The following is a 244,816-nucleotide window of genomic DNA, read 5'->3' as shown; positions in this document are numbered from 1 at the left end:
CGCCCCCTCCCCCCCACAGCTAGCGCCCCCTCCCCCCCCCACAGCTGGCGCCCCCTCCCCCCCCCACAGCTGGCGCCCCCTCCCCCCCCACAGCTGGCGCCCCCTCCCCCCCCCACAGCTGGCGCCCCCTCCCCCCCCCACAGCTGGCGCCCCCTCCCCCCCCCACAGCTGGCGCCCCCTCCCCCCCCCACAGCTGGCGCCCCCTCCCCCCCCACAGCTGGCGCCCCCTCCCCCCCCCACAGCTGGCGCCCCCTCCCCCCCCCACAGCTGGCGCCCCCTCCCCCCCCACAGCTGGCGCCCCCTCCCCCCCCCCACAGCTAGCGCCCCCTCCCCCCCACAGCTAGCGCCCCCTCCCCCCACAGCTAGCAACCCCTCCCCCCACAGCTAAACACCTCCTCCCCCCACAGCTAAACACCTCCTCCTTCCTATAGCTAAATGCCCCCTCCCCCTCCCACAGCTAATGGCCCCTCCCCCTCACAGCTAATGCCCTCTCCCCCCCCCCCCCACACGTAATGCCCCCTACCCAAAAAGGCAGCTGAGTAGTTATAGAGCAAGATGGACGAAACACCCAGATGTTGTTGCCGGTCAGAACAGCAGACTGATTTACTTGCTGCCACTCCAGCATTTACTGATTATCATCCAAAGTCCCGCAGCACTGAGAACTCAGCTGGTTGTGTGCAATAACTCTGCAAAATAATCACCTGCCTCATAACAGCTCCTCCAGCAGCCAACACCAACCATCACATCTTTCACCCAGACATACAGGTGAGTATTTGCAGCTGAATGTTGACTTCATATCGTAACACTACTGAAAGGACCAAACTGGCAGACAGAGGAAGAGATATTTTATATATATATTGTACACAGGGTGAGAGAGGGGGGGGCAAGGAGCGAGAGAGGGTGGGGTGCAGGGAGCGAGAGAGAGAGAGAGAGAGGGAGAGAGAAAAAGAGGGGGGCAGGGAACGAGAGAGAGAGAGAGAGAGGGGGGGCAAGGAGCGAGTGAGAGAGAAAAAGAGGGGGGCAGGGAGCGAGAGAGAGAGAGAGAAAAAGAGGGGGGCAGGGAGCGAGAGAGAGAGAGAGAGAGGGGGGACAAGGAGCGAGTCAGAGAGGGAGGTGGGGTACAGGGAGTGAGAGAGAGAGTGAGAGAGAAAAAGAGGGGGGCAAGGAGAGAGAGAGAGGGTGGGGTGCAGGGAGCAAGAGAGAGAGAGAAAAAAAAAGAGGGGGCAGGGAGAGAGAGAGAGAGCGTAAGGGCAGGAATGAACAAGTCAGTTTTGCATGAAGCGGCTGCGGGGAGTGGGCTACCGCAGGGATCAGTATTCCAGCCCCAGCAGCTCACAAAATATCTCAATGATTTGGACGTGGGAACCTCATTTGTTGATGACACAAAGCCAGGTGGGGAATGTGTGTTCCGAGGAAGATGCAAAGTGTCTTCAAGTGGTTTTGGACACATTGCGAATGGGCAAGAACATGGCAGTTGGAATATAATGTGGAGAAGAGGAGAAGCCAATTTGCAGAGTATTGTTAAACATTGACTGATTAGGCAGTGCAGATGTACAGAGGGACCTGGCTGTCCTTATCCATAAGTCACTGAAAGTTAACATGAAGGTGCAGCAAGCTATTAGGAAGGCTAATGGTAGGTTGGCCTTTATTGCAAGAAGATTTGAGCAGCAAAGGCTTGCTTCAATTGTGCAGAAGCTTGGTTAGACTGTACCTGGAGCACTGTGTGCAGTTCTGATCTCCTGACCTCAGGGGGGGATATTATTGCCGTAGAGGCAGTGAACCAAGGATCACTTGTTCCGGGATAGTGGGATTGATCTCTGAAGAGGAATTGGATCTGTGTACTCCAGAGTTTTGAAAGCCGAGAGGTGATCTCATTAAAACCTACAAAATACTTTAAGGAATGGACAGGGTAGCGGCTAATAGGATGTTCCCCTGATTGGCGAGTCCAGAACCAGGGGCCACAACAAAAGCATTGAAGTGGATGATCAGTCATGATTGTATTGAATGGCAAAGCAGGATCGATGGGCTGAATGGCCTACTCTGTTCGTATATGAGAGGAAAGAGAGAGCGAGCGAGGGGGTGAGAAAGAGAGAGAGAGTGAGGGGTGAGGAAGAGAGAGAGGGGGTGAGGAAAGAGAGAGAGAGGGAGAGAGAGAGAGAGAGAGAGGGGGGGGGTGAGGATAGAGTGAAAGAAGGAGCAAGGAGAGAGAGAAAGAACGCACGAGTGAGAGAGAGTGCACGTGGGAGCGAGAAAGTAATAGAGGGAGAGAGGGAGGAGGAAAGAGAGAGAGAGGGGGCCCGAGTGAGAGAGAGAGAGAGAGAGCAAGTGAGAGAGAGAGAGAGAGGGCATCTGGCGAAGGACCAGGAGAAAGGGGCAAGGTGATCGAAGCAGGAAGAGGTCAAAGGTAAAGGTGAAGGGGATTGGGGAAGAGAGCAATAGGGAAAAGAAGCGTGAGCAAGAAGGAGGGACAGGGAGAGGGAAATACAACTGAGAGTGAGAGTGGATGGCAGAGAAAGAGGGCAGCGGGAGGGGGGAATGCGGAGGAGGGTGCAATGGAGAAATAGTGACTGCAATTTTTATACTGGATGTATCGACATTTCATTCTTGTCGACATCATTATTAATGCAGGGAGAGAGATCCTGTTATTCAGAATGAATTGTGAAGCGGTTGAATGAGCAAATATAAAGATGGGTGGGCTGCGCACGATGATTACGTTCTGCAAAAACCGCCCACAGAGAGAGGCCGATAGCTGGCTTTACAGTGACTACATCGCAGCTACGATTCCAGCTTCAAACTGGGGCCTACCCAACGACAGAACATGGAGGCCGGAGACAACAGCAATATCTGCTCTCAAAACAATAAAACATTTCCCATTATCTGGAATTCTTGTCTGTGGGGCGGCGAGGGGAGGGGGGGGGGGGGAGCGGCGGTCATTGTGACGGCGAGTTTTCATTTCTATCCTTCACCTCCCTCCTGAATTCTACAAAATATATCCAGCTCGCTGTCGTCGTTCCCTTCCTCCCCAGACGGCAGGACTTTGGAGAGGGCGGGGAAACGGGATGAATCGAGGACACTATCCAATCTTCCTTGGAGTGCCACTAGTTCTTTCCGAGTTGAGTTAATCTCCAAAATGTAAACCCTGCACCCAAAGTCTGCTTTGTAAATTTGTCAACCCTCCCATTTCATTCCGTGTCTTGCGTGAGGTGGAGACATTCAGGCTCCTAAAGCTTCCAATGTATTGTTAAATCAGTCACAAACACTCAGCCATGGTCCTGGCGGACACTTTACCCCGTCACATTGGGACTTGTTAAGGAGTGTGCCTCCTAGCCCACTAGAGGACAATTTTGGTAGTATCTCACTGGCCCCAGCCTTTTGGACAATACAAGCCCCATTACTCGGCCTGTTTAAGAAGCCTGGATTGGAGCGTTTTACAAAGAATATTCCCCATCCCTCTTATCCGCACTCCATTTCAAAGTCTGGAAAAGCTTTTGCACACAATTCAATGACCTTTGATGCATTTCATCAGCCCCATCCACAAGAGCCCCCCCCCCACCCCCCAACTTCTCAGGCGATAAGGAACAAATTTAATGCCCTCCCCTTGGTGAATTTGGTGCCAAAGGGGGCATTTAATCAGATAGAAGGGTGGCAGGTAGGGACCCTGCTGCTTTCCTGCCTCCACCCTGGTTTAAGTGGGAAGATGAATGGGCGGATGGTTTTGCCACCACACCAATCAAGGCTATTAAGTCACCAATTTTTGGGCCTCGTTGTGTGCATTAACCCAGCAATGGACATGGCAGCTCACCACGTGGGGAGTACAGCAAGCAAACCCGAGTGTGGGGGTGGGGCGAATTACCCCTCCTTTGTTCAAAGGCATTCAGGGCTTGACTGAGGGAATTGGTAAGTGGGGTGGCCTGCTGAGAGACCCCTGCCCTTGCTGCTGACAGCCAACCACCCCCCAACCATCTCACTTCCACCCCCATAACAAGCCCCCCTGCCATCACTCAACTGTGGCCTGGGATCCAGCAATGATACTTGGCCCTGCAGTGTTGTAACTGCAGCAGCCTCCCTCTCCCTGGTGGCACTCCTGTTCAAACGAGCTGCAGGCCTCTGATTGGCTGATAGCTCTTGGCAGGTGGGACTTCTGTCCCTAGGGTCCTTGATGCCAGGGAAGGCCTGTTACATGCCTGAGTAATTAGTAACTGTCAGACAATTTGGCGACCTTTTCCAAAGAGTTGACATGGGGCTCTCATTGACTCTCCAGCCAATGGGAGAGACCCCTGTCATCTCATAGAATCCCTAAAGTGCAGAAGGAGGTCATTCGGCCCATCAAGCCTGCACCAACCACAATCCCACCCAGGCCCTATCCCTGTAACCCCACGTATTTACCCTGCTAGTCCCCCGACACTAAGGGACAATTTAGCATGGCCAATCCACCTGACCCGCACACATTTGAACTGTGGGAGGAAACCGGAGCGCCCAGAGAAAACCCACGCAGACACGGGGAGAACATGCAGACTTTGCACAGTGACCCGAGGCTGGAATCGAACCCGGTCCTTGGCGCTGTGAGGCAGCAGTGCTAACCACTGTGCCACCCATTAAATACCATAAATACCCAAGAACCATACCTGTGGCCACCTTAAGGCTTTCAGAACAGATAAGGCCACTGTATCTGGCCACTGCCAGTATTTTCAGACATCGCCTCCATCCCCCCGCCCCCACCCTGCCCCCGCCTCCCCACCCCCAACACCACCCATCCCAGTCAGCCCTGGTGCATGTTTCTCAGGCACTGGGGCCTTTACACAAATTCAGCCAGAAAACAAAGCATCGGTAATGACGATTTTATAAGCAACTGCACCCCCACTCAAAATTGGTCTTTCCCAGTCCTCTTCCAATTCCCTACCTCATGGTATTGACTTGAGGTTACTGGAATTTGTATCCATGGGTTCCAGTTGCTCCCTCTGGCTCTGCACCCTCATAGAACCAGAGAGGTTGGATGTGTGGATGGGCTATTTCCCCAAGGGGGAGAAGGAGAGTGGGTGGGCCACCGGGAAGAATCCAGGCAGTCGCTGGCCCAGGCCCTGTTTTCCTCTCTTTCCGGCCCCGAGGGATGGGTTGCCAGCTGTGGAGCTTGCTTAGTTCCAATTCCACAGTATCGGCCGTCGGAGCCTGGGGCCAGTTCCCCAAAGCACCAGAGCAGTAGGCCTTTGAAAATGCAATTAGGACACCGGTGGGGGGGGGGGGGGCAGGGGGTGGGGGGAGGGTGGAGTTGGTGGATCTCCCATGACGTGGGACACTCATTCCACCTCAACATCAGTCAACCTCTGCTAATTTTAACACAACAACAACAAAAAAAATGTAAAGTATTCTGCAGCTGAGGAGAATTTTGTTGCCAAAATGCACATTCATCATTGTCCTCAAGTACATCTTGCATCTCCTCCCATCTTCACCGCCTCTCGCTCACAGGACTATACAAACTGTCAGTAACTAAATCTTATTTGGAAATTTCCCCCTATTCCCAAACCCCCACCCCCTGAAAAAAAAAAATAGTCCATCACCCCGACGCCTGTAAAAGCGATACTTTTTTCCTCGATTTTTTCTGCAAAGTTAAAGTGCTCATTATTATAAAATATTAAATCACAGGAACTACAGAGGGCCAGAGAATTCCCAGTTCACAGTATTCATTGAACAAAGTCTGAATTTGTGGCTCAATTCGATCCGTGATAAATCACCGATTCTTTTCTTGACCGAACGCCACGTTGCCCCCCCCCCCCCCACCCCCCTCCCTCACCTTGGACCCTCCGTCACTGAAAGCTTCCTCCAGAAACACGCCCGTGCCCCCCCCCCCCCCGTAGTTCCCAAGATAGCATTTTTGGAGGGAGGGTTAGAAAACACTACATTTACTGCGAAAAACAACAGTTCTCCTTAAATAAAAGGATGGTCAAAATCTGGAAAATGAATCACAAAGAGTTCAAAGAAAGCTGGCACGTTCCGGAGAGAGTTTGCTTCCTGGCATCGCTAGAATAATTCCTGAAGCTACAGGACTCTCTTGAGTGCATCACAGCAACAACTGTGCCACATCTCCGGACCAATGTAGCCTCTTTACTCAACCACTCGCTGAAAGACAGAAAAGAAATAAAATAGCGATCTGCTATTCTTACCAAATCGACGACATTGACTTGTGCCATTTAATGCCATCACTGTAAGCACCCCATAATTGTCCTGGGATCTTTCCTCCCTAACACAGATTGGCACATAGCGAATACCCCAGGCATGCTAACATTGAGGAGTGTGGGGGGGGGCCACAGTAGTGGGGATGGGCAGGGGATGTGGGGTGGGGAGGGGGGGTTGTGGATAAGTGGGTGAAGTCAAATTCAGAAACACATCCCCCACCTCCCCCTGCCAAACACCACAGAGAAAATACAGGCAGCAAGGGAATGGGTACTGCGGAAATAGTGCCTCTTTGTTTTTCTTTCCCCCCTTCTTCTTCCTGCTGTTTAATAACATCCCGTCGTTAAGCAGAGGTTTCGGGCTGAGGACGGCGCTCGCGATGGTCAGCTCAGTCCACCCGCTGACTCTCCAGCCGACGCCTTCTCGAGGACATTGTTCACAAATTCCGACGTCTGACCTGCCACTGAGCGCCCTGCAACACAAGACACAAGAGTCAAGCACGGCAACGGAGCACAGGAGCAGATGGGCGGCACGGTGGCACAGTGGTTAGCACTGCTGCCTCACAGCGCCAGGGACCCGGGTCACTGTCTGTGCGGAGTTTGCACGTTCTCCTCATGTCTGCGTGGGTTTCCTCCGCGGTTACCCATATCGTCATAGAGGTTTACAGCATGGAAACTGGCCCTTCGGCCCAACTTGTCCATGCCGCTCAGTTTTTACCATTAAGCTAGTCTCAATTTCCCGCGTTTGGCCCATATCCCTCTATACCCATCTTACCCATGTAACTGTCTAAATGCTTTTTAAAAGACAAAATTGTACCCGCCTCTGTAAATATCTCTGGCAACTCATTCCAGACACTCACCACCCTCTGTGTGAAAAAATTGCCCCTCTGGACCCTTTTGTATCTCTCCCCTCTCAGCTTAAACCTATGCCCTCTAGTTTTAGACTCCCCTACTGTTGGGAAAAGATGTTGACTACCTTATCTGTGCCCCTCATTTTGTAGACCTCTATAAGATCATCCCTAAACCTTGTATGCTCCAGGGGAAAAAAAGGTCCCAGTCTACCCAGCCTCTTATAACTCAAACTATCAAGTCCTGGTAGCATCCTAGTAAATAGTCTGAAAGACATGCTGGTTAGGTGCATTGGCCATGCTAAATTCTCCCTCAGTGTACCCGAACAGACGCCGGATTGTGGCGACTAGGGGATTTTCACAGTAACTTCATTGCAGTGTTAATGTAAGCCTGACTTGTGACTAATAAATAAACTTTTAACTTTATGTTTCATTCAGATATAGAAAACATTTCATTCATTCAAAACAAAACTAATGAAAAAAATCCCAGAATATTCTGGAGGTGCCAGGCAGGTCGAGGAGTATGTGTGGAGACGGATCTGGGAAGGGGGTGTGATTGTAACCGCTCTGTCAGGACACTTACATATAGGCCGTGGTGGAGATGCTGGTGAGTGGTATTGTCAGTGGAATAGTAATGCAGAGATCCAGGGTAATGCTCTGGGTCTGAATCCCACCACGGCAGATAAGTATCAAAGAATAGAATCATAGAATACCTACAGTACAGAAGGAGGCCATTCGGCCTATCAAGTCTGCACCAACATCAATCCCACCCAGGCCCTATCCCCATAACCCCACTAATTTACCCTGACTCTAAGGGGCAATTTAGCATAGCCAATCCACCCAACCTGCACATTTTTGGAGCGGGAGGAAACCAGAGCACCCGGAGGAAACCCACGCAGACACGGGGAAACTCCACACAGACACTCCCCCAAGGCCAGAATTGAACCTGGGAACCTGGCATTGTCAGGCAGCGGTGCTCACCACTGTGTCATCCCACTGTGCTTGGACATGGCAGTGGCAACCTAGAGCTATCACCAAATCAGCCTGGACATATTCAGTACAGGAGAGGAGCAAGTTAATACATGGCAGCGAAACAATGATCTGGGAAGGGGGTGTGACCCTTACCCAGACTCAAAACGTTGGCCCTATTCTCTCTCTACAGATGCTGTCAGACTGGCTGAGATTTTCCAGAATTTTCTGGGGTTTTTTTTCAGACTCCAGCCATCCGCAGTGTTTTGCTTTTAAACAATGATTCGTATCTGGCCCGGATCGTTCCAACAGTTGATTTTCAACTGAAAAATTACCCTTGCACCTCAGAAAAGAAAAAGGATTCTCCCCACCACCCCCTCCTCCTTTATACAAGAGCATTAAGCACTTTTAATCTCAACTCTAAGAATAATTACAAGGCCGCTTTGAAACGCTATATTTTCCATCACAATTATTAACATCCCCCTCATCGCTAGGGGAATGAGAAAGATCATTCCTCAAACTAGAGGAAATCAGACAGTTGAAGCTCTGTTGCAGAGATTATCGCTAATCATCTGGCCTGTCTTGTCCTCTCGTCAACTCATCAGCACTGGAAACAGCTGAGAGATTTGTCTGCGTGTCCAATCTGCCGATCAAATACCAGAATCTTCCATTGCAATGTCGACTGTCGCTTCCCACAGGGCAAGAGCAGTCCCAGCACAGAGCACGTGAGCCTCGACATTTCTCCCCTTTCCATTCTGTGAAAATCACCCCCCCCGGAGCCTTTAATTTCTCAGGTTTCTTCAGATCGAAGCCAGTGCACGCTTTCCTTATCTGCCTACAAACCACAGGACCGTGAAGTTCCCCAGTCATAGAAATCATAGAAACCCTACAGTGCAGAAGGAGGCCATTCGGCCCATCGAGTCTGCACCGACCACAATCCCACCCAGGCCCTACCCCCACATATTTACCCGCTAATCCCTCTAATCTACACATCCCAGGACTCTAAGGGGCAATTTTTAACCTGGCCAATCAACCTAACCCGCACATCTTTGGACTGCGGGAGGAAACCGGAGCACCCGGAGGAAACCCACGCAGACACGAGGAGAATGTGCAAACTCCACACAGACAGTGACCCGAGCCGGGAATCGAACCCGGGACCCTGGAGCTGTGAAGCAGCAGTGCTAACCACTGTGCTACCGTGCCGCCCATTGACAGATCAAAATCAAGTCTCAAAATTCAATCTTGCACAGAGCGAAATATCCACGAGGAAAAGGAACGTTAACGAAACATTCAATATCAAATCTCCCCCCCACACCTCCCCCTTACAATATTCAATATCAAGACGTACCACAGGGAGGTGGTGGCGCAGTGGTATTGTCACTGGACTAGTAATCTAGTGACCTCGGGTAATTGTCTGGGGACCCAGATTCATAACCCACCACAGCAGAGAGAGTCACAGAGATTTACAGCATGGAAACAGGCCCAACTTGTCCATGTCGGCCTTTTTAAAAAAAAAAAAATCGACTAAGCTAGACCCAATTGCCCTTGTTTGGCCCATATCCCTCCATACCCATTTTATCCATGTAACTGTCTAAATGCTTCACAGAGTCATAGAAATGGTGAAATTTGAATTCAATAAAACTCTGGAATTAAGAATTTACTGATGGCCATTGTCATAAAAACCCATCTGGTTCACTAATGTCCTTTAGGGAAGGAAATCTGCCGTCCTTTCCCGGTCTGGCCTCCATGTGACTCCAGAGCCACAGCAATGTAGTTGACTCTTCAATGCCCTCAGGGATGGGCAATAAATGCTGGCCCAACTCTTCCCCCCCCCCTTTAGCCCACTGCGATCCGTGAGGTATTCTCCCTGGCGCTACGATACAATTGAGTGGCCTGCGAATTAGCCACTTCATAACACAGTTCACAGTTGGTGTGGGACTGGAGCTACATTTCAGCTAAAAATGTTTTCTTAATTTGTGAACCATTTGGGTTTTTAAATTGACAACCCGGCAGGTTCATGGTCAATAAAAAATAGGGTTTCTGTTTCTATAGTAACAACTTCAGGATGTCCCAGAGCGCTTTACAACCAATGCGGTGCATTTGAAATGTCGTCACTGTTGTACTGTAGGAAACTAATTTATACACAGCAACCTCCCACAGTCAGTGATGAGATACTGGCCTGATAACCTGTACAAGGAGTGCTGATTGAGGGATAAACAACAACCAGGAAGAATGTCCCTTTGGAATAGTGACCACAGGATCTTTTACATTTATTGGAGAGAGCAGGCAAAGCCATGGTTTAATGCCTCATCAGAATGGATGGCATCTCCAACAGTGTTGCATTCCCTCAATACCGCTCTGGAGTGCCAGCCAAGATTTGGTGTCTGGAGCAGGGACTGGACCCACAGCCTTCCGACTCAGAGGCAAGAGCATTATGCACTCAGCCATGGCCGCCAATGTTACCAGTCTTTGGTCATCACGGTTTTCAAATTGCCATGGTGGGATCTGAATTAATATTCTCTGCACCGTGGTTAGCACTGCTGCCTCACAGCGCCAGGGACCCGGGTTCGATTCCCGGCTTGGGTCACTGTCTGTGTGAAGTCTGCACACTCTCCCCGTGTCTGCGTGGGTTTCCTCCGGGTGCTCCGGTTTCCTCCCACAGTCCGAAAGACGTGCTGGTTAGGTGCATTGACCATGCTAAATTCTCCCTCAGTGTACCCGAACAGGCGCCAGAGTGTGGCGACTAGGGGGATTTTCACAGTAACTTCATTGCAATGTTAATGTAAGCCTACTTGAGACACACACAAATAAATAAATAAGGCAGGACAGGAGGTTAAAGAATCCCACTTGGCCTTTCTCTAATCCAATATTAAATAACAAATCATTTAAAAAGAATCATAGAATCCTTACACTGCAGAAGGAGGCCATTCAGCCCATCAAGTCTGCACCAACCACAATCCCACCCAGGTCCTATCCCCATAACCCCACATATTTTCCCTGTTAATCCCCTGACACTAGGGTCAATTTAGCATGGCCAATCAACCTAACCCGCACATCTTTGGACTGTGGGAGGAAACCGGAGCACCCAGAAACCCACTCAGACACGGGGAGAATGTGCAGACTCCACATAGACAGTGACTCGAGGCCGGAATTGAACCCAGGTCCCTGGCGCTGTGAGGCAGCAGTGCTAACCACTGTGCCACCCCAGAGACTGATTTTAACTCTGCAGCTGAGCACATGAAGGTTGTTGATGATTTTAAACTCTGATAGTTTAGAGAGAATAATCCAAAGGTATGAAGTATTTTGTGTATTGAAACAAGCGTAACCTCTAAACATGGCAGTTAATCATGTGGAAATGGAAGCAGTTATACTGCTGGTGTAATAACTTGATCAGTTACTCAGTGTAGTGCTGACTGCAAGTTTCACCACGTGATCTATAGGGTGGAACCATGTCATCAGAGTCCAAAGTGCATCTGGTGTTGCAATTTAAATGGTCCAAATTAGCAGATTATTTATTACTCAGTTTGAGTAGTTACTCGCAAAGAAATTGTGATCACTCATTGGGTCCGCAAGTGCAATGTTCTCCCAAAGAAGTGAGAGTTTTACGCCTGCAATTCCGTCACCGTTCACTACCCTTGAAAAAGGTCAGGCAGTCACAGCAACAGTGCTCGTGATTGGTGACGGGGGAGTAGAGAGGCGGGTAGAGAGCAACCAATCATTGCAAAGCCCCGGAGAGCCTGGCCCGGCAACAGAAAATGCCTTTTAATTGAGTGCCGAATGTTCCCAGAGTAATTAGCCTTCAACTGACCTCAGCGTTATTGTAATTAGAGGTTGGCCAGGGAGCACATGAATAGCATATGTGCGTTTCAAATGCGAATGCATGGGAGAGGATGCAGAAAGTATCTACCGGGACATAGGACTTCAGTTACATGGACAGAGTGGCAAAGGCGGCTCCCCTGAAGAGAAAAGGTGGCCGAGAGAAAATTGGATTGCAGCTTTTTGATTTGATTTGTCACATGTATTAACATACAGTGAAAAGTATTGTTTCTTGCGCGCTATACAGACAAAGCACACCGTTCATAGAGAAGGAAAGGAGAGAGTGCAGAATGTAGTGTTACAGTCATAGCGAGGGTGTAGAGAAAGATCAACTTAGTGCGAGCTAGGTCCATTCAAAAGTTGACAGCAGCAGGGAAGAAGTTGGTTGGTACATCACCTCAGACTTTTTCCCAACAGAAGGTGGAGGAAGAGAGGTCCAATGAGGTGTGAGGTCCTTAATTATGCTGGCTGCTTTGCCAAGGCAGCGGGAAGTGTAGACAGAGTCAATGGATGGGAGGCTGGTTTGCGTGATGGATTGGGCTACATTCGCAACCTTTTGTAGTTTCTGGCGGTCTTGGACAGACCAGGAGCCATACCAAGCTGTGATACAACCAGGAAGGATGCTTTCTATGGTGCATCTGTAAAAGCTGGAGTGTGTCACAGCGGACATGCCAAATTTCCTTTGTCTTCTGAGAAAGTAGAGGTGTTGGTGGGCTTTCTTAACTATAGTGTCGGCATGGGGGGACCAGGACAGGTTGCTGGTGATCTGGACACCTAAAAACCTGAAACTTTTGACCATTTCTACTTCAAAATCATGAGATGTCTGGAGACAGTTGAAATCATTGAAACCCTACAGTGCAGAAGGAGGCCGTTTGGTCCATCGAGCCTGCACCGACAACAATCGTACCCAGGCCCTAACCCCGTCATCCCAAATATTTACCCGGCTATCCCCTCTAACCGATGCATCCCAGGACACCAAGTAAATAGGGGAAAAAAATACTGTTTCTATTGGTGGAAGGGTCTAGGTCTAGAGGGCACTGATTTAAGGTGATTGGCAAGAGAACCAGAGATGGCACGAGGAAAACGTCTTTCCTTAAAGCGCAGCCAGGGGTTCAGGCCTGGAATGCACTGCCTGAGAGTGCGGTGGAGGCAAATTCATCTGTGACTTTCAAAAGGAAGTTGGAGAAAAAAAAGATGGCAGCACCACGGGGAAAAGACAAGGGAGTGAGACGAGTGGAGTTGTAGGGAGCCACACAGATGCAATGGGCCAAATGGCCTCCTTTTATGCAGTTACTACTCTACGATTCTTGTAGGATAGCATCAAGAACAATCCGGGGCAGGCCACCCGGACCAGTGGTACCTGAATTTTATTGCACCTTCCATCTTGGAACAATTCAGAAGCAAACCACACAATCAATTACTTTTATCTTAGTATACCAAATAACCAATCATACAGTCGCTGAGAATGATTGATATGCAGCCTGCATTAACTCCATATCAAAGATTGGTCATATCCTAGAATCCCTACAGTACAGGAGGCGGCCGTTTGGCCCACTGAGCCTGCACCGACAACAATCCCGCCCAGGCCCTATCCCTGTAACCCCACATATTTATCCTGCTAATCCCCCTGACACTAAGGGGCAATTTAGCATGGCCAATCCACCTAACCCGCACATGTTTGGAGTGTGGGAAGAAACCAGAGCACCCGGAGGAAACCCACGCAGACACGGGGAGAATGTGCAGACTCCACACAGACAGTGACTCAAGCTGGGAATTGAACCCTTGTCCCTGGCGCTGTGAGGCAGCAGCACTAACCACTGTGCCACCCTGATAGATATATAGTTATGATGTGGAGTTGCCAGCGTTGGACTGGGGTAAACACAGTAAGAAGTCTCACAACACCAGGTTAAAGTCCAACAGGTTTATTTGGTAGCAAAAGCCACTAGCTTTCGCAGCGCTTGCTGCTCCTTCGCTTCGGGTAAGCGTCCTCCAAGGCGGCCTTCACGACACACGACAGCGCAGAGTCGCTGAGCAGAGATGGATAGCCAAGTTCTGCACACATGAGGACGGCCTCAACCGGGATCTTGGGTTCATGTCACACTATCTGTAACCCCCACGACTTGACTGGGCTTGCAAAATCTCACTAACTGCCCTGTCTGGAGACAATACACATCTCTTTAACCTGTGCTTAACGCTCTCTCCACTCACATTGTCTGTACCTTTAAGACTTGATTACCCGTAAAGACTCGCATTCCAACCATTATTTTGTAAATTGAGTTTGTGTCTTTATATGCCCTGTTTGTGAACAGAACTCCCACTCACCTGACGAAGGAGCAGCGCTCCGAAAGCTAGTGGCTTTTGCTACCAAATAAACCTGTTGGACTTTAACCTGGTGTTCTGAGATATATAGTCACACAGGTAAGGGCAGCAGATTTGCTGAAGGATTTTAGTGAACTCATAGAATCCCTACAGTACAGAAGGAGGCCATTCAGCTCAAGTCTGTACCAACCACAATCCCACTTAGGTCCTGTTCCCACAACCCCATACATTTACCTTAGTAATCCCCCTGACACTAAGAGGCAATGTAACATGGCCAATCCACCTAACCCGCACATCTTTGCAGTGTGGGAGGAAACCCACGCAGACACAGGGGAGAATGTGCAGACTCCACACAGTCACCCAAGCCGGGAATTGAACCCGGGTCCCTGGCACTGTGAGGCAGCAGTGCTAACCACTGTGAATAAATGAGTGAGCTCGCAGAGCTCCAGCAGCAGAGGAGATACTCAACAAATTCAAATCCCATTCTGAAACCTGGGAAACTTAATTTCAATTAATCTAGAATAACAAGCTAGCATTAGCAATGATGTTGAAGACCCAACAGGTGCACTAAACTCCTCAAGGGAAAGAGACTTGTTATTCTTACCCAGCCTATATACGACTTCAGCACCACAGCTAACTAACCACCACAAGCCACTACAAAGAACTATAATCCATAAAGACCGCAGCGTTTCAAGGCAGCGACTCACCAGCACTTTCTCAAGGATAATTAGAGATGGATTTTAAATGCTAGCCTTGCCAGCGAAGACAAATCCCATGAATACATTTTTTTAAATCTCCCTCTTCAGGTGCAGCCATAGAATGCCTATAGTGCAGAAGGTGGCCAGCCTGCATCGACAACAATCCCAGCTATACGCGTAACCCCATGTATTTACCCTGCTAGTCTCCTTGACACTAAGGGGCAATTTAGCACGGACAATCAACCTAACCTGCACATTTTTGGGTGGCACAGTGGTTAGCACTGCTGCCTCTCAGCGCCGGGGATCCGGGTTCAATTCCGGCCTCTGGTGGCCGTCTGTGTACAGTTTGCAAGTTCTCCCCTTGATTGCGTGGGTTTCCTCCGGGTGCTCCGATTTCCTCCCACACTCCAAACATGTGCGGGTTAGGTGGATTGGCCATGCTAAATTGCCCCATAGTATCAGGGGGACTAGCAGGGTAAATACATGGGGTTAGGGGGATAGGGCCTGGGTGGGATTGTGGTCGGTGCAGACTCAATGGGCCGAATGGCCTCCTTCTGCACTGTAAGGGATTCTGTGATCTTTGGACTCTGGTAGGAAACCCACAAAGACACGGGGAGAATGTGCAAACTCCAAACAGACAGTGACCCGAGCTGGGAATCGAACCCGGCTCCCTGGTGCTGTGCTAACCACTGTGCCACCGTGCTACCTGGTCTCAACCTCTTAAGATGATACTCGCAGCGTTATGACAATTCCACATCTCAATGCAACAACAGAAAGCTACCAATAAATTGCCAAGTATGTGGCATTGCAAATTCCAACCCGACTGAAACTAGATCAGACTTTTCAAAGCTTTATGGAGAAGACAAAAAAAGTTTCATCTTAAAATTTTAGCCAAGTTTCATGGGCATCTCTGCTAAAGGCTCCCTCAAAACCAAAAGCTCAGCCGGGTTCTTACCGATTGTGTCTTTCATGAGTATCTCCAGTTTTTCGGTCATGCTCTCTTCTTCAGTTCCATCACTGCTCTCCACCCGCTGAACAATCTGCCGCTTGATTGCGACAATAACTTTAAGTAAATTATCTTGTGACAAAAAGAAACAAGAATTAACGAGAAATAAAACACTTGCATTTTCCACATGGTCTTATCTGATCCAACAGAAATGTCACAAAATTGATTAAATATGCAACAAATTAATCTGTTGAGCTAAGCAAACACGGCAGCCATTTTGGGCAAAAGTAAGTTTCTCCAAAGGGGCCATGAGGGGAGGCAGATCCAAACTTTGGCCATTATTGGCCAGGACACCAAGAACATACTCAGTTCATCTTCAACATATTGCCCCAGGATCTGAAATGTTTGCCAAACCAGACAGGTGTAAACCTAACTCAAAGGGCAAGATTTTCCACCTTCTGCTACACCCTTCCCTCCCATGATTAGTTTTCTGGTCATGATGTGGAGATGCCGGCGTTGGACTGGGGTAAGCACAGTAAGAAGTCTCACAACACCAGGTTAACGTCCAACAGGTTTATTTGGTAGCAAATACCATCAGCTTTCGGAGCACTGCTCCTTCGTCAGATGGAGTGGTTATCTGTTCTCAAACAGTTTGATTTCTGTCTCTGTTTGCACTGTTTGAGAACAGATAACCACTCCATCTGACGAAGGAGCAGTGCTCCGAAAGCTTATGGTATTTGCTACCAAATAAACCTGTTGGACTTTAACCTGGTGTTGTGAGACTTCTTACTAGTTTTCTGGTGGCAGAGATGGTTTGCCATTGGTCGTTGATGGGACCTTCCAGTCCCACTGATGTCTAGCTCACCCATCCTGCCTCTGGGGTCACCTTCGATGGGACCGGAAGATCCGGCCGGCGGGAAGGGCCAGAAAGTTCCACCCCAAAGACTTCAACAACGCAGCACTCCCTCAGTGCTGCACCGCGGTGTCAACCTGTATTACGTGCTCAAGTCTTGGGACTGAAGCTTAAACACACAACTCATGACTCAGAAGCAACCAAAAGACCCAAGCTGACATTTACTTGAAGAAAGACAAGCTACCAGATTTACACCCATTATTTCTTTTTATATAATAGCAGAATTTCTTCCAGAAAAACGGCAGGACTTAGGATATAAATAACAGGACATTTGTCGAAACCAACTGTTGACGACTAAAATGTCTACAAGAGGACCTGGGGAGGCTGACAGAATGGGCAGATAGATGAAAGATACAATTTAATAAAGATAAACCTTTAGTGAAACTTTGTGAAAGCAAGAATTGGGAAAGAATGTCAAGATGTTAAGGATATGGGTCAAAGGGATTTTGGCATGCAGATACACAGATTATTAAAGGTGGCATTGCGAAAAGATACAACTACAAAAGGAAGGCTCTGAAGAACCATAGAATCCCTACAGTACAGACGGATGCCATTCAGCCCATTGAGTCTGCACCGAATCTCCAACAGAGTATCTTGTTGAAGTTGTACAAGACATTAGTAAGGCCACACTTGGAATACTGTGTACAGTTCTGGTCACCCATAGAGAGGATATTATTAAGCTAGAAAGAGTGCAAAAAAAATTTACTAGGATGCTACCAGGACTTGATAGTTCGAGTTATGAGGAGAGGCTGGATAGACTGGGACTTTTTTTCCTGGAGCGTAGACGGCTTAGAGGTGACCTTATAGAGGTCTACAAAATAATGAGGGGTATAGATCAGCTAGATAGTCAGCATTTTTTCCCAAAGGTAGGGGAGTCTAAAACTAGAGGGCATAGGTTTAAGGTGAGAGGAGAGAGATACAAAAGGGTCCAGAGGGGCAACTTTTTCCACACAGAGGGTGGTGAGTGTCTGGAACAAGCTGCCAGACGCAGTAGTAAAGGCAGGTACAATATTGCCTTTTAAAAAGCATTTAGATAGTTACATGGGTAAAAAGAGGGTTATGGGCCAAGCGCAGACAATTCGGCTAGCTTAGATGGTTAAAAAAAGGGTGGCATGGACAAGTTGGGCCAAAGGGCCTGTTTCCATGCTCTAAACATCTATAACTCTATCTTACCCAGGCCCTCTTCCCCCTGCCCTATCCCCACATATTTATCATGGTTAATCCACCTAAGCTACACATATTGGGACCCTTAGGGGGCAATTTAGCAGGGCCAATCCACCTAACCTGCACATGTTTGGGGTGTGGGAGGAAACCCACGCAGTTACTGGGAGAATGTGAAAAATTTAGTCTTCTTTTTCTTATTAGAACCAAACGGAGCTTCAAAACTATGAAGAGACACAATGAGAACTGCTTTTACTAGTTAATTAGATGGTAACAAGGCAGCACACATTTAAAGTAATAGAAATGAATGGGGAGGTTGATAAAGAGAATGATTAGAACATGGAATTATCAGCTGCCAAGAAGCGTCACTTCTCAAAGATCGAGAGAACTATCCAACGGCCAATTTATGTTCTAGGGCTTTTTATGATTCTGTTCCAAAAGCTGCATTTTTTTCATAGAATCTTACAGTACAGAAGGAGGCCATTCAGCCCTTCGAGTCTGCACTGACCATAATCCCACCAAGGTCCTATCCCCACAACCCCATGCAATTACCCTAGCCAGTCCCCCTGACACCAAGGGGCAATTTAGCATGGCCAATGCACCCAACCTGCACATCTTTGGACTGTGGGAGGAAACCGGAGCACTCGGAGAAAACCCACGCAGACACGGGAGAGGAATGTGCAAACTCCACACAGACAGTGACCCAAGCTGGGAATTGAACCGGGTCCCTGGTGCTGTAAGGCAGCAGTGCTAACCACTGTGCCACCCATCTAACCTTCTTTTATTTATTTATTTCATTGGCTGTGCAAAAAGAAAGAGGCAAAGTTATTGATGGTTGGATTGGAAGATTAAGAATGGAAAGGAAATTTCTATATTATTACGTTCCCAGTATGTCTTACACTCCTTACTTGAGAAAGGATATACTGGCAGTGGAGGGGGTGCAGACGAGATTCACTAGGTTGATTCTGGAGTTGAGAGGGCTGGCTTATGAGGAGAGACTGAGTAGACCTGGACTCTACTCATTGGAATTCAGAAGAATTGGGGGGGAATCTTATGGAAACATATAAAATTATGAAGGGAATAGATAAGATAGAAGCAGGGAGGTTGTTTCCACTGGCAGGTGAAACTAAAACTAGGGGGCATGGCCTCAAAATAAGGGAGAGCAGATTTAGGACTGAGTTGAGGAGGAACTTCTTCACCCAAAGGATTGTGAATCTGTGGAATCCCTGCCCAGTGAAGCAGTTGAGGCTACCTCATTGGATATTTTTAAGGCAAGGATAGATACATTTTTGAACAGTAGAGGAATTAAGGGTTATGATGAGCGGGCGGGTAAGTGGAGCTGAGTCCACGAAAAGATCAGCCATGATCTTACTGAATGGCGGAGCAGGCTCGAGGGGCCAGATGGCCTACTCCTGCTCCTAGTTCTTATGTTCCCCCACAAACCTTTGGTTGGCAGCACAGAGGTGGATAAACTCACCATGCTCAGTGTTCAGACCCCACAGCTTGATTTTGTTAGCCTCATGTTGTGCTTTCTTCTTTAGTCTGCAGGCCCTATACACACACACACACACACACACAAAGAGAAAGCAATGGGTAACAGGGGAAAGCACATGATGTAACGCCACGTTTCGGAGCCCGACCTCTGAGAATGACTACGTGAAGAGGTCATTCAATTATTACAGTACGCATACCCAACTTACAAAAGAGCTCTAACAGAACAATTCATCCTGCAAGTGAGGCTGTACATTGTTTAAATATATGCAATTATTATAGATTCATATAGCGCACAAAGCGATACAAGAGTATATAAAATGTATATCAGTGATTCAAGAGCATGATATATAACATGAGTATACAACAGTATATAATAAATACTAGATTGTTTGATATCATATACAGACACTAGACCTCTACACTCATAGCAGGGGAAAGATGCTGGAGGGAATGTGTTGGACATCATAAGTTAACAAGCGAGAGGCGGCAAACCCCTCACAAAACAGACCACAGATGGTCACAGCAGCTGAGTTTGGGATTGTTTTTCACTGCTCATTTCAACAATATTGGATCTGGAGGGTCCCATTGCCAAAATGTTGTGGATTTGCATAGGATTGGCGCCTACCTTTCTCACTTCCTGTACCCGAGCCACATGGGGAGGATTTACATTGAAACAAAAAGGGGGGAGGGTCGGCACAGTGGTTAGCACTGCTGCCTCACAGCACCAGAGACCCGGGTTCGATCCTGGCCTCGGGTGACTGTGTGTGTGGAGCTTGCACGTTTTCCCCGGGTCCGCGTGGGTTTCCTCTGGGTGCTCCGGTTTCCTCCCACAGTCCAAAGATGTGCAGATTAGGTGGATTGGCCATGCTAAATTTCCCCTTAGTGTCAGGGAGACTAGCTAGGGTAAATGCATGGGGTTACGGGGGATAGGGCCTGGGTGGGATTGTGGTCGGTGCAGACTTGATGGGCCGAATGGCCTTCTTCTGCACTGTAGGGATTCTATGATTGACATGCGAACCAAGAGCGGGAGCCCGGCTTGCGAGTGTTTTTCCCGGCTCAGCTCCAGTGGAGCCAGCTGCTTTATTTGAGAGTTTCCACCAATGCTGCCTGGGTGGCAGGTCCATTAATCACCAGCTAAGTAGGCCTGGTTAGGAGAAAGGCCAGGATCTGCCACAGGCATAGAGGGATGGGTCTGGGCTCCAAGCGCTTGCTGAAAGTTTTGGATCCCGCAAGGCAGCCTGGAAAATCTTTCACCATGACTAGAAAATGGCACAACCACAATCAAACATCTCCAGTACTCTACTGCCAAACAACCATCCCATGTGGGCAGCAGAACGGGGTGGGGGCGCAACTCTTCATAGAATCCCTACAGTATAGAAGGCGGCCATTCGGCCCATTGAGATTTCACCGACAACAATCCCACCTTATCCTGGTAACCCCACATATTTAGTCTGCTAATCCCTCCAAAACTAGGCTCAATTTAGCATGGCCAATCAATCTAACCCGCAAATCTTTGGATTATTTTCAATTTTCCCCTTTGTACCTAGGAATAATGGATTCCTGTTCATCAAGTTTATTTTGTTTATTCATTAGTATCACAAGTCGGCTTACATTAACACTGCAATTAAGTTACTGTGAAAATCCCCTAGACGCCACACTCCGGCGCCTGTTCGGGTACACCGAGGGAGAATTTAGCATGGCCAATGCACCTAGCCAGCACATCTTTGGACTGTGGGAGGAAACCGGAGCACTCGGAGGAAACCCACGCAGACACGGGGAGAACGTGCAGACTCCGCACAGTGACCCAAGCCGGGAATCGAAGCCGGGTCCCTAGCGCTGTGAGGCAGCAGCACTAATCACTGTGCCACCGTGCCATTCACTAAGACTTGATCAAGATCTCTTCTCCCGCCTCCCCCCGCAAAAATATATCTGTGCCGTTTACACCTGCGTCAAGGAATCATGGACTACATCACTCTGGAAATGTAACTTAGTCCCTTTCTGGGTCTTAGTTTTAGGGCTGCAGTTGGGTCCAACAGGGAGCACTTGATCAAAGAGTTGTCTCCGAATCACTATCACCGTCACCGGGTGATGAAGAATGGGTGCTCAGTGTGACTTTGGCAACTGCATTCATGTCCAAATAATTTTAAAATAAAATACAGAACTTGAGAGGTAGACAAGGAGCTGGGCATTGGGCAGATGGTGTCAATAGCCTTGCTGTATCTCTCTCAGGGTACATGGGTAGGGTATTGATTTGGGTTTCCGCTGGATGGCGAGATAACGACCTGTGGTAATAAGAAGCGAACTGCTTTCTGGTAGTTGCCACTCTTTTAAAAAAAAAACTACAATTATTCTCGCCCTTTCCAATGTATCTGCTGACATTAAAAATGCTTGCATTTATGTAGCACTTTCCATGACCCTCTGACATCTCAAAACAGTCAAGGAGGTCCTTTCTGAACTGTAGTCAGTGTTGTCACCGTAAATTAGGAAATGTGGCAACTGGTTTTCATCCAGCAAGTTGCCCTGAACAGCAATATAATAAAGACCAGAAAATCGGTTTTTGTGACGTTGATGGAGGGATAAATATTGGTCAGGACACCAGGGCCCCTACTCTGTCTAGAGAGAAGGAAATAAAGATTTTGGGGCAGAACGATGGCACAGTAGTTAGTACTGCTGCCTCACAGCGCCAGTGACCCGGGTTCGATTCCGGCCTTGGGTCACTGACTGTGTGGAGTTTGCACATTCTTCCCGTGTCTGCGTGGGTTTCCTCCGGGTGCTCCGGTTTCCTCCCACAGTCCAAAGATGTGCGGGTTAGGGTGATTGGCCATACTAAATTGACCCGAGTGTCAGAGGGGTTAGCGGGGTAAATATGTGGGGTTACAGGGATAGGGCCTGGGTGGGATTGTTGTCAGTGCAGACTCAATGGGCCGAATGGCCTCCTCCCGCACTGTAGGGATTCTATGATTTGTACTTCCAGAGTGCTTTGCTCCACCTCAGGACGTCCCAAAGGGATTTAACACCAATAGATGTAATCACCGATGGAAGCACAACTCAAAACCAGTATTTTCTGGCCTTCCTGTCCATGCTCGGTGGATGTGTCATAGAATCCCATCAGTGCAGCAGGAGGCCATTCAGCCCATCGAGTCTGCACCGACCACAATCCCACCCAGGCCCTATCCCCATAACCTCACATATTTACTCTGCTAATCCCCCTGACACTAAGGGTCAATTTAGCATGGCCAATCCGCCTAACCTGCACATCTTTGGAGTGTGGGAGGAAACCGGAGCACCCAGAGGAAACCCACGCAGACACGGAGAGAACGTGCAAACTCCACACAGACAGTGAGCCAAGACGGAATTGAACCCGGGTCCCTGGCACTGTGAGGCAGCAGTGCTAACCACTGTGCCGTCCCAAGCGGGCCCATTTGGAAAGTCAAGAACGACGGCAGTATTTTGAAAACATTTACACACCACATTGAGGGAGTGAGTGTGCGCCTGAAAAACGATTCAATCTACTTGATGCCACTCAGCCAATTGCTCGCTGATTTTATTTACCTAGAAGCCAGTTTATTTTTCTCCTTTCTGGACCGTGGTCTGGCGTTCACTGGCAGCTCGTTCACTGGTGTCAGGTCATCAATTACCTTGTTGAGTTTCTTCAGTTCGTCCCCGATGTGCAGCAGCTTTCGCGGGTTCGGCGTCAGGTCGTCAACATCCGTGCGACGGGATTTCTTCGCCATTCTCCGCCCTGGATCACAGGGGATAAAATACTCCATAGCAAAGTGGAACTCTTAATAATCCTGCCAAGAAAACGGTCTTGCCTCGGGAACAACGCATGCTGCTGGGCTACAGAATGGAAGGCAGTTTGTTATCCTGATAACAAGTTTAAAGTTTATTTATTAGTCACAAGTAGGCTTACATTAACATTGCAATGAAGTTACTGTGAAAATCCCCCAGTCACCACAGTCCGGCACCTGTTCGGGATCACTGAGGGAGAATTTAGCACGGCCAATCCACCTAACCAGCACATCTTCCGATCTGTGGGAAGAAACCAGAGCACCCGGAGGAAACCCACGCAGATATGAGGAGAACTTCCAAACTCCGCACAGTCACCCAAGTCGGGAATCGAACCCGGGTCCCTGGCGCTGTGAGACAGCAGTGCTAACCACTGTGCCACCCTGCCGCTCATCACAAAACCAAATAGCAATGATAATGCATATTGGGTCATATGTTTCATACTGGAGTTTAGAAGAACGAGAGAGGGGAATCTCATAGAAACCTATAGAATTCTAACAGAACTAGACAGGGTAGATGCGGGAAGGATATCCCCGATGGTGGGGGTGTCCAGAACTGGGGGTCATAGTCTAAGGACCCAAGCTGGGACACTTCCACCCTGGGAAAAAGCTTCCGACTATCCACCCTGTCTATGCCTCTCATAATTTTGTAGGTCAGGTCTCCCCTCAGCCTGCGTCTTTCCAGTGAAAACAGCCCTAGTTTATTCAACCTCTCCTCATAGCTAATCCGCTTGAGGCCAGATAACATCCTAGTGAACCTTCTTTGCACTCTCTCCAAAGCTTCCACATCCTTCTGGTCGTGTGGTGACCAGAACTGCACACAATACTCCAAATGCGGCCTAACCAAGGTTTTATATAGCTGCAACGTGATTTCCCAACTCTTGTACTTTTACAATTTCTTCCTCATACATCGGATCTTTTCTACCAAATACACACCCAATTTCCTCTTAAGTTTCCAAAGCCAATGCCTCTCAGAACAGTCTGTTTGAAATATTCACTGTTCTATGTTTTAATAGATTGTCCACCTCTTCTGACCTTGAATCCACTTTGATTCTTGTGGACTTTGTAATTATGCTAATTTTCCTAAACATCTTGAATTCTCAATATGATCTCCCTGTGGCTGCCTTTGAACTCATTGAACTAAGTTGCCAATTACAAAGAACAAAGAACATTATAGCACAGGGACAGGCTCTTCGACCCTCCAAGCCTGCAGTGACCATGCTGCCTAACTGAACTAAAACCCCCTACCCTTCCGGGGACCATATCCCTCTATTCCCATCCTATTCATGTATTTGTCCAGACGCCCCTTAAAACTCACTATTGTATCTGCTTCCACTACCTCTCCGGGCAGCGAGTTCCAGGCACCCACTACTCTCTGTGTAAAACAACTTGCCCCGTACATCTCCTTTAAACCTTGCCCCTCGCACCTTAAACTTATGCCCCCTAGTAATTGACTCTTCCATCCTGGGAAAATGCTTCTCACCATCCAGTCTGTCCACGCCCCTCATAATCTTGTAGACTTCTATCAGGTCGCCCCTCAACCTCCGTCATTTCACTCATCATTGCTTAGCGAGAGCTCATTCTGATGGAGATCCCAACTGTTACGCAAGTACAGGATAATGACCATACAGCCCCTCGAGCCTTCGCTCTCCCATTCAATGAGACCATGGGCGAGTCTTCAGCCAACAACTCCACTTTCACACCCATTCCCCATTTCCCTCAATTCCCTTCCAAACAGCAACATGCATTTATGTTGTACCCATGATGCAAGGAAATATCCGAAGATGCTTCCCAAAAGTATATCGGACGAAAAGCAAAGTTGTCTTGCGGCATTAGAATGTTCATGGTTGTCCACCACCATGCCATTGGTTTCATTCTCACCTTGTCCGACGCCATTCTCCTTCTGATAAACATTACTGGGTAAGGTGGAGCAGTCCCATTCAGAAGGCTGCAGGGTCCGTTCTTGCTTGCTGGGCGTGACATGACTGTCGCTGTACTCCCAGAAATACCGGCGTTTCAGTCTCCTGCCGCCCATCTCCGAGGCAACGTCGGCAGATGCCTCATGCTCGTTCCCTGTGAAAGATTGGACACTCGTTTGAAATACCACCCAAATTCTTCTCAATTTTCACCCCCAAGAGCATGAGCCAGGACGAACGGGGTAAAACGATCAGCGCGGATGCAAGGTACAAAAATCATCACCACATTGAGAGACAAGGCAGATGCTCAGCTTGGCAAGATGAACAGAGAGAAGAGGCTCAGTTCTGACAAAGAGAAATTGGTCAAAAGCTATCACAATCCTCCATGGCTGCGCTCACCCTCATCTTTGTGACCTGCCCTACAAACCTCTGAAAACTCGGGCAGAATTTTCCCATCCCGTCTGCCACGGGAATCGTAATGGGCCGGGCAGGACCATAAGAACTAGGAGCAGGAGTAGGCCATCTGGCCCCTCGAGCCTGCTCCGCCATTCAATAAGATCATGGCTGATCTTTCCGTGGACTCAGCTCCACTAACCCGCCCGCTCACCATAACCCTCAATTCCTTTACCTTTCAAAAATTTATCTATCCTTGCCTTAAAAACAGTCAATGAGGTAGCCTCAACTGCTTCACTGGGCAGGGAATTCCACAGATTCACAACCCTATGGATGAAGAAGTTCCTCCTCAACTCAGTCCTAAATCTGCTCCCCCTTATTTTGAGGCTCTGCCCCTCGTTCTAGTTTCACCTGCCAGTGGAACAATCTCCCTGCTTCTATCTTATCTATTCCCTTCATAACCTTAAATGTTTCTATAAGATCTCCCCTCATTTTTCTGAATTCCAATGAGTATAGCCCCAGTCTCTCCTCATAAGCCAACACTCTCAATTCTGGAATCAGCCTAGTGAATCTCCTCTGCACACCCTCCAGTGCCAATATATCCTTTCTCAACTAAGGAGACCAAAACTGTACACAGTATTCCAGGTGTGGCCTCACCAGCACCTTATACAGCTGCAACATAACGTCCTTGTTTTTAAAACTCCATCCCACGAGCAACGAAGGACAAAATTCCATTTACTTCTTAATTACCTGCTGCATCTGCAAACCAACGTTTTGTGATTCATGCACAAAGACCCAGGTCCCTCTGCACAGCAGCATGCTGCAATTTTTTACCATTTAGATAATAGTCCATTTTGCTGTTATTCCTACCAAAATGGATGACCTCATATTTACCAACATTGTACTCCATCTGCCAGACCCTCGCCCACTCACTTAGACTATCCATATCCTTTTGCTGACTTTCAGCGTCCTCTGCACACTTTGCTCTACCACTTATTTTAGTGTCACATGCGAACTTTGACACACTACACTTGGTCCCCAACTCCAAATCATCTATGCAAATCGTAAACAAGGTCCGTTGACCTTGGGGAGGATTTTCTGGTCTTGGGGCGAGCGTGGCAGAAAATCCCGCCCAAGTTTCTTTAATTCTGATCTCTTGAGCATTGTAAGAAGTCTAACAACACTAGGTTAAAGTCCAACAGGTTTATTTGGTAGCAAAGGCCACTCGCTTTCGGAACAGGCTGTTCCTTCCTCTCCACCTCTTGAGCATTGCCAGTTTGGTTACCTATCCGAATATCTCCTTACATGACTTGGTGCCAAACTGTCTGATTACACATCTATGACGCACCTTGGGAGACTGAGTTTAAGGCGCTATATAAACACAGGATGCTATTGTTAAAATGATAAGGAAAGGCAAATGTGCTACAAAGACAGCCCGACCAGAGTCGATTGGCCTAGTGTGAATTTGAGTGAAGCTGGGCAGTTAACTGCTCCATGATGCATTCTCCATGGCAACGCATCCACCAGAGTCCTCTTGCCAACCAATCAGCACTCCCTTCTCATTTTGTTGCTGCCCCTTTAAATTCTTGCAAACTATCCTGATGAGTGCAAGACTAAAGCTTGGATGGCATGTCTCTTTTTTTCTGCAATACTGAAAGTCATTGGGAAAGGTCAAAGCAACAGACAATGGGTTTGAATAGACAAAGGAATTGTTGCTATATTGATACTGGGAGAGTGACAGCCAGTCAGTGACATCTGTTCCAGCATTCTCCTCCTGTTTCCTCACAAACATTACCAGCTTATTGTACACAAGAAAGCTCATCGATCCTGCTCTATTCAAAATTAATCTTTTAAAAATTCATTCATGGGACATGGGCATTGCTGGCTGGCCAGCGTTTATCGCCAAGTTGCCCCAATCTCCAATTATTTCATCAACTCTTTCCTCCCAACCCCCACTAACCATGCCAACGTTATACCCTACCTTCATAGACACTCAATATCCCTCCCAGGAAGAAAATAGACACAAAATCGAGCAATATTGTTCATGCATTTAGAACCTTCAATCCTCTTCAATGGATCTCAGATGAGTGTTTTTTTTCCTGGGAATTTCTTCACATGTTCTGTGACGGTGGAGGGGGGATTGGGATTCTACAGGGACTAACACTGCTATGCAACTGTGCTTCCCGAATTCCTCAAACCTCATGGAAATTGAGGACATGGGCATCGGAGATGTAGAATTTGTTCCCTTTATATCAATACATCTTGGCAGCCTCCGTGGACACTGAATGCATATTTTATTCATAGAAAAATAATTTGATGTTTTGAGAATGAAAGGGATTATGTTTCTTAAGAGATAGGAGCAGAATTAGGCCATTCGGCCCATCGAGTCCGCTCTGCCATTCGATCATGGCTGATATGCGCCTCATCCCCATTTTCCTGCCTTCTCCCCATAACCCTTCAACCTGTTACCAATTAAAAATCTGTCTAACTCCTCCTTAAATTTACTCACTGTCCCAGCATCCACCGCACTTTGGGGCAGCGAATTCCACAGATTCACAACCCTTTGGGAGAAGTAGTTTCTCCTCCACTCTGTTTTAAATTTGCTGCCCCTTATCCTAAGACTGTGACCTCTCGTCCTAGAATGCCCCACAAGAGGAAGCATCCGCTCCACGTCTACTTTATCCATACCTTTTATCATCTTGTACACCTCAATTTGATCTCCCCTCATTCTTCTAAATTCCAGAGAGTATCGGCCTAAACTGTCCAGTCTCCCGATGACAAACCCCCCCCCCCCCCCATCTCTGGAATCAATGTGTGTGGGATTGATCCATAAAAGCCACAGGTATTACTGAGCTGAATGGCCTTGACGTTCTGCTGCCCTATAAAGCACTGTAAATGCAGGAACCCCCAGTCTATTGTACCAGAATAGGCCTGGGCCCTGCATCCCAGTATCTTCACAAATTCACTGGGATAACTAATCTTCACATTCCCAAGGTGGGACCCGAAGGATTAGATCAATCTCAATCCCAAGGGAATGGGCATGGGACACTGAAGCCCAGTGAGAGCATCAGAACATTGGGACCAGTCTATATGCCTCTGGCAAAAGCATCAAGAATAAAGGGCAGGAAACAGAAGTATAATAATAGTGGGAGATAGGAGTAATCCCTCTTTGGAGATTGAGGTGTCTGACCCATATGCCATCATAGAATCACTACAGAGCTGAGGGAGACCATTTCGGGTCTGCACCAACTCTCCAACACAGCATCTTACACCAGCCCCATATCCGTAACCCCATGTATTTACCCCGCTAATCCCCCTAACCTACACTTCTTGGGACATTAAGGGACAATTTAGCACGGCTGATCCACCTAACCTGCACATCTTTGGAGTGTGGGAGGAAACCGGAGCACCCAGAGGAAACCCATGCAGACACAGAGAGAACTCCATACAGACAGTCACCCAAAGCTGGCACTGAACCCGTGTCCTGTTTATGGGGCTGATTCCAATTTATCTCACAATTTGTTGATTGCGTTTATTTGGATACCAAAAAGAAGCATACACAATAGGGAGACGTGCTTAACACCTACCCCTACACTGTCCTGCCACTTTGCTGCTTTCAATCCGCACACTGTATTTACAGCATCTCATTACATTTTCACACTTCTCCAATGCAATTGGGAGACTTGGACAAGCTAATGGGCTTTGCTGCACTCAATTATCGCAGCCAGGGGTGGCACAATGGTTAGTGCTGCTGCCTCACATCGCCAGGGACCTGGGTTCGCTTCCGGCTTTGGGTGACTGTGGAGTTTGCACGTTCTCCCCATGTCTGCGTGGGTTTCCTCTGGGTGGGAACTGCCCAGGGTAGTTGAGAGTCAGCCATATTGCCGTGGCTCTGGATTCACATGTAGGCCAGACCGGGTAAGGACGGCAGATTTCCTTCCCTAAAGGACATTAGTGAATCAGGCTTTTCCAACAATCGGCAATGGTTTCATGGTCATCGGTCGATTCTCAATTCCAGTTTTTTTATGCTATGGAATTCAAATTCCATCATCTGCTGTGGGGGGATTCGAACCCAGGTTCCAAATTTCTGGATTAATAGTCTAGGCCATTCCCTCCCCCTAGAGTGCCAAGAAATGTAGGTTAAATGGATTATCTATGTGCGGGGTTATGGGAAGGGGGGGATAGGAAAGAGGGCCTGGGTAAGATGCTCTTTCAGAGACTCAGACCCTATGGGCCAACTGGCCTCCTTCTGCACAGGAGGGATTCTATAGTTCTATCACTGACCAAATTTGACAGAGTTGGCAAGTTCTAAAGTTCAGCATCCCCCGGCAGGCTGCAGGCTCCTGTCAATATATGGAATCACATCCACCACTCAGTTAGATCAGCATTCATTCTAGAAAGATTAGGATATGGAAGATTGGATCTCTTCACCTGTTGGTGTGGGCCGGGAATGACCATAAGACATAGGAGCAGAATTAGGCCACTCGGCCCATTGAGTCTGCTCTGTCATTCAATCATGGCTGATATTTTTCTCATCCCCATTCTCCTGCCTTTTCCCCATAACCCCTTGGTGAGATTATCTGATTGTCAATGATTTAAAAGAAAAAGTTGAATTACTTCACAATTGATGTTTTAAAGTTAATTTAAAGTTTATTTATTACTCACAAGTAGGCTTACATTAACACTGCAATGAAGTTACTGTGAAAATCTCCTAGTCGCCACACTCCGGCACCTGTTCAGGTACACTGAAGGAGAATTTAGCATGGCCAGTCCACCCATCCAGCATGTCTTTCGGACTGTGGGAGGAAACCGGAGCACCCGGAGGAAACCCACGCAGACACGGGGCGAACGTGCAAACTCCACACAGACAGTGACCCAAGCCGGGAATTGAACCCGGGTCCCTGGCGCTGTGAGGCAGAAATGCATCACCTCCTTTCAGGGCAAGGCCTCGGTAAGGAACAGTTTCAGGTTTACTGTTTTAAAATACTGCTTTTATTTGAGAAATTAAAGCAGTTTGGAGTTTCAGAAATCCCGTTTCCTCCGACTATTTTTCCTGAATGCTCAGACTCTTACTTTGGTACATCTCCAGAGGCTCCCAGTTCCTCACCTGGGGCAGTCTCATACCATATCAACACACAAATCAGGCCATTCAGCCCTTCGTGCCTGCTCTGCCATTCAATAAGACCATGGCTGATTGGATTATGGCCTCAATTCCACAGTCTGCCTTCCCGCGATAACCTTCGATTCCCTTGTTGGAAAATAATCTATTTACCTTCAACATATCCAATGATCCTGCCTCCTCCATTCTCTGGGGAAAAGAATCCCAAAGGTTCATAACCTTCCAAGTGAAAAGATTTCTTCTCATCTCAGTCTTAAATGGGAGACACCTTATTTTTAATCTGTGTCCACTTGTTCTAGTCTCTCCCAGAAGTGGAAACATCCTTTTAGCATCCACCCTGTCGAGTCCCCACAGAATCTCAAGATTGCCTCCCAATCTTCTCAACTCCAATGGATACAGGTCCAATCTGTCCAACCTTTCCTACTCGGGCAACCTCCTCATTACAGGAATCAGTCAAGTGAACCTTCTCCGAACTGCTTCTAACGCAATTACATTCCAAAAGACGACTAAAACTGTACACATTATTCTAGACATGGTCTCACCAACTCCCTGTATAATTGTAGCAAAATATCCCTAATTTTATATTCCATTCTTCTTGCAATAAACACCAACATTCCATCTGCTTTCTTAATCACTTGCTGTATCTGCATACTAACTTAGTGATTCATGCACCAGGACATTCAGGTCCCTCTGTATCTCAGAGTCCTGCAATCTCTCCCTATTTAAATAATGTGCTGTTTTTCTATCCCTCCTGCCAAACTGAACATTTTCCCACATCTACCAAATTTTTGCCCACTCACTTCACCCATGTCTCTTGGCAGACTCATGTCTTCTTTGAATTATAGAATCACAGAATCCATACAGTGCAGGGAAAGGCCATCCAGCCCATTGAGTCGGCACTGACTCACTGACAAAGCATCCCACCTAGGTCCTCCCCTCCGCCCTGTCCCCGTAACCAGGCACATTTACCAAGGTTAATCTACCTAATCTGCATATCCTTGGACACTAAGGGGAAATTTAACATGACTAATCTACCTAATCTGCACATCTTTTGGCACTAAGGGGTAATTTAGCATGGCCAATCCACCTAACCTGCACATCTTTGGGCACGTAGGGGCAATTTAGCATGGCCAATCCACCTAACCTGTGCATCTTTCGGACTGTGGGAGGAAACCAAGCAGGCACAGGGGAGAATGTGCAAACTCCAGCCAGACAGTCAAACCCGGGTCCCTGGCACTGAGGTAGCATGCCACCCCTTCATAACTTACTTTCCTACCCATCTTTCTGTCATCAGCAAATGTAGCAACCATACCATACTTCATCCAAGTCATTGATATAAATTGTACCGAGATGGGGGTCCCAGAACTGATCCCTGTGGAACACCAATCGTCACATTAGGTCAGCCAAAAATGACCTAGTTGTACCTACTGTGTATTTGGTTAGCGAGCCAATCCTCTGTTCATGCTAATCAGTTACCTCTAACACTTTGAGCCCTTAATTAGCAAAGTTGCCTTTGATATAGCACCTTGTCAACTGCCTTCTGGAAATTTCAATACATACCTGGGGTCTGTCCAGCATCACACTCAAGAATTCACAATAAATCAAAGCAGTCAGAACCTATCAGCAGTTCAGCCAAGTAGAGTGCGGACATCTCAAACCTGCCACATCCAGCACATAGCAACCCAGCGCTCAGGAGACAACAAAGCAGCCTCCCTGCTTAATCCAAGGTCAACTAACTTCTCAACAATTTTAGCACAATAAAACACCCCAAAGCATGAATCAAAATATTAACCGAATGGCAAAGATTGGTGAGGAAAGGGAGAGAGAGGAGGGGGAGAGAGAGAGAGAGGAAGGGGAGAGAGAGAGAGAGAGGAGGGGGAGAGAGAGGGAGATGCCCAAGGTAAAGGGAGTTAAGGAGTGCATTTCACTGAGTGTCTGGGGCAGGGTAAAGACGGACCAATGAAAATGGGGACGGGAATGAGAAAAGGCAACAGAATGGAGAGCTGGAAGACAGGAGGTTTCAGAGACAGCGAGAAGCAAAGCAATGAAAGAACGTCAGCAAGAGATGAATTTTGAAATGTGCTGAGGGCAGAGAGGAATTGAAAATTGGCAAGGACAGCAGTGACAGGGGATATGAAACCAAATGTGAACGAATTGAAATGTGCAAAGAATGGAACACAGAAAGATGTCAAGAGAGGCCTTGGGGTTAGTTTAGGCCCAGTAAGGGTGAAAGTGCACTAGAGCACGCGGACAAAACCTGGGAACTCAAGAGTGCATGTTTTGAGCCAGAAGAACACCTCTGGAATAATTGGAGGTCACACAATGTAACAGGCCAGGTAAGTGATGATAGAATCATAGAATCCGACAGTGCAGAAAGAGGCCATTCGGCCCATCGAGTCTGCACCAACCACAATCCCACCCAGGCCCTATCCACATATCCCTACATATTTACCCACTAACCCCTCTAACCTATGCATCCCGGGACACTAAGGGGCAATTTAGAATGGCCAATCAACCTAGCCCGCACATCTTTGGACTGTGGGAGGAAACCGGAGCACCCGGAGGAAACCCACGCCATGATGGTCCGAAGAGGTCATTTGTTCCAATTAGGCAGTTTTGATTAAAATCCGAAAATAGCTTCAAGGATGTATTTTATTTCGACTTACTCACTGACCATATAGCCATAGGGCTTGTCAACATCATTGGATCATACTTTCATACCCAATGTATTTTTTCACTTTTAAACTGTTTATTGCTTTTATTGTGCACAGTTATTAGACATAAAAAGCCCAAGGACCATCTATTTCACCGTCTATTATCCCGGTAGCCCCATCATACAACTGGCAGGAAGCAGAGGTAATTTTAAGGGAATTATGATTGTATTGTTGGATATTAGGTACAGATTTGAGCGAGTTTAATTTAGTGCTTCTGTGTAGGAAAGGTTACGACTCTAATTAGATTCAGGTTAGAAAAAAGGTGTTTGCATGAATGATGGTTTTTGGTTTCAGTTCAAACTGTATTTCTATTCTGCTGAGAGTTAATTTACAACAGGAAAAGCAAACACGAGTTTGGAGAATGAATGAGCTGTTGCTTAGCAACCAGGGGCCACCTTTTGAGTGCTTTTAACTGAATTCAAAAGGCAGTTGGAGCTAGGAAGCTAGAGAGAAGGTCAGATCTGCTAGTAGAGCCACGCAATGGAGTAATGGGAAAGAAAGCAAGCCCAGAAGCTGAAGGACAGTTAGAAACTAGAGAATGAAGAGGTGTTTCCAGAAAGATTGAAATAAAAAGGAAGAGTCTTTGGAACAGGATATTAGTCACTGAAGCTAATGTCTAACCTGGAAAAGACAGACTGGATGAAATTGACTAGTGAAATCCAAATATCTAAAGTAATCATAAATTTGGTGTTCTTATTTACAGCCTTTGGAAACAATAGTATTCTGTTGGGGACCGAGTACCAGAGAGTTTGTGTGGAAGTTTGGATGCATCTGGCTATTAAGGACAAAGAAATACTGAAAGGAGAATTGGAAAATCTGGAGGTGGATCCTTGCTAAGGCAGCCAAGGAAAGCCTCGTTCAAAAGAAGATTTTAAAGCATGTATTTTTGGAGAGTGGAGTTTGGAAACACTCCTGTGACAATCGTTTGGGGAGGAATTGTAGGAGAAATCCACAATCAGTTGAGTGTCATCTGTCACTGGGTTGCAGAGTGGCGTGTTGTCTGACCACAGTTAACCATGTTGGGGTTACAAAGACTGTTTATTGGAAACACTATAGCACAAGATATATTGTGTAACCAGCATTATCCTCGAAATTGGTGTACATGTGTGTCGGTAAGGTGGGGGTGTGAAGGAATAGTGCATTATAGTCAAACTTCTCATGTTGAATAAATGTTTTTTCCTGTTGTTAAAGGCTAGGTGGCAGTCCTGTGACTCTGCTCCTCCTAAACATAAAGGCTTTGGCCTTTTGTGCCAGGGTTCCACTCTGGGACCTTCCCATCCAATAGCAACACCAACTGGGATCAGAACACAAAGCTAACGGACTTGCTGACTAATCAGGGTGATCAAACGCCATCAACGAGGCTATACAGACCCAGACATGAGGCAAGGAGAACCCTCATTGACATCCTCTATCCCTCTTCTCTGATATCAATTTTCTCCCCTTATCTAATTAAAAATCACACCCAATGTTGAGTCACCGTTCCATATGCCTTTACTGCTCTCTCTCCGATCCCTCGCTTACAACTGAACTTTAAGAGGAATTACAGCCAAACTGGAATCCTTTTTCACCCAAACATTTGCACACCGATATGTTTATCCAACACTAAACCGTCACTTGACCTGCATCCCATCCACACCTTAATCCTTCACTCCCTCCAGTAACTCGCCAAAGCTCCTTCGACAGCAGCTTCCAAACTTGCAAAGGGCGGCACGGTGGCACAGTGGCAAGCACTGCTGCCTCACAGCGCCAGGGACCCGGGTTCAATTCCGGCCTCAGGTCACTGTCTGTGCAGAGTCTGCACGTTCTCCCCGTGTCTGCGTGGGTTTCTTCCGGGTGCTCCGGTTTCCTCCCACAGTCCCAGAGACGTGCTAGTTAGGTGCATTGACCAGGCTATATTTTCCCTCAGTGTACCCAAACCGGCGCCAGAGTGCAACGACGAGGGGATTTTCACAGTAACTTCATTGTAGTGTTAATGTGAGCTACCTGTGACATTAACAAATCAACTTTAAAACTTCTGTTACCAAGAAAGACAGGGGCAGTGAGCACATGCGAACACCATACCTACATGTTACCCTCCAAGCCACTCACCATCCTGACTTGGAAACATATCGCCGTTCCTTCACTGTCACTGGGTCATAATCCTGAAATCCCCTTCCTAACAGCAATGTGGGTGTACCTACACCACATGTACTAGAAACATAGAAACTAGAAGCAAGAGTAGGCCAGTGGGCCCTTCGAGCCTGCTCTGCCATTCATCTTGATCACTGAATTCAATATCCTGATTTCCCCCCCCCGCCACCTCCCTCCTACCCCAATATCCCTTTGGGTCCCAAGAGCTATATCTAATTTCTTCTTGAAAATCAGAGGTTTTGGCCTGCAGCGGTTCAAGAAATCAGCTCACCATCACTTCCGAAGGACAATGAGGGATGGCCAATCAATGCTGATCTAACCAGAAACACCAACATCCCATGAGTATAAAAGAATGTTTAAGTGATCATTGATAGTTATCAGGAGCAACAGCCATGGCCTTTTTGGAAACAGAATGACTGTGCTAGTGTACTGTTTGAGAAAGGTTTGTATTCACCTCGATAGGAATGTCTACACATCATCTGCTCTAATCAAGAAGCCAACTATGATATAGTTTTTTTTTAAATCACCCTGACAAACATTCAAATAAACCCAGGCTCTGGAATTTCCTCCTTAAACATAGAAACTAGAAGCAGAAGTAGGCCATTTGGCCCTTCAAACCTGCTCCGCCATTCATTATGACCATGGCTGATCATCAAATTCAATATCCTGATCCCCCCTTTCCCCCATATCCCTTTCGCCCCAAGAGCTATATCCAATTTCTTCTTGAAATCAGAAAACGTTTTGGCCTCGACCACTTTCTGTGGGAGTGAATTCCACAGATTCACCACCCTCTGGGTGAAGACATTTCTCCTCACCTCAGCTCTAAGAAACTCAACTCTAACAAACTCCTCAAACTATGACCCCTCGTCCTGGACTCCTCCTCACCATTGGGAACATTCTTTCTGAATCTGCCCTGTCTAACCCTATTAGAATTTTAAAAGTTTCTCTGAGATCCCCTCTCACTCTTCTAAACTCCAGTGAATATAATCCTAACCGACTTAGTCTTTCCTCATATGACAGACCTGCCATCTGCCAGACCAATCTCACCGTTTGTCTCTCTCAAGTCACCCCTTAGCATTTTGCTCTTTGGCCAAGTTTTGGTACCCCATTTCAATACCTCACTTGGTGTCAGTCCTTGTCTGATTACTCCCCTGAGAAGCACATTGGGCTGCTTTACTGTGTTAAAGGATGCTATATAAACAGGAGGAGAATGAAATGTACGCTCCAACATACCTGCTTCAGAAAGATAATCACTGAAGTCATCTTTATCTTCATCGTCATCTTCCTCCTCATCATCTTCGTTTTCGCTGTCGTCCTGCTCACTATCGGAGCCATTCTCGGGCTCCAGCCTCTCTTCGCTGGTCGGCAATCCCAGACCTTCGGCGCTGAACAGAGAATAGTTGTGCTCATGATTCTTCAGTTCAACTCCAGCCTCCGGACTTTGCCCCCCACTTGCCTGCCTGGCAGGCCAGATGGGGAAAGCAGTGAGGTTGGTGCAGACTTGACCATTTCCCTTATTAAAGTCACTGTTCTCTCCACTCCTCTCCTCCAGCTCTGTGGCCGCTGATGGTTTGTGATTCTGCCAAGAACTCAATCCTGTCCGGTTATCAACCGCTCCTTCTTCTGCATTCGACACAGAGTCTGCGTGGACTCTGGAATTGCTGGTTTGCTCGCTGGGGTTCTGGTTTCCAGATTTCGATGGAATCTCAGTATTTCTGGGGCCTACGGCAGTGACGGAGGACTTGCCGCTTCTCAGACGGCTTTGCTGCTCTTCCCTTTTCTGAAGAAAAACAGTACCGTCTGACTGGAAGTCAGAATCTATTAAAGGATCCATGCAGTTGCCTTTTTTAGGGTTCTCTGCTGTTCGGCAGACACCGTCAGGCTTACCAGAGAACGGGGAAGCCTCCTTCACGGGTCGAAGGAGGCACCAAGAGTCGACAACAAGCTGCGAGTCATCAGCATTCAGTTCAGCCAGTGTTGGTGTTTGGGATATTTCAGCTTCGTTTTGATAAGGACTGGTATGCTCGTCCAAACCCAACAGGTCCAGCTCCTTGTTGTTCCAAATGTCAGTCTTGGTGTACTTTGTGAAGTCTTCTAAAGCCGATATGTCCCACCGCTCACACCTGTTGCTGTCGGAGGGTTCGTCGTCCACCAGGTCACTCAGTAGCTCGATATTCTCCTTCACTGGGCTCCTGTACAAATTCAGACTCAGCAGGTCATTTCTGGAGCTGTTGGTGTAGGCCCGTTGACGTTCCTAGGGTCGGTAAAAGAAGAAAGTACCATTAATATTTTGTGCATGCTTTTTCCTCTCAAATGCATCCCTCGCTCCTCCTAGACGCGAGCCACCTCTATGTTTGACAGGGGAGGAGTCGCTCTTGCCTAGTCCAGCTTAATGTTTGAGAGATTCGTGGGATTTTGCAAATTTATCTGCTTGACTGCAGGTGGGCCGTGGCCTGACAGATGTACCATAGAAAGCATTCTTTCTGGTTGTATCACAGCTTGGTATGGCTCCTGCTCTGCCCAAGACCGCAAAGAACTACAAAAGGTCATGAATGTAGCCCAATCCATCACGAAAACCAGCCTCCCATCCATTGACTCTGTCTACGCTTCCAGCTGCCTTGGCAAAGCAGGCAGCATAATTAAGGACCCCATGCACCCCGGGCATTCTCTCTTCCACCTTCTTCCGTCAGGAAAAAGATACAAAAGTCTGAGGTCACGTACCAACCGACTCAAGAACAGCTTCTTCCCTGCTGCTGTCAGACTTTTGAATGGACCTACCTCGCATTAAGTTGATCTTTCTCTACAGCCTAGCTATGACTGTAACACTACATTCTGTACTCTCTCGTTTCCTTCTCTATGAACAGTATGCTTTGCCTGTATAGCGCGCAAGAAACAATACTTTTCACTGTATGTTAATACATGTGACAATAATAAATCAAAACAAAAAAAATCAAATCAATTCTATAAAAACTGAAAGGTGTTCAGAATCATAAAACACAGATAACTTTAAGTGGGATGAACCACCTTGTGAAGTCACAGACACTCCACTGCTCAAACTGAATAGAAAACTGCTCAACATGAAATACAGTAAGAGTTTTAACAACACCAGGTTAAAGTCCAACAGGTTTATTTGGTAGCAAATGCCATTAGCTTTCGGAGCGTTGCTCCTTCGTCAGATGGAGTGGATATCTGCTCTCAAACAGGGCACAGAGACACAAAATCAAGTTACAGAATACTGATTAGAATGCAAATCCCTACAACCAACCAGGTCTTAAAGGTACAGACAATGTGGGTGGAGGGAGCATTAAGCACAGGTTAAAGAGATGTGTATTGTCTCCAGACAGGACAGCCAGTGAGATTCTGCAAGTCCAGGAGGCAAGCTGTGGGGGTTCCTGATAGTGTGACATAAACCCAACATCCCGGTTTAGGCCGTCCTCATGTGAATGGCCTGCTCCGCCATTCAATAAGATCATGGCTGATCTTTTTGTGGACTCAGCTCCACTTACCCGCCCGCTCACCATAACCCTTAATTCCTTTACTGTTCAAAAATCTATCTATTCTTGCCTTAAAAACATTCAATGAGGTAGCCTCAACTGCTTCACTGGGCAGGGAAATTCCACAGATTCACAACCCTTTGTGTGAAGAAGCTCCTCCTCAACTCAGTCCTAAATCTGCTCCCCCTTATTTTGAGGCCAGTGGAAACAACCTCCCTCCTTCCACCTTATCTATTCCCTTCATAATCTTATATGTTTCTATAAAGACGTGCTGGTTAGGTGCATTGGCCATGCTAAATTCTCCCTCAGTGTACCCGAACAGGCGCCGGAGAGTGGCGACTAGGGGAATTTCACAGTAATTTCATTGCAGTGTTAATCTAAGCCTTACTTGTGACACTGATAAATAAGCTTTAAAAAAAAAACACCGATAGTCAGCTCCACTGATTTCATTATAGTTAAACATTAAGCTGGGAGTGACAGGGACCTCAATCCAGGAGCTGTGAAAAAGCAGGGGTACCGTTTCGCAGCTATTTTTCTTAAAGGTAACATTAGTGGATCGACAGCATCCAGACTGTCCTGAGCAGGGCGGAGGAGGTTTTGCATACGTGCGCCACTTTTGGGAAAGACTGTGGCTAAGGAATTCTGGTTGGTTGCACATTGCTGTCAGCTAAGATTCAGGTTAAATCCTGGAAAGAGGAGCTGAAATTCTTTGCGAGGAAGGCAGAATTGGGAAAGAGTTGTGACCGAGATTGATAGGCGGCACGGTGGCACAGTGATTAGAATCATAGAATCCCTACAGTGCAGAAGGAGGCCGTTCGGCCCATCGAGCCTGCACCGACCACAATCCCACCCAGGCCCTATCCCCATAACCCTATACATTTACTCTAGCGAGCCCCCCTGACACCAAGGGACAATTTAGCATGGCCAATCCACCTAACCCGCACATCTTTGGAGTGTGGGAGGAAACTGGAGCACCTGGAGGAAACCCACGCAGACACGGGGAGAATGTGCAGACTCCACACTAAACAGTGACCCAAGCCAGGAATTGAACCCGGGTCCCTGGTGCTGTGAGGCAGCAGTGCTAACCACTGTGCCACCGTGCTGCCACTGCTCCCTCACAGCTCCAGGGACCCAGTTTGATTCCCAGCCTGGGGTCACTGTCTGTGTGGAGTTTGCATGTTCTCCCCGTGTTTGCGTGGGTTTCCTCCAGGTGCTCCGGTTTCCTCCCACAATCCAAGGATGTGCGGGTTAGGTGGATTGGCCATGCTCAATTGCCCCTTAGTGTCCTGGGATACGTAGGTTAGAGGGATTAGTGTGGGGTTACGGTGATGGGCTTAGCTGGGATTGTTGTTGGTGCAGACTCGATGGGCCGAATGGCCTCTTGCACTGTAGAGATTCTATGATGACATATGGACTGCTCAGCTGATTTGCATTTCATATCCAAGTTGTGTCTGTTAGTTAAGCTGTAGTTTATAGTTTAAAAATCAACCACAAATTGTCTGTTAATCCACTTGTGTAGACTGTGGTTTGAGAGCATAGAGGGTTAGCCAAGATAATTGCTTTGACTATTGTATAGTAAAAATTATTTTCTTTAAAGGTTTGTGGTTTCCCTCTTTCAGTAAAGAGCTCGAATTTTGGATTTCTTTTTTTAAACAATTATGGTCTTGACTGAGGTCGTAACAACCACTTGAAGAAAGGTTAAGAAGAAGCAGATTCAATGGTGACTTGCGAGAAGGGAATTGTACATTTACATGAAAAGGAAGAAATGTGCAAAGCTATGAGGAAAGAATGGGGGGGGCGGGGGAAGTGGGACTAATAGGATGATGATTCTAGCAGGGGACTGACACAGGCACAACGGGCCAAATGGCCTCCGTGGTAACATTTTAGGAACAACTTTACTTGAACTGTATATTTACAGTAGCACAGGCATTTGGGGTAGCACGGTGGCACAGTGGTTAGCACTGCTGCCTCACAGCGCCAGGGAGCCGGGTTCAATTCCCGGCTTGGGTCACTGTGTGTGGAGTTTGCACCTTCTCCCCGTGTCTGCGTGGGTTTTCTCCGGGTGCTCCGGTTTTCTCCCACAGTCCAAAGATGTGCGGGTTAGGCCATTCTCCCTCGGTGTACCCAAACAGGCGCCGGAGTGTGGTGACTGGGGGATTTTCACTGTAACTTCATTGCAGTGTTAATGTAAGCCTACTTGTGACAATAATAAATAAACTTTAAACTTAATCAGATGGCTACGCTGACTAACTGGTGCGGCGGGGCGTAGACAGTAATCTGCGTCAATTTCAGCCGATGAAACATTTACAAATGTACTGTCCCGCACCTGCTCATACAGGAAGCCCGAGTCTGGACTGCTGTCTGGGCTGGCGACGGTCTGGTCCAAAGATGAATAGAGGCAACAGCTTCGAAAAGCATCTCCGAACGCAGGTTCCATCCCACTAACATTGGGCTGGGGATAAAGATAAATAAAATTAATACAGATCACAAGACTTTGTTAATATATTAAAAGCACATTACAGTATCAGCTCCAATATATTGCGATCGAGACAACCACTGATGAACGGAATCACCTACTTGCCAATTGCTGGCCACACGGAACACAGATTTGCTTGTCAAATCCAGGCAGGGGTAAAGCAATGTGACCACACCCTGGCTGTATTTCAAGGACAGCATCCATTAGATTAGCACTTTGCTGGTTCTTGCACAAGATCTTCCTTGGCAGTGAATCCTGTGACAATAGGATTCTTTGCAACGAATACAGAAAGCAAAACATGTTTGACTGATCCAAGCACCGGAAAGGGCTTGCTGTGCTCCTTGTCCTCAAGGGCACTACAGGGCTTTGCAGGTTACCGTGGTAGCATCGTGGTGACTCACTCTTCCAGGAGACAGTTACAGCTGGATTAAAGGCATCGTGTGTAATCGGATATAAAAACAATATGATGGCTGCCGGAACTTTTACTCATGGAAACCTTTCATTTGCTCCCAACTAAGGGGGTGGCATGGTGGCACAGTGGTTAGCATTGCTGCGCCAGGGACCCGGGTCCGATTCCCGGCTCGGGCCACTGCCTGTGTGGATTCTCCTCGTGTCTGTGTGGGTTTCCTCCGGTTTCCTCTCACAGTCCAAAGATATGCAGGTTAGGTGGATTGGCCATGCTAAATTGCCCCTTAGTGACAGGGGGACTAGTTAGTATAAATGCATGGGGTTATGGGGATAGGGCCTGGGTGGGACTGCGGTTGGTGCAGACTTGATGGGCCGAATGGCCTCCTCCTGCACTGTAGGATTCTATGATTCGGAAAGATTGAGAAGTGCTCAAGGGAAGTTAGGATTGTGAAGTTTGAGCAGCATGATGGCACAGTGGTTAGCACTGCTGCCTCACAGCGCCGAGTACTGCTGCCTCACAGCGCCAGGGATCTGGGTTCAATTTCCGGCTTGGGTCACTGCCTGCATGGAGTCTGCACGTTTAAAGTTTATTAGTCACAAGTAAGATTTACATTAACACTGCAATGAAGTTACTGTGAAATTCTCCGTGTCTGCATGGGTTTCCTCCGGGTGCTCCGGTTTCCTCCCACAGTCAAAGGTGTGCGGGTTAGGTGGATTGGCCATGCTAAATTGCCCCTTAGTGTTCGAAGATGTGTAGGTGAGAGGGATTAGCCATGGGAAATGTGTGGGGTTACGGGGACAGGGTGGGGAGAGAGAGTCGGTGCAGATTCGATGGGCTGAATGGCCTCCTTCTGCGCTGTAGGGATTCTATAATTACACACTCAGGCGCCAGTCGGGGCTCAGCTGGTACTTGCTTAAGTCGGTAAAACTTAGTTTTGGACACCATGCAAAGAATTTCCCAAATTTCCCATCTTTTCCCAAAAGTAGGGGAGTCTTAAACTAGAGGGCATAGGTTTAAGGTGAGAGGGGAGAGATACAAAAGGGTCCAGAGGCGCAGTTTTTTCACACAGAGGGTGGTGAGTGTCTGGAACAAGCTGCCAGAGGTAGAAGAGGCGGCGGGTACAATTTTGTCTTTTAAAAAGCATTTAGACAGTTCCATGGGTAAGATGGGTGTAGAGGGCTATGGGCCAAACGTGGGCAATTGGGACTAGCTTAGAGGTTTAAAAAAAAAAGGGGCAGCATGGATAAGTTGGGTCGAAGGGCCTGTGTCCATGCCGTAAACCTCTGACTCTAAAAAGTGGGCTGGCACTCTAGGGTTGTACTGAGGGAGTATTGCCAATGCCAATGCCTTTGAACGAGATGTTTAACTGAGGCCTTGTCCATCTTCACCAGTGAATGCCAAGATTTCTGGTCCAAGGATGAGTAGAGGCAACAGCACTCCTTAAAAGAAAACCAGAACATTTAATCCTGAACTAACATAAATAATTATCTCCTTGCTGTTGTTGGATCTTGCTGTGCACAAATTGACTGCCGTATTACCCTACACTATTATATTGGCGACCATGTTGCACATTGACTGTGAAGAGCTGGGGCATGTTCCGAGGCCACGAAAGATGCCATATTATTGCAAGTATTTTAATGTTGTCCCTAGGATAATTTGGCCTTTTGTGCACAATAGCATTCAGCCTCTGCTCCAACACTGCTGCCAAGCGTGCCCTGGTGACTTCAAGTGCCAGCTGTGGCACTGAGTCACACACAACTGGAAGGTGCCAGAATTAACCAATCCAAACAGTAGCAGCAGGAGGACACAACAAGTCACGTCAGCGGTCACAGACTCGGAAGAAACATAAATCCAGCCCATCCAGCCAGAACCTCTGCTTCTTGTCATCAGCCAGTGAGTCCTCAGGACAGAGTGGATCACAGCCGATGCAACGCGTCTGAATCACAATCATTGGCTTCTGGTTCTGCAATGTCTTGAAGTTCTCATCCTCCATTCAAATTCTTCCATGGCCTCACCTTGCCCTATCCCCGACAGCACTGCACGCAACTCACTGAGAACACTGTGGGTGGGATTTTACGGTCTCACTCGCCCCAAACCCGTAAAATCCCGTCCGAGGTGAACGGACATTTCCATCGTTCGCCCCTCGCCCACTCCGATTCCATAGTGGGCGGGATGGTAAAATTCCAGCCTGCATTTCTGTAACTCTGACCTCAAAAAGGGGAAATGTTAGGGGGAAGTTTTTCACACAGAGGGTGGTGGGCGAGTGGAATCGGCTGCCGTCAGTGGTGGTGGAGGCAAACTCGATAGGGACTTTTAAGAGACTCCTGGATGAGTACATGGGACTTAATAGGATGGAGGGTTATAGGTAGGTCTAGAAGGTAGGAATATGTTCGGCACAACTTGTGGGGCCAAAGGGCCTGTTTGTGCTGTAGTTTTTCTATGTTTCTAAGTTCTATGTTTCTAAAAGCTGCTCAGATTTCCTTTACCCTGTTATGGCTGGCTGTGCCTTACCTCCTCTCCCAAAACTCTCTTCCCCTCTCTTATGCGTCAATGAACTTAGTGCACAAAGAGGCCATTTGGCCCATCGAACCTGCACTAACCACAATCACCCCAGGCCTTATCCCTGTAACCCCAGGTATTTACCCTGCTAATCCCCCTGACACCAAAGGAGCAATTTCCTATGGTGAATCAACCTAACCCGCACGTTTTGGAGTGTGGGAGGAAACTGGAGCACCCAGAGGGAACCCACGCAGACACGGGGAGAATGTGCAAACTCCACACAGACAGTGATCTGAGGCTAGACTTGAACCCGAGTTCCTGGAGCTGTGAGGCAACAGTGCTAACCACTGTGCCACCCAACTACTTAAAACCTTTATTTGTTCAAGATTTTGGGGTCAGACGCCCCAATATCTTCGAGGGTCCTTTCTTTAAAAAGTTTATTTGTCACAAGTAGGCTTATATTCACACTGCAATGAAGTTACTGTGAAAATCCCCTAGTTGCCACACTCCGGCGCCGGTTCGGGTACACCGAGGGAGAATTTAGCACGGCCAATGCACCTAACCCCGCACATCTTCGAACTGTGGGAGGAAACTGGAGCACCCGGAGGAAACCCACGCAGAAACGAGGAGAACGTGCAAACTCCACACAGACTGTGACCCCAAGCCAGGAACCAAACCCGAGTCCCTGGTGCTGAGAGGCAACAGTGCTAACCACTGCTGTCCTTCTGTGAAGCACCTTAGGCTGTTTTATGATGCTAAAGATGCCACACAGAAATGCAAGTCGTTGTTTTGTACAGGTGAAACTGGGCTGGAAAAGGTGGCGGCAAACTGGCTAAGTGGTTACAGTAACGATCAAGGCTGGATGGCTGAAAGCCTGCTCACTGAAGGCAGAACTCTGTCCCTGCAGTTCAACGCTACTCCCCAGTTCACAACAGCAAATCAGAGATCTATAGGGTTCGGGTCCTGGACCAGGACCCTAAGTTGACAATAAAGTTTGGGTTTATTTATTAGTGTCACAAGTGGGTTTACATTAACACTGCAATGAAGTAACTGTGAAAATCCCTTAGGAAGCCAGGCTGGACCACAACATTTGCTTTCTTTTGGCATGAGAGTGAGGCTAGAATGTTTCACTCCAGGAGAAATTCCACTGACAAATTAGGGATCTTTTATAGTATAGGTTGTGAAAGGTGGAACGCAACAGATGGTAAAGACCAATTGTTTGCTGACATGAAGTCATAGAGTTAAATCCGGCATTGTAAGGTCCAAACAGGGTGTCAATTTATAATCATTAAGTGGTGTTTGGCGTAGCTTGAACGTTGTAAAGTTGAGGACTGCCTGCATGCCACTTCTAGCAAGCGTAAATGAGCCAAGTTACGAGCTCAACTAATTATCTTAAAATGGCTGTCAGTGTAGCTCTCAGCACACTCAGTATTATTCAGCAAGTGCTGCCCAGCTGTACGCAACGTTGCAACTTCAAATGTTAATTGGAAACTAGACAAATTTGTCTGGATCACTTCAGGATTTCCAGAAGACATTCTTTAGTCAGAGATCAGCAGCGTTCAACTCTTCTTTCCTGACATCTCTTACTAAGGTGCCACGAATGTAACTCCTCAGCTATCTTGGTGTTCCTCAATTCCTGATAGCCTAGACCCAGCCCAAAAAGCCCAATATCTCCTGGCATTAATTGACTGAACAGCAAACTTCCTACAACGGGGGAGGAACTACGACCTCAAGCGCACCCCTTCCAATATACAAGCAATCAAAAAAACTAACGATGTGGAGTTGCCGGTGTTGGACTGGGGTGGGCACAGTAAGAAGTCTCACAACACCAGGTTAAAGTCCAACCAGTTTATTTGGAATCACGAGCTTTCGGAGCGCTGTCCCTTCATCAGTCAGACATTCCAGTAATAGGTGAAGAAGAGCTCAAAACAATACAATTTATAGATGCCAAGGTTGCCTACACTAATGCCTACCTAAGCATGCCCAGCTTTCACATAAAGTAAGATGGATGAGAGGGATATCACATTTATAGATGTTCTGGAAGTAAGACCAATCAATAGCACCAGTGCAACCCTGCAGAAGTTACAGCAAGATTTCACAGCAGACAGGGAGAGTTGTTAGTTCAATTGTCCTGTTCTATAATGTCCCAGAGCTTAATGAGGCTGGCAAGGGAGTTAATAAGGGTTGAAGGGGTTAAGGTGTGAGGCAAGGTGGCATTTACTTGGGTATAGTGGATGAAGGAGTGATCCACTTGAGGTGTATGAGGTAGATAGAGACTTTGGTGGTGTCCGAAACAAAAGGTGCGGAAAGGTTCAGAGTGAGGTCAGGAAACACCTCTTCAGAGGGGAGAAGGAATCAGACAGCTTACTTCCAGGCTGCTTCAACTCCAGGACTTGAGCACAAAAATCAAGGTTAACACTCCTGTGCAGTGCCGAGGGCGAGCACCGCCCTGTCAGAGGGTCAGTACTGAGGGAGTGCCGCACTGTCAGAGGGTCAGTGCTGAGGACGAGCACCGCCCTGTCAGAGGGTCAGTACTGAGGGAGTGCCGCACTGTCAGAGGGTTAGTGCTGAGGGCGAGCACCGCCCTGTCAGAGGGTCAGTACTGAGGGAGTGCCGCACTGTCAGAGGGTCAGTGCTGAGGGAGTGCCGCACTGTCAGAGGGTCAGTACTGAAGGAGTGCCGCACTGTCAGAGGGTCAGTGCTGAGGGAGTGCCGCACTGTCAGAGGGTCAGTGCTGAGGGAGTGCTGCACTGTCAGGGTCAGTACTGAGGGAGTGCCGCACTGTCAGAGGGTCAGTGCTGAGGGAGTGCCGCCCTGTCAGAGGGTCAGTACTGAGGGAGTGCCGCACCGTCAGAGGGTCAGTGCTGAGGGAGTGCCGCACTGTCAGGGTCAGTACTGAGAGAGTGCTGCACTGTCAGCGGGTCAGTGCTGAGGGAGTGCTGCACTGTCAGGGTCAGTACTGAGGGAGTGCCGCACTGTCAGAGGGTCAGTGCTGAGGGAGTGCCGCCCTGTCGGAGGGTCAGTACTGAGGGAGTGCCGCACTGTCAGCGGGTCAGTACTGAGGGAGTGCCGCACTGTCAGAGGGTCAGTACTGAGGGAGTGCCGCCCTGTCGGAGGGTCAGTGCTGAGCGAGTGCTGCACTGTCATGGTCAGTACTGAGGGAGTGCCGCACTGTCAGAGGGTCAGTGCTGAGGGAGTGCCGCACTGTCAGAGGGTCAGTGCTGAGGGAGTGCCGCACTGTCAGAGGTACCACTATTCAGATGAAACATTAAACCCATATCCTATCTAACCTCGAAGATGGGCAGAAAAGATCCGGTGGCGCTGATAAGAGCACAGGAGGTCTCCCTGAGTCAATATTTATCTCTCATTTAATTAGATCAGATTTCATGGGTCATTATTTCATTGTGGTTTATGGGACCTCGCAATCAGTGGTGGTGAAGATAATAAGGAAGCCATCAGTCTATCGATGAGGTACAGAACCAGAGACCAGAATCCGTGCTGAGTTAACTGGTGGAAGTGAAAGGCTCCATTTTAACCTCTTTATATTTGGCTCAGAGTAGATGGAAGGGAGGGTATTGGAGACGGGAATGAGAGAGAGGGAGGGTATTGGAGGAGGGAATGAGAGGGAGGGAGGGTATTGGGGGTGGGAATGAGAGAGGGAGAGGGAGGGTATTGGAGACGGGAATGAGAGAGAGGGAGGGTATTGGAGGCGGGAATGAGAGAGAGGGAGGGTATTGGAGGCGGGAATGAGAGAGAGGGAGGGTATTGGAGGCGGGAATGAGAGAGAGGGAGGGTATTGGAGGCGGGAATGAGAGAGAGGGAGGGTATTGGAGGCGGGAATGAGAGAGAGGGAGGGTATTGGAGGCGGGAATGAGAGAGAGGGAGGGTATTGGAGGCGGGAATGAGAGAGAGGGAGGGTATTGGAGGCGGGAATGAGAGAGAGGGAGGGTATTGGAGGCGGGAATGAGAGAGAGGGAGGGTATTGGAGGCGGGAATGAGAGAGAGAGAGAAATTTCAGCTGCACATCAGCTGCTTACTCCCAACAATTCCACTTACAGGTCAAATCCATCGAAGACTTGGATCTGGAGAAGCCCCATCTTGCTTTTGGATGTGATATTAACTATCAGCTGGACACAAATCTTCCCGTGGCAATAGCTGAAGTGGGGATGTTCACCCTAGGCCTCGATCCACATTCATCCCTCAATCGACATCACCAGAACAGATTCTCCGGGTCATTTATCTCATCGTTGTTTGTTGGACCTTGCAACTTGGCTCCTGTGCCTGCCTAACAATGACTTCACTTCAAAGGTGAGCGCTTAGAGACCTCCCAAGGAGGTGCATCATGTCTCACAGTAAGGACGGGTAGTCCATTATTAGGCATTTCATCTCTCCCATTTAGCCTTGAACATATAGAATTATATACAATTCACCGTATAGAATTCCAGTGTCTATGATCTATGTGTTCCTTTTCTCACCCAATTTCCTCTATTCCTTCCTACCTCTTTTTTAAAAAATTCACTTTATGGGATGCGGGCGTCACTGGCTGGGCCCAGCATTAGTGAACCAGGTGGGTTTTTCCAACAATTGACAATGGTTTCATGGTCATCAGTACATTCTTAATTCCAGATTTTTATTGAATTGAAATTTCACCATCTGCCGAGGCTCATCGAGTTTCCTGTTGTGTCTGCTCTCTACAAGCTTTGCCGCTGCTTCCTCATTCGCTTCAATTCCTGTTTGACGCTGCCCTGTAGACCTTTGCCTAGACTTCCCAATATCACAGAAAGTCTGACGGACAATCTACTGGACCAGTTAAGGCCGTGTGCACATCCAAAGTAAAACTTCCAGAAAAATCCTATCCTGAAACCATTGTACACACGCAGACAGGCAAGAGCAAGGGGAGGGAAGGAAGTCAAGGCATCGACTCTGAACCTGTGCAGCCTTCCTGGAGACTCCTGTGGAGGTGTAGAGAAAGATTGCATTGTACGGACATGCATGCACACCAAGCAGACGGAGGCAGGAGTATATCTGACAATGTAAACCAAAATATAACAGATACAAACTGCAACTTCCTCCTGGCTTGATCTGAACTGATCTGCAGCAATGATCATTATCCAGGAAACACTGCAGCAATTGGGTTAGTGTTTTTTTGATTTCTGCAGGTGCTCTGGCAAGCAGCCAAAGGAAGAGGCTCAACTATATTTAGAGGAAAACCTGACACATGGGGCAGCAGTCACGGGGGGTCAACAATAAAGCCTTTGCTGTTGTTTTCCAGTGGGACAGTCTAATCGCCATCCTCTGGTCACTCCCCGGTGGCCATTCTCCATGCCAATAGAGAGGGCACATTTCTGGGCAAGCCAACTGTCAGAGCACACAACCAGTGCACACTGACGCCCCCCCCCACCCCACCCCACATTCCATCCAGAGCACACTCCCCGGCCCCCCCACCTGGAGCACACTACCCCCCCCCCCCACCTGGAGCACACTACCCCCCCCCCCCCCACCTGGAGCACACTACCCCCCCATCCCATCCAGAGTGCACTCCCTCCCTCCCATCCATCCCATCCAGAGCACACTGACGCCCCCCCCACCCCACATCCCATCCAGAGCACACTCTCTGCTTCCCCCACCACCCCATCCAGAGCACACTTCCCCCCTCCATGCAGAGTGCACTCCCTCCCCCCCCCCCCCCTGCATCCCATCCAGAGCACACTTCCACCCTCCCTCCATCCACAGCACACTCTCCGTGCACCGCTGCACCGCACCCCCCCCCCCCCCCCCCCCCACCCCCCATTCCCATTTCTCTTCTCTCTCTTGTCTTTCCTGCTCAATTACTCCTTCCGATTGTTGCCAGGACAAGGCGGTCAGGTCTTCCTTTTCAATGTCCGCACTCGCCGTTTTTCACTCTCTCACCGTACGTAGCAACCCTCTTGATGCCCGAGCTTCTAATCTGGATCTAAACCCTCTATCGATCTAACAAATTCTGAGCAAACTCCACCATAACCACATTTCAATATTAAAAAGGATTCATTTATATAGCATCTCTTTCAACCTCAGGATGTCCCACAGCACTTTACAGCCAATTAAATACGTTAGCAGTGTAGTCATCATTGTAACATAGGAATGGCAAGATCCCACAAGCAGTAATCCACTAATGACCAGATGTAATGCTTTAGTGATGTCCAATAAGGGATAGATATCGGCCCCGGGCAGAACTCTCCAGCTCGCTTCCAAGATCTTTTACATGCACTTAAGGGGGGGGGGGGAAGGCAGGGCCTTGGTTTAATATCTTACCCAAATGGCGGGTGGCACTGCCAACAGTGCAGCACTCCCTCAGTAACTTTTATTGCAGCATCAGCCCAAATTTTGTGCTCATGTTCCAGCGTGAGATTTGACCCGTGGGAATGGGGGACGGAATGTGTGAGGGAAATAGCTTTGTCCCTTCTGGAGGTTTTGTCATATATTCCCAAATAGACTACAGGGAGAAACGTTAAGGATTAAAAGGAATAATTCATGAAGTGTTGGCCAGAGAGCCGACAAAAGGTCGCTGTGGTTCAGAAACCACAATGTCCAAACAACCACGACTTGTTGGGAAAAGCTACAAGATGCAAAGGAGGGGGTGGGGTGGCGGGGGGGGGACTATTTCGCCACAAATCTCGGCAACTTTGATTTGTGTGGTAATTAAATCCAACACTTCAGCCTCTTCTCTGACAGCCTCCCCCACCAGCCAAGTGGAACCGAAAGAATATTGTCAAATGGCAAAGGAGCACTAAAAAAGGTAACACAGCTGCGTGCACCCGGTTCACTTCCAACATACCAACAGATAATGACCAAGTGATGACGTTAAAGTGTTTTTGCTTGTGTGTGTGTGTGTGTGTGTGTGTGTGTGTGTGTGTGTGTGTGTGTGTGTGTGTGTAGGGGTGAGGGTTAAGTTTATGTCGTAAAGATTGCAAAGGTGAGGGTCAGGGATGTCTGCTCCCACTGAATTTTACAGGCCCTTCTGTAGTTGGATGCATGCTTGCGAGGGCATAGAATTTTACAGACACACACACACACACACACACACACACACACACCTCACTCCGCAGGGAGAATGGGAAGGGGAGGCAGGGGTTAGAAGGATAAGCAGAGAAGCCCCTACCTGTGGCATGACCGAGCCTAGAGTTGGGCGTTTCAAATCAGGGTCAAAATGTGACAGGCACTCAAATCAGTTGGCACGAAAACGCCTTCTACGGCAACACGAGTCGGTCAAAACTCCCCAAGGACAGTAGGAGTTCAGCAATCATGGACGATTCAAATAAAAAATACAGCTCAAGTCTGTTCCATCCGGCGGGGTCCAATTTCTTCAATGTCAGCCCTACGACGGGAGAGAGAAAAGTAAACATTTTATCCAAAAAAAAAGGTTCAAACACGTGTATTCATTGATGAGAAACATTCAGGTTGTCCGCAGAAAACAATCAAAGCGTCCGAAGCCACAGCTTGCAACCTGGCACAGTTAAAGCAGGATAAAGTCAAATCACATGAACACAGAATCCCCTTCAAAGCTCTCTGTCACAAAGAGGGCAGTGTAAGATTAAGCACCTATTTCAGGGAGAATGAGGGAGAGTGTACGGCCTTCTGTCCCCAAAACTCCACTTTGTAAAATTCAGGACATCACAAGTTAAAAGGTTTCACCGCTTCATGCCATCCAGTGGAAAAATGAAACCCACAGTCAAAATATCTGACGTACCACAACAAGCGACTCTGTGTGAGAATCTTTCTTGGCTACACATTTTTGACCATAAAATCTTTTTTCTTTAAATATAAAAGTGAAAGGAACTTTGGGCAAGTATCAACATTCTTTCTCTTATCTCCTTGCCAGACTGCTGTAGTACTTAGACTTGCAGATCTCAGGGTCATTGTCTTATTGTAAAACAGCCTTCAGTACGGAACCTCAAAGAAGCTTCGAAAAATCCCAGAAAATTTCTGTTTCCCTTGCTCTTGAAAGCAGTTGTAGGCATTTCAAAAATATGATGCCTTTATTGTGTCTTCGATACGCAGGTTTTCCTCAACAACTTGAATCTTGTTGTTGAGAAACAGTGGTTAGCAATGTTGCCTCACAGCACCAGGGACCCAGGTTTGATTCCGGCCTTGGGTGACAGCCTGTGTGGATTTGATTTATTGTCACATGTATTAGTATACAGTGAAAATTATTGTTTCTTGCGCACTATACTGACAAAGCATACTGTTCGTAGAGAAGGAAAGGAGAGGGTGCAGAATGTAGTGTTACAGTCATGGCTAGGGGTGTAGAGAAAGATCAACCTAATGCGAGGTAGGTCCATTCAAAAGTCTGATGGCAGCAGGGAAGAAGCTGTTCTTGAGTCGGTTGGTACGTGCCCTCAGACTTTTGTATCTTTTTCCTGACAGAACAAGGTGGAAGAGAGTATGTCCTGGGTGCGTGGGGTCCTTAATTATGCTGCCTGCTTTTCTGAGGCAGCGGGAAGTATAGACAGAGTCAATGGGTGGGAGGCTGGTTTGAGTGATGGACTGGGCTTTGTTCACGACCCTTTGTAGTTTCTTGCGGTCTTGGGCAGAGCAGGAGCCATACCAAGCTGTGATACAACCAGAAAGAATGCTTTCTATGGTGCATCTGTAAAAGCTGGTTAGAGTCATAGTGCAGTAAGAAGTCTCACAACACCAGGTTAAAGTCCAACAGGTTTATTTGGTAGCAAATACCATAAGCTTTCGGAGCGTGCTGCTCCTTCGTCAGATGGAGTGGTTATCTGTTCTCCAACAGTGCACAGACATACCAAATTTCGTTAGTCTTCTGATAAAGTAGAGGCATTGGTGGGCTTTCTTAACTACAGTGTCAGCAAGTTTGCACGTTCCTCCCGTGTCTGCGTGGGTTTCCTCCGGGTGCTCCAGTTTCCTCCCAGAGTCCAAAGACGTGCAGGTTAGGTGCTTTGGCCATGCTAAACTGCCCCTATTTATTGGTTAGGGGGATTAATGGGGTCAATGTATGAGGTTACGGGGATAGGGTATGGGGTGGGCATGGTTAAGATGCTGTGAGGGAGTTGGTGCAGATTCAATGGGCCAAATGGCCTCCATTTGCACTAGAGATTCTATGATTCATAAAGTACCTCTACAACAATGCAAAACATTCCAAGGTGCTTCCCAAGGCAGTGAATCAAATTTGACAGTGAGGTACATTAGTACAGATAACCAAGAGTGGTAGTTTTTTTTTAAAAAAGGGACATCTTAAAAGGAAAGAGGTATAGAAGCTGGGAATTTTAGGGAAGATATTGCAGAACTTGGGGTGAGGTAACTGGAAGTATCACCACATTAAAATCCTTTGGTCCTGGGACATCTCTGCTCAAACCCCATCATCTCCTGAACTATGCCTTCAGTCAGTGGACCTGTCCCCTGTCTCAGACTGGAATCCCATTTGTTAAGTTAAGAGATTTTAAAATAGTTAGCAAAGAAACAAATGGGGGAATTGTTATAGGGCAAATTATTTGATTTATTATTGTCACATGTATTAACATACAGTGAAAGGTATTGTTTCTTGCACGCTATACAGACAAAACATACCGTTCATAGAGAAGGAAAGAAGGGAGTGCAGAATGTAGTGTTACAGTCATAGCTAGGGTGTAGAGAATGATCAATTTAATGCAAGGTAGGTCCATTCAAAAGTCTGATGGCAGCAGGGAAGAAGCTGTTCTCGAGTCAGTTGGTATGTGACCTTGGATTTTCAAATCTTTTTTCTGAAGGAAGAAGGTGGAAGAGAGAATGTCTGGGGTGCGTGGGGTCCTTAATTATGCTGGCTACTTTGCCGAGGCAGCGGGAAGTGTAGACAGAGTCAATGGATGGGAGGCTGGTTTGCGTGAAGGATTGGGCTACATTCACGACCTTTTGTAGTTCCTTGCGGTCTTGGGCAGAGCAGGTGCCACACCAAGCTGTGATACAACCAAAAAGAATGCTTTCTATGGTGCATCAGTAAAAGTTGGAGAGAGTCATAGCTGACATGCCAAATTTCCTTAGTCTTCTGAGAAAGTAGAGGTGTTGGTGGGCTTTCTTAACTATAGTGTCGGCATGGGGGGACCAGGACAGGTTGTTGGTGATCTGGACACCTAAAAACTTGAAGCTCTCTTTCTTCGTCCCCATTGATGAAGACAGGTATGGAACACGCTAACTCAAATGATGACGGTGTGGAGATGCTGGCGTTGGATTGGGGTGGGCACAGTAAGAAGTCTCTCAACACCAGGTTAAAGTCCAACGGGTTTATTTGGAATCACGAGCTTTCAGAGCGCTGCTCCTTCCTCAGGTGAGTGATGGGAATTGTGGTCAATTATAGTCTGAGCTAAACAAGCTCAAGTAACATTCCTATAGATCTCAGAACCATTTCTGAATCAACAAATTTGCAATTGGCCATTGAGTGTTTAGTGCAATTATTTGTTATAACCTGGAGGTAGGATAACTGTACCGGGCGGTACAGTGGTTAGCACTGCTACCTCAGAGCACCAGGGACCCAGGTTCAATTCCCGGCACCCACTCACCTGATGAAGAAGCAGCACCCTGAAAGGTCATGATTCCAAATAAACCTGTTGGACTTTAACCTGGTATTGGGAGACTTCTTTCTGTGAAATGATGATGGGAGCAGATCCTATTCGAATTCTCAAAAGAGAACTGGTTAGTTAAAATGGAGAAATTTGCCAGGACTCTGGGGATAGAGTAGTGGGTCTAACTGCATAGCTCTTTGATCGGAGAATCCTGAATAGGGGTGCATTAAAAAACAGGAAGGCTCAGGTGCCAGAACTTTTGTACCTTTGCCCCCCCCACAATTTCCTTCACTCCGCCATTGCGGAATGTGCCTCCTATTACATCGGCTTATGTTCCAGAATTCCCACCCTAAACCTTTTCATCTCTGAATGAGGGTGGTTCTCAAGGAAGCTTTAAGATGAGAGCAATCTCACAACTAAAAGGGTTTATGCAGTGAGATCCAGAGTGCAGAAGGCTGCAACATTCACCAGTGATTGCACTGAAAAAACAAAAATTTACACTAGATATTTCCCACAAAACCAGAGACCTTGGACAGAGATCTAAAACTTAAGAGGGTCCAGAGTAGAAGCCACCGCTAACATACAGGGAGCCAGCAGAGGTTGGAAAGGACAGGGGCAACAGGTGAGCAAGACAAAACAATGGATCCAAACTCACCGTTATCTAAATTTATTTATTTATTAGTGTCATAAGTAGGCTTACATTAACACTGCAATGAAGTTACTGTGAAAATCCCCTAGTCGCCACATTCCGGTGTCTGTTCGGGTACACTGAGGGAGAATTTAGCATGTCCAATGCATCTAACCAGCACGTCTTTCAGACTGTGGGAGGAAACCGGAGCACCCGGAGGAAACCCACACAGAGACGGGGAGAACATGCAGACTCCGCACAGACAGTGGCCCAAACCGGGAATCGAACCTGGGTCCTTGGCGCTGAGAGGCAGCAGTGCTAAGCCACTGTGCCGCCCAGTACACAATTATCCTACCTCGAGATTATAACGGTAAATTATTGCACAAAACACTCAATGGTCAATTGCAAACGAGTTGACTCAGCAATGGTTCCGGGATCTATTGGAATGTTACTTGAGCTTGTTTAGCTTAGAATATAATTGACCACAATTCCCATTTACAATTACCCCAGAGAGTCTCAATTACATAGCGATTGAACAGTTTACAGACCATATGTGTCGCAACACGGCAGCTAGCTGAAGCATCAAAAAGGGCAGATTTAACAGAAAAATACTATTGACGATGAAAGAACTGCTCCACTAAAAGCATGTAGGCTGACTCCTGGGCACCAGTGAAAATAAGTAACATTCTCCCCGGCTCTGGCCCACACTCAAGACTTTCCAGTAAAACAAACAGCTCCTTGATTAAACCTGCAACATGCAAAAAATAAAATAAAAGCCATGGAAATTCAAAGTGTTTCGGCCACATGTTTGGTCTGGTTAGCCCAATACACCAAGTGTCTGTCTAGACAACACTCTCTCCCATTTGAGTGTGTGCCAGGGAGGGGTCTATCAAACAGCGCGCAGCTGCACAACGCAGTCTTGATGCTGGATAAAAGCAATCACTGTCTCTCGGTCAAGAGTCACGGCCTTCGGGGAACTTGCATGTACCAGAGGCCCCGGTGCCAGGCACAGGAAGGTGCAAATAAGAGGACGGAAGATCAAGAACGCCATGATTTTCTGTTACGCTCTCCACGACAATAATGGGAGCAATTTTAATCCGACCACAAAACAGAAGGGATGGGGTGAAACGTTAGTGTTACACCCTGCCTCACTTCACTCACCTTGCACATTCCAACAGGTGCTGTGGACATGGTAGCACTGTGGTTATGTTTGGAGACTGGAGGCCTAGTGTGGGATTTTCCAGCCACTCTCACCCTCAAACCGGAATATCCTGCCAAAGGTCCCCCCCGCCCCCCGCCCAGACTAATGACAGCCAGAGACACGAGATCAACACAGCAGGACGGGGAATATTCGTATCAATAAATTTGAAATAAAAGCGAGCATCAGTAATGACACTCACAAAACCTCCAGACTGTGAGCAGTTTTGGACCCCATAATCTAAGGAAGGATGTGCTGGCCTTGGAAAGGGTCCAGAGGAGGTTCACAAGAATGATCCCTGGAATGAAGAGTTTGTCGTATGAGGAACGGTTGAGGACTCTGGGTCTGTACTCGTTGGAGTTCAGAAGGATGAGGGGGGATCTTATTGAAACTTACAGGATACTGCAAGGCCTGGATAGAGTGGACATGGAGAGGATGTTCCCACTAGTAGGAAAAACTAGAACCAGAGGGCACAATCTCAGGCTAAAGGGACGATCCTTTAAAACAGAGATGAGGAGGAATTTCTTCAGCCAGAGAGTGGTGAATCTGTGGAACTCTTTGCCACAGAAAGCAGTGGAGGCCAGGTCATTGAGTGTCTTTAAGACAGAGATAGATAGGTTTGTGACTGATAAGGGGATCAGGGGTTATGGGGAAAAGGCAGGAGAATGGGGATGAGGAAAGAAAAATAATTGAATGGTGGAGCAGACTCGATGGGCCAAGTGGCCTAATTCTGCTCCTATGTCTTATAGCCTGTCTATTAAAGCCCACCTGATTGGCTAATGTCCATATGGGAAGGAAATCTGGTGCCTAACCCCAGTGAGGCCTACACGTGATTCCAGACCCACAGCGACGTTGTTGACTTTTAACTGCCTTCCCTCCCTCTCCAACAGCACTGTATATGTGTATAAACCACATGGACGGCAGCGGCTCAAGATGGCGGCTCACCACCATGTTCTCAAGGACAATTAGGGGTGGGCAATAAATGCTAGGCCGAGCCAGTGACGCCCACATCCCATGAACGAATAATAAAAGAAGTAGCCTCGCAAAGTCTGGCAGTTTGTTCAGCTGCTGTGTAATTATCTCATTTCTAAATATAACTGGAATATTAATCACATTTTTGGAGTGAAGAAATCCTATACATCTTTTTTTATATAAAAGATTGACAAATACATTATGGGCAAGCTCCAGCCTAGGAACTGCCCGCACTGAAATTGGGACCGGAAACTTATACTGTGACAGGAAAGAGTTTGGTCTTGTCAAAGGAGAAGGAAATATCTATATTTGTGCCTCTGTCTTAGAGTAAAAAATATAATTTTACATCTGCACATACGTCTTGCAAGCTTTTCCCTTTTGTGAACTTCTCAGTCGACGTTAACAATAGGAACCACCTAAGTGGTGGAGGCGGTGGCCATGATTCACCAGGTGGATACCGGAGATGAGGGGGTTAGCTTATGAGGAGAGATTGAGTAGATTGGGCCTGTACCCGTTGGAGTTTAGAAGGCTGAGGGGAGATCTTATAGAGACATATAAGATAATGAAGGGGCTAGACAGGGTAGAGGCAGAGAGATTATTTCCACTTAGAAAGGAAACAAGAACTAGAGGACACAGCCTCAAAATAAGGGGGAGTCAGTTTAGGACAGAGTTGAGGAGGAACTTCTTCTCTCAGAGGGTGGTGAATCTCTGGAATTCTCTGCCCATTGAAGCAGTGGAGGCTACCTCGTTAAATATGTTTAAGCACAGGTAGATAGATTTCTGATCAATAAGGGAATTAAGGGTTATGGTGAGCGGGCGGGTAAGTGGAACTAGACCACTATCAGATCAGCCATGATCTTATTGAATGGCGGGGCAGGCTCGAGGGGCTAGTTGGCCTACTCCTGCTCCTATTCCTTATGTTCTTATGTTCTTAGTGGTATTATCGTTAGACTATTAACCCAGAAGTTCAGCTAATGTTCTGGAGACCCAGGTTCGAATCCCGCTATGACAGATGGTGGAATTTGAATTCAATAAAATCTGGAATTAAGAATCTACTGATGACCATGAAACCATTGTTGATTGTCGGAAAAACCCATCTGGTTCACGAAACGTCCTTTAGGGAAGGAAATCTGCCGTCTTTACCCGGTCTGGCCTACATGTGACTCCAGAGCCACAGCAAAGTGGCTGACTTTCAACTGCCCTCTGAAATGGCCTTGCAAGCCACTCAGTTCAAGGGTGACTAGGGATGGCTGATAAACGCTGGCCACCCAGTGACATGTCCCACGAATGAATAAAAAGTAAACATCTCGTGCTTTAAGGACAGCCTACCAATGGGGGAGCTGTAGCACTGGGTTTTGCATCTGCCAGACCCTTTCCCTGCATTGCTCCTGGGCTCCTCTGCCTCTCTAATTATTAGAGGAGAGGCAGTCCAAAGATGTGCGGGTGAGGTTGATTGGCCCTGCTAAAATTGCCCTGGGATGCGTAGGTTAGAGGGATTAGTGGGTAAATATGTAGGGATATGGGGGTAGGGCCTGGGTGGGATTGTGGTCGGTGCAGACTCGATGGGCCGAATGGCCTCTTTCTGTGCTGTAGGGTTTCTAAGATTAAAAAGATCAAATCTAAGCCTTTTGTCATTATCTTTAAAGATGACTATGGAATGAGACTAAAACAGAAAATGCTGGAAAATCTCAGCAGGTCTGACAGCATCTGTGGAGAGAGAATAGAGCCAACGTTTCGAGTCTGGATAACCCTTCATCACTCTGGATAGTGTGGAATTGTCAGTGTGGGCTTGATAGGCCAAATGGCCTCCTTCTGCACTGTAGGGTATTCTATGGAGTAGAGATAGCATTGCTGCATCGACCCTATCGCGCCCTTTCATAATTTTGAAGACTCTATTCACTGGGTCATCCTTCAGTCCTCTTTTCTAGAGATAAGAGCCCCAACCTGTTCAATCTTCCTTGATAAGTATAACCTCTCAGTTCTGATATCGTTCGAATTATAGGTTTTTTTTGCATCTTCACCAGTGCCTCCAAAGTCCTTTTTATAATATGGAGACCAGTTCACTGTACTCTAACCAATGTGCAACACAAGTTTAACGCAACTTCTCTGCTTTCCAATTCTATCCATCCAGAAATTTTGCTGAAACTGTTACCACTGACAGGAGGGTCAGGTCCCAGAGGACGTAAATGTAGGATAATTGGAAAAAGAAATGTAGGCAAGAGTGGGGTTGGATGGGTGGGAAGAAAGTCGAGCAGTGGCACGAGTTATGATCTTGAATGCGCTGCCTGCGAGAGTGGTGAAAGCAGATTCATAGCTTTGTGAAGGAAATCGGATAACCTACTTGAAAAGGAGTAATTTGAAGGGTTTTCAGGAAAGAGAAAGTCGGGGGGGGGGGGGGGGGGGGGGGGGAGTGAGCGAATGATACTAATTGGCAATCCTTCAGAATAAGAAGAGACATATGATTGGCTAAAGAGTAATCTTCTCCACAGTATGAGTGAGTTTCTGATATATTTATTTTAATTGCAATTCAAAGATTGGCTTCAAGTAGCCGTGTTATTTCTGTTTAAAAAAAAATGTCCTTTACTTTGGTAGCTAAGGCAACTAAATGATACTCCAGAGATTATCCACAATTTCAAGGGTTGAGAACAGACGGGGTTGATATGCAAGTCATGCAAAGATTCACTTTGTTCCAAGGCAGGTAATTGGATGACTATGCTATTCAAGGGCAATATGTATTTTTATGGCCAAGCTTTTAGCACCATTCACGGAGACAGAGAAGAAAGGAGGAGGCCATTTGGCCCTTCGAGCCTGCTCCGCTATTCATCACGATCATGGCTTTGGTGGTTTGTTCACTTTGCCACCTGAACCTCGGAGCAGATATCAAAGAACAGAGAAAAGTATAGCACAGGAACAGGCCCTTTGGCCCTCCAAGCCTGTGCCAATTATGATGCCCTGACTAAATTTTACAAAAAACACACGTCTTTACTCAGACTGTATCCCTCTATTCCCTCCCTATTCATGTACCCATCCAGATGCCTCTTAAATGTTGTTAATGTGCTTACTTCCACCACCTCCTCTGGCAACACGTTCCAGGCACCCACCACTCTCTGCATGAAAAACCTTCCCCGCACATCTCCCTTACTTTCCCCCTCTCATCTTGAACCTCATCTCTCCTTATTCTGAAGGATTGCCAATTAGTATCATTCGCTCACTTCCCTCTCCACCACCCGCCCCCCCCACTTTCTCTTTCCTGAAAACCCTTCAAATTACTCCTTTTCAAGTAGGTTATCCAATTTCCTTCACAAAGCTATGAATCTGCTTTCACCACTCTTGCAGGCAGCGCATTCAAGATCATAACTCGTGCCACTGCTCGACTTTCTTCCCACCCATCCAACCCCTCGATCGTCCAACTCAAGAGCCTAATCCTGCTTTCTCTCCATAACCTTTGATCCCATTCGCCCCAAGTGCTACATCTCGCTGCCTCTTGAATAGATTCAATGTTTTGGCATCAACTGCTTCCTGTGGTAATGAATTCCACAGGCTCACCACTCTTTGGGTGAAGAAATGTCTCCTCACCTCCGTCCTAACTGGTCTACCCCGAATCCTCAGACCGTGACCCTTAGTTCTGGACTCCCCCACCATCAGGAACATCCTCCCTGCATCTACCCTGTCTAGTCCTGTTAGGATTTTATAAGTCTCTATGAGATCCCCTCCTCATTCGTCTGAACTCCAGCAAAAACAATCCTAACCTAGTCAATCTCTCCTCATACATCAGTCCTGCCATCCCCGGAACAAAAAGGATACAAATACGAGAGTTGAGAAATCGAGTACACAAATTGGGAAGTCATGTGGCAGCTAAATAAAACCTTGGTTAAGCCGCATCTGAAATATTGTGTGCTGTTCTGGTCACCACGCTACCAGAAGGACATGGAAACTTTGGAGAGAGCGCAAAGAAGGTTCACCAGGATGTTGCCTGGTCTCGAGGAAGTTGGCTATGAGGAGAAGTTGAACAAATTAGGATTGTTTTCACTGGCAAGACAGAGGCTGAGGGGAGACCTGATAGAGGTCTACAAAATTATGAGAGGCACAGACAGGGTGGACAGTCTGAGGCTTTTTTCCAGGGTGGAAGTGTCAATTGCAAGGGGCACAGGTTCAAGATGAGAGGGGGGAAGTAAGGGAGATGTGCGGGGAAGGTTTTTCATGCAGAGAGTGGTGGGTGCCTGGAACATGTTGCCAGAGGAGGTGGTGGAAGCAGGCACATTAGCAACATTTAAGAGGCATCTGGATAGATACATGAATAGGGAGGGAATAGACGGATACAGTCTGAGTAAGAACGTGTGTTTTTAAAAAAAATTTAGTTAGGGCATCATAATTGGCACAGGCTTGGAGGGCCAAAGGGCCTGTTCCTGTGCTATACTTTTCTTTGTTCTTTGATATCTGCTCCAAGGTTCAGGTGGCAAGAGTGAACAAACCACCAAAGGATCCACAGGTTACTTGTCACACCTCACCTACTACAAGGCTGCATTTACTTGTACAATAGGAGGGGGAGAACTTTCTGCACATGCACAGTGACAGCTGGCTGTGTTTAAACAAGGAAGTTGGCTTGACACAGACTAACAGTAAAGTGCATGTTACCCATTTTTAGGTAGGTGCAATCTTAAGTAATTCCAAGCTCATGTATTTAGTTTATCGTTTATCAACTGTTCCCACTGTAACATATGCTTCTGAAAAAACAAAATCAGGAAATTTCAATTAATAAAATTCCCAACATTCATTGTGGAAAATTGATTGTAATTTTTTTTGGTCAAAAATCAATAGATTTTAAAAAATCATAACCTCATGTCGGGGTCAAAACTATGTCCCTAGGATTAAAAGTACAATTATCTACCAGGGCTGTGTTACAACTTCCTACACAAAGCTGTAACATGCTGGGGCAAGGGTGGGAGAAATAGCATTAAAAGAAAAGTCAACCCATTTATTTTGCTGATTTCCATGTTCTGATTTATTAAAGGTTGTGTCAAGATAATTGATGTGTGTAATGAATATTTAATGCTTGTGTAGCTGCAGCCTTTTCTCTAAGTTTATTTATTAGTGTCACAAGTAGGCTTACATTGACACTGCAATAAAGTTACTGTGCAAATCCCCTAGTCGCCACACTCTGGCGCCTGTTCGGGTACACTGAGGGAGAATTTAGCATGGCCAATGCACCTAGCCAGCACATCTTTCAGACTGTGGGAGGAAACCAGAGCACCCGGAGGAAACCCGCGCAGACACGGGGAGAATGTGCAAATTCCACACAGACAGAAACCCAAGCCAGGAATTCAACCTGGATCCCTGGCGCTGTGAGGCAGCAGTGCCAACCACTGTGCCACCCTTCTGGGTGACTTTTTAAATCTGACTGGAGTATAAAAATAGAGAGTTGTTGCAATTGTATAGGGTGTTGGCGAGACCACATCTGAAGTATTGTGTCCAGTTGTGGTCTGTTTATTTGAGGATGTGATGGCATTGGAGGCAGTTCAGAGAAGGTTCACCAGATTGATTCCGGGGATGAAGGGGTTGACGTATGAGGATAAATTAAACAGTTTGGGCTTGTACTCGCTGGAGTTTAGAAGGATGAGGGGGGATCTGATCGAGGTATATAAAATTTTAAAAGGGTTTGATGAAGTAAATGCAGACCAAATGTTTCCCCTTGTGGGGCAATCTGGAACAAGAGGTCACCGGTATAGGTCGAGAGGCGGTAGATTTAAATCGGAGATGAGGATTGCGCAGAGGGTGGTGAATTTGTGGAACTCGCTGCCCCATAGTGCGGTGGAGTGAGTCAGAATTGTTAAATGGTTTCAAGAGGGAGATAGATATATCTCTAATAAAATAAGGAAAAAGAGGGATATAGGGAACGGGGAGGTGGATTTGAGACCAGGGAGATCTGATTGAATGGCAGAATAGACTCGAAGGGCTGAATTTGCCAACTTCTGCTCCTAATTCTTGTGCTCCTCTAAAGTGGGCACATCTCAATCGAGCTAAGCAGTTGGGCAAATATTTCTTGCGGTCACCAGCTAGAAAAAGTATCAGTTGTGTGTGTGATGGCAGCTGCAGCGTGGGCCAAATGCATGAGCACAACTGTTTCTGGTTGGTGGTGGCACCTATCATCATTGTTAGAAATGGTGGACCTTTAGTATGAAATTTACCTTCAGACCGAGCTATTGGATCCTTTCTTGAATACATGTTCCTCTGTATGGCGAAGCCTAACTAACTGTTTCTCCTCACCCTCCAGATGCCGCCTGAGCTGGTGAGTAAGTTTCCAGCACTGTTTTGGTTTCCGAACACCAGTGTTTTGCATTCATATCCACATATTAATAACTGGAATTAACTACAAGATTCAAGACTTTCGCTGACTTTGAAATAGATTCTACTTTGAGAAAGTCAATAAATCCGATGATTAATTTAGCCTGAAAAGCTGCAGTCATGGCAAGATTAATCACATTTCTTGGTGACGAGAGAATAGTTTTTATTTTACAAAGCAGCCAGCAAAAATGTGAAAAAGTCTGTCCATTAGACAGGGATAAAGAAAGGCTTTCAAAAGGCTTGAAATTCAGGGATTTTAGATGACAGCTTGTAAGATTCACTTGAAGGGACTGTTGATAATGCAAACTCAGGACTAAGCTCTGCTTGGATAAACAGGGATCGGTAAATCCAGTTCGGAAGCAATTCCAATCCCAGAAGAGTCCGTTAGGTAGAATGGCGAGTACAATTACTTCTCCTGCATGGGATCATTTAATCACATGCAAGATTGACTAGAGGCATTTTCCATGCAAGGGCAAGAAGGTTCCATGGGACCATTGTCATTCTACTTTCAGATCTTACACTGAATCCTGATGGACAATATTGGGGCAATAGTTGTTTCTTTGACAGCTGTACCAGACAGTTTCAATCCAGTTCTATGGAATGCGAGTCAACAGCATAAGATTCAGCACAAACAGGGATGATGTTGGAAATCTTGGTTAACGGAATCGCAAGAACCTTCCAAGGTGCATGAAATACAAGTGTGACACTAGTTCAGAAGAATCTACTCTGGCAATGGGTAGAGGAAGAGAAGTGAACCATAGGATCCATTCAGCGCAGGAGGAGGCCATTCGGCCCATTAAGCCTGCACTGACTTTCCAAAAGAGCATCTTACCCAGCCACCCTCCCCCCGCCATCCCCTGTAACCCTGGCACATTTAGCATGGCCAATTTACACAACCTACACATCTTTGGACACCAAGGGGCAATTTACCATGGTCAATCCACTCAGTCTACATATCTTTGGGGTGGGAGGAAACCAGAGTGGTAAGAAGCAGCTTGACTGGAGCACAAATATAGGCCATTCGGCCCAACAGGTGCATGCCAGCTGCTGTGCATTCAACCTAATGGGCAACTTGGCCCAAAGGTTCATTCCGAAATGGAATTCTTGGTTTCCCTCCTTCCTTCCATGGGATGACATGTGCAGGGGAATGGAAAATAATTCTAGCTCATAGACCAAAAGGCGGTATAATTTAAAATCTCGTGAAGACCTCCCTTTCGATGTGGACAAACTCGGAGTGAATTCATGACAGCAGGGACGGTTAGAAGGGAGGTGGGGGGGGGGGGGACATCTAAATCAAAGCAGAAAGATCCCAGTATAAATAAAGGTTTCAGTGAATCAACATGGAGTGCTCTTCCGAGATTGGGCGGAGGCTGATAGTGGGCAAAAATGGAGAGAGTTAACCTGAACTCGGAGTGCATTCCCCAATACTAATGTCCCTCCGCATGGCAAGCAGAACATAAATTCAATGAAAATGTTGACTGGGTTACTTACAGTATATTTATTAGTGTCACAAGTAGGACTTCAACCCGGATAAGTGTGTAGTGATCCATTTTGGCAGATCCAATGGGATGGAGCAGCAGTATAAAATGAAGGGTACCATTCTTAGCAGTGTAGAGGATCAGAAGGACCTTGGGGTCCGGGTCCATAGGACTCTTAAATCGGCCTCGCAGGTGGAGGATGCGGTCAAGAAGGCGTATGGCGTACTAGCCTTCATTAATCGAGGGATTGAGTTTAGGAGTCGGGAGATAATGCTGCAGCTTTATAGGACCCTGGTTAGACCCCACTTGGAGTACTGCGCGCAGTTCTGGTCACCTCATTACAGGAAAGATGTTGAAGCCATTGAAAGGGTGCAGAGGAGATTTACAAGGATGTTGCCTGGATTGGGGGGCATGCCTTATGAGGATAGGTTGAGGGAGCTTGGTCTCTTCTCCCTGGAGAGACGAAGGATGAGAGGTGACCTGATAGAGGTTTACAAGATGTTGAGGGGTCTGGATAGGGTGGACTCTCAGAGGCTATTTCCAAGGGCTGAAATGGTTGCTACGAGAGGACACAGGTTTAAGGTGCTGGGGGGTAGGTACAGGGGGGATGTCAGGGGTAAGTTTTTCACTCAGAGGGTGGTGGGTGAGTGGAATCGGCTGACGTCGGTGGTGGTGGAGGCAAACTCGTTGGGGTCTTTTAAGAGACTTCTGGATGAGTACATGGGATTTAATGGGATTGAGGGCTATAGATAGGCCTAGAGGTGGGGATGTGATCGGCGCAACTTGTGGGCCGAAGGGCCTGTTTGTGCTGTGGCTTTCTATGTTCTATGTTCTATGTTCTACATTAACACTACAACGAAGTTACTGTAAAAAGCCGCTAGTCGCCACACTCCGGCGCCTGTTCGGATACACTGAGATTTAGCGTGGCCAATGCACCTAACCAGAACGTCTTTCGGACTGTGTGAGGAAACCGGAGCACCCGGAGGAAACCCACGCAGACTTGGGGAGAACATGCAGACTCCACACAGACAGTGACCCAATTCGGGAGTCAAATCCAGGTCCCTGGCACTGAGAGGCAGCAGTGCCAACCACTGTGCCACCTTTAAATGATTTGCCTTTACGTTTATGAACAGTTCAGAGGCTACAATCAGACAGCCTATGAGATAAGCCATTCTGATCGGGGGCAGCTGATGTGTGAAGTGTTGGGGGTGCAAAACATGGGGTTTGAAAAGGGGAGCATGCCATCGATGAGCCAGTATGTGCTGAGAGAGTGTCCACAGCAATCAGTGCCGGCAGCCAATTCCCTCCCTCTCCCAACGGATTAGCCAAATTTATAAAGGTGTTTTCCTGGCTGTCCATTTTTCAACATGCTTACAACAAGGGAGAGCTTTCACACTCGGTTTGTGAAACAAAATGAGCACGAACAGAAGCAGTTAGTCCACAGGCAGTTCTCAAGGCCACCATAAAGCTTTGGCTCAAGCCCAAGGGCTTTCACCAGAGAGTCTGGGGGGCAATATGTCTCAGAGTGGAATCAGTAACAGGAATGCTGGCTGCTTTTCCTCCTCGCTAGCCCAAGGGTCACGGAGGTCAAGTGAGATGGCAACGGGATGGAGTTGTAACTTTCTGGTCCAGCTGATCGTGATATGGATCGAACAACCCGGAATAGAACTCCCCCTCTGACCTATCAAGCCGTTTCCAGGTGAGTGGATTGCAGCTAAGGAATCTGTGCGGTTGTACAGGTAACACACACACACATGCGCAAGTCTAGACAGGCTCACTCTCGCATCTATCACAAACTACTGGCTGTTCAATAAATCCGCTGAGTCAACATGTTTCTCTTGAGAACCTGCAAGTCTACGAGAAATAACAACTTGCACCACACCACACCTTTAACCAGGGTTCCTGACATTCTGCAAGTTTCACATCTGCTGAACCCAACACAAGAACACTCACCTCAGCAACTCAGAAAATGGATTTGGCTGAAGCTAAATCTATGAACTAGGAAGGCCGCATGAATTTCGAGAGCGGCCATTGCCTGCCTCAGCTCAGAGGGTAGCTATTCTCACCAGGAACTCAAAGGATCTATGCCCCCCTCTTCCAGAGGCTTGGAATGCCCGAATCCAGGCTGACACTCCCAGTGCAGAGCTGAGGAGATGTTCCACCATCGGAGAAGTCTGGATGAGATGTTAAACATAGAATCCCTACAGTGCAGAAGGAGGCCATTCAGCCCATCAAATCTGCACCGACCACAATCTCACCCAGGCCCTATTCCCGTATCCGCACACATTCACCTTGCTAATCCCCCGACACTAGGGTCAATTTAGAATCGTAGAATCCCTACAGTACAGAAGGAGGCCATTCGGCCCATCGAGTCTGTACCGACCACAATCCCACCCAGCTCCTATCCCCATAACTCTACACATTTACCTTGTTTATCCCCCTGACACTAAGGGTCAATTCAACATGGCCAATCAACCCGCACATCTTTGGACTGTGGGAGGAAACCGGAGCACCCGGAGGAAACCCATGCAGACACGGGGAGAATGTGCAAACTAGATGGGAACCCATGGCTGCAGAGGGCAGTAAACTTGCCATGGATGACAGACAAATGGAAGATGGGTGGCAAGACTTTTATCCACAAATTATAGGAAATTCTTGGGATGTCGGTGTCCCTGGCATTTATTGGCTAGTTCCCTAGTTAGAATCAGAGAATCCCTACAGTGCAGAAGGAGGTCATTCAGCCCATTGAGTCTACACTGACAACAATCCCACCCAGGCTCTATCCCCGTGACCCCACATATTTACTGTACTAATCCCCCTGACACTAAGGGGCAATTTAGCATAGTCAGTCAATCAACCTGACCCACACATCTTTGGAATGTGGGAGGAAACCGGAGCACCCCCAGAGGAAACCCACGCAGACATGGGAGAACGTGCAAACTCCACACAGACAGTGACCCAAGGCTGGAATCGAACACAAGTTCCTGGCACTGTGAGGCAGCAGTGCCAACCACTGTGCCACCCTTGGTCAAGGTGGTGCTGGGTCTTCAGCATGAATCACTGGAGTCCAGGTGACGTTCAGTTTTATGCTAGTTATTCCTTGATACAACAGAGTTGCTTCTAAGGTGTTTCAGTGGGTAGTCAAGAGTCAGGGACTGTATTGTGGATTTATGCACAGGGCAGAGCAGGCTTCCTCCCTTAAAAAAAAGGACATCAAATGAACCAGCAGGGTTTATGATAATCAGACTGCTTCCAAGCCACATTTTAAAATTGCCGTCAAATTCTATTTCCACATAAAGCCAAATTCAATTTCTCCACTTTGGAATAATTGAAAGAAGGTACAAGTGGAAAGATATGGGGGGGGGAGGGGGGGAGAGAGCGGTCATTAAATTATTAGGTATTAATGTGACTAAGTATTGGCAACATAATTAAGTTACTCCTCACATACCGATGGAGGATTTGGCGCCAGTCCTCCACTGCCTATTCATTCACAACTCCCCACAACCAGACAATTTAGTGCTGAACAGGACACGGGCAAAGTGAAAGTGATTGAGGAATAAGGGGGGTTTAAAACAGCTGAAAAACTTCAAGCACCAAAAGATCCATCCATCATTTCATTCCGATTAGCTCAAAGAACAGTACAGCACAGGAACAGGTCCTTCGGCCCTCCAAGTCTGTGCCGATCATGATGCTCTAACTAAACTCAAAAAAAAAACCTTCTGCCTTTACTCGGTTTGTATCCCTCTATTCCCTCCCTATTCATGTACCCATCCAGATGCCTCTTAAATGTTGCTAACGTGCCTGCTTCCACCACCTCCTTTGACAGCGCGTTCCAGGCACCCACCACTCTGAAAAACTTCCCTCGCACATCTCCCTTAAACTTTCCCCCTCTCGCCTTGAACCTGTGCCTTCCGTAATTGACACTTCCACCCTGGGAAAAAGCCTCTGACATCCAAGGCGTGTTGGTTAGGTGCATTGGCCGTGCTAACTTCTCCCTCAGTTGCCACACAGGCGCCGGAGTGTGGCGACCAAGGGATTTTCACAGTAACTTCATTGCAGTGTTAATGCAAGCCTACTTGTGACACTAATAAATAAACTTTAGAAAGCATCCTTTCTGGTTGTGTCACAGCTTGGTATGGCCCCTGCACTGACCAAGCCCAGAAGAAACTAAAGGGTTGTGAACGTAGCCCAGTCCATCATGCAAACTAGCCTCAACAATTAAAATGGATTATCCAACACCTCTCTCTTCCAATTCACTCTGGTCATCAGTATATCAAAGCAGCATTAAAGAAAAAAATCAAGCACTTAATCTAAGGTAAGTAGAATTCAAACCCTTGTTACTATTGTTCCTCTGCCTCCTATTCCCAGCACTAGTTAGTAGTGAGGGAAGAAAAGAATTGAAATACAGAGTTTATGATAGAAACTTCCACAGATTTCCTTGAAATCCTTAAGGCCCATCATTCCAATAAAACATTTATCATCATCAGGACAACCATCTCAGAACGGCGGTGGCACAGTAGTTAGCACTGCTGCCTCACAGCGCCAGGGACCCGGGTTCAATTCCCGGCTTGGGTCACTGTCTGTGTGGAGTTTGCACGTTCTCCCAGTGTCTGCATGGGTTTCCTCCGGGTGCTCCAGTTTCCTCCCACAGTCTAAAGATGTGCTGGTTAGGTGCATTGGCCGTGTTAAATTGCCCCTCAGTGTATCTGAACAGGCGCCGGAGTGTGGCGACTAGGGGATTTTCACAGTAACTTCACTGCAGTGTTAATGTAAGCCTACTTGTGACATTAATAAATAAACTTTAAACCAGGCTACGCCAGCCTTATCCAGATAACATTTTGGAGTACAAATGTCAGACACAATTAATGCAACAAGATTCATTCTCGTGTCAAAATTCTCTGTCCGGACACAACTGAAATTTGGAAAAGCAACAAAAAATAAAATCTAGAAATGTGCTGCTGGCTGAACAGTTGTTCCCCGCCCCTCCCCACTAATCTCCAACTCAAGAGCAGACTTCCTCCATCATTACACTGCAATGGGATAACACTGATAATTAATGCAGCATTCCTGAAATTTAACCTTAGAACATTAAGGGAAGACGGCAAAACAAAGTGCACAGGTCACAAGAGCGTGCTTCAACCCTTTAAGATATAAATATCATGGGACTTGAAGTGGGTTTCTCTGTTGCAAAACAGGAGTGCAGAGTGATACATCCCCATCTTCTTTCATGACCAAAGTCTGGGTGGAAAAATGTCCCAAAAACATGAATGAGAGAGTATCCCTATCTGTGCCCTGCACAGGGGATATTTAAAACGAAGGGTGACTCAAGGTGAGGCCACTTTTTAAAAAGAAAAGCCTCCGCTTGCACACGGCTTCAATGGTACGCTTTGAAGTTCAGTCAATCCCGTGAGCCACATACAGCCAGGACAACTATTCTCAACTCTTACACACAGAGGCTATAGCGACAGGTGTGCAAGTCTATCAGTCTCCGCACTCAGCCAAGTCCAAAAGCAGATAAGAAAAAAAAGCAAGCCCAAGATCTCACCCTTACAGGCTGGATTTCTAAATCTCTCTTTTTTTTTCTAAATATATAAAAACCTTCACTCACAAACGTAGTGGAGCTGGCCTTGCCCTGGCCACCTTGGGAAGAGTCACAAGTCAGGCTCCCCAATGTACTGATCATGTGGTGAGCAGCAGCCAGTCAGTGACAGTGTCAATGATCTGTCACATCACTCAGTACAGCTGACTAGACGGCAGCCAGTCAGGCAGTGACTCAGCAGCTTTCTCTCTCTGATCAGATGTCGAATCCTTTTTCTCTCAGCTCCACAGAGGCACCAGAGAATCACAGACATTTTAAAGCACCAACACTGGTCTATTGTCAGTGCTTACGCCCCACAAGAACCCTCTCTCAACCCTACCACACATAATCCAATCTGTACAGCCTTCCCTTCCTTCATATGTTCCTTTTCCATCTGGGGCACAGTGGTTAGCACTGCTGCCTCACAGCGCCAGGGGACCCGTGTTCGATTCTGGCCTGGGGTCACTGTCTGTGTGGAGTTTGCACATTCACCCCATGTCTGTGTGGGTTTCCTCCAGGTGCTCCGGTTTCCTCCCACAGTCCAAAGACGTGTAGGTTAGGTGGATTGGCCCCTGCTAAATTGCCGCTTAGTGTCCCAAGATGTGTAGGTTAAAGCAAAATTTATTAGTCACAAGTAGGCTTACATTAAACTGCAATTAAGTTGTGAAAATCCCCTAGTCGCCACATTCCGGCGCCTGTTCGGGTACACTGAGGGAGAATTTAGCACGGCCAATGCACCCTAACCAGCACATCTTTCGGACTGTGGGAGGAAACCGGAGCACCCGGAGGCAACCCATGCAGACGCGGGGAGAACGTGCAGACTCCGCACAGTCACCCAAGCCGGGAATTGAACCCGGGTCCCTGGCGCTGTGAGGCAGCAGTGCTAACCACTGTGTATTGGGGGATTGGCCGTGCTAAACTGCCACTTGGTGTCCCAAGATGCGTAGGTTCGGGGATGGGCCATGATAAATGTACGGGGTTAGAAGGATAGGGTGGGGGGAGTGGGCCTGGGTCAGATGCTCTTTTCGGAGAGTCGGTGCAGATTTGACTGCCCGAATGGCACTGTAGCGATTCTATGGATGTAGTTGTAATATCAATGGACCGGTAATCCAAAGGCCCAGGCTAACACTCTGGGCAGCAGGTTCAAATCCCAGCACAGCAGCTGATGGATCTAAATTCAAAGAACAAATCTGGAATTGAAAGCTAGTGTCAATCATGGTGACTGGTGCCATGAAACTATCATTGAAAAAACCAATCTGGTTCACTAATTCCCTTTTGGGAAGGAAATCTGCCATCCTTAACCTGGTCTGGTCTACTTGCAACTCCAGGCTCCCTACAACAATGTAAAGCTGCCCTTTGAAATGGACAAGCCACTCAGCAGTTAGGGATGGGCTGCAAGTGATGGCTCAGCCTGTGAAGCTCACACCCCATGAGAAAATATAAAGGAAAAGCCCGTCTCCCTCATGTATTTATCTCACTTTCTCTTCCTCTTAAATACATCTACGCTGTTCACCGCAACCACGCCACGTAGTCGCATGTTCCACCTTCTCACCACTCTCTGGGTAAAAGCATTGCTGCTGAATTCCTTGCTGTATTGGTGATCATTTTATAATTAGAATCCCGTTCCCCAACGATGTCCCATTGCAACAACTTCATCAGTTACAGTGCAGCATCATTGGAGGTTTTCAAGATCAGCAGGGCTGCGTCCTGGTGCCAACTCTCTTTAGAACATTTGTCTCCATGATGCCAGTCTAGACTTTCAGTGACTCAAATGAGAGCATCTACCTGCATGCCAGGGCTAATGGCAAGCTGTTCAACTGGGCAAAAATGCACTCCAAGACCAAAATGTGTAACATCCTTGTCCGAGAGGCTGACAAGGACACCATGCTGAAGATTTCATTTATTGTCACATGTATTAACATACAGTGAAAAGTATTATTTCTTGTGCGCTATACAAAGCATACCGTTCATAGAGAAGGAAAGGAGAGAGTGCAGAATGTAGTGTTACAGTCATAGCTAGGGTGTAGCGAAAGATCAACTTAATGCAAGGTGGTTCATTCAAAAGTCTGATGGCAGCAGGGAAGAAGCTGTCCTTGAGTCAGTTGATTTGATTTATTATTGTCACATGTATTAACATATAGTGAAAAGTATTGTTTCTGGCGCGCTATACAGACAAAACATACCATTCATAGAGAAGGAAACGAGAGAGTGCAGAATGTAGTGTTACAGTTATAGCTCGGGTGTAGAGAGTGACTGATGCTAGGTTGGTACGTGACCTCAGACTTTTGTATCTTTTTCCCGACGGAAGAAGGTGGGAGAGAGAATGTCCGGGGTGCGTGGGGTCCTTAATTATGTTGGCTGCTTTTCCGAGGCAGTGCTAGGTGTAGACGGAGTCAATGGATGGGAGGCTGGTTTGCATGATGGACTGGGCTTCGTTCACGATCCTTTGTAGTTTCTTGCAGTCTTGGGCAGAGCAGGAGCCAGACCAAGCTGTGATACAACCAGAACGGATGCTTTCTACGCCACATCTGTAAAAGTTGCTCAGAGTTGCAGTGGACATACCAAATTTCCTTCGCCTCCTGAGAAAGTAGAGGCTTTGGTGGGCTTTCTTAACTACTGCATTGGCGTAGAGGAACTAGGACACATGCAATAGCCTGTTAGTTCTCCTGTGGCTGCAAGGAGATTGCCCAGACATTATGGATGGGGTTTTACAGCCTCACTCGGGTGTGACTGGAGATTTCTGTTGTCGGACGCTTGCCCGCGCCGATTCCATGGTGGGTGAGGTGGTAGAATTCCGGCCTGTGTGTCAGGAAGACTAAAGTTCTGGAACAGGATGTAGAACCTTCACCTGCTATCAACATTGACAACCTCACTGCGGAGGTCGAAAGCTTCACATAACTTGGATCAAAAATTACCAGCAACCTGTCCCTTGATGCCAGCACCAGGATTACTAATGCCGCAGCTATGCCAAAGTTGAGAAGCCAAATGCGGACCATTAGCCAACCAGCCAAAAATGCCAATCTCTGTGCATGCGAAGCTGATGTTCTTAGCACGCACCTTCACAGTGGTGAGCCCCGAACACCTTATGCAAGCCAAGAACAGCTTCCAACTCCTTCGACCACTCCTGGGAAGACAAGAATGCCAAATATGGAAGCAGCCCATTGTACAGAGATCCCCAGCCTGGTTGGCCCTCTTGAATCAGCAGCAACTCCGTTGGCTGGGTCACGTGAACCGAATGGATGACAGCTGCACCCCCAAATCCATACTGAGCTTGCTATCAACACGAGGCCATCAGGTCACCCAAATCCACAATACAACAAGGTAAGCAAGCGAGACCGCAGGTTGACGGAGATTAGAGTCAATGCACAAGGCCTTTGCCTCTGACCAAAATATCTGGAGAAAAGCAGATGTGGAAAAAGAAGAGGACAAAAGAAATGTCCAGATGTTGAAAAAGGAGAACCAACTGGAAGAAGAAAAGCAGCAGTCAACGTCAATGCTGCACAGCTGTGGAAGGGACCGTCACCCATGAATCTGCCTCGACAACCACAGGTAATGATCATTACAGGTGACATCCACCCCGGGTACAGTCCCTCATCGCCAGAGATGGATGGATGGACTTCCCAATCTTCCAAATGCTCTTCAAAACATCTGGAAAACTGAATTTAAGTATTTTCATCTCCCCTCCCCACAACCCCCAGCACCCAGAGTCTGATTTTATCTCCCAGGGCTCTGTCCATTCATGCAGTAATCCAGGAGCACCCCCTCTCCTCAGCGCCATTTAAAAGTTTATTTATTAGTGTCACGAATAGGCTTACATTAACACTGCAATGAAGTTACTGTGAAAATCCCCGAGTCGCCACATTCCGGCACGTGTTAGGGGACACCGAGGGAGAATTTAGCACGGCCAGTGCACCTAACCAGCACGTCTTTTGGACTGTGGGAAGAAACCGGAAGCACCCGGAGGAAACCCACGCAGACACGGGGAGAATGTGCAAACTCCGCACAGACAGTGACCCGAGCCGGGAATTGAACCCGGGTCCCCGACGCTGTGAGGGAGCAGCGCTAGCCACTGTGCCGCTCCTAGGGGAGTTCAGAACATGTTAGCCATTTAATATTTTAATTGAAACAACATCTACCTGGGTACTTTCTATGGACAAATTGTTCAGACAGATCCAGTAGATTTTATAACTGAGTGAGAAACAGATTTGCCACTAGTACCTATTAGGTTGGCAGAACAATGAACAATCCTTGTGTTTTCACACTGAGTATTCAATTGTTTTACAGTTGACCTGATTATAAATTTGGGAAGGTACATTTTGAATTTTTTATTCATGACTATAATTGCTTCAGGGCCTGACAGTCAATGAAGAAGTATTTCTCAAACATAGCCATCATTATAATGCAGGATCCACAACAGCCAATTTGTACACAGCAAGATTCCAATGACTTGATCATTCATCTCAAACATTAGAGAAATAAATATTAGCCGAAACACTGGGGATAATTCCCTTGCTCTAGTTTAAAATAGCACCACAGGATCTTTTCAGTCTACTGAGTGGGCAGACAGGGACTCTTCGTTTAATGTCTCAAGCGAAAGGCAGCACCTCTGATAGTGCAGAACTCCCTCAGTTCTGCATGGAAGTGTCAGTTTAAATTTATCAAGTCCCTGGAGTGGGTCTTGAACCCACAACCTCTGACTCAGGAGATGGGAGTGCTACCAACTGAGCCACAGCTGACCTGGGCATTCATCTTGGGAAGTAGGAATCCAGTTCACCAACTTGAGAGGGGCTAGAGAGGTTGATTTGATTTATTATTGTCACATGTATTAGTATACAGTGAAAAGTATTGTTTCTTGTGGCTATACAGACAAAGCATACCATTCATAGAGAAGGAAAGGAGAGAGTGCAGAATGTAGTGTTACAGTCATTGCTAGGGTGTAGAGAAAGATCAACTTAATGCAAGGGAAGTCCATTCAAAAGTCTGACAGCAGCAAGGAAGAAGCTGTTCTTGAATTGGTTGGTACGTGACCTCAGACTTTTGTATCCTTTTCCCGAAGGAAGAAGGTGGAAGAGAGGATGTCCGAGGTGCGTGGTGTCCTTAATTATGCTGGCTGCTTTGCTGAGGCATTGGGAAGTGTAGACAGAGTCAATGGATGGGAGGCTGGTTTGCGTAATGGATTGGGTGACATTCACAACCTTTTGTAGTTCCTTGCGGTCTTGGGCAGAGCAGGAGCCATACCAAGCTGTGATACAACCAGAAAGAATGCTTTCTATGGTGCATCTATAAAAGTTGGTGAGAGTCGTAGCTGACATGCCAAATTTCCTTAGTCTTCTGAGAAAGTAGAGGCGTTGGTGGGGCTTTCTTAACTATAGTGTTGGCAACGGGGTTCAAGGAAGGAACCAATAAGTTCTCAAAGCCATTGAAAGGAAAAAAACTCAAGTCACCATTTATTAAGGGATCAGTGAACAGCTGAGTCCATTTAATTTTTTATATGTTTGAGGGACAACAGATGTTAAATAGGCTACCGCTATTGTAATCTGTTGCATCATTTATTGCTGTTTACCAATTACCTTAAGAAATAAATGTGATGCTCATTAAAAGGTGAAGTTGTTTGCGTTGGGAAGTGAAATTCTTCCAACTCCAGACGTGACATGCCAGCATCCAAGTACTCCCTGGTAACAGAGCAGAACGCTAAACTCTGTCTCATATAAACAACCATTTGTAATTCTATAATAACCAGAGTTACAGCATTGCAAAACATTTCACAAGAGAAGATACAAGTTTGCACATGGCATCCAAAATTATGAGGAATTTTGTTGGAGTAAATAGGTTCCGAACATTACTAGAAAGGAAATTTGGCACGTCCACTCCAACTCTCGCCAATTTTTACATGCACCATAGAAAGCATCCATTCCGGATGTATCACAGCTTGGTATGGCTCCTGCTCTGTCCAAGACCGCAAGAAACTACAAAGGATTGTGAACATAGCCCAGTCTATCACGCAAACCAGCTTCCTATCCATTGACTTTGTCTACACTTCCCATTGCCTTGGAAAAGCAGCCAGCATAATTAAGGACCCCACGCACCCCGGACATTCTCTCTTCCACCTTCTTCCGTCAGGAAAAAAATACAAAAGTCTAAGATCATGCACCAACCAACTCAAGAACAGCTTCTTACCTGCTGCCATCAGACATCTGAATGGACCTACCTTATATTAAGTTGATCTTTCGCTGCACCCTAGCTGTGACAGTAACACTACTTTCTACACTCTCGCCTTTCCTTCGCCCCTATGTACTCTATGAACGGTATGCTTTGTCGGTATAGAGCGCAAGAAACAATACTTTTCACTGTACACCAATACATGTGACAACAATAAATCAAATAGAGGATATAGTTTAAGATATTTGGCAAAATAATTAGTGGGGTGGAATTTGGTCTGCTTGCTGTGATTTGGAACAAAGAGAACAAAGAGAACAAAGAACAATACAGCACAGGAACAGGCCCTTCGGCCCTCCAAGCCCGTGCCGCTCCCTGGTCCAACTAGACCATTCTTTTGTATCCCTCCATTCCCACTCCGTTCATGTGGCTATCTAGATAAGTCTTAAACGTTCCCAGTGTGTCCGCCTCCACCACCTTGCCTGGCAGCGCATTCCAGGCCCCCACCACCCTCTGTGTAAAATATGTCCTTCTGATATCTGTGTTAAACCTCCCCCCCTTCACCTTGAACCTATGACCCCTCGTGAACGTCACCACCGACCTGGGGAAAAGCTTCCCATCGTTCACCCTATCTATGCCTTTCATAATTTTATACACCTCTATTAAGTCTCCCCACATCCTCCGTCTTTCCAGGGAGAACAACCCCAGTTTACCCAATCTCTCCTCATAACTAAGCCCCTCCATACCAGGCAACATCCTGGTAAACCTCCTCTGTACTCTCTCCAAAGCCTCCACGTCCTTCTGGTAGTGTGGCGACCAGAACTGGACGCAGTATTCCAAATGCGGCCGAACCAACGTTCTATACATCTGCAACATCAGACCCCAACTTTTATACTCTACGCCCCGTCCTATAAAGGCAAGCATGCCATATGCCTTCTTCACCACCTTCTCCACCTGTGACGTCACCTTCAAGGATCTGTGGACTTGCACACCCAGGTCCCTCTGCGTATCTACACCCTTTATGGTTCTGCCATTTATCGTATAGCTCCTCCCTACATTATTTCTACCAAAATGCATCACTTCGCATTTATCAGGATTGAACTCCATCTGCCATTTCTTTGCCCAAATTTCCAGCCTATCTATATCCTTCTGTAGCTTCTGACAATGCTCCTCACTATCTGCAAGTCCTGCCAATTTTGTGTCGTCCGCAAACTTACTGATCACCCCAGTTACACCTTCTTCCAGATCGTTTATATAAATCACAAACAGCAGAGGTCCCAATACAGAGCCCTGCGGAACACCACTAGTCACAGGCCTCCAGCCAGAAAAAGACCCTTCCACTACCACCCTCTGTCTTCTGTGACCAAGCCAGTTCTCCACCCATCTAGCCACCTCCCCCTTTATCCCGTGCCAACTGAAAGAATGGCGGAAGCAGACTCCATCGACAAGGAACAGGATACTTGAAAATACAGGAGTGCAACTAATTGGAGGCGACAACTGGCAGTGGAAGTTTGATATATACATGGGAGAGGAGGGATATGGTGGAGGGGGGGGGTGGCAAATAGTAATCAGGATTAGTAGATACATTTTATTAATAGGGGCATAGAGTGCAAAAGCAAGGAGATTGCGTTAAACTTGGATAAAACTTCAGTTCGGTCTCAGCTTGGACATTGTGTCCCAGTTCTTTTTTATTTATTAGTTTACGGGATGTGGGCATCGCTGGGTGGCCAGCATTTATTGCCCATACCCGAGAGCAGTTGAGAGTCAACCACATTGCTGTGGCCCTGGAGTCACATGTAGGCCAGACCAGGTAAGGACGGCAGATTTCCTTCCCTAAAGGACATTAGTGAACCAGATGGGTTTTGAAGACAATAGTTTCATGGACTTTTAATTCCAGATTTTTTTTATTGAATTCAAATTCCAACATCTGCCGTGGGATTCGAACCCGGGTCCCCAGATCATTACCCTGGGTCTCTGGATTTCTAGTCCAGTGACAATACCACCACACCACCACCTCCCTGAGCACCACACTTTCCAAAAAATGTGAAGGCATTGGGAGAGGGTGCAGAAAAGATTCACGTGAACGGTTCCAGGGATGAGGAAATTCCACTTACATAGAATGTAAAAAGTGGGACTATTTTCCTTGAAGAGAAGAGAACTTTGAGAGGAGATCTGACAGAGACGGCACGGTGGCACAGTGGTTAGCACTGCTGCCTCACAACGCCAGGGACCCAGGTTCAATTCTGGCCTCGGGACACTATGTGTGGTGTTTGGATATTCTCCCCATGTCTGCGTGGGCTTCTCCGGGTGCTCCGGTTTCCTCCCACAGGCAGGTTAGGTGGATTGTGCGGGTTAGGTGGATTGGCCATGCTAAATTGCCCCTTTGTGTCAGGGGGGCTAGCAGGGTGAATGTGTGGGGTTTTGGGAATAGGGCCTGGGTGCGGTTGTGGTTGGTGCAGACTCGATGGGCCGAATGGCCTCCTTCTGCACTGTAGGAACTCTGTGTTCAAAACCATGAGGGGTCTGGACAGAGCAGATAGAGAGGACCTGTTCCCATTAGTGGAAGAATCGAGAAGGAGGGGGCACAAAGCAGCAATGGCGATATAAGGAAAAACCTTCAGCACTGCTGGAGAGAGTGGTGGGGGCAGAAGGAGGCAGGTTTCAATCCAGACATTCATGAGGAACTTGATTATTTGAAAGAGAAGGGTGTGCAGGGTGACAGGGAGAAGGCAAGGGAGTGGCACCAGATACATTGCTGGAGAGAGCCGGGCACAGACATGTGGGCTTCACTGTAACAACTGATGAACATGCATCAAAAACCCCCTGAAAAACACAAGTGACAAGCAACCCAAGTGGGCAAAAAGAACCTTGATTATTCAAAATGAAGGACCAAATAGTCCCAGATCAGAGGGTGGGGGAGGATTGTAGACGGTAGAGGAATTTACAACTTTGGAATATAAACATGGCCTTATCAGCTACACCTTGGTATTTATACAGTTCCTTTGATGTGGTAAAATTGTCCAAGATGCTTTGCAGGAGCATCAGCATACAATATTTGACACACCACAATGCGAGATATCAGGACAAGTGACCTAAAGCTTGGTCAGTAAGGTTTTTAAGGAGCGGCCTACAGGAGCAGAGAGGATTGTGGGAGGGAATCACAGAGCTTAGGAACTGGACAACTGACAATATGACCACTGATGTGGAGATGCCGGCGTTGGACTGGGGTAAACACAGTAAGAAGTTTAACAACACCAGGTTAAAGTCCAACAGGATTATTTGGTAGCAAAAGCCACACAAGCTTTCGGAGCTCTAAGCCCCTTCTCCAGGTGAGTGGTACAGAATTGTGAACAGAATTCCCACTCACCTGAAGAAGGGGCTTAGAGCTCCGAAAGCTTGTGTGGCTTTTGCTACCAAATAAACCTGTTGGACTTTAACCTGGTGTTGTTAAACTTCTTAATATGACCACTGCCAGTGGAGCAACTGAAAACACAAGAGACCAGAATGTCGGAGTGCCGAAATCTCAGAGGGTCATGGGAGATGAGAATACAAGAGATGGAGGCAAAGACCATGGAGGAATTTGAAAGCAAGGATGAGAATTTTGGACAGACCAGGAGCCAATGTAGATCAACTATCCATTGAGGCGGTGGGAGTATGGGATTTAGTGCAAGCAAGGATTGAGAAAACTGGCAGATGGTGGGTTACGGGCATAGTATACTCATATAAAGCACCAAATTCCCTTTCATAAGGATCTCAACATCTTGATTTATTGCTGTCACATGTATTAGTATACAGTGAAAAGTATTGTTTCTTGTGCGTGATACAGATAAAGCATATCGTTCATAGAGAAGGAAAGGAGAGAGTGCAGGATGCAGTATTGCAGTTATAGATAGGGTGTCGAGAAAGATCAACTTAATGCAAGGTAGGTCCATTCAAAAGTCTGATGGCAGCCGGGAAAAAGCTGTTCTTGAGTCGGTTGGTACGTGACCTCAGACTTTTGTATCTTTTTCCCAAAGGAAGAAGGCGGGAGAGAGAATATCCAGGGTGCGTGGGGTCCTTAATTATGCTGACTGCTTTTCCGAGGCAGCGGGAAGTGTAGACGGAGTCACAGAATCATACAGTGCAGAAGGAGGCCATTTGGCCGATCAAGTCTGCACCGACCACAAACCCGTGCGTTTACCCTAGCTAGTCCCCCGAGGGGGCAATTTAGCATGGCCAATTCACCTAACCCGCACATCTTTGGATTGCGGGGGGAAACCGGAGCACCCGGAGGAAACCCACGCAGACACGGGGCGAATGTGCAAACTCCACACAGACAGTGACCCTAGCCGAGAATCGAACCCAGGTCCCTGGTGCTGTGAGGCAGCAGTGCTAACCACTGTGCCACCCTGAGTCAATGGATGGGAGGCTGGTTTGTGTGATGGACTTGGACGTGATGTAGGAACTCGGAGCTGAGCTTGACCAATACCCCGCGTGGGAGAGCAGGCAGCCACAACCCAATAAACAAGAGGGCAATCGTTGCGATTGACTGCAGTCGCCAGCATGGCCGGGTTTTAATGCAGCAGCAACAGAAACGAAAGCCCTGCAGTGCTGGCAGCTCCCCCGCCATGTGGACCCACGAGCTTAATGAATGTGACCTACTTTACAGCAGCATTTCTCCCAGAGCAGAATGAATCAAGCCTCTCTGTGTACCACGAGTTCTGGGTGAATAAGCTTTCTAGTGTCTCATTTTCCAATGGGTGTCAAAACCAGCGCAGGGCTCTTTTTAAAAATACTATCGATTACAAAGCATCGTGTCTTCTGATGTCAAACACGCAGCAATTTCACTCGACTGGATGTCAAATTGTGTGACACTAAACAAGCAGCTGCATCAATAATAGACAAGAGGCGAGAGCTGTGCGTTGCAGGGTCTTCTCCTGTAGACACTGACAACTGCAGGAGGATAGAGACACAGACGTCTCCCTAGTAACCATCCTTCATGTGTGACCCTGGATATTAAATTCTCAGAGAAGGCCCTTCGGCCCATCGAGTCTGCACCATTCTATTGTTTAAATACTGGCTCGGCCTCATTGCTTTCTATCTGTCACCTTCTTTAACCCCCCCCCCCCCAACCTTCCTGCTCCTTCCATTGCCACCCCCCATCCATGTCGACCTCCAGACTCTTAGCGGGCAGCAGGGCCAAGTTGGGGCGGCACAGTGGCAAGCACTGCTGCCTCACAGCGCCAGGGACCTGGGTTCGATTCCTGGCTTGGGTCAGTGTGCGTGGAGTTTGCACGTTCTCCCCGTGGGTTTCCTCCGGGGGCTCCGGTTTCCTGCCACAGTCTGAAAGACCTGCTGGTTAGGGTGCATTGACCCGAACGGGTGCCGGAGTGTGGCGACTCGGGGATTTTCACAGTAACTTCATTGCAGTGTTAATGTAAGCCTGCTTGTGACTCATAAATAAAACTTTCCTTTGACTTTTAGTGGCTGGAAGTGGCCCCTCTGGCAATAGGTCGGGGAGACAGTGCTCCAAGCAGACTTGGACCATCCTGTAGAGGGATTTCCTCCCTCGACACCCCCTCTCCTCCCACAAATCCCCGGAGTAGCTGAAAAATTCCTTTCTTAAAAAGCAACTTTTATCACCAAAACAGAAAGTCTCGCGATTGTAGCCTGTTAATGCTCCTTCACACCGGAAGGTCTCCGATTGGCTCTCCAGCTTTAAGAGCACTAAACTGCCCATCTCCATGCTAATCAAGCTTTTTGACCAATCAAGTAAACTAAATCAAATCAACAAAGAGACAAATTAAAAATGTTTAAATACTGAAACATTAAATATCCGAAACAAAGGACGAAGTAGAAAGGAGACTTAAAACAGCAAGTTAAAATGTGATTAAAGGGATCAATAACTTACCCAAGCCCCTGCGGTGCCCAACGGGCACAGGTGGTGTTAACAGTGTCCTCGGACACCGCATGCCCCCTCTCCAGGGACACCCGGCTGCGAATATAGCCGTGCTAGAGGGACAGACAGTCGGCTGGTGACCCCCTCAGTCGCCCGCTGCTTGGGCCTGTTTATGGCAAATTTTGCCAGGCCCAGGTTGACAAAGAGGTCCTCCGCCTTCCCCGTCCCCTCCTCCTCCGCATCGGGTGCATCTCCAGGCTAATCGAGGAGGCAGTCCCATAAAGATCACTAGGAGTGATCATCTCTCCCTGTGGGGGCGGGTTTAGGACATGGAAACAGTCCCCAACTGCTGTCTGCTAAACCCAAAGGGGAAATCCTGCTCCAAAAATTACAAATCCTGTCAGAGGAAGACCCAGCATTCTCAAGAGTTAGTCAAAAATCCCCAATTGAACCTGAAAAATCACTACAACAAAAGCCAAATTCCCATTAGGAATTCTGCTCAATAATTAGGAACAGGAGTAGGCCGTTCAACTTTGACCTTGCCTCCCCAGAGATCATGGCTAATCGGTCCCTCAACTCCATATCCCCCGATACCCTTGTACAACAACATCCAGTTGTCCCAGTGATCTGCTGACAGAGGAAGGATGCGAGGGGAGGTTGGGGGGGGGGGGGGGGGTGGGAGGGGGGGGGTGGGGTTGGTGTAGAGAGATGTTAGGATGGGTGTGTGAAAGAGTGCTTCCCGATTCCCCTTGGGCCTGCTTCCGATTTCAAAATCATGACACAGGGTTAGCACTGCTGCCTCAGAGCGCCAGTCACATGTTGTCATCTGGCTCAGGGTGAAACCTTGCCTGGTAGCGCTCTTCTGAAGTCTTGGTAATTATTCATTCGTGGGATGCAAGTGTTTGCTGGCTGGACCAGCATTTATTGCCCATCCCTAACTGCCCTTGAGAAGGTGGCGGTGAGCTGCCTTCTTGAACCGCTGCAGTCCATGTTATAGAATCATAGAATCCCTACGGTCCAGGAGGCGGCCATTTTCCCCGAGTCTGTACTGACCACAATCCCACCCAGGTCCTATTCCCGCAACCCCATGCATTTTATCCTGCTAATCCCCCTGATGCTAATGGACAATTTAGCATGGCCAATCAACCTAACCCGCACATCTTTTTTTTAATACTTTTCCAATTCAATCAAATCAAATCCAATTCAGAGTCTCAACAAGTTGAGACATTTCAGATCCAGGCTGACAAGACAGGGCGAGCGACCAAACCACCCTGTCCTGGGCCTGATCTACATGAGCCAAGCTGATTGGAGAAGGGGGAGGTTCCTCCTCCAAGACTTGAGCTCATTTGCATCTTAGCCAAAAGGCCGAGATGCCGCTTTTAAAAATTGCTTCATATGAAGCATATGAAGCCTCAGAGTAACCCAATGACCCCAACCAAGTGCGGCCGACCATGGGCTGCCGACCATACTACACTTGATCTTAGCCAAAAGGCCGAGAAGCGCCGCACATCTTTTTTTTAATACTTTTCCAATTCAATCAAATCAAATCCAATTCAGAGTCTCAACAAGTTGAGACATTTCAGATCCAGGCTGACAAGACAGGGCGGGAGACCAAAACCACCCTGTCCTGGGCCTGATCTACATGAGTCAAGCTGATTGGAGAAGGGGGAGGATCCTCCTCCAAGACTTGAGCTCATTTGCATCTTAGCCAAAAGGCCGAGATGCCGCTTTTAAAAATTGCTTCATATGAAACATATGAAGCCTCAGCGTAACCTAATGACCTCAACCAAGTGCAGGCGATCCATACTACACTTGATCTTAGCCAAAAGGCCGAGAAGCGCCGCACATCTTTGGTGTAGGAACACCTACAGTGCTGTTAGGGAGGGAGTTCCAGGATTTTAACTCAGTGACAGTGAAGGAATGGCGATGCATTTCTAAGTCAGGATGGTGTGTTAATTGAAGGGGAACTCGCCGGGAATGGCATGCCTGGGCGTCTGCTATCCTTGTCCTTCTAGATGGTCGAGGTCGTGCATTTGGAAGGGTTGCATTTTATGATGTTAATGCCACCATTGCAACATACAGTAAATGCAAGTTGTGAAAATCTGCATCATAAGACAGGAGGAACACAAGTCGGAAATACATTTTTTATATCTACAAAATGCAAGTCTCCAGTTTATAATTTTGCCATTTCTACATTCTACGATATTTAATGTCCCCTGATAACCTTTGTGGCACAGCTGTACATGACACATCCCCTCTGCAACACACTGCCAGCTAGGCACCGTATGTTACATAAATTATTCACACGCACATTATCCAACAGCAGCAATCTAGTTTAATCTAGCCTTTTCACATCAAGGAACAGTTCCAATTCTATGAAGCCTTCATCTATGCGAAAAGCCTTAATCCTTGAAATAAATAGGCCCTCGTGTTTGGGTGGCACAGTGGTTAGCACTGCTGCCTCACAGCGCCAGGGACCTGGGTTCGATTCCTGGCTTGGGTCATTGTGTGGAGTTTGCACATTCTCCCCGTGGTTTCTTCAGGGTGCTCCGGTTTCCTCCCACAGTCCGAAGATGTGCGGGTTAGGTGGATTGGCCATGCTAAATTCATAGAAATCATAGAAATCATAGAAACCCTACAGTGCAGAAGGAGGCCATTCGGCCCATCGAGTCTGCACCGACCACAATCCCACCCAGGCCCTACCCCCACATATTTACCCGCTAATCCCACTAACCTACGCTTCTCAAGGGGCAATTTTTTTTTTAACCTGGCCAATCAACCTAACCTGCACATCTTTGGACTCTTGACGTCAGGGGGACTAGCTAGGGTAAATGCATGGGGCTATGGGGATAGGGCTAGGGTGAGATTGTGGTCGGTGCGGACTCGAGGGGCCGCACTGTAAAGTAAAGTTTATTTAATAGTCACAAGTAGACTTACATTAACACTGCAATGAAGTTACTGTGAAAATCCCCTCGGATTCTATGATTGGCCAGAACATGTATCCTAATACACAATTCAGCCCAGCCAATTCATTGCTCCAGCCCGCTTCAACTACTAAGTGACCAGGAGACCACTTGACTATGTAAAAAACCCATCTATTCACTCACATCCTTTCGGGAAGGAAATCTGCCATCCTTACCTGGTCTAGTCTACAAGTATTCCAGACTCTCAGTAATGGGCTTGCCTCTTAGCTCTCTTCTGAAATGACCAAGCAAGCCACTCAGTTGTATTTAAGAAGATCCTTTTTGATTGGGTGATTTACTAACTCCCTTTGCTCATTTTACTTAACTAGATGCACCTGCAATGCCATGGGTGGTTTGTTTGGTTTGCTGAAAAATGATCATAGCTGGTGTTGAAATGTGATGATGATACAAATAAAGCAACTGATGCTAATTAGCAAAAGTTATAGACCATTAAAGTATAAATCAAAGGACTGCACAATTATGAACATTCCAGACATAAATAATCACAATACATTGCAAAATACAGGCCTCCTTAATTTGCAGAATAAAAATGCTGCACTCGACATTTTGCAAACTTCATAGATCAGGTGCTGTCAGGATGAGTTCCTGAAATTCTCAATTATTTCCATACCATTTAGGGGAGGCAATGGCCTTGTCACTGGACTAGCAATCCAGAGACCCACGGCAAGATCTGGGACCCGGGTTCGAATCCCATCACAGCAGACGGTGGCACAGTGGGTAGCACTGCTGCCTCGCAGCGCCAGGGACCCGAATTCCGGCCTCGGGTCACTGTCTGTGTGGAGTTTGCACATTCTTCCCGTGTCTGCGTGGGTTTCCCCCAGATGCTTCCACACTCCAAAGATGCGTGGGTGAGGTGGATTGGCCATGATAAATTGCCCCTTAGTATCAGGGGGACTAGCAGGGTAAATACATGGGGTTATGGGGATAGGGCCTGGGTGGGATTGTTGTCGGTGCAGACTCGATGGGCCGAATGGCCTCCTTCTGCACTGCAGGGATTCTATGATTGTTGCAAGAGATCGTGGATTTCCTGAAAAGTCCAGGCAGAGTTTTTACGGTCTTCCAGCAAGGGAACACATACTCAGTTGTTAGATTGTATGCTGGGAGTCATGCTGGCAGCTGCCATGAGAATATGCAGCACGGAAAAAGGCCATTCAGCCCAGTTGGCCCATGTCCACCTTTATGCTCCACATGAGCTTTCTGCATCAGTAATTCTCTCACCTTATCACCATAACCTGATATTCTTTTTACCTTCATGCATCTGACTAGCTTCCCCTTAAATATATCTATGCTAGTTTCTCCCGAATTCCTCACTGGATTTATTATCTCCTCAATGCCTCGTGATCACTGTGGTCTCCCGGAACTCAGAATCCCCACAGTGCAGGAGGTCGCATTTGGCCCATCGGGTCTGCACTGACTCCCTGACAGAGCATCCCACCCAGAACCTAGTCCTGTAACCCATGCATTTGCTAATCCCCCTAACCTACGCATCTTTGGACACCAAAGGGCAATTTAGCACGCTTCGCATTGCCTTCAGGGAGACACTATGGATGAATTTCCCCCAAATCTTTATTTGGAATTGGCCTCGGGAGTTTTTAAAAAATATCTTTGGTTTCAATCTCTCAGGAATGCACGTGGCTGCTGCTGGGTGGGGGAAAAACATGACGTTCAGACGCACCCTGATTGTAAGAAACAGGATAGCTGGTCTTTTCTCGGTAATGTTCCAGATACTGGTCCATCAATCTCCCCCATCCAATATCCAATACTGGGGTGGCACAGTGGTTAGCACTGCTGCCTCACAGCGCCAGGGACCTGGGTTCGATTCCCGGCTCGGGTCACTGTCTGTGTGGAGTTTCCACGTTCTCCCCGTGTCTGTGCGGGTTCCCTCCGGGTGTTCGGGTTTCCTCCCACAGTTCAAAGACGTGCGGGTTGGGTGGATTGGCCATGCTAAATTACTCCTTCGTGTCAGGGGGACTAGCTAGGGTAAATGCATGGGGTTATGGGGGGCAAAGTCTGGGAGGGATTGTGGTTGGTGCAGACTTAATGGACCGAAAGGCCTCCTTCTGCACTTATGATTCTATAATCACACACGATTATCTTGATGTATTCTAACTGAGCAGGGTCTTGTGGCACATAACAAGTTACAGCATCCGTACCGCTGAGCCAGATTTGGGTTCCACTTCAGGATTTGATGGCCGTGGAAAGAACATTCATAACATGTCCAAACAGTTTTTAAAGTTTATTCATCAGTGTCACAAATAGGCTTACATTAACACTGCAATGAAATTACTGCGAAAACCCCCTAGTTGCCACACTCTGGTGCCTGTTCAGGTACACCGAGGGAGAATTTAGCACGGCCAATGCACCCTAACCAGCACGTCTTTCAGACTGTGGGAGGAAAGCGGAGGAATCCCACGCAGACACGGGGAGAATGTGCAAACTCCACACAAGACAGTGACCCAAGCCGGGAATCGAACCTGGGACCCTGGTGCTGTGAGGCAGCGGTGCTAACCACCGTGCTGTCAGAGTGATTGCCAACCAGGGTGTTCTTTATCCACAGTGGTGAGAATGTGGAATATTCCAAACATGGAGTAATTGGGGTGAATAGCGTCGGTACATTTAAGAGGAGGCTAGATGAGTACGTGAGTGAGAAAGGGACAGAAGGATATGCTGTTAGGGGGCAATAATGCAGGATGAGTGGAAGCGCACGTGGAACATAAATGCTAACACACAGTACGGGGTCACATGGCCTGTTTCTGCGCTGTCAATTCTATGTAATTTTGAAATCCAAGAGCATTGACTCCAATTTTCTGATCAGAACCTGTCCAGTTCCTTTTTGAACCCCACGTAGTTCTGCATTTCACCACCCTTACTGATCTACAAGGTCATTCTCTTACTGAACACAAAATCCTCCTACTTTCCAAGCTTGTCATTCTCGATTTGAAACGATTATCCCTCATGTCCCAATGTCACGGACGAAGCAGCTGCAATAAAACTCAACCCGATCACATTCTCCCCGACTCTTCATAAATCAGAAATGCTTCCACCAACTTATCCCTCAGCTTTCCCCTTACAAGGGGAAGGAGCAAAAGTTCAGCCTCTCAAACTTCAGCTCTCACTCGTGGTGTTTTGAACGAATGGGAAAGTCCCATTGATCCTGTTTGCCAACAGGAAGTCACCGAGACTGGTTCCGTCATCACATGCCTCTACTTCTCAAGTCACTGAAAGGCAGCAACAGCTTCCAGGGAACGTGGCAGAATCTGGCCTATGAGCATCGCCAGGGGGAGAAAGAAGACCACCACTGACGAGGGAATACTAAGTAATCCTATAACCTTCAGTGTCGTGTAAATGGATACAAGAGTGTTGAATTCTCTCTCTCGCGTTGATACATAAGGGTGTATGTATGTGTGCGCACGCGGGTGTGTTATTTTTAAAAGAAGAAATCTATTTATATTTACATAAAAGGCCACAAGAGCTTCACACTGGAATACTTCCTGCACTGACTAAAGCACCAACTGTAACTCAATAACCAAGAATGACACCGATTGGATTGGATTTCCCCTGACAGCAATTGATACAGCAGGTGTGATGTAATGACGATTGGCAGTTTTATTCAGAGAACCAGTGGGTACACTAATCTGGGAGTGACATTACTCTGGGCCCAGAGTTCATGGGCGGGATTTTATGACCTCACTTGGGCGAGATCGTAAAAGCCTGCCTGAGGCCAACAGAGATTTCCATTCTGTGAGCCTCGCCCACCCCGGAAACTTCCGGCCCATGAGTTCAACTCCCACCAGAGAAAACGGAGATTTCCATCAAACGGGCAACATGAAATGCCCCGTACGGACCGTTCCCTTTGGGGGTGGCACAGTGGTTAGCACTGCTGCCTCACAGTGCCAGGGACCCGGGTTCGATTCCCGGCTTGGGTCACTGTCTGCGTGGGTTTCCTCCGGGTGCTCCAGTTTCCTCCCACAGTCCAAAGACGTGCGGGTTAGGTGGATTGGCTAAATTGCCCCTTAGTGTCAGGGGGATTAGCTAGGTTAAATGCATGGGATTATGGGGACAGGGCCCGGGTGGGATTGTGGTTGATGCAGACTCAATGGGCCGAATGGCCTCCTTCTGCATTGTAGGACTTGATGATTCTATGGTAAGAGAGAAAAACAAACAGGAAATGCGACTTGACTATTGCTGCTTCAAGGAAGGGGACCTGCCACTTTAACCTGGTACAGCCCTACATGCAACGGGTCCACAATCTACAGATGGCTTGAGGTCCAGTGGAGTGGGCCTAGTGAACCTCTCAAATTATATTTGGAGCATCTGAGGGATGGACAATAAAAACAGCCTTGGCAGTTGCCACCGACATTGGAAAGCAGATTGTTCTTTTTTAAAAGTTTGCTGAGAGAGATGGATCACAAACTAATTTAAACAGAAATGTGAGCTCATCGACCAGGTACATTAAAAAGGCGACTGTAACAAGAAATGTTGGAGATTTGACAGATCGGTCTTACCCTCTCCATCAGGACACAGGATCATTCACATTGAGTTTGGTTTCGAGAGCTGGCCACAGCAGGAAAGCAACCGTGTGCGCTGTCACTCAGCAGTTCAGAGGTCACAAACTTTGCATTCTGGGCCTTCATGGACGATGTGGGGACTGGGAGGTGGTGGTTGAGGCGATCTCTACAGATCAGCAGTTTAAAACATCCCACAGTGGTTGGCATGGAAGAGGCTGAAAGGTTAATGTGCCAGGCTGGCAAAATAGCAGCGTCCGGTACCAGCGCTGTTCCATAACTAGGTGATGTCAGTTTATCACCAATGCCACTGGGAAAATCATGGCGGCAACTCAATCACTGATACCAGTTCCACCACTGGCGTTAGGAATGGCAGCGTTACCATCGAATGCCAGGGCGGGATTTCCCTCTACGCTGAAATTAAAATTCCATGAGGAGAGCAGACCAGCAAGGAATGTCACCCGGATTACAAGTCCCAGATCATACTCCCCACGTACGAATCAATCACATCTTTCAGTATCACCCCTACTGCATAACTTGTCCCAGAGGCAACGTGGTGTATAAATCCTGTGGGATCCCGTTCAGCTTTGGGTCATGCTGACCTGTAATGAATGTGATTGCGTAGGGCTGGGAACATGAAGAAGTCACATGGGCTCCAGCGCTATTCCATTTAATCCATTGCAATGTTCTGGCAGCTTCGTGTTCCAGAGAACACACTGAGACATGGATTTGTGGTCTAAGATTATTACTTTCCACAAATCAGAACCACTTGGTTCAGTTACAAGCCAGAATGTTCCACGTGCATCACATCAAACTAAAAATTATCCACCTTATAATATGTTGAGATACAGAATACCGGGACACTGATACCCCATTTATTTGAAAGAAAGAGCATCATTTAAGTTTTACACATTGGCTACTAAAAGGAAAGATTAAACAACACAAACACCAACATGTTTGTGCACAGCACACAAAAACGGAAAATGCTGGAAAATCTCAGCAGGTCTGAACAGCATCTGTGGAGAGAGAATAGAGCCAAAGTTTCGAGTCTGGGTGACCCTTCGAGCCAGACTCGAAACGTTGGCTCTATTCTCTCTCCACAGAAGCTGTAAGACCTGCTGAGATTTTCCAGCATTTTCTGTTTTTGCACCCGCCTCTACTACTACCTCTGGCAGCTTGTTCCAGACACTCACCACCCTTTTCACACACAGGGTGGCGAGTGTCTGGAATGAGCTGCCAGAGGCAGTAGTAGAGGCGGGTACAATTAAGCATTTAGACAGTTACATGGGTAAGATGGGTATAGAGGGATATGAGCCAAATGTGGGCAATTGGGACTAGCTTAGTGGTTTAAAAAAAAAAGTCGGCCCAGCTTGTTCGTGCTGAAGGGCCTGTTTCCATGCTGTAAACTTCTAAGCCTTTACAGATGCGGTCAGATCTGCAGAGATTTTCTAGCATTTTCTGTTTATGTTTCAGATTCCAGCATCCGCAGCAATTTGCTTCTATTTATATAGCATTTTTAAACACAAAAATGCCTCTAGTTTTGACAAAGGAGCTGGTAAGTGACATTGTTCTCTCCTTCAACATGATATTAGAGGTCCGTGTTTTGTTCTTGGCATTTTCCCTGGAGCTGTCTAGTTGGAAACAGTGGTTCCTCAATCTTTACTCAAACCATGCTGACTCTCTGACAGAGAAATGCGGCGATTCAGAAGGAACCCCTTGTCCACAATATATTTATTGAGTCAAAGAATTTGGTCAGGTCAGTCAGCTGTGAGGGCCTCCTGGAAGATAATGGAGAAATTTGGCAGCCTTGAGAAATTCAGCACTCTGGGTTTGAGAGTTCCACAAGGACATGTTCAGCTGTGTCCTGGATGATACCGAGTCTTCTGACCCACTCTCAGCCGAGTTAAATAGGCCTGAATGCCAGTGTCAACCCTCTTCAGCAGACTTTTCTCCACCATGTTCTCTGATGCCTTCCATAATGGGGACCTTGGCATTGAAATCTGACACCTGCTCACTCTGAGGTGACTCCAGGCAAAAACCAAGGTCTCGGTTCACTACTTGCTGATGACTGGTCACTGGTCGATCAGAGGTGGACAGGCAAAGCAGCAAGGAATTGTTCTCCAATGTACGTGACTACTTTGGCCCTACGATCTGCACAAAGAAAACTGAAGTAACATATATATATATACTAGCCCGCTCCAGTCTATGTGGAATTTGCACATTCTCCCCGTGTCTGCGTGGGTTTCCTCCGGGTGCTCCGGTTTCTTCCCACAGTCCAAAGACGTGCGGGTTAGGTTGACTGGCCATGCTAAACTGCCCTTTAGTGTTAGGGGGATTAGCAGGGTAATATGTGGGGTTTAGGGGATAAGGCCTAAGTGGGATTGTTGTTGGTGCAGGCTTGATGGACTGAATGGCCTCCTTCTGCACTGTAGGGGTTCTATGATTCTATGAAAGTGCGATCTTGCTCCCAACCTTTCAGTTCTTCACCAGAACCTGTCAGCAGTGGAGCAGATTTTTAAAATTCATTAATGGGACATGGGCATCACTCGCTAGCCAGCATTTATTGCCCATCCCTAGTTGCCCTTGGAGGGCAGTTAAGGGTCAACCACATTGCTGTGGTTCTGGAGTCACATGTAGGCCAGACCAGGTAAGGATGGCAGATTTCCTTCCCTAAAGGACATTAGTGAACCAGATGGGTTTTTCTGACAATTGACAATGGTTTCAGGGTCATCAGTAGATTCTTAATTCCAGATACTTTTTATTGAATTCAAATTCCACCATCTGCCGTGATTGGATTTGAACCCGGGTCCCCAGAACATGAGCTGAGTTTCTGGATTAATAGTTTAATGATAATACCATTAGGCCTTCGTGTCAGTTCACTTATCTCGGCAGCACACTCTCTCTTGGTCTACACTGACAACGAGACACATGCAAAAATTTCCAAAACAAGTGTAGTCAATGGCAAACTCGGAGGATGAAGGCAAGTAAGTTGACTGTTCACACCATATTCAGAAAGGCAGTCACAACCAAGTTGGGCTGGTCCCTATAGCCAGAATGTCTGACACTTGTTTGCCAAAGTCAATCTTCTGTGGTGTGCCGGAGTCTGGGGTGCAATCTCACGGTGCTCAAAGGAAACACTACACAAACACTCCGAAAGCTGCATTGAGAGTCTGGACAACTATTGGGTCCTGGGAGAAGCTCACCCAGGATTGCTGCAATTGGTGCAACCAATAGTGCAGCCTCCTTCAAAAGTAAGCACCAGAGGCAGAGAGAAATTGCAAATAGAGGAAATCCCAAACCAGTAACTTGTCCATAGCTCAACTGTCAATGGTATCCCGTCCTACTTTTAGCAGAACCTTCTGGAAGCAGATCAGCCTCAACAATCACCTATGCACCCACCAGAACCCTATCAAACACCACAGTGAATTAACACAATTAACCGCAAGAAACTACAAAAGTTCGTGAATGCAGCCCAATCCATCATGCAAACCAGCCTCCCATCCATTGACTCTACCTACACTTCCCGCTGTCTCAGAAAAGCAGCCAGCATAATTAAGGACCCCACGCACCCCAGACACACTCTCTTCCGCCTTCTTTCATTGGGAAAAAGATACAAAAGTCTGAGGCTACGTACCAACCAACTCAAGGATAGCTTCTTCCCTGCTGCCATCAGACTTTCTGAATGGACCTACCTTGCACTAAATTGATCTTTCTCTACACCCTAGCTATGACCGTAACACTACATTCTGCACTCTCTCCTTTCCTTCTCTATGAACGGTATGCTTTGTCTGTATAGTGTGCAAGAAACAATACTTTTTACTGTATACTAATACATGTGATAATAATAAATCAAACCACAGTCATCTTCACCCTGAAGAACAATCAGGTTGACTACGTGTAAAAAATAAAAGCAAATCACTGCGGATGCTGGAATCTGAAGCCAAAAAGAGAAAAAGCTGGAAAATCTCAGCAGGTCTGGCAGCATCTGTAAGGAGAGAAAAGAGCTGATGTTTCGAATCCAGATGACCCTTTGTCAAAGCTGACAAAGCTTGACTATGTGGACCTGCCTCGTCAAAAGGTTGTGGGTTCAAATCCACAGTGCTGCATGGAACAGCGCACGGACTTTGCAAGATAGCTCTGTCAATGCTCTCTGTCAGTACTGAGGGAGTGCTGCATTATTGGAGGTGCCACCTTTCAGGAGGAGATGATAACCTTCAAGGTGGATATTAAGAGATCCGTGGCAGTATTTGAAGAACAAGGGAGTTCTCCCGTTGTACTGGGCAATATTTATCCCTCAGCTAACACTGCTGGGAAGAGATCTCATCATTCCTCGCATTGCTACTTGTAGAAACTCTGTTAATTGGCTGCTGCATTTTTCACACGAGTGACTGCCTTTGAAATATATTTAATTGGTTGTAATGTGCTTTGGGACATTCGGAAGTCAGAAAAGGTGCTGTCGGCATGTTTTATCTTTCTCACTGGTAAATTAGGAAGGAGTTTGCAAACGCGAGGTCAGAGAGTTTGGGGTTTTCAAAAGGCACGCCCAGGAGAAATCTCCCAAACTTGTCACTGGAGTCTCGTTCATCAATTCAAATCAGAGTTAAAAAGGACATTAGAAGTTACAAGGAGCAAGCAGGAACACGAGCTTGGACTAGGTGACACATACAGAGCCTGGCACAAGCTCATCGGGAACATTGGCCTGTTTCGGTGTTGGAAGACCATGTTAAAGACAATGGCCATGCCATGAGTCTATTATGATGTGGAGATGCCGGCGTTGGACTGGGGTAAACACAGTAAGAAGTTTAACAACACCAGGTTAAAGTCCAACAGGTTTATTTGGTAGCAAAAGCCACACAAGCTTTCGAGGCTCTGAGCCCCTTCTTCAGGTGAGTGGGAATTGTTTGTGAACAGAATTCCCACTCACCTGAAGAAGGGGCTCAGAGCCTCGAAAGCTTGTGTGGCTTTTGCTACCAAATAAACCTGTTGGACTTTAACCTGGTGTTGTTAAACTTCTTACTATGAGTCTATTACACAGGATGACTAACACACGGTTCACAAAGAACTTCAGCAGGACAATAGACAGTTAAACAACTTTGTTGTTTCTGACCAAGTAGAGCTCAAAATAATTTAAGATTACAGATTAGAATCATAGAATCCTACAGTGCAGAAGGAGGCCATTTGGCCCATCGAGTCTGCACCAATCACAATCCCACCCAGGCCCTATCCCCATAACCCCATGCTTTTACCCTGACACTAAGGGGGAATTTAGCATGGCCAATTCACCTAACCTGCACATCTTTGGACTGTGGGAGGAAACCAGAGCACCCGGAGGAAACCCACGCAGACACGGGGAGAATGTGCAAACTCCCTGGATGTTTCCCATCCGGGGATGCAAACATCCTGGGAAAGGGTGTGTAGATAGTTTGAGTCATGTGGAGATCAAAAAAGAGGAGGTATTGGGGTTCTTGAGAAACATTAAGGTAGACAAGTCCCCTGGGCCTGATGGGATATAGCTCAGAATACTGAGAGAGGCAAGAGAGGAAGTTGCTGGGGCCTTGAGAGAAATCTTTGTATCCTCATTGGCAACAGGGGAGGTCCCAGAGGATTGGAGGATAGCCAATGTTGTTCCTTTGTTTAAGAAAGGTAGCAAGAATAATCCAGGTAATTACAGGCCGGTGAGCCTGACATCATGGTAGGGAAATTATTGGAGAGGATTCTTCAAGACAGGATTTATTCCCACTTGGAAATAAGTGGACGTATTAGTGAGAGACAACATGGTCGTGTCTCACAAACTCGATCGAGTTTTTCAAGGAAGTGACGAAGATGATTGGTGAGAGTGGGGCAGTGGATGTTGTCTACATGGACTTCAGTAAGGCCTTTGACAAGGTCCCTCATGGCAAACTGGTGCAGAAGGTGAAGTCGCATGGGATCAGAGGTGAGCCCTTAAGAGCAGAACCCTTAAGCTTATTGATAGGCAAAGGGATCTGGGTGTACAGGTACACAGGTCACTGAAAGTGGCAATGCAGATGGAGAAGGTAGTGAAGAAGGCATACTTGCCTTCATCAGCCGGGGTATTGAGTTTAGAAATTGGCAAGTCATGTTGCAGCTTTATAGAACCTTAGTCAGGCCGCACTTGGAATATAGTGTTCAATTCTGGTCGCCAAATGTCCTACGAAGGAATAACCCCTCGCCCTCCCTAGTTGTCACTAACCACCTCTTTACTGGACTCCATCATCTCAGGTCAAATTCAGCCAAGTACAAGGCAGGTATGTGGAGAAACTTTTCATTTGTCCATCAAACTTCCATCTCGATCACAACTCTATGGCAGTGGAAACTCCCACATGCCCATAATTCACTTCAAAAATCCTATTTCCCCATTGTTTGATTTTTCCATCACATGCTCCAGCCAATATCATATCCACATGAGCACAAGGCTTCCCATTTACTCAGGATATTACAGCAATAGGGGCTATCTTGCCCACTTTAATATTAAACAGTGAGTGAATATTTAAATTTTGGTGCAAGACAATTCTACATTGTATACTGGCGACGTAATAACCGGCTACTCAATAGACTTAACTTGGCTCTGCACCTGTGTCTTAAAGTGGCCTCTCCCATGACAAAAAAACCCCTCAGCATCCTTATAGTGCAGGACTCAGGGAGTGTTTACATCAGTAACATTCTCCTTCAAACTTTGCTGATTGATTGCCTCATAAATCTTCTTATTTGTGGCTGAACTCATTTCCCGCCTTGTGGCTTCTTCTTCAGTTTTGGCACCACCATTGACACAGGCTCCCGCCCTAATAGGTGTATGGCGCCATTCCGCACACCCTGTAACTCTAGCTCACCTTTTTCCGTGCTTTCCATTGGCTGTGCTATCTCCATTGCTTATTTAAAATTTATATCAACCTCTGCAAGTAATCTCCATTGACTCACTTCATTGAATCACTCTGCAGACTCATCCGTCCCATAACATATCATTCAAGGTGACTGCAAAACTGCAATAATCCAATATCTGTTTCAATTTACTGGTACAAGTCACAGTCGTTTTGCCTGGGCCCTTGAATTAAACTTGAATCTCTGGAGTATGACTGATGACTTAGGCTGGAATTGTGACTTCACCAATCCTACAAGCTCACTAAATGATTTGGAATTGGGGGCACTTAGGGCTGTGAGGCTGAGAATCAGATTATACATTTGGGTTTCACACGCACTCAGGAGAATAGCCTTGCACTACACCTCCTCCCCTATTTTGTTCGCATGGAAATAATACCCAAGGAGCTCTATGTCATAGAGTCAGAGGTTTACAGCATGGAAACAGGCCCTTCGGCCCAACTTGTCTATGCCACCCTTTTTTTTTAAAAAAACCCTAAGCTAATCCCAATTGCCCGCATTTGGCCCATATCCCTCTATAGCCATCGTACCCATTTAACTGTCTAAATGCTTATTAAAAGGCAAAATTGTGCCCGCCTCTGCTACTACTTCTGGCAGCTTGTTCCAGACGCTCACCACCCTCTGAAAAAATTGCCCCTCTGGACACTTTTGTATCTCTCCCCTCTCACCTGAAGCCTATGCCCTCTAGTTTTACACTCCCCTACCTTTGGGAAAATATATTGACTTTCTAGCTGATCTATGTCCCCATTTTTGTAATGTGTCAAGTCCTCCGCGGAGGAGTCAAATGGATCTATCTGTCCAAAGAGAGGCATATTAGTAAGTACTCTTTTCTTTCCTCAACTTCAATATAAACCGGCTCACAGCTCGAGGATTATTTTTTCGTCACCAAATATAATAATGCTCATTCAACAGTTTAGGGAAAACACAACTCATTTATTTACAGGTCCAAAGATGTGCGGGTTAGGTGGATTGGCTGTGCTAAATTGCCCCTCAGTGTTAGGGGGACTAGCTAGGGTGGCATGTGGTTTATGGGGATAGGGCCTGGGTGGGATTAGGGTCGGTGCAGACGGGTTGGGCCAAATGGCCTCCTTCTGCACTGTAGGATTCTATGACACTATGAGGTTAAAACTCTACAGAGGCTGGCAGCCTCGTGGCTGCAATCAACTCCTAAGATGGCTCAGGCTCCAGACGCCCATGGTTACCAGCGTGATTCCCCACCCTACTCCCGGATTGGTTCCCTGGATCATGTGACCCTTACTCTGCAGCTTGACGCTTCAAGGGACAATCACCACAAGCCCACACCTTCTAACACGCCATCAATCCAACACAAGACTCTTCAAGTTCTTCCAATTGCACATTTCTCTTCACTTTGATTCTCAATCGTTAAAGTTAATAAGCTGCAAGTTGTTATTCACTGTACTAAACCAGTTGGACACACCCCAGAATCCCAACGGAAATTCTTTTTCAGAAAATGGATGACACTCCTTAATGTTTTCAAGAGCTCTCTGTCAGTACATGGGAACGGCCCAAAGTCCAGCTGGAGCAACCCAATCAGGGAATCCAACGTAAACAAGTCCAAACCACGCAGTACAACATCACATTCGGAAAGAATGTTTATAGAACCCTGCTTGCTCTCATACAAGATTTGATAGAGATATTCAAAATCATGAGGGGGCTGGACAGAGTAGATAGAGAAACTATTCCCGCTCATAAAGAGATTAAGAACAAGGGGGAAACAGATAACCATAACTCTTAATTCCTTTACTGTTCAAAAATCTATCTACCCTTGCCTTAAAAACATTCAATGAGGTAGCCTCAACTGCTTCACTGGGCAGAGAATTTCACAGATTCACAACCCTTTGGGTGAAGAAGTTCCTCCTCAACTCAGTGCTAAATCTGCTTCCCCTTATTTTGAGGCCATGCCCCCTAGTTCTAGTTTCACCCGCCAGTGGAAACAACTTCCCTGCTCCTATCTTATCTATTCCCTTCATTATGTTATATGTTCCTATAAGATCTCCCCTCACTCTTCTGAATTCCAATGAATATAACCCCAGTCTACTCAGTCTCTCCTCATAAGCCAACCCTCTTAACTCCAGAATCAACCTAGTGAATCTCCTCTGCACCCCCTCCAGTGCCAGTATATCCTTTCTCAAGTAAGGGGACCAAAACTGTACACAGTACTCCAGGTGTGGCCTCACCAGCACCTTATACAGCTGCAACATAACCTCACTGTTTTTAAACACCATCCCAAACACTGCAGTCATAGAGGTTTACAGCATGGAAACAGGCCCTTCGGTCCAATTTGTCCATGCCGCCCTTTTTTTTAAAACCCCTAAGCTAATCCCAATTGCCCGCATTTGGCCCATATCCCTCTATACCCATCGTACCCATGTAACTATCTAAATGCTTTTTAAAAGACAAAATTGTACCTGCCTCTACTACTACCTCTGGCAGCTTATTCCAGACACTCACCACCCTCTGTGAAAAAATTGCCCCTCTGGACACTTTTGTATCTTTCCCCTCTCACCTTAAACCTATGCCCTCTAGTTTTAGACTCCCCTACCTTTGGGAAAAGATACTGACTATCTAGCTGATCTGTGCCCCTCATTATTTTATAGACCTCTATCAGATCACCCCTCAGCCTTCTACGCTCCTGAGAAAAAAGTCCCAGTCTATTCAGCCTCTCCTTATAACTCAATCCATCAAGTCCCGGTAGCATCCCAGTAAATCTTTTCTGCACTCTTTCTAGTTTAATAATACCCTTTCTATAATAGGGTGACCAGAATTGCACACAGTATTCCAAGTGTGGCCTTACCAATGTCTTGTACAACTTCAACATGACATTCCAAATCCTGTATTCAATGTTCTGACCGATGAAACCAAGCATGCCGAATGCCTTCTTCACCACTCTGTCCACCTGTGACTCCACTTTCAAGGAGCTAGGAACATGTACCCCTAGATCTCTTTGTTCTGTAACTCTCCCCAACGCCCTACCGTTAACTGAGTAAATTCTGCCCTGGTTCAATCTGCCAAAATGCATCACCTCGCATTTGCCTAAATTAAACTGCATCTGCCATTAGTCAGCCCACTGGCCCAATTGATCAAGATCCCGTTGCAATTGGAGATAACTTTCTTCACTGTCCACTATGCCACCAATCTTAGTGTCATCTGCAAACTTACTAACCCACGCCTCCTAAATTCTCATCCAAATCATTAATATAAATGACAAATAACAGTGACAGCACCGATCCCTGAGGCACACCACAGTCGGATCTCGATGTAAACAAAGTAACTATTGTGTTGCCTCTGTAACAGTGAGTGAGTGTTAAAATAATTCATTGTATATAAAGCACTCAGACATGCTGATTCACTGGATACATTTATTCCTTATTCCGACTGTACAGACGAGGATGTCTCCAAAATGCTAGAAGGTGCAAACACGTTATTTAATCAGAGGGGATCAGACGTATGAAATTGGCAGGCTTCGAACAGGCCGAAGATGTTTACTCTGCCACAAAGTGGCCATTTGGGGCGGCACAGAGATTAGCACTGCTGCCTCACAACGCCAGGGACCTTGGGTTCGATTCCCGGCTTGGGTCACTGTCTGTGTGGAGTTTGCAAATTCTCCCCGTGTCCGCGTGGGTTTCCTCCGGATGCTCCGGTTTCCTCCCAAAGATGTGCAGGTTAGGTGAATTAGCCATGCCAAATTCTCCCTCAGTGTACCCGAACAGGTGCTGGAGTGTGGCGACTGGGGGATTTTCACTATAACTTAATTGCAGTGTTAATGCAAGCCTTTTGTGACGAATAAATAAACTTTAAAAAAGCAGTTGACACATGGAACAAACTCCCAACAAAGGTTATTTCTAAAATAATCAGATTATGGATTAAAGATTTAGCTGCAATTATGGGTGTAGCCCATTAAATATGGGCAACGGGATTAATATCTGCATGTTTCTTGTTCAGGTGCGTATGGGATCAAGTAGGGAATTTTATCGGAGATTTCCCACCTTTCTCTCAAGATTATAGAACGCTGACTGGATCTTGACCGGAGTATCGCATCCAATTTGGGTCCCACACTTTTGCAAAGGTGTGAAGGCATTGAAGAGGGTGTAGAAAAGATGGACAAGACTGGTCCCAGGGCTGAAGAACTTCAGTTAGACAGAAGGATTGGAGAAATTGGGATTGTTTTCCTTCCAGAAGGTTGAGAAGAAAATTGATAGAGGTCTGGAAAGTCACTATCTACAGAGTAGATAGAGAAAAGCTGTTCCCATTGGTGGCAGGATCAAGGCAAGAGGGCACAGATTTTAAGGTAATTAGCAACTTGCTAAATCAGCTTGGGCTGAGAATTGGAACCCAGGTCATTCTGTTCTACATAACCTAATGCTGTAGGAAGCATTGCTTTTACCCAGTACACCATAAGGAAATATAAGTTAGAGTATGCGACACAAGGTGACATGATCAAACTGGAGTCAATGGCAATCGGGGGAAAATACTCCATTGGTCGGAGTCATATCCGGCATAAAGGAAGATGGCTTTGGTGATTGGAGGTCAATCATCTTAGCTCCTGGATTTGATTTATTATTGTCACATGTATTAGTATACAGTGAAAAGTATTGTTTCTTGCACGCTTTACATATAAAGCATACCGTTCATAGAGAAGGAAATGAGAGAGTGCAGAATGTCGTGTTACAGTCATAGCTAGGGTGTAGAGCAAGATCAACTTAATGCAAGGTTGGTCCATTCAAAAGTCTGACAGCAGCAGGGAAAAAGCTGTTCTTGAGTCGGTTGGTACGTGACCTCAGACTTTTGTATTTTTTTCCCGACGGAAGGAGGTGGAAGAGAGAATGTCTGGGGTGCGTGGGGTCCTTAATTATGCTGGCTGCTTTGCTGAGGCAGCGGGAAGTGTAGACAGAGCCAATGGATGGGAGGCTGGTTTGCGTGATGGATTGGGCTACATTCATAACCTTTTGTAGTTCCTTGCGGTCTTGGGCAGAGCAGGAGCCATACCAAGCTGTGATACAACCAGAAAGAATGCTTTCTATGGTGCATCTGTATAGGTTGGAGAGAGTCGTAGCGGACATGCCAAATTTCCTTAGTCTTCTGAGAAAGTAGAGGTGTTGGTGGGCTTTCTTAACTATAGTGTCGGCCTGGGGGGGACCAGGACAGGTTGTTGGTGATCTGAAACTCTCGACCATTTCTACTTCATCATCACTGCAGGAGTTCCTCAGGATAATGCACTAGGTCTAACCCATCGTCAGCGGCTTCAATGACCTTCCTTCCAACACAAGGTCAGAAATGGGGATGTTCGCTGATAACTGCACCATTCGCGACTCTGCAGATACTGAAGCAGTCCATGTCTGTGTCCATGCAGCAAGACCTCAACAACATTCAGGTTTAGGCTGCAAACTGGCAAGTGACATTGATGCCATACAAGTGCCAGGCAATGACCCTACCCAACAAGAGAGAATCTAACCATTGCCCCTTGACATTCACTGTCATTACTATTGCTGAACTCCTCACCATCAACATCCTGGGAGTTACCATTGACCAGAAATTGAACTGGACTGGCCATATATAAATATGATGGCAACAAGAACAGGTCAGAGGCCGGGAGTTATGCAGCGTGCTACTCACTTTCTGACTCTCCAAAGTCTGTCCACCATCTACAAGGCTCAAACCAGAAGTGTAACTCTCCACTTTCTCAGATGAGTGCAACTCCAACAACATTCAAGAAGCCTGACACCATCTAGCACAAAGTAGCCCACTTGATTGGCACCACATTCATTACCTTAAACGTTCACTCCCTCTACCACCAATGCACAGTGCCAGAAGCATGTACCATCTACAAGATACACTGCAGCAACTCACTAAGGCCTTTTCAACAGTACCTTCCAAACCCATGACCTCTACCACCTAGAAGGACAAGGGCAGTAAATGTATGGGTACTCCATCACCTGCATGTTTGCCTCAAAGCCACTCACCATCCTGAGTTTGGAACCACATCACCACTCTTTCATGGTCGTTGGGTCAAAATCGTGGAACTTCTCTTTCTCCCTCCCCAAAGGAAGAGCACTGTGGGTGTCCCTACACCACAGGGATTGCAGTGGTCAAAGTGGTGGCTCTCCACGACCTTCTCAAGGGCAATTAGGGATGGGCAACACATGCTGCCCTAACGAGCGACAGCCACACACAAATAATCTGGGTGGTCAAGTTTCATACCCTTCATGTAAAATTTCCCCTCGTACTTTTTGGTTCTTCACAGTAGATGAAGAATTGACAATAGTACACTAAACGTTTGGCCAAATTGGTTACCATCAGTACTTGAGCTTATTTGTCTCCTCGGCATAGTATTATCTAGCAGAGGCAATGTATTTTGATGTTGTGTCAATACATTTGAATGAAGCTCTCAACAAATGTGAATTCATTTTAATCCAGTTCAGTTGATTCACCCTAATCATCATAGAATCCTACAGTGCAGGAGGCGGCCATTTGGCCCATCCAGTCTGCACTGACCACAATCCCACAAGGCCCTATCCCCATAAATGCATGCATTTACCCTAGTTAGACCCCTGACATTGAAGGGACAACTTAACATGGCCAATCCACCGAACCCGCACATTTGTTTTTGGAGTGTGGAAGGAAACCGGAGGAAACCCACGCAGACACGGGGAGAACGTGCAAACTCCACACAGACAGTGACCCAAGCCGGGAATCGAACCTGGCGCTGTGAGGCAGCTGTGCTAACATGGTTAAAAAAAAAAGTTCCCTCCACATACAACCCACAATTGAAGAGACAAAAATTTGTAACTGTGCCCCCGAATCTGCTAAAGCAAGAGTATGTGTGAAAACAGCCCATGTTCCTTATGAAGCAAAACTGCCCTGAGGCCAGGAGTGGCAGCTCGCGGTTCCTCGCGTTCTCTCAAAGACTGGCTGCGTCAATAAAGGAGTCTACAAATAGAGTGTCTGACATTGGCTAGGGTTTATTCACAGATGGTGCTCCAGGGAGGTGACAAAATTTGCCACCTTTGCTGCCTCCAGGCAACTGGGTCTTTAACCACCCACTTCACTATTGCAGCGTCTGATTGCAAGCTCACCCTCAGGGCGAGGTCAACACAGAGGAGATGGTGGTGTTGTGGTAATGTCACCGGAATAGTAATTCTGAGGACCAGGCTAATGGTCTGGGAACATGGGTTCAAATCCCACCACGACAGCCAGTGGAATTTAAATTCGATAATTGAAACTGAAAGCTAGTCTTAGTGACTGTGAAACTACCATTAATTGTCGTCAAACCCTACCTGAGTGATTAATGTGGGGAGGGAAGGACATCTACAGGTGACCCCAGGCTCACAACAGTATAGTTGACTCTTAACTGCCCTCTGAAATTGCCTCATGGCCTACTCAAGTTGTAATAAACTGCAGCGATTCAGGTAGGTGACTCTCGAGGGCAATTCATGGCCTGCAGCGCTGGACCTGCCAGTAATGCCCACGTCCCATGACAGAATAATAGAAAGCAAAGGAATGGAATAAAACTGTGGATGAACTACAAGGACAAAATAACCTACCGGTCAATCCAAAGAGAGTAAGGTTGGCCTATCCTACACAGAAATGGAATGGGTTTACATGGCAACGGGAAAAGGCCATTCAGTCCCTCGAGGCTGTTCCACTATTCAATGAGATTATGGTTTGTCAGTGACCCAACTCCATATAGAATCTCTACAGTGCAGAAGGAAGCCATTCAGCCCATGGAGTCTGCACCCGACCACAATCCCAACCAGGCCGGCACGGTAGCACAGTGGTTAACACTGCTGCTTCACAGCTCCAGGGTCCCGGGTTCGATTCCCGGCTCGGGTCACTGTCTGTGTGGAGTTTGCACATTCTCCTCGTGTCTGCGTGGGTTTACTCCGGGTGCTCCGGTTTCCTCCCACAGTCCAAAGATGTGCGGGTTAGGTTGATCGGCCAGGTTAAAAATTGCCCCTTAGAGTCCTGGGATGCGTAGGTTAGAGGGATTAGCGGGTAAATATGTGGGGGTAGGGCCTGGGTGGGATTGTGGTCGGTGCAGACTCGATGGGCCGAATGGCCTCCTTCTGCACTGTAGGGTTTCTATGATTTCTAGGCCCTAACCCCATAACCTCATGTATTTACCCTAGCTAGTCTCCCTGACACTAAAGGAGTAATTTAGCATGGCCAATCCACCTAACCCGCACACCTTTGAGAGGAAACCGGAGCACCCGGAAGAAATCCACACAGACACGGGGAAAACGTACAAACTCCCCACAGACAGTGACCCGAGGCCGGAATCGAACCCAGGTCCCTGGCACTGTGAGGCAGCAATGCTAATCACTCTGCCGCCCTTGTCCCATATCTCTTGGTACCTCTGGTTCACAAAAAGAAACCTATCAATGTCAGATTTTAAATTAGTACTAGACCCGTCATCAATTGCTGCTTGTAGTCCTTTCTTCCCAAATTAATTTGCATCAGCTTTAGGAAGAAGCTGATTTTTGGAAAAGAACAACCAATGCTGATCTCTATTTGATTCCCTTTGTTTGGTTTCACTGCAACAATGTGCATTTATATAGCACCTTTAAGTGTAAAGCCTCCCACAGGAATGCTAATCAACTATATTAAAAAGGGCCCAAATCTTCTGGACGTGTTAAGCACTTTGTTGATGTTGTGGAGTTGATGCGCGGCGTGCTGCTAACTGAAGGAATGTCCAGTCAGAATCCCCACTTGCTGCCCCTGCAATGGGCAATGGAGTAACTCTGCCAGATTCCCATCACCAACACTCTTTACTGTGCACCAAAGGAAAAGGCTGCTCCTGCGACTTCTCAGGGAGGGCTGGCGATGGCCTAGTGGCATTATCACTAGACTATCAATCCAGAAACTCAGCTCAGGTTCCGGGAACCCAGGTTCGAATCCCGCCACGGCAGATGGTGGAATTTGAATTCAATAAAAAATATCTGGAATTAAGAATCTACTGATGACCACAAAACCATTGGTCGGAAAAACCCATCTGGTTCACTAATGTCCTTTAGGGGAGGAAATCTGCCGTCCTTACCTGGTCTGGCCTACATGTGACTCCAGAGCCACAGCAATGTAGTTGACTCTCAACCGCCCTCTGAAATGGCCTAGCAAGCCACTCAGTTCAAGGGCAACTAGGGATGGGCAATAAATGCTGGCCAGCCAGCAATGAATAAAAAAAGTCAGGTAGTCTTCGCCGCAGGACCTACAACTCCAGTACGAGTAACGTTATAGGCTTAGAAACTCCCGCTGCCTACTCCCCATTGGGAAGTCTCCGCTCACTCAATAAGGCAGCTCGTAGTCCACAAAGCTCACGGTAGATCGATTGATGATCCCCTGCGGTCTTTGTGGTCTTCATAGCAGGCAACATAAATGCTACTACGCTGACCACACTGACTTTGAATGGAGAGGGGGGAAGCAGCCAGGTTCCCAGTCAGACCTGCGGTGATATGCATCGTCACGGATGGTGGATATGAACACAAAGCCCAGTGTGACAGTCAGAGAGTTTGCTGATCCAATGGAGATTGAAAGCCTTCAGGAGAGGTGGGGAAGAGAGTGTGGGAAAGGAAACCATTGTTCCAAAAAGGAGGGTAAAAATGCACAGACTGAGTAAGCAGAGTCATGGTTTACAAGCACAATTTATATCCTGCTTACAGACGAAAACAAACCTCAGATCTTGATAAAACCATGTGACAGAAAGCGGCCGTAAACAAGTAGTGAGCAGCAACTTCCTCCAAAACAAAACCACCTTTATGTAGCTGCACAAACCTATGCTTAGTATAAAGCTGCCACTTCCTCAGCATATAGTGCGAGCAAGGGAGAGACGGTGAAACACCATTTAATCAGGGGAGGCGGTGGCCGAGTGGTATTATCGCTAGACTATTAATCCAGAAACTCAGCCAATGTTCTGGGGACCTGGGTTTGAATCCCGCCACAGCAGGTGGTGGAATTTAAATTCAAGAAGGAATATCAAGAGTCTACTGATGACAGTGAAGCCATTGTTGATGGTCGGAAAATCCCATCTGGACGAACGTCCTTTAGGGAAGGAAATCTGCTATCCTTACCCAGCCTGGCCTGAAAAGCCCATCTGGTTTGCCTAATATCCTTTAGGGAAGGAAATCTTCCGTCTTTACCCAGTCTGGCCTACATGTGACTCCAGAGCCACAGCAGTGTGGTTGACTCTCAGCTGCCCTCTGAACTAGGGCAGATAGGGATGGGCAATAAATGCTGGCCAGCCAGCGACACCCATGTCCAATGAATGAATTAAAAAAATACTCCTATAGGTATAGAGGGAAATGGGCCAAATGCGGGCAATTGGGACTAGCTTAGTGGTTTAAAAAAATAGGCGGTATGGACAAGTTGGGCCAAATGGTCTGTTTCCATGCTGTCAACATTTATGACTCTATGACTGCTATGCCTTGGGAGAAGTGGAGCATAAACACTGACGTTGACCAGCTGGGCCAAATGGCCTGTTTCTGGGCCAGCTGGACTACTCCTCAGAAGAACTGCTGCCAATGGGCCTCCTTCAGTGTTGAACTATTCTCTGCTGTAACTTCCATGCAATATAATTCTATGCAAGTCTGAAGCCCTTTATGTTTAAATTACACAGCATCAGCACACTTACGCCAAAGTATGGAATTGGCAAGAAGCTGATGTGCTCCAGGAAAGATCCACCATCTTGACCCAGCATCTTGAGCACTGGGAATGGCCTGCTCTTTCTTGCTGCTGTCAAGCAAATGCATGCTTGCCCAGTGGTGCAGGCGCGGGGATACTCATTCCGTACATCAGTGGGCGAGAGTTTGCATATCATAAATGCCTCACACCCATATTCTTCAGGTTCAGTGACCTTTTGCCCTTGGTTGTCATGCATTCTCTCATTTCCTTATTCTCCTCTGCTAAATCCAGGCCACGTGACCCGAGCAGTCACAGGGAGCGCAGGCACACAGCCTAGCCTGTAGCCTCTGGGAAAAGAGATAAGCTCGCTTACCCAATTCCCCTACCTGCATCCAGACAAGTGAAATCCATGTTGGCGTCATTATTGCTTTAAATGGTCAGTGAGTCAGTCATGAATAAGTATTTAAGAACCGAAAGGTTTACTGGGCAAGCTGGTGAGCTAAACTTTTACACAGAAAGAGTGGCTGCTGTGCGGATTTTATGTATTTGTGTTTGCTGCAGATACTTTCTCAGATTCAATAGTGTCAGTCACCACCAACAATGGTTTGAACATTTGGTTTGCTAACTTGCCCATCTCCTTTAGTGCTGGAATGGCCTGGGAATGTAACCATGGTCCAGATGGATTCCCTGTGCACCTGTACCTCTCTGAAGGCAGACAGAAGCAACACGGACAAGGCTGTGACTGATTTGACCCATAAGCTGCTTCACTCCACTTGTAAAGAAATAAATACCAAGTAATCTCATCATAGAGGACACAGACAAGGAGGAGGCCATTCAACCCTTCAGATCAGCGCCAGCTCTTGGCTGGAGCAATCGGAAGTTATTTCCACTGCCCATTACATTTCCAAATCACTCTACCCTCCAAGTGAAAAATTGACAAGTGTCGAGTCCTCCTTGATGGCATGTTATTTGACCGTGCGCTGTTCAGCTTTCAGGGCTACTTGTGCGCCAGATGCTGCTGGCATTTGTTAAAACTTCCCTCGCAGGAACAGAGGAATTTTCAGATTAAAGAAACAAGGTACATCACGCTCACCTTCTACCAACCTGAAAACCATTTACTACATCAATTGTTGCATCAGTGAGTCTGCAGCAGACCCAGACATGCAGTGAGGAACAGCACCCCCCCGCAGCACTTTGGGAACTCCAAGCTCACCTGTCCTACTCTCTCTCTTCCCCAGGCCAGAATACACCACCACACATCACACCTCCCATCTCCACTTGCTCACATGCTGGATCCCAAAATCGAATTTTCTGAATGATTCAATCATTTCCACTGTCTCCCGAGGGAATCGGTTCCATAGAAATCATATAGCGCAGGAAAAAAAGAGGCCATTCGGCCCACTGAGTCTGCACCGACAACAATCCTAGTTCTGGACTCCCCCACCACTGGGAACATTCTTTCTGAATCTACCCTGTCTAACCCTGTTAGGATTTTATAAGTTTCTATGTATTCCTTCAACAGCTACAAAATCCTTTTTGTACTGTGGCAGCCAGAACCATACACAAGTGTCGTTACGATTTATAAAATAGCACAACTACCTCATCATTGAGCTAAAATATCAACTTTTTAAACCACATCCCAACATTTGATTTACTTAGCTCACTGCCACTGGATGTGGTTGCAATAACTTCAATATATTGTCAATCAGGCCCCTCAGATCTCTCTCATTTTTGTTGTAAAGGGAGACTTTTATGCCGCTTTTTCCAAGTTCTGTAGTATTTAGAAACATTGGCATAGAAGCATGGGAAATAGGAGCAGGCCCTTCAAGCCTGTTCTGCTGTTCAATGTGATCATGATTGATCCTCTATCTCACACCATACACCCCGCACTCTCCCCATACCCCTCGACACCTTTAGTCTACAAATCTATTCCCTGCTTAAATATATTCAGTGATTTGGCCTATAACACTTTCTATGGGAGAGAATTCCACAGGTCCCCCACCCTCTGAGTAAAGAAATTCTCCTTATCTCAGTCCTGAATGGCCTGAGACAATGACCCCTTGTTCTAGAACTTCCAGCCAGAAGAAACAAGATCCCTGCATCCAGTCTGTCCAGCCCTGTCAGAAGGTCATAAGCTTCAATGAGGTCCCTCCTCCTTCTACGTTTCGGTGAATACAGTTGACCCAATCTCTCCTGCATTTCTCGCACATTATCCTTTCCATTTAAGCAATCGTCCCTTGCTAGATTTGTTTGCCCCCTTTTAAAATATTTTGCATTTTCCTATAGTGAGCGTGGTATTGTGGTGCAGTGGGCATCTGAGTCAGAAGCTCGGGTTCAAGCCTCACCCCAGAGCTTGATGGCCAAGGGAGATGCATTCATAACACGGTCAGACACGGATTATGACTGAACGCCTCCAAGTCAGAATCCTGCCTAACTCATAAATAAACTTTTAAAAAAGATCTGCTAGTGTCACAAGTAAGGTTTACATTAACACTGCAATGAAGTTACTGTGAAATTCCCCTAGTCGCCACACTCCGGTGCCTGTTTGGGCCAATGCACCTAATCAGCACATCTTTGGAGTGTGGGAGGAAACCGGAGCACCCGGAGGAAACCCCCGCAGACACGGAGAGAACGTGCAGACTCCGCACAGACAGTGAACCAAGCTGGGGATCGGACCCCCCTGGCACTGCGAGGTGGCAGTGCTAACCACTGTGCCGGTCTTTCCACCATGTGCCATTGCCAGGAAATAAGAACGGGTGAGAGTCCTGGTTGGCCATATGATGGAAAGAATGTTGGAGCCTCTGCCTTCACAATACAAGACTGCAAACTGCATGTGAAATTGCATGTTGCCAGAGCAACTTGAACTCTGCCTGATCTGTAATACACCTCTACAATGAATTCCACCACAAGCATATCCTGTTGATCACAACACACAAGGAGGGGGGCGGGGGAGGGGGGCGGGGGGGGATAGAATGGGGGTGTAGAGAGTGAGAAAGGTTGAGGGGGGGGGAAAAAGGAGGCACAGATGATGCTATTTCACTTTTAAAAAAACATCTGGAGTATTCATAGGATAGAATAGAATCCCTACAATGCAGGAGGCGGCCCATCGAGTCTGCACCGACCACAATCCAACCTAGGCCCTATTCCCATAACCCCTCACATTTACCCTGCCAATCCCCCGATACTACGGTCAATTCAACCTAACCCGCACATCTTTGGACTCTACAAATAAAAATTCAAGAACATTTTTCCACCAAAGATATATCTTCCGGCAATTTCAGTGAAGCGAAATAATAAAGCAAAGAGGGAAGCTGATGCGAGCAAAAAATAAATATTAGATTGTTTGAGTTAAGTAGATATTATCAGAGGGTAAACAGCACAATGTCAGCATTAAGCATTTGCAGTATCAGCCTTCCTAAAGCCTGTCTGAAGGGATATCATTGAATAGAGCTTTTTGACTCAGCAATAGACAAGCTGAAATTCTGCATCATTCAACAACACCCACAGAAACATCCAGACACTGAAAGGCCCAAAACGTCAAAGCCAGTGAACTTTAACCTACTCTTTCCTCCTCGTGGTATTCGCATAAATAGCCTCAGCTCTTAAAGCAGAAAGGTCAAAGCCACAGTACTTTGATGTAACAATCTACTCAAGTGGTCCCCAACCTGTTCAGTCACACATCACGCTTCAACGATACAAACAATTCCGTGGCCCGCACACTTTTTTCAGCTGAATCAATTGATCATAAAATGTCACATTTACTACGCTTACGGTCTTATTCGGGAGGTTTGCAACATAGCGCAGACAACAGGATAACTAAGGATCAAGTACATCAATATTTCATTGTCCCCCACTGAATGCATTGGCCAGAACTTTATCACCTCGCCCATCACAGAATCGGAGTGGGCGAGGGTCATAAGACCGTAAGACATGGGAACAGAATTAGGCCACTCGGCCCATCGAGTTTGCTCCATCATTCAACCACGGCTGATATTTTTCTCATCCCCATTCTCCTGCCTTTTCCCAATAACCCCTGATCCCCTTATTAATCAAGCACCTATCTATCTCTGTCTTAAAGACACTCAATGACCCGGCCTCCACAGCTTTCTGAGGCAAAGAGTTCCACAGATTCACCACTCTCTGGCTGAAGAAATTCCTCCTCATCTCTGCTTTAAAAGATCGTCCCTTTAGCATGAGATTGTTCCCTCTGGTTCTAGTTTTTCTCACCAGTGGAAACATCCTCTCCACGTCCACTCTATCCAGGCCTCGCAGTATCCTGTAAGTTTCAATAAGATCCCCCCTCATCCTTTTAAACTCCAACAAGTACGGACCCAGAGTCCTCAAATGTTCCTCATACGACAAGCTCTTCAACGATACAAACAATATCAGGATCATTCTTGAGAACCTCCTCTGGACCCTTTCCAAGGCCAGCACATCCTTCCTCAGATATGGGGTCCAAAACTGCTCACAATGCTCCAAATGGGGTCTGACCAGAGCCTTATACAGCCTCAGAAGTACATCCCTGCTCTTGTATTCTAGCCCTCTCGACATGAATGCTAACATTGCATTTGCCTTCCTAACTGCCGACTGAACCTGCACGTTAACCTGAAGAGAATCTTGAACAATGACTCCCAAGTCCCTTTGTGTTTCTGATTTCCGAAGGTCCAAAACAGAAATCTCTGTTGACCTCAGGCAGGAATTTCTGATCTTGCCCGAGCGAAACCATAAAATCCCGCCCATTGTCTGCGACCGCGAGTACAGACAGATTTTCAAAATCTGTTCAACTCAACTCTAACTATTCATGCTACTCAACCGTTCCACACACAGCACTCAGTTCAGGTGCCTGACTTTTGCCTTTTCATGTTAAGAATTTCATATTACCACCACAGCGTTTCCCAACTTCTCTCTGCAGACGAGACATTCAGGTAAGGGGCAAGTGGCATCTCCTGTCCATGGAAAGCCAAAGGCCAGATTACTCTCATCATACCATCTCTGAACACTTGCTTTCTTTTCTCTCTTGGGGTTCAGATGTTTTGTCAATAATTGAATAAGCGGAGTAATTGCCTCTTTTGACAACAAACTTATCCATTTCTTCTTAGATCGGGGTACAAAATATATCCAAAAAAATGTGGATAGGGTTTCACTGCCTGTCTAGTTTTTGTCTTGTTTTACTATCAATAAAAAAAAAATGCACGAACGGCGTTGCTTGGTTTCTATGGTGATGAGTAAAAACTATCACCTCATCTCAAGTTTGCCTTTTGGAATGTTCACATTTTAGACTCAAAAGGCCGAAACCTCACTTTTAAACTATACGGCAATTAATTTTCACAAGTTTTGAGCTGTAATTTGGAATATTGGGTTGAATATTGTTCAAGATGAAACGGTATGTTTGTTTTACATTAATTTTCATTACCGTTGTACAATATTTCACGGTACACTTGCTCAGTTCCCACGGTACATCACACCAGCAGAAAACCACTGAGCTACAATACGTATCTTCTCCCTTAATAAAAATCAAAAAATCACCAAGTAGCTACTTACCATCAGCGTGGCTGTTTCGTTCTGAATCTCCTCCACATTGCAATGAAAGTTATTTTGTTAATCCTGATGCTGTGACAGGCGGGTTCCAGCCTAGAGAAAGATACATATGTCAATGTCACAAGTATCAAACAATAATCTCTTCCCCCCCCACTCCGAAGTGTCACCTCCGTATGTGAATTGGAAAACACGGTAAGCTTATTTGTTACCACTGCTTTGCAATTTAAAACCTATTTCCCCACAAGCTGTGGTTTAAAGTGCGGGCAATTTTTAGACAATATTCTGTAACTATTGCAAATAACTGGAGATATTGACCCACACAGAGCAACAAACAAGGAGAGACACACAGACCCACACAGAGAGTGGAAGGGAGGGGAAGGCAGAGAATTAACATGCACAGAGGAGAGAGAGAATGAAAAACAAAAAAAAAAACAGCAAGAAGAAAAGAGAAAGAGGGGAGAGAGAGAGAGAGAGGCAAAGGGGGGGAGAGAGAGAGAGGCAAGGGGAGAGAGAGAGAGAGAGGCAAAGGGAGAGAGAGAGAGAGAGGCAAAGGGAGAGAGAGAGAGAGAGAGAGGCAAAGGGAGAGAGAGAGAGAGAGGCAAAGGGAGAGAGAGAGAGAGAGAGAGGCAAAGGGAGAGAGAGAGAGAGAGAGGCAAAGGGAGAGAGAGAGAGAGAGAGAGAGAGGCAAAGGGAGAGAGAGAGAGAGAGGCAAAGGGAGAGAGAGAGAGAGAGGCAAAGGGAGAGAGAGAGAGAGAGGCAAAGGGAGAGAGAGAGAGAGAGGCAAAGGGAGAGAGAGAGAGAGAGGCAAAGGGAGAGAGAGAGAGAGAGGCAAAGGGAGAGAGAGAGAGAGAGGCAAAGGGAGAGAGAGAGAGAGGCAAAGGGAGAGAGAGAGAGAGAGAGGCAAAGGGAGAGAGAGAGAGAGAGAGGCAAAGGGAGAGAGAGAGAGGCAAAGGGAGAGAGAGAGGCAAAGGGAGAGAGAGAGAGAGGCAAAGGGAGAGAGAGAGAGAGGCAAAGGGAGAGAGAGAGAGAGGCAAAGGGAGAGAGAGAGAGGCAAAGGGAGAGAGAGAGAGGCAAAGGGAGAGAGAGAGAGGCAAAGGGAGAGAGAGAGAGGCAAAGGGAGAGAGAGAGAGAGAGGCAAAGGGAGAGAGAGAGAGAGAGGCAAAGGGAGAGAGAGAGAGAGGCAAAGGGAGAGAGAGAGAGAGGCAAAGGGAGAGAGAGACAGAGGCAAAGGGAGAGAGAGAGAGAGGCAAAGGGAGAGAGAGAGAGAGAGAGAGAGAGAGGCAAAGGGAGAGAGAGAGAGGCAAAGGGAGAGAGAGAGAGAGGCAAAGGAAGAGAGAGAGAGAGGCAAAGGGAGAGAGAGAGAGAGGCAAAGGGAGAGAGAGAGAGGCAAAGGGAGAGAGAGAGAGAGAGGCAAAGGGAGAGAGAGAGAGAGAGGCAAAGGGAGAGAGAGAGAGAGAGGCAAAGGGAGAGAGAGAGAGAGGCAAAGGGAGAGAGAGAGAGAGAGGCAAAGGGAGAGAGAGAGAGAGGCAAAGGGAGAGAGAGAGAGAGGCAAAGGGAGAGAGAGAGAGAGGCAAAGGGAGAGAGAGAGAGAGGCAAAGGGAGAGAGAGAGAGGCAAAGGGAGAGAGAGAGAGGCAAAGGGAGAGAGAGAGAGGCAAAGGGAGAGAGAGAGAGGCAAAGGGAGAGAGAGAGAGAGGCAAAGGGAGAGAGAGACAGAGGCAAAGGGAGAGAGAGAGAGAGGCAAAGGGAGAGAGAGAGAGAGGCAAAGGGAGAGAGAGAGAGGCAAAGGGAGAGAGAGAGAGAGGCAAAGGGAGAGAGAGAGAGGCAAAGGGAGAGAGAGAGAGAGAGGCAAAGGGAGAGAGAGAGAGGCAAAGGGAGAGAGAGAGAGAGGCAAAGGGAGAGAGAGAGAGGCAAAGGGAGAGAGAGAGAGAGGCAAAGGGAGAGAGAGAGAGAGGCAAAGGGAGAGAGAGAGAGGCAAAGGGAGAGAGAGAAAGGCAAAGGGAGAGAGAGAGGGAAAGGGAGAGAGAGAGGGAAAGGGAGAGAGAAAGGGAGAGAGAAAGGGAAAGGGAGGGAGAGAGAGAGAGAGAGAAAGGGAGGGAGAGAAAGGGAGGGAGAGAGAGAGAGAGATAGAGAGAGAGAGAGAGAAAGGTAAAGAGATAGAGAGAGAGAGAAAGGGAAAGGGAGAGAGAGAGAAAGGGAAAGGGATAGGGAGAGAGAGGGAAAGGGATAGAGAGAGAGAGAGAGAAAGGGAAAGAGAGAAAGAGAGAAAGGGAAGGAGAGAGAGAAAGGGAAAGGAAGAGAGAGAAAGGGAAAGGGAGAGAAAGGGAAAGAGAGAGAGAGGGGAGAGAGATAAAAGGCAAAAGGGAGAGAAAAGCGAGAGAAAGATAAAGATGTTAAGACAGAAAGAGGAGAAAACGATCAAATCAAAGAGAAATTCAGTGGGAGTAAGGAAAGCGACAGAGACTCAGTCAGTGGGTGATATTGGCGCAGTTTCAGGCGGATATTCGGGTTAGAATGGGTCACCCGCTGAGGGCTCCCGGTGCCGGGTGTGGAGCGGCTCCGCTTGGGGAATTCCCCAGCCGCTTGTATCACTGCAGCTAATTCCTTACCGCTGCCTCCCAATAAAAAGGCAAACTTTTCAATTCAACCCATCCTGAATTACAGCCGGGAATCATTCCCGATATTGCTTTCAAATCCCAAAACAGAATCATCACTTTAATATCAGCCATGGGACAGATATACAGAATGATGCAGTATCCACCCGCGCTTTAATAATGTTACTCAAACTAAGTTCAATGTGAAACCAGAAGTTGTGCATCCAGCATTTTAATGATTTATAGGAAGGAGGTGGCGGCAGAGTAGCAATGCCACTGGACTGTTAATCCCTGGGTTCAAATCCCACCACGGCAGCTGGTGCATTCAATTCAACAATAAACATGGGGACAAGTTCATCAATTGTAAAAGGCACTATCAGTTCACGACCCTCCACCCTGCTCTGGGTTACTCCAGACCCAGTAAGAAGTCTCACAACACCAGGTTAAAGTCCAACAGGTTTATTTGGTAGTAAAAGCCACTAGCTTTCGAAGCACTGCTTCTTCATCAGGTAAGTGGGATTTCAGTTCACAAACAGGGCATATAAAGACACAAACTCAATTTACAAAATAATGGTTGGAATGCGAGTCTTTACAGGTACTCAAGTCTTAAAGGTACAGACAATGTGAGTGGAGAGAGGGTTAAACACAGGTTAAAGAGATGTGTATTGTCTCCAGACAGGACAGTTAGAGATTTTGCAAACCCAGGCAAGTCGTGGAGGTTACAGATTGTGTGACATGAACCCAAGATCCTTGGAGAACAAGGCGGCCTTCACAACACACGACAGCGCAGAATCGCTGAGCAGAGACTGATAGCCAAGTTCCGCACATATGAGGATGGCCTCAACCAGGATCTTGGGTTCATGTCACACTATCTGTAACCCCCACGACTTGCCTGGGCTTGCAAAATCTCACTAACTGTCCTGTCTGGAGACAATACACATCTCTTTAACTTGTGCTTAACTCTCTCTCCACTCACATTGTCTGTACCTTTAAGACTTGATTACCTGTAAAGACTCGCATTCCAACCATTATTTTGTAAATTGAGTTTGTGTCTTTATATGCCCTGTTTGTGAACTGAAATCCCACTCACCTGATGAAGAAGCAGCGCTCCGAAAGCTAGTGGTTTTTGCTACCAAATAAACCTGTTGGACTTTAACCTGGTGTTGTGAGACCTCTTACTGTGTTTACCCCAGTCCAACGCCGGCATCTCCACATCATTACTCCAGACCCAAAGCAACGTATCAAACTGCTAAAAGGAATGAAAGCAGACAGACCACCCAACATCGACCTGGGCACCGAATGGACAATGGCATGCCCAGCCCTGCCAACCCTCGCAGTGGGCAAGTAAACTACTCATTGGAGGAGGAGGCTTCACAAATATCCCCACCTTCCCACAGGGCACTTCCTGCTGAAGACCCCACAACCCGCTGAAGTCCCCATGGTCCCACAGATGTCCGTCTTCAGTCAATTCATTCACTCCGTGTGATATAAAGAAATAGCTGAAGGCATTGGATATTAAAAAGGCTCTAACAATATTGTGCTCCAGAACTAGGTGTACCCCGAGCCAAGCTGTTCCAGTACAGCTATGACAGATATTTTTTATTCATTTATGGGACATGGGTGTCGCTGGCTGGCCAGCATTTATTGCCCATCCCTAGTTGCCCGAGGGCAGTTGAGAGTTAATCACATTGCTGTGGCTCTGGAGTCACATGGAGGCCAGACTGGGTAAGGACGGCAGATTTCCTTCCCTAAAGGACATTAGTGAACCAGATGTTTTTTTCCAACAATGGTTTCATGGTCATCAGTAGATTCTTAATTCCAGATATTTTTTATTGAATTCAAACTCCACCATCTGCTGTGGCAGGATTCGAACCTGGGTCCCCAGAACATAAACTGAGTTTCTGGATTAATAGTCTAGCGATAATACCACTGGCCATCGCCTTACTGGTATTATCTCCCCCTCCCTCTCTCTCTCTCCCCCTAGGTATCTATCTACCTGGCAATGTGGAAGCTGTTGCACCTTTTTGAACCTGTTCACAAAAAGGTCAATTCCAATCCAGCTAATTATGTCCCTGTCTACTCTCGATCATCAACAAAGTGAAGGAAAGGGCTGTCAAGTGGCACTTACTTAGCAATACCCTGTTCTGTTTGGATTCTGCCAGGGTCACTCAGTTCCTGATCTCATTACAGCCTTGGTCCAAAACAGACAGAAGAGTTGAACTCAAGATGTGAGGGTGACTGCTTTTGACATCAAGGCTGCATTTGACAGAGTAGCATCAAGGAGTCCGAGCAAAACTGGGAATCAATGGGAATCAGGGGGAAACCTCTCCACTGGTTGGAATCATACCTTACCTGAGGAAAGTTGTTCGTGGTTGTTGGAGGTTAATCATTCTCAGCCTCAAGATGTCACTCAGGAATTCCTCAGGATAGCACCCTAGGACTAATAATCTTCAGATGCTTCATCAATGACCTTCTTTCTATCATCAGGTCAGAAGTGGGCATGTTCTCTGATCACTGAACAATATTCAGCACCATTCATGACTCCTCAGATACTGAAGCCATGTCCATATGCAGCAAGACCTGGACAATATTCAGGTATGGGCTGGTAAGTGGCACACAAGTGCCGGCAATGACCATCTCCAACAAGAGAGAGAATACAACCATCACCCCTTGACATTCAATGGCATAGCCATCATTGAATTCCCCATTATCAACATCATGGGAGTTATCATTGACCAGAAAATGAACTGAACCAGTCATATAAATACTGCAAGAGCAGGTCAGAGGCTGGGAATTATGCAGAGAGTAACTCATGTCTTGACTCCCCAAAGCTTATCCACTGTCTGCAAGGCACAAGTCAGGAGTGTGATGGAATACTCTCCCCTTGCCTGGACGAGTGCAACTTCATCAGCACTCAAGAAGCTTGACAACATCTAGGATAAAGCAGCCTGCTTGACACCCCATCATCCCCCACCATAAACATTCACTTCCTCCACCATCGACGCACAGTGACAGCAGTGTGCATCGTCCACAAGATACACTGCAGCAAATTATCAAGGCTCCTTCTAAAGCACCTTCCAAACCCGGGACTTCTACTACCTAGTAGGACAAGGGCAGCAGATACATGGAAACACCACAATCTGCAACTTCCCTCCCCAAGCCACACACCATCTCGATTTGGAACCATTTCACAGTTCCTTCTCTGTCACTGTGTCAAAATCCTGGTGCACCTTCCCTAACAGCACTGTGGGTGTAACGACAGCACAGGGTCTGCGGTGGTTCAAGAAGGCAGCTCATGACGGCCTTCTCAAATTAAGGATTGACAATAAATGTTGATCGAGCCAGGGATGCTCACACCCCATGGATGAATAAAAAGTATAGCAATGGAATTTAGAAAATTAAACAAGGTATGAGATTTGGTCGAGATATTCAAAGTGATGAGGGGGTCTGGAGACAGTAGATGGAGAGAAAGTATCCCCCAGGTGGAGGGGTGAAGGGCACAGACTTAAGGTAATTGGCAAAATAACAAACCATTGCGACAGCAGAGATCTTTTCATGCAACAGTTGTTAGGATCTGGAATTCACTGCTTGACAGTGTGGTAGAGGCAGATTGAGTCAAAAAGGGAATAAAACCAAAAGTAAATATTTACAGGGCTATGGTGAAAAGGCAGGGGATTGGCACTGGGTCAATTGCTCTTCCAGAGAACTGCCACAACCACGATGGGCCAAATGGCCTCTTTCTGTGGTGTAACCACTCTATTCCAGATTTATACAGAGTTAATTATAGAAATGTTTCTTCAATTCCCCACATCCCTAATTTCAAACAATGAGAAACTAAAATATTTAGAATCCATATGGCTAATATGTACCAAATTTGACAGAGGCTATTGTTTAGTTGGGTTTGTCAAACATCACTCTGCTTTCTAATTAAGGTATTTCGTTTTAATCAGGACTGAATTATGACTGACAATTCTTAAAGTTACAATACTTATTTTTTTCCCCAGTGAACCAGGTACAAATCGGTTCCAACCTTCCTTTGCAGCTTCAAGTTACTTATATAAACCAAACATATTTATGTTAAACTATATTCTGATTAATCTATCCCGAACAATGGGACTTAAACTACGATAGATAATTTAACTTACAAACTAACCTATTTAAATCAAAACAAAAAATGCTGGAAAATCTCAGCAGGTCTGGCAGCATCTGTAGAGAGAGAAACAGTTAAGATTTTGAGCCCATATGACTCTTCTTCAGAACTGTTCAAGGGTGATCTTGCTTTTCTTTATCATAGAATCTCTACAGCGCAGAAGGCGGCCATTCGGCCCATCGAGTCTGCACTGACAACAATCTCACCCAGGCCCTATGCCCATAACTCCACTTATCTGCCCTGCTAATCCCCCTGACACTAAGGGTCAATTTAGCATGGCCAATCCACCTAACCTGCACATCTTTGGACTGTGGGAGGAAACTGGAGCACCCGGAGGAAACCCATGCAGACATGGGGAGAACGTGTAAACTCCACACAGACAGTCACCCGAGATCGGAATTGAACCCGGGTCAGTGGTGCTGTGAGGCAGCAGTGCTAACCACTGTACCACCGTGCCACCCTCCTATTTAAATATAGCTTAAACACCTACCCCATTACTTCACAAATAAGGGGCAGTGTCCAAACATCTCATAATCAAATGTTCACTTCTGTGATGGAACTGGATTAGGATAAGAATACAAGAACATTAAAAACTAAGCAGGAGTAGGCCATCTGGTCCCTCGATCATGCTGATCTTTTCGTGGACTCAGCTCCACTTACCCGCCCGCTCACCATAACCCTTAATTCCTTTACTGTTCAAAAATGTATCTATCCTTGCCTTAAAAACATTCAATGAGGTAGCCTCAACTGCTTCACTGGGCAGGGAATTCCACAGATTCACAACCCTTTGTGTGAAGAAGTTCCTCCTCAACTGAGTCCTAAATCTGCTCCTCCTTATTTTGAGGCTATGCCCCCTAGTTCCAGTTTCACCCGCCAATGGAAACAACTTCCCTGCTTCTATCTTATCTATTCCCTTCATAATCTTATGTGTTTCTATAAGATCGCCCCTCATTCTTCTGAATTCCAATGAGTACAGCCCCAATCTACTCAGTCTCTCCTCATAAGCCAACCCTCCCAACTCCGGAATCAACCGAGTGAATCTCCTCTGCAACCCCTCCATTGCCAGTATATCCTTTCCCAAGTAAGGAGACCAAAACTGTACACAGTACTCTAGGTGTGGCCTCACCGGCACCTTATACAGCTGCAACATAACCTCACTGTTTTTAAATTCCATTCCTCTAGCAATGAAGGACAAAATTCCATTTGTCTTCTTAATTACCTGCTGCATTTGCAAACCAACTTCTTGTGATTCTTGCACAAGGACACCCAGGTCCCTCTGCACAGCAGCATGCTGCAATTTTTTACTATTTAAATAATTGTCCATTTTGCTGTTATTCCGACCAAAATGGATGACCTCACATTTACCAACATTGTACCCCATCTGCCAGACCCTCGCCCACTCACTTAGACTATCTATATCCCTTTGCAGACTTTCAGCGTCCTCTGCACACTTTGCTCTGCCACTCATCTTAGTGTCATCTGCGAATTTTGACACACTACACTTGGTCCCCAACTCCAAATCATTGATGGAAATCGTAAACAATTGCGGTCCCAATACTGATCCCTGAGGCACACCACTAGTCACTGATCACCAACCAGAAAAACACCCATTTACCCCCACTCTTTGCTTTCTGTTAGTTCAATTCAAAAAAAATTGGAACATTCATTAAACAACAAGCCATGATTTAATACTCATCGGTGGGTCAATTCAGATTTTGTATCTTTTTAAGAGTTAAATTCATCCTCTCCCTTCATGTAACATGCATCCCCAAAGGTGAATTAAGGAATTGGTTTCGAAAGGGCTTGAAAGCTTACGGTGCTGATTGAACAGGAAGAATTCAATCCACATGGCAGCACAGTGGTTAGCACTACTGCCTCCCAGCGCCAAGGATCTGAGTTCAATTCCCAGCTTGGGTCACTGTTTTTGCGGAGTCTGCACGTTCTCCCCATGTCTGCGTGGGTTTCCCCCAGGTGCTCCGGTTTCTTCCCACAGTCCAAAGATGTGCGGATTAGGTGGATTGGCCATGCTATATTGACCCTTCGTGTCAGGGGGACTAGCTAGGGTAAATGCATGGGGTTATAGGGATAGGGCCGGGATGGAATTGTGGTCAGTGCAAGACTCGATGGGCTGAATGGCCTCCTTCTGCACTGTAGGGATTCTATGGGTAGCGCTTGCTTCAGTACGACTGTACCTGCACAGACCAGGATGTGGGATAACAAGAACAGGATATTAAACACTCATACCCAAAACAGCCAGCAATCCTTGTTTTGTGTTATACATTTCCAGGAATTCTGAGTCACTTTTCCTGAATGTCCTCACTTTCAGTTTCTGCTTGTGATACAGACTGACAGAAGGCACTGCTTTCACTTTCTCCTTTTCAGTAAGAAACTGATCGCTCACGCTTTTCCAATCAATATCTTAATTTCTCTCTCCACATCTGTTGTTCCTTCAGTCATTCACCATGTCCCTCTCTCTCCTCCAGCCACTATCTTTATCTCTCCCTCCTTCAGTCATTCCCCAGATGTTGCTCCTTCAGTCTGTACCCAGATCGCTCCCTTTCAGTCATTTTTTTCAAATCTATCTTTCTCTCCACCTTTTCTGATTAATACCTCAATCTCTCTCTCTCCCTTTCAGTCAATACAACAATAATACCTTTATACTGCATCTTTGTCAGAGTAAACCGTATCCAAGTGCTTCATAGGAGCAGTCCTCAAACCAAGTTTGATGCAGGGCACATTAAAGCAGAGACAGATATAGAGAATGAGGAGGGGAATTCCAGAATTTAGACTCAAAGGAAATGAGGACACAGTTACCAACGAGAGAGTGATTAAAATCAGGAATGTGCAAGAGGCCGGGATTGGAGGAGCACAGAGGGCTCAGCCGGTTGTCGAGTTGCCTGAGGTTGCAAGAGATAAGGAGGTTCAAGGAGAAGGATGAATTAAAACAAGGAAGAGAACCGTAAAAACTGAAGCCTTGCTCGTTGCACTGAGGAATGTTTAGTGAACAGGGTTTCCTACAACCTAGGACACAGTCAATAAAGGCTTTGATAAACTCAGACTTTACCGCTTCCCCCCCCCGCCACCCCTTTATTTCCTGCTATTACCCAGATCACTATCCCCTTTTTATGAATATTGCCATAGGTACACAAACTGCAAATTCCCCCCCAAGTCACCATCCTGACTTGAAAATATATCACCATTCCTTCAATGTCACTGGGTCAAAATCCTAGAACTCCCTCCCTAATAGCAGTGTGGGTGTACCTACACCACATGGATGGCAGTGGTTCAAGAGGCAGCTCACCACCACCTTCACATGGGGCAATTAGGGATGGGCAGTCTGGTCTAGCCGGCAACATGCACACGGAATCATAAAATCCCTACAGTGCAGAAGGAGGCCATTCAGCCCATCGAGTCTGCACCAACCACAATCCCACGCAGGCCCTATTCCTGTAACCCCACATATTTACCCTGCTAATCCACTGACACTAAGGGGCAATTTAGCACGGCCAATCCACCTAACCCACACACCTTTGGACTGTGGGAGAAAACCAGAGCACCCGGAGGAAACCCACACAGACATGGGGAGAATGTGCAAACTCCACACAGGCAGTGACCCAAGGCCAGGAATCAAACCCGGGTCCCTGGCGCTGTGAGGCAGCAATGCTAACCACTGTGCCGCCCACATCCTTGACCTCTCTGATTATCATTATGATTATTTCTTGCTCAACATTCTAGTCATTATGTTGCTTTCTCTCCCTCTTCCAGTAACTATCCTGATCGCTCAACTTATAAAGTTTACCAATCTCTCTCATCACATCACATAAACTTGCACATCACATAAACTGCCCACTCTGTCTAACCTTCCACTTGCTATTACGTCTGTGGCTGTTGATCTACTCATTTAGCTTCATCTTTGGTCCTATTTTCCCCCCAGTAAAACCTTTAAGGTTCTCCCCATTGTAATCGTCCTCCCCCGGTATGGATGCTTTTCTCTATCACTCATATCCAATGGCCACAAACTTCGGCATAATAGATGAACACAGGAGCAGGAGTAGGCCATTCAGCCCTTCAAGCCCACTCCACCATTTAACATGATCATGCCTGATCTTATCCTGGTCTCAACTCCACTTTCCTGCCTGCTCCCCATAGAATCCCCACAGTGTAGAAGGAGGCCATTTGGCCCATCGAGTCTGCACCAACAACAATCCCACCCAGGTCCTACCCTTGTAACCCCACATATTTACTCCACTATCCCTCTAACCTATGCATCCCAGGACACTAAGGAGCAATTTAGCATGGCCAATCACCCTAACCCACTCATCTTTGGACTGTGGGAAGAAACTGGAGCACCGGGAGGAAACCCATGCAGACACGGGAAGAATGTGCAGACTCGGGAAGAATGTGCAGACTCCATACAGACAGTGACCCAAGCTGGAAATCGAACCCGGGCCCCTGGAGCTGTGAGGCAGCAGGGCTAAAGACTGTGCCACCCCTTTATCCCGCTTTCCATCAGAAACATATCTATTGCTTTCTTGAATCTGTTGATTGATTCTGCCTCCACTGCACCCTGGGGCAGTGAGTTCCACAGTTTCACAAACCTGAGAAATAGTTTCTCCCCACCTCAGTTTGGAACCTACCTCCTCTCACTCTAGATCCATGACCTCTCGTTCTAGACTGTCCCACAAGGTCTTATCAATCCCCTTTAGTATTTTATATTCCTCGATCAGATCCCCCCTCATTCTCCTGAACTCCAGCAAGTACAAGCCCAAGTTATTCAACCACTCCTCGTATGACAGCCACTTTCATCCCTGGAATCAATCCGGTGAACCACTTAGTTGAGCCGGAATCCTCTGATCTGATGGGTTTCCCTCTGCTCTGCCAAGACAGGCAGTACTCCAGGATCATCTTGAAGAGCAAAGATGACCTGTTCTTTTCTCTGCTCCCAACAATTGTTTTAAAACCCATTTTCCCGCTCTCCCCCCTCACCTGTATGTGCGAGGAGCTCGCGGACTTTACTGTCACTGAGATTGAAACCATCCATGGAGTTGCCCCGGCTGATGCTGCCCACTCTCCTCGCCACCCCACACTGCCCCTATTTACCACCAAGCCAAACATCATGCCAGTCTTACACTTGACCCTGTTTGTTCACCTCCATCTCCCCTCATGACTGACCTGCTGTCTGAAACCAGCTCCAGTACCCACTCAACCTCCTTCTCAACACAAGCCGACATGTAACTGGGACTGCCCATCATCAGCAACTTCTTCCTTCTTTCAGAACTGCCTTCATCCCACTCCTCAAATCTCACACGTTTTTACCAACTATTAACCCCTTGCCAGCCTCCCTATTCCCTACAAAATCCTTTAACATGCTATCAAATCCTCTGAAATATGTTCCCACAATGCCACGTCTAAATCTTTCAATTAGATTTCTGCTCCTGTCATAGCGCTAAATCAAAGTCAGAGGCGAGATCCTCCATGACTTTAACTCTTCCTACTTATCTGAAGCTCTTGACAAGAGTCAAACCTACCATTCCCTTCAATGCCGTTCTTCCATTGTACAGTTTAGTGAGACTGCCTTCACTTGGTTTCACTCCTACCTACCCAAACCTAGCTAAAAGATCTGCCTGTTGCCACACCTCTGGAACTCTTCCTGACTTATTCCTCTTCCTCATACGCCGGCGAGCACTTGGCGGCATCAACCATAGACATGGGGTGAGTTTCCATTGGTACACTCTTTGGAAAATTTCTGACCCAAGCTATTCAGCCCCTCGGACCTCAACTTGATCAAGGTGATCTGCAACTTAACTCCATTCTCCTGTCTTTGTCTCACATTGTTTGACACCCCATTTAGGAAAACTCCATATATCTCAATCATAACATTGAGTTCCACCTCTACACAACTTTGCTGGACCCCTCCCCTCCTCGAGTATCGCAAGTTCCTTCGGTATGACACAAAGCTGTGTGGGCAGGGTGAACTATGAGGAGGATGCAGAGATGCTTCAGTGTGATTTGGACAAGTTGAGTGAATGGGCAAATGCACGGCAGATGCAGTATAAATGTGGATAAGTATGAAGTTATCCGCTTTGGTAGTAAAACCAGCAAGGCAGATCATCTGAATGACTATGGATTGAGAGAGGGGAGTGTGCAATGAGACCTGGCTATCCTTGTACACCAGCCACTGAAGATAAGCATGCAGGTGTGGCAGGAGGTAAAGGCAGCTAGTAGTATGTTTGCCTTCATAGCGAGAGGATTTCAGTACAGGAGCAGCGGTGTCTTGCTGCAATTATACAGGGCCTTAGTGTGGCCACAACTGGAATATTGTTTGCAGTTTTGGTCTCCTTATCTGAGGAAGGATGTTCTTGCTCTGGAGGGAGTGCAACAAATGTTTACCAGATTGATCCCTGGGATGGGAGGACTGATTTATGTGGAGAGATTGAGTCGGTTAGGATTATATTCACTAGAATTTAGAAGAATTGGGGAAAAGGGGGAGCTCTCATAGAAATTTATAAAATTGTAACAGGACTAGACAGGGTAGATGCAGGGAGGATATGCCCGATGGTGGGGGGAGTCCAGAACCAGGGGGTCACAGTCTGAGGATATGGTGTCGACCATTTAGGACTGAGATGAGGAGAAATTTTTTCCACCTAGAATGGTGAGCCTAGAATGGCGGCACGGTAGCACAGTGGTTAGCACTGCTGCTTCACAGCTCCAGGGTCCCGGGTTCGATTCCCGGCTCGGGTCACTGTCTGTGTGGAGTTTGCACATTCTCCTCGTGTCTGCGTGGGTTTCCTCCGGGTGCTCCGGTTTCCTCCCACAGTCCAAAGATGTGCAGGTTAGGTTGATTGGCCAGGTTAAAAATTGCCCCTGAGATGCGTAGGTTAGAGGGATTAGCAGGTAAAATATGTGGGGGTAGGGCCTGGGTGGGATTGTGGTCGGTGCAGACTCGATGGGCCGAATGGCCTCCTTCTGCACTGTAGGGATTCTATGATTCTATGATTCTGTAGAATTCTCTACCACAGAAAAGCAGTAGAGGCCAAAACGTTGTATGTTTTCAGGAAGGTGTTAGATGTAGCCCTTGGGGCTAAAGGTATCAGAGGATATGGAGTGGGGGGAAAGTGGGAAAAGGTTACAGAGTTGGATGATCAGCCATGATCATAATGAATGGCGGAGCAGGCTTGAAGGGCTGAATGTCCTCCTCTGCTCCTTTTTTCTACATTTCCAACATTGCAAAGAACAGAACCATTATGTTAAGAAGCAAAACCGGTAATCTCACCACTGATTTCCTGGCCAGCGTCACTCTGAACCAGATGGTTAGCAACCTCAACGTTCTACTTGACCCCGAACTGAACATCCAGACCCACGTAATCTCCACCACAAAGATCACCTACTTCCAACTCTCTAATAATGCCCCCCACACCATCTCAGTCCTCATGATGCTGAATCTCTCAGCAACTGCCTGCTTTAGATTCCAACCCTCTGCTGTCTGACCTCCCATTATTGGGATGTAGGTATTTCTAGATTTAAAAAAGATCCAGGGTCTGTCAACTTTACATTCCATGGTCCTGGCCATTGCATGTTACTAATGCAGCTGTTTACCAAACGTAACGATTAATCTCTCATTTCTCCCTCTCTCTCCCCACACTTCCTCTCTTCTAATCATTCCCGCCATCTCTCTACCTCCCCTGCCCAATCATTCCTTTCATTGAGTCATAGAGGTTTACAGCACGGAAACAAGTCCTACGGCCCAGCTTATCCATGCTGCCCTTTTTTTTTAAACAACTAAGCTAGTCCTAATTGCCCGCATTTGGTCCATCTCCCTCTATACCCATCTTTCCCATGTAACTGTCTAAATGCTTTTTAAAAGACAATCCACGTCTTCCAGTTATTGTTCTGATAGCTTTTCCCAATTATCATCCTAATTTCCCAATTATCATCCTAATTTCCCTTTCTTCCCTCAACTCCTATCCTAATGTCTCTCCCCCTTTTCCACCACCCCAATCTTCTCTCCTTTGCATTCATTCACTTAGGAGACCGCAAGATGCAACAGCAGAACTAGGCCATTCGGTCCATCGAGTCTGCTCCACCACTCAATGAGATCATGACTGCTCCGACATAATCATTAGCTCCACTTTCCCACTTTATCCCCATAACCTTCGATTCCCTTACTGATTAAAAATCTCAGCCTTGAATATATTTAATAACCCAGCCTTACAGTCCCCCTGCGGTAAAGGATTCCACAGATTCACTACCCTCAGAGAAGAAATTCTTCCTTAGCTTGGAGCGGCACGGTGACACAGCGGTTAGCACTGCTGCCTCACAGCTCCAGGGACCCAGGTTCGATTCCCGGCTTGGGTCACTGTCTGCGTGGCGTTTGCACATTCTCCCCGTGTCTGCCATGGGTTTCCTCCCACAGTCTGAAAGACGTACTGGTTAGGTGCAATCGCCGTGCTAAGTTCTCCCTCAGTGTAACCCGAACAGGCACTGGAATGTGGGACTAGGGGATTTTCATTCTTCATTGCAGTGTTAATGTAAGCCTACTTGTCAGACTAATAAATAAACTTTAAACTCTGAGATTGTGCCCTCTGGTCCTGGATTCTCCCATAAGGGGAAGCAATTTCTGAGCATCTACCTTGTCAATCCCTCCGAGTATCCTATATGTCTCAATAAGGTCACCTCTCATTCTTCTAAACTCCGACAGAACGTGATCTCTTTTTCTCCTCTTGCCCTTCCAGTTATCTAATCTCTCTCCCCTTTACCTTTCTGTCTCTCCCTCTCACGATCATTTGATTTATTTAACCATGTTCCAGATTGATTCTATTCTTCTTTCTCCAGTCATTGTCGTGAACTTAATTCCACCTCATTCATGCATTCTTCTCACTGCAGTCTGCTTCCTCTATTACGTAACACACAGTTCTGTATCTTTTTCTGTTTCCTCTTCTATGACAGCATTGATCTTTCTCTCCCTCAAGCCCAGCATTATCCCGATGCATTTTTCTACCCCTTTCCAGTGATTCACATCCCCCTCCCATCCTTCCTCTTGAGCCCACTCCTTTCCTATCTCTCCCTCTCTTTCTCCTGCCTCACCACTTAATTATTGACATTTTGCGTTGCAACCGGTGAATTAAGTTTGCTTTTATTCAGGGTCATCTATTCATCTGGAATAACACTTTGCAAATGGACCTCTACAACACAATTGGTGGCCCTTATAATAACAAAAATCTGCAACATTTTGTGTAATTTCAGGAATTATGAGCTGTCCAGTATAGAATCTCTGCACAAAGCTCTTTAATCCAAGCTCAAATACATCTCAGAGAAAGAATCATAGAAACCCTACAGTGCAGAAGGAGGCCATTTGGCCCATCGAGCCTGCACTGACAACAATCCCACCCAGGCCCTATCCCTGTAACCTCACACATTCACCATCGGTAATCCCTCTAACCTACACTAAAGGGGCAATTTAACACGGCCAATCCACCTAACCAGCACACCTTTCGGACTGTGGGAGGAAACCCACGCAGACATGGGGAGAATGTGCAAATTCCACACAGACAGTGACCCAAGTTGGGAATCAAACCACTGTGCCACCCAATCACTGTGATGATAAAGAACAAGAATAATTCTGCAGTTTTGTCTTCTGAAGAAAGAGTTTTCTTTTTGCACGTTTGGATAAAGAAAAACCAAGTGAGTGGTTTGTCATGAGTCACAATATTGCAAGTGACAAAAGTTGATGCAACCATCAGGCAAGGAAAGCCACTGAGGCTGATTCACAGCATCCAGGGGGCAGAGATATTTACAAAATATTACAAATTACAGTCTATTTTTTAAAAAAGAGAGTTCTTCAGATAAACATCCGGGGAGGTAAACCATAAACTGCAGGAAACACTGGCAATAGACCAGTTCACCACTTTCTTCAGAAAGAGTTAAACACGTCTTTGGGTAGAAAGCAGGAAGACTCTGGAATAATTCATGGGACAGTTAGTTGCATAAGGGGACATCCGCTTCTGTGGCAAGTTGGATAAAATGGCCTCCTGGATTTGTACTTTGCAATTGACACTATTGCACTTTGCAAAGAGAATAACAGAAGCCAGCACGTCCCCACGTCGCGAAGGCAGTGGCTCTTTAAACCGACTCCAATTTAATTAAGGAAACGGCCTCCAGTTTGACTGCTCGGCTCCCTCAGCTCTAATCTAAAGCCGATTTCCGCCTCCCGGCCAGGGCTCCGACGCGAAATATACCTGAAACCTGGAATGTCAGCTGCTTTATTAATAAAACACAAGCAGCAATTCACTGTACGAAGCCACCAAACCTCTTCGGATTTAATCTGGTGTTGTACAGGGCTTCAATATGTATATATATATTTTTTAAAAAAGAGTTTCCTATTCGCAAATATCAGGCAAGTATCGAGTCGAGCCCAATCCGATGGCAGGGAGGTTAAGACTCAGGAAGGGAACAGACAAACAGGACGTCTGACACAACACTGGGTTTACAGAGGGAGATTCTGGGGGCGGGCGGGGGTAAGAGACTGCCAGCTGTAAGCTAAAGTGCACCAACAACGCTTACTCATGTCTGCACCTATATATAGCGAAGAAGCCCAGTCGGCAGATCAGTAGGATTGCAACAATAACAACAAGCAGCAACATTGTAACCCGGCCAGCCCTGAAACTGACCAGCCTGAAACTGACACACTCGGATACAATGCACTCACTTTGTAGCAGATTCCTAGAAGTTCCTTATACCTGAGATCCTCAAAGCCAATTCTTCATTTCCAACCCCCCTCTTTCTTCAGTGTTGTTACTGGGTTTGTTTTGATTCCGTGAAACTGATCATATGACCAACTCAAACCCTCCCTCCCCCCATTCCCCTGTCACATGCTCCCTTGTCATCTGCAGCCTTAAAGCGAGGATGTCTGAGATTAATGTCACCGTGCATGTTGTTTACTGGGGGTGTCCAGGGATAAATGACAATTGCAAATATTCCGAAGTCTCTCTTTTTTTATATAAAGGGCATCATCTCTCCCCGGTGGGGTTTTGATCGGCGAATGCACCAGTCATTAATTCTTGTGGGGTTAGAGAGAGGGCGGGACTAATGCAGTTCGCCTCCTCTCGTTTAGACAAGAAAGGGAAGTGTTCTAGTCGTGTCCTGAAAACGCGCACGGACGGACATTTATTGAAGGACTTTGGTCACAATGTTCCCCTGTAGTGAAATATCACCATGTCAGTGGTGACTCTGTAGCACCCTTAATTGCGAGTCGGAAGTTTGTGGGTTCATAGTCCTGCTCCAGAGACTTTGAATATCTAGGAAGGATCAATTTCCCCTAAGCCAACCCTCCAGGACTGGCCTGGAATCTCCAGCAATTGAGGATCAGCCTCCAGGACACTGCTGTGTGCGACTCTGGAGAAAAATCTTCGGGACTTTTTTAAAAATGTTTTTTTTAAATCCTTCTTTCCTAGATGTAAAAATATTGAATATTGTTGTGGGGAAGGCTGACAGTTGAACATCATCCAATATGGGTAATGAATCTTTTTTGTTTTCCAATTGGCGTGGGAAAGCAGTAGATCACAAGGATGGGTGTATTGACCAACTCATGGGTGGAGTGTGGGGGAAAGTCAGGTGAGGAAACCTCCAAGTCAGCTTTATAGCATTTCAGTTAGGGCGCATTTGGAATACAGTTCTGGCCGCCACGCTACCAGAAGGATGTGGAGGCTTGGGGAGGGGGTACAGAAAAGATTTGCCAGGATGTTGCCTGGGATGGAGGGCGTTACCTACGAGGAAGGTTGGAGAAGCTTGGTTTGTTCTCATTGGAACGACGGAGGTTGAGAGGCGACCTGATAGAAGTTTACAAGATTATGAGGGGCATGGACAGAGTGGATAGTCAGAAGCTTTTTCCCAGGGTGCAAGAGTCAATTACTAGGGGGCATAAGTTTAAGGTGTGAGGGCAAGGTTTAAAGGAGATGTACAAGGCAAGTTTTTTATGCAGAGGGTGGTGGGTGCCTGGAACTCGCTGCTGGTGGAGGTAGTGGAAGTAGATACGATAGTGACTTTAAAGAGGCATCTTGACAAATGCATGAATAGGATGGGAATGGAAGGATATGGTCCGCGGAAGGGTAGGGAGTTTTAGTTCAGTCGGGCAGCATGGTTGGTGCAGGCTTGGAGGGCTGAAGGGCCTGTTCCTGTGCTGTAATTTTCTTTGTCCTCTGTAATACATTTAATCACAGTTGGCAACCCCGCTTAGCAGACAGACCAATAAACAGGGAACATAGATTATGAGTTAGAGGAGAGATGATTTTTTTTTTAACCGGGGGTGATGGGGATCTGGAATTCTGCCTGGAGGAGGCGGGCGTAGAGCCAAAGACTCTCATTGTATCTTTAAAGAAATACTCTTGCAGTTGATGTGCTGTCACCTCCAGGGCTGTGGACCAAGGGCTGGAAATTAGGATTTGGCTGGTGTTCTGTGGGGGATCTCGAATTGATCTCTCTGTGGGGCTCATTAAATATGGGTTCCCCTGGTAACAGGCAATGGCCTGCCCAGGTGGAACTTGTCATCAGAAAGGGTCTGGTGTGAAAGTGGTATTTCGAGTTGGGACTTGCGTGTCATGATGGATAACATAACTTCCAATGGACTCCGTTTTCGTTGGAAGGGAGGTGGTTTGTTGCTGCGTTGAGTAGAAATAGTAATGCATAATAGTAAATAGTAACAATTGCCATTGGTATATTTGCTGTTGACATTGTGACTATATCAGCTGTTTTAATAATTTATCATTGTGTAAAAACATTCAAGCTCTTAACCTTGGTGTAAGACGTTGGGCGGTATGGTGGCACAGTGATTAGCACTGTTGCCTCACAGCGCCAGGGACCCGGGTTCGATTCCCAGCTTGGGTCACTGTCTGTGCGGAGCCTGCACGTTCTCCCCGTGTCTGCGTGGGTTTCCTCCGGGTGCTCCGATTTCCTCCCACAGTCCAAAGATGTGCAGGTTAGGTGAATTGGCCTTGCTAAATTGCCCCTTAGTGTCAGGGGGACTAGTTAGAGTAAATGCATGGGATTATGGGAATAGGGCCTGGGTGGGATTGTGGTCGGTGCAGACTCGATGGGCCGAATAGCCTCCTTCTGCACGGTAGGGATTCTATAAGAGAGGCTGGTGCTGTCTGCCATGTTAATGGGGTTGCCATGGTTTTGTGCCAAGTTTGACTGTGGCACTTTGTTTAATCTAGGTGCCAGTTAATGGGGAATTAGCCACCGTCACAACTTCATTGATAAGGAAACAGGCCACTTTTGCCAGCATGTTATTTCTGTTCCAGGCATACCTATTTTGTAGAGACTGATAAAATGGACTGAAATTGTGATATATTAGGATAAATTATTGAAATAAAAATCAAGTTGGGACTTGTATGTACTCCATGGAGCAGTGGCTTTATTTATGTTTAACAATAAATACCATTCCTTTCCAGTCGGGTTTCCTGAGTTACTACAGCTGGCTAGCTTTTTTTCAGCAGGCACATGCACGATGGGCCAAATGGCCTCTTGTGTTTATAAATGTTTTGTGTTTGTCTGTTTTCTATATTGGAAGTGCCGTCACTTGGATGAGAAGCTTAACTGAGACCCTGTCTGCCCTCTTAGGTAAATGTAAAAGATCTGATGGCACAATTTTGAAATTGAGTGGTTATTCTCGATGTCCTTGTCAATATTTATCTCTCAAACAACATTCCTGAAAAACAAAGTGACGTAACATTTCATTGCTGTGCTGTGTGCAGATTGGCTGAGTTGCATGCTTTAGAATACTGTGTGCAATTCTGGTCACCACACTACCAGAAGGATGTGGATGCTTTGGAGAGGGTACAGAAGAGGTTTACCAGGATGTTGCCTGGTCTGGAGGGTATTAGCTATGAGGAGAGGTGGATAAACTCGGTTTGTTCTCACTGGAACGACAGAGATTGAGGGGTGGCCTGATAAGAGGTTTACAAGATTATGAGCGGCATGGACAGAGTGGATAGTCAGATGCTCTTTCTTAGGATAGAAAAGTCAAGTACTCGGGGACATAGGTTTAAGGTGAATGGGGAAAAGTTTAGAGGAGATGTGCGAGGCAAGTTTTTTACACAGAGGGTGGTGAATGTCTGGAACGCGCTGCCCGGGGAGGGGGTGGGAGCAGGTACGATAGCGGCATTTAAAGGGGAACTAGGCGAACACATGAATAGGATGGGAATGGAAGGATACGGACTCGTAGTGCATACGGTTTTAGTTTAGGCAGGCATTATGATCGGCACAGGCCTGGAGGGCCGAAGGGCCTGTTCCTGTGCTGTACTGTTCCTTGTTCTTATTACAACAAAAATAACACCTCAGAAGTGCTTCACTGTCTGCAATGCTTTTGTGTTTGAAATTCACACTATACAAGTCTTTCTTTCGACCACTTAACAAAGCAAGAAAATGGGTATCCCAGAGAAGGGAGTTGATATAATCAAAACCTTTCAAAAGAGGAAATTTGATTTGATTTATTATTGTCACATGTATTAGTATACAATGAAAAGTATTGTTTCTTGCGCGTTATATACAGACAAAGCATACCGTACATAGAGAAGGAAAGGAGAGAGTGCAGAATGTAGTGTTACAGTCATAGCTAGGGTTTAGAGAAAGATCAACTTAATGCAAGGTAAGTCCATTCAAAAGTCAGATGGCAGCAGGGAAGAAGCTGTTATTGGGTCAGTTGGAATGTGACCTCAAACTTTTGTATCTTTTTCCCAACGGAAGAAAGTGGAAGAGAGAATGTCCGGGGTGCGTGGGGTCCTTAATTATGCTGGCTGCTTGGCCGAGGCAGCGGGAAGTGTAGACAGAGTCAATGGATGGGAGGCTGGTTTGTGCGACGGTTTGGGCTTCTTTCACGATCCTTTGTAGTTTCTTGCGGTCTTGGACAGAGCAGGAGCCATACCAAGCTGCGATACAACCAGAAAGAATGCTTTCTATGATGCATCTGTAAAATCTGGTGAGAGTCGTAGCTAACATGCCAAATTTCCTTAGTCTTCTGAGAAAGTAGAGGTGTTGGTGGGCTTTCTTAACTATAGTGTCGACATGGGGGGACCAGGACAGGTTGTTGGTGATCTGGACACCTAACAATTTGAATTGGGGCATTGTCAAGGAGAGGAGCAATATTGACAATGCTGCTTGCTTATATCCCAGGGAAGATGAGGAGAATAACTTGCTGTTCATTAGAGTAAGGGATCAGCAGTTGTCCTGCGCAGGGGGGAGTGGGCTGAGTTTGTGATAGGTCCCATCTGCGAACATGACACTTCATTGTGTGTGCTGGTGATCTGTATTATACCTGTAAAGCAACATATTTCTTTTATGCTGCCATTTCCTGCTGGTTTCAGAAGAAAACCTGCCCAGCAACAGGAAGTAATCTACCACTTAACTTCAGGATCAACGCAAGCGCTTCCAACTGATTCCATGGCCTGATAGTTTACGTGGCGTAAACTATGTGGGCTTCAGAGGATAGACTGGGAAACCGGCGATCTATAAGAGCAATGCTATCCCATCAGAGGTTCACATGTCTTACTACAGTGCATCTTTTTTTTGATTTATTATTGTCACATGTATTAACATACAGTAAAAAGTATTGTTTCTTGCGTGCTATACAGCCAAAGCATATCGTTCCTAGAGAAGGAAAAGAGAGTGCAGAATGTAGATGATCTGGAGGAGGGGACGGAGTGTAGGGTAACGAAGTTTGCAGACGACACAAAGATAAGTGGAAAAGTGAATCGTGTGGAGGACGGAGAAGATCTGCAGAGAGATTTGGACAGGCTGAGTGAGTGGGCGAGGATATGGCAAATGGAGTATAACGTTGATAAATGCGAGGTTATACACTTTGGAGGAAATAATAACAAATGGGATTACTATCTCAATGGAAACAAATTAAAACATGCTACCGTGCAAAGGGACCTGGGGGTCCTTGTGCATGAGACGCAAAAGCCCAGTCTGCAGGTACAACAGGTGATCAAGAAGGCAAATGGGATGTTGGCCTATATTGCGAGGGGGATAGAATATAAAAGCAGGGATGTCTTGATGCACCTGTACAGGGCATTGGTGAGGCCGCAGCTGGAATACTGTGTGCAGTATTGGTCCCCTTATATGAGGAAGGATATATTGGCATTGGAGGGAGTGCAGAGAAGGTTCACCAGGTTGATACCGGAGATGAGGGGTTTGGATTATGAGGAGAGGCTGAGGAGATTGGGTTTGTACTCGTTGGAGTTTAGAAGGATGAGGGGGGATCTTATGGAGACTTATAAGATAATGCGGGGGCTGGATAGGGTGGAGGCGGAGAGATTCTTTCCACTTAGTAAGGAAGTTAAAACTAGAGGACACAGCCTCAAAATAAAGGGGGGTCGGTTTAAGACAGAGTTGAGGAGGAACTTCTTCTCCCAGAGGGTGGTGAATCTCTGGAATTCTCTGCCCACTGAGGTGGTGGAGGCTACCTCGCTGAATATGTTTAAAGCGCGGATGGATGGATTCCTGATCGGTAAGGGAATTAAGGGTTATGGGGATCAGGCGGGTAAGTGGTACTGATCCACGTCAGATCAGCCATGATCTTATTGAATGGCGGGGCAGGCTCGAGGGGCTAGATGGCCTACTCCTGCTCCTATTTCTTATGTTCTTATGTAGTGTTATAGTCATAGCTAGGGTGTAGAGAAAGATTAACTTAATGCAAGGTAGGTCCATTCGAAAGTCTGACAGCAGCAGGGAAGAAGCTGTTCTTGAGTCGGTTGGTACGTGACCTCAGACTTTTGTATCTTTTTCCCAACGAAAGAAGGTGGAAGGGAGAATGTCCGGGGTGCGTGGGGCCCTTGATTATGCTGGCTGCTTTGCCGAGGCAGCGGGAAGTGTAGACAGAGTCAATGGATGGGAGGCTGGTTTGCGTGATGGATTGGGCTACATTCACGACCTTTTGTAGTTCCTTGCGATCTTGGGCAGAGCAGGAGCCATACCAAGCTGTGATACAACCAGAAAGAATGTTTTCTATGGTGTTCTCCAATGTGTCAATAATCTTGTTTCTAAAAGAAGTTTAAAAAATTTCCTACAGGTTTTTCCCTGACCTTTGACCTTTCTTTCCCCGAAAGACCTGAACCAGGAATTCATAAAATCCAAGGAAATTCCCCTCCAACAGTTTGCCTCTGGTTGATCTCGGGGTCATCCTGTTAATAACACTTCCCCCTTGAGTGGCTGAGCAGTGGCCTTGAAGGCACGGGCCAGGTTCAATATTCATCTCAGCAACAAAACATGCCAACTGCATATCAGCACGCTGACTGCCTGTGAGCAATGTCATGGGTGGTCTGCTATTAATTTGTATAAATTAAAAATCCCCAATATCACATGAAGGTTCAAAGATTCTGCACTAAAGAAGAACAAAAGAAAGACTTGCATTTCCACAGCGCCTTTTATCACCTCAGGACATCCCAAACCACTTTATGGTCAGTTAAGCACTTTTTGAAGTATAGTCTCTCTTGTCATATAGAAAACATGTCAGCTAATTTGCACATAACAAGCTCCCATAACAGTGATGTTTTAATGATCAGACCATCTGTATCTAGCAATTTTGATTGAGGGATAAATATTGGCCAGGAAACTGGGGAGAACCAACCTGTCCCTGCATCTGGCCAAACTCGTCATAAGCAGGTCCAGGCAGTGGGCAACCGAGGGGGTCTTCCGATTCGACACAGTCCAAAGATGTGCATGTTGGTGCATTGGCCATGCTAAATTGCCCCTTAGTGTCCCGGGATGTATAGATTAGAGGGATTGGTGGGGTCTGGATGGGATAGTTGTCAGTGCAGACTCGATGGGCTGAATGGCCTCCTTCTGCACTTTCGGGATCCTATGATGACTGTCTGCCCCTCTACCATGGCTTCATTCACGGCCAGGTGTCCCTGGAGAGGGAGTATGCGGTGTCCAAGGGCACTGTTGAAGCCTTCCGTGCCCGCTGGGCACTGCAGGGGCTGGGGTGTATTATCGACCGCTTTAATCACATTTTACTTTGATGTTTTAAGTTTCCTTTCTACTTTGTCTTTTGTTTCGGGCAGTTCCCTTTTTGGGGGCTGCCCCTTTTGATTTAACCCTCAGTTAACTTTATTTAGTTTAATTGTTTAGTCAAAAAGATTGACACTGGGGAGAACCCCTGCTGCTAATCTTCAAAATAGTGTGACGTGAGATCTTGTACGACCACCTGAGAGAGCAGACAGTGCCTTGGCTTAATGTCTCACCCAAAAGCCAGCACCTCTGACAGTGCTGCACTCGAGTGTCAACCCAGGTTTTGGAAATTACAACAGCCAATTTGCGTACACCACCTCCCACATGGGGGTCGGTTAGCTCCGCCACCTACCTGGCTAGGGAGTGGTGCAAGATGATGCTGATTCAATCCCTGTACCAGCTGTGGTGGTTCGTGAAGAGTTACCTCCTTACCCTACCCCATATTTGATGCAGAATTGCACCCCATCAAACTATGGCACCACCTCTTTCTCCCCCTACAGAGAAAAATGCCTAATCTTGGGGCGGCACGGTAGCGCAGGGGTTAGCACTGCTGCCTCACAGCTCCAGGGTCCCGGGTTCGATTCCCGGCTCGGGTCACTGTCTGTGTGGAGTTTGCACATTCTCCTCGTGTCTGCGTGGGTTTCCTCCGGGTGCTCCGGTTTCCTCCCACAGTCCAAAGATGTGCGGGTTAGGTTGATTGGCCAGGTTAAAAATTGCCCCTTAGAATCCTAAATTGCGTAGGTTAGAGGGATTAGCGGGTAAATATGTGCGGGTAGGGCCTGGGTGGGATTGTGGTCGGTGCAGACTCGATGGGCCGAATGGCCTCCTTCTGCACTGTAGGGTTTCTATGGTTTCTATGGTCTCTGATGTGACCAATAGGAACCTAGCTCCCACAACAGCAGTGCGATTATTGGTCACCAGTCAAAGGCTAAAGGTCAGCCAGGCTTTATGGAGATGTGGGTTTAGAACGGATGAGAGAAAACACTTCACACAACATTGGGTAAAGACTGCAAGCACACACAAGACTGAGAGACCTGGAGTTATTAAAAGGAGCTGATACATTACAGTCGTGATGTGGAGTTGCTAGCGTTGGACTGGGATAGGCACAGTAAGTAGTCTCACAACGCCAGGTTAAAGTCTCATCTCACCTGATGAAGGAGCAACGCTCCAAAAGCTCATGCTACCAAATAAACCTGTTGGACTTTAACCTGGTGTTGTGAGACTACTTACTGTGCCCACCCCAGTCCAATGCCGGCAACTCCACATCATGGCTACCACCGACACCGCAAACTGCCAGCTCAAAGTGGAGAGGATCTCCAAGCAGATCGTGCATATTGACACTGACATCAAGTTTCTACAAAGATGCAAGAAAGCAGACAAGAAACCGAAAGACTCACCTGATGAAGGGGCAACTCTCTGAAAGCTTGTGCTACCAAGTAAACCTGTTGGACTTTAACCTGGTATTGTGAGACTTACTGTACATTACTGTACATTAAGTCGACACACATACAGTTCCAAAGGTGAAAGGACAGTGTCCCACATCTTTGGGAGATGTGAACAAATGTGATAAAATAGACAACATTCAGGTCCTGTGAACAAGGTGCACAGCCAAACATTTAATTTATTTACAAAATTTGCATCCACAGTTTCGATCCTGGCTGCTTCTGGTATCACATCGTTTTGTAAAAAGTTCCCCTTTCAGCTGGCCGCCCCCTTCATGATGAACATGGGCCATTTTAGCTTTCACTACAAGATATCAGACAACAAGCACACAAATGTATATTGCTCTAACTAGAAAGCCACTGCCATTTAGACCATTGGTGCACAGGAAGATAGTTCACAGGGTGTGTCCATTAACGCCCAAATTCAGAATGCAGCTGGGCCCAAAGCCAAAACTGTGAACCTAGCACCCGATCTACCTCATATTCTCTGAGCCAAAATAAATACACACTTCAAGTTTGAGTCCTAAGTGAATCATGGAGTCGTAGAGGTTTACAGCATGGAACCAGGCCCTTCAGCCCAACTTGTCCATGCGCCCTTTTTGTACCACTTAGCTAGTCTCAATTACCTGCATTTGGCTCATATCCCTCTATACCCATCGTACCCATGTAATTGTCTAAATGCTTTTTAAAAGACAAAATAGTACCCGCCTCTACTACTGCCTCTGGCAGCTTGTTCCAGACATTCACCACCCTCTGTGTGAAAAATTGCCCCTATGGACCCTTTTGTGTCTCTCCCCTCTCACTTTAAACCTATGCCCTCTAGTTTTAGACTTCCCTATCTTTGGGAAGAGATCTTGACTATCTAGCTGATCCATGCCCGTCATTATTTTATAGATCTCTATAAGGTCACCCCTAAGCCTCCTGCACTCCAGGGAAAAAAAGTCCCAGTCTATCCAGCCTTTCCTTATAACTCAAACCATCAAGTCCCAGTAACATCCTAGTAAATCTTTTCTGCACTCTTTCTAGTTTAATAATATCCTTTCTATAATAGGGTGACCAGAACTGCACACAGTATTCCAAGTGTGGCCTTACTAATGTCTTGTACAACTTCAACAAGACATTCCAACTCCTGTATTCAATGTTCTGACCAATGAAACCAAGCATGCGAAATGCCTTCTTCACCATCCTGTCCATCAGATAGAACATAGAACAGTACAGCACAGAACAGGCCCTTCGGCCCACGATGTTGTGCCGACCTTCATCTGAAACCAAGATCAAGCTATCCCACTCCCTACCATCCTGGTGTGCTCCATGTGCCTATCCAATAACCGCTTAAATGATCCTAAAGTGTCTGACTCCACTATCACTGCAGGCAGTCCATTCCACACCCCAACCACTCTCTGCGTGAAGAACCTACCTCTGATATCCTTCCTATATCTCCCACCATGAACCCTATAGTTATGCCCCCTTGTAATAGCTCCATCCACCCGAGGAAATAGTCTTTGAACGTTCACTCGATCTATCCCCTTCATCATTTTATAAACCTCTATTAAGTCTCCCCTCAATCTCCTCCGCTCCAGAGAGAACAGCCCCAGCTCCCTCAACCTTTCCTCATAAGACCGACACTCCAAACCAGGCAGCATCCTGGTAAATCTCCTCTGCACTCTTTCCAGCGCTTCCACATCCTTCTTATAGTGAGGTGACCAGAACTGCATGCAATATTCCAAATGCGGTCTCTTTGTTCTATAACTCTTCCCAATGCCTTACCATTAATTGAGTAGGTCCTGCCCTGATTCGATCAACTAAAATGCATCACCTCACATTTATCTAAATTAAACTCCATCTGCCATTCATCGGCCCATTGGCCCAATTGATTAAGATCCTGTCATAGATAACCTTCTTCACTGTCCACTTTGCCACCAATCTTGATGTCATCTGTGAACTTGCTAACCATGCCTCCTCTATTATTCTTTACCTTCTATGAACCACTGGGCAGGACTGGGTGTTGCTAACTCCGGAGGTTTCAACACATAACCTTCGATCTTCAACCACCCCACCCCCTTACTCCTGCCATTGGCCACTCAACATGTTCGTCCTCACTGTGCCATGCCTTCCCACAGTGCAAGACTCTCCATTGCCCAATTGGATGATTCGTGACAGTCCAGTCAAACTGCCTTCTTCCCCCCATCTCTCGGATATTGTTGTAACTGGTGAAGTGTTCAAAGAATTTATGTTACAAACAATTTGTTCTCACGCGCTTTGATTCTTCTCCTCGTTGCTCTGTAACTGGAGATTAGTGTTTCATTCCTGGAGACTCCAAGGCAACCCTGGAGGATTGGCAACCCCTATTGTGGAAGGAGGAAGTCAATAGGGCCATCTTATTCAGGATTCGATTTTTTCAAAGTCATCTCTATGAAGTAGGTGAATGCAACAGAAGTGCACAAAGTGGTAATGTTGAACTTTTCAACATTAGAAGTCAGAATGAGACCATGACAACCATTGGACTGACTGCCAACTGTGTCATGGTGCAGTGCTGAACTATTTGTTATCTTGATGGTAACACCCTGGTGTCTAAAGCAACTTGGCTTCTGAGGAAACCAGTCAACATATGACTCACTGCCATAGTCTCCTCATTGTTCTCAGCACTCTGTCCGAAGTTCGGCAGTTTTATGATGGCATGGTACGTTGGTTTTTAGGAATAATTTGGGCCCTTTAGCATATCTGTTGAACTAGGCAGACATCTTCTTGAATAACAGAATTATAGAAAAATACAGCACAAGAGTGCATTCAGTCTGTCGTATCTTTACCAGCTTTTAGAAAGAGCTTTTCGAATCATACCCTCTCAGCCTCCCTCCAAGGCCTTACTAAATGCTTCCCCTTCAAGCATTTATCCAATTCCATTTTGAAAATTAACTTAGAATCTGCTTCCACCAAACTTTCAGGCATTGCACACCAGATCGTAACAGCTCACTGCGTAAACAAATGCCCCTCATTGGGGTGGCAAGGCAGCACAGTGGTTGGCACTGCTGCTTCACAGCGCTAGGGACCTGGGTTCAATTCCCGGTTCGGGTCACTGTCTGTGCAGAGTCTGCAAGTTCTCCCTGTGTCTGCATGGGCTTCCTCCCACAGTCCAAAAGACGTGCTGGTTAGGTGCATTGGCCATGCTAAATTCCCCCTCAGTGTACCCAAACAGGCGCCGGAGTGTGGTGACGAGGGGATTTTCCCAGTAACTTCATTGCAGTGTTAATGTAAGCCGACATGTCACACGAATAAATAAACTCATTTCGTTTCTGATTCTTTTGGCAATTACCTTGCATTTGTCTCTTCTTCGTGACAACTTCTTACAAGCTGTGTCCAGCAGACCCTCTGATTCTATTTTTTACTCTCATTCTATGCTTCTAAAACTTTATTCTCACTCTTTTAAACTCTCTAACAATGCTCTATTACAATCTCTTTTGAATGGACCTACCTCATATTTGATCTTTCTCTACACCCTAGCTGTGACTGTAACACTTCATTCTGCACTCTCTCCTTTCTTAACATAAGAACATAAGCACTAGGAGCAGGAGTAGGCCATCTGGCCCCTCGAGCCTGCTCTGCCATTCAATAAGATCATGGCTGATCTTTTTGTGGACTCAGCTCCACTTACCCGCCCGCTCACCATAACTCTTAATTCCTTTACTGTTCAAAAATGTATCTATCCTTGCCTTAAAAACATTCAATGAGGTAGCCTCAACTGCTTCACTGGGCAGGGAATTCCACAGATTCACAACCCTTTGGATGAAGAAGTTCCTCCTCAACTCAGTGCTAAATCTGCTCTCCCTTATTTTGAGACCATGCCCCCTAGCTCTAGTTTCACCTCCCAGTGGAAACAACCTCCTTGCTTCTATCTTATCTATTCCCTTCATAATCTGATCTGTTTCTATAAGATCTCCCCATTCTTCTGAATTCCAATGAGTATAGCCCCAGTCTACTCAGTCTCTCCTCATAAGCCAACCCTCTCAACTCCGGAATCAACCTAGTGAATCTCCTCTGCACCCCCTCCAGTGCCAGTATATCCTTTCTCAAGTAAGGAGACCAAAACTGTACACAGTACTCCAGATGTGTCCTCACCAGCACCTTATACAGCTGCAACTTAACCTCGCTGTTTTAAAACTCCATCCCTTTAGCAACAAAGGACAAAATTCCATTTGCCTTCTTAATTATCTGCTGCACCTGAAAACCAACTTTTTGTGATTCATGCACAAGGACACCTCGGTCTCTCTGCACAGCAGCATGCTGCAATTTTTTACCATTTAAATAATTTTGCTTTTATTCCTACCAAAATGGATGACCTCACATTTATCAACATTGTACTCCATCTGCCAGATCCTTGTCCACTCACTTAGACTATCTATATCCCTTTGCAGACTTTCAGTGGCCTCTGCACACTTTGTTCTGCCACTCATCTTAGTGTCATCTGCGAACTTTGACACATTACACTTTGTCCCCAACTCCAAATCATCACTTCCTTCTCAATGAACAGTATGCTTTGTCTGTATAACACGCAAGAAACAATACTTCTCACTGTATATTAATACAGATGGCAATAATAAATCAAATTTTAAAAATCCTCTGGTGATGCAGCTAACTGCTGGTGGTAACAGATTTCACCTTACTGATTCAATCAAAACCCTTCATGATTTTAAAATCTCAAAAAAATCTTCCTCAGAAAACAAAAACATTGAAACATTGAATACTGTGACAGAAAAGCTCAAGAACGAAAGACTAGGAGCAGTTAATAGTCTCATAGTGGTTATACCATTAGCCTAGAAATCCAGGGACACAAGGTCAAATCCCACCTTGCCAGCTGGGGAATTTAAATTCCATTAATTGAAAAGCTAGTATCAGTAATGATGACAATATAACTACTGGATTGCGAAAGTTCACAGATGTCCTTTGAGGAAGGAAATCTGTTGTCCTTAGCTGGTGTGTTTTGATTGTGACTCCAGACCAGATGTAGTTGACTCTTAACTTAGAATCATAGAATCCTTACAGTGCAGAAGGAGGCCATCTGGCCCATTGAGCCTGCACCGACCGCAATCCCACCTAGGTCCTATCCCCGTAACCCCACATATTTACCCTGTTAGCCCCCGTGACACCAAGGGGCAATTTATCATGGCCAATCAACCTAACCCGCACATCTTTGGGGTGTGGGAGGAAATTGGAGCACCCGGAGGAAACCCACGCTGTGAGGCAGCGGTGCTAACAGCTGTGCCAATGTGCTGCCATTCCTTCTGAAATGGTCTAGCAAGCACTCAGTGTCAGGACAATGGATCACCAACATCTACTCAAGGGCATGCCAGCCATGCCCACGTCCTAGGAATAGAGAAGCAGAAGCCATTTGGCCCCTCAATTCTGCTCAGCCATTCTATACGACCATTCAATATGGCTGACTTTTTACCCGCCTCAACTACACTACCTTTCCCCATCCTTTGTACAGTTGCTATCCAAAAATCCAATGTTCTCAGTTTCACCGCTCTACCATTGGTGATTGTTAGCCTTGGAATTCTCCTTCTCCTCCTTTAAGAAGCTCCTCAAGATCTGCCGTTGGCTAAAAGGTCAGTCACATGTCTTAATATAGAAGCATAGAAAAGTTACTGCATAGGAGGAAGCCATTCGGCCCATCTTGTCCATGTCAGCCCCCGGATACCCAGGTGCCCTTTCTAATCCCACCTTCCTGCACCCGGCCCACAGCCCTGTCATTTACAGCACAGTAAGAAGTCTCACAACACCAGGTTAAAGTCCAACAGGTTTATTTGGTAGCAAAAGCCACTAGCTACCAAATAAACCTGTTGGACTTTAACCTGGTGTTGTGAGACTTCTTACTGTGCTTACCCCAGTCCAACGCCGGCATCTCCACATCATGACTTACAGTACACACATATCTCCTTATGTGGTTCATCGTTTCTTTAATGGATGATCCCTCCGGTGAGGCACCATGGGATGTTTTGCTATGTACAGGCGCTATTTAAATGCAAGTTGTTGCCATTTCCTCCTTTAATTAGAAAGGGCTGGAGCAACATCTGTGGGACAGATGGGAATCTGTAGGGATACACAATAACATACTCTTATTTCTCTCTCCAATGAATGATGCACAACATCAGTGTATCTCCCTTAAGCCATCCTTTTGAAATATTGGCAACGGTTTTACCTAATGGTATTTGCTGTACACTGAGTCCAGGTGGAATCTGAGCTTAATTGCTCTATTTTATTGTGTGGGGGATTATTTCATACTGAGCACACTCAGAATGAGCCTCAGAGAATCATGGAACCCCTACAGTGCAGAAGAAGGCCATTTGGCCCATCGAATCTGCACCGACCACAATCCCACCCAGGCCCTATCCCCACAACCCCATGCATTTACCTCTGACACAAAGGGGCAATTTAGGATGGCCATCCACCTAACCCCGCACATCTTTGGACTATCAAGCTTTGGACAACTTTGGACTAACCCTTCATCTTTCTCCACCCTCCTAGTCAAACTAAGATATAAAAGGAGGGCAATTCAATTTAAAATGGGGAGTAATGTGATAGAACACAAACGTCAGCTCAAAAGTAATCAGCAAACAAAAAGCCATCCAATTCTAACACACTCTACCATCACAGCTCTTAGTGGCAAGATTTCTTGCAATTGGCTGCAGTTAGATATAGAAACTGCTTGACTTTTGACTCACTGCCATTTGTCAACTGCAATTTTGCTCAGTAACATGACACAAGAAATGAGTGTACTTCGAGGTTGGGTACTTCCCCAGAGTGGAGAAACTACAACATCTTCTTCGGAGCATTCAACATGTCATCGATGAAGCCGAACATCTCACCAAGACCATCCCCACACCTCCACTTCTTGCCTTCAAACAACCGCCCAACCTCAAACAGACCGTTGTACGCAGCAAACTACCCAGCCTTCGGGAGAACAGCGACCACGACACCACACAACCCTGCCACGGCAACCTCTGCAAGACGTGCTGGATCATCGACACGGGTACCACCATCACACATGAGAACACCACCCACAGCAACCTCTTTCATTACATCTCACTTATATATTACACGTGAGAACACCGTCCACCAGGTACACGGTAGATACTCATGCGACTCGGCCAACGTTGTCTACCTGATACGCTGCAGGAAAGGATGTCCCGAGGCGTGGTACATTGGCGAGACCGTGCAGACGCTACGACAACAGATGAACGGACACCGCGCGACAATCACGGGGCAGGAGTGTTCCCTCCCTGTTGGGGGAGCACTTCAGCAGTCACGGGCATTCAGTCTCTGATCTTCGGGTAAGCGTTTTTCAAGCGGCCTTCAAGACACAAGATAACGCAGATTCACCGAGCAAGAACTCATATAGCCAAGTTCTGCACGCATGACGGCCTCAATCGGGATCTTGGGTTCATGTCACACTACATGTAACCCCCACGACTTGTCTGCACTTGCAAAATCTTACTAACTGAATTGGCTTGAGACAATTTACACCTCTTTAACCTGTGATTGTCCCTCTCGCCACTCACATTGTCTGTACCTGTAAAGACTCGCATTCCAACCATTATCTTGCAACTGGGTCTCTGTCTATATATGCCACGTTTGTGAACCCACAAGTGCCTTGGTGCAATTTCATTTAAAGAGCTGGTACCGTCTCTGCTGTGGGGCTGATTAAAAACTAGCGAGTGGCTGATCCAAATCAGGAAGCCACACTTCACTTCCAGCTCCACATTGAGTTGCGTCAGTCACCTGCATCGCAGCAGCTACCAGTGGCTTCAATAGGGCACAGTGGTTAGCACTGCTGCCCTCACGGTACCAGGGACCCGGGTTCAATTCCCGGCGTGGGTCACTGTCTGGGTGGAGTTTGCACGTTCTCCCCGTGTCTGCGTGGGTTTCCTCCGGATGCTCCGGTTTCCTCCCACAGTCTGAATGACGTGCTGGTGAGGTGCTAAATTCTCCCTCCGTGTACCCAAACAGGTGCCGGAATGTGGCGACTAGGGATTTTCACAGTAACTTTGTTGCAGTGTTAATGTAAGCCTACTTGTGCCACGAATAAATAAACTTCAAAACTTTTTTGGTGAAGGGTTAGGTGAAATTCCAGGCTCCCCATCTCTGTCCAGTGGTCCTGTTTGGAAATGTACCCCAACTCGACAGCAGGAATTAATGAAACGTGGTGAAGCAGCTCTCTATAACTTGATTCAAGGCTCGCACATTAGGAGAAGCTATTTCGGCATCACCCTGGACTGTTATCAAGTGACCCCAAAATTTGCGACCCAGAAAAATATGTTGTGAAGCAAAGCAAAAAAAAAATGCTTCTTTAAAAAAAATACTAGGTTAAAGGAAAAGTGTCTGGGTTGGTTAAATATTCTTTCAAGGGATGTGGGCGCCACTGACTGGGCCAGCATTAGTTGCTCGTCATGGGACACCAGAGAGTGGGAGAAGAGGGTGGAAAATATCATAGTTGGAAAGCAGTAGTTAAAACAACACTAAATTTAAATTCTTTACGATGCATGTAGACCGCAGCAACAGCATGGAGAACAATTCCGAGGTCCCCGTCACCCCCCCAAAAAAAGGATCACGTCAAAAGGTTAAATTGCTCAACTAGCAATCACGAGACCTGGACTAATGACCTTGAGACACGAGTTCAAATCCCATTATGGCAACTTAGATCAATCTGGAATTTAAACGCTGGTATCAGTGTAACTGCCGGATTGCCATAAAACCCCATCCGATTCACTATTTTTCATAGAATCCCGACAGTGCAGAGGGAGGCCATTTGGCCCATCGGGTCTGCACCGACCTCAATCCCACCCAGGCCCTAAACCCATAACCCCATGTATTTACCCTGCTAATCCCCCTGACACTAGGGTCAATTTAACATGGCCAATCCACCTAACCCGCACATGTTTGGAGTGTGGGAGGAAACCAGAGCACCTGGAGGAAACCCACGCAGACATGGGGAGAATGTGCAAACTACACACACACACACACACACACACACACACACACACACACACACAGACCCAAGGCCGGAATCGAACCCGGGTCCTCGGCCCTGTGAGGCAGCAGTGCTAACCACTGTGCCACCGTGCCGCCCATTTTCTTACCCATTCTGGTCTGCAGACTCACTGCAATGTGGTTGATATTAGCAGTTCTCTGGAATAGCTTGGCAAGCCACTGAGTTAAAGAAACTTAAAAATGGACAATAAATAAATGCTGACCTTGTCACCGAAGCGCATATCGATCCAAGTGCGGATGTACAGAGATGGAAGAGAGTTTTGGGATCGGACACATTTTGATTTTATTGCACTGTCAAGTTTTTTTTTCTTAAAGATTTCAGTATCAGACATCAATTCTTACCTTTAATATACTCAGAAGTATAACGCTCAAAATAAATATTTCCTTACAGATCAAGACCTTGTTACATGAGTTTATCACAGTACAATTTAAATACAGTATAGCTACTGTCCACAATGACCAGAAATTTCCATAATCTCCAAAAAAAAGGAAACCGAGACCTCTCAATAAATAGGAGCAGGTTCTGGGGAAGTATTTCACGCAACAAAGAAAAATCAACAACAGAAAGCTGTATCCGAGGAATGCGAAAATCTCCTCACACCAAGATTGATGAAACGTTTGTGATTGTCCCGGGGTTGGGGAGGGGGGGGGGTGGGGGGTGTTGCTCCTTGGGTTTGACGAGGCAGCGATCATCACTTCACACCATGTGACAGACTTGGGTCAGAAACAAAAGCCAGAGGTATATTGCAGAATTTCTAGAGGGGAGTTCAAAGAAAATCTCCTACGACAATAAGTCTTAACAGGCATGATGCTTGTGGTGAGTGAAGACAAGAGGATGGACTCAGATTGTTCAGGTGGCCAGTCAGCATCTGGGGAGAGAAAATAAAGAGTTCATCTTTTAGGTACAAATCCTTCATCAGAATTAGAAAAGAGTACAGAGGGGGGGGGGGGGAACAGGGGCAGAGAGGGGGGGGACAGAGGCAGAGAGGGGTGGGGGGACAGAGGCAGAGAGGGGGGGGGGGCAGAGGCAGAGAGGGGGGGGGCAGAGGCAGAGAGGGGGGGGACAGAGGCAGAGAGGGGGGGGACAGAGGCAGAGAGGGGGGGGGACAGAGGCAGAGAGGGGGGGGACAGAGGCAGAGAGGGGGGGGGACAGAGGCAGAGAGGGGGGGGGACAGAGGCAGAGAGGGGGGGGGGACAGAGGCAGAGAGGGGGGGGGACAGAGGCAGAGAGGGGGGGGGACAGAGGCAGAGAGGGGGGGGGACAGAGGCAGAGAGGGGGGGGGACAGAGGCAGAGAGGGGGGGGGACAGAGGCAGAGAGGGGGGGGGACAGAGGCAGAGAGGGGGGGGGACAGAGGCAGAGAGGGGGGGGGACAGAGGCAGAGAGGGGGGGGGACAGAGGCAGAGAGGGGGGGGGACAGAGGCAGAGAGGGGGGGGGACAGAGGCAGAGAGGGGGGGGACAGAGGCAGAGAGGGGGGGGGACAGAGGCAGAGAGGGGGGGGACAGAGGCAGAGAGGGGGGGGACAGAGGCAGAGAGGGGGGGGACAGAGGCAGAGAGGGGGGGGACAGAGGCAGAGAGGGGGGGGACAGAGGCAGAGAGGGGGGGGACAGAGGCAGAGAGGGGGGGGACAGAGGCAGAGAGGGGGGGGACAGAGGCAGAGAGGGGGGGGACAGAGGCAGAGAGGGGGGGGACAGAGGCAGAGAGGGGGGGGACAGAGGCAGAGAGGGGGGGGACAGAGGCAGAGAGGTGGGGGGACAGAGGCAGAGAGGGGGGGGACAGAGGCAGAGAGGGGGGGGACAGAGGCAGAGAGGGGGGGGACAGAGGCAGAGAGGGGGGGGACAGAGGCAGAGAGGGGGGGGACAGAGGCAGAGAGGGGGGGGACAGAGGCAGAGAGGGGGGGGACAGAGGCAGAGAGGGGGGGGACAGAGGCAGAGAGGGGGGGGACAGAGGCAGAGAGGGGGGGGACAGAGGCAGAGAGGGGGGGGACAGAGGCAGAGAGGGGGGGGACAGAGGCAGAGAGGGGGGGGACAGAGGCAGAGAGGGGGGGGACAGAGGCAGAGAGGGGGGGGACAGAGGCAGAGAGGGGGGGACAGAGGCAGAGAGGGGGGGGACAGAGGCAGAGAGGGGGGGGACAGAGGCAGAGAGGGGGGGGACAGAGGCAGAGAGGGGGGGGACAGAGGCAGAGAGGGGGGGGGACAGAGGCAGAGAGGGGGGGGACAGAGGCAGAGAGGGGGGGGACAGAGGCAGAGAGGGGGGGGACAGAGGCAGAGAGGGGGGGGACAGAGGCAGAGAGGGGGGGGACAGAGGCAGAGAGGGGGGGGACAGAGGCAGAGAGGGGGGGGACAGAGGCAGAGAGGGGGGGGACAGAGGCAGAGAGGGGGGGGACAGAGGCAGAGAGGGGGGGGACAGAGGCAGAGAGGGGGGGGACAGAGGCAGAGAGGGGGGGGACAGAGGCAGAGAGGGGGGGGACAGAGGCAGAGAGGGGGGGGACAGAGGCAGAGAGGGGGGGGACAGAGGCAGAGAGGGGGGGGACAGAGGCAGAGAGGGGGGGGACAGAGGCAGAGAGGGGGGGGACAGAGGCAGAGAGGGGGGGGACAGAGGCAGAGAGGGGGGGGACAGAGGCAGAGAGGGGGGGGACAGAGGCAGAGAGGGGGGGGACAGAGGCAGAGAGGGGGGGGACAGAGGCAGAGAGGGGGGGGACAGAGGCAGAGAGGGGGGGGACAGAGGCAGAGAGGGGGGGACAGAGGCAGAGAGGGGGGGGGACAGAGGCAGAGAGGGGGGGGGACAGAGGCAGAGAGGGGGGGGGACAGAGGCAGAGAGGGGGGGGACAGAGGCAGAGAGGGGGGGGACAGAGGCAGAGAGGGGGGGGACAGAGGCAGAGAGGGGGGGGACAGAGGCAGAGAGAGGGGGGGACAGAGGCAGAGAGGGGGGGGACAGAGGCAGAGAGGGGGGTGAGCAGAGGCAGAGGGGGGGGTGAGCAGAGGCAGAGAGGGGGGGGACAGAGGCAGAGAGTGGCGGGGGGGTGGGGGGGGGGGGGAGAACAAAATGAGCAATGTTCTTCTCCCCATCCCTCATGCAGCCTTCTATCTCCAGCTTCCTACACTGATGAAAGTACAAGGGTGAAACTGTTTGAATATCGAACTCTATTGCTTGTCAGGTGTCCAGCTTTGCGGAGTGAATGGAAGTCTTGGAACTGGTGCAGAGAGCACTCAGCACAGAGGGCACACTGTTGCACAATGACAATGAATGTGATAAACAAGGCAAAATTGGAAAAGCATGATAAAAAGCACTACAGTAAGAATTTGGGTTAAATTTCTTTGTCCAAAGAGTGGTGAGGATGTGGATCGTAACTACCATAAGGATTAGCTGAAGCGACAGAAAGAAATGTTATTGAGGCAAGAAGGAGGCTCGTAGAGAACATGAACAATGGAATAGATCAGTTGAATTTAAGGAGCTCTTATAGGCGTTGAGTAAAAACAGGTGTGACACTTCCAGGATGCTCTATACAAGACTTTTAATATATTTAAGGCATTTCTTCTTTCATTTCATCTCACTTATGTATTACAGAATAAAAAGCTCAATACCCAAAATACAGAAATCTTAGATCTGGACATATTTCCACAATGTTTTCCCAATTTACAGAGAACATTCAACAGGCCCCTCAGCCCTACTACATTTGTTTATATTCTCCTCGAGTCGCCTCCCATTCCATCCACCTCACCTCAGCGTTCCAGAGCATTTTTTCTATTCCCTTTGCTCTCACATAGAAATCATAGAAACCCTACAGTGCAGAAGGAGGCCATTCGGCCCATCGAGTCTGCACCTATCCCTGTCTGTAACCCACCGTATTCACCTCACTAATCCCCCCCTAACCTACACGCCTTGGGACACTAAGGGGCAGTTTAGTATGGCTAGTCCATCTAACCTGTACATCTTTGGAGTGTGGGAGGAAACCAGAGCACCCGGAGGCAACCCACGCAGACACGGGGAGGATGTGCAAACTCCACACAGACAGGGATAGGTGCACACTCACGTGTGACTGTAAGATGTAGGAACAGAAGTAGGCCATTCAGCCCATCGAGTCTGCTCCTCCATTTGGTGAGATCAAGATCATGCTAATTCTCAACTCCACTTTCCTGTATTCGAAGCATCAAAGCTATTTGTTTCAACCGCTTCCTGTGGTGCATTGCTTAGCTCCGATGGTTGGTGCATGACTTCTCAACGTTGAAGGTTGAATCCCTGCACTGGTCAACTATGCTGCTTTGCTTAATTATCTATTTCACTTTAGCTTTGCAATTCCAACTGTGCTTGACCGTTTTTGTTTTGTACAGTAGACAGGCTGAGCAGTCCAAGTGCTGAATTAAGGTTTCAATCGCTGCAAAGATCTGGGTTCGAACCCCATCACTGCTATAATTTAAGACCACACCAGGAGCATTCTGCTCAGTTTTGGACACCTCAGGAAAGAGATACTTGGAGGGAGCGCAGAGTAGATTCACTACTTTGATACCTGGGACCCCAAGCGTTAAATTACTTGGGAGAGATAACACACTAGGGGTGGAACTTTACAGTCCTGTCGAAGTCACAGGAGTGTTGAACAGGTGGCCAATCCTGGCCGTGAGTCGCTGTAAAATTCCGCCTGCCAGGGTATATTTCCTGAAATTTGGAAGGTTAAGGGGCAATTTGATTACAATGCTAAAGTTTGAGATATTGAAGGGAACAGATAGTGTAGATAGAAACTATATCTGCTGGTTGGCGTGTCTCGGACTAGAAGGTTTAATCTAAAACAAAAGCCCAATGTTTCAGGAGTGAAATTAGGCAATGTCTATAAACACAAAGGGTGGCACGGTGCAATGAACCCGGGTTCGATTCTGGCCTTGGGTGACTGTCTGTGTGGAGTTTGCACATCCTCCCCGTGTCTGCGTGGGTTTCCTCCGGGTGCTCTGGTTTCCTCCCACACTCCAAAGATGTACAGGTTAGATGGACTAGCCATACTAAACTGCCCCTTAGTGTCCCAAGGTGTGTAGGTTAGGGGGGGATTAGTGAGGTGAATACGGTGGGTTGCAGACAGGGATAGGGCCTGGGTGGGAGACTTTGTCGGAGAGTTGGTGCAGGCTTGATGGGCTGAATGGCCTCCTTCTGCACTGTAGGGATTCTATGATTCAAAGAAGGTTGTCAACTCTCTTCCCGAAGTGGCAACTAATTTGAATTCAGTTGTTCATTTTAAAACTGTAATTTTTATGAACTTTTGTCTATTGAGATAAAGGACAAATGTGGATGGATGGTCTATGGTCACAGCACAGCCATGGTTTCATTGAATGGTGCAACAAGCTCCAGCAGCTCCTCCTGTTCACATTCTCCGAATCAATCACCATATAAAGAAATTTCTCCAAACTTCCCTATTGGATTTATTCATGATGTGGAGATGCCGGCGTTGGACTGGGGTGGGCACAGTAAGAAGTTTCACAACACCAGGTTAAAGTCCAACAGGTTTATTTGGTAGCACAAGCTTTTGGAGCGCTGCCCCTTCATCAGCTGAATGAGAGTTGGGTTCACAAACCCAAACCTCTTTAACCTGTGCTTAACCCTCTCTCCACTCGCATTGTCTGCACCTGTAAAGACTTGATTACCTGTTAAGACTCGCATTCCAACCATTATCTTGTAAATTGAGTCTGTGTCTATGTTTATGTCCTGTTTGTGAACCCAACTCTTCACTCGCCTGATGAAGGGGCAGTGCTCTGAAAGCTCGTGCTACCATATAAACCTGTTGGACTTTAATCTGGTGTTGCTGGATTTGTTAATAACCATCTTGTATGAATGGCCCTAATTTTGGATTCCCCCTCAAGTGATAACATCCTTTGCACGTCAACCCTGTTCAACCCATCCATGATTTTAAAGAGCTCCGTCAGATCATGTTCAAATCTTCGCATTTCAAAAGATAAAGTCCCAAATTGTTCAATCTTCCCCAATAGCTATAATCTCTCATATGATACCATTCCTGTAGATCTATTTTTTGCAATTCCTCCTCTCCTCTGTGTCTTTTTGATAGTGTGAAGACCTGAACTGTGCACAGTATTCATCAGTGCGGGGTACTATCAATGGCTGGGCTCTGACAAGTGGAAGCTTACTCGTTACTCATCCTGTCAGTCAACCCCATTTCCCCCTCACTATTCTTTATCCCTCTATAGTAAAATGTGGGAATGACCTTGACTCTAAGGGTAGCTTCTACCTCAACCCTCCCCACATAACCAATCAAGTTGAAGTCTTGAATCAAATACGTCTTCCAGTAATGACTTCTCTTCACACTGAGACTTTATAGTTCCAGCAACATTGGAAAAAAGAAAAATCCATCTTACATTGAAAGAGGAATAGTTGCACAGCATCAGAAACTTTTCAGGGAGATAAAGAGAGATATTTTATTCATTCATGGGACATGGGCATTGCTGGCTGGCCAGCATTTATTGCCCAAGGACAGTTGAGAGTCAACCACTTTGCTGTGGCTCTGGAGTCACATGTAGGCCAAACCAGGTAAAGACGGCAGATTTCCTTCCCTAAAGGGCATTAGTGAACCAGATGGGTTTTTCCGACAATCGACACTGGTTTCATGGTCATCAGTAGATTCTTAATTCCAGATGTTTTAAAATTGAATTCAAATTCCACCATCTGCCGTGGCGGGATTCGAACCCGGGTCCCCAAAACATTAGCTGACTTTCTGGATTGATAGTCTAGCGATAATACCACTAGGCCGTGGCCTCCCCTCTAATACATGGAGAGAGAGACAGAAAACAGGAGTGTATTCGGGCTGCATCAGCAGAACACAACATAAGAAATAGGTCGCGGCTGATCTTCTACCTCAGCTTTCGTTTCCCACGCTACCTCTTGCTTCATTTATAGTCAGAGCTTGGACTCTGTGTGGAATGGTCAATTCAAATGTAGAAAAACATGCCTGGGTTCTCATAGGGAACCTCTGAGCAGGGACTACAGGAGATCAAGAGAGAAAACGCTGGAAAGTCTCAGCAGGTCTGGCAGCATCTGTGAGGAGAGAAAAGAGCTGACGTTTCGACTCCAGATGATCCTTTGTCAAAACAGCTTTGACAAAGGATCATCTGGACTCGAAACGTCAGCTCTTTTCTCTCCTCACAGATGCTGCCAGACCTGCTGAGATTTTCCAGCATTTTCTCTTTTGGTTTCAGATTCCAGCACCCGCACTAATTTGCTTTTATTTTGACTACAGGAGATAATTTAGAAGTGGACACTTTTTTTATTTTTGCCCCTTCTCTAAGCATGGACACAATTAGTCACCTTGCCCCAGGTTAGCTGAAATTAAAGCAGACCCATGATATCTGGTCTGCAAGATTCATACTGTAGAGAGAGAGGGCCCTTGGGAGCAGAATACTTTCTCCCTGTAGTACTGCCTCCCTTACACTAAGTGGCAGTGTTGTTGCCCAGGAGCAATATAGTACTCGAGCGCCATCAAGTGACAGAAACAGAGCAGCAGGAACAGCATTTTCCAGTTTAATGTGGAGAAATATATACAGATTATTTTAAACAGGACGCACTATTAGATAGTGCACCAAACCAGCTGCATGTTTCAATAAGAGTAACAGTGAGTCATGGTAATTGGTGCAGGGTCAAGGAATGATTGTCAGGGAAGCAGCCACACTGCTCTACTCCAGCAGGGAGTTAGTTACATGTGGTACTGAACAATACAGATCAAGAGATGTCACGTTTGACCCCCGTTCATCCAGAAGTCAGTTCCTCTTGATGGAGATAATGCTCAGGCAAGCACAACTGAACTCAATGGCCACAAGATAGGGCATGGCACTGATAAAAAATGTCCCCACTCTGCTGGCAAATTTACTGTGGGGGCAAAATGGGATTTAGCGGTGATATCCTCCACGATCAAACGATGCTACAACTTAAAAACTGGTGCTGCCGTTTAATCGTGGATGAATACTGAAGGTGTGCTTTGTTCTTTATTTTAACCATAATGTGGAGATGTTGGCTTTGGACTGCGGTGGGCACAGTAAGAAGTCTCACAACACCAGGTTAAAGTCCACCACTCAGCTGATGAAGGGGCAGCGCTCCGAAAGCTGGTGCTACCAAATAAACCTGTTGGGCTTTAACCTGGCGTTGTGAAACTTCTCACATTATTCTAACAGAATGGTAAATCAGCTGAGTTTCAAAGATATGGAGGCACAGTTGTTGTGGGGTGGAAGGTACTGTGTTTTCAGAAGTCTACTTATTAGTGTCGCAAGTTGGCTTACATTAACACTGCAATGAAGTTACTGTGAAAATCTCCTAGTTGCCACATTCCGGCGCCTGGTCGGGTAAACTGAGGGGGAATTTAGCATGGCCAATGCACCTAACCAGCATGTCTTTCGGGCTGTGGGAGGAAACCCACGGAGACACGGGGAGAATGTGCAAACTCCACACAGACAGTGACCCAAGCCGGGAATCGAACCCGGGTCCTTGGCGCTGTGAGGCAGCCGTGCTCACCACTGTGCCACTGTGGGTCAATTAAAACTTTCAAGACCAATGGTGATAAATTTGTGTTGGGCAAGAACATCAAAGCATTTAGTGTAAGACAGGTAAATGAATTCAAAGTACAGATCAGCCAAGGTTTAATGAATCATTGGACACCTCTACTTTCTCAGAAGACGAAGGAAATTTGGCATATCCGTGACAACTCTCACCAACTTTTACAGATGCACCATAGAAAGCATTCTTTCTGGTTGTATCATCACAGCTTGGTATGGCTCCTGCTCTGACCAAGACCGCAAGAAACTACAAAAGGTCGTGAATGTAGCCCAATCCATCACGCAAACCAGCCTCCCATCCATTGACTCTGTCTACACTTCCCGCTGCCTCGGCAAAGCAGCCGGCATAATCAAGGACCCCACACACCCCGGACATTCTCCCTTCCACCTTCTTCTGTTGGGAAAAAGATACAAACGTCTGAGGTCACGTACCGACCGACTCAAGAACAGCTTCTTCCCTGCTGCTGTCAGACTTTTGAATGGACTTACCTTGCATTAAGTTGATCTTTCTCTACACCCTAGCTATGACTGTAACACTATGTTCTGCACTCTCTCGTTTCCTTCTCTATGAACGGTATGCTTTGTCTGTACAGTGCGCAAAGAACAATACGTTTCACTGTATGTTAATACATGTGACAATAATAAATCAAATCAAAATAAGCTCAAGAGGCTGAATGGACTCTTCCTTCTCCTGTAGTTATCCTCACTCAATGCCCTGTATTTTCTTTTCTATTGCAAGGACAGCGTGGCTTTTCTCCATCAGGTAATCGAGACCCGGGCCCACGTGAGGGGGGTGATAGTTGGCAACGCTGCACTCCTCTAATCACAACAACCACAACTGCATTTATGTAGCACCTTTAACAGGGCAAAACATTCCAAGGTGCTTCACAGTTTCTTTGTGTTTCTGATTTCCTAAGCTTTTTCCCCATTTAGAAAATAGTCTATGCCTCCATTCCTCCTTCCAAAGTGCATAACCTCACACTTTTCCACATTGTATTCCATCTGCCACTTCTTTGCCCACTCTGCTAACCTGTCCAAGTCCTTCCGCAGCCCCCCTGCTTCCTCAATGCTACCTGTCCCTCTACATATCTTTGTATCATCTGCAAACTTAGCAACAGTGCCTTCAGTTCCTTCCTCCAAATCATTAATGTATATTGTGAAATCCACGTAACCCGCACATCTTTGGAGTATAGGAGGAAGCTGAAGCACCCGGAGGAAACCCACACAGACACGGGGAGAATGTGCAAACTCCACACAGACAGTGACCCAAGCCAGGAATCGAACCCGGGTCCCTGGCGCTGTGAGGCAGCCATGCTAACCACCGGGTATCCACTGTCGTGGGAACTCTGGTTGACCTTTCACTCCTTAGTCTACTGGACACTGGAACCAAAGGTGGAATAGCTGAGGGGATCACTCAGTTTAAAGCACCAAATCGAAGCGGAAGAGAGCCCCAACATCCACTCCCTTGCCCGCCCCCAACTCCCCCTCCAGCTGAATTTCTTGCACCGTACCATGGATGAGTCCAATGCAGTTCGCTGTTATTCCCAGAAGTAGCGGAGATACCAGATAGTTTCGTTCTTGAGCTGAGGGCCAAAGAGAGGGTTCATCTGAGCCAGGATGGCTATGAGCCAGCTGGAGGGAAGAAAGGAATTAGAATTTAATTGAACAAAGTGTCTTCACGGGAGAATTAACTAATGTCAACTCTCTTAGCAACCTAGTTTTGGTAAGAAAGCATAGTTCTGATACTTCTGTATAATCATGCTTGGCGGTTTTACTTGTGTTCCAATCTATTAGGGGCGGCACAGTGGTTAGCACCGCTGCCTCACAGTGCCAGGGACCTGGGTTCGATTCCCAGCTTGGGTCACTGTCTGTGTGGAGTTTGCACGTTCTCCCCGTGTCTGTGTGGGTTTCCTCCGGGTGCTCCGTTTTCCTCCCACAGTCCAAAGACATGCTGGTTAGGGTGCATTGGCCGTGCTAAATTCTCCCTCCGTGTACCTGAACAGGCGCCGGAGTGTGGCGACTAGGGGATTTTCACAGTAACTTCATTGCAGTGTTAATATAAGCAGATTTGTGACACTAATAAATAAACTTTACTTTTACTTTAAATTGAACCAAATTCATTCAAATCAGATCCAGCTGTAATATATGTTAATTCTTTAATCCAAGGAGATTAAACCGGGAGCACAGAAAATAAAACACAGACTGCAGATATAATCCCATTTTAATAACGTGAAGCTGTTATGTTGGGTCGCGATATGGATTTTGCACTTGGGATACAGCAGGGAGCGAGGGTTCAATCTGCACTGCCGGGTAGTGTGAGAGGACCCACAATCCAGCTCCAAGAGGCAAGAGAATCCTGTCCTGCAGCTAGGTTACCTCTGACATCAAGTCATACATCTACTGTTGTAACACGCTGCTCATTCATTACGGTTAAGGTTCTAAAGTTTAAAGTTTGAAGTTTAGTTATTAGTTTCACTAGCAGGCTTACATTAACACTGCAATGAAGTTACTGTGAAAATCCCCTAGTCGCCACACTCCGGCGCCTGTTCGGGTTCACTGAGGGAGAATTTAGCACGGCCAATCCACCTAACCAGCACGTCTTTCAGACTGTGGGAGGAAACCGGAGCACCCGGAGGAAACCCACGCAGACACGGGGAGAACGTGCAGACTCCACACAGACAGTGACCCAAGCTGGGAATCGAACCCGGGTCCCTAGCGCTGTGAGGCAGCAGTGCTAACCACCGTGCCACCGTGCCGCCCGTGCAAGGGGGAATCGGGAGTCAGTTTTTCCTTAACATTGGGTTATTCACAAAACCCAGGGATCAAAAGGTGCAGACTCCCTTTCCCTCCCCTCACACAGGTGAAAACCAGTTCTCATATATACTTAAGAATAGTGTCCTAACCGTTAAAAGTAAAAAAAGTTTATTTATTAGTCACAAGTAAGGCTTACATTAACACTGCAATGAAGTTACCGTGCAATTTCCCTAATTACCACATTCCGGCGCCTGTTCGGGTCAATGCACCCCAACCAGCACGTCTTTCAGACTGTGGGAGGAAACCGGAGCACCCGGAGGAAACCCACGCAGACACGGGGAGAACATGCAAACTCCACACAGACAGTGACCCAAGCCAGGAATCGAACCCGGGTCCCTGGCGCTGTGAGGCAGCAGTGCTAACCACTGTGCCGCCCCTTTTTTTAAAAAAAATTATTATTATTTATCCCCAATTGGTAACCGCTGCTCTCATTTACAACCAGAACAAGCACTCCACTGTGATAGGATTGCACTGTTAACATCTACTGTGCTGTACTTTATCAAATGACTTTTGGAAATCCAAGTATATTACATCTACTGCACCACCCTTATCTATTCTCTTTAAATTCTTCAAAGAACTCAATAAGGTTGGGCTTGTGTGACCTCTCCATGTCATGCTGACATTCTCCATTATACTTTTGGTTTCTAGGTGTTTTTCTATGACATCTTTGAGTAACAATTTCCTCATTGTTCCCTCCACTGACCTTAAGCTAACTGCTCTACAGGTCATTGGACTTGTCCCTATATTTAGATGGGAGATAGGACATCATTAGCTTGGCCAGTCCTCTGGCATGATCCATTTTGCAAATATATAGAAGTGAGACTCTGCTATCAACTTCCTAGCTTTTTTTTTTGAAGCATGCACAGCCACAATCCATTGCTTGGTACTTACAACAGGTAGCAACAAACAGCCGTGGTCACGATCATGGTTATTATTACACTGCAAAATAAACAGAAGGTTGGAATTAAAAAATGAATAAGAGACAGCGACCAACGCTCGCAACAACATGACAGACAATAGATTAGAGAAACTGGGGGACTCAACCACCTTATGTCCCCTCAATTCTAGGTCAAGGAGTGGGAGAAAAAGGGGAAGCATAATATATAGAAAATAACACAATTTTATTTTCATTACATCCATCCTTGGGCCGCGGAAATCCTTATTTCTGTAATCTTCTGCAGAACCTCGGAGATCTCCACACTCAACTAATTCTGACTTGTTGAGCATTCCCCAATTGCAATCCTTCCACCACTGGTGGCAGTGCATTCAGATGTTAGAGCCCTGAGCTCTGGAATTCCCTCCCGAAATCTCTCTACCTCTGTAAGGGTACTCCTTAAAACATACCTGTATGACCAGCCTCACGGGGCCCAGTGTCTAATTTCGCTTTGTTAACACTGCTGTGAAGCACCTTGGGATGGTTTGTTACATTAAATGGCATTACGAATGTGGTGGGAATAGCTGGTATTTATTGCCTATTCTCCTTGAGGTGGCAGTGGGCCATCAGGTCGCAGTCTGTATGGTGTAACAGGGGAGGGGGATTTCCAGGTTTTTGACCCAGCAACAGTGAAAGAATGGTAATGTATTTTCAAGACAGGATGGTGCAAGACTTGAAGGTGCTGCCCTTATCTTTCTAGGTGATGGAGGTCACAGGTTTGGGAGGTCCTGCAATCCAAAAAAACTCTCTCCAAGTTAAATTCCACAAAGGTTGGACATATTTTAACAGTATGGGATGTGGGCATCATTGGCAAGACAAGCATTTGTTGCCCATTCTTAATGCCTTTGAATTGAGTGGCTTGCTAGACCATTTCAGGGGGCAGTTAAGAGTCAATCACATTGCTGTGGTCTGGAGTTGCATGTAGGCCAGACCTGGCAGATTCTCCTCCCTAAAGAACATTAGTCAACCAGATGGACTTTTTAATGACAATCTATGATACTTGTCACAGTCACCTTCACTGAGACTAGCTTTATATTCCAGATTTATTGAGTTTAAATTCCACCAGCTGCCATGGTGAGTTTTGAATTGGGTTGGGCTACTTGGGATTACTAGTTCAGTGAGGTTACCACAATGTCACTAATTCCCCCCCCAATTTACTGCACAGAAACACAACCATTTGGCCCACACTGGCCTTTGCAAATGTTTACGCTTCATATGAGCCTCCTCCTCTCCTATCAACATATCCTTCCCTCCCTTTCTCCCTCACATTCATCTATGCTTCTCACCTCAACTACTCTCTGGTGAGAAAGTTGCACATTTCTCCTGAATTTCTTGTTAGATTTATTAGGGACTATCTTATATATAAATATATCACCCTTCTTTTTGGTCTCCCCCCAAACAGCAGAAACACCTTCTCTTAAAAATGTCAAAGGATTTCGATAGTCCAAAGATGTGCGGGTTAGGTGGATTGGCCATGATAAATTGCCCCTTAGTGTCAGGAGGTCTAGCTAGGGTAAATGCATGGGGTTATGGCCTGGGTGGGATTGTGGCTGGTGCAGATTTGATGGGCCAAATGGCCTCCTTCTGCACTGTAGGGATTGTATGATAAAGACCTCTATCAGAAAGCATTCTTTCTGGTTGTATCACAGCTTGGTATGGCTCCTGGTCTGCCCAAGACCGCAAGGAACTACAAAAGGTCGTGAATATAGCCCAATCCATCACACAAACCAGCCTCCCATCCATTGACTCTGTCTACACTTCCCGCTGCCTCGGCAAAGTAGCCAGCATAATTACAGACCCCAGACATTCTCTCTTCCACCTTCTTCCTTCGGGAAAAAGATACAAAAGTCTGAGGTCACGTATCAACCGACTCAAGAACAGCTTCTTCCCAGCTGCTGTCAGACTTTTGAATGGACTTACCTTGCATTAAGTTGATCTTTCTCTACACCCTAGCTATGACCGTAACACTACATTCTGCACTCTCTCGTTTCCTTCTCTATGAACGGTATGTTTTGTCTGTATAGTGCACAAGAAACAATACTTTTCACTGTATGTTAATACATGTGACAATAATAAATCAAATCAAATCATTCTTCTATTCTATATAAATGAGCCCCAGCCTCAGGTATAACCTCTCAGTTTTGATGTGGGCTTTGGGCCAACTGGATGAAAAGCAATCAGTGAAATTAATCTCTGACAATTTCCACACTGTTTGGACATTATCCTACCAGTAATTAGAACAGGAAGAGAGTTCTGTTCTGTGCTGAGGTTACCGAGGTAGCTAGTTGGAGCCTCAGCAGTAATAGGAAGACTACAATTAACCTTGTTGCTCCTGGGTTAGGGGAATAAAAACAAGGTCCTCCTTCCTGAACATGAATCAGTGACCTTTGATGTTGACTCAAGCACAGTTCCAGTAAGTGAGGACGGAATTTGGGTTGGTCTGTGATGCCTATTGTGGTTAGATAGGTTTTCCAATATCACAATAGCGTCTAGATTTGAAAAGTACTGAATTGGCTGAAAAGTGCTTTGGGACACCCGGAGATCCTGAAAGGCACTTCATAATTGTAATGGCACGGTGACACAGTGGTTTGCACTGTTGCCTCACAGCTCCAGGGACCCGGGTTTGATTCCCGGCTTGGGTCATTGTGTGGAGTTTTCCCTGTGTCTCCCTGCGTCTGCGTAGGTTTCCTCCAGGTGCTCCAGTTTCCACCCACAGCCCAAAGACGAACTGGTTAGATGCATTGGCCATGCTAAATTCTCCCTTAGTGTACCTACAAAGGTGTTATACAAATATGGTGGCACTGTTAGGGTTAGGGTTAGGCACTGTGGTTAGCATTGCTGCCTCATAGCACCAAGGAGCCGGGTTCGATTCCTGGCTTGTGTCACTGTGTGGAGTGTGCTCGTTCTCCCCATGTCTGCGTGGGTTCCCTCCCACAGTCCGAAAGATGTGCAGGTTAGGTGAATTGGCCATGCTAAATTCTCCCTCAGTGTACCCGAACAGGCGCCGGAGTGTGGCGACTAGGGGGTTTTCACAGTAACTTCATTACAGTGTCAATATAAACCGACTTGCGACTAATAAATTAAAAAAATGCAAATCTTCCTTTCTGGCTCAAGGCTCACACATAAATAATGACATTCTGAGTAAAACAATGGGGAGGGGAGGGACAAATAATGATACTGTCAACACCTTGGGATAAGGAAATAAATAAAAAGAATTACTCCACAGTAGAAAGATCATAATTTATGTGTACCAAAGCCAGAAGAATTGAACTGTGAAATAGAGACCAAATGTATGTTTCATCTCATGAGGAATCTAAAACTAGGGGCCATAAGTCAATAATCATTAATTAATAAAGAAAGGGGTTCAGGAGAAATGTCTTTACCCAGAGAGCGATTGGACTGTGGAACTTGCTAAACACGGATACAGACCAGTTGGGTGAAATGACCTATTTCTGAATTGTACATTCTATGTAACTGCCAGTATCAAAGCTCCCACCCCTGTCATCTATTCATTTGTGTTTTTAATGTGCAGCCACGTTGAGGCTTGGTGACACAGCAGGTTGTCTACATTCACCAAGGCAAGGGTTTCAATCCAGCACACGAGATTGGCTTTGAAAGCTTCCTCTGTCTGGTGGCTGTGGTGGCGAGGACAGCGTCACTCACTTCACCTCCTTCTGGAGTTATGTGCCTGTGCAAAGCAGGTCTGGAGAGAGATGCAGTGCTTTTAGGTGACATTCATCCAGAACAGGATGAACCCAACAGAATTGGGGCAGCACGGTGGCTAGCACTGCTGCCTCACAGCGCCAGGGACCCAGGTTCAATTCCGGCCTCGGGTCACTGTCAGTGTGGAGTGTGGGTTTCCCGGAGGAAACCCCCGTGTCTGCGTGGGTTTCCTCCGGGTGCTCCGGTTTCCTCCCACATTCCAAAGATGTGAGGGTTAGGGTGAGAGCATCCGGAGGAAACCCACTGCCCAGAAAACTCTACCCAGATGCACAAGTAATCACTGATACTGTATGATGTGGCCTGCTTGTGTATCGGTTTAAATAAAATATATCTTTGGTCCATATTTAAGGCAGGGAATTTGTAAAGGGTCGTTATAGCGCTAAATTGAAAGCAAATTACTGCGGATGCTGGAATCCGAAATCAAAAGAGAAAATGCTGGAAAATCTCAGCGGGTCTGGCAGCATCTGTAAGGAGAGAAAAGAGCTGACGTTTCGAGTCCAGATGACCCTTTGTCAAAGCTAAAAGGCACAGAAAGTGGGAGATATTTATACTGCAGGGTGAGGGAATGAAAGATGAGTCATAGCCACAAAAACAAGGGGAAAGGCTGCTAATGGCAGCCCATAGAGAGAATAGAAGGTGTGAATGGCCAAACGGCAGAGAAGCTGAAATCAGAGGGTAAGCTGTGACAGATGAAGATGTGGGGGGAGGGGGGGCAGAATAGGTGGGAGAGAGGTAGAATAGAGAAAAGGGGGGAAAAGCGAAGCTAAGGGGGCGAAAAGGTAAGAAAGGGTTTTATCATTATAGTGCTGTCTGGAGTCGACCAAGAGACTACCCAATGTTAAATCTGTCAAGTTGCTGCTAAAGAACCGAACTGGAGCACCCATGTACCATGGTTCTGTAACCACACATTCACTCCATAAATTGAATGAACACTTTGTGATCCAGATTTCTATAATCAGTCAATGACATGCAAATAACTTCATAACCAACACCTCAACATCTCCAATACTCAAATACAGCCAAATACAACCAAAACTCAACCATCTGTTCAGATTTAGAGACTCCCTTCAGTCAATGTAATACTAAAAAGAGTCACCACCTGAACCATAAGTGTCCATTGTAACTGAAAAATGCCATTTAATGAGTTCCTCTTCCATAAAATCCAAAGTTTTTGATTGATTGATTGATTTAAAAAGTAAAGATCTGTAACTATTCTCTTAAACTGTTTAACAGTCTGCAAAATTTCCATGTATGCAAGTCAAAGGCAATGATTTGTTAAACTTATTAGCATGCAATTAGTGGTACACCAATCAGTAAGGTTAACTGCAATGTAAAATCGGAAAGATTGAAGAACTTTAATGGCATAATGTTCATATGTAAGATTTTCTCTGAAATACCAAGTTTACATGAAACATTTAATTGCATCAATACTAATGTGAAACCTTTTAATAAATGTGTAAATGGCTCAGTGAATAGTGCGCTCTGAGTCTGAAGGTTGTGGGTTGAAGCCCCACTCCATAGGCTGACACTCCAGTGCAGTACCAAGGGAGTGTGGCCTTTCCAAAGGTGCTGACTTTTGGACTAGCCATTAAACAGAGATCCTGACTGCCCTCTCAGATAGATGCAATGTTTCAAGGAAAAGCAAGGAAGTTCTCCCCAGTGTCCTGACAAATATTTATCCTTCAAGCAACATCTCAAAAAGAAAACTGGCTGGGCTACAGGGAAAGGGAACAGGGGAGGAGTAAAGAGAGCAGGACTAAAACCGAGTTACTCTTGCAGAGGGCTGGCATGGACATAACAGGCTGAATAACCGCATTCTGCACTGTAACAATTCTATCAATCTATGATTATCTGTCATGTTTGTACTGTTGAGTGTGGGAGCTTGCTGTGTGCAAATGGGCTCCTGTGTTTCCTACATACAACAGTACACACACTTCAAAAAGTACTTCATTCCTGAACTTCCGAACCCACAGACCACAATCAGTAAGGATAGGCAACAACACCTCCTCCACAATCATCCTCAACACCAGTGCCCCCATAAGGCTGTGTTCTCCTACTACACTCCTGATACACCTATGACTGTGGCCAAATTCCCCTCCAACTCAATTTTCCAGTTTGCTGACGACACCACCGTAGTGGGTCGGATCTCAAACAATGATGAGACAGAGTACAGGAATGAGATAGAGAACCTGCTGAACTGGTGCGGCAACAATAATCTCTCCCTCAATGTCAACAAAACAAAGGAGCTTGTCATCGACTTCAGGAAGCGTAAAGGAGAACATGCCCTACATGTCTACATTAACTGGGATGAAGTAGAAATGGTCGAGAGCTTCAGGTTTTTAGGTGTCCAGATCACCAACAATCAGTCCTGGTCCCCCCATGCCGACACTATAAATAAGAAAACCCACCAACGCCTCTACTTTCTCAGAAGACTAAGGAAATTAGGCATGTCAGCTACGACTCTCACCAACTTTTACAGATACACCATAGAAAGCATTCTTTCTGGTTGTATCACAGCTTGGTATGGCTCCTGCAAGATCGCAAGAAACTACAAAAGGTCGTAAATGTAGCCCAATCCATCACGCAAACCAGCCTCCCATCCATTGACTCCGTCTACACTTCTCGCTGCCTCGGCAAAGCAGCCAGCATAATTAAGGACTCCACGCACCCCGGACATACTCTCTTCTACCTTCTTCCGTCGGGAAAAAGATACTAAAGTCTGAGGTCACGTACCAACCGACTCAAGAAAAGCTTCTTCCCTGCTGCCATCAGACTTTTGAATGGACCTACCCTGCATTAAGTTGATCTTTCTCTACACCCTAGCTATGACTGTAACACTACATTCTGCACGCTCTTATTTCCTTCTCTATGAATGGTATGCTTTGTCTGTATAGCACTCAAGATACAATACTTTTCACTGTATCAAAGAATAATCATAGAAACCCTACAGTACAGAAAGAGGCCATTTTGGCCCATCGAGTCTGCACCGACCACAATCCCACCCAGACCCTACCCCCATATCCCTACATATTTACCCACTAATCCACGCATCTCAGGACACTAAGGGGCAATTTTTTAGCATGGCCAATCAACCTAACCCGCACATCTTTGGACAGTGGGAGGAAACCGGAGCGCCTGGGGAAACCCACGCAGACACGGGGAGAATGTGCAAACTCCACACAGACAGTGACCCAAGCCGGGATTCGAACCCAGGTCCCTGGAGCTGTGAAGCAGCAGTACTAACCACTGTGCTACCGTGTTGCCCTGTATATTAATACATGTGACAATAATAAATCAAATCAAATTCATTGATTGTAAAATGCTTTGGGATATCTTGTGGTCCTGAAAGGCGCTATATAAATGCAAGTTTTTCTTTATTAACAACTTGCATTTATATAATATTACCACAACAACAAAAAAAGCCCCAAGATGTCTCACAGAAGCCTGAGCAAATAAAGTGTGATTATCAAGCCACCCAAGCAGCTATTAGGACAGATGGCTTGCGCAAAGAGGTAGGATTAACATCTCTAAGAAGCTGAGGGTGGCAGAGGGGGAATCACACAGAAGTTAGGTAAAAAATAGCCATTGGGGTAAGGATAAAAAGAACATTTAAAATGAAAACAAGCCCCCCCCGCCACCCCCCCCCCCCCCAGTATAAATCTCTGCTGATTCTCTTTGCACTCAGCTCTGATGAAAGGTCATCTAGACTTGAAATGTAGGCTCTATTCCTTCCCCACAGATGCTGTCAGACCTGCTGAGATTTTCCAGCAGTTTCCTGTTTTTGTTTCAGATTCCAGCATCCGCAGCTTCCATCTGATAAATTCAAACACAATAAATTTCAACCTCCTCCTTCTACATTTTGAGCTGACCTCTTCCCCACAGTGCAAAAAGGGGGAAAAAGACATTAATCTTTAGATTTAAAGGCATTAAGATCTGGAATAGATGGCCAGGATATCAACCTTCCCCCCGTCTTAGCCTCCCCTTCCATTGTAAACCCTCCGCGACCAGCCAGACACAGTGTGTGGACACATACCCTCGGTTGGGACCCTTCGGGACAAACCATGGCAGGGCAAAGCCCACGAGTCCCCAGAAGATAGTGAAGCAGACCATGGGGATGGTCACCGAGTGAGAGGTCATCTTGTCCCTGTCCAGATGCTGTCCTCGCACAGCTGTCCACAGCACCAACCTGCCCAATCACAGGCTTCACCACAAACCCCACCCACCCAACCCTGATTGGACAATGATGACTCCATCGTCTTCCCATTGGTGCAGCCCCACGCCCATCATTCCCAGCTCCAAATATCGCCCTGTGATTGGTTCTTTATTCACCTCCTTCTTATTTTCCTCTCAGTTGATTTCTCTCTTTATCTCCGGGAGATTTCCCCATCAATTCACTCGAACCTTCTCCCCCCACATTGTAAACATGTTTCCATTTGTGGCGAGTAACAATCTCCGTCCCCGCTCCTCTCCAATAGGTTTGTCCCGCACGTCACAAGGGGGCGGGCTTTCTCCACCCAGGCCGGTTTGTGATTGGTCCCTCCTCTCCACCGTGGGGCTTCTATTGGTGAAAAGAGGTGTCAATCATTGGGAGGAGGGTTGGAGGGGGCGACAGCTTGTTTGCGACATTGTAATCTGCATTAGATCCCAGCAACTTCCCACCCAGGGCAAGGACTTCACTCACAAACCCCAACCTGGGGCAAAAATACCATTCACTTTTAATCCTTCAAAAAAATTTAGACTTTTAAAGTGTAAAATGACTGATTCATTAGCACCTTTGAAAGGGTGAATAGCTGAAGGGGCAAAGTTTAAAGTTTATTTATCATTGAGTGGCGCAATGGTTAGCACTGCTGTCTCACAGCACCAGGGACCTGTCTTCGATTCCCAGTTTGGATAACTGTCTGTGTGCAATTTGCATGTTCTCCCCGTGTCTGTGTGGGTTTCCTCCGGGAGCTCCAATTTCCTCCCACAGTCCAAAAGACGTGTTGATTAGGTGCATTGGCTGTGCCAAATTCTCCCTCAGTGTACCCGAACAGGTGCCGGAGTGTGGCGACGAGGGGATTTTCACAATAACTTGTAGAGGGTTGTTTTTCAAACTGGAGGCCTGTGACTCACCTGACGAAGGAGCAGCGCTCCGAAAGCTAGTGGTGTTTGCTACCAAATAAACCTGTTGGACTTTAACCTGGTGTTGTGAGACTTCTTACTCTGTTCACCCCAGTCCAACGCCGGCATCTCCACACCATGACCAGCGGTGTGCCTCAGGGATCAGTGTTGGGTCCACTGTTATTTGTCATTTATATTAATGATTTGGATGAGAATATAGGAGGCATAGTTAGTAAGTTTGCAGATGACACCAAGATTGGTGGCATTGTGGACAGTGAAGAAAGTTATCTCCGATTGCAACATGATCTTGATCAATTGGGTCTGCGGCCTGACGAATGGCAGATGAAGTTTAATTTAAATAAATGCGAGGTAATGCATTTTGGTAGACTGAACCAGGACTTACTCAGTTAATGGTAGGGCATTGGGGAGAGTTACAGAACAAAGAGATCTCGGGGTACATGTTCATAGTTCTTTGAAAGTGGAGTCACAGGTGAACAGAGTGGTGAAGAAGGCATTCAGCATGCTTAGTTTCATTGGTCAGGACATTGAATACAGGAGTTGGAACGTCTTGTTGTACAAGACATTGGTAAGGCCACACTTGGAATACTGTGTACAGTTCTGGTCACCCTATTATAGAAAGATTATTATTTAAACTAGAAAGAGTACAGAAAAGACTTAATAGGATGCTATCGGGACTTGATGGTTTGAGTTATAAGGAGAGGCTGGATAGACTGGGACCTTTTTCTCTGGAGCATAGAAGGCTGAGGGGTGACCTTATAGAGGTCTATAAAATAATGAAGGGCACAGATCAGCTAGATTGTCAATATTTTTTCCCAAAGGTGGGGGAGTCTAAAACTAGAGGGCATAAGTTTAAGGTGAGAGGGGAGAGATACAAAAGTGTCCAGAGGGGCAATCTTTTCACACAGAGGGTGGTGAGTGTCTGGAATAAGCTGCCAGGGATAGTAGTAGAGGCAGGTACAATTTTGTCTTTTAAAAAGCATTTAGACAGTTACATGGGTAAGATGGGTACAGAGGGATATGGGCCAAATGCGGGCAATTGGGATTAGCTTAGGGATTTAAAAAAAGGGTGGCATGGATAAGTTGGGCCGAAGGACCTGTTTCCATGCTGTAAACCTCTATGACTCTATAACTTCATTGCAGTGTTAATGTAAGCCTACTTGTGACGCTAATAAATAAATTTCAAAACTTTCCCTCCTACAGTCCGAAAGATGTTCTTGTTAGATACATTGGCCAAGTTGAATTCTCCCTCAGTGTACCCGAACAGGCACCGGAGTGTGGCAACAAGAGGATTTTCACAGTAACTTTATTGCAGTGTTAATGTAAGCCTACTTATGACACTAATAAATAACCCCTAAAGTGATGTGCATGTAAAGCAAGGGCATGAAGCGAGGTATGTGTTGATTAACTGTGTGCTACTCTGCATCCAATCAAAGCATAAACATTTATTTTGTTTTCTTCCATTGGAAGTTGATGATAGTTTTATTACTATATGAATGATTAAGCATGTTCTGTGGCTCATTGTGAAATATTCAGCATGTATTAAATGTATTTAATCTTATTCATGGTGTCATGGTCAATCTTGCTGCCCACTGAGATGGAGGAGGCCCACTCAAGCGACCCACTCACTAGCCTAGGTTGCTCATCACTGCTTCAGAGTGTCCTTATAACGCCACCTTTGACAACCGTGAGAGCACACCCCAGTCTCGAGCTCTCCATAGAAGATTCACTTTCCTGAGCAAGTGTCACAGTACAGAAGGAGGCCATTTGGCCCACTCAGCTTGTCCTAGCTCTCCCCGCTCGCTAGCCCTTTCCCCAATAGCCTTGCATTCCACCCCCACTCCAAGTTCATATTTAATTCCACAACTACACATCCAGGCAATACATTCCAGTTTGTTCACACTTGTTGCATAAAAAATACTTTCCTCAAATCACTACGGGTTCTTTTGTCAATCACTTTAAATCTGTGTATTCTAGATCTCAGCTATGCTGCAATGGGAATCAGTTCTCTCTATCTACTCTGTCTAGACTCCCCATGCTTTCAGTGGATTTAACTTAGTTTTAATTGGATTGCTCTTCCAAGCAGCCTGCAAAGGTACAATGGGCTGAATGGCCTCCTTCTGTACTTTTTCTTTGGGAGCAGGGATGAGGGAGTTGAGTCAGGTGGGGAGACGAGAGAAGCTGGGATTGTTTTCAGCAGAGAAGAGAAAGTTGAAGGGGAGAATTAATAAAGGCGTTCAATGAGGGATTCTGACAAAGTAAATAGGGGGCAATAGTTTAGCGCTGGCAGGAGGGTTGCTAGCCAGAGGGCACAGATTGAAGATGAATGTCAAAAACTAGAAAGCCAGTGAGGAGATGAGAGGAATTGTTTTCACTCAGCGAGTTTTTCTGCACTGTATGAAAAGGTGGTGGTTTTGGATTCTTTAGTAATGGATTTACTAGTAACCTTAGTCCAAAGATGTGCGGGTTAGGTTGATTGGCCATGCTAAAATTGCCCTTAGTGTCCTGGGATGCGTAGGTTAGAGGGATTAGTGGGTAAATATGTAGGGATATGGGGGCGGGGCCTGGGTGGGATTGTGGTCGGTGCAGACTCGATGGGCCGAATGGCCTCTTTCTGTGCTGTAGGGTTTCTAAGATTCTAAGATGTTCAAAACGGAATTGGTCACATACTAAAAAGAAAACATTTGCCAAGTTATCAGAAAGAGCGGGTTGGAGTGGCGCTAACTTGATAAATCTTTCAAAGAGCAGGCACAGCACATTGCATGGGCCCAGCATGTTCCTTCTGTGCTGTTGGATTCAACCTACTGACACAATACACAGTCTAATATCCAGGCTATGTTACAAGGAAATGACTATAACACTACATTCTGCACTCTCTCCTTTCCTTCTCTATGAATGGTATGCTTTGTCTGTATAGCACGCAAGAAACAATACTTTTCACTGTCTGTTAATACATGTGACAATAAATCAAATCAAATCAAAAAATGTTTGATGGTGATGAGAAGCTACAACAACTTATATTTGTATAGCAACTTCAAACATATTAAAATGTCCCAAGTTCACGGCAGCATTTTATAAAAATATAAGTGACACTGAGTCACAAAAGGAGATATTAGGTCGGTTGACCTAACGCTTGATCAAAGCTTTCCCGGAAGCATAGGGGGTTTTAGTTCAGTCAGGTAGAATGTTTGGTGCAGGCTTGGAGGGCCAAAGGGCCTGTTCCTGTGCTGTAATTTTCTTTGTTCTTTGATCAAAAAGGAGGGTTTTAAGGAACATCATAAAGGAGCAACAGGAGGTTTTCTAAGTTTAAGTTTACTTATTAGTGTCACAAGTAGGCTTACATTAACGCTGCAATGAAGTTACTGTGAAAATTCCTTAGTCAGCACACTCCGGCGCCTGTTCAGATACACTGAGGGAGAATTTAACATGGTCAACGCAGCTAACCAGCACATCTTTTGGACTGTGGGAGGAAACCCACGCAGACATGGGGAGAATGTGCAGACTCCGCACAAGCCAGGAATCAAATCTGGGTCCCAGGCGCTGTGAGGCAGTCGTGCTAACCACTGTGCCACCATATTTGTACAGCACCTTCCATAGAAATCATAGAAACCCTACAGTACAGAAAGAGGCCATTTGGCCCATCGAGTCTGCACCCGACCACAATCCCACCGAGGCCCTACCCCCATATCCCTACATATTTACCCACTAATCCCTCTAACTTACACATCTCAGGACACTAAGGGCAATTTTTAGCATGGCCAATCAACCTAACCCGCACATCTTTGGACTGTGGGAGGAAACCGGAGCACCCGGAGGAAACCCACGCAGGCACAAGGAGAATGTGCAAACTCCACACAGACAGTGACCCAAGCCGGGAATCGAACCCAGGTCCCTGGAGCTGTGAAGCAGCAGTGCTAACCACTGTGCTACCGTGCCGCCTATGGTGGCCTATGGAGGAAATTCTTTAAGCCCAGACAATTTGAGCACCAATGGTGGAGTGATTAAATTCCATTCCATAGAATCGCTACAGTGCAGAAAGAGGCCACTCAGCCCATTGAGTCTGCACCGATTCTCTGAAAGAGCACCTTACCCAGGCCCATCCCCCACCCTATCCCTGTAACCCCACACATTTTACTCTGGCCAATCCACCTAACCTACATATCTTGGGACACCAAGGGGCAATTTAGTATGGCCAGTCCACCTAACCTACATATCTTAGGACACCAAGGGGCAATTTAGCATGGCCAATCCACCTAACCTATACATCTTGGGACACTACAGGGCAATTTAGCATGGCCAATCCACCCAACCTGCACGTCTGTGGACTGTGGGAGGAAACCAGAGCACCCAGACGAAACCCACACAGACACGTGGAGAATGTGCAGACTCCACACAGACAGTGACCCAAGCCAGAATTGAACCTGGGTCCCTGGTGCTGTGAGGCAGCAGTGCCAACCACTGTGCTGTAAAATCATGGATGCTCTGAGTCCGGAATTAGAGGATCTCAGAGATTTCAGAAGGTTGTAGGGCTGGAGGAAGATTATAGAGATATGGATGGTCAAGTCCATTGATGGAGGTGAAATGGTGATAGCTGTGGAATGGGACTTGCTGCAGAGACATGGTGACCTGCTCCAAGTAAAAAAGTTTATCTTTCTCTTTGACAGGAGAGACCGGTGAAATTGGCCGTTCTCAGTTCAGAGTTTTAAAAAAATATATAATTTCACTCCTTTTCATTCATTTAATTTAATTCAAGTTTTTAGGTGTCCAGATCACCAACAATCTGTCCTGGTCCCCCCACACTGACGCTATAGTTAAAAAAGCCCACCAACGCCTCTACTTTCTCAGAAGACTACGGAAATTTGGCATGTCAGCTACGACTCTCACCAACATTTACAGATGCATCATAGAAAGCATCCTTTCTGGTTGTATCACAGCTTGGTATGGCTCCTGCTCTGCCCAAGACCGCAAGAAACTACAAAGGTTTGTGAACGAAGCCCAGTCCATCACAAAAACCAGCCTCCCATCCATTGACTCTGTCTACACTTCCCGCTGCCTCGGCAAAGCATCCAGCATAATTAAGGACCCCACGCACCCTGGACATTCTCTCTTCCACCTTCTTCTGTCGGAAAAACGATACAAAAGCCTGAGGACATGTACTAACTGAGTCAAGAACAGCTTCTTCCCTGCTGCTGTCAGACTTTTGAATGGACCTACCGCGCATTAAGTTTATCTTTCTCTACACCCTAGCTATGACTGTAACACTACATTCTGCACTCTCTCCTTTCCTTCTCTATGAACAGTATACTTTGTCTGTATAGCACGCAAGAAATAATACTTTTCACTGTATACTAATACATGTGACAATAATAAATCAAATCAAATCCTTTCTCAGAATTCCAATGCTAATGGTCAGAGTGCACAGGGCGGCATGATGGCACAGTGGTTAGCACTGCTGCCTCACAGCGCCAGGGACCTGTGGCCAGGGATCTGTGTTCAATTCCCAGCTTGGGTCACTGTCTGTGTGGAGTTTGCACGTTCACCTCGTGTCTGCGTGGGTTTCCTCCGGGTGCTCCAGTTTCCTCCCAAAGATATGCGGATTAGGTAGATTGGCCATGCTAAATTTACCCTAGAGTCAGGGGGTCTAACAGGGTAAATATGTGGGATTACGGCCTGGGTGGGATTGTGGTCGGTGCAGACTCGATGGGCCAAATGGCCTCCTTCTGCACTGTCGGGATTCTATGATTAATCCACCTCCTGGCTTGGTCCAAAGGCCAATTCAAATTCGCATTTACAGAGCTGGTGAGGACCTGTGTGAATTCTCGGTGTGTGTTTGAGGACTTTGACCCTGTGCTGTGGAAAGGGGGCTGACACCGACTTCTGGTCTGCCCCTAAGGCGGAGCCACAAGCTTCACCGCCTGTTGGATTCTGGTTGCGGTGAAACGTTACCCCTGCGCTTCAAGTCTGAATTATTATGGCGATGGCTTCAATCCGCTGCAAGATTCGCAAAGCCCTTGTGCTCAGCCCTGCCCGCAGGGGCTGGAGCTCCGAGACAGCGCTCCGGCCGCAGTACGATGCCCTGGTAATAGGGGGAGGTAACCTACAGCAGTTGTGAAACCCATTGTCAAACTTGTATCTGCAGGGGCGCGAGTGCAGTGCCCTCACCCCCAGGACAGAGTTTATTTAACTTAAAAGTAAATAGGCTTCGAACATTGTCACACGCTGCATGTCTATTATTGCATTAGAAACACCAGTGGCACCATAGCTTGCTTGATATTTTTAAATAGTGAATACTCACCCATATTCGAATTGCATTTGGGATTAGATTTGATGTATGTCTCTTAGCAACATTGCAGTGTCAGATGAGTAACACATATCCATCTTGTTTTGAAAATGATTAATTGAATTGGCCATTATCTTCCATTACGCATACCCAATAGCTTAGCAATCGATCTTAAGTTATTGTATTTGGAGGGAGACTGTATTGTTCCCTCCTCCTCTTCTCACTTACCCTCCCCACTTTCTCCCTCCCCCCCCCACCTCACTCCTGCCTTTCTGCCCTGTCCCCCCCCCCAACTTCCCTATCTCCTCCCTACCTCTCCCATTCCTTCTCCCTCCACTCCCATACTCTTACCCTCCCGTACCCTCACCCTCCCATACCCTCACCCTCCTTCAACTCTCTCACTCGACCACCCCATTTCCATATTCCTTAACCCCCTGAGTATCCAACAATCTATTTTGAACCCAAAAGAGAAAATGCTGGAAAATCTCAGCAGGTCTGGCAGCATCTGTAAGCTTTGTCAAAGCTTTGACAAAGGGTCATCTGGACTCAAAACGTCAGCTCTTTTCTCTCCTTACAGATGCTTCCAGACTGGTAAACCACTGTTAAGCTATTGCCTGTGTGTGTGTGACATGCCTGGGCATGCCCCTGCCGGCCCTGCCTGAGACTCTTCCCCCCCTGGTCCAGGTATAAAGGTGACTGCTCCCCACCCCCCTGCCTCAGTCTCTGGACCAGTTCATCAGCATGGGTGTGCTCCAAGTCTTTTGTGAATAAAAGCCTATTTATTCTTGCATACAAACTAGCCTTTGCTTGATTGATAGTGCATCACAGACCTGCTGAGATTTTCCAGCATTTTCTCTTTTGGTTTCAGATTCCAGCATCTGCAGTAATTTGCTTTAACCTATTTCGAATGTATGTCCCTAATTCCAGACTGTCCAGCTGGGGGAAACATCCTCTCAGCATCCATTCTCTCAAGTCCTTTCAGAATCTTATAGGTTTCAACAAAAGCCTCTTTCATTCATCTAAACTCAAAAGAGACAGGTCCATTCTGTTATGTATGTAGTTGGGTGTATATCCCTTTAAGAGAATGGGTCAGGTGACCCAGAGCGATGGAGCTTGCGAGGTCAGTGTTGGATTGACTGTGCTGTTGACACAATGTCGAATAAATCATTCCTGTTTCTTTTACACCTACTTACCTCATGGTCTCTTTATACTCCACAATTAGACGGCGGCATGGTGGCACAGTGGCTAGCACTGCTGCCTCACAGCGCCAGGGACCTGGGTTCAATTCCAGCCTTGGGTCACTGTCTGTGCAGAATCTGCACATTCTCCCCGTGCCTGCATGGGTTTCCTCCGGGTGCTCCAGTTTCCTCCCACAGTCCGAAAAACGTGCTGGTTAGGTGCATTGGCCATGCTAAATTCTTCCTCAGTGTACCCAAACAGACGCCGGAGTGTGGCGACTAGGGGATTTTCACAGTAACTTCATTGCAGTGTTAATGTAAGCCGACTTGTGACACTAATAAATAAACTTAAACCTCATATTTTGATTTGATATTTAACATTACTCAGCCTCTCCTTGTCGGACAACCCTCTCAACCCAGGAATCAATCTGGTAAATCTTTCTTGTATCCCTTTCCTCAGCCAGAGACCAAAACCACTCACAATATTCCAGGTGTGGTCTCATCAAAGCACTACAAGACTTCCTAGTTAGTAAACTTACTTAACTCCATGGGTATTAAAGTAATAAATACTTTTGCGACTGCTGTACTGAACTATGGTTTTTTATATATATATATATTTAATTGTTATGATCCCTGTAGAGACTGATATTTTAAAAAAATATGCGTTTTCCAGTGACCACCCGAAATAACTGAGTCAAAATTTCACATGTTGAGACTTATTGTAACAAAGTAAAATCAATACAGATCAAACATTGCTCAACAGGCACTAATACACCAAACTAAAGAAAAGCTTGTGTTTTAACTAATGCAACGGGGATATGTCCTCAATCCCCTTTCCCTGTGCACCATACTCCTTAAGAAGTTTAACAACACCAGGTTAAAGTCCAAAAGGTTTATTTGGTAGCAAAAGCAAAAATTGGCTTTTGCTACCAAATAAACCTGTTGGACTTTAACCTGGTGTTGTTAAACTTCTTACTGTGTTTACCCCAGTCCAACGCCAGCATCTCCACATCATGACCACCATACTCCTGACAGATATATAACACTAGAGGGACAAGTCCAATGTAAATCGCTGCTCTCCAGCAGACTCACTTCTCTCTGTCACACTAAATCAAAACTTCCAGTGTCCTTTGAAAATCATTCTGTTCCACTCAGCTGAGCCATCCAGATCTGATTTTTACCAGCACGGCCCATCTTGATAATTCCTTGTACCTTAAATCTCCAAAAGTCCCGTTTATTCTGTTTGCTTCCTTTCAAACAGAAAACAAACTGTCACAAGCATCCTGCTTGGTTGTTAACACAATACAATCCTCCTACTTCTCCACAACAGTAGTTGCTTTGTCTCTCACTCTGCCTCAAAGAACAGCGGTCCCCTATTTGTGAGTTATTGTGTAAAGGTGAAAATTGTCCCTTGATATTGCAAAAAGATTTCTGTTTTGACTTGATCCACCCATGGCAACCAGATCATGTGGGCATGTCTCCAAGCTGGGCTGCTTATGGAATTCTCAAATTTACTTTATATTAAAGGGTACATTTTAAACATAGCTATCTCGTAAAGTCCAGCTTCATAACAACACAGCACTCCTCGGTATGCTTCCTAGATCGGCTGTGAAAGATTTCACGGGATAGTCAGTTGGTAGTACAGAACTTGAGTATTGCTGAAAAAAGACATACTGTCGAAGTTTTTCATCTTGCACTCATCAGGACAGATTCTCAAGAATACCAATTGTAAAGGGAATAACAATTTCTATTGCCTGAGAAGAGAGTGCTGATTGGATGGCAAGTGGACTCTGATTAGTAGGGGCATTGCCATGGAGAATGACCCAGGGAATTGCTGTTCCTCCCATGCTTTTGTTTAGTTGAAAAAGATGCAATGTGTGGACATGCACCTTCTATCTATCTGCAAAGGATAGGATCCTGTGTGTGAGTATATGTAGCTTCCAGTACATGTAAGTGAGCTATACTGCGAGCCCGACTGATTTCTTAAGTTGGTTGTGGGTGTAATTCTTTGCATAATCAAGACCATTCAGTAATGTGCTGTCCAATCACGGAATCACATTTAATGTTGGATATCATGTTTTGAGTTTTGAAAGCACGGGTTGGTTGGATAAGGATGTTGACCCGTTGCAAACAGCCAATGGAACATACTGTTGGATACAATCGGCCAGTCTTTGGGACGTATGGCCCACATGCCGGTCACTGAAATCCATATACCAAATTGCTCATTTGTGTGAAAGGCAGGACATCTTTTTGGCTCACGGCAGCATCTTGTTAATGGAAAATACCACTGGTGTTGCTCCTGAATAGTGGCAGTATGAAACAACTCAAGGCTTTACCCCAGGGTAATCATAGAATAGAATCCCTACAGTACAGAAGGAGGCCATTCAGTCCATAGAGTCTGCACCGACCACAATCCCACCCAGGCCCTATCCTCATAACCCCATGCATTTACCCTAGCTAGTCCCCCTGACACTAAGGGTCAATTTAGCATGGCCAATCAACCTAACCTGCACATCTTTGGTCTGTGGGAGGAAACCGGAGCATCTGCAGGAAACCCACGCAGACACGGGGAGAACGTGCGAACTCCACACAGACACTGACCCAAGCCGGGAATCGAACCCGGGTTCCTGGCGCTGTGAGGCAGCAGTGTTAACCACTGTGCCACCGTGCCGCCGGTGGGCTAAGGTGGACTGGGCACTTTTCAGTGATGGTTTTAGGTCCATTTATGAGTTTGTGTGATAAACAGTGATCTGATCAGGGTAGCCATTATCCCAGAATCCACTGGTCAACTAGTCAGCACTCTCTTATACGGTATAAATCGTGGTTCGCTTTACTCTTGGTATTTTTTGAATCTGCCCTAATGAGTGTAAGACGAAAAGCTTTGACATTTTGTCTATTCTTTCAGTAATACTTAATTTCATGGTAGCTTTAAGGACAGGCAAGGGTTTTCCCAATGCCTCGGTGAACATTTGTTCATCAACCAGCACTATCAAAAAACACATCGACCCTTTAGGTTATCTCAGTGCATTTATGGGAAGTCATAGGTACAAAATGGCTGCCCCTTTTGCCTCCATGATGTGGCGATGCCGGTGTTGGATTGGGGTGGGCACAGTAAGAAGTCTCACAGCACCAGGTTAAAGTCCAACAGGTTTATTTGGAATCACGAGCTTTCGGAGCGCTGCTCCTTCACTCACCTGATGAAGGAGCAGCACTCCAAAAGCTCGTGATTCCAAATAAGTCTGGTGGACTTTAACCTGGTGTTCTGAGATCTTTTGCCTCCATGCCAGCACAGCTGGACTCGAAAATAACTCTTTTGTATGTGAAACGTTTTGCAATGTGAGGTGGTGATTTGTGGAAAGGCAATAGGTTCATGAGATTGGCTTGGGGGTGACAGTTTGAAACTGAATCTCCATGGCCTCACCCCTGTCTACCCCTGCCAGCCCTCCTATTACTTTCTGTTTCACCAGCTTTGTCGTCTTGATGTTTCCCCGCTTCCTTCTCCCTGCTATTGGCAGCTGTACCTCCAAGCGTCCGGGCGCTAAGCTTTGTAATTCAGTCCCCGAACCTCTCTACCTCTCTGCTCCTGTAAGATCCTGCTTAAAAACCAACCCCTTTGATCAAACTTCGGGGACCTGCCCTAATGTTTCTTTCTTTAGTTTGGTGTCAATTTTCCGTCTGGTTTTGTTCTAGTGAAGCACCTAGGAATATTCTCCCATGATAACAGCGCTATGTAAATATAAGTTGTTAATTTAAGAAAATAAACATTGTTTTCTTTATTTCCCCAGGCCACAATGGACTAATAGCTGTACGTACTTTCTTTTTGTCTTTTCTTCTGGTTACCTTTGACTGGGCGTCACACCGGGGTGCCAGCCCTGCTTGGATTTGGGGAACTTTCAGACCCTTAGGTTGCTTAGGCACAGCCCAGTCTGAAAGCTGCTGCCTCGCCGTGCTGTAAACTCTGACCAACTGGGGGAAAGCCTGGGCCAAAATCTGTGGTAGGAAGGCTCCAACCATGCGGCAATGTCTCTGGATAGGCAGAAGGAGCAAGACTGGCCTCCTAATTCCTGCTGGTCAGTTCCAGGCGTAGGAATAGTCAGTGGACAGCCTTGGGCAGACTCACTGTCAGGCAGAGAAGGAGAGACACTCGGAATGGGGTGGGGGGTGGGGGGAAGGGTGGGTGGGATCATCTGTGGGTGAAGAAGGACTCTTTATACTCATGGAAAAAAAAATCAGTAGGATATAACCAAGGTAGCTATCAAAAATAATGGATGGGTGGCACAGTGGTTAGCACTGCTGCCTCATAGCGCCAGGGACCCGGGTTCAATTCCCGGCTCGGGTCACTGTCTGTACAGAGTCTGCACGTTCTCCCCGTGTCTGCGTGGGTTTCCTCTGGATGTTCCAGTTTGCTCCACAGTCCAAAGATGTGCTGGTTAGGTGCATTGGCCGTGCTAAATTCTCCCTCAGTGTACTCTGGCGCCTGTTCGGGTATGACGACAAGAGGATTTTCACAGTAACTTCATTGCAGCGTTAATGTAAGCCTACTTGTGACACTAATAAATAAAATTTAAAAAACAAAATGGAATTCAGAGAAAAGTTTGAGCTGAAGAAGGTCATTCGACCTCTCTTAATTCATTCTAGTTTCTACAATCCGCACCATTGTAGCCTTTTGGTGATTCCTGATTCTGATATTCTATTCTGGGTTAAACTTCGTGTGAAGACAACATTCTATAACTCAGTCCACAATCTGTCTTCACCTGGTTTGCCCAGATCTACGGTTAGCGAGATAACACAAAAGTCTTTTGCAAGCTGCAGCTATGGATCTAAAGACAAAAAGAGGCTGAAAAGACACATAACCAGAAAGAGTAAAGACAGATTAATGTATCCATGCCAACCTCCTTAGACTTTGACAGATCCCACTTTGAGTGGAACGCCCATACCTGAAACATTAACCTGTCTTGTCCCTTTCCAGAGGCTCGCTGACTACTATGGATTTCCAGAACTTTCCACGTTTGTGCAGAATTTATGGCTGAGTGGTTTGGCGAAATCTGAACTCTGAATTTTACGAGGTCAGGATTCAGATACACCAGAGCTTTCCAGTTGCGCTGTTGAGGAGTGTGCCACATGGCTGCACCTGAGTACTCCTGCTTGATTCAAAGTTCAGTTTGTCACTGTTCCCCGTCTCCTGTATTAAAAACAGCAACTCTCAAAGCTTCTTGCAGCAAGAGGAGAGGTCGCTGTTTTGGCTGAAGCTTTCTTTCATGGGAATTTAAACGGAATTCCGCACCTGAGATCCCCATCCCACGGGATGAGAAACACACATCTGCACCAAGACTTTATATAAAAATCTCAAACTAATCTCCTCTTTCTATTTTTTCTGTCTGTGTCAGTGGAAATAATCTCAAATCTCCTCATGACCCCAGATCCCCATTCTGACATATCAACACTGCACATGCTCAGTGTTTTTGTTGTGGTATCTAAAGTTGTACATTGTACTCTAACTGGCCAAACTATCGCCGTTTATAAAATTACCTATCGAACTCTGTTCTTGTTTACAAATCCTAAAATGTAATTTTATATTTGTGTCTTTATCTCGCTGTGCTCAAATCTTCAATGAATATTCCATCTCAACCCCTCCGTCTCTCTTGACCCTTCAGTGTCTCTCCATTGATAACATTTGTGGGCATATCAGCTGGCTGGGTCAGCATTTATTGCCCATCCCTAATCACTCCTGAACCAACTGTCTTGCTAGGCCATTTCAGAGGGCAGTTAAGAGTTAACCATACTGCTGTGGATATGGAGTCACAGGTAGGCCAGACCAGGTAAGTTCAGCAGATTTCCTTCCCTAAAGGACATTAGTGAACCAGATGGATTTTTACAACAACCAACAGTGGTTTCATGGTCATCATTATGCGTTTAATTCCAGTATATTTTTGTTGGTTGGACGGCTAGCAGAGTGACGTCAACATATACTGTGCCAGCTGAGGTTATTCTCAACCATGCCCCTTGCCTGAGGTGTGGTGATCCTCAGGTTAAGTCACCTCTCTCCCTCGAAGCGGGGAAAAGCAGCTTATGGTCATCTGGGACTATGACGACTTTACTCTTACCTTGCTCTTGGCGATAAAACTCAATGCGCCCAGTTCCTTCCTGGGTGCTTTTCCTCCACTTCAGACAGTCTCGGACCAGGGATTCCCAGGTCTCAGTGGGGATGCTGCAATTTTTCAAGAAGGTTTTAAGGGTGTCCTCGAAGCATTTCCTCTGCCCTCCTGGGGCTTGCGTGCCGTGTCGAAGCTCCAAGTAGAGTGCTTTTTTCAGGAGTCTTACGTTTGACATGTAGGTGATGTGGTCCACCCAGCAGAGCTGATTGAATATGGCCAATGCTTCGATGCTGGGGATGTTGGCCTGAGCGAAAACACGGACGTCGATTCTCCTATCCTGCCAATTAATTCACAGGATTTTGCGGAGGCAGTGCTGGTGATACCTCTCCAGGGTTTTGAGATGCCTGCTGTATCACTACTGTTCTGTAAACCATGAGTTTGGTTCCAGGTCTGAGGTCCTGGCCTTTAAACAAACACAATCTTCCTCAGATGACCGAATGCGCTGGCGAACATCGTCCTCGATATCTGCCCTGTAGGCAGCAGGCTCCTATGTTGTTCAGGCCTTGACGTGGAGTTTGATAATGAGGGGGTTGGAGGACCTTACCTTATGGATGTTTAGTGTAAGACCCATGCTCTCGTACGCCTCGGGAAAGGTGTTTCTGTGAGGCACTGCTGCCTCACAGTGCCAGGGATCCGGGTTCGATTCCCAGCTTGGGTGACTGTGTGGAATTTGCACGTTCTCCCCGTGTCTGCGTGGGTTTCCTCCGGGTGCTCCAGTTTCCTCCCACAGTCCCAAAGATGTGTGGGTTAGGTTGGTTGGCCATGGTAAATTGACCCTTAGTGTCAGGTGATGTGTAGATTAGGGGGATCAGTGGGGTAAATGTGTGGAGTTATGGGGATAGGGCCTGGGGTGGGATTGTTTTCGGTGCAGACTCAATGGGCCGAATGACCTCCTTCTGTACTGTAGGGTTTCTATGATTCTATGTTGATGATGGCTTGGAGTTCAGCCTCCGAGTGTGCACCTACACAAATATTATCCGCATACTGTAGTTCAAAGATAGAGGATGGAATGACCGTAGATCTGGTCTGCAGGCGGCAGGGATTCAACATTCCTGATTATTCTGTAGTTTAGCTCCAATCCAGCAGGGGGCTTGCTGAGGACGGGATGGAGCATTGCAGCAAGGAAGAAGAGTGTCAGTGCGATGACACAGCCTTGCTTGACACCAATCCGGATGGGAATTGGGTCTGTAGTGGATCTGCTGTGCCCTGTATGTGTCTCTGTGCCCTGTTTGAGAGCAGACTTCCACTCCATCTGACGAAGGAGCAGCCGCTCCGAAAGCTAGTGGCGTTTGCTACCAAATAAACCTGTTGGACTTTAACCTGATGTTGTTAGACTCCTTACTGGATCTGCTGGTCAGGATCAGGGCTTGCATGTCATCGTGGAGCAGGTGGAAGATATTGGCAAACTTTTGGGAGCTGCCAAAATGGAGGAGGATGCTCCAAAATCCTTGGTGGTTGATTGTTTCGAAGGCCTTTGTGAGGTCAGAGGTCATGTACAAGGGTTGGTGCTACATTTCTCTTGTGGGTGCAGTGCAGTGATGATCATGTCTGTTGCACCCCTTAGTGGGCGGAATCTGCATTGCGACGCTGGGAGGAGCTCTTCAGCCACAGGGAGAAGGCAATTAAGGAGGGCTCTTGCACTGACCTTCCCCATGACTGACAGCAGGGAAATTCCTCTGTAGTTAATGCAGTCGGACTTGTCACCTTGTTACAAGATGGTCGCAGTTATGGTGTCTCAGGCCTTCGAGCATGTTTCCCTTCTTCCAGGTGAGGGAAATTAGGAAAGTTTTTGCACCATGTTTCTCCACCATGTTTTAGTGCTTTTTGCTCCAGATGCCTTGTTGTACTTTCACTGTCGAATGGCCTTTCCCACCTCATGCCGGGTTGGGGTTATGCTGAGATGATGACGGGGTGAACGTTGCAGGACACTGGTGTTGAAGACAGAGGGTGGAACTTTCCCATCCTGCCCGCCATGGGACTCGTAACGGGCGGGACACAGACCATACAAAGGTCTGTTGGCCTCGGGTGGGATTTTCCAGCCTTGGGGTGAGCGCGGCTGGAAAAACTGCCCAGAGTCTCTGTTAAGCAGATGTTCAAACTGCTCCCTCCATCGGGTGCCAACTGCCTCTGTTCCTGATGAGCACCTCTCCATCTTGCCAGCATTGGGGCTAGGCCTTGGGTCATAGGTGATCTTGACCACAATAAAGAAACCTCACATGTCATGGTAGTTATCTAACTGCTGTATCTCCTGTGCTTTCTCCACCCATCATCAGCTCTTTAGGTTGTGGGTTTTTTTGCTGGACCTTAGACTTCAGCCATCTGTACAGCTGCTTTTTTGCTCTCTAACTGCCCGAAGACACTTGACAGCCATCCACATTGCTATTCCTCTGGACTCACATGTAGACCAAACTGGGTAAGGGTGGAAAATTTCCTTCCCTAAAGGACATTAGTGAACCAGGTCGATTTTTCTGACAATTGACAATGGTTTCATGGCTATCAGTAAACTCTTATTCCAGATATTTTTGATTGAATTCGAATTCCACCATATGCCGTGGGATTCGAACCCGGTTCCCCAGAACATTAGGTGAGTTTCTGGATTGATAGTCTAGCGATAATACCACTAGGCCATCGCCTCCCCGTGGAGTAAGGGTGCTGCCATGAGGTCTTGTACCTGTCTCTCTGATGGAACAAGGTGTTGGTTTTGACATGGCCATGTTTTGTCAGGAGCAGGGTACCATTGGTATTGGATTTCCCTATCCCTCTCTGCCAATTACACCTCCCCACAGGTCAGTGTCCTTTCCAACTTTGGGACTGAAGCACCAACAGGATCAGCTTGTGGCCATTGGTCCAAGGACCGTTTTGAGGCTGGAGTAAAATTCCTCTTTGGAGTCACCGATAGCTCCCAGTGTTGGGACATACGCACTGAAGACTGTCGTGCTCTGGTTCTGGGCTAGGATAGAATCATAGAATCTCTACAGTGCAGAAGGAGTCCATTCGACCCATCGAGTCTGCATCGACCACGATCCCACCCAGGCCCTATCCACAAAACCCCATGCATTTACCCTAGCTAGTCCCCCGAACACTAAGGGGCAATTTAGCATGGCCAATCCACCCAACCCGCACATCTTTGGTCTGTGGGAGGAAACCGGAGCTCCCGGAGGAAACCCACGCAGACACGGGGAGAACGTGTAAACTCCATACAGACAGTGACCCAAGCCGGGAATCGAACCCGGGTCCCTGGCGCTGCCCATTTGGATGGGCCGAAGGTTCATGAGGCAGGCATTTATCCCGCAAGAGGAGTCTCAGATGTCCAGCTAGTTTGTTTTTAATGCCATAGCCAACCCAATGGAGGTTGTGATCTTCTACTGGTTTTCCCAGAAGGTGTAACCGCCACCTTCCTCCATGAGCTGGCCTTCTCCTGCCTGCCAAGTCTCACTGTTGAAATGTCTGATCTGCTGGGCAACAACAGCTGTACGCTGCTCCAGTCTGTCGCTGTTGGGGTTTTCCAGACATTTCAAGTTCCGAACCTCGTTCTAACAGGACTAGACTGGGTGGATGCAGGGAGGATGTTTCCGATGGTGGGTGTGTCCAGAACCAGGGGTCACAGTCTGAGGATTCGGGGTAGACCATTTAGGACGGAGTTGAGGAGACATTTCTTCACTCAAAGAGTGGTGAGCCTGTGGAATTCATTACCACAGGAAGTAGTTGATGCCAAAACATTGAATGTATTCAAGAGGCGGCTAGATATAGCACTTGGAGCAAATGGGATCAAAGGTTATGGGGAGAAAGCAGGATTAGGCTATTGAGTTGGACGATCAGCCATGATCGTAATGAATGGCGGAACAGGCTCAAAGGGCCAAATGGCCTCCTCCTGCTTCTATCTTCTATGTTTCTATGTTAAGGTGTGGAAAATGTACACCAGCTACCGCACGAGCTTGACAGACAAGACCTGGGTCAGTGGCATGAGGATGCAAGACATCTGGAGACCAGCATCCACTGTATGGGCCTTGGACACATGGCATACATTCTCCTTCCGTCCTCCTTTCTTCTTCCCAAAGGAACGCTCATCCTGAGATTCATAAGAATGATGGTGGCTTCAGGAGTTCATGAGGATGGCACCATGCTGCTCCTCTTGCACTCTCTTGCTGTTAATGGTCCTGCCGCTCGGTGGCACAGTGATTAGCACTGCTACCTCACAGTGCCAGGGACCCAGATTCGATTCCGGCCTTGGGTCACTGTCTGTGCGGAGTCTGCACATTCTCCCCGTGTCTGCGTGGGTTTCCTCCGGGTGCTCCGGTTTCCTCCCACAGTCCAAAGATGTGCGGGTTAGATTGATTGGCCACGCTAAATTGCCCCTTAGTGTCAGGGGGATTAGCAGGATGAATGTATGGGGTTATGGGAATAGGGCCTGGGTGGGATTGTGGTTGGTACAGACTAAGTGGGCCGAATGGCCTCTTCTGTACTGTATGAATTCTATGATTCTCACAGTGCCAGTGACTCAAGTTTGATTCCGGCTTTGGAGTGTGGAGTTTGTGATCTGTGTGGAGTTTGCACATTCTCCCCGTGTCTGCGTGGGTTTCCTTCGGGTGTTCCGGTTTCCTCTCACAGTCCAAAGATGGGCAGCTTAGGTGCATTGGCCATGCTAAATTGCCCCTTAGTGTCCTGAGATGTGTAAGTTCGTGGGATTAGAGGGGAAAATATGTGTGGTTATGGGGATAGGGCCTGGGTGGGATTGTGGTCGGTGCAGACTCGTTGGGCCGAATGGCCTCCTTCTGCACTGTAGGGATTCTATCCTCTCACACTCCCTCACTAATTTGATGTCCACGCAGCATTTTTTAATAAGTGTCCAAATTTGATCTTCAGGATTGGAAGCCAGGAAGTTTGATGGAAGTTTGACTCTTGTCTCTCGCAGGCCGCGTACCTACAGAGATCTGGAGTGAACACTGCCGTGTTGGAGAGGCGTCATCTGATTGGTGGAGCCGCTGTCACGGAGGAACTCATTCCAGGTAGGAGCAACCTCAGTCAGGCCGGATACGAGGGGTTCATGGGGTTTCAGTAAGAAGAGCTTTTGACCTGTGCACGGCATAGAACCTCGCAGGCTGTGGTCTAGCTAGGAAAGAGTGAGCCAAGGCCTCTATGCTCCCAAACCTCTGCCATCTAGGTGGACAAGGGAAGCAAGTATACAGGATCACTGCCACCTGAAAGTTTCCCTCCAAGTCACACAGCGTCCTGACTTAGAAATATCTCACCTTGACCTTAAAATCAGTGGGTCAAACTCCTGAAACTCTCTTCCTAACAATATTGTGTTAAGACCTTTTCACCACACAGACTGCCACCATTCATCAAAGACTTGCATTTATATAGTGCCTTTCACAACCAGCAGACGTCCCAAAGCATTTTACAGCTGCTGAAGTACATCTGAAGTTGTAATGTAGGAACTGTGACAGGCAAGTTGAGCACAGCAAGCTCCCACAAGCGGCGATGACCAGAGAATCTCTTTTTTTATATATTGTTCATTGAGAGATAGATAGTGAGGTGACTCACCTGTTCTTCTTTGCAACACTGTTGTTATCTAACAGGACTGGACAGGGTAGATGCAGGGAGGATGTTCCCGATGGTGGGGGTGTCCAGAACCAGGGGTCACAGTCTGAGGATTTGAGGTAGACCATTTAGGACGGAGATGAGGAGACATTTCTTCACCTAAAGAGTGGTAAACCTGTGGAATTCATTGCCACAGGAAGTAGTTGATGCCAAAACATTGAATGTATTGAAGAGGCGGCTGGATATAGCACTTGGGGCGAATGGGATCAAAGGTTCTGGGGAAAAAGCAGGATTAGGAGTTGGACAATCAGCCATGATCGTGATGAATGGCAGAGTAGACTCGAAAGGCCAAATGGCCTCCTCCTGCTCCTATCTATCTTTCTAAGTATCCACCTGAGCGGGAACACCCAAAAGACAGCACGTCTGAAGGTGCAGCACTCTCTTGGTACTGCAGTGGAGTGTCAGCTTGGAGTTTTGTGCATCAGCCCTGGAGTGGAATTGGAACCTACAACCTTCTGACTCAGAGGCCAGAGTGCTGCCTGCTGAGCTATGGCAGACACACTAAGTTACCACCGGCTCCTTGAGGGCAACTGGGGGGTGGGTAATAAATGCTGGTCGTGCCAATATTGTCCATCGCCCGAGAGGAAACGCAAAAGCATTTATTTATTGTAGTTATAATATTGGTTTAGGTGAGAAAGGCCTAATCAGCCCATCTTACTGACCCTGCCATCTTGTGGCCCTCTGTCCAGACCTGCAAACTCTCACAAACTCATTGTGAGAGAGACCTTTCCTGAATCTTGCTCAAGATCTCACACTGAAACTTCCAAATCCTGCGACTGTTTTTCCCCCAAACACTATGGGCGGGATTTTCCGGTTGCACTGCCCCAAGGCAACCCCCCCCCCCCACCTCCCCCACCCCCACTGCCCACCATGAGTGTTCCCCCCCAACTGTCCCCCCCCCGACTGTCCCCACCTGATTATTGCTCCCCCTCCCCCACTACTGTCGCCCATTTAAATGATGGGCTAGGAAATATGTTAGTCATTTATTGCAGGAGTGTTTGGAATTAAGAGTGAATAACCTCGCTTGCTATTATACTGAGCATTCTGAGACTTAGCTGAAGAACTATGTCCCGTTTTGGTGTCAGGCTATGGGAGTTAGCCAATTAGGACTTATTGAATGTAGAGCAGGTTTGAGGGGCTGTATGGGCCAAACCTGCTCCTAATTCTTATGTTCTTAACTTCATATGATCAGCTTTGTCCCCAGATCCTCATTACCCTTTGGTTAACACGAATCTATCCACCTCGGATTTTAAATTTACAATTGTTAAATGTAAATACAAAAAAGGTATTGTGTCATCTGAAAAGGCCCTTTGGCCCATTGAGTCTGCACCGACAATAATTAAGTCACGCTAATCCCATTTTCCCACACTTGTCCCATATTCTTGAATGTTATGATATTTCAAGTGGCACAATGGTTAGCACTGCTGCCTCACAGCACCAGAGACCCGGGTTCAACTTCATGGCTCGGGTCACTGTCTGTGCGGAGCCTGCACCTTCTCCCCGTGTCTGTGCGGGTTTCCTCCAGGTGCTCCGGTTTCCTCCCACAGTCCAAAGATGTGCTGGTTAGGTGCATTGGCCATGCTAAATTCTCCCTCTGTGTACCTGAACAGGCGCCAGAGTGTGGTGACTCAGGGATTTTCACAGTAACTTCATTGCAGTGTTAATGTAAGCCTACTTGTGACGAATAAATAAACTCTAAGTGCTCATCCAGCTACTTATTAAAGTTTGAAAGGCTTCCAGCCTCCACTACCTTTCCAGGCAGTGCATTTCAGATTCTCACCATCCTCTGAGTGAAGAAATGTTTTCTCAAATCCCCCCTGAATCTCCTGCCTCTCACCCTAAAACTATGCCCCCTCGTGATTGACCCCTCAACCAAGGGGAACAGCTGCTTCTATTCACCCTGTCCATACCCCTCATAATCTTATACATCTCAATCATGTCCCCCTCAGCCTTCTCTGCTCTAAAGAAAACAATCCAAGCCTATCCAGTCTCTCCTTATAGCTCAAATGCTCCATCCCAGGCAACATCCTGGTGAACCTCCTCTGTACCCCGTCTAGTGCAATCACATCCTTCCTATAGCGAGGTGACCAGAGCTGCTCACAGTACTCCAGCTGTGGCCTAGCCAATGTTCTGGACAATTCTAACATTACCTATTTGCTCTTATACTCTATGCCATGACTGATAAAGGCAAGTGTCCCGTATGGGCAGTATGGTGGCACAGTGGTTAGCACTGCTGCCTCAGGGACCCCGGGTTCGATTCCCGGCTTGGGTCACTGTCTGTGTGGAGTTTGCACATTCTCCCCGTGTCTGTGTGGGTTTCCTCCAGGTGCTCCGGTTTCCTCCCACAGTCTGAAAGACGTGCCAGTTGGGTGCATTGACCCGAGCAGGCGCCGGACTGTGGCGACCAGGGGAACTTCACAGTAACTTCATTGCAGTGTTAATGTAATCCTTACTTGCGACTAATAAATAAACTTGACTTGTATCCTATTCGCTTGTTCTGCTGCCTTCAGGGATCTGTGAATAAGTACCCCAAGATCCATCTGTTCCTCTGAGCTTCCTAGTGCTCTGCCATTCATTAGATACTCCCTTGTCTTGTAACTTCTTCCAAAGTGATGGGTGTGTTATGTTGATGGATTTAGTGTTTTTATATTCACTGATATTTAAATACAGGAAATAATTTTGTTCAGATGAAGTGGAGTGTGTAATTCTGCCCTCACATAGCCTGGGATGACAGCCCCTTTTAAAAATCCACACACAGTTTGGGTATCTGATGCCGTGTCTTTGATCGCTGCAGGTTTTAAGTTTTCACGAGCCTCGTACGTGCTAAGTTTGCTGAGACCTCAGATCTACAAAGAGTTGGAGCTGAAGGTGAGGCAACTTTCATTTTTAAAAATTATAATTTAAATTAATATCAATTTATTTTAAGTTCCCAGCGGGGAAAGGTGTAACCTGGTGAGGTTGTACACACGCAACTCGGTTACTGATCTGGGCCCAGTCAGGAGATCTCAGCCAATGTCTGCAGTTGGGGTGCTATAATTAGCATATTGGCAGAGGTGGAATTATACTTTTGGGGGCCCCATGCTCTCCCTCTTTGTGGACCCCACCCCCAATACCATCACACCCCACCCCCTGGTGACATGGTGGCCCGCCTACCAGCGTGAGCCTCACCCTCGCCTGCCCAGCCCTCCTCAGCCCTGGCCTGGGGGTCGAGTCACCCTTGCAACTGCTCCCCTCAATGATCACAGCTCACAGGTGGCTCACTGGGTAGCACGGTGGCACAATGGTTAGCACGGTTGCCTCACAGCTCCAGGGACCCAGGTTCAATTCCGGCCTCGGGTTAGCTGTCTATGTGGAGTTTGCATGTTCTGCCCATGTCTGCATGGGTTTCCTCCGGGTGCTCTGGTTTCCTCCCACAGTCCAAAAATGTGCGGGTTAGGTGGATTGGCAAGATAAATTAGCGTTAGTGTTGGGGGTGAGGGGGGGCTGAGGCAGCAGTGGTGCTGTGAGGCAGCAGTGCTAAGCACTGTGCCACTGTACCAACCCAAATGGTAGAAATTAGATAGATTTGCATTGGACAGTGCCATTAATGTGCCAACTACTCCAGTTAGCTCGCTCCCAAAAAAGACAAATTATCAAGTGGATAAGTATTTTTTTAATTCTTTGTGGTCCATCCCTTATTGGCTTTTTAGGCCATTTCAGAGGGCAGTTAAGAGTCAACCACATTGCTGTGGGCCACCTGTAGGCCAGACCTGTGAGGATAGCAGTTTTCCTTCCCGAAGGGGACATTACTGAACCAGATGGGTTTGTATGACAATGGTTTCAAGGTAATCATTAGATCCTTAGGGTGGAAGTTTCCCATCCCGCCTGCCACCGGCTTCATAGCAGGTGGCACACAGACCGTGCAAAGATCCATTGACCTGGGGTGGGATTTTCCTGCATTGGGGCGAGCGCGGCCGGAAAGCCCCCCTCCTAATTCCAGATTGTTTTAGTGAAATCAAATACCACCATCTGCTGTGGTCACACCATTACTCTTTTCAAAGAACAAAGAAAATTACAGCACAGGGACAGGCCCTTCGGCCCTCCAAGCCTGCACTGACCATGCTGCCCAACTGAACTAAAACCCCCTACCCTTTCAGGGACCATATCCCTGTATTCCCATCCTATTCATGTATATGTCAAGACGCCCCTTAAAAGTCACTATCGTATCTGCTTTCACTACCTCCCCTGGCAGTGAGTTATAGGCACCCACCACTCTCTGTAAAAAACTTGCCTCGTACATCTCCTTTAAACCTTGCCCTTTGCACCTTTAACCTCTGCCCCTAGTAATTGACTCTTCCACCCTGGGAAAAAGCTTCTGACTATCCACTCTGTCCATGCCCCTCATAATCTTGTAGACTGCCCCTCATAATCTATATCCTAATCTTGTCATTCCTTCACTTGTTCCCCCAGTTCAAAATCTCACTATAGTGTCTTCCTTGTATGTGTTGATTGAGCTCAGTTGGGTTAAAATGGGAAAAATAATCTTCAAAGTGTGAATTTATATTATTTTCCTGTGACAGAAACACGGACTAAAGATATACACCCGGAACCCAGCTTCTTTCACACCCATGTTGGAAGATGGGATTGGAGGGAAACCACCTCGATCACTCCTAATGGGCAATAACATGGAAGAAACTCAAAAGCAAATTGCACAGTTCTCAGTGAAAGATGCACAGGTAACTGAGAGTGACGGGAGATTTACTCTCCATCATCTTTTTCTCTCACCTTTTGAACCTTCTCTTTACCATTTATCATACAATCCCTACAATGCAGAAGGAGGCCATTCAGCCCATCGAGCCTGCACTGACAACAATTCCACCCATACCCTATCCCCATAACCCAACGTACTTACCCTGCTCATCCCCCTGACATGAAGGTGCATTTTAGCATGGCCAATCAATATAACTGCACATGTTTGGAGTGTGGGAGGAAGCCGGAGCACTCGGAGGAAACCCACGCAGACACGGGGAGAACGTGCAAACTCCACACAGACAGTGACCCAAGACTGTAATTGAACCTGGGTCACTGGCGTTGTGAGGCAGCCGTGCTAACCACTGTGCCATCTGAGTCATTCTCCCAAAATCTTGCGACACAAAGGCTCGAGACAGTTGTGGAGTCTCCAAGAATTGAAATATAATCTCCTGGACATTGCCCTGGGGAAAAATCAGAGAGGAATTAAGTTTAAAGTTCATTTATTAGTGTCACAAGTAGGCTTACATTAACACTGCAATGAAGTTACTGTGAGAATCCTCTTGTCGCCTCACTCCGGTGCCTGTTCAGGTACACTGAGGGAGAATTTAGCATGGCCAATGCACCTAACCAGCATGCCGTTTGGACTGTGAGGGGAAACCGGAGCACCCGGAGGAAACCCATGCAGACACGGGGAGAACGTGCAGACTCCACACAGACAGTGACCCAAGCCAGGAATCGAACTTGGGTCCCTGGTGCTGTGAAGCAGCAGTGCTAACCACTAGGCCACCGTGCCGCCCCATTAAGAGGAAAAAAGTGTTTTAAAAAAATGTTATTTCCTCTTCTTTGAACACCATTTATGTCTTAGTTAAATGAATATTGGTGATAAGGTTGAGCGGGCGGGGAGATTGGAGGTGGGAGGTCACATGATGAAACCTTTAGGAGTAGACCCAACAAGAGATGCCTACCCTAACCCAAACCCTAGAGTAGACTTCTGCTGAAGGGGAGGTAGAGAGAATGGGTTAGTTAGACCCCTGACCTCTGCAGATCTCTGTTAATTAGGATCCCGTGCCTCCATTTCCAAGAAGAGTAGAGCTGTTTCCCCCCTTGGTGTCCTGGACAACATTCATCCCTCAACGAGCACCTGAAAATAGACGATCTGGCCATGATCACATTGCTGTTTGTGGGAGCTTGCTGTGCGTAAATTGGCGGCCATGTTTTCTGCATTATAAAAGCGACCACACTTCGTATTTAATTGGCTGTGAAATGTTTTGGGGCAAGTTCAGGTCAGGGCCATTTTCTATGAAAAGATGCTATATAAATGAAAATTTGTTCTTTCTGTCTATTAAGTCCTCTCACACTCATCCTTTATTTCCTCAACCTCTTCAAATAGCCAATAGTCATCTTTACAGCTTAGAGGAACAAAGAACAAAGAAAATTACAGCACAGGAACAGGCCCTTCAGCCCTCCAAGCCTGCGCCCACGATGCTGCCCGACTGAACTAAAACCCCCTACCCTTCCGGGGACCATATCCCTCCATTCCCATCCTATTCATGTATATGTCAAGATGCCCCTTAAAAGTCTGCTTCTACTACCTCCCCCAGCAGCGAGTTCCAGGCACCCAACACCCTCTGTGTAAAAAACCTGCCTCGTACATCTCCTTTAAACCTTGCCTCTTGCACCTTAAACCTATGCCCCCTAGTAATTGACTCTTCCACCCTGGGAAAAAGCTTCTGACTATCCTCTCTGTCCGTGCCCCTCATAATCTTGTAGACTTCTATCAGGTCGCCCCTCAACCTCCGTCGTTCCAGTGAGAACAAACCAAGTTTCTCCTCATAGCTAATGCCCTCCATGCCAGGCAACATCCTGGTAAATCTTCTCTGTATCCTCTCCAAAGCCTCCACAATCGTTTAGGTAGTGTGGTGACCAGAATTGAACACTATATTCCAAGTGCGGCCTAGCTAAGGTTCTATAAAGCTGCAATGTGACTTGCCAATTTTAAAACTCAATGCCCCGGCCGATGAAGGCAGGCATGCCGTATGCCTTCTTGACTACCTTCTCCACCTGCGTCGCCACTTTCAGTGACCTGGGTACCTGTACACCCAGATCCCTCTGCCTATCAATACTCTTAAGGGTTCTACCATTTACTGTATATTTCCCATCTGTATTAGAGCTTCCAAAATGCATTACCTCACATTTGTCCGGATTAAACTCCACAAAGTTGACCAAATTCTTTTTTGAGCCACAATGGCTCCCGTACTGTGCGGTCACGAAGAACCAGGTTGGAGGGTGCCTTATGGAGGCCAGTAGGCCAGGGTTGAGTAGTGGGCATGTCAGGATGGGTAGATGCCTTGGATTTGGTCTGATACTCCTCAGGGAGCGAGGGGAATGTTTGTGTACAATTGCTCCAGTGGGAGGTTAAATGCTGTTGTGATGAACTGAATGGTCCTGTTCCGTGCTTTCGGTAATCCAAGTGTGAGTTGTGCTTTACTTGCTAGGCGTACGCTGAGTACGAGGCCTTCATCAACCGCATGGCCACAGCTGTTGAACCATTACTGGATGCAGTGCCTGTGGATTTCCCATCGCTAACCAGTAGCTCTCTGAGGCAGAGGATACGGTCGTTACGTACTGTGAAACCCCTCTTACAGACAGGTAAACGAGAATGGCTGTACTTGCACAGAACTCTTTACCATCCTGAGCCAAGCCAGGGTGCTTGGGGGCTGATGAAATGCTTTTTGAAGTGTGGTAACACCATTTTTAGGCAAATGCGGCAGCAAATGTGCCCAATGTGAGGTTATACAAATGACAGGAACAATCAGATAAGCTGCTTTGGCCTTGGTTTGAGCTTGAAATCACAAAAAAATCACAATAATCAGTATTAATATTTTGTGATCTTGATCACAGAAGAGATACAGCTTTATAAATAGCCCCCTCATCCATTTCCTTGGCTGGCATGGACAGGATGGGCCGAATGGCCTCCTTCTGTGCTGTAACTTTTCAATGGTTCTATGGTTCATGACACTCACTCAAATAGGGCTCTCTTAGCAGAGGGGTGGAACCTCAAGAGATCTTGCCCCATTAGTAAGTCCTGCTTAACACAACATCAGGATTTTAAAAATTCGTTTGTGGGCCCTGGGCATTGCTGACTGGCCAACATTTATTGCCCACCCCTCGTTGCCCTTGTTCAGAATTGAGAATCAATCAATCTCTTGTTCAGTTGAGAATCAACCACATTGCTGTGGCTCTGGAGTCACATGTAGGCCAGACCAGGTAAGGACGGCAGATTTCCTTCCTTAAAGGACATTAGTGAACCAGATAGGTTTTTCCGACAATCGACAATGGTTTTATGGTCACCAGCAGATTCTTAATTCCAGATATTTTTTACTGAATTCAAATTCCACCATCTGCCATGGCGGGATTCGAACCCGGGTCCCCAGAATGTAAACTGAGTTTCTGGATTAATAGTCTCGCAATAATACAACTAGGCCACCTCCTTTCCAATTTGAGTTACCAAGGAAACAAAGGCTCAAACTATTGATCCCTGGGCTGAGATGCCAATATTATGGCGCGAGATCAGGTAGAATGGGCCTTTACTCTTTGGAATCATTCAACTATAGAATCCCTATAGTGAAGAAAGAGGCTATTTGGCCCATCGAGTCTGTACCAACTGTCCCAAAGTGCATCTTACCCAGGGTTGTGAATCTTTGGAATCCCAAAGAGCTATGGGTGCTCAATTATCAAGTATGTTCAAAGCTGAGATCGATTGATTTTTTTTGGACACTTGGAATCGAGTGATGTGAATTTTGGCCAAGGAAGTGGAGTTGAGGTTGAGGATCAGTCACGATCTTATTGACTGTGCTGAGGTAGGCCTGAGGGGGCCTGGTTCTCCTGTCCATGTATATTCTTCATCTCATCTCTTATCTTCACAGGTATTAAGCTGGGGAAACACATCCCACAGTTTTATGAGTTACTGACTGCTCCAATATCAAAAGTAAGTGCACAAGGTTATCATTCTCTCATGAAATTGCTGCTTCAAGGTTACACCACACACCGATCCTGGAATTCTTTTCTCCACTGCCACCAATTTTGTGCTTGGGGAAGAAAGATTCACATGGCAATTTGGACCAGGCACAGGAAGAGAAGACAGTGCCTGATTTCAACATGGACCCACCATAATTTGATTTATTATTGTCACATGTATTAGTATACAGTGAAAAGTATTGTTTCTTGCGCACTATACAGACAAAGCATACCGTTCATACAGAAGGAAAGGAGAGGGTGCAGAATGTAGTGTTACAGTCATAGCTAGGGTGTAGAGAAAGATCAACTTAATGCAAGGTAGGTCCATTCAAAAGTCTGACAGCAGCAGGGAAGAAGCTGTTCTTGAGTCGGTTGGTACGTGACCTCAGACTTTTGTATCTTTTTCCTGATGGAAGAAAGTGGAAGAGAGAATGTCCGGGGTGCGTGGGGTCCTTAATTATGCAGGCTGCTTTGCCGAGGCAGCGGGAAGTGTAGACAGAGTCAATGGATGGGAGGCTGCACTAAGATCAGGAGAAGGAACTTTGCGCTGTTCCTCTCTCAAAGCAGTGGAAACTGGACAAACTGATAACCTACCTGTCTCACCCTAACCTCTGGGCCCACCAGATGTTCGAAAGTAGGGAAGAGGTCTTAGTGTCTGAAAAATATTTGAGGCCAGGAAAAGCAGGAGGGTTCCACTAAGCCCCAGTCTTTGCCCACTGCAGGCTCTGTCCATCCTACAGGAACCTGCCCACCACTGGAATCATAGAATCCCTACAATGCAGAAGCGGCCATTCAGCCCATCGAGTCTGCACTGATTCTCTGACAGAGTATCTTACCCAGGCTCTCTCCCCCGCCCCGTCCCTGTAACCCCACACACTTACCACGGCCAATCCACCTAACCCACACATCTTTGGAGTGTGGGGGGCAACTGGAGTACCCAGAGGAAACCCATGCAGACACGGGGAGAATGTGCAAACTCCACACAGACAGTGACCCAAGGCTAGAATCGAACCCAGGTCCTTGGCGCTGTGAGGCAGCAGTGCTAGCCACTGTGCCACCCCTGTGCCACCATACCACCCTTCTGGCAATCATTCTGTGCCCAGTCCTGAGTGAGAAATGGACTGACACTGATGAAGCCTGATGGTTAAAATTGCTAAAATTCTGCTTCTTTTACTGGCAGTTGTATCTTGAAGCCGTTCCCATCAGATAGATATCCACATTAACAGATCTTTTCCTCACTGAGAAAGTTTATTGACTTTGTTCTGTCTCAGCATACTGCCATCTCCCCCAGTCTCCCAGTTTATATTCTATTTTTATGATGGTGAAAAAACTGGGCTAATTAATCAAATTGACAAATTGACAAGTTAAATTAAAGTGCAACCTCCTTAAATTGGCCATCAAATAGACAAAAGGTCAAATTAACAAAGTAATTTAAAGTAATAGCCCCCTAAGGCACATTGCAACCAAAGTATCGTAGAATAGAATCATATTCCAATGGCTCCAACACACCCCTCCCTGATGAGCTCAATGCATTCTACGCCCGTTTTGAGCAAGAGGTCAGCGAGAGCATGCCCTCCACCCTGGAAGCCCTGGATGAACCTGTATCTGGGGCCACCATTGAAGATGTCAGAGCAGCTTTCTTGAAGGTCAACCCATGGAAAGCGACTGGCCCAGATGGGGTACCCGGACGTGCACTCAGATTCTACGTGGATCAGCTGGCGGGGGTATTCACAGATATCTTCAACCTCTCTTTACACCAATCTGAGGTCCCTATCTGCTTCAAGAAGACGACCATCATCCCGGTACCTAAGAAAAGCCAAGCAGCGTGCCTTAATGACTATTGGCCGGTGGCTCTGACATCCATCATTATGAAGTGCTTCAAAAGATTAGTCATGACACGAATCAATTCCAGCCTCCCGGACTACCTGAATCCACTACAGTTTGCCTACCGCCGCAACAGATCCACAGCAGACGCCACTTCCCTGGCCCTGCACTCAACCCTGGAACACTTAGATAACAAGGACACCTATGTCAGACTCCTATTTATTGACTATAGCTCAGCCTTCAACACTATTATTCCCACGAAACTCATCTCCAAACTCCGTGGCCTGGGCCTCGGCACCTCCCTCTGCGACTGGATCCTGAACTTCCTAACTCACAGACCACAATCAGTAAGGATAGGCAACAACATCTCCTCCATGATCATCCTCAACATAGGTGCCCCACAAGGCTGTGTTCTCAGCCCCCTACTATACTCCTTATACACCTATGACTGTGCGGCCAAATTCCCTCCAATTCAATTTTCAAGTTTGCCGATGACACCACCGTAGTGGGTCAGATCTCAAACAATGACGAGACAGAGTACAGGAATGAGATAGAGAATCTGGTGAACTGGTGCGGCAACAATAATCTCTCTCTCAATGTCAACAAAATGAAGGAGATTGTCATCGACTTCAGGAAGCATAAAGGAGAACATGCCCCTGTCTACATCAATGGGGACGAAGTACAAAGGGTCGAGAGCTTCAGGTTTTTAGGTGTCCAGATCACCAACAACCTGTCCTGGTTCCCCCCATGCCAACACTATAGTTAAGAAAGCCCACCAACGCTTCTACTTTCTCAGAAGACTAAGGAAATTTGGCATGTCAGCTATGACTCTCACCAACTTTTATAGATGCACCATAGAAAGCATTCTTTCTGGTTGTATCACAGCTTGGTATGGCTCCTGCTCTGCCCAAGACCGCAAGAAACTACAAAAGATTGTGAATGTAGCCCAACCCATCACGCAAACCAGCCTCCCACCCATTGACTCTGTCTACACTTCCCGCTGCCTCGGCAAAGCAGCCAGCATAATTAAGGACCCCACGCACCCCGGACATTCTCTCTTCCACCTTCTTCCTTCGGGAAAAAGATACAAAAGTCTGAGGTCACGTACCAACTGACACAAGAACAGCTTCTTCCCTGCTGCTGTCAGACTTTTGAATGGACCTACCTCGCACTAAGTTTATCTTTCTCTACACCCTAGCTATGACTGTAACACTACATTCTGCACTCTCTCGTTTCCTTCTCTATGAACGGTATGCTTTGTCTGTGTAGCGCGTAAGAAACAATACTTTTCACTGTATGTTAATACATGTGACAATAATAAATCAAATCAAAATCATAGAATCCCTACAGTGCAGAAGGAGGCCATTCGGCCCATTGGGTTTGTACCAACCACAATCTCACCCAGGCCCTATTCCAGTAACCCCACATATTTACCCTGCTAATCCCCTTGCACTAGGGTCGATTTAGCATGATCAATCAACCTAACCCACATATCATTGGACTGTGGGAGGAAACCGGAGCACCCAGAGGAAACCCACGCAGACACGGGTAGAACGTGCAAACTCCACACAGACAGTCACCCGAGGCTGGGATTGAACCCGGGTCCCTGGCGCTGTGAGGCAGCAGTGCCATCCCCTAAGAAACAATTTTACTGAATCAAGTAAAACCTTATTTTGGGGGGCTAATGAAGCGTTCCAGCCCCCTTGGTGCCCACCAGTCAGGGAAGGCCACACATGGACGAGTGGATACCGCATGTTCCCATTCATGGACACCCGGCCATGGACATAGCCATGGAAGAGAGGCAGGCAGTCATGGCGGATGACCCCTTTGATTGCCCATTGCCTGGATCCATTAATAGCCACCTTGGCCAGGCCCGGAGGCAGGCTAACAAGGGGGTATCCTCCTCCCTGCCTCCCCCCGCCCCCCTGCCTCTCCCTCCCTCTAAACGAGGTGGCTGAATATCAGGAGACTGGGGCTGAAATGCGGCCAAAACCTAAGGAGCGATCCCATAAGAAAATTAAAAAGGGGAGCGTGCACTCTCCCACAATGTAGACACACATGAAACACTGAGTCCTTAAGGCTGCAGTGTCTCAGTTCATTCTCATTGCAATAATACAGTAATCAATAAATTAAACTGAAGTGGAAGGTGTAACAGCCCATAGTGGGGACACTGTGACTCAAATAAAAGATCAAAAGGAAACTTAGCTAATTAAATTATAATGCCATTCCTGGGAGTGATAATGCATTCTCCCCCCCCCCTCCCCCCCTCCCCCCCCTCCCCCCCTCCCCCCCCTCCCCCCCTTCTCCCCCCCCCCTCCCCCCTCCCCCCCCCCCACCCCCCCCCCTTTCACAGCGTCAGGAACCCAGGTTTGATTCCCAGCTTAGGTCACTGTCTGTGTGGAGTTTGTACATTCTCCCCGTGTCTGCGTGGGTTTCCTCCGGGTGCTCCGGTTTCCTCCCACAGTCTGAAAGACGTGCTGGTTACATGCATTGACCCGAACAGGCGCCGGAGTGTGGCGACTAGGAGAATTTCACAGTAAACTTCATTGCAGTGTTAATGTAAGCCTTACTTGTGACGAATAAGTAAACTTTTAAAACTTTACTCTTTGCCTGTGCATCTTAACAACATAATGAAGATACTATTAACAATCCACTCCCAAATCTATAATCCCTCCTGTGTCTATATGTGGATCAGCAACATTGGGAAGCGGGAGAGAAAAAAGTAACTAAATCTGTTAGCTATAAATATCTGAATGTGAAATGAATATCAGTGGAATCAGTTCCAGGCCTAGCTAAGGATATTTGTGCTTTGCCAACTCACTGTCTGTGGTTCCTTTCTGGCAGATTCTAAATCACTGGTTTGAATCGGAACCACTAAAGGCCACCCTCGCTACTGATGGAGTTATTGGGGCAATGATAAGCCCGCAAGCTGCAGGGAGCGGGTAGGAGACCTTCGGCTGTTTTGCTTACTCATTTGACTTAAATTTACACGTCAAAGATATTCAAATGAGAAGAGGAAGCTTCGAACCTGTTTTGCCCTTCAATTAGATCATTGCTGATCTGTATCTGAACATCATCACCAAAATTGCTCCAAATCCCTCGATTCTCTTATCTGACAAAAAGCTACTCTCATCTGTTCAATCTTTTAATTTTAATTCACCCACTGCTCCAAACAATGTTGCACGGGTGTCATGTCAGACCGACAAACCTTGTTTCCTGGTGACATAATATTCAGTCACAACACCAGTTGCAGGTTCCTGTCCAAGTCCCAACTTGGGCTGATGTCGCCGTTCCTTCACTGCTGCTGGGTCAAAAATCTGGAGCTCCACCCTCCCCCCCCTCAAAGCACTGTGGGTAAGCTACACCACTTGAACTGAAGTGGTTCAAGAAAGCGGCTCACCAGCACCTTCCCAAAGGCAATTCGGGATGGGAAATCAATGCCGGCTTATCCAGCAATTCCCACATTCCAGGAACAAATATAAAAAAATACTCTGTGACAATATTTTAATTGTAAATTAATTGTGTTATTATGTCAACTGTCACGTTGCAGTTGCAGATGCAGATGCTAGCCATTATGTGACAGGATATATAGGCGGCGCCATAAGGCCATAAGTCATAGGAGCAGAATTAGGCCACTCGGCCCATTGAGTCTGCTCCACCGTTCAATCATGGCTGATATTTTTCTCATCCCCATTCTCCTGCCTGATCCTTTAGTGATTAAGAACGTATCTATCTCTGTCGTAAAGACACTCAATGACCCGGCCTCCACAGCCTTCTGCAGCAAAGAGTTCCACAGATTCACCACTCTTTGGCTGAAGAAATTCCTCCACATCTCTGTTTTAAACGATCATCCCTTTAGCCTGAGGTTGTGCCCTCTGGTTCTAGTTTTTCCTACTAATGGAAACATCCTCTCCACGTCCACTCAATCCAGGCCTCGCAGTATCCTGTAAGTTTCAATAAGATCCCCCCTCATCCTTCTAAACTCCAATGAGTACAGACCCAGAGTCCTCAACCGTTCCTGATACGACAAGCTCTTCATTCCAGGGATCATTCTTGTGAACCTCCTCTGGACCCTTTCCAAGGCCAGCACATCCTTCCTTAGATATGGGGCCCAAAACTGCTCACAATACTCCAAATTGGGTCTGACCAGAGCCTTATACAGCCTCAGAAGTACATCCCTGCTTTTGTATTCTAGCCCTCTCGACATGAATGCTAACATTGCATTTGCCTTCCTAACTGCCGACTGAACCTGCACGTTAACCTTAAGAGAATCTTAAACAAAGACTCCCAAGTCCCTTTGTGCTTCTGATTCCCTAAGCATTTCCCCATTTAGAAAATAGTCTATGCCTCCATTCCTCCTTCCAAAATGCATAACCTCACACTTTTCCACATTGTATTCCATCTGCCACTTCTTTGCCCACTCTCCTAACCTGTCCAAGTCCTTCTGCAGCCCCCCTGCTTCCTCAATGCTACCTGTCCCTCTACATATCTTTGCATCATCTGCAAACTTAGCAATAGTGCCTTCAGTTCCTTCTTCCAAATCGTTAATGTATATTGTGAAAAGTTGTGGTCCCAGCACTGACCCCTGAGGCACACCACTAGTCACCAGCTGCCATCCTGAGAAAGACCCCTTTATCCCCGGTGGCACAGTGGTTAGCACTGCTGCCTCACAGCACCAGGGACTCGGGTTCGATTCCCGGCTTGGGTCACTGTCTGTGTGGAGTTTGCACATTCTCCCCGTGTCTGCGTGGGTTTCCTCTGGATGCTCCGGTTTCCTTCCACAGTCCAAAAGACGTGCTGGTTAGGTGCATTGGCCGTGCTAAATTTTCCCTCAGTGTATCCGAACAGGCGCCGGAGTGTGGCAGCTATGGGATTTCACAGTAACTTCATTGCAGTGTTAATGTAAGCCTACTTGTGAAATTAATAAATAAACTTTAAAACTTTTCAGAATGTATCAGGATTTTGCAGGCTCTCTCAAATCCATCCGTCATTGTATGTATAGAAAAAAACATATTTGTCAAATGAAGGTTGGCCGATTAACAAATCAAATGTTAAGAGTCAGACCCCACTTGGAGTACTGTGCTCAGTTCTGGTCGCCTCATTACAGGAAGGATGTGGAAAAGATTGAAAGGGTGCAGAGGAGATTTACAAGGATGTTGCCTGGATTGAGTGGCATGCCTTATGAGGATAGGCTGAGGGAGCTTGGTCTTTTCTCCTTGGAGAGACGTAGGATGAGTGGGGACCTAATAGAGGTATATAGGATATTGAGAGGCATAGATCGGGTGGACTCTCAGAGGCTTTTTCCCAGGGTGGAAATGTCTGCTATGAGAGGACACAGGTTTAAGGTGCTGGGGGGTAGGTACAGGGGAGATGTTTGGGGGAAGTCTTTCACACAGAGGGTGGTGGGCGAGTGGAATCGGCCGCCGTCAGTGGTGGTGGAGGCAAACTCAATAGGGTCTTTTGACAGACTCCTGGATGAGTACATGGGACTTAATAGGATGGAGGGTTACAGGTAGGCCTAAAAGGTAGGGATATGTTCGGCACAACTTGTGGGGCCGAAGGGCCTGTTTTGTGCTGTAGTTTTTCTATGTTTCTATGTTTCTAAGTCCATGAACTGTTCTCTTCTCTCTTGTTGATCTTAGGTACGTGTTGCTTCATCACGTGATGGGGGAGCTGGAGGGGATTAAGGGGGCTTGGGGTTATGTTGAAGGTGGGATGGGAGCACTTTGCAAAACTATCGCCAGTTCAGCTGCCGATTATGGAGCGTCTATCTTTACGGAAAAGGTGAGTGTCCAGCTACTTGCCTGACTGTTTCTCATAGAGTCGTAGAGGTTTACAGCATGGAAACAGGCCCTTCGGCCCAACTTGTCCATTTTTTTAAAAACCACTAAGCGAGTCCCAATTGCCTGCGTTTGGCCCGTATCCCTCTATACCCATCTTACCCGTGTAACTGTCTAAATGCCTTTTAAAAGACAAAATTGTACCCGCCTCTACTACTACCTCCGGCAGCTCGTTCCAGACACTCACCACCCTCTCATTTCATTTGTGTCACAGAGAGGTTTGGATAGAATAAATAAGGAGAAACTGTTTCCACTGGCAGCAGAGTCTGTTAGCAGATTGAGGATAATTGAGGGTGCAGATGAGGAGAATTTTTTTTTTTGCGCAGCAGGCAGTTATGAGCTGAAATGCGCTGCAGGAGAGGATTGGTGGAAGCAGATTCAGTAGCAACTCTCAAACGGGAATTGGATAAATATTCAAAAAGGGGACATTTGCCAGGTTATGGGGAAAGGGCAGGGGAGTGGAGATGATACCGGAGGTTGATACCGGAGATGAGGGGTTTGGATTATGAGGAGAGGCTGAGGAGATTGGGTTTGTACTCGTTGGAGTTTAGAAGGATGAGGGGGGGATCTTATGGAGACTTATAAGATAATGCGGGGGCTGGATAGGGTGGAGGCGGGGAGATTCTTTCCACTTAGTAAGGAAGTTAAAACTAGAGGACACAGCCTCAAAATAAAGGGGGGGTCGGTTTAAGACAGAGTTGAGGAGGAACTTCTTCTCCCAGAGGGTGGTGAATCTCTGGAATTCTCTGCCCACTGAGGTGGTGGAGGCTACCTCGCTGAATATGTTTAAAGCGCGGATGGATGGATTCCTGATCGGTAAGGGAATTAAGGGTTATGGGGATCAGGCGGGTAAGTGGTACTGATCCACGTCAGATCAGCCATGATCTTATTGAATGGCGGGGCAGGCTCGAGGGGCTAGATGGCCTACTCCTGCTCCTATTTCTTATGTTCTTATGTTCTTATGAGTGGGACGAATTGGATAGTTCTTTCAAAGGGCTGGTAAAGGCGCAGTGGACTGATTGGCCTCCTGCACGGTATTTGTGGAGCATAAATGTGGGGAATTAAATCACGTTTTGCTTTTTCACCTCATGCTGACACACAAAACAAGCGCTATAGTGTAGATAGACACAGGGTAAAGCTCCCTCCAGTCTATTTCAACAACGTGCCTTAACCTCTCCGTTTAGGATGGTAACCCCGTTATATCAGCGACGCACTTCCTTTCTTGTGGCATCACAGAGCGATTTGCTGCCAAGTCTACAGTATTTTGATAAAACATGAAAGTTAATAATATTCACGCTTTTAACTTTCGCAGAGTCAATTAATGCATTTCCCTCTCTCTGTCTCTGTGCTGACCAGCCGGTCAACTCCATTCTAGTGGACAGTAATGGGACAGCACAGGGAGTTGTGTTGCAAGATGGGACTGAGATAAGAAGCAAAGTGGTTTTATCCAATGCCACTGCTCATGTGACCTTCCTCAAGCTGATACCAAAGGTGAGATTGGATTCTGTCTCTTTTTCCATCCCCTTTGCTTGCTCCTCCTCTCATTAACTTCCAGGGTTCTGTGTACCCCTAGATAACATTACTCAAGCAGCCATTCTTTAGCCTGTGAACGTCAATGGACAGTTCAATGATTGGGAGTCCACCACTCACCAGCCGAGTCCCGGATTGAATTTAAAAGAAGGCGGGATCGTTGGGGAGGGGTCAGGGGGGAACATTCAAGATGAACAGTAAACTCACATGCCAGCAACACGAGAGACTCAGTGAGATTTTAGCTCTCCCTTTACTGTAGAGGTTGGTCTCCAGCCTAATTGGCAGTTGTGATGGACAGCCAGGCACGGTTCCTGGAATCAGGAGGCCATAGGATGCTGTCTAAGGATCTTTGGTGAATTGCTGCCATGTATCTTGTAGTTAGTACACAGTGCTGCTACTTAGCGCCGGTGGTGGAGGGAGTGGATGTTTGTAGGTGTGGTGCCAATCAGCTTTGCCCTGGATGGTGTCAAGCACCCGTGTCTGCGTGGGTTTTCTCCGGGTGCTCCGGTTTCCTCCCACAGTCCGAAAGACGTGCTGGTTAGGTGCATTGGCCATGCTAAATTCTCCCTCAGTGTACCCGAACAGGCGCCGGACTGTGGTTATTAGGTGATTTTCACAGTAACCTCATTGCAGTGTTAATGTAAGCCTAGTTGTTTCACTAATAAATAAACTTTAAAATTTTTTAACTTTAATGGATACCAGGCAGTTTGTGTAGAGGCTGTCTGCAGCCTCTGCTTTATGAATCATAGAATCCCTACATCTCAGAAGAGGCCATTCAGCCCATCGAGTCTGCACCAACTCTCTGCCAGAGTATCTTACCCAGGCCTCCCCCCTGCCCCATCCCTGTAACCCCACACATTTACCATGACCAATCCACCTAACCTACACACCTTTGGACACTAAGTGGCAATTTTAGCATGGCTGATCAACCTAACCAGCATGTCTTTCGGAATGTGGGAGGAACCTGGAGCACCCAGAGGAAACCCACGCAGACACGGGGAGAACGTGCAAATTCCACATAAACAGTGACCCAAGGCTGGAATCGAACCCGGGTCCCTGGTGCTATGAGGCAGCAGTGCTCACCACTGTGCCACCGTGCCACCCTTGGCTGTAAGTTGGACAGTCTTCCCAGGTGCCTTTCTTGTCTAATCCACTCCAGGTACTCATGCATAAACTCTGGGCTGACGCTCCTGGTTGTAGTTCTGAAGGAAACTCTTTCCTGCGGTCACAAATGATCCCATGACACTGTTTCAATGTCCCTGGGATCCTGGCCAATATTTATACTTCAACCAATATCATGGGAAACCTGTTATCTGCCCATTATCACAAAGGACAAGAACAAAGAACAAAGAAAATTACAGCACAGGAACAGGCCCTTCGGCCCTCCAAGCCTGCACCGACCATGCTGCCCGACTGAACTAAAACCCCCTCCCCATCCGGGGACCATATCCCTCTATTCCCATCCTATTCATGTATTTGTCAAGACATCCCTTAAAAGTCACTATCGTATCTGCTTCCACTATCTCCCCCGGCAACGGGTTCCAGGCACTCACCACCCTCTGTGTAAAAAACTTGCCTCGTACATCTCCTTTAAACCTTGCCCCTCGCACCTTAAACCTATGCCTCCTAGTAATTGACTCTTCCACCCTGGGAAAAAGCTTCTGACTATCCACTCTGTCCATGCCCCTCATAATCTTGTAGACTTCTATCAGGTCACCCCTCAACCTCCGTCGTTCCAGTGTGGGATCCTACATTACAACACTGACTACATGGTGAAATGGTGTGAAAGGCGCTATGGAAATGCAAGTCTTAAATTTGAAATTGGTTTCTGTCTGTTCCAGGATTCGCTATCAAAAGACTTTATTAAGGAAGTTTCATCCATCGACTATACCTCTCCTGTCACAAAAATCAACGGTATGCAGACTCTTTGGCAGATAGGGGCTCAATGAAGTGAGCACAGGTGACGGGATGGCGGGAAGGCTGGTGTCATTGTTATCCCGAAGGTGCTTGACGATGGCCCAGGAATAATCAGTCTCCTGCGCCCTCAGGGGACTCGGGGTGGCAGTGGGGCAGGGCGGGGGGGAGGCAGTGGGAGAATTCCCCGTTCCCACTCTGCTCCGAGTGAAAAGGTTCTTCCTGATTTCACCATTGGACAACCCAGCTCCTATTCCAGGATTTTGCCTCTTTGATCCGTCCGCCAGCTTCTCTTATGAAATCCTTTTGGCATTTCAAACTCTTCAATTGGATGCCCCCTGAACTCCAGGGTAGTATGGGCCAATTTATGGAACCTGGCCGCAGAATTTAACCCCTGAAACCCCAGTATTGTTTGGGGTTCACCCCATTACTTTGACCTGTATTTGAACCTTGGATCCAGCAATAAAGCACCATCTGCTAGCTCAACCCAATAGCCAGTGTATCTAATCCCCACCATGGTGGCGCAGTGGTTAGCACTGCTGCCTCACAGCGCCCTAAGGTTCAATTCCGGCTTTGGGTGACTGTCTGTGTGGAGTTTGCACATTTTCCCCGTGTCTGCTTGGGGTGCTCCGGTTTCCTCCCACAGTCAAAGATGTGTAGGTTAGGTGGATTGGCCATGCTAAATTGCCCCTTGGTGTCAGGGGGATTAGCAGTCTAAATACGTGGGGTTATGGGGATAGAATCATAGAATCCCCACAATGCAGAAGGAGGCCATTCAGCCCATCGAGTCTGCACCGACCACACTCCCACCCAGGCCCCATCCCCATAACCCCACGTATTTACCCTACCTAGAAGGGTGGGGTTGTTGTCAGCGCAGACTCGATGGGCTGAATGACCTCCTTCTGCACTGTCTGGGTTCTATGATTCGATGATAACAAAGGCTTGAATGGAATAGAGAACAATAGCAATAACAAAAACTTTCATTTATGTAGCACCTTTAATATAGGAAAATATTCCTCCACAGGACTGTTGTTGAACAAAATTTGGCAGCGAGCCACAGGAAATATTCGGGCACAGACTTTGTCAGAGGTCAGTTTGAAGGAGCATTGCAGAGAGAGACAGAGAGCGAGAGGAGGAGAGCTTTAGGGAGGGAATTCCAGAGCTTCGGTCCGCGGCACCTGACGGCAAGGTCACCAGTGGTGGAGCGATTAAAATCAGGGGTGCACAAGAGGCCAGAATTGGAGGAGCTCAGAGATTCTGCACTGTCCTGAGGCCAGAGGTGGCTATAGAAATAGGGGACTGAACAAAGATATAGAAACATTTGAAAACAAAGAGGAGAATTTTAAAACTGGCAAGTTGCCAGACCAGGATGTGCGGGTTAGGGTGATTAGCCATGCTAAATTGACCCTATTGTCGGGGGAATTAGCAGGGTAAATGTGTGGGGTTACGGGAATTGGGCTTGGGTTGGATTATGGTTGGTGCAGACGTGATGGGCTGAATGGCCTCCTTCTGTTCTGCAGGGATTCTATGATTGAGGAGCCAGTGTAGGGCCAGATAACTACACCTGCGTGCTAACTTTGAAGGGAAAGTGCCCTCTCTGAGCAATACTAATATTGTGTCTCTTTGAACATTGCCAGTTGCTGTGGACCGCTTACCAAACTTCCTGGCCGTACCGAGCAATGATGGAATACCACCTTCCCAGCGTATAGCTGGCACCATTCATTTGAACTGTGAGGACATGGCCTATATAAAAGAGGCTTTTGAGGAAGCCTGCCAAGGAATTCCATCCACCAGGTACAACTGGAGCAGTTGGTTGTGAAAATGATATAGACACAGCGGAGGCGTTCTCCCAGTGTCCTGGTCAACATTTATCTCTCAAACATCACCACCAAAAACCAGCTGAACTGCTCCCCTGAGCAGTGGGCGGGCAGCATGGTGGCACAGTGGTTAGCACTGCTGCCTCACAGCACCAGGGACCCGGGTTCGATTTCCGGCTTGGGTCACTGTGTGGAGTCTGCACGTTCTCCCCGTATCTGCATGGGCTTCCTCCGGGTGCTCCGGTTTCCCCCCACAGTCTGAAAGACGTGCTGGTTAGGGTGCATTGACCCGAACAGGCACTGCCGGAATGTGATGACCAGGGGAATTTCATAGTAACTTCATTGCAGTGTTAATGTAAGCCTTACTTGTGACTAATAAATAAACTAAAAAAACTTGATGTTTTTTGTGGAATTATGCCAAGTCCAATTTGACTGCTTTATTCCCCTACCAAGCAGCAGTGACTGGTCTTCAGAAGTACACTGCGGCCTAGTTAGATCACGGTCCACATACAGCCTGCAATTTGGAACAAGGTGGGGCCATCTTGAACCCCAAAATTTTCATTCTGCAAATGTGGCCACGTGATCCCCAGCACTCCCCGACCTCCCCCCCCCCCCAGCTACGAACACAGCCACTCACTTCACAAAAGATAAAATAACTGCAGGTCTGACAGCATCTGTGGGAGAGAGAACAGAGCCAACGTTTCGAGTCTGGATGACCCTTCGTCAGAGCAAAGAGAATCGGCAGAGATTTATACTATTGGGGTGGCGGGGGGGAAGGGGGTACGGAATTGGATAAAGGGAATGTAAATTCCACACCCCATCCATTCCCCAACCCCAATAGTATAAACCTCTGCTCTCAGCTCTGACGAAGGGTCATCCAGACTCAAAATGTTGGCTCTATTCTCTCTCCCCACAGATGCTGTCAGACCTGCTGAGATTTTCCAGCGTTTTCTGTTTCTGTTTCAGATTCCAGCAGCTGCAGTATTTTGCTTTTATCTTAAATAACAGCAGGCATTTGACGAGTTCATTGATTTTACACATTTTGGAGTTTGAGGATTGGAAACTGTAACAATATCAGCCAGGATTACACCTGAGCACAAGATTCCAGCTATGAAATGATGTGGTCTCATTTACGATGCAGAGTAAAGATATGGACCCCAAGGGCCTTTTGATACTGGGCTCCCAGTATAACTCACTGGCAGGGAAATACTCTGGAACATCCTGGAAACACAAAATGCTTTTTCTTTCTCTCTTTCATAGAATCCTACAGTGCAGAAAGAGGCCATTCGGCCCATCGAGTCTTCACTGACAACAATCCCACCCAGGCCCTATCCCCATAACCCCATGCATTTACCCTAGTCCCCCTGACACTAAGGGGCAATTTAGCATGGCCAATCCACCTAACCAGCACGTCTTTGGAGTGTGGGAGGAAACCAGAGCACCCAGAGGAAACCCATGCAGACACGGGGAGAACATACAAACTCCACACAGACAGCCACTCAAGGCTGGAATTGAACCCGGGTCCCTGATGCTGTGAGGCAGCAGTGCTAACCACTGGGCGGCACGGTGTCACAGTGGTTTAGCACTGCTGCCTCACAGCGCCAGGGACACGGGTTCAATTCCCAGTTTGGTTCACTGTCTGTGTGGAGTTTGCACGTTCTCCCCGTGTCTGCGTGGGTTTCCTCTGGGTGCTCCGGTTTCCTCCCACTGTCTGAAAGACGTGCTGGTTAGGTGCACTGACCTGAACAGGCGCTGAAGTGTGGCGACTAGGGGATTTTCACAGTAACTTCATTGCAGTGTTAATGTAAGCCTTACTTGTGACTAATAAATAAACTTTATAAACCACTGTGCCACCGTGCTTTCCCTCACACTGGTTTTTAGTTGCTTATCTTTTTGTTGATTTTTTTTGTTTCTTTTTATCCATATATATTCAGCTATTCATTAAAGAAATTCTGTCCAAATTGTCTGTTTTGCTTTGGGATTCCTTACCTCCCATCAGTTCTGGAATTTAGTATGCTGTATAAAATTGCCTCTATTTGCAACAAATTAAACCCCTTCGGAAGGTGCGTTAACCATCGATGTGAATTCATCTCTCCTTTGCCTTCTTCCAATCAGACCATTGCTGGAGTTATGTATCCCCTCGATCCTGGATCCTACCATCGCCCCACCAGGTTGCCATGTCATCTCCATCTTCACCCAGTACACGCCGTACCATCTGCAAGGAGGAAGAGAATGGGATGATTTGGAGAGGAATCGCTACGCTGATAGAGGTATTCAGCACAATAGACCAGAGTGCCCGATGGCCACTTAGAATTAGTGGGTTTGCCGTGGGGCTACTGAGCTCTGTAAAAGGTTCAATCAAAGTACACCGCTGAGGGATTTGGCTGTGTATTTTATCTGCTTTTCCCTGCACTGGCCAGTACTTGGATTATTCTGGTAAGGCTAGTTAGCAAAGACGGTGATGATCAGCCTATAAACCCTTCCAGTGCTGATGGCGGGCATAAGAGTGGGAGAGTTTCCTGGTTCGCCTCACTGCACTAGGCAACGGCAAACCACTGCAGTACTTTGCCAAGCATCATCATGGACCAATCCAATGGGAGTCCATGGTCGCCAATGCCCTCTTAGGACCCGGTACTTGGAGGAAGAAGAGGGCATTTTATTTCATTTGATTTGATTTATTGTCACATGTATTAGTACACAGTGAAAAGCCAAAACATTAAATGTGTTCAAGAGGCGGCTGGATATAGCACTTGGGGCGAATGGGATCAAAGGTTATGGGGCGAAAGCAGGATTAGGCTATTGAGTTGGATGATCAGCCATGATTGTGATGAATGGCGGAGCAGGCTCAAAGGGCCGAATGGCCTCCTCCAGCTCCTATCTTCCCTGTTTCTATTGTTTCTTGCACGCCCTACAGACAAAGCATACCATTCATAGAGAAGGAAGGAGAGAGTGCAGAATGTAGTGTGACAGTCATAGCTGGGGTGTAGAGAAAGATCAACTTAGTGCGAGGTAGATCCATTCAAAAGTCTGATGGCAGCAGGGAAGAAGCTGTTCTTGAGTTGGCTGGTATGTGACCTCAGACTTTTGTATCTTTTTCCCAACGGAAGAAGGTGGAAGAGAGAATGTTCGGGGTGCGTGGGGTCCTTAATTATGCTGGCTGCTTTGCCGAGGCAGCGGGAAGTATAGACAGAGTCAATGGATGGGAGGATGGTTTGCATGATGCAGAACCTTGCCCATCAGGAAATCAAGGGTGCGTTCCCTATGATTTCTCAATACTGTCTCCTGACAGACGAGTCGCTGGACTGGGACTGCACAGATGTAAAAGCTTCCCGGAGCACTTGCTTCGAAGAGACAGCTGGTGAGATTATTCCTCCACAGAGGCCTGGCAGGAACACATCTTTTCCCTCTCTTCCGGCCACCTGCATGTTCTTGCTGAGCAGTGCCCATTGCCAACTCCTGGCTGTATAGCGGGCAGCAGGTGTCAGCACAGCTTCCGGCCTCTTGGGCTTTGGATGTGGGAAAAACATCCCAGGAAACGGATGACGTCTAACACCCAGATCTAGAACAGGCAGAACTTCTGGGGTTGGTTCTCGTGCCATCTTTCCACTGGAGTACTGACTGAATGAGGCGGGAGGACCCCTTCCTTCATTGGGATAGAAAAGCTGGACCTTCCCCTACCCACAACAATAATGACTTGCATTTATATAGCACCTTTAATGCTGCAAGCCATCCTAAGGTGCTTCACCGTGGTGTAATCAGACAAACATCGACACCCGGCCACGTAAGGAGAAATTAGGATATTTAAGTCCCTGATCTCACATTCCCAGGAGATTCCCAGTTGGTTTTCCCCTGGCTTGCATTAACAGCTTATCTCCATAAGACCATAAGACATAGGAGCAGAATTAGGCCACTTGGCCCATCGAGTCTGCTCCACCATTCAATCATGGCTGCTATTTTTCTCATCCCCATTCTCCTGCCTTTTCCCTGATCCTCTTATGAATCAAGAACCTATCTATCTCAGGGTTCTTGATGATGCCTAGGTGGAGCGAATGGACTTTCTGGTCCAGAGACTCGTACTTGCTGAAAGTCAGGGTTGCTGAGAATCTTTCAGTTCACCTGGGGCCTAGCTAACCCCCCCCCAGCCCTCACCAGCCTGTGATGTATCTGAACTCATTGAATAGTGAGTTGATGTGGTGGGGTGGCACGGTGGCACAGTGGTTAGCACTGCTGCCTCACAGCAGCCCCCCCCCCCCCCCCCCCCGCCCCCCCCGGGTTCAATTCCCGGCTTGGGTCACTGTCCGCGTGGAGTTTACACGTTCTCCTTGTCTCTGCGTGGGTTTCATCCGGGTACTCCGGTTTCCTCCCACAGTCCGAAAGACGTGCCAAATTCTCCCTCAGTGTACCCGAACAGGCGCCGGAGTGTGGCGACTAGGGGAATTTCACAGTAACTTCATTGCAGTGTTAACGTAAGCCGACTTGTGAAGCTAATAATTAAACTTGTAAACTTGAATTTTGGGAGCTGGAAAGGCTGTAGTGCTTCACGACCACTTGTAATCACTGCTTTTGGGTAAGGTGCGGGAGATGAAAATACATTTCAGTATTTCTGTTACAACCCTGTTTGCGTTTTGAATGGATATTACATTTGGATCTTCAAAACCTTTAGCGACATTCTGTTTATGACAGGAGTTCATTTCAGCACCAAAGGAAGCCAGGTTCAGCCTTTTGTTCCCATGCTGGCTCTCTGCCAGAGCAAATCCACAATGAATCCCACACTCTTGCCGTAGCTCCTGTGTCCCCTTATCTTTCAAATATTTATTTACTTTTCCCTTAAAGGGGGCAATGTGTTTTACCTTAAATATTCACCAGTAAATTTTAAAGTTTGAAACTCCAACAATCCTGTGCCTAAATTCCTCCAAACCTCTCCCTTCACTCTCTTGGTCACATTGGGCGGCACAGTGGTTGGCGCTGCTGCCTCACAGCGCCAGGGACCCAGGTTCAATTCCAGCCTCGGGTCACTGTCTGTGTGGAGTTTACACGTTCTCCCTGTGTCTGTGTGGGTCTCCTCCGGGAGCTCCGGTTTCCTCCCACATTCGGAAAGATAGGCTGGTTAGGTGCATTGACCCGAACAGGCGCCAGAGTGTGGCGACTAGGGGAATTTCACAGTAACTTCATTGCAGTGTTAATGTAACCTTACTTGTGAATAATAAATAAACTTTAACTTTTAACTTTTTCCTGAAATTAGTAACTCTCATCATTGACTTCCCATCTATTGGCCGTGCCCTTGCCAATATCCACTGGCAACTCTCATCCTTGTCTACTGCTTTATATTTAAGTGGTTGTATGATTGCTTTAAGAGCTGATCACATGATTCAATGCAATGACATTAGGATGTTGCACAGACTTCCGTTTTGGTTTTAGTTTGTACTCTGAAGCTCCGAGAATAAATCTGTTAGTTTGAATCTACACGTGCAAACAACATCCTTTTCTTTTTGTTTAAAACCCACAACCCCTGACACAGTTAGGGCGTTACATCTACAAATGTCTCCACTGCCACATGCCAACCACCGCCTGAACGTGCCCGCCGGCACCCGATGCTCTTCTGACTCTGATCCGAGTATGCGTTTTCTCAGCCTCCTCGAAGCCTGAGTCGAATTTTCCACCACATTTAAAAAGTTTATTTATTAGTTTATGTATTAGTGTCACAAGTAGGCTTACATTAACACTGCAATGAAGTTACTGTGAAAATCCCCCAGTCGCCACATTCTGGCACCTGTTCGGGTACACGGAGGGAAAATTTAACATGGCAAATGCACCTAACCAGCACATCTTTCGGACTGTGAGAGGAAACCGGAGCACCCGGAGGAAACCCACACAGACACAGGGAGAACGTGCAAACTCTGCACAGACAGTGACCCAAGCCAGGAATCGAACCCAGGTCCCTGGCGCTGTGAGGCAGCAGTGCTAACCACTGCCGTGAGTTCAGAGTCGGGGAGCGGAGACTCTCTGAGCTGTATGTTCAGTCATGAGATGGTTAATGAAATGGTCGGAATGGCTCAGTGTGTGCATTGAGATTAGTTATGACCTTTTGTTTTGATGCCTTGTTGTTATTTGTAAGTTCCTGGGCAATGTAACATTTCTCAGGACGGGTAATGATGATTCTGATGGGATTTCTTTCTGGTTCAGTGGTGTTCACATTTCCTGCTATAGGTTGATGGCTGAAACCTTTCCTAGTCCAGGAGGCGGCCCAGTGGGATTTCTCGGTGCAGAGTTAAGCCGCATTTGCCAGAAAGGTTTAATCCATAGTCTGTTATGAGCTACACGATCTCGGCTAGGGTGATGACTGGGTGAGAGGGCCTGAATTGATAGAAAAATAAAAACATAGAAACTAGAAGCAGAAGTAGGCCATTTTTAAAAAATTCATTCGTGGGACATGTGTGTCGCTGGCTGGCCAGCATTTATTGCCCATCCCTAGTTGCCAGAGGGCGGTTCAGAGTCAACCACATTGCTGTGGCTTTGGAGTCACATGTAGGCCAGGCCAGGTAAGGATGGCAGATTTCCTTTCCTAAAGGACATTAGTGAACCAGACGGGTTTTTCCTGACAATCCAGAATGGTTTCATGGTCATCAGTAGACTTTTTAATTCCAGATTTTTAAAAATTAATTTCAAATTCCACCAACTGCCATGACGGGATTCGAACCCGGGTCCCCAGATCATTAGCTGAGGTTGTGAACCACTAGGCCATCACCCCCCTCCTCCATTTGGCCCTTTGAGCTTGCTCCGCCATTCATTTTGATCATGGCTGATCAAATCACATCACTAGGGGGTGCTAGCAAGAGTGAGCACCTTCTAGAGGGGAGAAGAAAAAGATAAATGAACTTTGTGAGCAGTTTAATTTTCTCTGCTCTAACCTATGAATGATAATCTGTCTTTTGCTCTCCTCAGTGTTTGACTGCATTGAGCAATATGCTCCAGGCTTCAAGGCCTCTGTGATTGGACGTGATATCTTGACACCACCAGACCTGGAGAGAGTGTTTGGCCTAACTGGAGGGGTTAGTATCAGTGCAGTGACAAAAGCTGACTAAAATGACGAATCGATACATTGAAAAGAACGGAGTGACTCACAGCCCTTGGCACAGGGTCAATTTAGCATGGCCAATCCATCTAACCCGCACATCTTTGGAGTGTGGGAGGAAACCGGAGCACCCAGAGAAAACACACATAGACACGGGGAGAATGTGCAAACTCCACATAGACGGTGACCCGAGGCTGGAATTGAACCTGGGTCCCTGACGCTGTGAGGCAACAGTGCTAACGAAACATTAGAGGAAAATTCCAATACAGCGATTGTGTTAATGGTAGGAGCATTCATGTCAAGGGGGCTAGAATACAAGAGCAGGGATGTACTTCTGAGGCTGTATAAGGCTCTGGTCAGACCCCATTTGGAGTACTGTGAGCAGTTTTGGGCCCCATATCTAAGGAAGGATGTGCTGGCCTTGGAAAGGATCCAGAGGAGGTTCACAAGAATGATCCCTGGAATGAAGAGCTTGTCGAATGAGGAACGGTTGAGGACTCTGGGTTTGTACTCGTTGGAGTTTAGAAGGATGAGGGGGGATCTTATGAAACTTACAGTGAGGCCTGGATAGAGAGGATGTTTCCATTAGTAGGAAAAACTAGAACCAGAGCGCACAACCTTAGGCTGAAGGGACGATCCTTTAAAACCGAGATGAGGAGGAATTTCTTCAGCCAGAGAGTGGTGAATCTGTGGAACGCTTTGCCGCAGAAGGCTGTGGAGGCCGGGTCATTGAGTGTCTTTAAGACAGAGATAGATAGGTTCTTGATTAATAAGGGGATCAGGGGTTCTGTGGAAAAAGTAGGAGAATGGAGATGAGAAAAATATCAGCCATGATTGAATGGTGGAGCAGACTCGATGGGCCGAGTGGCCTAATTCTACTCCTATGTCTTATGATCTTATAGGAGGTTTGAAAATGGTTATCACCCCAGCCAGTTGGGGCAAAAAGTGTGTCTGTTTGGGACGGTGATGGTAGGCGCTTAACCCCAAATAATGCACAGGGAATGGTTAATTACTATTTCTGATGTGATTCCCAGTATTATAAGGAGAGGCTGGATAGACTGGGACTTATTTCCCTGGAGCATAGGAAGCTTAGGGGTGATCTTATAGAGGTCTATAAAATAATGAGGAGCATAGATCAGCTGCATAGTCAACATCTTTTCCCAAAGGGAGGGGAGTCTAAAACTAGGGGGCATAGGTTTAAGGTGAGAGGGGAGAGATATAAAAGGGTCCAGAGGGGCAATTTTTTCACACAGACGGTGGTGAGTGTCTGGAATGAGCTGCCAGAGGCAGTAGTAGAGGCGGGTACAATTTTGTCTTTTAAAAAGCATTTAGACAGTTACATGGGTAATCATAGAAATCATAGAATCCTATTGTGCAGAAGGAGGTCATTCGGCCCATCGAGTCTGCACCGAAAACAATCCCACCCAGGCCCTGCAACCCCACACATTTACCCCACTAACTCCTCTAACCTACACATCCTGGGACACTAAGGGGCAATTTAGCATAGCCAATATACCTAACCGCACATCTTTGGGTAAGATGGGTCTAGAGGGATATGGGCCAAACACAGGCAGTTGGGACTAGCTTAGTGGTAAAAACTGGGCTGCATGGACAAGTTGGGCTGAAGGGCCTGTTTCCATGCTGTAAACCTCTATGACAGTTTTCACTTTGTGTGGTATTGCACTGGTTAAGAAGTTTGGGAATGTTCATTCTCTTCAGTCATTCCTCATCACTCAAACCTTTAAGATTGGAGATCATCCAGTTTCCAATCCGCGCACCCACTTCCAGGATTTTAACGTCTCCCTGGTGTCTCATTGCCAGGATTGAACACTACTCTGTACTCAGAACATGCTCAGAACAGACTGTACAGTTTGACTTGCATTCCGCTGTCCTGACCGTACGGTTCAACATTCGACTGACTTGGTTGAAAAAGCATTCATTGAAATTATTTCACATCTCCACCTCAGCGGGAAGATACATCCATCCCATCTATCACTTTCTGATTTGATTTGATTTATTATTGGCACATGTATTAGCATACAGTGAAAAGTATTGTTTCTTGCGTGCTATACAGACAAAGCATACCGTTCATAGAGAAGGAAAGGAGAGAGTGCAGAATGTAGTGTTCCAGTCATAGCTAGGGTGTAGAGAAAGATCAACTTAGTGTGAGGTAGGTCCATTCAAAAGTCTGATGGCAGCAGGGAAGAAGCTGTTCTTGAGTCGGTTGGTCCGTGACCTCAGAATTTTGTATCTTTTTCCCGATGGAAGAAGATGGAAGAGAGAATGTCCGGGGTGTGTGTGGGGTCCTTAATTATGCTGGCTGCTTTGCCGAGGAAGCGGGAAGTGTAGACAGTCAATGGATGGGAGGCTGGTTTGAGTGATGGACTGTGATTCATTCACGCCTGTCGTTCCTTGTGGTCTTGGGCAGAGCAGGAGGCATACCAAGCTGTGGTACAACCAGAAAGAATGCTTTCTATGGTGCATCTGTAAAGGTTGGTGAGAGTTGTAGCGGACATGCCAAATTTCCTTAGTCTTCTGAGAAAGTAGAAGCGTTTATGGGCTCTCTTAACTATGGAGTCGGCATGGGGGGAACCAGGGCAAGTTGTTGGTGATCAGGACACCTAAAGACTTGAAGCTCTTGACCATTTCTACTTCGTTCCCATTGATGTAGACAGGGGCATGTTCTCCTTTATGCTTCCTGAAGTCAATGACAATCTCCTTTGTTTTACTGACATTGAGGGAGAGATTATTGTCTCCGCACCAGTTCAGCAGATTCTCTATCTCATTCTTGTACTCTCTCTCATCATTGTTTGGCCCAACACCAGAGGAATCTAAAGCTCCTTCTGCCTAGGTTCGATCCTCAAACCCTCAAAAAAAGACTGAAACATCTTGGAGGTTTTTCTTTGCGTTTTTCAGTGAGTGCTGGTGTCCCATTTGGGGGTAACTGGCTGGCTGAGTGGGCCTGAATTGATAGAAACATAAAAACGTAGAAACTGGAAGCAGGAGGAGGCCATTCGGCCCTTCGAGCCTGCTCCACCATTCATTTTGATCACGGCTGATCATCGAATTCCATATCCCTCGATCCCTTTAGCCCCAAGAGCTATATCTAATTTCTTCTTGAAATCCGATGTTTTGGCCTCAGCTACATTCTGTGGTAGTGAATTCCACACATTCACCACCCTCTGGGTGAAGAAATTTCTCCACACCTCAGTTCTAAAAGATTTACCCTTTATCCTGAAACTATGACCCCCGAGTTCTGGACTCCCCCCACCATCGGGAACATTCTTTCTGAATCTACCCTGTCTAACCCTGTTAGAATTTTATAAGTTTCTCTGAGATCTCCCGTCCCCAGTCAGAGCCATTTTGTCCACCTTTTTTATGTAGCTGCAGGCAGTCCCTGACTTTATGACATTTGAGTTACAACAAATGTTTGTAAATTTACACCCCATTTTGACTTTACAGTGTCAGTTTTGACTTTACAACGCCACACAAGCATATTCGTACATGTGCATTGTTACGATGTGGAGGTCGAACACCTTTTGAGAAGTAATGCTGAATCCCCCAAAGAGGAATACCTCACCTCGTAATCTGTTAAAAGTGTATGTGAAGGTGTGAACTGTCCTTCAGTAACCTTTAGTGGGTAACTAACAGAAATACTCGACATTCACTTTAAAATGAACGCTTAACAATATATTTATTTAACTAACCAGGAACTTTAACGAAACAAGTAACACACCGAATAAAATAAGATTCTAATGGAATGCTGTTCAAATAATACAATACTCAGGCATTCACCAAAAATATATAATAATAGAAGTCACCCTATTACAGTCACTCTCGATATGCAACCAGGTTTGTAGCTTTCGGAATCTTTTAGAGTTCCTCTGTTGATTTCTCTGTCTGTAAGTTCTTTCTGATTTGGTACCTCTCGCTCGTTAGATGGTACGTTTTCTTAAGGGATATCTGAAGCTGGCAGAGTTGGGAGCTGCTCTCTCCCTCTCAAGGCTTGAGAGGTGGCAGTTCTTCTGTTGCTCTGCTGTTTTCCCCCTCTGCACTCTCTTTTATACCTTGTGATCACCTATCAATTTTCCGACAATAGAATTGTTCTGATGTTGCCAACACCATCAAAGTTACATTTTATAGATTCCTGGTAGCTGAGTGTCTGCTTTAAATAGATTGGGCTAAATTTTAAAAAAACAGTTGTTTTTGTCAAGACTACTGCTTGACGTTTTGATATAAATGTTTCAGCTTAGACTCTGGACGGACTTTGCATTTTAACCTCCAAGCACTGAAACAAAACACCAGCTTTTAAAGGGACCACACAATGTTTATTTCCCTCTCACATTTATACAATTTGTTACATCTTTACCAACATCAAATTCTATATTCACAAACTCAACTTCGCAACAACGTTCTGCGCCGCCCGTCTGTATGACTGGAGAGCTTGAACCACCTTTATTAGATCGGAAGCGAGTGTTTTGTTCACTATTTTTTAGCATGGCTATTGTGATTTGAACACATTTGTATGCTTACGTTGTATTTAACGTGTACTCAGACACGCAAAAGTTCAAGGTTAAATTGGCAACTGACAGTGATTGTGACTTGATTATAAATCCCACACTAACCGAGGAACTTGCGCTGAGGCGTGGAGGCATCAACAGTCACCTCAGTAACTTGACAGGCCAAGAGTTAAGTACATTTTACACCACCAGGTGACCCCATGAGTGATTTCCGACCTCGGTTCAGGAACCAATCCCCCATTGTTCCTGTGGGGAAAATCAGTTCCAACGTTTTCACTTACAACATGGTTTTCAGGAACCAGTTGTGTTGTGAGTCTGAGGACTGCCTGTAGAATAGAATCATAGAATCCCTACAATGCCTACAATCCCTCAATGGAGGCCATTCAGCCCATTGAGTCTGCACCAACAACAATCCCACCCAGGCCCTATCCCCATAACCCTGTTAGTCCCCTGACGCTGAGGGAGAATTTAGCATGGCTAATCAACCTAACCTGCACATCTTTGGACTGTGGGAGGAAACCGGGGCACCTGGAGGAAACCCACGCAGACACGGGGAAAAAGTGCAGACTCCGCACAGTCACCTGAGGCCGGAATTGAACCCGGGTCCCTGGTGCTGTGAGGCAGCAGTGCTAACCACTGTGCCACCATGCCGTCCCTTAAAGTTACTGTGAAAATCCCCTAGTTGCCACACCCCAGTGCCTGTTCGGGCCAATGGCTCCTAACCAGCACATCTTTCGAAGAAACCGGAGCACCCGGAGGAAACCCACGCAGACACGGGGAGAACGTACAGACTCTGCACAGTTAGCCAAGCCAGGAATTGAACCCAGGTCCTTGGCGCTGTGAGGCAGCAGTGTTAATCACTGTGCCACCGCTCCAAAACAGATTCGACAGTGCAAATCTTAGTGCCATGACTCGGATTCGAACTGAGATTACTGTGGCAGAGTACTAACCACTATACGATCACGGAGTGCTACTGAGAATCCCGATGCACCCATCATCATTTATTAATCTTCAAGCTGAGACAATGGGTGTTGAGATCAATGCTCACAGTTTAAACTGATACAAAGGGATGACTGTTATAGTCAACCCAGCCTTAATGATTAGGCCCTGGCTTCTAAGGTTAAGTCCTATTTGGAATATCGTGTCCAATCCTGATCACCATCTCTAAGGAAGGACTTCAAGGCCTTTGGGAAGGTGCCGAGGAGATTTGTAACAGATATCCATGAAACCTTACTCCGAAGTTTTCCATCCTGTAACATGCTTCTCATTGCATTACACGTCTGTAACACTCCCAAAGGCAGTGCTTATAAATGGATAATTACTTACCATTCATGATATTTTCTTGCAGAATATTTTTCATGGGGCAATGTCACTTGATCAGCTGTACCTGACACGACCTTTGCCCTCATATTCGAACTACCGATCACCTGTCAAAGGTCTGTACCTTTGTGGAAGTGGAGCCCATCCAGGTAATTAGCTATTTAATGGCCGTTTTAAAAATGAAGAACTCGGGGCTTACCCCGGACTCAAAGGGTTTGCATGTTGAGCAGCTGAACATGTGAGAAGCCCTGAAGGTTAGGCAGTGGTGGAGGGAGAGATGGAGTGAGGGTAGGAGCGAGGGACATTCAATGGCATTACTATCACTGAAACCCCACTGTCAACATTCTGGAGATGGCTAATGTTATGGCTCAGGAGATGGTAAGTGCCAGGTTGTCCAAATCCCAAAGGGAAACTTGAATCAGCTGCCACAACAATTTGCACCTTATCTATTATGAGGAATTACTTGGTCAAGATAAGTAACACTCAGACCTATTGTGATGGTTTAATAAACTAAAGTTAAATATTTATTAAAATAAAAAAGGAAAATTACGCCTTAAAACACAAGAATACCTTTACACAGCGAGCAGTATTTCTACCAACAGTTCTTAAAAGATTTCTGAAACATAGCAACAAAGAAACTAAAAGCAGGAAAAGGCCATTTGGCCCATCCAGCTTGCCCCACCATTCATTTTGATCATAGCTGATCATCGAATTCAATATTCTGATTCACCCCTTCCCCCCGCAATATCCCTTGATCCCTTTCGCACCAAGAGCGACATCTATTTTTTCTTGAAATCAAATAACGTTTTGGCCTCAACTACATTCTGTGGTAGTGAATTTCACACATTCTGGGTGAAGAAATTTCTCCTCACCTCAGTCCTAAAAGGTTTACCCCTTATCCTCAAACTATGACCCCTAGTTCTGGACTCCCCCACCATCGGGAACATTCTTTTTGAATCTACCCTGTCTCATCCTGTTAGAATTTTATGAGTTTCTATGAGATCCCCTCTCGCTCTTCTAAATTCCAGTGAATATAATCTTAACCGACTTAGTCTCTCTTCATCCGACAGACCTGCCATCCCAGGAATCAGCCTGGTAAACCTTTGCTGTACTCCCTCTATAGCAAGGACATCCTCCCTCAGATAAGGACACCAAAACTGCACACAACACTCCAGGTGTGGCCTCACCAACGCCCTATACAATTGCAGCAAAACATCCCTATTCCTATACTCAAACCCTCTCGCTATGAAGGCCAACATACCATTTGCCTTCTTTACTGCCTGCTGTACCTGCACGCTTACTTTCCATGATTGATGCATGAGGACACCAAGGTCTCGCTGAGTATCCCCCTCTCTCAATTTGCATCCATTCAAATAATAATCTGTCTTCCTATTATTGCTACCAAAGTGGATATCCTCACATTTATCCACATTATACTGCATCTGACATGCAGATGCCCACACACTCAGCCTGTCCAAATCACGCTGAAGCATCTCCGCATCCTCCTCACAGCTCACCCTCCCACTCAACTTTGTATCATCTGCAGATTTGGAGATAATACATTTAGTTCCCTCTTCCAAATCATTAATATATAATGTGAACAGTTGGGGCCCTGTAGGTGCTTCCTATCTGCTAACCAGCTTTATATCCATCTCAAGACATCACTTGCAATCCCTTGTGCTTTAACTTTACATAATAGTCTGTTATGTGAGACGTTGTCGAAAGCCTTCTGAACGTCTAAATAAACTACAAGCACTGGTTCTCCTCAGTCAACTACTAGTTACATCCTCAAAGAATTCCAATCGATTCATCAAGCATGATTTCCCTTTTGTAAATCCATGCTGACTTTGTCTGATGATACAATTGCCTTCTAAATGCTGGGGGTGATTCTCCCAGCTCGCTGCGCTGCACTGGGAGCGCAATGGGCCGGGAGACATCAGCAGAGGCCATTTAACAGGCTCCTCGCTGGTCACCGCAGTCTCCGACTCCAAGTTTTCTCATCAGCTTCCAGCGCGGAGTTGATTTCCACATTAAAAATTCAATTTAAATATGAAGTCTCCAGGCCCGCTGGCGTCTCCCCCTCACCAGCGGAGTTTACAACAGCTCACTGGGCAAAATGGTAATGACCAAGGGGCACCTTGGCACTGCCCACTGGGCATGGGGCAGTGCTGATGGGGTGGGGCCTGTTGTGGGGACGGGGCCTACGGAGGGCCATTGGTGGGAGTCCCGCTGCCACTCTGAAGTTGGGATCAGTGGGAGAGGGAGGGAAGGGGGTGATTGGGGCTGGCCGTTGGGGTGGGTGGGGGGCTGCCGGAGGTGGGTGGGGAGGTTGGAACTGCCAGAGGGGTGCACGGTCGGGGAGATCAGGGCTGACCCAGAGATGTCCGGGGAAGGGGAGGGGGGTTGGGGGTTTGTATGGCAGCGATCGGTGGGGTGGAGGTCATCGAAGTGTGGTGACCCCTAGTCACCACACTTCGATGCCTTGTCAGGGTGGACGTGAAGAGGATGTTTCCTTTTGTGGGAGAATCTAGAACCAGGGATTACTGTTTAAAAATAAGGGAATAATACGATGGACATGAGAAGTTTTTTCTCCCAGAGGGTTGTGCGTCTCTGGAATTCTCTTCCTCAAAAGGCAGTGGAAGGTTCAGTCGGCAGTTGGGAAGGCAAATGCAATGTTAGCATTCATGTCGAGAGGGCTAGAATACAAGAGCAGGGATGTACTTCTGAGGCTGTATAAGGCTCTGGTCAGACCCCATTTGGATTATTGTGAGCAGTTTTGGACCCCATATCTAAGGAAGGATGTGTTGGCCTTGGAAAGAGCCCAGAGGAGGTTCACAAGAATGATCCCTGGAATGAAGAGCTTGTCGTATGAGGAATGGTTGAGGACTCTTGGTCTGTACTCGTTGGGGTTTAGAAGGATAAGGGGGGATCTTATTGAAACTTACAGGATACTGCGAGGCCTGGATAGAGTGGACATGGAGAGAATGTTTCCACTAGTAGGAAAAACTAGAACCAGAGGGCACAGCCTCAGGCTAAAGGGACGATCCTTTGAAACAGAGATGAGGAGGAATTTCTCCAGCCAGAGAGTGGTGAACCTGTGGAACTCTTTGCAGCAGAAGGCTGTGGAGGCCAGGTCATTGAGTGTTTTTAAGACAGAGATAGATAGGTTCTTGATTAATAAGGGGGTCAGGGGTTATGGGGAAAAGGCAGGAGAATGGGGATGTGAATCATATCAGCCATGATTGAATGGCAGAGCAGATCTGATGGGCTGAGTGGCCTAATTCTGCTCCTATGTCTTATGGTCTTATGGTCTAAGCAGAATCATTGAACATTTTTAAGGCAGAGCTTGATAGATTCTTGATCGAAGGTGAGAGGTTATTGGGAGGTTACAGTTAGATCTTATTGAATGGCAGAGCAGACTTGAGGGGCTGAGTGGCCTTCTCCTGCTCCTAATTTGTATGTTTGTAGGTTCCCGGATTTTGACCCAGCGATGTTTAAGGATACAATTACAAGTCAGGATAGTGTGAGGCTGGAAAGGAAGCTTGGGGCAGATAGTATTCGCTTGCTGCCATCGCTCTGCTTGATGCTGAAAATCAAGGGGTTGGAGGATGATGTGCAAAGGAGGACCAAAGGGATTGATTGAGAAGGGGAAAATAGAGTATGAAAGCGAGATAAGTTTCTCTAGGTATGTAAAGAGAAAAAGCTTGACAAGAATGAATGTACAGTCAGAAGTGGGAGAATTCACAACGGGGAACAAGAGATCAAGGTCAGCAGTGATGCTGTGCATGTTGAATAGGCTGTTCGTTAACAACTAATTGGTGATGGTCTTCTCTCATCAGGTGGTGGAGTGATGGGATCAGCTGGACGTAACGCTGCACATGTTGTCTTATCTGACCTGAAACGGTCTTAGCGGACCCTCCTGCAAGGATCCTGTCCTTGAGTACACTTCCGCAAGAGGATACACTCATACCCTCTGCCTGGTCTGTGTTCGGAATGATTATTAACTGGTGAAACACTTCATTCAACCAATATCCATTCAAAGAATCATAGAATAGTATCAGCACAAAAGGAGGCCATTTGGTCCATTGAGCCTTTCCTGGCTCTTTTAAGGAGTGATTCAGCCAGTCCCCACATCCCCGCTCTTTCCCAATATTCCTACAATGTGTTTCGCTGTAAGTATCCAATTCCATTCTGAGGGCCACTATGGAATCTTTCGTCATCCCCCTATCAGGCAGTGCACCCCAGATTCTACTCGCTCATTGTGGAAAACTTGCTTTATTTAAAAAAAAACTGAAGAATTTTCAGGTTAGTTAAATGTGATAATCTACAAAAGAAGAATGCAAATCAAAAGAAAACATGGAAATTACTTTTGAGATTTTTCCTATTTGTCACTGAAAGCTGTAACAAACCAGTTTGAAAATGGACAGATACCTTTTCCTGAAAATTAAGATAGCTGTTTGGATTTGGCCCAGGCACAGGAGTCTTAGGCAAAGAATTAGTTGAGTTAAAGATGGTTTGATGAGTGTTGTATGCTTCAAATGTCAGCAAAAAGCTGTAAGGAGTCTACGGCCCGCAGATATTTTATCTGTTTGAGTTTTAAGTTGTGTTTCTTTGTTGCAAAGTGATATTTCCACAGTTGCATCCTGGTCTATGTATAATTGCCTCGTAATATCAATGATGTTTTATGAGACTTTCCATGATCACCAGTGATTGATACAGTCTGGTTGAGATATGCACATTAATGCTTAAAGTACCACTGCAATTTGATTTTGATTTGATTTGATTTATTATTGTCACATGTATTGGTATACAGTGAAAAGTATTGTTTCTTGCGCGCTATACAGACAAAGCATACCGTTCATAGAGAAGGAAAGGAGAGAGTGCAGAATGTAGTGTTACAGTCATAGCTAGGGTGTAGAGAAAGGTCAACTTAGTGCGAGGTAGGTCCATTCAAAAGTCTGATGGCAGCAGGGAAGAAGCTGTTCTTGAGTCGGTGACCTCAGACTTTTGTATCTTTTTCCCGACGGAAGAAGGTGGAAGAGAGAATGTCCGGGGTTCTCAGACGAGTGAAAAAGCAAACTGGATTGTAGATTACATTTTGGGATTGGAATGTGATCATTTGGAAAGAGCGTCATTGTTACTTGGACATCCAGTTCAATAACAGTGGCCAGCTGATGCAGTCTTCAGAATAAAGTGTATCATTGACAAGAGAGTTACCTGACCATCTTGTCAGTGCTTTTCTCAATCTGAGACTGTCAGGTACAAGCATCCGGCAATGAAACCAACCCAAGGGATAGTCTCATAGAATCCATCGAAGAGGCCATTCAGCCCATCGAATCTGCACCGACTCTGACAGAATAACTTACCCAGGCTCTCTCCCCTGCCCTATCCCTGTAACCTCATACGTTTCTTGTGGTTAATCCACCTAACCTACACACCTTAGGGCAGTAAGAGGCAATTTAGCATGGCCAATCCACCTAATCTGCACATTTTTGGATTGTGGGAGGACACCGGAGCACCCCAAGGAAACCCATGCAGACAGGGAAGAACGTACAAACTCAACACAGTGACCCAAGACCGGAATTGAACCCAGGTCCCTGGCGCTGTGAGTCAGCAGACTATTATTTAAATGGTTTAAATGGTAAAAAATTGCAGCATGCTGCTGTACAGAGGGACCTGGGTGTCCTTGTGCATGAATCACATGGAGTTGGTTTGCAGGTACAGCAGGTAATTAAGAAGGCAAATGGAATTTTGTCCTTCATTGTTAGAGGGATAAAGTTTAAAAACAGGAAGGTTATGTTGCAGCTGTATAAGGCGCTGGTGAGGCCACACCTGGAGTACTATGCACAGTTTTGGTCTCCTTACTTGAGAAAGGATATGCTGGCACTAGAGGGTGTGCAGAGGGGATTCATTAAGTTGATTCCGGAGTTGAGAGGATTGGCTTGTGAGGAGAGACTGAGAATACTGGGGCTATACTCATTGGAATTCAGAAGAATGAAACATATAGAAACATATAAAATTATCAAGGGGATAGATAAGATAGAAGCAGGAAGGTTGTTTCCACTGGCCGGTGAAACCAGAGCTAGGGGGCATGGCCTCAAAATAAGGGGGAGCAGATTTAGGATTGAGTTGAGGAGGAACTTCTTTACCCAAAGGATTGTGAATCTATGGAATTCCCTGCCCAGTGAAGCAGTTGAGGCTCCCTCATTGAATGTTTTTAAGGTAAAGATAGATAGATTTTTGAACAGAAAAGGAATTAAGGGTTATGGTGAGCAGGTGGGTAAGTGGAGCTGAGTCCACAAAAAGATCAGCCATGATCTTATTGGACCAGGTTAAAATCCAACAGGTTTATTTGGAATCACGAGCTTTTGGAGCACTCACCTGATGAACATAGAACATAGAACATTACAGCGCAGAACAGGCCCTTCGGCCCACGATGTTGCACCGACCAGTTAAAAAAAAAACTGTGACCCTCCAACCTAAACCAATTTCTTTTCGTCCATGAACCTATCTACGGATCTCTTAAACGCCCCCAAACTAGGCGCATTTACAACTGATGCTGGCAGGGCATTCCAATCCCTCACCACCCTCTGGGTAAAGAACCTACCCCTGACATCGGTTCTATAACTACCCCCCCTCAATTTAAAGCCATGCCCCCTCGTGCTGGATTTCTCCATCAGAGGAAAAAGGCTATCACTATCCACCCTATCTAAACCTCTAATCATCTTATATGTTTCAATAAGATCCCCTCTTAGCCGCCGCCTTTCCAGCGAAAACAATCCCAAATCCCTCAGCCTCTCCTCATAGGATCTCCCCTCCATACCAGGCAACATCCTGGTAAACCTCCTCTGCACCCTCTCCAAAGCCTCCACATCCTTCCTGTAATGTGGGGACCAGAACTGCACACAGTACTCCAAGTGCGGCCGCACCAGAGTTGTGTACAGTTGCAACATAACGCTACGACTCCTAAATTCAATCCCCCTACCAATAAACGCCAAGACACCATATGCCTTCTTAACAACCTTATCTACTTGATTCCCAACTTTCAGGGATCTATGCACACATACACCTAGATCCCTCTGCTCCTCCACACTATTCAAAGTCCTCCCGTTAGCCCTATACTCAACACATCTGTTATTCCTACCAAAGTGAATTACCTCACACTTCTCCGCATTAAACTCCATCCGCCACCTCTCGGCCCAACTTTGCAACCTGTCTAAGTCTTCCTGCAAACTACGACACCCTTCCTCACTGTCTACCACACCACCGACTTTGGTGTCATCAGCAAATTTGCTAATCCACCCAACTATACCCTCATCCAGATCATTAATAAATATTACAAACAGCAGTGGCCCCAAAACAGATCCCTGAGGTACACCACTTGTAACCGCACTCCATGATGAATATTTACTATCAACCACCACCCTCTGTTTCCTATCCGCTAGCCAATTCCTGATCCAATTTCCTAGATCACCCCCAATCCCATACATCTGCATTTTCTGCAGAAGCCTACCATGGTGAACCTTATCAAACGCCTTACTAAAATCCATATATACCACGTCCACTGCCTTGCCCCCATCCACCTCCTTGGTCACTTTCTCAAAAAACTCAATAAGGTTAGTAAGGCACGACCTACCTGCCACAAAACCATGCTGACTATCACCTATCAATTCATTACTCTCCAAATAACTATAAATCCTATCCCTTATAATTTTTTCCAACATCTTGCCGACAACAGAAGTGAGACTCACCGGTCTATAATTCCCAGGGAAGTCTCTGTTCCCCTTCTTAAACAATGGGACAACATTCGCTAACCTCCAATCTTCTGGTACTATACCAGAGGCCAACGACGACCTGAAGATCAGAGCCAGAGGCTCTGCAATCACTTCTCTTGCCTCCCAGAGAATCCTTGGATAAATCCCATCCGGACCAGGGGATTTATCTATTTTCAGACCCTCCAGAATATCCTGCACATCCTCCTTATCAACTGTAATACTGTCTATTCTACTCCCTTGCAACCCAGTGTCCTCCTCAGCTATATTCATGTCCCCTTGCGTGAACACCGAAGAGAAATATTGGTTCAATGCTTCACCAATCTCCTCCGGTTCCACACATAACTTCCCTCTGCCATCTATAACTGGCCCTAAACTTGCCCTAACCAACCTTCTGTTCTTGACATACCTATAGAACGCCTTAGGATTCTCTTTAACCCTATCCGCCAAAGTCTTCTCATGTCCCCTTTTAGCCCTTCTAAGCTCGCTCTTCAACTCCCTCTTAGCCAATCTAAAGCTTTCTAGTGCACTACCCGAGTGCTCACGTCTCATCCGAACATAAGCCTCCTTTTTCTTTTTAACCAACAATGAAGGAGCAGTGCTCCGAAAGCTCATGATACCAAATAAACTTGTTGGACTTTGTCCTGGTGATGTGAGACTTCCTACTGCGCCCACCCCAGTCCAATGCTGGTATCTCCACACCATGATCTTATTGAATGGTGGAGAGGGCTCGAGGGGTCAAATGGCCTCCTCCTGTTCCTAGTTCTTATGTTCCAATCACTGTGCCATCGTGCCATTGCAAAGGAAGAAATGGCAGAATCAAAGGCTTGTGTTGGCGTTATGGATTTAATGGTCCAGAATTTCATCTCGGCAGAGATTCTTGCCGATGTTGCGAAAATCCCGGAAATGGCTGGAAGTCCCGCCCCTGTAACCAGCATTTCCCATTTTGCGGAGTCGGGTCAGCGTTCGGAGATGCGCAATTCACACAGAGGCAGCAGGCCGTTTAAATCGCCAGCTGTCTCCACTGCAGTGGGACTTTGGGAGAACAAGAGTTTGGGCATCTCGAGTGCGCAGATTAGAACAGGTGGCGCGGTGGCACAGTGATTAGCACTGCTGCCTCGCAGTGCCAGGGACCTGGGTTCAATTCTGGCTTGGGTCACTGTCTGTACGGAGTTTGCACGTTCTCCCCGTGTCTGCGTGGGTTTTCTCCGGGTGCTCCGGTGTCCTCCCACAGCCCGAAAGACAAGCTGGTTAGGTACATTGACCTGAACAGGCGCCGGAGTGTGGCAACTAGGGGAATTTCACAGTAACTTCATTGCAGTGTTAATGTAAGCCTTACTTGTGAGTAATAAATAAACTTTAGGATAAGAGAAGGTCTGAACTTGGCCGTTTCTTATGGATAGCAAGGGTACCCCTTTGGATAGAATTCCGCGATCCCTTGGGAGAGGTAAGGCACCGTCTGTGATCGTTAAACGTAAACATAATTACACACTTACACACAACCCATTGGAGCGGACAAGCTGCAAAATAGGTGTCCAGTTGTTAAATCTGTTATCCTGTTTAATTTAATGAATGATGTCTTTCATCCTTTCTATTGAGAGAAGTTAATAAGGTTGTGAAAAGTCCTGTTAACGGGTGAACACTGGAATTCAAACATGGTTGGCCAGCTTAGCTGTTGTCTGGATGTCAACATTGACTGGGTATGGCTGATCTGAGCAGAGGCAGTGAGAAGGAGTGATTCTACCCTTCAACACCTACCTGCTCTGTGACGCAATGGTGTAGAATCATAGAATCCCTACAGTGCAGAAGGAGGCCATTCAACCCATCAAGCCTGCACCGACAACAATCCCACCCAGGCCCTATCCCCGTAACCCCACATATTTGGCCCGCTAATCCTCTAACCTACACATCCCGGGACACGAAGGGGCAATTTATCATGGCCAATCAACTTAACTCGCACATCTTTGGACTGTGGGAGGAAACTGGAGCACCCGGAGGAAACCCACGCAGACACAGGGAGAATGTGCAGACTCCGCACAGACAGTGACCCAAGCTGGGAATCGAACCCGGGTCCCTGGAGCTGTGAGGCAGCAGTGCTAACCACTGTGCCACCGTGCCACCCCATGTAGGGGGATTAACCAGCACAGTCCACACAGGACAGGTGCTGGAGCAAGCAAACTATTTTGTCAGCTGCTGGATACAAGGAGTTACTGAAATCAAATCCGAAAATAGCTGGAAAATCTCAGCAGGCCTGGCAGTATCTTTGGAGAGAGAAACTGAGCTCCTTCAAAGCTTTTATTTAAGGAGTTAATGCTGCATTACCTAATAACTTTTATAAGCCAGGCACTATGGATGGGAGCTTACGGCCTCGCTTGGTCGAGACCGGAAATTCCCGCCCGAGGTCAACGGAGATTCCCGTTGTCGGAGCCTCACCCACAGCGATTCCGTGGCTGGGTGAGGTAGAGTTCCGGCCCATGGGCAGGATTTTCGGGTCAAGACCTGATGTTCCCACCCAAGGCCAATGAACCTTTATGTGGTCCATCAAACTTTCCGTCCCATCCACGATGATTCCCACGGCAGGCGGGACTGGAAAACCTAACCCTACCGGCGCTTTTATTCATGTTAAATTGTTGTGCATGAGCTGTCAGTCACTTTAAGACCACACAGCAGAGGTGAGCCACCTGAATTGAGGGACCAATTGGAACTGTGAAAGAGTGATCACCAGAGAGGGTGGAGTCCTCTCTCGAGCAGAATGCAGCCATGTAAGAAGCATGTAAACAAACACTGGGGTCGGAATTCTCCGGCCATTCATGGCGGTGGGATTCTCCAGACCCGCTGGCAGTGTACCCCGTCTGCGGATTTCCCACCAGCCTGGGGTGACATCGATGGGAATTTCCATTGACAGTGGCGGTACCAGAGAATCCCACTGCTAGTAAACACGTGGCTGGGAGGTCGGAGAATCTCATCCTGGAGCTCTGGGTCCAGGGCAGCTTCGTGCTGTAAAACGTCCTTGTGCCTGCTTTCTCTTATCAATAAGTACCTTCCTTGTTCCTAACAAAGTCTGAAGTCTCTCTTAACAACTCCGGACCTGGCCACAGGATACATAATACTGGCGACAAGGATCGAATTCAAACACACATGTGCAAAGCTATATGATGAGAGAAAAGTAAAGAGATTCCCTTCATATAGCGCCTTTCATGACCTTAGGATGTTCCGAAGTGCTTCACACCTAACACAGTACTTTTGAAGCATTGTCAAGTGTCAAGGAATCATTTATATTCACCCAATAGGACTGACAGGATCTTGCTTTAATGTCTCATCAGAAAGGTGGCACTTACTCAGTACTGCACTGGGAATCTCAACCCTGGATTATCATTGGAATTCTACCGCCCCGCCCGCCACAGAGTCGGAGCGGGCGAGGGGCGGACAATGGAAATGTCCACTGACCTCAGGCGGGATTTTCTGGTCTTGGGTCGAGCGAGGCCGTATAACCCCTTTGTATGTGTTCAAGGGTTGGGTTTTATGCGGCACTGAGTTCCCTGTGTCCCAACTGAAAAAGCCACAATGGGAGCCCCCCCCCCCCCAGCAGAAGAAGGTTTATCCCTTTGTAATTTAACAGGTGATTAGTCATTTATAGACTGGGGGGCAGGATGTCAGCTCCTTCAGGGGCCAGAGGTCCCGCCTCAAAGAGCTGGCGACCAATCAGAGGTCAGCAGCTCTCCAGTACTGGCAGTGCCACCGAGATTGGTGGCCACTGGAGGTATTGCTCTCGGAGTTTGTGGAGGCATTCAGCACTGGATCGAGATTGTGGAGGTCATGGTGGCTGGCCCTGGCAAAGGGCTGTTGGGGGATTGGGGGTAGGGAATGAGGGGGAAGCTGGGACATGGGGTAACACTCTGGTAGGGGGAGGAAGGGAGGCCTCTGATGGACCCAGGCATTCTCCAGCTCTTGGAGGTGGGACCTCTGGCCCCTGAAGGAGCTGACATCCCACCCCCAGTCTATAAATGACTAATCCCCTGTTAAATTGCAAAGGGGTAAACCTTCTTCTGCTGGGGGGGGGCTCCCATTGTGGCTTTTTTAGTTGGGACACAGGGAACTCAGTGCCGCATAAAATCCAACCCTTGAACACATACAAAGGGGTTTTACGGCCTCACTCGACCCAAGATTGGAAAATCCCGCTTGAGGTCAATGAACGCCTGGCGCTGCAGGGAAACCTGCTGAGCTGATCATAGACATGGGCCATTGTCCCTACTGTTTAAATTTGATTTGATTTATTATTGCCACATGTATTAGTATACAGTGAAAAGTATTGTTTCTTGCGCGCTATGCAGACAAAGCATACCGTACATAGAGAAGGAAAGTAGACGGTGCAGAATGTAGTGTTACAGTCATAGCTAGGGTATAGAGAAAGATCAACTTAATGCAAGGTAGGTCCATTCAAAAGTCTGACGGCAGCAGGGAAGAAGCTGTTCTTGAGTCGGTTGGTACATGTCCTCAGACTTTTGTATCTTTTTCCCAACGGAAGAAGGTGGAAGAGAGTATGTCCGGTGTGCGTGAGGTCCTTAATTATGCTGGCTGCTTTTCCCCGAGGCAGCGGGAAGTGTAAACAGAGTCAATGGATGGGAGGCTGGATTGCGTGATGGACTGGGCTTTGTTCACGACCCATTGTAGTTTCTTGCGGTCTTGGACAGAGCAGGAGCCATACCAAGCTGTGATACAACCAGAAAGAATGCTTTCTATGGTGCATCTGTAAAGGTTGGTGAGAGCCGTAGCTGACATGGCAAATTTCCTTAGTCTTCTGAGAAAGTAGAGGCGTTGGTGGGCTTTCTTAACTATAGCGCCGGTATGGGGCGGACCAGGACAGGTTGTTGGTGATCGGGACACCTAAAAACTTGAAGGTTTTCAACCATTTCTGCTTCATCCCCATTGATGTAAATAGGAACATGTCTCCCATTACAGTTCCTGAAGTCGATGACTATCTCCTTCGTTTTGTTGACATTGAGTCCCAGTGGCTGTGAGATGAAGCTCATAAATGAACATTAATTGCAAACTTAAGGGACTCAATCGGCCCACTGGCAGACCGATGCTACCCCGCCACTGGTAAAACCACTCCTGTTCTGCCCACTGCAGAATTTCTGGGAACTCCAGGCCAATGTTGGAAGTTTAATCAGCTCGGTCACACTGTTAGACCAGTGGGCTATATCCCAACTCTCTGCCTTGGGACTGTGTGAAAATAACTGGCAATTTAAAAAGTATATTGGGAGGAGAGTTGGACAGAGGTCGTGTTCCGAGGGAAAGCGGAAAGAACGAGGCAATGTGAAAACTGAAGTGCTTCAACCTCTCTGATTGTTGTAAATTCTATTTGGTTTATTAGAAATTGCCACGTTGTTGACCGGGTGAGAAAATGAAAGATCTGCCTGGTACTTAACTGTCAGAATATCACCCGCAGGCCTTTTGCTCTGCAAAATAACATTAGTGCTTCGGACCGTGATATTAATGGCATTTAGGCCCTGTTAATCTCTCTATAGCAATCCAGCGCTTGCTCCCAGCTAGGGGAAAGTATCTGTTTTTCAAGCGTGTTGGAGCTGTGTGAATGTCATCGTGCCTTTGTCACCGTGAACCAAAGGATTCTCCATAAAGTTAAGGGAAGGCGATGGCCTAGTAGTATTATCGCTAGACTATTAACCTGGAAACTCAGCTAATGTTCTGGGGACCTGGGTTCGAATCCTGCCACGGCAGAATCACAGAATCCTACAGTGCAGAAGGAGGCCATTTGGCCCATCGAGTCTGCACCGAGCACAGTCTCACCCAGGCCATATCCCCATAACCCTATGCATTTACCCTAGCGAGTCCCCTGACATTAAGTGGCAATTTAGCATGGCCAATCCACCTAACTCGCACATCTTTCGGGGATGTGGGAGGAAACCGGAGCACCCGAGGAAACCCACCCAGACATGGGGAGAATGTGCAAAGTCCACACAGACAGTGACCCAAGCGGGAATCGAACCCGGGTCCCTCGTGCTGTGAGGCAGCAGTGCTAACCACTGTGCCACCATGCCGCCCAGGTGGCGGAATTTGAATTCAATTCAAAACATCTGGAATTAAGAATCTACTGATGACCATGAAACCATTGTCGATTGTTGGAAAAACCCATCTGGTTCACTAATCTCCTTTACGGAAGGAAATCTGCCGTCCTTACTTGGTCTGGCCTACATGTGACTCCAGAGCCACAGCAATGTGGTTGACTCTCAACTGCCCTCGGGCAACTACGGATGGACAATAAATGCTGGCCAGCCAGCGATGCCCATGTCCCACGAATGAATTTTTAAAAAAGTTGACGGTGAAGCAACTGGTGGAAGGTGAGTGGCTCCTGTGTGTTGGTCTGAATGGACAAAGGCCAGAAAATGGTGACAAATGAAGAATGTGCTTCACCAGGTAACAAAACAGATTGTAACATAACACCTGGACCGATGAGTTAACTTGGTGAGAAGTTTGACAGAGAGTGGGGTGGTGGGGAAGAACATCAAGCAGGAGTCAAAAGAAGGGATGGGGATCATGGCTGAGGATATAGCTGTGTGTTGTAGAGATGTAGCAAGGGTGACAGGAATAGACAGAGAGAGCCCCAGAGACGAAGAAAGCATATTTGACCCGAGTTGGGACAGTTGATAGTGGGGCTGGAGGGGAGGGTTGGAGGGCGAGAGGGAGGAGACTATTTGTTGTCTTTTTTTAAATATTCATTTGTGGGACATGGGCGCCACTGGCTGGCCAGCATTTATTGCCCATCCCTAGTTGCCCGAGGGCAGTTGAGATTCAACCACATTGCTGTGGCTCTGGAGTAGGCCAGACCAGGTAAGGATGGCAGATTTCCTTCCCTAAAGGACACTAGTGAACCGGATGAGTTTTTCCGACAATCCATAATGGTTTCCTGGTCATCGGTAGATTCTTAATTCCAGATTTTTAAAATTGAATTCAAATTCCACCATCTGCCGTGGTGCGATTCGAACTCGGGTCCCCAGAACATTGGCTGAGCTTCTGGATTAACAGACTAGCGATAAAAACACTAGGCCATCGCCTCCCCTGTCTGTAAACAAACAGAGGCTGGAATTTTCCGAACATTCTGCGGGATTTTCCTGTCCCGCTACAGTGCGTGGAGATTTGGCTTGCCACCAAATGCCCTGTCTTCGCTGCAGTGGGAGTGTGGCATAAACGGGCAGTAAGATCGCACCCAGAGTCTGTTGGGATTGGCAAGGGCGGTGGTGATGGGTGGCAGTAGGACGTGAGTAACAGATTTTCAGGTGAGTTGGGAACATGTGTCGGGTGGAATTTGTGTGACCAGTGCGGATAATGTTGGAGACGTTCTGCACAGTGAGGAGCCGGCTGATAGGTAGACGGACGGTAACACTGAGTGCAGGATGTACAGCGAGGAGGGAGGCACTTAGAGCTGGGAACAGCTGAACCCAGACCAGACTCCTGGACAAACCCAGGCTCCTGAAGTCTGAAGGAAACCGCCGGTGATTAAAGTCTGCACCTTTATTAAAATGGCCCCAATTCTATCTGAATTATTTTAGAATCATAGAACCTTGCGGTACAGAAGGAGGCCATTTAGCCCACCGAGTCTGCACCGACCACAATCCCACCCTTTAACCCCATGCATTTACCCTGCTAATCCCCCTGACACTCAGTGGCAATTTAACACGGCCAATCCACCTAACCCGCACATCTTTGGACTGTGGGAGGAAACTGGAGCACCCGGAGGAAACCCACGCAGACACGGGGAGAATGTGCAAACTCCACACAGACAGTGAGGCCGGAATTGAACCCGGGTCCCTGGCACTGTGAGGCAGCAGTGATGACCACAGTGGCACCCCTATTTATTAGGGATGAGACAGGGACAAAGTGAGCAGGGTGTATGAAGTGAGAGTAGGCAGTTTCCGTGATGGGTGAGATATGTCTGAAATGCAAAGCAATCCGCACCAAACTTCAAAGAATCTCAATTTCAGAAAGCTGAGAAAATCCATATCAGCAGAGACTCTGTCTGTTTATAGAGTGCACCCGCCTGCCCTGTGAAGGTTTTATTTAAAAATTCTTATAAGGTTAATTTATTAGAGTCACAAGTAGGCTTACATTAACACTGCAATGAAGTTACTGTGAAAGTCCCGTAGTCGCCACACTCCGCCGCCTGTTCGGGTACACTAAGGGAGAATTTAGCACGGCCAATGCACTTAACCAGCATGTCTTTCAGACCGTGGGAGGAAACCGGAGCACCTGGAGGAAACCCACGCAGACACGGGGAGAATGTGCAAACTGCGCACGGACAGTGACCCAAGTTGGGAATTGAACCCGGGTCCCTGGCGCTGTGAGGCAGCAGTGCTAACCACTGTGCCACTATCCCACATCCCATGATCCAGGGAACTTTGGTACTGTTTTATAAGTGTCACAGTTCACAGGGACGCTCCTCGACTTTGACTGCAGAGAACCAATACCCTCTCTGTCGGATGTGACCTCCATACTCAGTTAGCCATTGCCCGCAGGTTTACCAGGAGATGAGTGTGAAGTATCCCGAGCCCCAGTGAAAGGCCTATTCCATTGGGAAATGGAAGCAGACAGGCTTCATGATCACTAGCAGCATCCTGAAGTACCGTGAACCTGCCTGATTTATTATCACGGTGGCACAGTAAAGCTGGGCCAGTAAATCCAGAATGCCAACACAGGCATTTGATTCAGCTATTTCTCCCTTTGCAGTGGCACAGTGGTTAGTGCTGCTGCCTCACAGCGCCAGGGACCCGGGTTCGGTTCCGGCTTTGGGTCAGTGTCTGTGCGGAGTTTGCATGTTCTCCCTGTGTCTATGTGGGTTTCCCCTGGGTGCTCTGGTTTTCTCCCACACTCCAAAGATCTGCGGGTTAGGTGAATTGGCCATGCTAAATTGCTCCTTAGTGTCAGAGGGATTTGCTAGGGTAAATACATGGGGTTATGGGAATAGGGCCTGGGTGGGATTGTGGTCGGTGGAGGCTCGATAGATCAAATGGCCTCCTTTCATGTCTATTTTATTAGTGTTACAAGTAGATTTTTATTAACACTGCAATGAAGTTACTGTGAAAATCTCTTAGTCACCACACTCTGGCACCTGTTCGGGTACACTGAGGGAGAATTTAGCACGGCCAATGCATCTAACCAGCACGTTTTTCAGACTGTGGGAGGAAACCGGAGCACCCGGAGGAAACCCACGCAGACACAGGAAGAACGTGCAGACTCTACACAGACAGTCACCCAAGGCTGGAATCGAACCTAATAGGTCCCCAGTGCTGTGAGGCAGCACTAACCACTGTGTCACTATGCCGCCCCACTGTACTGTCGGGATGTAATGATTCTATGTTTCTATAAGAGTTGAATCTGTCTCAGTCTTCCTGATGTGCTATCTATTGATGAGATCCATTGAGACGCCATTGAAGATAGAGGATGGTCACTGGTTAGCTATAGCATCTCTTAGGTGGATGGAAGCTTTGTTTGAAGATATTCTTTATCTTTAAGTAAATTAACTTGCAGAGCCTGGTGCCATGTTCATCCATTGCTTAGCTTTGAGAATTATAGTGGAATAACCCCAGCATAAATCCTACAGCAGGATACTCTATTTTCAAGCCTCAAAGAGTAGCCGAGGTTATTATGCAATATTAAGACTCTCTTTCCACCCAGAGAATACGATGACCGAGATAATATTGTCTGGAGTTCATTTTGTCTGATTCCTGTCAGTCTCAGAAAATAATCAGTGTTTAGGAGCACTTCATCATAGAATAGAAATCATAGAAATCATAGAAACCCTACAGTGCAGAAGGAGGCCATTCGGCCCATCGAGTCTGCACCGACCACAATCCCACCCAGGCCCTACCCCCACATATTTACCCGCTAATCCCACTAACCTACGCATCTCAGGACTCTAAGGGGCAATTTTTAACCTGGCCAATCAACCTAACCCGCACATCTTTGGAAGGTAAGGGGGGAAAGGGGTTTCCCCTGGGTGCTCTGGTTTTCTCCCACACTCCAAAGATCTGCGGGTTAGGTGAATTGGCCATGCTAAATTGCTCCTTAGTGTCAGAGGGATTTGAACCCTTATAATGAACGGATGAGGAGCACAACTGATAATAGAATTCCTACATTCAACCCATTGAGTCTGCACTAATTCTCTGACAGAGCATCTTACCCAGGCCTTCTCCCTGTAAACCCACGCATTTATCATGGCTAATCCACCTAATTTATACATTTTGGATCACCAAGGGGCAATTTAACACGGCTAACCAGCACATCTTTCAAACTGTGGGAGAAAACCGGAGCACCTGGAGGAAACCCACAGAGACACGGGGAGAACGTGCAAACTCCACACAGACAGTCACCCAAGGCCGGAATCGAAACCGGGTGCCATTTTGCTGCCCTATCGATGATCATTGACCTAAATAAATATTCACCAATAGAACAAAGAACAAAGAACAAAAAACAGTATAGCACAGGAACAGGCTTTTCAGGCCACCAAGCCTGTGCTGATCCCATTTTCCTATCTGGGCCAATGGCCTGTATCCCTCTATTCCCCGCCTGTTCATATGTCTATCCGGATAAGTCTTAAATGTGGCTAATGTATCTGCCTCAACCACCTCACTTGGCAGCGCATTCCAGGCCCCCACCACCCTCTGTGTCAAAAAACTCCCCGCACATCTCCACTGAACCTTTCCCCCCTTACCTTGAACTTGTGCCCCCTTGTAATTGTCATTTCTGCCCTGGGAAAAAGCATCCAACTGTTCACCTTATCTATACCGCTCATAATTTTATAAACTTCTATCAGGTCTCTTCTCAGCCTCTGTCTTTTCAGGAAGAACAATCTCAGTTTATTCAATCTCTCCTCATAGCTAAGACCCTCCATACCAGGCAACGTCCTGGTAAACCTTTAATGTACTCTCTCCAAAGCCTCCACATCCTTCTGGTAGTGTGGTGACCAGAATTGGACGCAGTACTCCAAATGTGGCCTAACCAACGGTTTATTTAATTGTAACATAATTTACCAACTTTTATACTCGATGTCCTGGCCGATGAAGGCTGGGCTGGCCAATAACAAAGAACCTGATTGGCTATGTGCAAATTGGATTGCTGCCTTTCCTGCATTGCAGTGACTACGCTTCGGAAAGCACTTCATTGGTTGTAAAGTGCTTTGTGGTGTCTCGAGCTTCTGCAAAAAGCTGGAAAATACAAGTTGTTTTCTTCCTCCTCCTGATTAGGAAATTGCAATGAAATCATTACTGTCTCTGCCAGAGATGCTTCACTCTCTGGGACTCCTGTCTCTGGTTCTCTTCTTCCACCTTTTATTTACTCTTTTAAGAGATACGTTTGCCCATCTGTATTTCACCTTGAACTGAGTGGTTTTGCTGGTCCATTTCAGGGGGCAGTTAAGAGTCACAGAGTCACAGAATACTACAGTGCCGAAGAGGCCCTTTGGCCCATCAAGTCTGCACCGACGCATGAAAGGCCCTGACCTGCCCACCTAATCCCACTTGCCAGCACTTGGCCCATAGCCTTGAATGTTATGATGGTGCCAAGTGCTCATCCAGGTACTTTAAAAAGGATGTGAGGCATCCCACCCCCACCACCCTCCCAGGCAGCGCATTCCAGACCCTCACCACCCTCTGGGTAAAAACCTTTTTCCTCAAATCCCCCCTAAACCTCCCACCCCTCACTTTTAATTTGTGTCCCCTCATGACGGGCGGCACGGTAGCACAGTGGTTAGCACTGCTGCTTCACAGCTCCAGGGACCTGGGTTCGATTCCCAGCTTGGGTCACTGTCTGTGTGGAGTTTGCACATTCTCCTCGTGTCTGCGTGGGTTTCCTCCCACAGTCCAAAGATGTGCGGGTTAGGTTGATTGGCCATGCTAAAATTGCCCCTTAATGTCTTGAGATGGGTAGGTTAGAGGGATTAGCGGGTAAATATGTAGGAATATGGGGGTAGGGCCTGGGTGGGATTGTGGTCCATGTAGACTTGATGGGCCGAATGGCCTCTTTCTACACTGTAGGGTTTCTATGATTTCTATGATTGACCCTTCAACTAAGGGGAACAGCTGCTCCCTGTCCTCCCTGTCCATGCCCCTCATGTCAACCACATTGCTGTGGGTATGGAGTCACATGTAGACCAGAGTGGCAATGACTGGCCGATTTCCTTTTCTGAAGAGCCAGATTGGATTTTTTAACGACAATTGCTGATATTGTCATGGCCACCATTACCAAAGACTGGCTTTCAATTCCAGATTTATTAGTTGGGTTCAAATTCCACCAACTGCTGTGGTGGGATTTGAACCCATACCCCCAGACCTGGGCCTTGGATTTCCTAAACCAATAACATGACTGACACCAACTCCCCACCTCCTCCATTATAGTAATTTAGTACAGCTAGCAGAAGAGCCATTTTGTATTTCACTGATTGTCCATAAGATGGTTATCTGTGGTCAGGCCTCCCCTGCCTTTGACCACCTGGGGGCCTCAATGGACTCTGGTCCCACCGGCGAGATCACCATGACAGGCCCCTGCTGTTGGGGACGATACATGATGCTCGCCGGTGAGGACGTTTACTGGTGAGGCCGATAAGGCAAGTGAGCCCGGACGCTTCCATACCAGGCTCACCAGTTATAGTTAAATTTGGATTTAAATATTGAAATCAACCTTGGGCTGATCATGCCAGGAATCCAGGGCCAGAAAGATCGCAAGAGGTGAGAAACCAGGCGCGAACCCAGTTTTTTTACCTCTCGTGATCTTACCGGCTCACCATGCCAATTGACCGGTGTGACAAGCCGGTAAAATCACCTCCCACTCATTTACACCTTGCCCCAATTGCATGTGTCCCTCCCATACAAGCCCAGTCCAAAGATGTGCGGGTTAGGTGTATTGGCCATGTTAAATTGCCCCTTAGTGTCAGGGGGACTAGCTAGGGTAAATACATGGGGTTATGGGGATAGAGTCTGGGTGAGATTGTGGTCGGTGCAGGCTCACTGGGCCAAATGGCCTCCTTCTGCACTGTAGGGATTCTATGATTCTATGATACATTTTGATCTTGTAGATGCTGGAATGGTATGAATTAATATAGATCTACAGTACATTAGTGGTCTTACTGTCACACAGCAGCATGCCCAGTACAATATTCAGGAGGCTACAATAGAGAATACTGTGACTACTTCACACATGCACTGTCTCTTGGAGTTAAAGTAAAAGCTTTACCACTAAATGAAAATGAGTAAATTGAGTATAAATATCAGGAAAATCATCATTACTGGAATGAA

General features: G+C 47.0%; 3 protein-coding genes across 9 annotated transcripts; 1 reads left to right on the top strand and 2 right to left on the bottom strand.

Moving 5' to 3' along the window:
• Positions 1-4,755: 4,755 nt before the first annotated feature.
• LOC144500355 (CREB3 regulatory factor-like) lies at positions 4,756-131,143 on the bottom strand. Of its 6 annotated transcripts, none has more exons than XM_078223111.1 (10): positions 131,035-131,143; positions 113,591-113,680; positions 51,408-51,623; positions 41,212-41,337; positions 36,625-37,645; positions 25,001-25,192; positions 22,884-23,073; positions 19,315-19,388; positions 15,773-15,895; positions 4,756-6,640 (listed from the first exon to the last, which is right to left on the bottom strand). In XM_078223111.1, the coding sequence occupies exons 3-10, from the start codon at positions 51,414-51,416 to the stop codon at positions 6,552-6,554; spliced, it is 1,824 nt and encodes a 607-aa protein (XP_078079237.1). In that variant the 5' UTR covers positions 51,417-51,623; positions 113,591-113,680; positions 131,035-131,143; the 3' UTR covers positions 4,756-6,551. The 6 variants fall into 6 exon arrangements, with proteins under 6 accessions (XP_078079237.1, XP_078079238.1, XP_078079242.1 ...); XM_078223112.1 differs by having other exon boundaries at positions 131,066-131,135; XM_078223116.1 differs by lacking the exon at positions 25,001-25,192.
• A 647-nt stretch (positions 131,144-131,790) lies between these two features.
• pyroxd2 (pyridine nucleotide-disulphide oxidoreductase domain 2) lies at positions 131,791-228,507 on the top strand. 2 transcript variants are annotated; one of them, XM_078223109.1, is made up of 16 exons: positions 131,791-131,839; positions 181,185-181,204; positions 188,467-188,560; positions 191,950-192,023; positions 193,715-193,870; positions 196,382-196,535; positions 197,813-197,874; positions 202,572-202,669; positions 205,370-205,511; positions 206,924-207,058; positions 208,939-209,011; positions 210,649-210,805; positions 212,944-213,098; positions 217,771-217,877; positions 223,769-223,889; positions 227,580-228,507. In XM_078223109.1, the coding sequence occupies exons 1-16, from the start codon at positions 131,836-131,838 to the stop codon at positions 227,648-227,650; spliced, it is 1,623 nt and encodes a 540-aa protein (XP_078079235.1). In that variant the 5' UTR covers positions 131,791-131,835; the 3' UTR covers positions 227,651-228,507. The 2 variants fall into 2 exon arrangements, with proteins under 2 accessions (XP_078079235.1, XP_078079234.1); XM_078223108.1 differs by lacking the exon at positions 131,791-131,839 and adding an exon at positions 175,869-176,033.
• On the bottom strand, positions 149,085-169,040 carry atpv0e2 (ATPase H+ transporting V0 subunit e2). The gene is made up of 4 exons (XM_078223110.1): positions 168,857-169,040; positions 161,058-161,105; positions 158,864-158,984; positions 149,085-149,685 (listed from the first exon to the last, which is right to left on the bottom strand). Exons 1-3 carry the CDS (start codon positions 168,958-168,960, stop codon positions 158,891-158,893), a joined length of 246 nt encoding a protein of 81 aa, XP_078079236.1. The 5' UTR covers positions 168,961-169,040; the 3' UTR covers positions 149,085-149,685; positions 158,864-158,890.
• Positions 228,508-244,816: the final 16,309 nt, after the last annotated feature.

Source organism: Mustelus asterias, chromosome 11, assembly GCF_964213995.1.
Source record: "Mustelus asterias chromosome 11, sMusAst1.hap1.1, whole genome shotgun sequence".
NCBI classification, from domain to species: domain Eukaryota; kingdom Metazoa; phylum Chordata; class Chondrichthyes; order Carcharhiniformes; family Triakidae; genus Mustelus; species Mustelus asterias.
Note: the sequence above shows the minus strand (reverse complement) of the source record. Positions and strands in the feature narration are given on the sequence as shown.

What these genes read in the sequence shown, in the direction of transcription:
- pyroxd2 (XM_078223108.1), top strand. Translation starts at nt 175,913, where the DNA reads ATGGCGATGGCTTCAATCCGCTGCAAGATTCGCAAAGCCCTTGTGCTC. An exon ending in CCGCAAGCTGCAGGGAGCGG is followed by an intron (nt 202,670 to 205,369) that starts GTAGGAGACCTT and finishes TGTTGATCTTAG; the next exon opens with GTACGTGTTGCTTCATCACG. An exon ending in CGTCTATCTTTACGGAAAAG is followed by an intron (nt 205,512 to 206,923) that starts GTGAGTGTCCAG and finishes TGTGCTGACCAG; the next exon opens with CCGGTCAACTCCATTCTAGT.
- LOC144500355 (XM_078223111.1), bottom strand. An exon ending in CGGGCTTCCTGTATGAGCAG is followed by an intron (nt 37,646 to 41,211) that starts GTGCGGGACAGT and finishes TACCGACCCTAG; the next exon opens with GAACGTCAACGGGCCTACAC. An exon ending in GGGTCTGAACACTGAGCATG is followed by an intron (nt 15,896 to 19,314) that starts GTGAGTTTATCC and finishes TTTTGTCACAAG; the next exon opens with ATAATTTACTTAAAGTTATT.
- atpv0e2 (XM_078223110.1), bottom strand. Translation starts at nt 168,960, where the DNA reads ATGACCTCTCACTCGGTGACCATCCCCATGGTCTGCTTCACTATCTTC. An exon ending in CCGAAGGGTCCCAACCGAGG is followed by an intron (nt 161,106 to 168,856) that starts GTATGTGTCCAC and finishes TTTATTTTGCAG; the next exon opens with TGTAATAATAACCATGATCG. An exon ending in GCTGTTTGTTGCTACCTGTT is followed by an intron (nt 158,985 to 161,057) that starts GTAAGTACCAAG and finishes TCTTCCCTCCAG; the next exon opens with CTGGCTCATAGCCATCCTGG.